Consider the following 288,358-nt stretch of genomic DNA (forward strand, 5'->3'; position numbering starts at 1 on the left):
TCAGCTTGCCTGAAATCCAGACAATTCGACTGTGAAACAACTTGTTCTTAGGTTCACAACACACCTCTAGCAGCAACCATGGGCCCCAGAGGATTCTGGACGCACTAAATCCAATCCCCTTATCCAAAGTTGGTATTAACAGAAATATTTAATCAGAAAGTTAGACCGGATTTGCAAAAATATAGGAGATTATTTTGAAAGTGAATTAGCAATTTGTTACACATCAAAGGCATTAAAAAAACCCAACAACAAAACCTCTAACACACCTCAAATATCACAGCAGTAAACTTTCAATCTACTCTGGGACTAAATGTACTCTAAGCTACTAAAAACTGAAATATTTTGAAAGCAAAGAGATATATAAAATACACTTAGTGCATTGACACTACAGGAACCCCCTACATTGTTTCCACCTGCTGATATAATTGCTTACAATTGGGTGCTGAGAGATCAATAATCTTCAAATGTCTAAAAAACCACAGTACCCTTAATTTTCCAAAATAACTCGAAGTTTAAAATAACTCAGTGATTTTGTACATCCTGTGTTTAGATTTCTAAACACTCCATTCTTATATTAAACCAAGCAAGGCTTCAGTTTCACCTACCAGCTTCCCAAGAAAGCCTATTAAACACAAAAAAAATCCAAATTAAAAAAAGAAAAACAAAAAAAAAAAGAAAAAAAGAAAAAAAACCCAAAAAAACCCCACAAAACAAAACACCCACAGAGACAACTTCAACTGGGTCAAATCTGTTATTCCATGAGTCACTGAATCTATGGAAATGTGTACCAATATAAGACTTGTCTCTGAGAAACTGCATTTCTATAGCATCTATATACAGGTTATTGTCTAGACTCTAAACACTAAAATATGCACATTATTTACACCATTTTTAAAATAAATAATCCAGTTGAGTCTAAAAAATACAGCCTAAGGAATAAATTTTAGTTAGTAAAATCACATATTATTCCTATTAGCTCTGAACTATGAAGCCATGTAAGGAAGAGAAAAAGGTTTAAACATGTACTTGATGTTGTCTAGGTAATTTGCCACAGTAAATAAGAATGATCAGGATTCCTGTATAGGGTAAGGTAAAGCAAGGCTTGAGATGACTTTAGTCCCTTGAAAATAGACTTACAAAAATAAATATGTACGTCCATCAACCCATTGTTAACAACCTACTTAAAAGGGGCAAAATTTGAAAGCTGATTTTTCATGTTTAGCAAGTTCCAGACAGCACTTTTGTTCCCACCAGATTTCAGCACACTGGGGTTCTACCTAGGGCATAATCACCCAAAAAGAGACTTTCATATACTTCTCAAGGGCCTGACATGTGGTTTGGAATGCCAGAATTCACAGAAAAAAAATGCCCTTTTCTCCCTACACCCGCCAAGACTCGGCAGCACCACGTCACAGTGACAATATTACCCAAAAAAGACATTTTTCTAAACAGCAGAGTTACTGATCACTTGTCACTAAAATACCTGACTGCTCTGCTGCAGGTACACCCTGGGAAAGATGGTCCAGTCTAATGCATCAGCCCATACCGCAGCATTCATCCAAGAATTACACAAGGACTTCAAAGAAAAGAAAAAAAACCAAAACCACATTAAGAACTGCTATTTTTAAAATTCAGTCATAACTGTGCACCTTACTAAAGGAACACGAGTGGCATAGATACAAGAAAATCTTAGTTTGCATCCATTATATTCATAGGAAAAATACCTGTTGTTTCTGGTGCTCAATCTAACCACAAGGAAAAAAGTATGTCATTTCACAAGATGGATTTACAGAAGCTCAGGCCATAATGGCAAACCTGATCCAAAGACTTCTGAATGCTGATGAATGTTTCTGGAGGCCTCAATGGCCTTTTTGTCATGCCAGCCCATAATTAATATCACCTCCTGCAAAAAAGATTTAGGCTACTACACATGGTTAAGTACAAAAATCAAAGCTCACTTGCACCAAAGGGATTACCTGCTTCCATCCCCTCTGAGGTCAAAGACATTTCCAGCTTTAACAGCAAGGTACTCTGGTTATCTAGTTCATTAAATGCCTGGGAGATTTGTGTTTGTTTTGTTTTGTTTTGTTTTTTTTTTTTAATAATTAACATACCTGAAGTTTGATATGATTCTAGCATCTAATTTACACGGCAAGATGTTTGTGTTTGGAATTTCTGAATTGCTTCTGCGTGAGAGGTAGGCTTTGATAAGTTTTTAATTAAACTGATAATATCACTTTAAAAGCTAAAACACCTAGACTATAAAGGACACAAGTAATAACAGATTTTATAAGGCTTAGCAGCTTTATAAAGCTTGCTTGCTTTGTGGAAGAAACTGCTTTTGTGAAAATGTGTGTTTGCCATCTGATTGCTTCTGAAGAATACTTAAAGAAGGTTAGACACCTCTGGCTTGAAGAAGTATTGTGTATTACCATTCCAATAATACAGTTTTGTTCTGTATTTCAAAGTGGGAGGGTTGTAAACCTTTCCTACTGAATTAAATAGTTCTGCATTCATGCTCTCTGCTCTTTTCAGAGAGCGAGCTTTGCCTCTGTGTTAAATTCTATGCTGTAAAGTGACATTTCTACTTAATTACATTGTACTTGCACTTTAACTACTACAATTATTTAGAAAATATTGCTAACATCCCAAGAAGGGGCCACCTTTTAAGCAGGTGAGTTCCAGTCTGGCTCACAAACACTCAAATGAGGCACTACATCATCTGTGGGATGTTTTACATGCAGCTAAAGAAGGAAGAAGAGAGAGCCAAGCAGCTTTCAAATACACAAAAAACCTTTAACTGGGGATAAAGTATCTCCAACACTGAACATCTCAGGCAAAATGACCAAATAACCACAAAGGTTAAAAACTGGCAAGACTCGGACAGGCCAACCTACATGGAAATTTACTAAATTGAACAAAATCATTTCCTGTGCAGGAATGGATATCAGCCTAAATCAGTAAAATCCAAGAATCAAGGTTTCAGCTGCCACACTGGTGATTTTTGAGAATTCCATCAATTTCTCTTCACTGAAGACAATACAGGAAACCTGAGCTGACATAGAGAAGCAGATCCATCAAAATGCACCTGCTGAACATTTTGCCCAAAGTCTCCATGTTACGTTTTTGAGAGGAAAGCAGATTCTTACCAGACAGGCTCAAAGTTGGGCTGCTGTTCCAACAGTCTGGATCCTTCCAAAGGCAAATAACAGAGAGCAGTAGCAGGAGACACAGAGCTTAGGTTAGAGCCAGATACCTGCTCTAAATCCAGTCCCAGCTCCGCTTGCCCTAACACAGATGGTCCCACTGGCATCACCATGACTTTACACAAGGACAGTGTAAAATTCCTTGGCAAGCCACAGCACAGGAAAGGTAAATACTGCAATTCAGTCCTTGCTTGGTTGAAATACTCAAGGCAGTATTCCAATGATCTTTTAAAGCATGGTTCAAACGCTGCCAGGCTTGGGGCTGATCTTGCAGTGTGTTCAACACAGGGAGAACCTGACACAGAAGGGCCAGACCTTCCTGTTTGTTGTGTGCTTAGATACAAAATCACTGAGGTTTGTTTTTGATGTTTTTTCCTTTTTTTTTCCTTGGATCCTTTTTATTTTATAGCAAATTTCCACTACCAATGCATTTCAGAGGAAGTAGCCTATGACTGAATAACTGAGTACTTTATTTTACAAGTAAACAAACTAATTTCTTTTAAGTACTGTCGTTACTTAAGGAGCAATAAATTAATAGATTAAAAAACATGAAATAATAATTAAGAACTGGTTTCAGACATACTTCAACACATATAAATATATTTTCCAAAAAAATCTTTCTGCACTATGGATGTATTCATTCTGACCTGAAACACAAAAACCGGTCACAAAAACAAGAGATGAATTCCAAACACTGAACAGTTTTACAGGAATAGATTCAGTGCAAATTGTTTTAGTCTGAGTTATACAAACTCTCATGAGGAAAAATAGTGTAACGTGACTGTTGACTGGAAGATTCAGATAAACATCCTTGCACATATTTTTCTTGCTCCACATCAAAACAGAATTTAAAACTTTTTTTGTTTCTTTTGAAGAAACAAGTGTAACAGATACCAGCTCTGGAGTCAAATCTCTTGCTGTGCACTTGAGCATCGAGACTGCCACCCACCAGGAATGGTACCTATGGAATATTATCTGTAAAGTTCAGGCAAACTCAGCAATCTCTCTCCACTTGTATTTAGCTCTGAAACCCCCTGTTTCTATTTCAGACTCTGAAAAGGAATGATGTGCTTTAAAATTCATCTACCTTTACCAGCTCTAGCAACTGGGCCAATAAAAGTTATTGCAAACCTTGGTGTCCTCTACTTCCTTAGACCCTCATGCCAAGAGCAGCATTCCATCCTATGCAGGCCTTCAAAAATATTTGAAAATGTTTCTTCTCTGAAAGAATCAATTTTGATTTTCACTCATCAGATCATTACCAGTAAGTGTAAGACAAAATACTTTGTACTTTCTGTACACGGAGATAGGGAGGTCCTCAGGAATTCTGATATGGATGAACACCAAACAGGGATAGAGGACACACACACAGGAGGCCACCCAGAACTTCTCATGAAAGAACAAAAGTTAATTTGATTGGGGTTTGTTTGCATAGTCCATAATTTGCTTTGTTTAGATTTTTATTTTCAGAAGGCTCCTAAGGATCCAAACACCCTTTGCACGTTGTTGTACATAAAGCTCTTTCCTTAGTCACTCACTTCTGCCAATAATCCACAGCCACTGATAAGATATCAGCGACAGTGCAGTCAGAACTCTCAGCTATTTTGCTGGGTGTTTCTTTCCCTGCCAGCAGGGATTTTTCAATACACAACCCCACAGAGAGCACAACACACTCGGACAGCCAATATTTGTGTCCAGACACTATATTTGTAACATTCACAGTGTACTGTTCATTAGGTTCTTGGCAGGGCCAAACTACAGTAAAAATGATCTCATTAATGTATGATATTTCAACTTAATCTTTTTAATCAGTTTTATGTATAATGAATTCTTACTGTTCAGTAAATTATTACCTGAATGATTTATATACAGGCAACGAAAAAAATCGTGACTGTCTAATAGCTGTTTGTAAGGGTGTGGAGTTTTTTCATCTTTCAGTGTAGAAAACGTGCAGCTCATGGACAGCATCACAAATTTAAGGAAAGATATTTTAGCCTAGTTTCATACTAAGGCTTAAAAAACCCAAGCCATCTCACTTATCTTTTCCTCCCAATCACTCTTTAGTCTACAGGCCACTTTCTTTCCTTTGTATTTTTCTTTTTTTGGGATGTTTTTCTCAAATAAATGACAGTAATTTACATTTCACAGAAAATAGGGTAGGCTGACAGATTATTAAAATGCCTCTCAAAAGGCAAAAGGATACATGGAAATCTACCTAAGAAAGTCCACAAGAAAAGCTTCTGTACAAAGGTTCTCATGATTAAGTATCTTGCAATTCTGCGAGACAAACCCTCACAATTTTCTTGTATTGATGTTTTCAGGTTTATCTGCAAATATTCCTACCTTCATTACAAGAATGAGGTAACATAAGTACAGAGTATATTAAAAAACATGATAATTTTAATATGTAGCTGGACTTAGGGTTACAAAAATATGCATTTAGTGGCAGGTGGAACCTGGAAAAAGGACTGATGTTTACACTGTTAATACTTTAGAAGTTTTTGAGGCTTAGGATTTAGATTTCAATAAAATCCTTTTTTTTTAAATTTTATTGTCCTCTTCTGGGAAATCAAGTACACTTTCATCCTCTAGAAGCTTCAGTAGCAATCAGCTAATACAAACACCTAAAGCTGGATGAAGTGACTTTGTCACTGGAGCTCCAAAGCCTCTCCACACCCTGTTACCCCTCCACTGACAGCCTTGGGAACACACTCAGTGACATTCAGCTGCTCACCAAGATAATTCTACATATGGCAATAATATTGCTCAGTCACTACTTATTTATGACAATTTAATTCCTCAAGCATAAGCCTTATAGAGTTTGTAGTTACCCAGGACATCAATCACTTCTCTCATGCCAGACCTCAAGGATAGCTTTGCTTGAAAAGAAAATCCTACTCTTTTCCTCTGAATAAAAATAAAAGAGGGGGAAAAAACCCAAGCAAACCTCAGAGTGAAAGAGTTGTTCTATTCCAGCCTCCAAAAATTCCAGTGATTCCTGTGCAGAAAACTCTCTAATCATTGTACTGAAATTTAATCATCTATAAGACCAGACTTGTCAGAAATCTATTGAACAAAGTTGAAAGTAAGAACCTACCTCCATAATCCAAGCTGCATTAGGCCTGTGCTGAGTCCCAGAGGGGATAATTAGGTTTGCAAGTGTAATAATCCACTGTAATAGAACAGCCTTTGTTCTCACCAAGCAGGCCTTGTTCCAGTTCCCCATCTGAGAAACAGGAATTTCTGATGTCAATAATCAATTGACCCAAAAAAACCATTTTGCACTTCAAGAACTTCAGAGATTCAGAAATAAAGAGTTCTCCTCCCCTCCCCCTCCCCCAAAGACACACATTTGGGAAGAATATCCACAATTGGCTCTTTGGACCCCAATGGTTCCAATGCATCACACAACTAATTACAGATACAAAGCACAGATCACACTCCTCATGGAATATGTAAACAGAACCCAACACGGCTGGATCTGCTGTAAAGTTTATTCCAAGCTGAGTTCAAATTCCAATCTGCAGCTCTCAGCTGTCAAAAACTGAACAAGTGGATAAACATTTATAAAAATTTATACCTCACAGTCCCAAGCCCCCTTTCTCAGATACCTCACAACAATGAGCCTAAAAATAGCACCTTGGATGATACAAAAGCCACTGACACAATAGAACAGACAGCAAAGCTTCAAGACCAGTTTGATCAAATATTAAAGCAACTGCACTCTTTTTTCACTATTACATTAATATGAGCATTTCCTCACCTCCTGCATCCCTCCAAACCAGTGCCCACTTGCTGGCTTGGAGCTGCTCATTTGAAGACTCCCTCAGCTGCATCTTATTCCTGACTCTGGATCCACCTGCAGCTACCTAAGGTGGCCCTGGTCAGGCTGGCTGGGTTTCCCTCACTCATGAAGAGCTCCAATGGCACTGTTCTCACCACACCTGCAGCCCCTTGAACCTTCCTTCGCTGAGTGCCTGCTCAGCAGCTCCCTTGGCAGCTGATTCTCCTTTCCTCCAGGAGGTTCCCATCAGCACTCACTCCAAACTAATTGAGCCCAACACAGAGCAAAAGGAAAAATGGAGCAAAATCCAAATGTTTCTGTCAAAATTTTTGACTTTTTAAAAATACATTTTCTTATTAAAAAAAAGAAAGAGCAGAATTGTCCTGTTGCTTACAACATCTTAGGAAAGAATCCCACGTAAAAGTGAAGCCTCTAACCCTCATGAGCTCAGCCAAGCCACTCCCTGTCTGATAGAAGATAGGAAATCATTAAACAGATGAAATTTGTATTTTTTTTTTTCTCAAAGCACCCATTCTGCATCAGCTGTTTGACCCCACACCCATCCCTTCCCCTCAGATAAAAAGCACAGTGTAGCACAGCAAACGCCACTCCTTGGAGCATCCTTCCTTCAGCAGCTCCCAAGATGAGCTCAGTTATGTTTCCCACAGACAGAGCAGTGCCTCAGCAATGTTTTAGGGTCAGTCTTCATGGAAAGTGTGGCAAGGCTGATGGAAATTAAACCTCTGAGCCCAATCTGGAGACTGGTTACCAGGAAAGTCAGCTTGGAGCAGCTTTGTTATCCTGAGGACACTGCTGCAGATGGTAAACCCAGGTTATTCCCAATTCTTACATACCCCTGCAAGCAACTCCTGGTAATAATAGAGGCTACAACGAACATCATCCATTCTATCACCTGCTCCTTCTAAATTTGTTGAAAACCAGTCTTACTCAAAAACCATTTCTATGATTAATTCCATGTTTTGTGTTCTCAAGCCTATCACTTGTTTCGTACTTGTCTATAACAGGGTTTGATTTATTTTTCTAATGTATAATAACTGCTGTCTTCCCCTCCCATGCCCCCCAACAAAAAACAAAAAAACCAAAAAAAACCCACCAAGAACCAACCAAACTAAAGAAAACAAACCCAAAGCATGAAGCATTCCTTTCCTTCCATAAAATGCATTCTAGGGCTGAAGCACTACATTAGTTTCACCCCTTAAATGTGGAAAAGGTATATACAGAGCAGTTAATAGCTGGGACATGTATCTCAGAGGGAAAAAAAAATAAAAAAGAAAAACCAGGACTTTATCAGAAGTTGGAAGCAAACCAAAGTTCACAACTGATTCTCTAAAAAGAGACGGGCCTCACTTCCCCAGAATAAAAAATACATATACTGGGAGTTACACAGCATTGAAATATTGAGTGCTGTTGAATTGAAGCGAGAAAGAGACTGTTTTAAAGTGTTTCATCTTCCATAATATTTTTTCTTTTTACTCTATTTAAAAAAAGAAAAAAACTACTTCAATGTTTAAATAAGCAGGATATATTTTTGATACAAAACAAAGTGTCTTTGTTTCAATCATTTTTTAAAAAGAGGTTAAAGAATTGCAAATTTTCTTTTTAATGATTAATAAAAAACATAGGAGTTGCCATGGATATGCAACAACTATATATTCCTCTCTACCCCCTCCAGCTAAAACAAAGGATTTCAGATTACATTTGTAAGTGTTTCAAAATAAAAACACAAGACTCAGTGTGTATTAACACTGTCATTGCTCTGTAATTGTTCACTAACAAGAGGCAAAAGTCCAAATATCTTGGTTCCACCACTTGGTGATTACTTAAACATCCCCAAAAAGCTGAGAGGCTGCTTTTAGGAATAGTCAAGGACCCTTTTCCTCCACTGGTGGACAAAACCTGAACTCCAAGGGGGTCAGTTTTGGCCAAGCTCTGCATTCCTTAAATTTCCATCTGTAACACTACCTAAAATAAGAAACAATCTGTTATCCTTTGGAAGCAAGGAGGGAGCAGAAAGGAGTAGAAAGCAGAGGCTGTAGGGAGTTATGAAAACCTGCTTGAACATTGAAGCTATCGATTTCTTTTTTTGCTGTGACCCCTCAATCTATGGTTTCATCAGTTCACTCTGCTTTAGATTAAGCTGACAGCACAGCACGAAAAGTGAGTCATTGGAAATGGCAACACTTTGACCCCTCAAATCTCAAACGAGGATGAAAAGCTATGTGCTTGGTAGAATCAAATATGGAGATTTCGGTATGGGTGGCATTTTAATTACAAAATTATTGTCTAGGCAGAACATCTCAATGTGTAAAACCCTGTTTAAACTTTAGGGTATTTATCAGAATTTTTAATTTACAAAAAAACTACACAAATATTAATATTCCAGTGGTATCTCCTAACCAAGAAAGAAAATATCCAGTCCACATAAAAGAAACATAGTATTTCCAAAGGAAAACTTGCCTTTTCTCCCTCAACACAGGCAAAAGCAGGAACTCACTTTGGGAGCTGCTTCATAAAACTTTTGTCCTATCTTGTCTGCCACTCTCTACCCCAAAGGCAGAGAAACATCCAACCTGGAAACGTTTTAACTTCCATAATTGAAACTTGCTGAAATCAAACTCAAATGGAAGTAGTTTCTTGTAGAGAACAATGTCAGAAAACATTAGTGAGAGGTGACTATATCTTTCCCTGAGGTAGATTTCTTCCTGCTGAAAGATCCAGCAGCAACAACAAATGTCCAGTTCTGTCCAAGATTTAAAGCTTTTACTTGAATCCATGAAGAAAAATAGTCCAGAGGAGGATAAAGAGAGAAGCCAGCTGAAAATCAGCAGCTGTTAGGGTTAAATTACAGACCACTTCAGGGGATTATAACCACTCGACCTCTAAGTGAAACTTAGAGGGATTTCCAAGGCCTCAGTCCTGGTTTTATATTTTCCCATTAGACACAGGATCAATAGACTGTGAAGAAAGGGAGGCTGCCCAGCTGCTTTTTCCATTGGAACAGCAAGAGTGGTGATAAAAGATCAGTGCAGGTTTGGGTGGAAACATGGAACTAATGAGACCTGAGCAATTTCAAACCTCAAGTGAAGTGAATGATTTTTGTCAAATGTGCCAGTGCAGATGTTCCTGCTGTTGATCAGGCAGGGAGTGGCTCAGGGGTGAGGAAATGGCCAGGCCGCATCTTGGCTGTTCCTCAGCACTCTGAGGAGCAGAGGCAGAGAGCTGCTCTGAGCTGGGTCAGCCTTCAGACAGCCAGGAAAGCCCATTTCTGTCCCTATTTCTGGCACTGCGCAGACATACAGCTCTGGGGGTCTCCCTGGCAAGGCACCTCGTGCTCGTGTCCCTGCAGCAGAGCAGTTCAGAGCCAGAGAAAAGGGCTCGGTGTAGAACCAGAAAAAGGGACTCAGTTTCACAGGTAGGCTTTTCCTGAAAATTAGCAGGGCTTAGGCAATACTAATAGATAGGTAATTGTGTAGTTACAATGAAATCAACTAATTAAAGGGAAGCCAAATGGGAAATATCCAGTGTTCTCTTTTGGCAGGCAACACAGAAAAAAAAAAAAATCCCAATGCTTATCTGTATCCCTAAGCCATTTATATCTCTAATTCCAGACCTTTTCTCTGTCAGAGTTAAGGATTAAAATCTCTTATGAAAACACTGTTAACAGGAGAAAAGCAAACAGAAAGCTTAGTTTTGAGGTGGTAGTTACTTTCTGAAACTTCAGTCTGGAAAATCTTATCCTTCCATCCTGATAAAACTGATCTTTACAGTTCTTCAGCATTTGGTGGTTTATGGCAAAGCCAAAGTTTCTTCTCAGTTACCAAATTAGAATAAATTAGTTTTGAATTGCTTTTTATGATGTTAGTCTTCTAAAGCAAGTATGAAGAAGTAAATTCTGTCCTATCTTCAGACTCGGTAACAAACTTTTACTGAATCGAGGTTACACAAGCTGTTGAAGATTACTGAAAACAAAAAAAAAATTAAATTTATCTTATCTTTTTGCTATTTAGACAGTATTTGGAACAAGCATGGTGACATTCTGCTTTCATAGAAAAACAGAAATGGTTTAGCTGAACAAAAGTTCCAATCTCTGGGCTATGGATCCTACTTTACCCTCAGTGGTAGGAAGGATGAAGCCAAGGCAGAAGAGGTAAAACAGAAAAGAAGTAAAGACTTTAATAAGTTCACTCACTTTTATGAAATGTTGTCATTTTCATGAAAAAGTGTCATCATTTTTTTGTTTCATAACAAATCTGAAGTGTGATTTTTCCATCACTTGTATGAAGGGAAAAGGGAGTGATCACTGTCTGTTTTAACCTGGAGAGTTTTTAGCAGAACAATTAGCTCTAAGATAATAATAGGATGAAATAACGAAAAGCAAAAAATCTTTTAGTGTAAGCAGAAGGTATAGGGATAATGTTAAAGAAATACTGGAAATCCATTTTCTCAAACTTTTTAAAAGTAGCCAGACAAGCCATTAGTAAAACTAATGTAAGGCATAATTCCACAGTAGCAAAAATGACTACATGACTTAATGCATCCTTTCCATTTTTCTGTCTCCCACAGTCCTTTTGATAATCTTATCATTGTGTAACCATCACAAGCAGCATCACCAGAAGTAATGGTTAGCTATTCTCAGACCACTTTTAAATTATTCACAGCAGCTCTGTTTCCATTTCTCTGACTCATTCTTTTAGAAATAACAGGAAGTAGAAAACATGGAAATGGAAGAGTTATGATATTACATTTTTAGAAAAAACAGAAAGCTAAAAATTATCCAGTCTGTTATTTCTTTTCTCAGCAATGCAAGAAAACATTGGCATCTTTCTGAACAACGACCCACTAAAGCACCGAGAAAACCTCTCCAACACCAGAACTTGCTCAATACCAAACAGATCCAGGTTCTGTTGTGCTACTTTTGCAGGAAAAAAGAAAGATGAGATTTTGCTAGGAGAGAAACAACACATTTATTTTTAATTAATATTAAGGAACCTCTGTGATTAGACCAACCCCGAAAGGACAGTTCTCCCACCCTCCCCCAGTGCTTCAGTACTACTTTCTGGTTTTTTTGGTTTTTTTTTTTACAAAGCCTACCAAAAAAAGAAATTAAAAATCATTTCAACTTATGCTTTTTAGCAGAGTGATAAAGTGATTTACAAAGGTCAATTTCATTGTTCATGTTTTAGGAAACAGAAGATTGAGGTATGAGGAGAAAGGCTTGGCAAAAATTCAGGCAAAGGAATGGAATTGAGGTCTGAACCCTAAAACACTACACACGGCTCTCAGTGCCATCTAGAAACTGGGCAGGTTTAAAAAAAAACAATCAAGTTCTCTACAATGCATTTCAGTGCTCTCATTAATTTTATTCCTTTTGACAGTATCATAAGACAAAACTCTATCAAATAAGTAAAGAAGTATTTCTAGAAGGTGTAAGAAAGAGAGAAGACAACAAACACAACAAGAGATGAGGACTCTACAGCCCCTGTCTGCCACAGGAGAACTTCCTCTTCCTCTTGGAAGAACTGCTCTGAAGGTTTTGCAAATTGGCTTCAGGGCTGGTCCGCCTTACTGAAATATAGAAAAATACAGGGGAAAATGAAAGGATGATCTGGCTCAAGATCTCTGTAGTAATAAACTACTGGATGGAACGTCTTACACAATCTTCCAAAGGTAATTCAAAACTCCTGGAAAGGAGCCAGCTGGCCTGGGAGCTGGCTGCAGCACTGCAAACAAACGGTGCTGTTCCACGGCGATGCATCGAGGGGTGCGCTCAGACGCCAGACAGAGCCGCGTTCTGTCAGCTCTCATCTACAGCACTGCCCTGCTCTGCACCGTGACAGCCTGGAATGGCACCTTCCTTCTCAACGAATCTGATCCATGCATCTACCCAGTCATGTCTAATTAGAGACAAAAGTTTATTCCTTTTGCTCCTGCAGTGCCAAAATGATCCGGAGTTAATCGAGGGCTGTTGCTGCCAGGACATGATGGAAATAATTTGGTAGGCTCCAAACACTTGTAGAGAGTTCCAGACTGCACAAGGGGTACCACCAGCACCTTAATTCAGCAAACAGACTCATTATTACCAGGAATAATGCTTGAAATGGGGAAAAAACCCAAACCACCACCTGTCAGACCTTCTGACTGCAGGCAGGGCTTTCCAGACTGGCAGCCAGATCCTGCTTCTTGAGGGACAAATACACTCAGGAAAGACCCAGCAGGGTGGAACAGCCATGGATCCATACAATACTCTATTTACCAAATAACTTTTCCCAGTGACCTGAAAGAGAAAGCTTGTTTAGATTTACAAGTGGCAAGACGTGGGAGTTCATCCCTGGGCCTAATGAACAAATGTGAAATGATCTCCTAAGAGGAAAGTTTAAAAACCTTGAAAAGTTTAATATGTAGGAGAGAAAATTAGGCTTTAAGCATGTTTTCAGAATTTCAGTAATTCTGTCCTTGAATCCTCTTTAAATGCTTTTAACAGTCTATTCCTTTAAGTGTGCACAAGCTGCTTTACTTGGATTATCTTAAGTGATAAAAAAGAATATACATTGTGATTGGGCACTCATTTTTTTAGCCACAATGCTAGCAAGTGCCCTGGAAACTAAGAAATTCAAATCCATCAGGTGGTATTGATCTATCTTAAAATAAACTAAGCTAAACACAATATACCACAACTTTAAAGGCCGTACCGTACCATATATGTATATAAATATATATATAAAATGTTTTTCTTGTGGTTCATGACTGTCAAGTATTGACTGCTCATAATAAAAAGTGTTATCACAGCTCATCACTCAAAAGGAACTCTGAATGCAAACTTCATTATTTCTTGTAGAAAGGATCTGGTGCCAACTTTCACCATTTCTTGTGCATTTCACCATGTTCATACTTCTCCAAACTTTGGACTTTTTTCCATTTTTCATTGTGACTAGCAAAATGAGACTGAGACCTAAAGGCTACTACTATGCTGGATTTCACAAAGATGCTAGGTAGCACTATCAGCAGTTTAATTAAAGATGTTTTTTCTCAAAAAAAGACCCCCTGATTCTTTCACATTCTTACACCAACTCTCAGTAACTCTCTGCTCCACAGTTTTAAAGTTCTGCTTCTGCTTAGAGCAGCCATATGGCTGAATTTTGCACTTTAATTCACATGACGTGTTTACTTCTATTACTACAAAATTAGTCGAAAAATATCAATATTCTTTCAGGAATCCAAAAGTCACTGTCAGCTTATCCTAAAGAACCCCAATTTTCCTGATTCTAACCAAAGCCCAGTAAACTTCACCTTATTCTCTCCCTCTGTTGCTTGTCAGTGCCCATGACAAGAACTACACGGTATAAAACCAAGTTGTTGTCACTAAAAATCAGTGAATGTGACTGAACAGACACAATTGGTAAGAAACCTGCAATTTTTATAACTCCTTGTCAAGTGAAATCACACTTTGGAACAGCACGGAGCGACGTTTCAAATGTCTCTAAAAATAGGTACTTCGTTGTGTAATTTTTCTCGTTGTTAGGGATTCTTTTTCCCTAATGTTTAAGTGTTTCCTTTCATGTGGTTATTTCACACTACTGCTCCTTATTATGCCCTTTTCAGCCACTGTCAATACCACAACAGGGATTTCGGCAGCTCAGCCGCTTGTAGACATTGATGTCCCTATCACAGTCCCTGTTTGGCTCCTTCCCCCGGGTGCACGTATCAAAGTGTGGCTCAGCCTGCACACTGTAAAGTGCATACGATGGGACACAGCGTTTATCATCCATCATTCCCCTTTGTACCAAAACCATGCGAAATTTGCATGTCAAAAGCCTTTCCCCCACTCCTCCAACTGCTCGAGCAACAGCCTCAGTCTGGGCTCTGAAAGTCAAGCTGTGTTCCTTCTGCTTCATGCATCATCTTTCTAATAAAAGTTCTCAAGTGAGACCCAGCTGCAATTCTGCTGCTGACGCATGTAACAAAACACCCCAGCTCGCCGTGCCATTGGCTGGGCAGGGGAGCAGAAATAAAAACCAGAAGCCACTCGAGTGATTGTGAGGGACTTGAATTAAGCACGTGGGACAGTGATGCCAGTGGCTGACACCCAGGATCTGGCAGAAGTCTTTCATTGAGATGCAGTTTCTGGAGCTGAGCATGGAGTACAGAATACTATCACTGGATAATGTGGAATACCTGACTCTTAAGACATTTTCACATGTTTAAAGTAACGATTGCTATTTGCTCTTTTCTGCTGAGTGGTTTTCCAAAAGCTCTCAACTGTCCTTAAATACAGTTCCTTCTTTAATGTGAACACCCACTGCGGGGTTTAGACAATGTTCTTCTGTCATGTGAGGGGAAAAAACCCAATGTAAATCTAATTGTGAGTTTTGGCTGAGTAACAGTTTAATTGAATCTGTTTGAGAGCTATCCAGAATTGATCACAGAATCATTGAATCACAGAATGGCCCAGTTTAGAAGGGACCTTAAAGCCCATTCCATCCCACCCCCCTGCCATGGGCAGGGACACCTTCCACTGTCCCAGGCTGCTCCAAGCCCCAATGTCCAACCTGGCCTTGGACACTTCTGGGGATCCAGAGACAGCCACAGCTTGGAACACGGTAATTTGTTCCATTTTCTAGTCCATGCCAAATATATCAGAAGGTAGGCACAGACCATGCCCTTCTTGAGGTGAAAATTCCATATTCTCTTAGGCTTCTTGCCAGTCTAAATTAGATACATCTATTCATGGAAACCTGGAAAAAAGTCATAACCTTTGTAGAGCCACTACCTTGACAGAAGCTCTCTCTGCAAATAACTGGGTTTACATTCCTGCTGTGTGAGGAATTAGAATAGTTTTATGTCACGTTGTATGTCCCACAGGGCATTTTTTATATATTTACCATGAATTTAAGCACAAGGTCACCATATAGGCCTGCTGTGGGTGGTGTTATCAGTTACAGAGTCACCAGACTTCTCAAAAATCCTTGTCTTTGACTGTATTTGGGAAGATAGTCTGGCACTGATTCAGGTCATAGAGGAAGTAAATGATCAAGTACTGACTAACTTGACTGGACTGTAGCACAGATCAAGGTAGATTTCACAAAGTGCATTTAATTCTTATGAAAAGTGAGCATTGTTTTCCTCAAACTTACAATATCAAGGTTGTGTCTCCCTACCCCACCTGCCAAAATCTAACACACTAAATATTAAAGTGTAGGAAAGTTTGGAGAAGGCTTTGGTTTTTTTGTTTTAAGTACCTGATTCAGGATTCTGTTTCTTTCTTTTCCAGAACCAGTTGTCTGTAAGGAACTCAGAAGCCTGGGAAGCAGATCTCCAATTCTCTGCCTATCCATGCACAGTGTAAAGAGAGGTCAGGACAAGCACAGTGACTTACAGAAGAAGATTTTCTCTGGACTTGTCCTGATACCAGTGTTTCTCAGTCAAAAATGAAGTCTGGGCACAAGGGAAAATGACAGATTAGGACCAGACCATGTTTTTGGTTTTGTTTTTTTTAAAGGACAGTATTAAAAAAGAATGCACAAAAGTGAGGTAAGCTCAAACACACAACGGCACAATGACTTAAGACTTCTGGAAGTAATGAGCCATTTGATTGCAAACAGAACAATTAACAGACTTTGTATAAGACTGATATTTAAGACTGAAATACCTGAAAGAAAAAGGCAGAAACAGCAAAACATGCGAAGTGAGGGGTCCCTGTCAGAGCAACTGAAGCGCTTGTACAGAAAAATTTGTCAGTGTAAAACACCACCATCAGACACACTAGAAATATGCCCTTGCTGATATTCAAGAATGTTGGATATATGATGTCACAACATATTTCTTTATTATATCACATCACGCTCAGCCTGACAACTTATTTGAAACAATACTATTTTCAAAATGCAGAGATGCAAACCTTTCCTGAAGCTATCTTCTCAGATTATTGCTTTTTAAATATATTAAATAAAAAAATGTTAGTTAATGGAGACTGTAATGCACTACTGAGCTGCTCTCTATTTGTGGTATTTTAAATTTGATTGAAAACAATTAGCAGATGAGAGAGATGCCTGTGAGCATTCATTAAAATGAGACTTGTGGTTTGTGACTGTTGAATTTCACTGTGCATCTGGAGCTGTTTGCACTGGTGGCACAGTTCTCAGTCATCATAAAAAAGGCACTGTTCCCGATAAAGGTTATGCTGGTAAAAAATAAATTATATTAAAATTTTCCAAAACGTCCCATTGAGAAAGCAGCAGCATATTACCCACGGGGAATTTCTCTATCAGATGATGATGGCTCATGGACAATTTAATTTGTTGTTTAGTAACAGCTTGTAAATCCCTCTCCTAGAAATAACATGCAGTTGTAAAAGCTGACTGCTAATGAGATGATTGACCCTAAAGGTCACACTGGCAGAATCCCCCATTGTTTGCTTAAGGATATAATTTTCATTTCATCTAACTGAAAACTGACATCCGAGCATAACACGACAAGACATTAAAGCAAAAAAAATCCTGCATTACTGGAAGAACTCTGCTATTGTTTTATCTTTGAGGAAAACATTGTTAGCTTGGGCTGAGCTGCTACCAAGGTAGTCAGCTGCTGAATATGGGACTCTCCAATGGACTGTGAGAAGATAAATGCACTGAAAAATATCTGGTGAGCAAGCACAATACCAAAAGTGAGTGTGGTCTGAATGTGAACATTCAATTTTTCATTTTGTTAAAATCAAGTTCAATTTCAAAACTCATCTCAAGGTGATGTGAGTAGGGTAAGGAGGTTTTACAGAGGTTTTGCTTGTGTTATATTAGGAATTTTTTGCTGCTGCCTGCATTTTTAATATTGAGATGATAGAAGAATCTCAGGCAGCTTGGAGCACTAGAGGACAAAATTGTTTGGACAACACTCCTGACTTAAAAATGGTCAACACAGTAAAAATATTTAATTTTCAAAATCTATGTGCCCAGTAGCCTGGAAAAAACACTAAATTAAGTGTGAGGCTGCTGTGTCGTTATATTTTCTGCCACCCTAGATTTTCTCAGTATCTACCATAGCACGTGTCCTCATATTTCACTCTTTCTTCTGCACTCATGCAAAAAGCCTCCAGATTAGTCCAACATTGTTCCCTGTGTAGGGATTATTTGGGGCTTTTGTGCTCATGTCCATCCTGAATCATGTAGTACTTGGCTGATGCTGAACAGTATACCCAAAAGAGAAATATTTAACCAATGCAGGAGAGAACAAGCATTGCTGATCTGAGTTAATCCAGTAAGACCAAATAATGTAAATGAAGTGTGCAATACATTATAATTTTCAGCACATTAATTTGGGATAATCATGGTGATTACATAACCAGCTATCTGATAAGACATCCATGGACAGATCTATAAGAATACTTCAGACACATCAAATATATTGACAGATACCTCAGTGCATTTGTAAACTCCTGATATCTACTAGGGAAAGCATCTCCACAAGAAATAGCATTTGTAGTAATATATTATTCTTATCAAAATATTGGTTACATAAAACACTCAAAATAATAGTCCACTTGGCAAAGTCTACTGATTTTACACCAGATAACTTTGGGCATTGCTCCAGCTTCTGGGAACACATCTGAAAATTCAAGGTACTTTCAAAGGGCAGCCTCTGCTGTTTTGTTCATAGAAAAGGCAACATACACTCTCAGAAAGACTAAAATTAGCACTAATACTCACAAATCAATATAAAGGAGATTATAGGCTGCATGTAGGTAGATGATACCTCATTTTTATATTGATCCATATGCAAACCTTAATAAGACCTGTGTGCTCTGCATGTCCATTTCCATCTCTAAGGGTTCAACAGGGGCACTCAGGAATTCCAAGGTCTCCATGGCAATGATGTGGGTTGAGCATCTGTTCCCTCTGAATAAAAAGGGATGACCATATTTTGATTCTACTTGGCATTGATTGGCACAGCCTAGTTGTTTATGAGAACTTCACACTCCACCAGGTTTCCCTCTATTCTTAGAGAAGCAGAGAGGTCACATTAACTGACAGGAAGAAAAACCAAAAGCTCCCTGCTTGAACATAAAAAAAATGAGGATGACAAGAGTTTTCAGACAAGATATGGTTATACACTTGACTAAAATTATAATGAAATATTCAAGTATCTTTAAGTTATTTTTACCTTGGCGTCCTGCACTGACAGGCAAAAAGTATCAGCAAGAGTGAGTCATTTGCTTAATGTCCCATTCTGAAGCTACTCTATCTCCTTTTTTCTGTTTTTCAATAAAAGCCAGCTCTGCCACTCCGCAAACATTAACCTAATAGCATCACCTGGTTGTACCCTCCCACAAGATTCACATTCTTTTAGTCTACAGCACAGACTTGTACTATCTTCACACAGAATTAAACCACACGAATTTCTAGTGTGAGGAAGCTGTCATGGAATAATGAGGTAAATGTAATTAATCCACTGTAGACACTATTATTTTTCAGTTTAATGGAATGGAGAATTTTTCAAAGAAATCAAAGTAAATATCAGTTTTTTAATTTAAAATATCCCCAAAGAAGATAAAAGAAGATTGTAAAGTGTCAAACACCCAGCCCCACAAAAAATTATATTACTTGCCGTATTTTTCTTATTTATTACTCTGTCCAGCGTGAATCTGAAATTTTTCCCATGTCAGTTGTACCAGCCCCTTCCTAGGAAATGTTACAGCTCAGCAGTGCCACATGGATGGACAGGAGCACATAAACAGAAGTGGGACAGAAACTTCACTCATATCACAACTGTGGGGGTGGGATTTCCTCGTGTAAGCCAAGGCCATGTCAAGATGGGGCTCACATGGCAGCTTTGTGAGCATGTTGACAGTGGGTAGAAGAACCCATCTAATAAATTGAGATTATTTAATCTCTCCACTCCTAAATTTGGTTTACAAGAGCTCAGGAGAAGGGGCAATTTTAGATGTTGATGTGCAGCTTAGCTGGGCAAATGTAGCAAACTGTTCACAGGGCTGTTCTGGTCAGGGGCTCTTGCCCTGAGAAGCCTAAAAGAGCACAATAAAGGCATTTAAGATCAAGTATTGTGTATCAATGAGAAAATAAGTGCCTGTGGCCAGAATAATTTTATTTTATTCCTAGGCTGGCAACACAGGGTTATATTCTGTCTGAAAGAATTGCACAAAGGATTTTATTGGACTAATCAGGGCCCCTGGTGAACAGACCTAATTGTTAAACTGCCATGGAAACATCAGCACAGTTCCAGGTGATTGATACCTTTTGTTGTTTTCAAAACACAGAGAATGGGGAGAAGGAAATATTTAGATAACAAAGAATGCATAATCTGTCATACCTTTAAAGAATGTTGATCTTTTATGGAACTACTATTATCTCATCCTTTTATCCATAAGCAACACAAAAAACAAAGCAGAAGTCATTTGCATTCTCTTCAGGCCTACTGTTTTTCCCTAAAACTGAAGGAAAAAATAATATCTAGGAGCTTTTATCATAGAGGACAAATAAAATAGCAAGCAAGATGAAAGCAGAATTGCTAATGGGGATTGTTACACAGAGGTTACTGGGGTCAATGTCCATATGTGGGCCTGATTCCTCCTGTGGAAATTGAGGAGCAGGATATTAGACAAACCCAAGAACAGTTCCTTTCCCTGGCTTCTGCTGGCTCTGGATGACTTCACTGAAATTGCTGCAGATTCTCACTGGTGGAGGAAATGGTTTGGAATCTGGATGGATAGTTTATGGAACGCTGTTACCTAAAGCCTTCTGGATCATGATGGTTGCAAAGAAAGCTCATTTTCCAGAAAGATCCCCTGCTTATTTGGGTCACAGCTGGCACATTGGAGCAGAGCAGTGGAGAGAAGGCTCTGGCTGAGGCACGAGAAATACAGTGCTGCTTCCGTGGGTGATTATGGTCAGATTTATTGCCAGTACAGTGAAGGAACATTGCCAGTGCAGTCTGTTACAGAAGCAGGTCTAGAGGGTGATAACAGAAACAGGTTTGGGTGGGAATGCACAGGTTGGCAGCCTGTGGCCTTTCAGAATGCTCAGGCACAGAGCCCAGAGCCCCTGTGGAGCTGCTTTGGGGTTTTATCTCCCTGTGTAACAATCTGAGCGCTTTTACTCACCCATCCCAAAGTGAGTGTCCCCTGTGGTCAGGCTGGACCTGGACATGCCCTGCAGGGATCCCTGCCAGGGATGGGATCCACCCAGAACCTGCCTGCAACCTTGGGACACCACTTTGCCCAGCTGGCCCAGTCTCCACTAACATTTTTTATCCTTTTGCAGGCTGATGTGCACTAAAGTCAATCATCACAGCTCCCCATCTCTGGAATATGTTCATTATTTGAGCACCCAGAGAGTTCCTCCTGCAATTCCCATAGGGTGTTCTTATCTTAGGATGATTTACACTATCAGAGACAATCCCAAGGGAGGCAGGGGTGTAGTGGAGGAGGAGGGAGGGAGCACCCTTGATGTCTCTCATCACCATCACACATATTGTGCTGTAATGAAAAGGAAGAGTAACAGGCTTGTGATGAACACTGGATATCAAGGCTTTGAGTGAGAAGCCTGCAAGCTTTCTTCCAGTATTACCCAGAGTATGTTATTTCCTTCTACAAGATGCACCCTCCATTTTTCCCAAGATTTCTTTTCCCGTGTGTGTTCTCCTCACAGCCCAGCTGAGGACAGAAATCACAGCCATTCGCCCAAGACCTCCCCATGCCAAAGCAGCTCCTTCAGATGAGCAAGGCCTTGCTGTGGGTGCCAGTGGACTCCAGAGTGGTCTCTCAGCAGGTCCCATCCACCCAGGGATTCACCTCACTCCCAGTGAGCGCAGGGCAGGCTCAGCTCAACATCACTGACACTCAGAATCCTCTCCTGCAGCCCCAACTCCCTGTGGAACACGAACAACCAACCCATGATGGGTACATTTATTCCCTAGCTCGAGGACAGCACATTCCAGATTCAGGGCATGCTCAAATCACTACTCATCTGTTTAGATCTAGGCATACAAACACATCATTGAAATGTAAAGTCTCTGAGCATGGGAACAGCAGCCCGTGCCACATGATCTCCACTGAGATTGCTGGAGAGTGAAAAAAAGCCAAATTCAAACTAATGTCAGAAGGAAATAATTTTAAACAGAGCAACCTTTATCTTCATTTCATCTCACTGATGTGATGGAAAAAAGGCCTTTTATGAGGAAGGGATGATTCTAAAATTTTTGAAGGTTCATTTCAAAGGCTTTTTAACTGATTATCCAGAGCATCCCTTTGGTACAAAAAGCAAACCAGAGTAATTTTTTCATCTCTTGAGACTACCATCCCCATTTGGACTACTCAGAAATACCTTTCCCACACAGTACTTCCTTTGCACTCACAGGAACCTCTCAGGAGTGCAGGGACATGCAAATTAACTTGCAGGCCAAAAAATATCCAGATTTTGAACTACGAAACTCCAGATTGGTTCATTTAAAATATTCCTAAGGAATGAGGCAGCTCACTTATCTGAATATTGAACTGAATATTAAGAAATCATTAATTATTAGTTGGTCACACTGAAAGATTCAGTGGAAGGATCTTGTTCGCTTCATCTGAACAACATCCCAACTCTGTTAACCCAAGAAAGAGTAATCAAACAACAGAAGCACAAAATCTGCTATTTTCTGTTTCTCCAGCTATAGTGTGTTCTGTTAGCTTGCCCCAGCTCTTGTCTGCTTTAATACAGAGGGAAGAAAGCTCTCCTGGTCTTACAGGACATGCACACGTCTTTAGTTAAGGTTCCTGCTTTATTACACTTTGTGTGTGGCCCTGCCCAACTCCTTCAGCATCTCAGTTTCAGGTATTTAATTTGTCTAAGGTGTCAAACAGCATCTTGTTACAGCTCTGAGGTGTTGTGCAGGTAACTGTGAAAAAAACAGGCATCCAGCTACTACAGCAATAAAAACTTATAATAATGTACATTAAAGAGAGAGAAGTGTATTGCTCCCCTTCAATTCACTTTGACTCTTGATGGAACCAATTTCTGAAGAAAAAATTGGTACAGTGCCTTGCAATGCTGGAGCCTCTAAAGTCTGGCTATTAATTAAACTATTAATGTGTTCTTGCTCTGCTCCAGTAGGGAGGTAAATAACCAGGTTAACGCTTGAGGAACCTTCTGTGAATAGCAGTGACTTTTTAACCTCCATCATTTTGTCTCTCACCAGTCCGGTATCATTTGCTCCTTTTTCCCTTCCCTTCTACCATTCACTTATCTCAGGCAGTAGAAGGGCAAATTGTCCTTATTCTTTCTGTGCTGTTGAGATGGACTTCAGAATTTATCCAACTTGAATGTCAAATTTTAATTTTTTTTTTTCAGAGACTTTATCATTTAAACCAAGTTTATCTCCTGCTCTCCTTGCACAGTTATCTGTTCAGACAGTACCAGCTCCTGAAAGGGACACTATTTCTCATTTAAATGATTGGTGTGTGTTTAAAAATCTTTTATCACCCAGGACTCCAACATAACACAAAACACGTGGTGAACATACAGCTCATCTCTGCTGTACCAAGGGTGGTAAGTAAAAAGATAACTGTTTAAATGGTATTTAGGTTAGGAAAGTATATCTGCCTTCTTGTCAGAAACCAGAGTAGAGATGGGAGGGGAGAACTGGCAGGAGGGTGAATTTTTTTTGTTTCTGGCCACATAAAAGTTTGGCATGCAACACATTCTACAGGAACATCATCAGCAAAGCACACAGGCATCAGTCAGGAATATTTTTTGAAAGGATAGCACATAAACTGAGACAGGCTCAGAGTAAAGGGTAATGAGGAATTGACCATTGTTCTGAAGTATCTGCTTGGGGACTACATAAATCCTCTTTATTGATCCATGTATTACAATGACAATTGCCACTCAAAAATTCAAGTTATTTATAGTCCCATAGATCTGCTTTAAGCTTAACACATATTTTTTACAAAACAAGATCTGAAAGTACTTTTTTCTTAACTGTCAAGAGGAATTAATTTTACAAGGGACTAGAAATTTTACTTCTAATCTTCATTTGCTGTGGCTCTGGTTCTAATGTCCTTCTTTATTTATGAGGAATGCGCTCTGTGTTACTGTGAGAGAGCAAAATAGTCCTGCTCTGGTCCCCTGAGGATACAGAACAACCTTTTCTGATATAGCTGAACTCACTTAGGCTAATTCTAGCTAGATAGTTCCAGGAATGCATCCTATGGCCATACACAGACCTTGGCACTGCTTTTCCTGCAAGGACATTCCAGCCTCATGGAGGGAAGGAAGCCACTACAAAGTTTGGACTTCCTTAGAACTTGTGCCAGCAGGGAAGGAGGACTTCCTTTGGAGCTCTTCTCCAAACGCATTTTTTCTCTGATTCTAAGGAAAATATGAGAGTGTTGTCTGCCATCAGGACTTGGGATGCTCAGAGTCTGCAGAGAGCTGTGCAGGGGATGCAATTCCCAGCTCAGTCAGTGCTGTCCAGACTGTGTGTATCAAATTGCAGTCAAACTCAGGCTTAAACTCGTGCTTTCAGGGAAAACTCCAGCTCTCTTTTAGCATCAGTAATGAGATCATCAGAATCATTGTGGTTCTCTCCCTAATACATGTGCAAATCAGTGGTGATGCAGAAATCCATTTGTTCTAGAAAATAGTTTATAGGAAAAAGTAATTACTATGTTCTTTGATTGTTGTGAAATTCCATCCAAACTGGATGAAAACAATTTCTTTACTCCATGCTGTTTCTCTGAAATAGACCTGCCAGAGTGGTTCCTTTTTCAAAAAAGTCCACCTCATCTTTCATTCCTTCAATTTGCAATAGGCAAAGGGTCTGTATAAATATCATCAAATCAGAGAATGAAACACTGCAACATCAGAAAGAGCTCCTGTGAGATGTTTGATTATCTTTCACCCCAGGGTAAAAGGCAATCTGAAACACAAACTTCTACTTGAGGCATAGTCAGATTGTCAGACATATATTATTGTTCACATCATGTGACTGTGATGTTGATTCCTTTATATCAAGAAAAAATAATGTTTGTGTTGCACATAGGAGCAGTGAAGAAAATAATTTGAGTAGATGCATAAGTTTTCTAAAAGGTATCCCACAAGACTAAAAATGCTTGAGAACTATATAAACTGACCTATCAGCCCTTTTTATAAAGGCTGAATGTCAGGCATTTAAATGCCCATGTTTGGAGAATCTTCGTCAAAATTTTGAGAATTTCTTTGCCATTCTCTCTCATCCTATACACACATACCCTGCCTCATATTTATAGTTTATTTTTGAGAAAAAAAACACCTGGGTTTTTATTCTTGTTAATGCTGCTTTCTGCTCTGCTCCTCATCCCACAAATCACTGCATCCCCAATCTGATTTGGGGTTTACTGAACAGACACTAAAAACAATTATACTCAGCCCCAGATTGCTGCACAGAGACTGGATTACAAGTGGCACCTCATGTTTTAGCTGCTCACTCCCTTTCAGCTCCTGTACATTATTTGAATTCTCACCAGCTGTCTGGTACAACTCGGAGCATTCCCAGCTTGCACTGCACAGCAGAGCTGTGAAGTTCCAGTGATGTGTGAGACTGCCAGAGGAATGGCAATAGCTGCAAGTTTGAAACTTATTCTCTGTGCTCGTGTCCTCAGAGAAAATCACTGCAGTGCACAGGGCCATATTTTGTGGGTCTAGGTGTTAATTAAGTTCTGAATAGATCTCACTCTGTGTCCCTGCACAGGGAAAGTTTCTACCCTTTGTGGCAGGTAAACTCCTCACAGCAATAATTTTATTTTTTTCTTTTTTCAGCTGTACCCCTTTTTCTTCATTAGCTCTTCATCACTTCTAGAAACTTGTTTGAATGTCTTATGGGTAATACCCAGTGCCATGAAAATATTTTATCAGCACTTCCAAAATTTGAATTCCGGCTTTTAATAAAAATTGTTGGTACACACTTACCTGAGCAGGAATTAGGATAGATCAGGATGTATTGAGTTACATCTTACTGCCTTGCTGGTTTCCTCTGCTTCACCTACCACCTAAAAGCAATTAGAAACAAAAAACAGAGAAATTGCCCCTCACACCTGGAGCAGCTGGCACAGGGTGGGGTCAGGCCCATCCCTGCCTTACCCAGCTTGTAACAAATGAATGCATCCAAAATCTCCAGGAGGACTACAGTTCCCAAAATTACTTGCCAGAAACTAAATTGCTATCAGGCCATCAAGTTCCATGGTGAAAGGATCACTTGCAGCAATAACGTGTGTTCTCTTCACACAGATTATTTTCCTATGACTGACAGTATATGCACTTGTTGCCAGAAAAAATTCCACAAAACACACTGAAAATATGACTGGAAATGGAAATTAAAACTAGACAAAATCATTCTGAAAATTTAGGAAAAAAAAATATATATTTTAAACAATTTTAAATGTCTTTTTTCTTTCTATTTGTAACTAGTTGTTGGTTTTTGGCAATAAAAGTCTTCACATCAATGTGTGCTCATTTGCCCATCACGAAGCATAAGGGGAAGTAAGTTCTTAAAACTACCAGATTCTGTTTGTGTCCCATTAGGATTGCAGAAAACCCCACTCACCTAATTCTTTCATATCTTTTTAAATGATAAAATATTTTCAGAAGCAGAAGCTGTGGGAAAACTTGAAAAATAGTTATTAAGACAATCACAGGTTTGTAAGATAACACTTTTCCTCCCTCTCTGATATTAGCAAGCTGCCTGAAAGGAAAGGGTTCTTACTAGAGTCTGAATTAAAAAGCTCTCAAACGAATTGCCACATGGATAAGAGCAGACACAATGTTAAATTTAAGTAATTAATTAAGCCGAAGCATTCATGAGAATGGGACAGAAAGAAGAGAGTAATGGAGTCCTCTGTTTTGGTCAAATATTACAATGGGTCTATATAATCATGGGCTGAAAATTTCCTGATCTTTTGGGTTTTTTTGTAAATTATGGAAACAGAAGCAGCAGACACGACAGTCTAAATAAAGCCCCTTTGTCGTCCAATGTTACTTTTATTTATGGAGAATTTTGTGAAGAAGCATTATATACAATAAAATAAATGGCTGCTGTTTCATGTTGTATAAAAGGGTTGGAAAATATCCCTTAAAACCCTATGGCATTTGATGATTCACACTTGGCCCTTTTTGGTGAGGATTAATTGTATTGCCTGCTCATGTTGCAATGACATTTTACCAACAATACCCTGCCTTTATTTGGTGTAACAGGTGACTCGGGGTGGCCACGGCTGGAACCAGCTCACACCTGGCACCGCAGCAGCTGGAAGGAAGCTGTAAAATCTATCTTGGGACAAAGACCAGAAGGTCCATCTGTCCCTCTGGAGGTGACAGGTTCTTGGCCACCTTCCCCACTCTGCTGTGGCAGAGGCTGGGATGAAGTCCTGCAGAATCACCCTGTGCTTGAGAGCTGCACAAGAGCCCTGGGCCGTGTGAAGGAGGAGGTCACACCTATTGCCAAAATAATCTGGGGTTTAACTCTAACCAGCTGCCCTGATCTCACACCTGAGACACTGCACCAGCACTTGGAATTCAGCTCTGAATTCTACTTTTTAATGTGATTTTTAAGTAAAACACCCTATTTCTGCATCCCTGGGTTAAAGTCATGATATTTTTCTTTTATAAAATATAGGAAACGTATTCCTCAGCAATGCCTAAAGAGGAATTCCCTTGCATATAAAACTACCAGCACTGGTATATCAGCATCTGAAAATGAGTCCAAAAGCAATCCCATCTGTGGCAGGAAATGTGGAAGTGTTGGAGTTTATTTTAAAGGTGATTCAACTGGCTTTGTTGCTCCCCATGATATAAAAAATATTTCATTTAAAAAAATGCACATCTTTTGTTTTCATATTCGTCGGTAAAACTGGCAGCTTGTGAAATTTGGCAGAATGAACTGTGTCAGTGTTGCCATCAGGGAACATTCCACTAACAAAGAAAGAAATGACAAAAAGGCCCCCCAACCACAAGACTTGTTTTATAATTCAAAAACAAGCTGTTATGAAAGGCAGAGAATTGACTTTTTTTTGCTGTTAAATATTTTGAAGGTAAAAAAATGAAGGCTAGGCTTGGCTGACACAAAGACCCAAGTAAGATACAAGATGAGGACCCACTCCAGAATCACCCATCCTTTTGCCACCACCAGCTATCAGTGCTGCCTGCCTGCTGCCTTTCTGGCTGCTTCTCCCAGACTTCATAAATCAGAGATTTTCCACAGCAGTAAAGGAAGAAATCTCTGTGTTCCTCAGCCCCGTGGAATGAGTCTGTATTTAGACTGGATGAACATCCCTTGAAGTGTCCAAGGCCAGGCTGGACTTGGAGCAGCCTGGGATAGTGGAAGGTGTCCCTGCTCATGGCAGGGGTTGGAAAATTTAAGGTCCTTTAAGATTTTTAAGGTCCTTTCCAACCTCACCCAATCCATGATTCTACAGGTATCTACCACAAGATGGTTGGCCTGGGACTTCCTGATGAACAGGAATTTGAGCAGTCAGTATTAGATTTAATTAGGATTTTGGGAGTGCACAAAAAAAATATTAGGAGAGGGTACTACTGCCCCCATACCAGAAATGCTTTCCCAGCCATGGAATGAATCAGGAAACCCTTGCTCATCCCTTCACTCTGCCTATCATGTCACAGACCTCCTTCAAACAGGTACCAGAAGGAGTGGAAAGAGAAGGAAAGGAATTTTTCAAGTTATTCCATATCCCCTCTGAAGAGAAGGCTGAAATGTTCATGTTGTTTATTTCACTGGTTTCATGTTTGCGAGGTGGGGGGGGTAGGAGGAACAAAAAAAGAAGAGATAGTTTTGTTGCAATGCTAATGAGCACATTTAGAAGGCTCTGCCAGAAACTCAGAGCTTCAGTTCGCTTTTATTAGCCATTTTGGAAGATGTCTTAGTTGCAGTTGCACAAAAAGCATTGTCAGGACTTTTATATTTTCTCATTTAGAATACTGTGACATTATTTGGAGAGGGTCTGGTTCTGCAGCACATAAGCCAGTATCAGTAGTGTATAATAGAGCAGCTAGACTCATTTTGCAGTGTGATTACAAAACCCATCACTGTGAATTACACAGCAAGTTAAATTGGTTTCCACCTTCTGCAAAGCCAGAATATTATCTTGCACAAATAGTGTAGAAATGTAGAAATAATACAAGTCGAACTTATCTGAATGATAGAGCACAGAAAGCTTTCATTGCTCACTCCATCAGTACTTTCTATTTTCTGCTAACAACACGTGCTGTGGTCTGAAAGCAAAACCTAACAACAGTGAATGGTCTCACTTTTTACTTTTTCCATTTTTATTTTTACTAAGGTCTAATTTACTAGACTATCCTGCCACTGCTAAAAACTCTCTAAATCTGAAAAATAATTTTTTGAGCAATATTTTTACATACAATCACAGAATGGTTTGGGTTGGGAGGGACCTTAAGGTCTATCCGGTGCCACCCCCTGCCATGGGCAGGGACACCTTCCACTGTCCCAGGCTGCTCCAAGCCCCAATGGCCAGCCTGGCCTTGGGCACTGCCAGGGATCCAGGGGCAGCCCCAGCTGCTCTGGGCACCCTGTGCCAGGGCCTGCCCACCCTCCCAGGGAACAATTCCTGCCCAAGATCCCATCCAGCCCTGTCCCCTGTCGTGGCACTGCAGCTCTGATGAACTTTTGAACTTTTCACTTCTCTTGATCAGAACCACTTGTGAACATCTGCTGCAAATGAACCTTTTTTTTTTTTCTATTATTTATATTATTCTTATATTATTAATTAAAAAGCACCATCATTAGGTTCAGATTTTCGAGCATAATTTAAATACAGGAACAGTCCTGTCATATGTGTAATTCAGACTGTTCAATGTTTCCTAGAGCAGCAAGGGAACTTGGTGAACCTCACTATCCTGGGTAAGCTGCACTTTCCAGTCCTGAACACTGGAGAAAAAGAGCTACATGGTCTTAATGAACTTCCTAACATTATATTCCCAGTATTCCAGCTCAGGATAGATGAAGTGGTGGAGAGAGGAGCAGGCAAAGGAAGAGAAAGCCAAACAGCTCCATTCAGACTGAAACTATATCCCAAGAAAATCAGATACAGGAACAGGCTACCTGCCAAGAATTCCCCTGGCTGGACAGACCTTGGAGAAGCTTTCTAAGCCCGTTTACCCATTTCTAGAATTCCACAACCAGGCAGGCTGCTAAAAAAATTGCCACACACATTTGTAGGTAGATGCAACTGCACGGATGTAGTAGAGCTGATTTATTTTTCTCTTTCTGTTAAAATCAGCAGCTCCATCTCTAGCAGAGCTGTACAAATAGAGTTATTCCAAGCAGACTATTTTGCAGACATCCTGTCTGTTCTCCAGACTGAGAATTGTCACTGCTGCGCTGCCAGAGAGCTGATGGGATTTGGAGTTGCCATAGTGTTAAATGTTTCTCCTGTGATCAGCAACTGCTGATTTAAATGAAAGTCTTGAGCCGTTTTCTCTCCTCTGTATTACACAGTCATTTCAAAGTCATCTCAAAGTCATCATAGACAAAAAGGTGTAATGATACTGGGTAAAAAATGTATTTAAATGAGCTTGCTGTGGTCTGATTTCAAGGTCAGACCACACAAACAGCCTCTGCTTTCAGATGCTAGAAAGGACAGGACATGCTGAGGACCTTCAGCCACCCAAGATGCATTTAATAAACACAAACACACATCCCCTTCACTGTGCTTTCGTATCGAAATGTCTGAACTGAGTTTTGTGTCCTTACAATGTGCAGGCCAACACCTCAGAATTCCAGCTCTCATGGGTGGGATGATTTACTTCAGCAGTTGTGACAAACGATGTGAGGAACAGCCTGGTGAAGGCAAGATCAATGGGACTCCAAGGCACTTGGCACTTATAAAAGATTTTGAGAATTTACTTCTCAAATTTATCAGTATTAATAATTCTAATTTAATGCATTTTCCTTGTCACTTGCAATGAGTCAATTGCTAATTAAATGTTGTTGAAAAAGATGAATTACATTTTTACATGCTTAAAAAGAGTGTTGCTAATATGTCTAAATCTAGATGTGAAATGTAGAACACTATGATCTAATCCCCTAAATACTGTTGTTATCCAAAATAATTCTACTCTGAGTTAATTTTATTGTCAAAAAAAGGAATACTGGAAAACTGAGTGATCGACATTTAACCCTCTAACATGTATTGGTATAAATTTTATATTCAAAATACATGGAATTAGTTTGCAGAATTAATAATTTCCCTTCGATGGGAAGGCAACGACACGAGAAGCAGCATGTCTCTGTTGACAGGTCAGAAATTCATTAATTCTTTTTCTCCCCTTTGCATTGTAGCTACTCCTGTTTAAAAGCTGTAGAAATGCCCAGTTTGGGGCTCTGCCCAGCAGTAGAACTCCCATCTCTTTTTGACTGACAATGATGAGATTTCTGCCATGCTTTGCCTCTTCTACAGGGCTAGTGATGGGATTTTTTCCTGGAAATCTTATTACTGAATGCGCTGTCGTGGTCTCAGATGGAACTTTCAATCAGAAAGGCAATCAGGAGGTTTTCCATTTGTGAGCTTTCCTACAAAGGAGCTCTGCTAAACTATCCAGGGTAGCCTCTAACTCCCAGAGCGCCTTGCCCTGAACGCTGATGTGGCCCCAGACAATGCCGTGATCCATGCTCTCAGCACCTTCCCTGGCTCCCAGGACTGGGATGGACACCAGAAACTGGCTCAGTTCTGAATCCCTTTCCCATTTACACTGGTGTTGGGTCTGCCATGGCAGCTCAGAACACCCTGGAACTCGGAGCAAGTGAGGAGTGAGAGTGTGTTTGGCTTTTCTTGCAGTGAGTTACAGAAATATGTTTCATTTCATTGAAATCTCTGGGACTGCTTCTTTCCTGCCCTTAGAGGACTTCAGTGTTTAGTTCAGTGTTTTGCCAAAATTTTTAGATACAGTTATTCAGAAACTTTTTTTTTTTTTTATGCAGTGGAACTTAAATATATTGGGTACTCCATGAATTTCAATAAAATCTTTATAGCACATACCAAAGTGGTGTTAATGTATTAGTTGCCCACAGACTAGAGTCACTAAACCAAGTCATGCTGCAGCTAAAGCAAAGTCAATGTTTCCATTTGAAATACAGGCAAAATTGGGGGTGATGTGTTAAGAATTCTTTGTTTGCAGAACAAGTGTTATTGAGGAATTAAAATCAGTGGGTTGCTTTAACCAGCAATGCTTCAACAAAAATTGTGTGAGGTTATTTTTCAGCATGGTGCAGTGAATCAGACACTCATAATTCCTGTGCTCCAGTCACTGTCAAAATTCTGCAATCACTGTCAAAAATTGTTTCAAATATTCTCCTTTTTCTTTTTTTTTTTTTATTTTGTCTGTATTCAACTAATAAATAAATAATTTTGAAGAAACTACATTCCTCAAAAAACTGAAGCTATTCCAGCAGATTCACTTCTGCAGTGGCCAGGTAAACCTGAAAGAAAAGCAATAACAAGAAAAGTATTTATAAAAATATATTTCACAAAGTAGGAAACAATACAGGAGTTTCTCTGAATACAATACATGGAGTAAATAAACAAACAATAATATAGCTTCAAAACAAAGTAGAAAATTAAAATGATTTGCATGTAATACGTAGTTTTCTTATACAATTGCTACTTCTAAATGGCAAGTTTGCATTACAAATTGAGTATGCTTGCAGCTTCTAGTGTTCTTTCTCTGTGTGCAAGAGCCCTGGTGCATCACTATGAGTATTATAGAAAAAAATGCTAATAACAGAAGCAGTAAAATTATGTACACACTGGTTCCTGCTCTAATACAGTGGAGAACTATAAGCATGTTTTTTTACTGTACTGTGTTATATGTGTGGATTTCTAAAAGTCTATAGTTTAAATATTCACATGAACCAGTTTACTTCCAGCTGTTTGTGCTTGTATTAAAAACACCAGGTACTAGATTTATGAAGATATAAAACTGTCAAAAGTTTTCTCTGGGAAAGTTTAATTCCTGCCAGCATTCTCTTAAAATTCAGCTACTGCAAATGGACAGGGAACTGCTTTAAACTGCGACAATTTGTCATTTTTCTTTTCAAAATGTACATTTATGAAACATTCATTATATATAGAAAAAAAAAATCTAACTGATAGAATTTAGTTCTCTTCATAATCTTACTCTATAGATTATCAGTCTTAATAAATAAAAGCAGTAATGGACATCAATAAAATATTTATTTCAAAGATTAAACAAATAAATTCGATCTTTAGCAATAAAATCAGCAATTCTTTCATTTATGTAAGTCCATCCCATTTCACAGTTTTTTTCCTTCAGAAGACGAAGCACAGGAATGATCCTTCTTCTAGAAAAAAAAGATCCTTTTGTGAAGCAAGGTTTTGCAGCCCTGCCTCTGAATCTCTACACATTAGTAGTATTTATTACCCATCACTGGAATGGATTAAGAACATGTGAATATTTTAAGGCTTGACACAATATTTAAAGATGATATTCAGTCTGTGGTAACGTGGCCAACAATTACTGTATGTACAATGGATGGTCACTGCACAGTAGGAGCCAGTAGGAATTGGCAATGCTATTTCTGTTCAGCATTGTTAAGAAGACCAAGATATTGCTTTGAACATTTCTGTGCCGGGATCTTTGTTGGCAATGCAGAAACAAACCTTTAGCTTTATACGTACTGGCAGGAGCTACTGTTCAACAGCAAATCCCTGCAAGTCCATTTCCTAAGAGAGCACCAATTTCTTTTTTGTTCTTTTCAATTCACTGAAGATAATCAAAGATCCAAATCTCCATCTTCAGAGTGGTCAAGTGAATATCAAATATCCAAAGACTTCTAGACACTCCACATACTTTACTTCACACTCCACAAGACTTAACCTCCTAACATATACTTTTTTTTTTGGTTCAACATTACAATGTAGTTGATTTTATAGATGACTGGCGCTAAACTTGCCTCTAAAACAAAAAGCCACATTAGTTTTAACTAACAGCAGTGGCCCTAGAATATTACATGATCATTAAGTCAACAGGGGAGAAGTTTGTAATCCACTGTCAAGTTTCTTTGTCACTTTCTCCAACTGAGTAAAGTTCTCCGAGTCTTTTAAAGCGAGGACCCCATTCACTGAGGTAGTCAAAATTCTGGTCTGAGTCTGATGTGGAGGACTCCAATGAGCTAAGGGAACCAGCTGCTGACCCCTTTCCTTCATAGCCATAAATCTGGATAGAGTCATATGGTGGAGCTGTGGGGTCATTATCAGCTTCATGAAGCCTTACATTAATAAATTCATCAACATCAACACCGTTAGGAACAGGTGCAAGACCCTGCCTGGGCATAAATTGAAGGTCAGGCTTAATATCCTTACGAGGCAAAAATCCATTAATTCCATCTGGATTCTGCAAAGTTGCAATGTCAAAGGCTTCTGTATCCTCCTCTCCACCTCCTTCATCATCATAGCGAATGATATTTTCCCTCACATCTTCGTCATCTTTGATGATCAGAGGCTCATTCTTATGTCTTCTTAGTGTTACAAACAGCACCACGATGACTGCAAAGAGAGCACCACAAGCTGATTAGGCAAAACATTTCCAACCCAAACACTACATGGTGAGTGCAGCTGGGGAAGGTGAGACGTTGTTTTTTGTGGAATTGGGAGTAATAAGGGGGAACAGACGAAAGACCTATGACTTCAACCTCCTTCACATGATGGAAATTTGATCAGAAGCTCTGATTAGTCCTCTAGTCGTTGATTATCAGCTCATATTTATGTCTGAAGCTCAGTTTTACAGAAGCAATAAGATTTCCCATACTTCTAATTTCAAGCCTCAACTTTCCCTTTGGAAGTGAAGTCAGGCTATCATTATTCACATAGTCAATAATGATCTACATTATGGATGGTGTTTTCAAAAATTAGAGGGTGTTTTTCTGAAAACATAACCCTAATGAGAGAAGGAAATCAGTATCTTTTTCTACCTGTGCAAGAGACTCATATTATGTAACTAAAAAGAGAATGAGATAATAAGGGAGAAAGAAAGAGCTTAGCTCGATTTCAGAATCGTGGACAGATGCATGAAAAACTCTAAATGGGTTTCTCTTGTTTTTGCAGCTTAATGATGAAATCTCAGTTACTGATGTAAATCTCTGTTACAAGTGAAGCTGCAAAGTGCAGAAATAGGACTCTCGCTGTTCTCTCCTCCACTTGCTTGATGTTGTATACAAATGTTGTATGTTTTATTAAAATATACCACATCGCTTATCTTGTGAAGCTTTTGTGTCTCTTGTGACATTACAATCCAGAATAAACTCACAATAGAAATATACAAATATAAATATACATAAAGGAAAGATATAAAGCTATCAGAAAGCACCCAGAGGAGGGCCGGGGCTGGGGCAGGGTGCCCGAGGAGAGGCTGAGGGCAGCGGGGCGGTTCGGCCGCAGCAGAGGAGCTGAGGGCAGAGCTGCCCGGGGCTGCAGCTCCTCCCGAGGGCAGCGCAGGCCCCGCTCCGAGCTCTGCTCCGGGCCAGGGACAGCACCGGGGAGCGGCTGCAGCTGGGCCAGGGCAGGCTCGGGCTGGAGATAGGGAGAGGTTCTGCTTCCCCCAGAGGGTGCTGGGCACTGCCCAGGCTCCCCAGGGAATGGGCACGGCCCGAGGCTGCCAGAGCTCCAGGAGCGTTTGGGCAGCGCTGCCAGGGATGCCCAGGGTGGGGTTGGTGGGGTGTCTGGGCAGGGACAGGGGCTGGATCAATGATCCCTGTGGGACCCTTCCAACTCAGGACTATGCTTATGGGATTCATACAAGTCTGGCTGCTCCACACTCCCGATCTGATTTTCAGTTTCCCATTCCACACCTGAGTATTCTGTAAGCAGCGTGTGTGACTACTTCAGAACAGGACTTTGCTCCCCCTGCTTCTGCCCAGCTCTTAGGACACAAGGGATTCGGTCCTGACAGCACCGTCAGTGCTGCTGCACGCTGTGTTGGACTGGAGCGTCACTCCTCCTCTCGGAATCCCGCACCCCCTTACAGCTCCCAGGAATTAGGGGAGCTGTGACTCCAAGCTGTGCCACGAGTACCCACCAAGCAGCAGGATGATGCAGGCCAGGATGGCGATGAGGGCGCCCATGCTGAGCCCGATGGGCAGCACGTAGGCCTCCACGTTGCAGGACTGGACAATGCCGTCGCTGCTGCAGCCGCACACGCGGATGGTCAGGGTGCTGGTGCTGCTCATGGGCGGCGTGCCGCTGTCGCTGATGACGATGGGCAGCAGGTACACCTCCTGCTTCTGCCGGCTGAACCCGCTGTGCTTGGCCAGGATGCTCAGGGTGTTATCTGCAAAGGCAAAATTGGCAGTGTCTCAGCACACAGAGGGGCTGCTAAACCCGCAGCTCTTCCTTGGTGTGCGCAGGAAACCTCAATGCAAACATTCCGTGACCTCCTTGTGCCAGCAGCGTGTGGCACAGAAATGCCTCCCCTTTCTGTCCAGCTGCCTGAAGAAGTGCAGTATGTGGATTTTTTCGTGTCACATGGTAAGAGGATGACGATGGCAATCCCTTATTTCCCCTCTGCATGCATCCCTACAGGTATCTTCCCAATCACTATTCTTTTTTTTTCAAGTCACACAGTCATAAAAATCCAGCCAGTAAAACAAGAGAGAAACGAAATGTTAAAGTAACCCAAACTTAAAGCATATTCACCAATTAACACAAATCTCCCTTGCCTTACAAACCACAAATTGCACAATCTTTTCCCCTGCTATAAAAGATTCTTCTTTTTTATATAAAGACAAAAGAAAAGCTAAATGCATTAAAGGCCATGGGCCTAATTTTCAGTGATTTAAACATTTATTGGGCTTCAGTGATGAAAATAGAGCAAACCAGGCTATATCTCCCATGGAGGAAGACAGGAAATTGGTCTAGAACATTCTTACCTCTGCACACATATGCAGAAAGTTAATTTTAGAAATATAAAGAGGCATCTGACTGCATGGCATCCTACCCAGCCACGGAATTACACAGTCAAATCTCTCAGAGTCAGTTCTCAGTTCACCACAAAATGAACACAAGTTGATTTTTCTTCTTACAGATTTTAATTTGAATAGTTATAAGAATTACAGATTCTAGCCAGTTATGAACACACTGCTATCAGATATCAATGATCCTGTATGTGTCAGAGTGCTCAGGTATAAACCATGATTAGTGACATGTCAAATATGAAAAAAAACTCTGTTTTCTTTATATACTTAAATATTCTCTAACTTTTAACTGCTTTAGTGTGTGGAATAAAATAATAATTCAGTATCAGGACTTATACTAACAGAGTGCATGTTGACTTGCACTAGTTTGCTGTTTGTGTTTTGTTTAATAGAAAGGTTCTCAGGCACAGAGAACAGGAATGTGTGTGTGTCTGTTTGTGTGTGTCTGTGTTGCCGTGGGATCCAATGACAATTTAAAAATAAAGCTGCACATCTTGTTTGGAAGAAGGAGTTGAAGTTCACCTTCCTGACGCATCATGAACAACAGAAAGCCTCCTGATATTTTATGCTCTGAAGTGGGCACATGCAATGCTAAATGTCATTCCATGGAAGGAAAGAAAATACTGGGAGTGCTCATATGACAATAGGCTTCTTTTGAAGATCAGGTCCCTTCCCACCCAAACATTCTGTGATTCTATAATTTTCTATCCCTTCCACAGCAGAGTCACCTACCAATCACATTTACTTGGCCTGGAGAGGTTCTTACTATAATTTACATTGCAGGTGATGTAACCATTTCAGCATTTTTCATACATTCAGATATGCAACACATGAAGGTCAATCTAAAAATTATCTCTTTCAGAAAGCAGAATAAATATGGTCACTTTGCAGAACAAAAAGTACTCCTAATGATATTTTTCTTTTCCCCAGGATTCCTGAGGTTTTATCTATTCCAGTTGGAAACAGTCACATCAAAACTGATGGCACCCTGGAGCTAAATAAATAGTCTAGTTCTTCCTTGTGCCCTTTTTAAAATGAAAGGAAGCATATGTGTTTACTGAAGACAAATTCCAGGTATAAGCTCTTAAGAATTCTGACAACTCAAATAGGACCCAAGTCCCTGATGACACCCAGTGTCACATGTGGCAGTGTGGTGCAGTGGGAAAGTCACGTGTATTTGAAGTCAATAATTAACCCACATTTGGAAGTGAGCAAAACCTGCACACCTCCTGGCTGGGTGTGTCAGAGGTGTTAACACATGTGTGCAAATTAAACCACTCCCAGTGCCATCCTTGTTCTCTGCAGGGAAAAACGGGAAAAGTTATGTCGGGAAAATAATCCAGTAGCTCATTTTCCCTGAATATGGCTGTGTATAGCATCACCAAAGAGTGATTACTGTGATGTGCAAAAGTTCCCTTTTTCTAATCTGATAGCCTTCTTTTCCCCCTCAGCACCCCTCCCTATTTTCAAATACTGGGAAAAAAATTCATCTGTCCATTGATATTCTCCTGCAAAATAAAAAATATCTCTGCATAAGTTGCATCCTTAATCTTTTGCTTTAACCTTTCAAAAGAGAAAAGAACTATGTGGTGCTCAATATCCAGCTCTTTCTGTCTTTGAGACAAATCCCACTCAGAAGTGTCACATCTGTAGTCATTTATTCCAAACTCTAGAGACTTCTACAGTTCTCTTACACAGTGCTCTAAAATCTGTACTGATACAGCCTGTTCCTTCCTGTAAACCTGCTGCAGGTCCTTTTCTGCCCAAGCTGGAGCAGAAATTAGTGTGCTGAGCCCAACAGCCCTGCACTTTACAGATATGCAAAACAGGGAAGGCACCTGCTTTAGGAAGAAACAAAAAAAGAGAAGCTGCACTCGTTGGGAACAGCTTCAGATCCCTTCCATCCTCCTGAGAAACACTGCCATCCTGTCTGCTGCAGAAAATTCTAATAAGCCAAAATCAGAGTATAACTGAGTAAAAAAGGAAGGATGTACTCTAAAGAGTACCAAATAGAAGGGGGCAGAAAAAGTGAGAGGAAGGAGGAGAGATGGAGAAAATAAAGTGCCCACCAGTGAAGCATGCTGAGTGTAAGAAACCACCTGGTACCAGGATGGTTATCAATTCAAGTTCAGCAGAAATGAGAGAAAGCAAAAGAGATGCAAGATTTGGAATATTTTGCCATGAGTTAATAAGTTGCAATGGCTGGACAGTCAGAACTATTCAGAAGAGATGTCAAACTAGGAGAAGAGAATAACTTTCTTTTCTTAGAGATGACTTGTATGTTTGCGTTTTTTGTTGTTGGTTGTTTGTTTGCTTGTTTTTTGTCAGAAACTGCTGTGTTTGACTAAAGGTGAACAAGTTATGCCTGAAAAGAAAAGAAACTGACAAGCAGAAAAATAGAAAAAGAAAAATGAAATGACCAAATTGTTTTGCCAATGGGTGGCGAGTCCACCATTTGACTTAGGAATTTTGTTTAGCAATAAATTCTTTCCCCTTCATTGCTGCGTTTTAAAATAAATATACCTTGGTATTGCTGGAGATGGGCTCTTGAATGAAGGACAATGACTCCCCAGTTGACATTTTAGTTGGTTTCTAGAACCTGAAGATAAATCCTAGCAGCTGATCAGCAATAAACTCAATTTATCTGATTTGCTTTCTCCTTTCTGTGGATATTCCCCTCTCCCAGAGCTGAAAAAACAGCAGGAGTCTCCTCCAGGAACAACCTCCAGCACTGCTGCATGAATTAACTTGGCAGTAGGTGCTCAGCAGGAGAGGGGACAATCGCCTTCCCCTCATCTTCCCAATTAACCCACTGATCCTTCATGATAGTGCTGCTTGGGTTGTTTATTTATTCATGTTACTTTTAGCAAAACAAGGACAATCAGGTGCAGAAAAACCCCAAACCTCTCTGTTCATAGAGCTCTGAGCTGCCTGCCACAGGCAAAGAGACACTGAGTGCGTGCCTCCAGTCAGTGAGGCATATCCAGGAGGGGCTTTGACATTCTCCATCAGAGTGAGTCTCCTGGAATTCAGTGCCCTTCTCTGTGGAGAGAAGTTCATGGAAGTGCCTGAGTCCTATGAAATTCCCTCTCCCTGGTGCTGTACAAGCTACCCAGGATGGACCAGGAGCTGCATTCCATCCTGCAGGCTTCAGGAATGGTGTAAGATCTTTGTAACTGTATTAGCATTGGCATCAGGTCGGAGGGACACAACTCTGGGAATACACAACTACAGCTCAGAGCTGGAGCTCACTTTTGCCTTTTTTACGCATAAAACAAACCAGTCACTCAGCTCACTGGCTGACTCTCAGTTTCTGAAGTTTACATGCAGATTTTTGAAATAACCATGAAAGAGACTGCTTTGGGAATATCTCCCTCACAGCTGGAACGAAGAATGACAATGCAGAAGGTCTTTAAAAGATGTCCAGTGTGGTTTCTAGACAAAGGTAGTTTGCATAACCACAACAATTACCACAGGGCCAAGTGTTTTCTGCAGATTCCCCAACTGTTCTCAAATCTCCCAGATCTCTTTTGAGGCTCTTGGAAGAAAGATTTGGAGAAAATGTAAATGCAATCATTTTAATACAAAGCTACTTCTGGATTTGCTGGACACGAGTGACTTCAATGCCATCGATAGCAATCAGGATGTGAAATTAGCAGGCAGGAGTCAACTCCTTCATATCCCACCCTGTGCAAGAATACATGTTGCAATTTTAAGCCAGACAAAAAAATAACAGAACAAAAGTAAAAATCAGAAGCAGTCAGTTTGCATTTAATGTCATTTTCTCTGCACACATTATTGCAATTCTTTAATTCCCTTGCAGTCTGTAATATGTTGAGATCAGTGGAGTTCCCTGCTGGGCAACCGTACACCTACAGAACTCTGCCTTTCTTTTTCTATCCCTTTTATAACGCCCTCAGAAAGATCAAATAATTAATGGTATTAAGGACTTTGTGGTAGAAGTCGTTATCTATGCTGGATATATCAGTCATGTGAAGAGAGAATTTTAATTGGAAACTCTACAGCTGGAAACAGCAGAATGGGAGAAATATATATTTCTTCCTGTTTATTAGAGCTATCTTTCTGTGTACATTTTTAAATCTCAAACAGATTCTCTGTGAAATAGGGTCCTTTGACACAAGTAGAAGAGCAGCAGAAATATCCTTACTGTGACACTCCCTGCTTTTTCTGATAAGGAAAAGACAGGGACAGCTCATTCATTTCCAATCTCTGTTCAAAAGTAGCATCTATTCTTAAATAAAAACCCCAAACTTGAAATAACAGAGCAATTGAATTATTATCATCAAGGTTTCAGTGGAAACTAGCAAAATACAAGCAGAAAACCAGAGCACATGACATTTGAAGGAATGTGAGCTCTAGAACATTTAGCAACCAGCTGCAAAGGCACTAAAAGAGAACATTCAAGAGAATGCTGATGCCATTTCAGCTTTTCATAACCATTAATAACCGTAATTAATATGCATGTGTCTCCTGCAATAGTTAATATTCACTAGTGGAAGCCTTACAATGTCAAACAGATTTTTAAAAGATCATTTATAACATTGGTATTTTTGTCTTTCTTCAAAATTCAAACATAATGGCAGTCTAACATTGGTATTTTTGTTTTTCTTCAGAATTCAAACCTAGTAACAGAAAAATGGTGGATTATAGGGAAGATTCCAACCCCCTTTTTAGAGCCTGAGAATAAAGCTGTCAAGAGCCACGGAGGTCTCTCAAAAAGTCACTGTATACACTCCATGAGCTCCAAGCCATACCTTAATCATTATTCTTTTGAATATTTTCTCAATAATTCTTTCTATGAAAAGATTTACAAATAACACCTCTTTAGATTGGTAGGATTGCACTGCAGAAACCCACCCAGTGAATGCAGCCCCGACAAGTCACTGCCCATAGCCCCACTTGTGGTAACTCTCTAACTCTCCTGATTTGAAATCTCTCTTTTTCCTTTTTGCAATTACAAAATCCCTGGGAAAGGACAGTCATAATCTCCTTTCTGATCCACCACAAGAACCAGAAGTGGCAACTCCGAGCACACCCTCATCCACGTCCCCCTTGTAAAAAATGATTGCTCAAAACAAAAAACTCAGGGGTGAGTTTTTCAGCTCAGGCTGTGAGCTGAAAAACTGATTTATTTGTTCCAGACTCCACTTTAGTACAAGTTGGAAGCATCAGTTTCCTGCTTCCAAAAGAATGTCATTAAAATGTGTTATGAGACATCTCCACTTAAGACAGATTTTTTTTTTTTTTTTTATTTCTGCCTTAGGCTGAAACACATTTTAAAGGAATATTTGATTAAAAGGGTACAATTGTGAGGTTGTATGTTATAAATCTGGCAATAGTTAGTAGCTGAAAAAAATAATCTCTTTGTTCATTAGAATTGCTATAACAATTTTGTTTAATGATTAAAATTAGTGTTTTTAACTTGGCTGTATTTATAAAAAATACATTTTTATGATAACATATACATATGTTTATTAATATATCTATATATACAACTGTGCCATGTGTATTTTTACAGCTGTACCAGGCCTTCCCTGATGACTGTCTCAAACAAAATCCTCTTGAACAGCAGTTTAGAAGGAAAAGGACCCTTTGCCTAATCTCTATGGTAAAGACATAAATATCCTATTGAAAGAGAAGGCTTACAAAATCACCTGAAAATAAAGAGAGGCCATTTTTATGTTATGTTTTTCCTGATTTATGATGGCACTGAAGGATTCACAGGTATTCCAAACTGACCTGCTTTTCATAAGTGTCAAAAATTTGTGATGTCTTCAAAAAAGCAGATTGATGACTGCTATCAAATTTGATGGCAGGCACCAGGTTCAAAAGAAAAAAAAAAGTTTTCATTATAAAAATTCACCTACCTGATCAAACTGTCTCTCCTACCCCATAGCAAGTTGCATTCTATACTGGCATATTTAATGGCAATTCCCAAAATATTCCTATCACAAATCAACTAACACTTGAATTATTTTGGGTCTTTTTCTAGACCTGGAGTTTCTGCAATCCCTTAAAACACCAAGAAGAACACAGGGGAAAAATAAGCATTTCATGTGAGAAAATGTATTGGTAGAAGAATAATTGGAAAAAGTCACATATTTTGTATCTTTGATTATTTTTTTCTCTTTACCATTTGGCTTAAATAATAATAGTTTATGCCAGAACTGAACAGCTGAATCAACTAATGAATAAAAAAACCTAAACACATTTCCATGTAGTCCTTTGCAGAAATAAAAAGTACTGCTGGGAATTTTGAATCATGAGCAAAGTAATATTTAATCATGTATACATCATTCTCATATGTTAAAATTTCTTGGAAAGGGGAATAATTATGTTAGTACTACTGTGTAATACAGAACTTGTAGTAAATAAATTCTTGACAGGAGGAAAAAAGAAAGCCAGACAAATTAACAGCAAAGTGATGATGAATAAGCATTTCCTCATACCTTTTTCCTTTGAAACTGTGAACTTTAGATAATAGTCTGTATAATTTCTAGTTCTATTCGTTTGGAAAAGTCTGAACTTTAGATAATTGTCTCTTAAGTATTCTAAAACTTTCCTCTGACCTTTAGGCCAGCAGAGCCATAATCAAACATAACTATTTGGTCCCTTGCAGTCTAGCAGCAACTCTTGTATTTTGTACCTTGGTTTTTTAACTCATTGAAGAAAGGACAGAAAATCCCTGCTGAAGAAATAATGATGTAGAAGCATGCCTTGAGTCTGAAATAGTACCAGTTTTATTGTTAATGGGGTGGAGAAATAATTAGGACATGGTACCTCTCTCTCTCTTTTTAATCTACAGACCCCTAGAGCAAGTCAAAGCAGGACATTTTGGTCTCTGGGTCTGTTTAAGCTCCACCGTGTTTGAACTGCACCCAATACACCTGAGTCTCACTCACTCTGGAATATCCATTTATCTCTTCCAAACCCCTGGTCCCACTTAGGATTGGCACTCCCATAATGGGAAGCAAATCCAGGCCAGTGAAGTTGTGAGAGGTGCTAGAACAGCACTGGCTTTTGCCTCTCATTTTTCTCCTCTGTATTCAAGCAGCCAGTCACAAAGTTGTTTACTAATAATGCCACTGCTTTGACATGCTTTACTTTATTCGGATCACATCACTACATGGCATGTGCATTGAATGGTACATCTGTAAAGTGCAAGAATTAATGCAGGTTGCCAAGCTCTAGTTTAGAAAGAGAGATGAAATGGCTGTCAAATGTGCTCAGCATTAAAAATACATTATTAACACAGCAATTTGCATAGACTGATGGATCATTTTTGAAATCTACATATTCTAGTTAATTCTATTCTCTTGTTATTTTAACCAAAAAGTTTCAGAAAGTGATACTGTGTTTTACAGTGCTTTGATAAAATAATGCCTATATTTTGCATTTGAACCAAGAACTTTCCAGTACTGTATTACCAGATTCCAACAAAAATGCTGCAAGGATAAATAAAAAAGTCAAGATATCCCAAGGCTGTGCCATCTGCTTTTCTCTGGAGGGATAATGGATTTTCAATCTTTCTATGAATACCTACTTACAAATGCAGTGTGGGAGGAGAAGCTGGTGGCAGACAGGGATCTGAGCCCCTCAGGCCACAGTGACAAGTACAGCTTTAAACATCACACTGACTGCGTGTTCTCTTCTGTGTAGAACAAAATCTCAATCAGGTTCAATGAAATTCAGCATGCTTCTGGAAGGTGATGGAAAAGTTCCAAGAATTCCCTCCCATGTTCTTCACCTTCCTCACTTCACACACATCCTCCAATTCTTACATCAGTGACTTCTAGGTCTGGAAAAGTTCACAGACTTCGTGACTACGAAGACAATCACAGATGTTTGAAGCAAATCTTTCTTTCTACAATGTAAACTGTGAATATCACGGTAAGAAACATAAAACTTAGTAGGGTCTTACATGTGATGTGTTCTTGCCATTTAAGTATTTAACATCCACTTCTCCATGCCATGATAATCACCTTTTCCATTCCAATTCTGTGCTGCATGTACACAGACACTTGGGAAGGATTTAAAACGATTTACCAGTAAATCATATACCAGTTCTTAAAAACTAAATCTGTAATCAGACCTATCAACCATATGAAGTTTTGTTGTAACAGTAAGAGCCAAATTCCAGGCCTATCAGTATATTTCTATTATGCCACTTACTTTTTACATAATGTTCACTCTGAAATACAGGAGCAGAAAGCAACCAGCAGACTACAAAACCAGCAACCAGCATTTATTGGAATGCTGCCTACTTGTATTGGTGTAATAAAGGTCTTGTCAGCACTTCCATTACAAAATGCCAATTTTCAGAGGTTTATAACTCTGACATAACAACTTCCTATGAAAAGAAATTCAGAATGTGTACTCTCTGCCAAAGAGCATTGGAAGTTAAATACCTTACGTTGGCTGGGGCATTTTAAGTCAGAAAATAAATTAAAAACAATTCTGACTTAACATTTTCTTGAGCTGGTGCCACTGAAGAAAAAATGTGACTTTGATTGTAAAAAGTGCCAGATCCTGCAGTTCTCCTACATGCAGAACTCCCTTGAAGTTCCCTGAGAATAATTTCTGTGAGAGCTCTGAAAGGAGTGCCATTATACATTTTTGTAAATGTCATCAAGAGTTATATTAGCTTTTTGTAATTTGAAAGACTGAAATGCTATGGTGTAACATTGCCCCTGGGCACACAGGCAGCATGATAATGACTTTGGGAAGATATTCTGATATGCAGATTACATATAACAATAACAATTTGTTATCATCAGGCCATTAATGGCAGTAATTTATACCTCTGTCTCACACCCAGAGGATTCACACCATGCCTTATTACATGCACACCTCTCACTGAGGACGTGACTCCCATGGGGAAAACTGATGGCCTTTTGAAATGCAGGGAAGAGCAAAAGGCATCCAGAAAAGAAATTTCAGTAAGTCTAACAAACAATTACCCAGAGTGGAAGAGATTGTATAAAGTTTTCAACTGGAACATTCCAGATACTCTTTGGAATCTTTCTGCACAGCATGCAAACATTACATGGAAAAAACTTGAAATAGCCACAAGTTCCAGACTGGGATACACAGCTGGATTATGGAGAATCAAAGCAGGAACACACCTGCATCTGAATTTAGATTGCAAGCCCAGGGCACACTGCAAGACCCCAACTTTGCTCTGTACATTGTGTGACACAGCACAGAACTTGGAAAGAAGGAGCCAGGGAAAGACATCAGCACTTGAATTCTGCCTCACCACTACAGAGATACTACAAAGTCAACATCAATATGGGTGAATATATGAAAACTACAGCACCAGTTCAGAAATTTAGAGTTCTCATGGAATCACAGGATGAGTGAGGTTGGAAGGGACCTCCAGAGATCACCTGATCCAACCCCTGCTCACCACAGCTACCCAGAGCCCAGGACCTCGTCCAGGCAGCTTTTGAAGGATGGGAGTTCTAAAAACAGTGAAACATTTGTATTCACAATTGAAATATAACTGCAACAAAACAAAAGATATCTTATTCATTCTTTCTCTTCATCCCAAGAAGAGAAATTACAAGATATAAACATATAAATAATCTGCAAGCCAAGAGAACACCTTAGAAATGGTTCCTTGTTGTCTTCTAATCTGTGATGAAGAGTCTGATAAAGCACAAGTGAAGCATTTAGGCAGAAGCTGCAATAAAAATACAAAGCATGATCACATAAAAGTAGTAGAAGAGATGGGGATTCTAGGGGCAGAGGAAAATACATCTCAGTATGCCAAAAACACCTCTGTGATCATGAAGGAAAAACATACAAAAGCCAAAAAGGTGAGCAGAAAAAAACCAGCAGATACTTTGAGAAAGTTATGTCTCCTTATCGGAAAAAAAAAAAAAAAAAGAAAAAAAAAGAAAAAATATTTAAGAAAAATAATCTTAGTTTAGAAAAAGCTAGGTTCTATTTATAAGTTTTTGAAGCAAGTCGTTCTGCTAGACAGACTGTATTAGAACTCTATAAAGGTTTTAGCAACTGCATCTTTTGATCTTGCCTGTTAGCAGAAGAAAGGAACAAAACAAGAGAAAGATGATTTGTTATAATTTTTTTCCTCATTTAAAAATAGAAAATATGAGTAAAAGGCACCATAACAATGTGGACTAGATAAAGATGATGCAGAAGGAGATGCCAGGTGTAGAACTGAGTCTAAACTACCTCCCTCTGTATTTAGCTTTGCAGCTTGTATCAAAGATACCACAGTGCCTCAGCTGCAGCTGCCTCCAGACTGGGCTTCACCATCTTCTCCCCTGACAAGCAAATTCCTCATGTTTCCCGACCAGGACTTTCAGAAGAATCCAAAATACTCCTTAGAGTACTCCTGAATCTCTCAGCCTTTGCCAGCCCCCAGGGAGCTGCTCACAGCGCTGCAGTGTTTGCACGCCACAACGGGAGCACAGTATTAAATGATTTCTCCAAATTCCTACAGGAAACCCATGGCTAAGCTAAAAAAAAAGTGTTCCAAATTCCAGAACAATTCCTCAATCAAAAATCCATCACTCCTGTAGAGTGCTCTGAGATCACGAGGTCTTAATCTTTGTTGGGGGAGCACTGCATAGTTTACAGGAGGGTCGCATATAATGGATGAAAACGTTATAGAAAGTGACAGGGCAGAGCTAAGCAAGGTTAGGGAGCAACAAGCTGGAAAAGGCTACATGAATTAGTTTTATTTTATTTTTTTATTATTTCCAATAACCTAGATTTTAGTTTCAGTTTTAGGTTAGACTGAATGAGTTTCGTAACACAGCACAAACAAAGCCAAAAAGTTTTATGTGTGTTTACGAAAGCAATGTGAAATTGTTATGCCATTAAAGAGAAGAAAAAATTCACTGTTCACGTTCAAGCCAGCCCAACATTCTTAGAACAGAGGAGAGAACTTTCATCAGCATTCAGAGATTATTGTTGATGCTCCTTTTAAGGTTTAAGACTTCAACACCAAACTCTATTCAAAACTCCACCAAGAGGACTTCTTTCCTGACTTAGCTCTTAGAGTCAAGTCAGATGTACGAAAAATCCCAAAACTACAGATTTACCATTATTGTTTAAGGATGTACACAGCTCTTAGCCTACAGCCAGAGTGAAGTTTGCTAGTTTGAGCCCAGAGTTACTTAGGCCAGGCTGGGGGCTCTGCCTTTGCTCTCTGAACATGGGCAGACAGCTCCCACTGCTTTCCTGATTCCTGTAATCGGCTCCATCAGTTACCTTCGGAGGACCCCACGAGCTCTTCCTCTCCAACGCCATCAAGCAGACATCTGCTCCTTTTCTTCAAGTTCTATTTATCTCTCCCTAACAAGCTGCCTTATTATCTCACTTCAAACAGGGGCCCATCTTCACTCCCTCTCTAATCAGTGCTGATTACCAAGTGTGCACATCCTATCATTTTAGGATATGCAAACTCTCTCCCCAGACTAGACAGGTCAACTGATGCATTTCATTTCTTTGTTGCATTTGGCTCAGTTGTAAGATCTCTCTGTTCAGTCAGATCATGTATTCTACCTCTTCCCTGCCCTCTGAATGGATTGCCTTCTAGGAAGATTTATTATACAAATATTACATGCTAATAATTACATAAATATATCACTAATTACTGGCTGTTTGCCAAATAAAGTACATCCTAATTACACAGAATTAAATGAAGACCAACAAAGTGACATATTTTACAACAAGATCACCCATAAAGATTACAAAATCAGGAGTTGATGGGAAAATAACCTAAGTGGTACAAACCCCCTCCAATCAACTAAAAAACCAGTTTTGTCTCCCTTATTCTCTAAAGTTTGATGGCAGAAGCTGTAGTGAAAAATCATTAATTTTTTTCTGTTTCTTTCAGTGTGTCACTGCTATATTTGCTGTGCCAGAGAAAATACAACCTCTTTTTAAATAGTCACCTCCTCCAAATGAGTAAGGAGGAAATAAAAGGGTATGTAAAATATAAAATATAAACTTATTTGAGCACACCAGACAGGTTCAGGAGAATGCAGAGACACAGAATTCACTTAATAATAGATGTCATGGTCACCCTGGAGGAACAATGACTGTGATTCCAACAGTAATTCCTTCCTTGTGTAAAACACTTGTGGAATTGATTCAAAACAAGATGCAAATTGGAACATGATTTTAGCCTTTTTAACTCACATTATAATATCAGTTGTGTAACAGTTAATCAGATAAGCCTTAAGGCTAAGTGTGAAAAATTAATACCTTCTATTTTCAGTGGAGGATCCACGTGCAAATAGTCTGATAGAATGACAAAAGGAGATTTTTCCTAATCAAGGGAAAAATTAACAATTAATATGTGATGATTCTTGCTTAAATAGTTTTCAGTCAGCCTGTTTAGAGTCTTCCTCTAGTAGAAGAGTGTTGGTGGTCCTTTAATCTTTACTGCAACTGAAAGTTTAAAATGAGATTCCTATCTAGTTTCTCATTAATTGACAAAAGTGCAATTAGAGCAACTAATAAATTAATTCCTCCTCAACAGTCTGTATTTAGGATATGACAAAATAAAGAGATATTCCATAATGAGAGCAACCAAAGAATTTAAAAAGTAAAAAACCAAAAAAACAAACCAAACAAAAAAACCATCACCACCACCAAAACCCCCCCAAAACCAACCAACCAAAAACCTGAACAAACAAACAAACAAACAAACAAACCCAAAAACCAAAGAAAAAAAATCTTGTGCAATATCAACCAGTCAGGTACCTAGGGTGAAAATCCAAATAGTCAAAACAAAAAAAAAGCAAACCATGAGGTGAACACAGAGGAACTTCTTAGATGCAATATGACTCTGCTGGGTAATAGATTGAGGTGGTGATGAGGCAGAGGCCCTACCAGAACCTTTGGCCTCAGGACATCATTCCTACTCAGTGAATTAAAACTATTTCCAGGAAATCAAACACAGTCAGCGTGTTGTCCATGCACATTTCCGCCACAGAAACTGCTTTTTGCAGAGAACCTGGAGGAATTAGATGTACCCATCAAGCCAGAAGTGGTACTTAGAAATCTCTTAACTCCTTTACAAGGTAGCTGATTAAAAATCTGGAAATTTATCTCCAAATATTATATATTCACTTAGCTATAAATACTACTATGAAATACTTCCAAAGTCCTAGAATATCATAATCATGGGTGCTGTGAGCTTTTAAGGAGTTATGTTTTTAGAGCACTTAGGGAACCTTTGACTAAAGGCTGGTGGAGCAATGTTTCACAGAACCCCAGGATGGGTGAGGCAGGAGGGGCCCCCAGGGGCTCCTCTGGTGCCACCTCCCTGCTCCAGCAGGGCCATCCCAGAGCACAGGGAACAGCAGTGTGTCCACGGGGCTCTGCAATATCCCCAGGGAGGAGACTGCACAGCCTCTCTGGCCAATCTGCTCAGGGCTGGGCCCTGCCCAGGGCAGAAGTTCTGCCTCCTGTGCAGGGGGAGCTCCCTGGGCTCAGTTCCTGCCCACTGCTAAATTCCAAGGAGCTACTGCAGATCCTACTGCTGTTAGTGCAAAACAGCACTAAGTTAAGAACACCACCTTTCTGCCTGCTAAGCAGTTCAGTCTTGAGACCCTGATTTAATGTCTACTTTCCCATTATGTGTCTGAAATTGTCACACGGAAGATTCAATTTGTTCTTCTCGGCTATTTCTTTCATCCATATTCCATGTTATTACTAAACCAGACAGATTTTCATGATAATTTACCAACCAAATTCATTTGCTCTCCTGGTTTGTTTTCACAACCTTTTATCCCTTACTCACTCTTCTTTAGTTTTATTATGAAGTTAATGTAATAAAATGGAAAAAGAGAGCTAAGGACGTTACACTAGTGAGCTTGATGAAACTCCTACAGCAGGAAAATTCACAGCTGTCCAATCCATTCCCTCATCATGAGTAAGCACTGTCGTGCATGCGGTGCACAACACTGACCTCAGATCTTTTTCACTCAGATTGCATCTGGTTCTCAATTAGTTTGATTTATAAAATGAAACATAATTGACGCCTTGGCAACATTCTGTTGCTAGCAGCACAAATAATAAATTAAGAATGAGTGAAGTAAAAGTCTCTTTAGTCATGCATGCATAATGGCAGGCTGTGTGTATTTGGTATTAGCCTGGGTCTCATCACTCCCATTGGGTGCTGTTTAGGGCTGGGTCATGTTTACATTAATGCTCTGCAATAACTGTGTAATTGTGGTTGATTCAAATTACCAAAGAAAGACAATCTCTGAAAGGATGGGATGCTGTGGGAATTAGTCTGATTTTCCAATGTGCAGAGACAACTCCTCTGTAGCTGTCTTTGCATTTGGGAGGCTTGGAAAGAAGTTGTCACCACAGAGCTAAACTGAAACAGGATGGAAAGGTTAAACAGCATTGGGAACAGAAGCTCCCAGGAAACACTTTGCCACTGCAAAACTATAAAAAGTACAGACGTGCTGAGGAGCACAGCAGAGCTGAAGAGGAGCTGAAGATGCCTGGAAGAGGACAATCAGCTTACCAGATGGCCCCCTCCTTGCTGGTTCATCCATCAGGTTGGCCTGTCCAGTCCAGTGAAGACTTGATGGATCACCTCTGGCTTAGGGCAGAGGAGAGAGGGAATCTGTCTGGAGTCCTGCATCCTGAATACAGGAGAGGAGTGAATAAGGATTCAGATGGGCAGAACAGACAGAAGGGTCACAGGGGGGAGGAGCTGGCAGCTGAGTTAGCCTCTGAAGAGTTGATCCTAGTCTCTGTTTCAGCTGTGCACACCAAGAAGGAGTCACCTCTTTAGCCTATCAAAGTGGTGAAAAGCACATAACCATTGTAAGAAGCTTAAATCATCCCGACAGGGCTAAAAAGTGTTTGCAGAAGAACTGCACTGAGACTTCACCTGGTTTGTGGCTCTAATCAGAAAGGAGTCTGGAAAGAGCAGTGATCTGCATGCAAGAAGAAAGCTGGGAAAGACAGCAGAAGCAGGTGTCAGTGAAAAAGTGGCACACAAAGGATTGGAGTGGGAAAATGCTGGCTTCTCATCCACATTAATGCAATCACTTCAGAAAACAACACCACAGCCACCCCTGCTAGAGAAGTTGTTTCAAATCTCACTCAACTGATATTCAACATCGAGGAAAAACAGAACTTCAGGGAATAACACAGCTGATAGTGATGATAGTAAAGAAAGAAGGGGGAAAGGAAGCAGAAAGTTATCAGTGGAAAGATACAGACTGAGAATATTGTCACCAGCATTCTCAGCTGGATGGGACTATTCTCAGCTGGACCATGGAAATGTGTAGCCTTGCTAGGAGTAGTAGAAAGGAGTCAGATATATCTCTTCAACTGCTGTGTGAAATCATACAGTGAAAATGGGAATGCATCCAGTGCCTGGCAAGACAGAACTTCTGAGCACTACTGGAGTGTACTGGGGTCCCTTGGGAATGCTATCATTAACTTGAAATTCTAACAAGTCTTCTAGAATTGGAGAATAATCTCCAATAAAGATCTGTAGCACTGATTTACTCCTCATGTAGCTCATCACTTTGTCAATGAGAAAGGGTTCCTCTCTTTGAGGTCTTAGGCACAGTCTGTTTGCTTCACAGGATGACATTACATCTTAGAATTGCCAGATATGTAAATAAGGAAATGATTACTTTTCTCACAGAGGATGATCTAACATAATTTCTGATCCAAAGCAGTTTCAGGCAGGTGAATTTTCTAAGGACCAAGGGTAAAGGAACCTGAGCACAATAAACAGGGAACTGCATTCCCTCTGGTATAAAAATGAATTATTTCAGGGACTTGCCACTTGCCACCCAATGCACAACCACTCGTTCCAGCAAAGCTGTTTGCACTGGCTGAACATCACTTTTTGCATATTAATGCAGTGGCAGTTTGAATCAGTCCTTCCTCTCCATGGTGCCCCTGCCTGCTGCCACAGTGAGAGAGGTGGGGCAGCACAGTGTCCCCTGGTCCCCACCCAGCCCCACTGTGATCCTGACACAATTTCCAGCAGCAGAGCAAGGCACACAAGAGACAGAATTCTTAAAAAGGGGCTCAGCAGTTTAGGATAACTTGCAGACCATCAGTACAATGTGGTACTTCAGGCCTGTAAAAACTACATTTTGTTTTTAGCTGAGAAAGGCAAGTATGCATCCAAGATATAATTATGAATTTTTTTGGAAAAAACAAATAATGCCAGATTATTCTTAGTCTATAGAATGACAATGTTTCATAGAGCTTAGTTACCTTAACTATCACACGATTTGTTTTCATAATATTCAGACCTTCCTACTCAGCAAAATAACATCTGTATGCTTTGTTATAATTTCTATAACTTAAAATTTCTAATATAAGCAAAAAAGAACTTACTGAACAAAATCTTTCAACCACACTACAAAGGAAATATTTCAATAATTTTGTATTAGCAATTTCATTATTAACTCTATTATTCATAAAAAAATCAATAAACTGAGGTTCTTCTGGCATGTACAGGTTATAAAAATGTTGAACTTTGCTATTTAAACAACTCCAGCTTAAATGCCATGCTGAGGAAAAGATTGATAGTATGATATTTATAATACATTTTTCACACTATGAACACTCCTGGAGAAACACGATGAGCGCTCGTGGATGGCAGATCTTGACACCCAAGTGCCAGATAATAGAGAATTTTGTGTTTTTTATTTTTTAATACATTGGAATGCTTTACTTTTAACTCTGCTCCTTTCACACTGCTTGCACCTTGAATAGCAAGTACCCTTGTTATTCCCTGTGATTTCTGGTGACAAAACCATGTCTATTAAAAGAGATGTTGATCAATGCTTTTTCTTAGATTATGCCTCAAATTCCTGTACGTCTTCTGGATGTTATTCCATACCACTAATTGAGACAGATGGTAGAAAAATAATAACTTATAAGATGCAAGACTGAGCACATCACTTAATTTCAAGAAAACCACTAACAAGGATGTGAATTGGTATGTTTTGGAGTTTGAAAGTCTAATTACTGCTGTATAAAAGAAATGAGGACAATAATTAAACACCAGAAATACATAAGCATGTGCTTTCCCTTGAGCAGTGCCATTGTGGAATAGCCTCTGGAACGTAGCAGTTGGGCCACAAAGTTGCCCAAAATTGCCTGAAACTGCAGCAATGTGCGAGGATGTGCTGCTCACATCCAACGGACCACTTGGGTGCTGTTATTCTGGATGTTCACTGCACATGCACCCAGAAATGATGGGTTTAATGATATCCTTGCTCTGGCAATTTGTACCTGGGGTCAGGGTGTTAACTTTGAAATTGGGCAAAGTGGAAGGAGGGCAGAGAAACAGAGGAGTCACCTCGGAGCTCTCTGAGGGATATATTTGGAGAGAAAAGTCAATCAAAAACACAGAAGGAGCTTTAGCTGGCAGCTGAGACAATGGCAGAGAGACTTATCCAGAAATGCCAAAAGAAACTGTTTCAGGGTAAGACTTATTTTAACACATGAGAGCTACTCTGGTGGGAACAAAAGACTCACCCTCCAGGTATGTATTTGACAGATGCTGCTAAAAATAATTTCATGAAAAAGGACAGGGAAAAATCCAGGTTTTATTGTATTAAAACCACAGTGATACAGAAGTACTTTCATAGAAAAAAAAAAAAAAAGTGCTAATAATTTGTTTTTATTAATTGGGATCTCTAAGAGTGCTTGCATGCAATTGTTTTCCTCAGCTATTGGGAAATAGTTTAGAAATATTTGTTTTTTAATGGTAAAGAGGTGATGAAATATAAAATAATCAATAGTATATGAAGGCATGCAAGCCAGTGATTGGAGTGATCATACCAGGCCATTTCCTTTAAAATAAACAACACAGTGCCTGCACTTTCAAGGCAGCACAAGGAGGACATAAGCAAGATTTAACTTGAAGGAAAGAACAAAAGAAATGGACATTTAAACATGATCACTCTTGGAGCTGTTGTATGTGTCCCAGGTGTAACAGATTAAGCATGGCTGAGGATAAATATTAAGTTTGTTAGAGAGAACCAACAGAACAGTTCATCACTTAAGTGGATATATAATGCTTCAATTAAAAAAAGAAAACCTCTTTACTATGCACTCACTAGAATCAGGACCAAATTCAGAGCTCAACTTGCCAGATGGATATTGAATATTTGGGGGAGAGAGGAGGCTGATTACTGGTAAGCAGCCTATTACAAGCCAAATCAGGCCATTTGGATTTCTGCAGGAATATGAGCTCATGCCAGTAAGGTTCTTAACCCAAAGGTAAGCCCTGCCACGGCCCAGGCAACCCCAGGACTGCTCTGCTACATAAGCCCTATAAGAGGGATGGAATATCCCATTTATCCAGGAAAGATGCACCATTTCTCCTGTCAGAAGAATTACTGCATCCAAAGGCAGTCTGGAACGTTTGATTTGGGGTTTATTTCATTAGGAAACAGAATGTGGCATCAGAAAAATGGAATAGCAAAGGAAACTTCACATGGGAAAAACTTTGGGTCTCTTTATGGCAAAGACGTGCTTGGTAGTTTTTGACAGTAAAAATTGCATTGGCAGCGTATCAAAATGTTTGCATGTGTGAAAACACTCCTATCACAGAATTCTGTTCTCACTTGAACAATCTAAGGAAACCTTAAGAATTCAATGCTGAAAACAGGTAGTGCTGTGAGGGTGTTGCTTGGGATGCAGAAGATCCATGTAGTGGCACTGTGAAGACCACTCACCTGCAAAAAAAAGGCTGTTAACAATTTCTAAGTCCATTTCCAGAGGTCTCATTTTGGTTTTCTGATGCCATGACAGTACAAAATCCTCATCAGTTTCTACATTCCTTTCAGTTTTTTTGTCATTTATTGTGAGCCTGAAGTTTTTTTGGAAGGGTTAATTCCAGTCAGTCTACAACACATTGCTAGAGTGTATCAACACTTGTCTAAACATCAGATATTTTCATCTGAAATTTGAGGTTTTTCTGGTTTGAAGTTTCTCAGACACAGCACACAAAATATGGGTTTTCATTTTTTCCCCCGCTTCTGCTCCTATGCAGAAAACCCAGCACAAAGGCACGTGGACAGTGCCCAGAGATTCAGTCAGGAGTTTGTGCAGTCAGGGACTTGTTATGTCACAGAGTCACAGGTTTAGTCACAGGACTAACACAGAAAACATGACAGGATTTTTGTGTAGCATTAACTTCTTGTATTTTTGTTATATAACTCCACTATTTCTCTCGAGAGGGAATAAAGGTTTTTGTACCCTGCAATCCAAGTGATCAGTGTGCCTTGATTACAGCTTGAGAGAGGAGGATTGCCTTGCTTTGATTATCACTCACTGCCCATGAACCCAAGGCACAAAAATTTATAAACCCCACCCAGTAACAGACAGCTGAGCTCAGAAAACGACAGAAAAAAGGATCAGGAGACATTGAAATTAAAGATCGTTAAGAGATGACCTACAGACATTCAGTGAGATGCATGATGGCCTTTAAATTTACATTTTTTACATTATTTACATCAGAAAGGCACCACAGCCTCTACAGTTTTGGGTATCTTGTCTACAGAAGGGATTTTAAGTATGGGAATTCAGCAAACCAAGGAAATAAAGGACACAAGGGGCACTGTTTCAAGGCACAGATTCTGCTGTGAGCACAACATAACTTCTATATACGTAATAAAATCTTCTGAGAAGTGTTTTGGGGTTGTTTTGTGTGGTTCCTGATGAAGACACCTGTTGTGTCACTTAGTTAAACACATTTCTCAATAACAATGTGGCAATCACAATATTTGCAGTGTATGTCAGCAGCACAGTTAATTACTGACTGTCATGGGAACTTGCCTTAGGGGGATCTGGAAGGTTTGAACAACAGAATCAGCCTTTGTGCAACAAATTAAATTGATTAATGGTTAGGCTTATGTTCCACACAGGAAGGGAACATTCCAAATCACAGGCATCTTATGTGTGCTGCAGCATGAGGGACAGAAAGAGGACATGGCAGCTTTTTCTCCTGGCAGATGCCAAACTTCACTGTTTGCACACCAATGTCACCGCATTCCATGTCATCATTACATGGTGGCCAAATGCCACACAGTTACCTGAAGCATGAGAGAACCCAAAAGGGCAATATAATTTCTTGAGGAGAGGTACTCTTGTTTATCTCTGCCCTTCAGAGAACTTTGAAGAAAGGCAAGGTATGAAAAATGATTGAAATTAAGAAATGTGCTAATTCTAGCAAGTAAAAGTTGGGTTTCTACAGCAGGCTTCCTGAGATAAAGCAGTCCCAGTACGCTATCCGGAAGGGGACAGCATTTCTTCAGCAGCCATCACATTTCTGCTGCCTTGAAGAATTAATTTGGCAGGGCCAAGACTCTGAGACGAAAATGAGGCCGAGGACACAGTCAGGAAGATGTCAAGGATTTTGGCCACCAGTGTGAGGCAATGTTTTTCTGTTCCAAGCTTTCCTGTGCTGAGTATTGATCTGATCTCCAGAAAGGAGAGGAGGGTTTGTTACAGGCATTTCCTTACAGTCCCAGACCACACCAACTTGGTTATGGACAGCCCAGACACTCAGTAATACAAAAAAAACCCGGGAGGAATTCAACTTGTGAATTCAGGTTTTTTAGACATACTGGTGTTTTTCAACAGGAATAATCACTCATGCTTATCTGGCAGATATATTCAAGACAAAGTCATGGTCAAGTTCATTGTTTAAGTGTCATAACTAAATAAAGACTTGCTGAAGATCTATGATGTTTAAAGGACATAAAAACTCACCTCAACCAAATTATACTGATTTTGGCTCTGACAGGAGTATTTGCTTCCTGTGGGAGATAATGTTCTAACATCAACCATGCACTGCACCCCTGACTGAGCAATCCTGATAGACAAGGATGGCATGCATAGTTGGAATTTTATTATTGGATACTGAAGGATTAATTCAGAAAAGTCTATTCAAGCAGATTTTTAATTTCAAGAGATTTCAGGTGGTTGTTTTAAGAAGATTTTCACATTTAACTGATTCCAACACATTAAAAACTGCATAAAATGGACCGGCAATGCTCTAACAAAATTGGACTTAGTTTTCTCAACCTTGTTACATAGGAAGTTTCCTCACTCTCACTCAGCTCAGGACTCATTTTGCCATTGTCTGTGAGTAGGAGCAGGAGTGGGTCTTAAATAGGTAACAGATTGGAAGGATGAGGGTAATTAGCGACATGAGCTCAGTACTTAAACATGAAGAGAAATGCTAAGATCTTTTTTACTTTGTCATGCTGTGCCAAGCAAACCACCTCACATTTAGGATGCTTAATTCAATTTGTGTTACACTGCTGATGATTATGAAATGCATTTTGAAGAGGTTTGTTTTATCTTCTCCAATAAACATACAGAGACTCATTTACTACAAGAAAATAGAGATATGAGTACAGACACACTTTGTGAATGCTAGAAGAGAAAAACATATCTAAAGAAAAGGAAAATATATTTAAGCAGGTTTAAGAATTTAGGTGCAGTGTCATTTAGCAAAACAGTGCCATCACGCTTCTAGGTTGGAACAGATAGAATAAAAAATGCAAACAGCATTTTCTCTTGAATTGACATTTCATGTATTGCCTTTACACTCCTGCACATGCAGCTCACACATACATTCCTTCTAGTAATGGACTAAACAAGGCTTTACTTACAATTTCAAATAAGAGACTGAATTTAACTAGACTTCCTGGCAGGGTGTGCTTTATTAAAAAAAGCCAACATAGAACAACTTTGCTGAATATTCAAGTAAGTACAAACACATCAAGCACTATTTATAGAATTCTTGGGATCAGTCCTAGCTCTTTCTCTAACCTGACCTTCAAAGAGATCTGTGTGCCAAAGAAAAGGATCAGTATAAATTTATTGCTCAACAGTATTAAATGGGTCTCTTTTTTCCCATCACATGTGAATGTCCCCTTCTACAGCCCTGCAAAATGACATTTTGCCCTTCCAAAGCACAATGACTCAAAGTGCCCTTCTGGACTTTGCTGACCTAAGGGATTTCTCTTTCTAGCAAAAGTTCCTCACCAAAATATTTTGGAACCTTTATAACACACAACAAACAGGCTGAAAAGGTGCTTTCTTTGGGAGATTTAATGGATACTTAATTTTATGTTCCCATCCCTGAACAGTCAATGTAGGAATCAACATTTATTTATCAACATAGTTTCAGATTTTCATCCTACACCATATCTCTGGAATTTCAAATTAAAAGGAATAATGCAGGCAGTAAATCCATCCTTTCATTTTATTTAAACCAGGGAGCTGTCTTCTGGATCTAAATTCCATATTCATTTTACTTTCTTATCTACTTTGAAGTTATCGGAAATAGCTTAAGAGATATAATGAAGGTACCATTCAGCAGATTATTTAAATTTTAATTGCCCAAAGGACACACTGGTAACGTAATCAGAAATCAACAAAACAATTCAAAAGTAAGTTGTCGAGATACACATTTTATATTTTTTCTATTTACCTTCATTTTTCTTGATGGTGAAATTTGGATTGTTGACCATTTCAGGAAGAAGGCTGTACAGGAAATAATGTCCATTTTTAGGATCATCCTTGTCAACAGCACTGACAATCTGAATTACCTGCAACAGAAATGGGCTCATTAAGTTTTCACACTCCTGATAAACAGACAGTGCTGAAAAAACCCCATTGTATTTATTGGACATATTTCATTTCTCTCCATGATAGATTAAAAAAGCCTAATTTATAACTTTGCAAGGCTTTTATAGACCTTAGACTGAAAATCTTGGGAAAAGGAACTGCATCTGCCCCTTTTAAGATGTTTCCAGAATGAGGAGGTAGCGAATAAGGAGAGACAGGTAAGAGAGGCCAACAGAAACTGCTGCTGATTTAGATAAGTAATAAATTCTTATTCAACAAAAAAGAAAAACTGGGCTTCAGAAACACTCATATTGCCTATGGCAGTCTTTCATTTATCTTTCATTTATGTGACCACGTGCCATTCTCACTGGACCTGGATATATAATAAATCTTTAATCCTTGCTCCTTCCCCCACATTTCATTTCATTGAATAACTATTATTTTTTCAAACTAATTTGGATGTGAAATTTTAGATGAGAACTAATCTAAATTGAAAAAAAAAAGAGATTTTGAGGTCTGTATTTTTCTTCTCTTAATTCTAATAAAACCCCAGTTATTCCTGTGCTAGGAATATATGATTGTTTTTTAATAACATCATTATTAACTAATGATTCCTAGAAAAATGCAGAGTAATTAGGAGAGAAGTGTGTTTTGGATAGTTTGGATAACTTTGAATAATCAAATAACTTTGTATGAAGAACCTCATATGGTTTATATGACCAACTGCAGTGTCTGAAGTGGATTTAGCTCCATTTACAATTTTTACCTTCTACATTACTCAGGTGCTGCAGCTGATCATCTTCAAATCATACAAAGTTGCACAGGAATATGAAAAGAAGAAACACTATTTTAAAATAACCAGGAGGTTTGGGTTTTTGGGGTGTTTTTGTTTCATTGTTTGGGTTTGTGATTTTTTGTTTTGTTTTGCTGGGATTTTTAAAATATTTGGTGCACTTGCTTTTGACTCCAAAGGTTTTCCAGAGAAATAGAAACAAAACCAGCCATGGATCCAGATCCCACCCTCAGACCTGACTTTCAGTGATAGTTAGATCGTGCTAGATGAGGTTTATAAGAAATTTAATTAGAATTATTGACCCTTCTCACATCCATTGAATCCAATAACGTTTGTCTTATGTATTTATTTGCAATGCCTAAAGCAATGCACCAATAATTTCTTGGACAATTAAATTCAAATTAGGAATCACTACAAATTTTAGTTTTAAAGTGTAGAGTGAAAAATGGAAGCAGGTTTAATGCTGTCCAAATTAATAGACTTTTATTTTTAAATCTTCATGTTTCCCTAAGAAAATACCAATAACTAACATTTTATTCTGGTTTAACCACAAGGACTATCAAGCTGTATGTGCTACATATATGACAATAGTCAAAATCATATTTATGTTCTTCAAGAGTAAAAGAAAGAACAAAATCTTACTAGATAACCACAGGGATCAACACCAAAACATAAATATTTGATATTATGTATGTAAAAAATGTTTCAGCAAGTACTGATATTTGTAGGACAACCCAACTTAGGAATGAATTTTAGACAATGAATTCCTTGCCCAATCATACTCTGGACAGGTCAGATTTATCATTATTATCATCAAAAATCTACTGAAAAAAATTTAGATTGCTTAAATACCACATAAATAGATATTTTTTGTCTTTTTGATAACTGCATCTACCAAGGTGGAAACCTTGATAGGATTTCAAACAAATGTATTAGAAAAGTTGGACCAAAAAAAGGCCTAAGTCAGTTTTTGATTCAAGAAGTAGGTCTCCAGTTTAATAGCTAAATAATGGATCCTAAAGAGGGAAAAATATAAACAGTGGAAAAATATCTGAGCAGCTTCTGTCTGTCCCAGTGCAGAGATGGAGCCATTTGCAGATGGGAAATATTTTCCACTTTCTCTTTGCAGAGGTGAAAGGCAGTAAAGCACCCACGTGTGATGTGCCCTGGGCTGGAGCAGGTACTGCTAATTCATCATCATAGGGAAGTGCAATTTGGGCTGGGATCCTGAACAAGACAGATATATTTAGACAGATATACTTTATGGCTGTTCAATTTTTCAAACTCTGATAGAATGGGAAAGCAATAGGGAAAAAGGATAATGGCCCAGTGAAATCTGGAAGGGCAAGTGCACAAAGCAGGTGCAGTTTATCAGGTTGTTTTAATATTTTGTCTGTGCTGGTACATAACTGTTAAACCTTTCCAGTGTTTTGTAAGGGAGCTGACTGCAAAAGTTCACTTCACTGTCTCCAGGTTTTCAATTAATACACCTGAAAGTCAATAGCCAAGGGTAGCAGTAATAGGCATTTTCTTCTCACAGAAATTCTATGAAATAAATTTAGAATATCATCCAGATTGGAAATTTTCAAGAAATAAAAACCAGCTCTGAGTTGCTCCTTTGGACACTCTCCAGCAGCTTTGGATCTTTCTTTTACCCTTAACTCTTCTGTAGAATTCTTTCTCATATTTGAGTTCTTTCCATCCAGTCCTCTCATTGTTTACAAAATCCTTCTTTCTCTGAAAATGCACCAAAAATTATATGCAAAAGACAGGCCCAGTGCAATACTACATTTGTTGTGTTACACACACACATCATGGAATTAAGAGTTAGAGTTCCCATAGCAACCTTATTTCTTTGTGCGTTTGCATTAAAATAAGCTCTTAAAATAAAAAAAAAAAAAAAAGAAGAAAAAAACACAACAAAAAATGTAATATATATGCAGTGGTATTAAACTGTGGTATCTTTTACTCCATAGGGGTGAGAAAAGTCCAGTAATTCTCATTTCCAAGTTTTTATTAGTGTGCTGATAGGCATATTTTACTACTCTGTGTTGTGTGGTCATGCAATGGAACACTACTGAAGTAATTCTCCAACTTGTTGTTGTGGTTCACAGCATGGTTCTGTGAATCACAAAATCACAGAGTTACAGAATCATTCAGTCTGGAAAAGCCCTCCCAGGCCATGGAGTCCAAGCTGTGCCCCATCCCCACCTTGTCCCCAGCCCAGAGCTCTGAGTGCCACCTCCAGCCCTTCCTTGGACACCTCCAGGGATGGCCACTCCAAACCTCCCTGGGCAGCCCCTGCCAAGGCCTGAGCACCCTTTCCATGGGGAAATTCCTGCTGCTGCCCACCCTGAGCCTCCCCTGGCCCAGCCTGAGGCCGTTCCCTCTCCTCCTGTCCCTGTTCCCTGCGAGCAGAGCCCGACCCCCCCGGCTGCCCCCTCCTGTCAGGGACTTGTGCAGAGCCACAAGGTCCCCCCTGAGCCTCCTTTGCTCCAGCCTGAGCCCCTTTCCCAGCTCCCTCAGCCTCTCCTGGGGCTCCAGCCCCTTCCCAGCTCCGTTCCCTGCCCTGGACACGCTCCAGCCCCTCAGGGTCTCTTTTGTGAGGGTCCAGAGCTGCCCCCAGCGCTGGAGGTCCCTCAGCAGTGCCAGCACCGGGGATGAGCACCAGCTTGGTCCTGTGGCAACTCCAGGGCTGGCACAGCCCAGGTGCCATCGGCTTCTTGCCCACTACAGATGTCTTTTCTTTCCTGGTTACAACATGCACCCCAAAGCTGTTCCATTACAGAGAAATTGGTCAACAGTTGTCACAAAGAAAACAAGCACTGTTCTTTTTCACTGCACATCCAGTGACAGTTAATAACCCTTTGGCTGTTCAATCTTGAAATTTCTGAAATTCTTACATGTAAAGTTCCAGCTTTGATGTTGCATTAATACTTCATGCATGCACTTGATTCTGTACATACATTTAGCAGAAACTTAGCAAATCTGCATATTTTGTTTAGCAGACAGCTCCGGATTGTAATGAATAGTTAAATGGTCCCCTAGGACAACTTGGCTTTCTAATTGTAGGTTTGTATTGCAGTTCTACAAAGCCACATGTGCCTGAAATAATATACACAAGGATAAATAGAAAAACAAAGTTATTATCAATGTATCATAATTATCCATGTGCAATTTTAGTACATGGCACTGTTTAAAAGACTTTTCCTGTGATGCAACATGTTAACCTCACTTAGAATGGTTCCTTATCACTAGTAAACACTTTCCTAATTTTAATAAAACTGATCTTCCAACTCTGGAAAAGCTTTTGCACTCCCATTGCTGTTCATGGTTATCGCTCCATTATTTTGCAGACTCACAATACCATAAGAGTAGGCTCACCACAGAGCAATTTTAACTTTGCCTTTTCAGCTAGAGCTATTCCTTTACTGCCAGAACCTGCATTTGACTCTTCAGGCAGACAAAGATCTACCTGAAGATTTCTCCCATTAGAAAGAAAAACAATTCTAGTAGGAGAAGTGAATAAAATAGAGACAAATTCCAGGAGACAAGAGGAACACTCTACTCAGTTTTATATTGCTCCAGTTTAAAGCTGGCTTCAGCTCTCATGTATCGCTGTCTGCACTGCTCAAGTGGAAATTTTGTAGCTTTGTTTCCAGCAAACAGCACTTCCCTGGAAAAGTCTGAGTGTGGACTGGGGAATAGTGAGTGAGGCACTTTTCTTACTCAATATTACAGAAGTTCTGTTCTAGGAGTACAGGAAAATAATTTTACTGTGCTGGAGAACAACCAACAGCACAGCTATAACCAGCAAACCATGAATGTTCTGGCTTTAGTAATTGGAATTATGCAAAAAAAAAAAAAAAAGGGGGATAATAAGAAAAGGCAAGAGCTGATTTGTGGCTAGCTTAAGAGGTACTGTAACAGTACATCCAAATTGTTTGGTCTTGGTTTTTTTTCTCCTAAAACTGACAAAAAAAACATTTCTGGCAACTTTCTGTTGTGTGTAAAAATGTGCAAGGAACACACAAATATAGGCATAGACAAATATATTTCCTCCCCCTTCCCTTTCTTGCTGTGGTACCTCTACTCTTAGAGGTAGGTGAAGGCAAGGAAAATGCACCTGGCAGTGCTGTACATCAACAGTTTTTAATCCATTGTGTCACCTCCCCAGCAGCTGTACTCGCTACTGCAATTGCATCAGAACCCAAAATAGAACACTTAGAAAGTGAGCTGCAATAGATGGTGCAATGTATTTAGTGGCTGCACATAAGGTTTTACAAACAGCTCAAGTGTAATCTCCCTTATGGTAAATCAAATTTGATTTAAACTTAGATTTAAATTGAACTGAAAATGTCAATAGACTGGAATACCTTAAGACAACTGCACCTTTCCTGCACATGTAACATTTGAGTTTAAGCTTTGGACAACCATCCAGATTGGGCTTTTGCTACTATATTAGGAATAAGATCTTTCTCATATCAGCTATTTCATAGCTGAGATATATGTAGTTCCTTGAATTCTACATCCTGACTGATTAATATGATTTCTTCCAAAACTTGAATATAGAAATAAGCATGAGAAAATACAATAAAGCACTGGAGTTACTAAAATCTTTACAGGAGCTGGTAATTTTTGAGCGACAGCTCCAATTCAGAACCTAACCTTGGTGATTATTCTGGACTGGTTACTGTTCCAGTAGTGTTATTTGTTTAAACACAGAATAAATTGCAGGATCAGTGCCACCTCATCCATGCTGGCAGCCAAATATTTAATAACCATCTGTAAAGTTCACAGGAGGATTCATGCTCAAGAGTGACATCTGCCATCAGATCAAGAGTGTAAGAGGTAATGGTAAGATAAAGAATATCATGCTTTAATGAAAGTTTTCTGTAGTGTTTAAACAAAAGCCTCTTTTGCCTGCTGACTCTTAATCATCTCATTTATTGTTTTATTCCAAAAATGAAATGCGAACATTTTTCACCATCTCTTAAACCACCTGAAATTCGATAGGAATACTTAGGTAAATACAGTCAGAAAACACTGTACAACAGAACTTTCTGATTTTAGGGAAGCTCACTGAGTCCTGGATAAAGGCATAGTCATTAGGATTTAATCTATCCTGGAAAATGTAACTACTCAGCATCTGAAATCCACCCTGAGCTAAACAGAAATCCACTCTGAGCTAGAAGAATTGAAATGCCAACAGTAACATGACTGGCTGCCCATAAGGGCACATCTCCTCTTCAATGGATAAAGAGAATTCTCATTCCTTAAATGACACATTTTTGACACCATTTTGCTAAACAAAAAGGGGTGCTAGAAGTCAAATCATCCTCTCTAACAATGCAATCCTGGCAGAGGTGGCTTGTCACACACTGCTGTATAGGTTGTCATTTAATACTACTAAAAAGAAAATAACTTCTAACTCTATTGTCAGGTAACCTTCTTTGGAGAACAGTGAATTTAATGTCTAACACCCACATGAGACACAGGAATAGCTGGATTAACAAGCCGTGTCATGCTGTCAGCTGCTGTTTATTCAAATAAAATGTCACAATCTAGAAATAAATTGCAAAGTTTAAAAACACTGAATTGTTGTAACACCCAGTGTTTCTCTTGCTGGACAAAAGTTACATCTCATTTACACTGCATTACTTTCCAAATGTCTGTGCATATTCTTGAATCTTCACCTTGTCATTTACGTGGCATATAAGATATTCTTCCCTATTTCTGTACATTTGTCCTTCAAAGTGAATACCTTTAAACAAATCTGCATCATTTTCTTTGAAAAAGGCTAAACTGTTTAAAAAAACAGTTTAAATCCTGCTTCTGACATGTTGCTGTTTACCTCACCTTGGGTAGTATTGTGTGAGTTCCTACACCAAGCTTTTTTTCCACTAAATCAAGTCAGAAATAACGTTTTCTTTTTTTTTAATGTAATGAAAACTTTAACTTCCCTTCTCCAACACCCTCTTTAGATACTTTAAACACAATTACAATATCACTTTCCATCAAGTTCTGGTTTGCTGCCTTATTTTTTTCCCAACTGTCACAGAAAATTAAGAACTGAATAGAGATTATAAAAGAGATAAGGTCAAGGGGAAATGGGTTTATTGTTTTAACTGCTTCTTCTAAATGATACCTGGGAGCAGCTGCAATGGAGGTCAGTAACTGAACTGGAATTCAGGTTGGATTATACTCTCACCTATTAACACGCATGAATTTATGAAGTGCTGAGCTCCACCACACAGAGTGTGATGTTGGGTGCTTAAAGACACTCAGGATTTTTTCATGATATTGCCCCAAAGTACTCACCTTTAATTTAAAACTATGCTTTAAGGGAAAAAAGTTTGTTTATATAGAAAGAGACATCCCACAGAAAATGATCATGGTTTTATCTTAGGTTAATGCTAAGAGCTGTTGGCATGAACACATGGGCACAAATTTTTGGAATAAAGATGCTATAAGGTGACAGGGAGAAACTCCAGCCCAGTCTCACACACCACATAAAATCTGGGATACTCACTTGTCCAGGCTTCCCATTCTCACACAGAAAGGCCTCATGCTCTGATGCAAACTCAGGGGCGTTGTCGTTCACATCGAGAACTTTGATAGCAACAGGCACCCGGGACACCTGGCTGTGGTTCCCTAAGGAAAGATATCAAAGTACCAAAGGTAAGCATATTTAATTGGGAATTAAATCCAGCAGTGCTTGCACAGTCACCATGCTCTTCCTGTCTCCTGCCCTTGCTTTATTGGGCTGCCTCATCTGTGATGGATCGTGGAGTTGGAGCAGGAGATAAAGAAGGATGGCCAGGGCTTTGTGGTTGAAAAGAATAAATAGGTCCCTGTTGCAAACAGCATTTGTTGGAGATTAGCTCAATGAAGACCTTTCTTGGTCTAAATTGGTAAGATTTTTCTTTGATGAAGTTTGTATTGTTTTATTGATAAAGTCCATTATACAGGGAAAAGGGAAGGCTGCAAACAGCAGAGATTTATTTCTTTGTTTATCTTTGGCAGAGAACAGCACATTTTACTCCATTAATTGTTCTGACTGCACATCTATTACTTCTTCATTGCAAACGTGGTTAAAGTGCTGACCCACATTGGGAAAAGATGGATGGGAGACTGACAGAGGCAAAACTAGACAGTAATTTGGACTATTAAAGCACTTCGATCATCTACCTCTGACCAAAACCATGACCTGTGAACTTCTTTGTTCGCTGAAGTAATGACTCATTTATAATATAGAGCTATTTTGCATAAAATTGCTTATCACTGTGAAGAGTAGAATGAGCTGTAAGGCAAGAAAAGCTAAACCAACAGTTTGCTTTTACTTTGAATAGATTTCAGAGATAGCTGCTTGTGCCTTTCTCTCAATTCAGCATAGTTGATTTGCTTAGAGACTACTTATAAGTATTTTAGATTATTTCTCCCCAAAGAGCAAACCTGTGAATTCAGTTTAAACTGAGGTCACCAGCTGATTCGAAAAGTTTGATAAGCTGTTCCATAGCCCATGCACACCTCCACAGGTAGCTCAATCCTAGTTTCAAAGTCCATCTCTCAGTGAATATCATTTTCCAGTCACGGAATTCAACATTGTATCATCAGCAATGACAATACTCAATATTCAGTGCACTTCTCAATACAAATGACTACAAAGTACAGGAAAATCAGGCCCCACCAGTGCACAGGGAGCAACTGGTGGCAGCCCTACAGAGATGTGACAGAGATGAATAAAGGTGGAATCACCATATACACTGTGGCTTTTGTGGTTCCCACCAAGGTTAATTGTGTTGTGACCTAATCAAACCCTCTATCTGTGTTTTCTCCTTGTTTGCTAAACACATCCATAATTTGGGAGGCTCCACCTACAAATCTAAATGTGCAAATTTCAGTTGTTCTACTGACATTGAAATGACATAAAAATAACAATTTTAAAAACACAAACTCAAATATGCCAGTGCTATAAAAGACTTTATATTCCTGGGGTTGTCTGAAATATTAAAATTCCTCCTGTTTAGGATATGGAAGACTGCCACAGATCACAATTTAAATGTTTTCCATCTTAAAGACTCAAAAGTTTTAATATGGAAAGAAACATAATACAGAAGAAAAAGAAACACCCACCAAAATATTGTATGAGCAATATTTATGTCTATTTTGTATTTTATGATACTGATTAACAGGTGGGGTGAACATTTATGCCATGAAATAATAATGTATTTGAAACCAAATAAAAGATAATATGCAAATCATGAATCCCAAACATTTTAAACACTTTTTTTTAATCTTCATTTGATAAAAATACAGACAATGAATCTCCAGCTTATCAGAATTCTCAGCACTAGTGTCATATTTAAACAGTAAAGATTTACTTTTATCTAAATTAATGAAATGATGGCAGTTCAAATTTTAAGACATTACAGAGAAATGTTATTAATTAGAAAAGCTTCTAAAGAAATTATTCATGTCCCTTGTGACTGCCCCCAAAATGTTTGTCTTTCATCAGAAATACAAACATTAAATTTAAAGATATTATAATTAGAAACTTGATGAGAATTCATTTAAAAAATTAATTTACTAAACACAAGAGAGACTCAGCTGGTTTGGAAATCTCCAAACAAGGGGATATCCACTGCCTTTTAGGGCTCCTGTGACTGTGGTGAACTTTGTTGCTGAGAAAGAGAGAGATAGAGAGGGAAATGTATCTACAGCTTGTACTGCCCACCACCCTGAACACACTGCATTATTTTGTCATCCCAAACTTCCCAGTGAAATTCCCCTTTGTGCTATGTGTTTTCCTTCACCCTGAGCCCACCTATTCAAACACATTAATGAGTCCTCACTAAGCAAACCCAGGTTGAAAACGCTGCCAGGATGAGATAGTTCCATCTGTTCATTTCCATACGTTTCATGTCTGCAGATTCTCGGTGGTAAAACATGTACAGAGGATGTCCAAGTTTAAACCCAGCTCTGCTGGCAATGCCCCAAATCCTTGAACTGGGAGTAGGAAGGGATTGAAGTGGATCCAGACTGATCCCAAACTGCCAATACAGCATGGTCACTGCCCTTCAGGCTGCTGGGTGTCTCACTGATCAGCATTCAACATTCAGAACTTCTCCTCCTTTGTATGAATGGACAGTCAGTTCTTTCTAAACTAGGCACAAAACTGAGTTTAATCACTGTGGAGGTTTTGTTTGGTTTGTTGTTTTTTTTTTTTTTTTCCCAATAAACCTCTCAGTCAGTAGATTTAAGGGAGACTGAGTGCTCTTGCATGTACCAGGTAGACAGCAAGACTGATTGCTTAACTTCCAATCAGCTATTTTATGCAAAATCATAAAAAAAATGTAAAGTTAGAGACCCTCTAAGGAACTAATCAGAGTTTTAAAAGTTTTATCACCTGTATTTATTGTGATGCACAGTTTAAAAAGACCTACCTTGAATCTTGCATTGCAGAAGTATCATCAGGGCTGTCACTTGAAAAGCATCAGCTTTGTTTGAAAATTTAACACTTTGAGGAGCAAGATTAAGAACTATTGAGAAAATTTCCATGAGTCCAGTTAAATAAAAATCTTTTCAAGCTATGTCTGCACAGAAGGACTTAGTTAATCATCTGGGGACTCTGTGTCTAGATGAGCACAGAACATTTCTGAACTCCAGCAGTGAGACCCAGATGAGCACAGAACACAGACACACAGAAAGGAGCATCTAGGCAGATCCAAGGAAAGGAAGACTCAATGCAAAAAAAAAAAACAAAACCCTAGTGGAACTTAGTTGGGGTTGATAAAAAAAACCCTTCCAAAAATAATGGAAAATCCATCTGAGTTAAGAAATGAATATTGAAAGGTTTACAAGGGTTATAAGCTCCTAAAACGCTCTTCTGCTTTTCTCCCCAGTTCTCAGGATTCTACTGGCACATTAAATGCTTGAAATACCCAGCTTGCTGAGTAACCCACTGAAACCCACTCAGGGTTTAAAAAGGCAGCGGAGTTTGATACCAAAATGACTAGGCAGATCAGATAACCAAAGTCCAATTCAAAACAAGCAAACAAACAAACAAAAATTATCAAGCAACTTAGTGTCTCCAAACCTGAACCTTTGGAGACTACATCCCCATGTTTTACCACTTGTTATTGGAATCAACACTTTTCTTCCTTCATGGAAAAAGCCCTGCATGACTGAGATGTATTGTAGGAAATTTGTATTACAAAGCACTGAGTGTTGTCAACACTGTTACTGCACACAGCCAGTCCTACTAGGAGTAACTAGAGCTTATAAATATAATTTTTGGTCTTGTGCCATAACTAACAAAATATAATGCTGCTTTTCAACTCCCATGAACACTTAAAGTCCTCATAAGCTTGCTTAAAACACTTCCCCCTGTCTTCCCTTGACTGATACAATGGTTTTTGAGATAAAGAGAATTATTGAGGCCAAAAAGGAACTTTATAATTTATTTTACCCAAAGAAATCCAGTTTAGTCAAGTTTCCCTTTAGGTAATTAAATCATCCAAAATCACTTCGATGTTCTTTTTAAAAAGTCATTAGCTGTCACGAATTTTACCTAAAATTAAGTACCTGAATAGAAAGTAACTTCCTAGAAAATAATCCATCTTTTATTGTTACTATTATTCATATTATCATTATTGTTATTGTTATTATTACCACCACATGGTTTGGAAATGGTTATTTCATGCTTCTCTGATTCAGTGAAACTTCTACCATAATAAAACTTTGAATTAGAAGTAGAGAAGTCCTAGTTCTAACAAAGAAATCAAAACAAAATCTGAATCACTGACTTAATAAAAACAACAGCGCTTGGTTTACATCCCTTATATTTCAAACTTATTAAGTTGTATTTTAACAGAGCCAGTTCCCATGACTTTATCAAAGTTTTATCTGATGACTTTATTAAGATAATCCACCCTCAGGACAAGTTTATTTCTCCTGTTAGAGTTTATGTTATTGTTTTCTTTAGGCAATCCTTTACCTCTAGAATGCCACCACTTATAACAATCTTTCTGCCGCATAAAACTGACAAATCTGACTTAAAAAATCCTTAGATACACAGATGCTCTTGTGAAATCGAGGTTTTATTTATGTTGAAGCTTAACTCTAGAAATCAAATAACGCACCAAATTCTGGGCTCGTTTGTCTGCAGCACTGGGTAATGATCTGATTCAAGAGAGGTTGAGTGCCTGAAACCCACTCCAAAATTTCCAGGAAGACAGCAGTAATTGCCAGCCAGCATTTCTCTTAAAAATACCAGAACACAAGCTATTTCTGAGCTAGGAGAAAACTCAAACAATCAAACTAAAAACCCAGGCAGAATTGTTCACAGGGAAGATATAGATTCCCCAATGAAATGATTGTATTTTTAAAGGATGAGAAGTTCTGGATTATCTAAATAGCAATATAAACATATCAGTACCCAGCAGCAAGGTTCCTGTAGGAGCTGCTAAGACAAGAAACAAACACCGCCTCCTAATTATTATTCCATTTGTATTTCTTTCAGCACATGGAGCATGCCGGAGGAGCACAGATTGTGGCGAGTCTCTGTGTGTGCATGTGTGTGGGAGGGGCGCGGAAAGGAAAAGATGTGGAACATATTTCTCAGGTTTGTTCCTTAAGTCATTCTTTGGGAGAAAAATAATAACCGAGTTGAGAATTTTCGTCTCCTTTCAGTCGCTCACTGGGTTTATTTCGTTGTGGGCTCCAGAAGGATGAATGAGGCAAGAGGAAAGCTTTGTCACACTCTGTTTCTATTTCCTCACTGAGAGACTGTCACAAGTTTAACCAAGAAGTGCTTAATGTCATCCACCTCTTCAAAGCTGAATTTGGAGTTAAGAGGTTCCCAAAGTTCAGCAACTCCATTTGGAAAGAGGTGACTCAGGAAGGCCACACTCACCTACCTTTAATCAATATATGAGATGTAGCACTTGGGACTAAGGCACTGACTTTACTTTCAGGTTGCTGACAATATCAAAACAGAACAAAACAAAAAAGAATAACATTTCTTTGATATGTGCACACACCATGCCGGAAAATGTTAATTAAATACTCCATATTCCTCAGGTCCTGTTTTCACTTACTTTCTTTTTCTGTGGGGGTTTCTTTTACTTGCACGTAAATCCACATAAGACATTAAAATTATTTCCTATAATCTAGAACCAATCAGAATCTGAATCAACTACATAAAATTTGCAGAAAATGGAGTCATGCCTGCAAAAAGGCCAAATGAATCTTGTTTTTATCAGTGATATTCCACCTAGCCCTGCACTCAGTTTTTTGCTTGCTACTGTAAGTACCAATACTTCATCATTTCCTACATTTGAAATAATTTAAGATTTCAAATATAAATATACCTTAAATTAAACCAGGGATTTCAACTGGGTACTTTGTTAACTTCAAAGGATTGACACTGATTTATAAAACTTGATAATAAAACCAAATTTAAGACAGGGAGTCTATTCCTTTCATACAGGTACAATGAATACTGATAGAATCAGTTAGCCCTCATTTTGCTCATCCGAGGTCAGGCCGTAATTCGACATTCAAATGCAACCTCTCTGCTATTTTTCATGCCATGAAGCTGTGCGGTTATTCAGCAGCCTCACAAATAGTTACTCTGTAATTACCTCTGATACTCCATGAATTGTAAGATCCATTTGCAAAACTGGGAAAGGTTTGTAATTTTCTGCAGAAGTATCTTATTTTGCTTGGTGTATTTGCATGATATTGTCTTGTCTGAATGCACAGAGGGATCAAAAGGGCTTGGAAAGGAGAGACTAGATCAGAAAAGCAAAACATCCCCTCAAACGTAGTTCACATGTGTGAAAAGGGCCTGTTCTACCACAACCCTGGTTATAAGGGAAAGTCAAACCATCCTGTTCTATTTAGATTTAGCTGTGCAGGATGAGAGAGGAGAAGTTATCCTCTGCTGCATTGAGAATGAGAACATGGACCACAGTGAGCGAGCTCTAAGTTTGTCCTGGAGGGAGTAGAGGATGCTGAAAGTAATTCATATCCACCTTGGGCCTGGAGGGGAATGGGAAGCAAAGGCAACCCCCACCCCTCATGCCACCCTTCCAAAAACACAACAACCCAGAAACTCTGGTTATCCCAAATCACTCTGAGTGCTGGGTTGCTTTAATCACAATGTTTGTGTTTTGAAAACTCCACCTTGATGTCACCACTTCCTATTAACCAGCAAGTGCTCCAAAAAGCAAATTCTAGAAGGGATAGGAGATGCTGCAGGTACTGAGTAACATGAGTACTCATTGCATGGAACACACATACTGCATGCAAGAGTGATTTGGAGGCTGTGGATGTATTTACCTGGATGTCACCACAAAGCCTGTGAAACTGTCTCTCATGACATTCTCCTGGAGAAGCTGCAGCCCACGGCTTGGACAGGTGCATCTTCTCTGGATTACAGAATGGCTGATGGCCCAACCCAGAAATGGGGAATGGTGCCACATCCAGCTGGGGCCAGGCACTAGGGATGTACCCCCAGGCTCAGTGTTGAGCCCAGTGCTGTTCAGTATCTTTATGGATGATCTGGATGAGGGGATTGGGGGGACTCTCAGTCAGTTTGCACCAAGTTGGGTGGGAGCATGGATCTGCTGGAGGGCAGGAAGGCTCTGCAGAGGGATCTGGACAGGCTGGATCCATGGGCTGAGGACAGTGGTGTGAGGGACAACAGGGACAAGTGCCAGGTCCTGCCCTGGGGTCACACCAACCCCGTGAATGCTCCGGGCTGGGGCAGAGGGGCTGGAAAGCTGCTGGTGGGAAAGGCCTGGGGGTGCTGGGACAGGGGCTGGACACGAGCCCAGGGGTGCCCAGGTGGGCAAGAGGCCAATGGCACCTGAGCTGTCCCAGCCCTGGGGTGGCAGCAGGACCAGGGCAGTGCCCGTCCCCTGTGCTGGCACTGCTGAGGGACCTCGAGGGCCGTGTCCAGTTCTGGGCCCTCATGGCCAGAGAGACCCTGAGGGGCTGGAGCGTGTCCAGGGCAGGGAACGGAGCTGGGAAGGGGCTGGAGCCCCAGGAGAGGCTGAGGGAGCTGGGAAAGGGGCTCAGGCTGGAGCAAAGGAGGCTCAGGGGGGACCTTGTGGCTCTGCACAAGTCCCTGACAGGAGGGGGCAGCCGGGGGGGTCGGGCTCTGCTCGCAGGGAACAGGGACAGGAGGAGAGGGAACGGCCTCAGGCTGGGCCAGGGGAGGCTCAGGGTGGGCAGCAGCAGGAATTTCCCCATGGAAAGGGTGCTCAGGCCTTGGCAGGGGCTGCCCAGGGAGGTTTGGAGTGGCCATCCCTGGAGGTGTCCAAGGAAGGGCTGGAGGTGGCACTCAGAGCTCTGGGCTGGGGACAAGGTGGGGATGGGGCACAGCTTCGACTCCGTGGCCTGGGAGCTCTTTTCCAACCCCAGTGATTCTGGAATTCTGTGAATGCATGGGATATGCACTAGGAGAGAAAAACGGGGATATGAAAGCAGGGGGAACAAATGGACGGGATGAGGCTTGGAAAGGGTTGTAATGGACATTCTAAGCAGATATTGTAGCATCTTTGCAATATTTGAGTAAAAACTATGGGTCTCTTGACAGAAGCTCTGGATGCAAACAGCATGTCCTTAGAGGCTGCTCTGCATATCTAATTTTGACCACAGTGAGCTGTATATTCACAGTAACACATAATCAAGATATGTGTGACACATCAATATGAGTAAACAAATACATAATTCAAAATAAAGTATTAGTAGAGCTGCTTGAGCAGGTTGTATTGGAAACTGCTAAAGTCATGTCAGGTTTATAACAATGAAGCAATTCCAGTTTATTCACCAATCCTAAGTAAATCCTTAAGGGAAAATGATAAAAAAACCCAATACTGCCAACATCCTTCCGCCCACACATCTATCCAGAGACCAAACTGAAACAACTGCTGGCAGAAAACAACCTGTATTTGTGATAAAGCACTGTGTAATTGAGCCTTATTTGTCTCTAACGAGGACACCAGTCAGGAGGAAGCTTGCAGTTATGTCACACTCAGTAAATTAACTGTGTTATGTATTGAAATGGGGAATCATTACGACCCCAAAAATTAAAAATACAGCTGAAGTTTTAGCACTTGCTAACTACAAGAAATGGCAACCTAGAAATGTTTGAAGTTTTACAGTTAAATTTTTTTGCAAAAAGTCAAAGCACATCAAACAAACAAACAAACAAATATAAAACAGATGAGCAAATGATACCTCACTTCAAGAGTAAGCAGTAGAAAAACAACATTTGTGATCTCTGGAAGCATCTGCAAGTAGGAAGCATTGCTCTACAGACCCAGCATTTCAGCAAAAGTCAGAGCCCACTAAGAGATTTTGATCAAAGGTTTTCCATTTCCTTGTGGCATGCACCAGCAAGAAGGAAAGAAGGAAAACAAAGAATCTCAGAATCATCTTTCTGATATTCTCATTATACACTCTAGAGTAATAACAGTGTGATGAAATACCACTGGATCCATACTTTTGTGGATCACAGCACCACAAGCCTAACTAGGACTCCAGATTTTCCGAGGCCGTGCAATGCCTTAAATCGTTGTGAGGAAGTAACAGGTTTTAATTTCTAAATACAACAATGAGGAAAAAAAAAAAAATCCAGAAAATAATATGGTGTCCTTGAATGACAGAAAAGAATTTGACTCAAAAATAAGGCAGTGAACAACCAGGAAAAGAAATTGATTAAGAAAAACTTTTAAGACACAACAAATGTACCAGGACATGACTTCCTGCTTTGTTTCTCAATTCCAGCTGAAACAAAGGAATTGTGCTGCCATAAAACAGTCAGGAATCTGGCCCACACTTTAGAGCAATTATATTATTAATATGCTAATACATCATGAATATTAAAATCTTATATTGACTTAGATATGCAAGGTCTTATTGTCAATTATAATTAGCTATGAAATTTTCTAATGACTAGCAGCAATAATAATAACAATAAGCAGACTGATTGAGAACAAGTTGTCTGGAATATTTGGGTTTTTTTATTTGAAATGATTTCATGATTGAAGTAAAATAATTTATAGCTCAAATGAAATCCCTCCCTTACTCATAGACAAAACATCAAAATGCTTTAATAAAAATTGTTATGAAAGCAGAATTTATTATAGAAGTATTTAAATGTCATTACTTTTAGAGCTCATATTCCTTTCTGAGACTGATTTTCTTAATAGTGCAATTTAATTACTCTTATGTTTCCTTCACAGATAAAATATTGCTCGATATCCTGGATATGAATCAGGTTCTAGGCATCAAACCTTCTTATTTGCATACCTTCAGCAATAAGCAAAAAAGACCTCCCTAGTTCATTAGAATGCACCTTTAAAAATATCATCTCCCTTGTTCTTCAGCCAGAAAATAGTTCCATTTTTGCTGCCCTGCACCTTTGCCAGAAACTCAGAGCATGCCGCTCAGAGTCTTTATTCTAGACAGAAATGTGCTTGAAGAAGATGGTCTAAAATTATACTGAGTTACAAACCTCTACTCTGACCTGCTCTCAAGCAGAAAAACCAGTGGAGATTTCAGATAGTCCCATTCTGCTCAGGACTGATGAACTCAGCTTCTCAAATGAGGTGAATTCCACACAGTAATTCTAAGATCAATCTTCTTTTCTTTAGAACTTCTAATTCAAATGTTTGAAGTGCAGATGGCCAGTTGGTAGCTGGTCGGGGTAAAGATGCACTTACTTTGCTAATACATGTATGTATCTACATCTCATCTATATATCTATATATATCTATATGGTCAGCTTAACCAGCCCCCAGATTTCCTCAAAGTAACTACAAAATATTCTGTTCATTAGTTAGTCGTGTACACTTCTGCCTGTACTCCTTACTTGAATCCTTCCCTGTTTTGTGCCCCAGGAAACCTTATTTCTTTCTAAAACACCACCTAATGCCCTAACCTTTTGTGTTTTAAGCTTTGAACAGTGTTCCAACTCCAGTATGTCTTTGTGAAATGAGTATTTGCCACTCTGGAACTTGATGTCTAGCCTGGATTTATAATGCCCAGAAAACAGAAATACAGTTTAGACTGTTCCTGCAAATCTCTCTCCTTTTCCTTGCCATAATGATGTTTACTACCTTCTTTGACCTTTTATTTGTTTCTTTTTACTGAATTACTCAGATGCTTTATTCACAGCTGCCTTCCATGCCTCCCTCTGGAATCAGAGGCCTCCAACTTCTACTTGGCATCCCATACCTGAATTTCAGGGCTTGCTCCTGAGCTACTGAGGCCATTTCATACAGAAATTGTTTCATAAGCACACTCCCTTCCCATTCATATTTCCTCATAATATGGCCACTGCCATGCTATTATCTTTGTGGAACACCTCTCCTGCTATTTTTGAGCTGTGTGAAATGCTAATGGGATATTTTGTGCTATGTTTAAATACACTTTGACAGCTGAGAACTGAAAACTGGCTTGACAAGATGCACCAGCCCTCCACTGCCCAATGGCAGCGACCCATCAGGATCTGAGGAGCTCTGTGTAGCCCTGTAGTTATGTGCAAATGGACAAAAACTACCTTAGTAAATTCTGTGTTTCAGTGTAAAAGTGATGGATTATATAGCTTGAGTTCCACTAAACCAGAGCAAAAAGGGTCAAGCAGAAAAGGTTAATATTCTTGAGCTCCTCTTGTTTAAACCTCCATAAAGTCTTGTTTCCTTCTCTTTCTCAAACTTACTGAAATTTACTCAGCCCTAATTTAAAGATAATTATATGATGTACCAAAGTTACTCCCGAAAATGTTAAAATTATTGCTAATAATGCCTGTAGTTATTTTTACCATAAAAGGCTAAATAAAATTAAATAAATGAAAGCATAATGAAAGCAAAGGTATTTGTGGCATTAAAAAGTACATTGTAGCTGAAGGCTTGTTTTGAAGAAATATGTCTCTCTTCCCTTTTAATTAGTGTCCTTGGATTTTTTAAGGGAATACACAATATAGGTAACTTTAGCAGTGCATGTGCTGGGTGATGATTCAATTACTGTATTTATATTCTCAGTAAACCATATAGAGCTTTTCTGGCTTTATGCCCTTTCCCATTAGGTGACAAAATTGCCTCATACTTCTTCATTTCCAAAGAATGCCGTTGGTGTGGGTAATTACCTGTGTCAGACAGAGCCCACAGCTTTGTCCTTGAGACTCCTCTGCTCTGGGCCTGGAAAATATTTACTGCGGTCAAATTGCCATTTAGATTTCAAGATCTTGTCTAGATTTCCACCTCTTGTTTTGAATAATTATTCATGAGAATTTCTACTGCTTGTGGCAGTTCTGGTGCTTTGCCCAGTCCTTGGGCAGGGGGCTGAGGCTGCCACAGGAGCACTGCTTCCTTGGCATGTGGGGCTGAGTGCCAAGAACCCTTTGATCAAGCAGCAAATCACAATGAAAATAGTATCTCTGTGACTGCAGTGCCTGCGGAATAAGGACAACAGAAATTCCATTAAAACCCTCCACTCAGAGATTTAAAACTTGGCTAGAAGTACAGCTCCAGGCTACGAGAAATATCCTCTCCCAGGCACTGGCTTTGGAATTCCCCAGTGGACTGCTCTGTTGTACATCTGTGACTGTGATGTGCAGGGTGTGAGGATCACAGAATCCCAGAGTGGTTTGGGTTGGAAGGACCTTAAAACTAACCTTGTTCCACCCCCTGCCATGGCAGGGACACCTTCCACTGTCCCAGGGTACTCCAAGCCCCAATGTCCAACCTGGCCTCGGACACTTCCAGAGGCAGCCCCAGCTGCTCTGGGCACCCTGTGCCAGGGCCTGCCCACCCTCCCAGGGAACAATTTCTCCTAATATCCAGCCTAAGATGGAGAAGAATCCAGTGCTGCAAATGATCAAAACACAGCTTGGAGGAAAATATTAAACCTTGAGTAGTCCACTCAGTGCTTCATCGGATGAAGGAAAGCTTTGGGACTTTAAAGGGATCATCATTTAACTGTCTTTAAAGATAATGAGCCAGGCTTTCTGTTATTTATTGATGTGTTTGTCACAAATCTGAGCCTGCCAAGTGGAATATATTTAGAAGTCTTTACTTGTTGAAATCTATGGTATCATTCAAGGAAGCTCTACTCTGAAATACACATATTCTGGGGAAAAAGATTACCTCACTTTTTAAAAAGAGAATTTCAGATAAGCATTGCTAATAATGAAGGCATTGCAGTATATTTTGTTTCCAAAGAATTCACTAGAATCCTGTATCTCAAGCAGATCTCAGCTTCAGTTTAGGAGGCATGCGTATGCAAATATCAGGACATTCATATTTAAATCAGAGGACTGTTGTGCAGTCAAATTATGTTGCTAATAAATTTCTTTCTAGGCTAAGTTAAACCAGCTTTTCTGAGATAAGTCTTTGCTTTGGTTTCAAACTACACCAGTTCTCCATTTATTACTACTGTTGTTATATCAATTGACCAGCAATGATGGAAGTACAGGGCATTTCCTTAGTATTGATGGCTTACATAGTGAGTGTGCTGGGAAAGTACCTGCAAGGTGGCTGTTCCAGCCATTAGAAAATGGAAATGGAAATCCATGGAGCTGGAGGCAAAAAGAGGACAGAGTTTAATTATTACATGCCTTATCCATGTCTGGCAATCTGATCGCTTGAATGATCAGTGATTCTGAGCTCCATTCAGAATCTAGAGCAAAAATGGTCTAATAAATAAGTCATGGCTATTTGATTTTCTTTTCCTCTGACTAGCATTGACAACATGTAACGTGGTAAGTGCTGCAAAACCTGTGCAAGAAACCGGGAGAATACTGAGGAGGTTAAGCCCAGTCTGAACCCTGCTCTGCTTCACTGCCTAGCAAAATTGCCAACCAGTTAATGCCAGCAACACAAGCATGTCAATGGGAGCAGGAGTTACAGCTATAATTGTAATCTACACAAGGAAAAAACGTATTTGTGGGTTCAGGAGAATGGGATCGCATCTGACTATTAGGATCCTGACTTCACTAGATTTTACTGAATGGTAGAAAATTCATTTCAAGCAAGTAGCAAAGAACCAAAGATGTGATGAGCCTTTGTACACACAAAAAAGATGCACCAAAAGAGACGTCTGTAATTTGATCATTCATTCTTACTGCACTGCAATTCAGGCTGTCAAAAAATCCTTGCACATGCCCCCAGATTCCTTTCCTGTTCAGGATATAGCTCCAGAGAGCTCAAACACATGAGCAGCACTATCAACCCTGACTTACAAAGCAAGACTGTATTCATCCCTCTTCTCTCAAGCATTTAAATTTAAAATAAACCTCCCAACCTTGGCTACAACTTCAAGTTCATGTAAGTCTCAGCTACACCACAAACTAATGAGAAATCTCATTAGTTCAGTGTTTAGAGTCCAGAGGCAGTGACAACGTTCACCCTTTATATCCACAGAGCACAAAGGTTCATTCTCAGGGAATCTTTTTGCCAGTGGACCTTCTTCCTCCAGCCTGTCATCACCTGGATATTCCTGCTCCTTTCCATTCAGCAGGGTAAACCTGGATGAATGGCAATGTAGAAAGAAAATTTAAGAACCAATTCACAGGTTCAATAGCTTTGAGTCTCACCCTTGCCATGAGTGTACTTTTTCCGCACACCCTAAGCCTGCATTTCAGAGGGATCTTTCAAACATGTCAAAGCTCTTTCTAATATTATCTTCTCTTAAAAATCCATATGGCAGAATTTATCAGCACAGAGGAGACCAGGGAGGAAAAATGTTGAACAACAAAGAGGCAAAAATTAATTTGATCACATAAGAAAGAGACGTAAGAAACCACACAATAGGAAAAATGTGCAAAATATATGGAATATTTAGGAGTAGACAGATGTAGGGGTAGCAGGTGAAAGGACCAAAGCTGCAGAAGGAGTTTAAAGGGAAACTTATAACTAAATCTGAAATACTGAAACCAGCACCTAAATATCACCTGTATCACCTAAACATCACCTGGTACCATGTTAATCTCATTCAGTTCATTGTTTTCCACAGATGGCTCTTTGCATGGTTTCGTCTTTAGTAACCACAAAAAGATTGAAGAATTTGCTCTTGTGGGCATACAACTCTTAAGGGAACTTCCCAGTGTGACCATTGATGGGACTCTCTGTCAGTCACACTCCCAACCACCCCATGCTGTCACTGATGGGACCCAGCAGTGACTCCAGGTTCCCTCTTGACTCCCCACACCCCACTCACAGCCAGCCCAGGTTTCCTCACTGGTTCCAGCCCAGGTTTCACTCAGCAGTCTCAGATCTCTTGTTCCATAAAGCCATTTATTCCCGGCACAGTAACACAGACACAGCCCGAGCTTGTGCCTTTGAGAGGGACCCCCACAAAGGCTTTTATCCCTGGGCTTTTAGCCCTTCACAGCCCAAGCACAGGGAAGCCTTTGCTCTTCCTCCTGAGCCCTGGGCTCCTGCGCTGGCTCTGGGTGTTCCTCACCCAGCTGTGCCACTCGTCGTCGGATCCCCTGTCGTGCAAAGGGTCACAGGTCACATCCTCCTGTCCCTCTGGGCTCCCACCCAGAGCTCATCCTGCAGCCTGCAAACCAAGCTACCTGCACCAGCTGTGTCCCTCAACACAAGCAGAATGCAATGTGGTTACTGGGATTTAAACAGGAGGCAAAAGCTCTGTGCATTGGCCACGCATTTCAGGAACCAGAAAATAAAGGCAATGCAAAAGTCTGAGCAAATGTCTGAGGGAGAGCCATTCAAAGCAGCTGTTCTTTAGTCTGGCTGGCCAGTTTAACTCCCTGAAAACAAAGGGTGCAGAAAACCAGAAAGTCCTTCAAAAGAGTCTGTCAGCAATGGGAAAGTAAAGGAGGGAAACAGCACCATCCAAGATGTCTTAATTTGCACAGGTCTCTGAATACAATACTATTTGTCACCAATAGCATGAATTTGTTCTGAACAAGCACTGGCCAGACACTTGTCTATGAATAAGAACAGAAAATATCTCTCTTCTAAATAAAACCCCAACCAAATGAAAAACCCCACAAAAATCCCACAGAAAACCTCCAAACTGGTCTTTTGCCTGTCAAGTATACCCACAAAAGAGCCACTTTCAGCATTGGCTCATGTTTTTCTGTTTCTCCTCCTAGTTTTGCTAGAAGTGAGAAGGCTGAGCTCATATTTTCCACCACTCAGATTAAGAATGTTTAAAATTATCCACACACATTTTAAATCTGATCACTTTTCAAAAGATCAACAAGTCTGAGGATCTTCATCCCTATTTCAAGAGAAAATGCAGAAGCAGTAATGCTCCATTCCTGTCTTTGAAGATTCCTACCTAAGACAGTGGCTGGGGGATGATGACAGCAGGAAACTGCCAAAAATTACCTCACTTCAGAGCACAAATTTAGCTGCAGGTGTCTTACCAGCACAAAGCTCTGAAATAGTGAATTATGGTTTGGAGAAAGTTGGTGTTTATCTATGAAAGTGTTGTTAAATCAGGGCATATTTAGGATCTACCATGCTGGGAATCAAGAAATAAAAATCCAGTCTGATGGCTTATGAGGAGTAAGCAAATTTAATGGCAATTAAATGGTCTGGTCATTGCCCTGCAGATGGAGGGGAGAGCCTTGCACAGGCCCTGGGAAGCAGCCAGCCCAGGAAGAGGAAATGTTCCTGCATGAACAATTCCAACATATTTATTTTCCTGGGAGAGATCAGCAGTCCATTAATAAGACTGTCAGTGAAGGCGTTGTAATGACACTCTTTGTATTTGCATTTGCTGCTTGTGTCTGCCTCCAACAGATTTCTGTTATTTTACAGCAGAGATTTTGCCTATTACTGTCTTGGAAAAAAAACCTAAAAATGCCCATTTTCCCCTGTTTGACAGTTCTATAAGCAAATTTAATTTCTGCTTGAGGAGCTTAAAAATAATTTCACTTAAATAAGCAAAGAGAGTAGTCTATGGAATTAAGCCCTTGTTTTATGTAAATGTCAAATAAATATATTAGGAATGCAAAAATAAGCCATCAGGAGGAACATAAATGCTTAGAACAAGATTGGCATTATTATTTTCATAGCCAGTCTGATAAGAGGCAATTTTACAATAGCAGTAGATGCTGAGGCTCCCATGAAGTCTAATGACAAGGCTGACTTCTTACAAAATCCTTGAGTATAATTATGTTTTAAAAAACTGAAAATGCAACGGGCAGACTTCATTTTTGTGTGGCTTAGTAAAGTGCTCTTCTGGCAACTTTGCTCTGACACACACATGTAAGGGAGATATAAAAATAAACTGGAGGAGTGTCTTGCAAATTTATTCCTTTTATTTTGTTCCCTTTTGACTTTTTGGAGGAAACAAAATGTAAAAGGACTTCACTTTACATCTGAATATTTCAGATCATAAACTAAGAATTGTGCTTTCCATGCTGTTGGTAAATCTCATGATCTGAGAAAATTAGTATGGAAATTTTAAGTATTTTTCCTTTAAAAACATTAAAATTATTAACTGGTTAGATATTAACCTGGGGAAATATACCCAGTGAAACCAGATCTTCCTTTCTTTCCTTGTGTGATTCCCTGTGGCTTGGCTTCCCTTCAAGCAGAAAGTATTTCAGCTAATTTATTAAAGTATGGTTTGGCTGCAAGAAGGAACAGTAACATGGCACTGTTGGCACTACTGGCAATGAAATCCCCGAATTACTGAGGTGGGTCAGAGGAACACAGGGTACAAGGAGTGGAAGTTGGGAGCTTGGTTTGCACTCAGACTTAGGTGTGTCACAGATTCCTAACAGGTTTGTTTTTGAAAACAAGTACCACAGGAAAAATATTACACAGCAAAACTGGGCCAAATAAGCATATTTTATCCCCCAATTTATTATGTTCATAGCTGCAATACTATGAAACTGAGCTTCAAAAGCTCTGTGCCATAATGCTGTATCCTTCAAAAAAGAGATTTGTGGGACAAGCATCACCCAGTTCTCTCCACCAGGCTTTGAGGACAGATATTCCTGCAGTGCTGGCTCAAGTGTGTGCACAAAGCAGGTTCTGCCTGTACAGTGAGGGCAGGACAGAGTTCCAGGGTTTGTGTGCTCCAGTTCAGGACACGACACAGGGTGGCAGCCCCGCATTCCCCACCTGCTCCTTTGCTTGTGTCAAATCCATTGTCTAAAATACAGTGCTAAGATGAATAATAAATTATACTGTCGTGCGTGATCCTATCAGCAGCTCCAAATTAATTAAGAATTCTCCTTGATTAAAATCCATGACCCGTATTGCCAGGCAGGGCAGCTCTCCTGACTCAGATGTGCAGAGCAGCCACCAGGGCTCTGTGGACCTGAACAATGCAGGTCCTTGTTGAGAGCTGGGTGTGAGTAAACTCATCCATACGTATCCAACAGCACTACTTTCATGCAACATTACCTCTGTGCTTAATCATTTATGGCTCTGAAACATAATAGCACTCAGAATTAAAAATGTCTGGGTTGAGCCTTCAATTTACTTCTACACAGCAAAGCTTTAATTTTTTCTGTCTTAATATAGCTGATTATAAGGCTTTGGTTTGGGCTTTTTAAACTGTTTTTTAATGTTTATCCTGCATACCCTGTACATATGTATTCACCTATCTGTTCAAAATCTCTATCACCATATTCACTGGAAAAAAATGTGCAGTTGTAAAAACTAAAAGAAATGGAGCTTGCATACAAATTAAGCTTCCTTTCAAAAATTCTCTACTTTAAACACCCAATACATTTTATTTTACTGGATTATATACAGCTTCCACTGCACGGCCTTTTAAAATCAATTATAAACCCAACAGAACAGTCAGAGTACACAAACACTTACTGGTTTCAGTGGCTACAATGGTGATGTTGTGCCATGTGCTGGTTTCTCTGTCCAGGGGTGTTGCCAGAGTTATTTTCCCATCCTCTGCGTTGATGTTGAACTGTCTCTCAAGGTCAGTGTGGCGATCAATGGAAAACCTGCAAAACAGACATCCCTGTAATCTACTTAATGAAGTTGGTGTAATCCATACAGTCACAGAGACAATTTAGGGAGCCCTCTGAGAGCTGCAGTTTTATAGCCAAATGGATTGAGAAGCTCAATAGCATAATAGTTTACAAGACAAAATGACAAACTGAGGTTAAAAAAAACTTAATAATTATTGCCCAAGGAGTAATTAGCTGTATACCCAGTGTGAAGGTCATGAAGTACCCTCAGGTTCACTGGGTAACATCACTGAAAATCAGTGCTGATCAAGAGTTAATTACACAATCCATCACATTTATTGGACAGTTTCTATGGTATTTCACAGTAACTGATGATAATTTCAACAGTAATGTATTAAGCACACAAAAATTAGGGCTTTGTGGTTATTTTAAAAAATGGCTGAATAATATTATTTTACCAATAAATTTCAGATTAACGAAGCATGAACGATTCACCAAGCAAATTATTTGCTTATGGTTCAAGCAGCTCCATGGGCAGAGCAGAGTGAATCACCACCTTTTCCCATAAAACACTGCTGACGCTGGAGGCCTGATTCTTTTATGGGTTGACATCACTGATTTTTAGCAAAACAAGTTCCATCTGACAGGCAGTCAGAGTTTGCAAATGTGAATGTCCAGGTAAATTCTGCAGCCCAACCAGAGGCAACCTGACAAGGAGACAGAGCTGCAGTGGATTGCTCCGAGGGTGCATTAAGCAGGATGGTGATTTAAAGCTCAGGTCCAGATCACCAGGAAAGCTTTTATGTTTGTCCATTTGATCAGAGTTATTTTACTAATGAATTATTCGCGAAAAGAAACGCAATCACAAAATTGAGCCTTCAGTTTCTTGACAGGAAAGGTAGGGAAAGAGGGAGTTGAGTGATAAACTATTGATATGGTTCAACAGAAATTGACTTCAAGGGGTTTTACTGATCCTAATTGTGGATTTATTTAAAAGCCTTTTAAGCCTTTGTGTCTGTGTATTACAGAACCTAGCAGCATGCACTGGCAGTTCTTACATTTGTTCTGCATTATAGCAAGGCACAATGGGGTGAGCTGGGATATGGTATCAGACTCAATTACAATATGGAGTGGCCAGAAAAGTGACTCCAGACTGTCGGTTTCTCATCACTTCTCTACCTTTTGCAAGCACGCTGTTAAAATTCTCCAATAAAAGTAAAAGAACATATTTTTCTACAGTGAGAATGGCACAGTTATCTGAAAATCAGCTGTTCCATTCTGGATTGTGCTTTATCAGAAGCAATTTCCAAAAATATTCTGATTTGGAGGTCTCTTTATACACTACAATAAATATATTCCAATGAAGTCAAGCTCATTCCAGCCTAACACAGTCAATTTTAATAGACACGGCACTAGGATCTGATTTCAAATCTTAGGATTATTGTGTTCCACCCTTTTTTAATAGTATTTCAGCACCAGGTATTTTCATATTTAGAATGGAAGTTGCATTGCAATTAGACTGCTTGTGAAATTCATTCTGTAAGATACAGCTCACTTCCAAAACCAGTTCTAAATGAAAGCTTATCAAAATCTCAAAGTTTAAGTGTTTAAATACTGCATTGTGAGAGATCAAGGCTAACTTGATCACACTGGTAAGGTACTTAACAACTAATGGACTTAAGAGGGAAAATGCCAGTTTAACTAGGAAATGGGATTTTGTTAGATATTTCCTTGCTTTGTTTTTAAACTCTGAGAAGAACTAGTTTTACTCACTTAAAAATTACTAGTTTGCTAAGAAGAGTACCAGAAGAATATGAAGTCAAATTCCAAGTATCTGTGCCTAAAGCTGGGCAAGTGCATCTATATTTGGACATTTAAGTAAACTGATTTTCTCGTGAGCTCCACATACTCAGTTCTCAATGGTTTAATGGGAATTGCACTAAACCCAGCATTTCTGAAAATCAGGTCACTCATGTGAAAGAATAAAGCTGTAGGTGCTTAACTTCAGGCAATCATTTTTGAAAATGGATCGTAACTGTATCTTGATGTCTCCCTAGTTCCAATTAAAGTATTAGAAGTCAAATTCTGGTACTAGTGAAGTTAGTAAAAAAATACCTTACAGCCTTTCAGGTTTAAGATTTCACTCAAGAAGATACAAGAAAAGACAGCAAACAGCTCTTTTTAAAAAGTCATACTTAAAACTGTCTTTTCATTCTTGATTTTTATGTAATGATGCTGAAAGAACTCTACTGATATCACACATTTATAGAGTTTTTACAGTCCACAAACAAAATAAAATGTGAAATGCTCGTATGCTATTCAGTGTTTAGTTGACCTGGGCTTGACATAAATTCCACTGAGGGAAGACACAGTTTGTCTCTAAGGATCAATCCTTCCTTAAACTTCTACTCACGGCCTTCCTGCCATGCAGGCTTTGAAGTTATAAAAGAGGGAGTGATGCATTTGTGAGTTTATTTTATCACAGTCCGTCTCATCCTAGCAATATTGACTCGCAACACAAACCCAGAAATTCAAGAGGAAACATTTTTAACATAAGTTGTGTGTCTTTGCAAGACAACAAAGAGGTAAAACCCTCTCCTGATTTTAATTTGATAAATATTTGTTACAAAACCAAAAAATAAGATCTGCAGTGTCATAAACCTGGGAAAACGAATGGTACATTTGCCATTTCCTTTTCATGATAATGGTGTTGTAACTCTTTTTAATGGGAATGCATTGTCAGATCCATAAAATATACATAAAACATGTATTTCTCTAAAAATGAGAAAAGAATATCTTGGGAAATAATATCTTTTGAAATTGCCATAAAGCCAGCACAGGTTATTGGGAAGTTTGGGTTAGTTTATGAGTCTGCTATGGCAATTATAGGAACAACCCCACAGTGGTTTCACAGAAGCCTGGAAATGATTCTCAGTCCTGCTCTTGCACTGCTGCTGTTATGACTTCATTTGATCTTCTCCTTATTTGCACCAATGCAAATAGGAGCAGAAATCCTTTTTTGCTGCTCCTGCTGAGATTGACTCTCACTGACACCCCAGGAGTGGTAAATCTCCATTTTTATTAATGCCAGGCGGATTGGACAGCGTACTTAGTGACAGATAAACAACTGCACCGTTGGGGAGGCACAAAATATTGGATCTGGGTTTTTAAGGCCTGCTGTGAATTAAGAAAATGATCAACTGCTGCCAGAGATGAAATCTCTGCTGATATGAGTGGGGAAAACCTGCTCCAGTGAATCTTATCTCTCCACAGAGAAAACCACTGAAGGGCAGTGATTTATAGGAGGGCAGTTGCAGTATAGGAAGAAAGATTATTGCTCATGCTTTTTGCTATGTGCCTGGATCATGCTTTATCCAAGGTAATTCACTGCAGATAAACAGACCATAGTTATAAAGTAACACCAGGAGCATGGAGTGAGTGCTGCTGGAACCAACAGCTGGGTGCTAACACAGGATGATCTTTCCAGGATCCACCCTTCCCACACCAGCCACAGCAAAGCCTTACAGCTGAGCCAGACTCCCTGGGCCCTTTCCCAAGGGAGAGGCATGCATCCAGATGTGGCCCTGACACACAATCCTGGAATTACTGGGTAGAATACAACAAACTACAGACCATTTTTACAATTATGACCCAGCTTTGTAAATCCATTTCACCATCAGCCTTAAAAATGAGGAGGCCCTTAAGCATCATGCACTGCAGAATGGCAACTAAGGATCAAAAAGTGCTTGTGCTGCTTATTTTAAAGCTGATGGATTAGAAAAAAAATCACAGAATCACAGACTATGCTGACCCAGAAGAATCATCGAATTTCAGCTCCCGGCTCTGCACAGGACAGGCCCAAAAATCCATCTATACATCTGCTTGTGAACCTATGAGAGGCTTTAGATCAAGTGAGAGAAAGATCAGACAATGTTTCTTCTCTTCTAAGCAAGCACAGAAAACAAATTACTGGTGTGTTGGTTAGAAATGAGGATGAACAATTTTTTTTTTCCTTAATAAAAAAGGAAAAAGAAAATCATAGAATGGTCTGGGTTGGAATGGACCCTAAAGACCATCTCATTCCAACCTCTGCCTTGGGCAGGGACACCTTCCACTAGACCACAGGACAAGCTTCTTTCCAGGCTGTATTTTATAATATTTTTACTAAATTCTCCAACATTTTATCCTTTGACTCAATTATCAGACTCTTCCCATGTTCAGAGATATCCAAGTTTTATTTCATTTACCCTGAATGTGTGGAGCCTTTGTGTACCAGACCAATGCAAAGCAGACGTGGTATTGGGAGCACAGAAGGTGATTCATATTTTGTTTGTGCTGCCTGGGTTTTTATAACAAATGTACACAGTAGTTCTGTCTAAGCAAAATATTGATAGAACAGATAACTATTGAAAAATGTAATTTCCTTGAAATACAATTCGTTGTTGCCTGCTAAATTACAGTTTTGAAGAAAAGGAAAAAAAAAAACCCCACCATTAAAAAAAAGGCCAGGCAACACTGAACATTAAACTGTCCATCAGTTTTTAGCTTGTTGTAATTTTTCAAGTTTTTAACTGAAGTTTAATATTTTTGAAATGACATCATAGAACAAATGCATAAAACTTGCATAATATACATGATACAATAACAGAAGAAACACCTGAAATGTACATTCCAACCAATAAAACCAGTGCTTGAACATACTTCTGTTAGAACTTGCCAGGTTCCTATTTTGTTCCAAACTGGAAAGAAAGTAACTGTATTTCTGCATCCTACCTGTCTCTGACTAGCATTTTTTCTCCTTTAATAGTAGAATTACTAGCTTGAAGTCCTTTTTTTTGGTCCTTAAAATATCTTTTATGCAAAAAAATGGGAGGAAAAAAACAAAAGCATTTGAGCTTTCTAGACCTCTCCCAAATAAAGCCAAATTAATCAGGTAAGCAAATGAGCAAAAAAGTTGCATAGAAAATTGAGGCCTGTATATTCTTTAATTAGCTATTAACCCAATATTGTAGAAAAAATTAAATCTTTTAAAGTACTGTATCTATTATGCAAAAAAAAAAAAAAAAGGATGTAAGTCATACTAATAAATCAGCTTTTTTTTTAAATGTAATGAATTCTGGCCAATTCTGTTTCATGTATGCCAAGTGTTTCCATATGACCTGATGAGCAAAAAAACATTCTAATTCAGTTTACAAACACAAAATATTTTTGTTTCTAAAAGTTTGAAGGTCTCTTGATTCATAAAATGAGGAAAAAGTGGAAATAAGGTAAATCTTTTACTCAGATCCATTTTTTGGGCTTGGACAGAATAAAGAGGGTCCGTTTTAGAATAGAGGTAGGTTTGTAGATGGTCGAAATTTTTAGGGGTTGGGGCAGGATGAGAAAAGAATTCCAGGGCAACAGAACAAGAGTGGAAAAACTGCCAAGGTGAAAGTGAAGCAGGGGTGAGGCCAAGCTGGGATGAGGAACACAGGGGATGGGGAAGAGGCAGAGCAGCCAGGACCAAGCCAAGGGCAAAACTGAGCAGGGCAGAGGGAAGGAACTAAGGTTCTATTGAAAGAGAAATTGATATGGAGCTGGAATAAAAGGAAGAGAGGCAGCTTGCTGTCACCATGGCTGGGCTCACACACCTCTGACAAATGTCAGAGGAACATTTTTGTACCAGCAAGTGCAATGCAGTACCAAGTGCAATGCAGTGCAGTGCCTTTTTCACAGACACCAGTGGGCAACAGCAATAAAATCAGGGACGGAGCCACTGCTCCAACGGCGACAGATCAGACCCTGCCATTCTATGGCACTTTTGTTTAGAAATCTATGGCAGCTGATGCTATGTTCACCTAGTTTTGAAAGCCTGATTTAGAAATGAGAATTTCAGAAGCACAGAATATCCTGAGATGGAAAGGACCAAGAGGATCATCGAGTCCAGCCCCTGTCCCTGCCCAGACACCCCACCAGTCCCACCCTGGGCATCCCTGGCAGCGCTGCCCAAACGCTCCTGGAGCTCTGGCAGCCTCGGGCCGTGCCCATTCCCTGGGGAGCCTGGGCAGTGCCCAGCACCCTCTGGGGGAAGCAGAACCTCTCCCTGATCTCCAGCCTGAGCCTGCACAACTCCAGCCGTTCCCTGGGTGCTGTCCCTGGCCCAGGAACAGAGCTCAGAGCTGTCCCTTGAGAGGAAGTTGTATAAAACTCAAACATACTCTCCAACATCTTCACACACAAGTTCTAATGGATCCAAACATGCTGGCAATTCTGAATTTCTAATTTTAAAGACTTTATACTATGATATGCAGCATGTAGGGCATCTACATAAAGGTTTAAAGTCCAGCTCTGCAACAACCCTGATGGAAGTGACAACAATTAGGAAATGAGAGTGATAGAAAATGATGGATTATAACAACTAACATCGTCCTCCTGATGCTGCAGACTACTTGCCTGGCCTAAACTCCCTGAGGCAGAAATGCACAGTGATGATTACTATTAAATAGACTCTCTCTCCACATACACTTTTGCCATGAATTTCACGTTTAGGTGTTGGTTTTCCTAATGCTTTTAGCAGGCACTACTACACAGACTAGAATGTGCTTTGGAACACTCTCATCACACCATGCAATCACTACCAAGGGGGAGGGGAAGATGTGTGCTCATCAAATGAGATAAAACCCACTGAAATGATCAAACTGGAATAAAATATTTTTTTTTTCAAATTAGATCAAAAAGGGAAAATATTATAAACTGAAGATGCAAAAGTCATATGGGCATAATCATCTCTGACTTTGTATGTTTAAACCAGGACTGGGTTTAGACAAAGGAATACAAAATATGTTTTGACAACCTTACAACTGCATGGCACAAACTCAATATTGTTAGTGCAGGCTACTGGATTATTTAAATTCACTGCAGAGATACACTCTGATGATTCAACCTCATCCAACCTGATTTCTCATAAGAACCACTCACATTTCTTACTTTTGTTGCATTCCTCTGTTTCATAAGACTACTCCTATGGCAAGGAGCATTTTGGGGACTTTGAAAATGATCTGAACTGATAAAACTAACAGCATAAACCAAATCCAGGCATTTTCACAGAAACAGAATGGCAGGAGAACAGTCACACAACGAGTGGGGAAATACCCTTGGGATCTGCCAGGAGTTTTCCCAAAGAGCACTTTAAAGCAGCTCTACCTTATAGGGCTGGAAGACACGTCGGGGTCATGGGCTGTCACCTGCCCCAGCACAGAGTTGAGAGCAGCATTTTCATGCACTTCCAGAAGGTAGGTGGGTGAGGAGAAGACTGGTGGCTCATCAGCATCTTCCACCACGATCTTCACGGTTGCTGTGTCCTTGAAGGGTCCCCCACTGAGGAAGCGAGGGTCGATGTGAATGTTGGCTGCTTCCACCTTCAGAGTGTAGGACTTTTTGGTCTCAAAGTCCAGTGGCTGTTGACAAGGACAAAGATGAATGTCTTTCACTAATGGCCACAGAGGACAAGTGATGATGATGCTGATGGATGGAAGTTATGTGCATTTTTAAGCACACGGAATGAGTTTTAATGCAGTCACTTCCCTCTCCCAGAAACCCAACCTGCAGATTTCCTAGGCACATACTGACAGATGTTTATTTACCAGCCTCAGAGGAAACAACACTGTTTCCTTGTTTTTAACAAGAAATTTACTGAAATATTCTCTCTCATGAATTATACCATTACAATTACATATCAGACAAATACTGCAAATTTGTTGGGGATGACATGAGTTGCATACCAATAATGCACTTCATCAGTGCTTTACTGGTTGGAGATAGGAAAAAAAATTAAACTGGCTCCACAAAGAATAAATACTTTATTACTTCCAGAACAGTGTGAAAAATGCAAAGAGCTAGCAATTATTATTTGTTGGACAGGAGAGGTGAAATGTAGAGCTAATCATATAAGAAAGTACTTCAATATTATTGCAATACAAGTACCTCTGTATTTCAGTTTATAGGAGTAAATGAGGTAGACACCTCTTAGGAATTTCTTCGAACTGTAGCAATTTCTACTTCTGTATCTTCTTTTTTTCTTTTTATTTTCCCCACAGACAGAATCACAAAACAAATTACTTTATTCTATCAATTTACCTGCCATGTTCACCAGTGTTTTTACTATTTTACAGTTCCATATTAACTCATAAAAGATGAAAACTCAGTGGATTTAAGGGACTGAAATATCAAATGAACCCCAAATCTGTGACACTTCTGTGTTAGACTTTTTCATTATAGGAGATTCAAGTTTGTGTCTTGAAGCACATTACTATATTCACTACATAATTCTCTTGTGTCTCACAACGATTCAAATTTCAAAGATGCAAATTGCCAAGCATTGGAAAGATATTAAGATTTGCATTATAATGTCTCAGGGATAAAAAGAAGAGGACATAGACACTCTGAATCTGCAATGCAAATACCAGCAAGAGCACAAACAGGAATCTTCAGGAAGTCTGTCAAAGCCTTCAATATGTATATTTTCAAATTCTGTTGATTTTTTTCAGGTATGAATCAAGCTCTAATGGGATTTGCTCTTTCCCACAAATTCTAGTAAACACAAGAAAACCTTGCTTCTTTAGCAGCTCTTAAATTAGTAAGCTTTTGAAATTATGAATGGGGATTTAGAAATCAGCATATTCACAATTGGCCAATCATGGCTCCTGTAGCACTTTTTCAATTGCTTTTCATATGCTTTACAGAAATGACAGCACCCCAATACATTTAGTCATACCTAATCAGAATATCATATTGAAAATTTACTCAGCATTGTCTAAAGCCCATGATTTTATGCTGAAGAAAATCTGTTGGTGAGCAGCACCCTCCATACATCATCTACTGGAGTAGAACCAAAATTATTATTGCTGTCAAAATGAAAATATGAAACAACATTATGGTTGAGACTCAGTTATGAAATAAAGCCAAGGGAACTGGGGCAAAAGGCTAATTGCCTCAGCTTACAGGAGAGGCCACGGCATACAATAAATAACAGTAAGGAAGAGCTGGGATGTGTATCATAATTTTCTCTTTAGAAAAACAAATGTAAATTTAGATAAATATGCATCAGTTTTTTATAAACCTACAGTGCTGACCTACTCACTGAGAAAGAGAAAATACAAAGTTTTGACAGACAACCTGCCTGACCTCTTTAATGACAGGTACAAGTGGAATATTAATTACCTGTACTCATTGGATTCACCTCTTCTCACTGAAATATCACGTTTTTTGTTTACTTTTGTTTTTTATAGACAAAGATTCATTTAGAGTGATCTGTGCTATGCAGTTAAAACCCTCTGTGCCACTGCTATAAATTATATTCATATCCTTTTTCAGAACACAGCATGAGAAACAGCTTTCTCTCCTTCCCCACAAAATAATGACAACTAAATCGGCAATTAATATTTCCCCAGCTTTACCAGAGGAGTTTTGTTCTATGCTGCCTCTCCTCATACTTCTGTACATAACTGGGTGGTGCTTTTGTTGTGTACATGCAAATACTTCACCTTGCACACATCAAGACTGTACAAGCATAGAAAAGGTAACGTGGCTTTCTTTAGGGCCCAAATTTGGCACTTCTCACGTGAAACTACTGATCTCGTTAATAAAATTCACTGAAATCCCTGTTCATTGAGTGAAGACAGTTCAACATGAGAACAGGTAGAAGATGAAGCTCTCACACATCAATTAATTTTTTTTATTTTATTATTTTATGGGATTTATTTTTCTCTGAACAGCTATACAGGAAATCAAATGATTGAGAGAAGTTATTTGATGAATACTCAGCCAAGATTTTATGGAAGTTTAAACCACCACTAAAGTGGAATCTGATCTATTCTTCTTTGGAACCAAGGGAGCAAAACCTGTGTATTGTGACCACATGGAGCTTGGATAAGATGAACACATTTCCAACATCCATGGATGTCTCCCCAGCTGTCACCTCAATGAAAATTTGGAGCAACATGGCCAATACACCCCTTTTCATCACTCCACTGGCTTGACACCTCATCCATAGAAGGAAGAATCCCTGGAAATCCAGCACCTTACAGAGCAAAGTCTGGCTGGGTAGTTGTATGTACAATAAACATTGATGTTTTTTAACAGAGATATGATTTACCTTTCTCACTCTAATAATGCCGTCCTGAGTTTGGGCATCTGTAGTAATCTCAAATATATCCATTCCATCTCCTTCAATAATATCATAGGATGATTTAGCATTTTCTCCAATATCCAGGTCATTTGCTTTCACCCTTCCTATTGGTTCACCAAGAGCAACATCTTCCATTACTGAGAAGTGATACAGACCTTACAAATAAGAGGAAAAGACTAAACATTACAGCTGGTCCCAGTGTCCCCTGTGTGCTCTTCAATGTTTACACTTCCCCAACACCGACTCTTGAGATGTGCAACTGATCCAACCCCCATTTACACAAGTTATTGACTGAAAGCAGCAAAACCTGGTCCTCACACCAGAATATTCACTTTACTGGAGGTGAGTGTCCTTTCCATTCCAGCAGTCTCCTGCTTCTTCCTTGCAGGGATGTTTTGTGTTGGCAAACACAAATAATGAGCTCCTTTCAACACTGCAGAACTTACCTTTTTTTACAGATATTTGATTGACAAGGAGCTACAATTCAACCAAGAAACTCTGGCTTTTACTCCATAGTCTATTGGTCTAATACTTTAAAAACCTATTGTGTAAACACTTACATAACTTCAAATATTAACCACTTTTTAAAATGTAATTTGATTTTTTTTTCTTTAAGCCCTTCCACCTCTCTTTTGTGTTAAGAAACTAATCAGGAAACAGTCAAGGAAACTCCCAAAATTTATGTTTTATTGGAAACAATAACTTTTCATAGCAATCATTACTGTGTTTACTATTCGTTGTAAAGTTAGACTAAAATCCACTAGAAATTGCTATTCAAATTGTCAGCATTTTATTTTTTGTTACACTTGCTTCAAACCTTTTAAGCTAAAAAGCATCAAAAATCTATTTAGATGTATTATTTTAGGTGGGAATTTACTAAAGCAAAACCCAAAATAGCCATTTTCTTTTGTATCTCCCTGTTCCTAACAATACTCTAAAAACCAGAAAACACATATTTTACACCCAAAATTCTCTCTGGAGTCCTTATATTTCTACTTCCTTATAATTTATGTTTATTGAAGCTGAGGTTAATACATGATCTAATCAAGTGAAATGCTGCTCAGGAGTTAAAATAGGCAAAAGGAATTCAAAGATAACAGAGATTATTTAAACAGTTTTTGACACAGGATTCTGGCCTTGTTCTTCTCTGTCCTCCCCGCTGTTCTAAGACAACCTGTGGTTATTACTGTGAAGTGCAGGTAATAATTTTCCAAGAAACCATGTTCTGGAGTTGTTGCTTTACCTGTTGTAGCTAATTGCAGTAGCAACAGGTGAAAATAGGAAGGAAACAGTGAGGAATTCACAAATACAAGTATTAGCAGTACAATACAGTCCCAGTGATTTGTTTTTAATGTTTCCAGGCTAAATTGTTAGAGATAATTTGGAGATCATCAAGATTCCTCAGAATATCCATAATGGCTCACAAACAATGAGCAGCCAAAGCAATGAAGTGCCTTGGGAGACTAAATTATGTGTTCATCATTTACACTGCTGTCCACACTTTGTGGTTTGAATCTCCAGGCACAGCTGATTGCATTGTTAAGTTGAAATTTTGCTCTCAGATTTAGTAAAATAGTTGCAAAATATTAGGAATAAATTAAAAATTATGATGCAGCTAACTCTTTTACACAAATATCTCTCCAGAATTATGAATTGTGTCATAGTGCTGAGCTGACCAAAATATCCACACTGGGCATCTTTGAGAGCCCTGGGTTTCCACAGTAGTGCACAGTTCTTCTCATTACAATTCTGTGGTAAACTGCCAGGTTAAAAACTTTGGTGACTTATAAAACGCCTCTAAAATTATTTTGGAGAGATCACAGAAGTAGTGAAAGTCCATCTTTTTCATTTCTAAAACCCAGGAGGCTAACACTCTGAAATCAAACCATAAATTTACATTTCTGTCCTGCCTGGAAACAATAACCCGATAAAACACCCTGTTTCCTGAGCTCATTACCATTTATTGTGCAAGCAGCATGTATTACATCTTATGAATTTCGATTTCATTCTGGCTAGGCTTATTGTAAGTTTGATCCTTTCTTATTTTCCTTTCCAGGCAAATGCAAACTGTGCTTCAACAGTGTTAAAAAAAAATGTCAGACTTGCTCAGCTCTTGTCCAAGGGCAGAGTTGTGGCTAATCTGTGGTGCTGGGCAGCAAGCTCAGAATGCTGCCTTTTAAAAGGCAGAATCTGGAATAACACCCAGCTATAATATTGCTATGGCTCATCATTAAAAGCAATAAATACCTAATACAGTTAAGGTACATGCAGGGGTTTTTTTCCCTAATGAATTTGCATAATGGCCAGTGGTTACTCTTAGAGGGAAGCTTGAATCCTGAGTGGGCTGTAACAGCTTCGGAGGCAACATCTTCCTCGTTGCTGCAGCAAACTCATCCAGGAGCAAATGTATTCCAGGGATAATGATGCAGTCTTGCTGATGCCCCCAGTCAGTGTGTCACTGTGCCCAAAAGCACTGGGAAAGGGCAGTTTCCATGCTGTGTTCCTGGGCTTCCCCCAGTTTGGACCAGTTGTGCAGCTGATTTTTGGGTCAGATTTTTGACATATTGGCAGCCAAAAGCTATTTGAGTCAGTGCTGGTACAATATAAAAAGCCAGGTAAGCTGGCAAAGGTCCCTGAGTTGGAGCCACAGGATGGTGCAGGTATAAAAGAGACATCCTTCTGCATCCTGGTGATACAGTTCATCTGCAGACATTTACATTATTAGGGAAATTGTTGGAAAACACTAACAAAGAGGGGAAGGCAATGCAATGGGACATGAAGTAAAACATGTATGCATTTCCTTCTTTATGAGAGAAAACCTTTTATTGTGCAGAGTGCTTATCTGTTAAAAACCACTAAGATGAGGTAATAAAATGTATATGTTGAAAATAAGCTTTTGCCTCTGCTTATTTATATTAGATTTGCCTCTCTTTCTCTCCATCTCTATGTACGTGTTCTACAGGCTACAGAAGCATATTTATCATATGCTGAGCAGTAGGACAAACCCATTTCACTCTGTATCCTCAGAAGAGGGAAAAAGTGGAGTTCAAGTCATCCATATATGGAAAAAAAAAAAAAAAAAATTACTTTGGGTGTTGCAGGATCCCCACTGCAACAAATGGGTCCCTGAGCACCCAGGTAGAAAAACATAGTTCTAAGAAAGCAAAAATGATACAAAATCTAGATGCAGGCTCAAAAACCTTTCATAATTCTCCAGAAGGAGCTGGATAAAATGGTAAGTTTCTAATAGTGCATTAGATTGCACCTGTTCCAAATAAAATCAATCCAGTCATTATGCTCATTCTTCCTCTCTTTTTTCTTTTTGTCTTCATCTTGGAAACAGACTACAAATCTTGCAGAGAATCTCAGCAGGATGCCAAATCATTTTAACTTAGCCCAGCAAGATACCCATTGGAACCACAGTAGAAAATATGGATTTTGAATTAAAGATCAACAATTATCTAGATTCAGACTTATCTTCTTTGTTTTCTTCAGTATTGTCTAATTAGTCAAGGCTTTATTCCTTTTATCTGTTATATGTGTCTTTTACTGGTGGTGTCACTTGTCTGCATGAGATGGAAGCAACAAAGCACACAGAAACAACTGCACTGAGAGGAAATAAATCTGTTTTCAAAAGTCTCCAGGCCCTTCTGGGTGGATGTAAGAGGGGTAACAAGAAAGGCAGAGATCTGTGCACACTCTTGTGGGCATGATTCCCTCTTTCCTAAGCTCTTAATCAGGCAGAGAACTATTAACCTTTCTGTAGTAGCAACTACATTTTTAAAAGTTAAATTAAAAAGCCAGGCAATATGAAGATAAAAAAAAAAAAAAAAGAAAAAAAAGACTTATTAAAAAAAACCCCCAAAAACAAGGCTACAGTACCTTCTTATATAGGATATACACATATATATAGTGACACTTACTCTGTGCAAACTTAGGAGGATTGTCATTCACATCAGTGAGTGTAATTGTCACTGTTGTAGTTCCAGAGAGTCCACCCATATGTCCTCCCATGTCCTTTGCTTGGATGACCACAAAATATTCTTCTTTGGCTTCTCTGTCCATGTTGGGAAGAGCTGTTTTAATTATAGCTACAATAATGGGGAGGAGAAACAGTCAGGCATAGACACAAATTCAGTCTGCAGCTGGTTTTATGGATATATGCAAATATTGGTATACAAAAATGGCAAAGGTCCAGTTAGCTTGGCTCTTAACACAAAGGATGAAGAAGAATTTGAGATTTTGAAAAAATTGTATTAGAGGTCACCTACCTTTATTGAATTAGAAGTGCACAGAAACTGTGGTTCAAAACCCAAGAATTAATCATAGTTGTGATACATATTTGTTTTACATTTTATTCCTGACAAATGTCTTGGTTTCCGCCCTACCTCCCACAGAAATCCATCTTTTCCCCACAGAATTCCCAAACAGAAGACAACCACATAGAAAGCTGACTCTGTGAACACCGTTAACCACATCTGTTCAGATTGTTTAAAGTATTTTAAACCCAGCCCATTGTTTAATCTGCTCTTGTGTATATTGCAGGCTACAGTTGTTCTCTTAGTCTTAAACTGAGTGTGTAAACTTGAACAGGAGAGGGACAGACTCCACTGTCCCTCCTCGAGGGGTTCACCTGTGGGGCAATGACCTCAGGAAGCTGCCATCACCTACTTTATCAGGTTAGAAGCTTTTAAACCTACAGAAGTTAAATGATCTGATGTATATCAAAATATAAAATGTCAGTGGGCTGAAGGAAATATCAACAATGGACCGTCTGGTTAATTTTGGGGTCAGATCCACTGTAAACTCCTACAGATTTCATGGACATCTGGTAGAAGAAATAATCACGAAATACTCAAACCATTTTTTCTTTCCAAAACTTTTCCACCTGTACTGTGCTATCATATCCACAATACGTATGGAAAGTGCAATACTCGAAGTTTAATGGTAAATTTAAATAGTGCTCAATGAAGTTTAGTGAAGTCCACCATAATAGTAAGATCATAATGGACTAAAGAAGCCCCACTAAACCTAGGGAAAACAATTCAAAATGTTAAATTGAAATATGGCTTTTTATTTCTTTTAATCTATTTTATAAAAATGCCATTAAAAAAGAAATCATTTTTTCTTGCAGGCATCAACAATAACTCAACAATTCTTTGTTTTAGTTTTGATTTCTCTGTTGGGACTGGAATAAGTGTGGAGGCTTCATCCAGCTCTTACTCTTTTGTGGGACACAGTTTCTATTAAATAAGCTTTTTAGAAATGGCACTCTGGCTGAAATGCTGAGATTACCTATTCACGTAGAATAAAGAAATATTCCTTTAGCATTAATAGAGATGCCTTTTAGTAAATTCTAAAATTTATCCATTCTAAAGTAAATGCTAATATTTATTAAATATCCATTTATCTTTAACAATACAATACTAAGAACCTGATCAGACCTTCTTTTCATGGCTGAGGACCACGCTGAGAGCAAGGGGGTGTAAGGCATTTAGAATAAAGCAATACACTTCCTCCATAAACCACCAAATATAACATGAGAGCAGACTTGTAACCTACACTCTTGTAAATTTTTTCCATAAAATATTTTTGGTTTCTGCCTCACATATTTTGTAATTCTGGGGGAAAATGAAATCTCTGCCTTACGTCTGCAACAGCGAAGTCAGAGGAATCTCTTGTTCCCGAGGAACTCAGAGCCACAGAAGGGTTGGGGTTGGAAGGGACCTCCGGAGATCAGCAGGTCCCCCCTGCCAAGGAAGGGTCACCTGGAGCAGGTGACACAGAACATGTCCAGAGGGACAGGAAAACTCACAATCAGTGAGGTTTTTATTCCAGCGTGGGGTAAGTGGGGTTTGGAGACTCAAGGCCAATGGCACAGCAGGTGAAAGTGCCTCAGGAGGGAACCCAAATTATTCTGCCACACACTGAAGAAAATGCTTGTGTTAAGTTTTCTGAGTGAAAGCAGGGGAACAATAAACCCCATTTATCAGATTTGATAGGTGCAAAATACAGTCAGTGAAAGAGTAGGGTCATTTCCTCCATGGCAGCCTGGGTAGGAGAGTAAATGATGCTTAATTCTAAAAGCATTTGACAGTTGTGGCTGGTTTGGACTGACTGGGTTACTATTGATAAATTATAATGATGTATTCTGCAAATAAGTCTATTGTTATAAGTGAAATGACTCATAAAAAGCATTCTAATGCAAACCTAGGCAATCAGAATTTGGTTCACATTCATTTTTTTCATAATAAAGCTGATTCAAATATCGATGAACCTTTATTACACAATGGGGCTTGTATTAAGCATACTATACTTTATCTCCATTATTTATTTTTAGACAGTGTTTCAATGTTTATTTGGGTTTTTTAATTTAATTTACATCATTAACTGTAGCCTACAGATGAGTTGTATGAGATGCCATATTTTGTATTCTGCAGTTTCCACTGAGAAAAGTCAATTATTTCACTCAAGAGATGTTTTCTCCTAGATAGGTATTTTAATTTGTCTCTTGATGCATGGAACACTTTAGCCCTTGCCTATGGTTTGAAATATATCAGGCAGATTAGCACCTTTAGAAGTGCCAAAATAAAAATTAAAATTTGGGCTTTTAAGATACAAAAAATTTTGGGTTTCTTTTTCTGTATAAAGGTACTAACACAAGCTGTTGTTTCAATAGTTTTATACATATCTGCTGTCACAGACCATAAACCACTTGCCAGAAGCTGAGTCAAAGTCAAGTTTCAATTTCAAACACAATAAAAGACTAAAAAACACTTTACTGTTTAAATTACTATAAGAGGAACTGAAGGTTTTTAAGCACCAAATCTATGCAAATTACACGGGCTGATTGTTACCGCTGCATTCAGAATCTATGGAATCGAGGTCAGCAACAGGGAAGTGTTGATATCTCTTAGGAGGCAAATTAATAAACACCAAAAAGCTCCATTCTTGTCTATTGTGATCAAGACAAATACAAGCTGAGAGAGTTCTGCATAGAGAATCTCAAGGATATTTATTTGTTCTTTTGCTTTATTCACCACTCCTCAGGCTGGGCTTGCAGGAAGTACTGAAAGCATCTGCTTATTTTTAGAACCCAATCCAGGCTCACCAAATACCAACATGCACCCAGCACACAGAACATTAACTCACTGAGCATTCAACCTGCTCTGCTTCAGTTCAACCCAGAAACAAATGGAGAATAAAATCATAATCACTTTCAGCATGCAGTGATGGATGAGAAGGAGATGTGCCAAACAGGAGTAGTTTAAAAGTGAGAGAATTACCATAAACTAATGTAAGGCAGGTAGATGCTTGTTGGAAGATTGTATTCAGAACAGTTATCAATGGCTTACTGTCAACTGGAGAGATGGATGACATGGTTCATGGGGTTTGTTCTGCTTCTAGAATCATTCAGTATTTCCTGAATGCCGGAAGGCAGGGAGAACTTATCAAGCCTTTCAGATGGCACTGAGTTGGGAGCCTTTGCAAGTACAGGAGGAATATGATTAGAGTTCAAAACAATTTTCACAATTTGGAGAGTCTGAAATAGCAGGATGCAACTCAATTTGGCAAGTAAAAAGCATTTTGTGTGAGGGAAACAATTAACTTCCCAATTACAATAGAGCAGATGACTCACAAGACAGAAGAGAATGTGGAGTCAAAATGAGCTGAATGTGAGAAAACAGCAATTTGCTGATAAAAATGCTCAAGCATTTCCTGGAGTATTAGTTAGTAAGTTATGTGGAAGAACTAAGGCATAATCTTTCCAGTGCACTCACACAGGTAAGGCTGCAGCTGGAACAGTGTGTCAGGTTTGAAAAATACTGATTTTATAGTCAAGGAAGAATAAGGAAAGACTTTACCATCAAATATGTAAGCTACTCTCCTTTTCTACTGGGGATAAGAGAATGGGCTTAAAATATAACCCCAGAATGGGTTTCAGCTGCACCAAGAGAGATTTCAGTTGAACATTAGGGGAGTGCAGAAGGCTGCCTGTAGACTTTTCAGTTTTGTATTCCCACAGGATTTAAGGATCTATCAGTCAATTTTCTGCCAAAAATGGGAAGGGAAAAACCTGATCCTTTTTGGGGCCAAGGGCATTCACTGCATTCTCACCTGAGGTTCCTTCCTTCCATAATGTCTAAGTTAAGGCTTTGTCTCCTTGTAGCCTGAAATAATTCCCAAACCTTAGTGCTCTGAAAACATTCATAGACATGTGGTACAACCACTGAACAGCCACTCCCAGAATTTCCCTACAGATCATCTCCTTCAAGCTGGAAAGATCAGGAAGCAGCTTGGAAGGTAAAGAAGCCAAGAAGCAAACTATTCCTTCCAAGGATGAAACTTGCCAATATTGAAGTGCCTATTTTTTTTTTTTTTTTTTGGCTGAGTTGCTTCTCCTAAACAGCCATTGGTGTCCCACTGCTCAACAGCAAATAAAGCAGCTGCAGAAGGGGATTTACTTGTGCAGTGGTCCTGACTGCACACACTGAGCAATTTGCACAATCTGCCTCACAACTTGAATCAGTTAAAATGCACCCCTGGGGACTACTTTCAAAAACCTATTTGGAAGAATATACACTGTCTCACTCCAGAAAAGACCCGGGGAAAAGAAGCAAAGTGGCAGAGGCTGCAGCTCGTGAAAAGGAAGAAGAGAAGCAAAAGAAGCAACAGAAATAAGGACCTGGCTTTCACCTTTCTCTCCATTTTTTAAAGGATCTCTTTATGATAATGCTATAAAACTGTACATAATAATAATTGAGCACATGGCACAAAACCAAGCAAGCACTATGCAAAATTGGAACCTGGCCCTGAAAAGCCTTTCTCAAGCATCCCATTCATCTCACATGCTTTGTTGAAGACTTCCTGCTATTTCGACCTGCATACTTTGATACTTTGGAACTTTCCCTACTTCATGTTGCAAGAGCTAAGTAATTGCTTTGATCTTCCTTCGGTGCCAAAATCTTGGTGGAGATTCTTATTAAATATAACATTCATTTAGGACCCAAACTCCTCAAAATCAATCTTGCAATTTCTTCAGAGAGCCGTGAGAGGCATTCTTTGTTTCCCCAAGAAGCACAGTGTCCTCAGTGAGGTTTTAGCAGTTCATAAAAAAGGTTCATTTGGAGATCACTGGAAAATCTATGCCATAATTCTTAAAAAATGAGTAGATCACAACTACATTTACTCAAAGTTTAAAAAAATGTAGTACTTTGATGATGTGATAAAGGAATACTGATCCACTATTTTAAATTCTATTCACCTTTATCATAATCTCCTTAACAAGAATTATCATCAAATATTCTAATTTCTTGTTTAGTTCTAATGCCGTAGGATTTTTATTTTAGCAGAAGGAAACATATCTGCAATCTCTAGCAAGGCTGCCTAACTTTCCATAAAAGTCATTAATTACAGGAGTTGTATGAACTACATTCAGATCTAGATATATTTCAAATCAAAGACATTAGACACAGTAAAAATAATGACTAGGTGAAGAATGAAATGCTATATTACATTTTATATTTCTGTACCATTTTTGTATTTTCAGTAGAGGAGCTAATAGTGTACATATTTTATCCTAATGCTTATTTTTAAAAAGTGTATGAGGAAGATGGCACTTTTTGTTAAACCATGAGATTAAGGTTGAATATGGTTTTATTAATTCGTGTTTTTTAACCTAAGATTAATGGATTTTTTTTTTTTTAAGCTCATATTGCTACAATTCTTGTGGTTTCTTCTCTTGTTTTCATTCTGAAGCAGACCATGCAAGTTTGTTATTGCATGGGAAATTACCTGCCTTTTCCTGTGTGCATTCTGCTAGAAGTATATCCTACAGGATACACAACCGGATAACACCCGTTGTAACGCTGCTTTTTTAGTTCAGGTGAACTTGTCTCTGGGTTTTAGAGAATGGGTACAAAGCTTTAAGCTCTACTTACCAGCCATTGCCTTTTCCCTGGGACCATTTCATTGGCATGGTGAAAGGATCACCCTCCCACCAGCTGAGAACAAATGCAGTAAATAAACATTTGGAACTGCATTTATGACCTCGTTTCCTTAGGATTCTATTTGTAGCCATCTAATAGCTGTGATTACACCAGACACTTTACAGAAAGTAGCCTTGGATTCTTTTTCAGGTGCTTTCCAACTCCAGCTGTGTAGCTCAAATTCCTCTCTCTCTAATTCAGGCCCTTGAAGCACAACATTATTTAAGTATGTTGCCCATTTTCCTACTCAGCATGAGGAACAGTCAACTTCAAACTACCTCATGAGCTTTCTAAAATGATAGAGCTATTGCTCTGAAATGCAAGAAATATGTGTGGTATCAGCTGTTCTTGTTATTGCCATTATTTGATAAACTCAAGAAGCAGAAATCGCTTCTTTGCAAACACCAATCTGCCTTGATCTTAAGCCACTCAGCTTTACCAACTGCAGACCAGCAGAACTGTTTTCAAACGTCCCTGCAGTGATTTTATGCTTCTTTTATTAATCAGCAAGGACAGCTCTTGGTGCCACTGAAGGGCCCAATCCTAATACCTGATCCATAATAGCTGTACTTTATTCTTGTAGCTAATGAGCGAGAGCTGCGGGACTGACTCAGCTCTGCTCTGGCTCTGTGTCAGTCCAGCCCTCTCCTAATGGGCTGTCACCAAGACAACTCACAGGGCCACCAAAGAGCCTCAGTACAAACACCTTGACACATCTCCTCGGCTGCACAGACTATTTAGTACACAAAGACAAGGAAAGACTCCCAGCAGTGTGAAAACAGACTCTGTCCCCAGCGTTGTGCCTGAGTGCTGTAAAAGCAGTGATCAGTGACAAACTCCAGGAATCCTTGTGTGTGCTGGAGCCACAGTGCTGCCCTGGGAATGCCACTCTGTGGGCTGCATGGATCTGGATGCTGCTGCACACACCTGCCCTCCTCTAGGGGAAGGTGTCCCTCCCATGGCAGGGGTGGAATGACATGAGCTTTAAGGTGCCTTCCAACGCAAACCACTCTGGGATTCTGTGATACTACAATTCTATGAAAAGGAGTTTCTACCTGCCTCTTGCTAAAGCAGAAGAACACCCACCCATCCCAGTTCATGCCTCTTTTTATTATTTCAGTTAGGAGTTTACTTAACTTGAAATCTGCAGTAACTGGCACGGCTGTGGAAGCAGCAGTAGTCAATAAAATGAGCTGGAAAGCAGCAGCTCAATCCATGCTCTGACTCATGTTGAAAAAGTACTTTCTCTACGCTAATCCCATGAGGGTTTAGATCGAAAGTATTTAGAAGCTGAACTATTTAGGAAGGCTCTGTTGAACACGAGTGAGTTCTGTTCCTAGCAGCTCATTACTTTCCCCTTACAGTAGTAGACTCCTTCCTGTACCAAAACTGTTTCCCCATTTCTCTCCATCTTGAAGTGCTTCCCTGTCATTGTGTCGTGTGTAATTACAGCAACAGTCCCCATGTCTCTCTTTTATTAACACCTCTCAAATATTTGTGTAGTGATTTCAAATCCTTCTTTAATCACCTCTGATCCAGTTTATACAAATGAAGTTCAATCAATCTTTCATTATAAGTAATAGTCTCCTGACCTTAGCTATCCTGCTTTGAACTTTCTCAGTATCTCAGCAGTGGTTTTTTATGATGACAACTCTTATCAGCCTTACACACAATATTCTGAGGGCATCGTGTACCACTGGGAATGAACTGGACAGTAACAACCAGATAGAAGAAACAGGCTGAACATCACAAACATATCTGTAACTGAAACCTTGCTGCTTTATCCCCTCTTGCTCCCTTGCTTGTTTTCATTCTGCTGGACTCTATTATAATGTCTAAATGGAGGCAAGATTGCAAATTAAAATAAAAGATTCAGATCTGGCTTTTGTTGAGTGACATTTTCATTCCTCCTACTGAATGAAACAAATTCATTTATGTGCTGATTTCAAAGGTTCAACACCGTGGACCAGAGACGGCCACACACTAAATCATTAAAAACTCCGCTGTTTAACCTATGTGCCCTTCCAGCTGAAAATTAAACCAGGTATAGGGAAAAAACCCACAATTATTCACTCTCCAAAGAAATATCCACATTCTGTGAGGAGAGTCTTCTGCTTTCTGGGTCTGTTGACTCTTCCACTGATCTCAGCAGTACCTCCTTGAGCCTGGGCTGTGTACCAAATGCCAATATCCAAGATGGCAATGCTTAAAAGCTGCTCTTTTCCCCCCATACTGAGGGTTTGTGCTCCACTGATCCCATGTGCTTTCAAGTGCAGTAGGGCTTTGCTGTAATTTGCCTTGTTCGTGTAACTATATTTCAGGTGTGTGTAGGAGTGACATTATTTAAGTTCATGTGAAATGTAAATAAGTCAGACACAGCTGAAAATGTATTTCCTCTGCCATCCCTATATTGTAGAACACAGTGTCACTTCATATTACTTTCCATTATGATAATCTTATTTTAAAGCTGACAGTCATGATTTAATATCCTTGGAAAAGCTTAAAAGTGAGAAGTGTACTCCAGCTACTTTTAGCAGTCTTAAGGAACCCCCTTTCCCAGCATTTGGATTGTCATCGTGTGGATTATGAGAGAATCCATACAACTCGTGTATGTACCTTTATAAATAAAACACACTAGGCAGGGAGCCTGGCATCAGTTACTGAGATGGAACCATAATGATATAAGGAATATATTTCAGCCCACCATGAGTTTCGTTACTAATCTGATGCCATCACATTGTGAGTTTTGCCTCTCACAGAAAAATCTAAATCTGTGTCTTTGTCATGTATTATTTATATCCACCCTCTATCCAACAAACCAGTGGTCATAATAAAATTCACCTACAAAAAGGGAAAAATATTCAGAACAAGCCATCAAAAAAGCATTTACCCTAAGCCACATTCAGAGCACTGAGTGTAAAATAACTTCCGAATTACCTCCTTTCATGTGTCTATAACTCTTACAGAAGGACTTGCAAACCAGAACTGCAGCAGTATATGCATTTTTCATCTCAGGTAATGGAAAATTATTATTTTATGGACCACTCACCAACACTTGTTTCTTTGTGCCCAGCATTATAGAATTGTTTCAGTGAGGAGGTTGAGAGTAATGCCAGAGTTCCAGCTGAGAGTGATTCAGGTAAGGGCCACATCCAGTTACTGCCAAGCCAGGAGGAACCAAAAAGCAGAAGAGTAAACAACTGCTTTCCTCACACTTACCCTCAGGTGTGAGAACCCTTCCTAGCACAGGCATGAAGCCACACCCTACTTCTTTGCTCTCTCTTGTTGTTCTCAGGATTACAGAGGCAGAGGAATCAGGAGGCCTGGTTGGGTTAATTCCTCATGGTTCACTCTCTGCATGCCATTAAAACCAAGCAGGAAGGTCAGACAACCCTTACTCTGAGCCAGGAAATTAAAAAAAATATATATATAGACAGGCTGCCCTGGTGTTGGAGCTGCACAGATCTACATTTACTCTTGGTTTCTTAGAAAGATAATAAAAGGCCAGTCGTCTAGAAGAACAGTAAATAGATCAGCTCTCAGTAGCCATACTTCTGTAACGCTCGATACTCTCCTATGAATGACAGAAAATATTTACATTCTGAAGTGGATCATTCTCACATAGTCCATTTCAGAAAATGCTGGTTCCATTTTGGGGAAGACACAATACCTGTGTTCAGAAACAATTCTGCTTCTAATTAATTGAAAAGGCTTTCAACTTATCAGGGCACTAATGAAATGTAATCACAGAGAAAATGCAGCTGTACACACACCCATGTTCCCTCCCACCCCCAAAAATATCCCAAACCCTCAAACCCTGAAGTATGTACCACACGTGGAAGATCATCTTCAGGTTTGATTTGTCTGGGGTAAAATACACCTCCTCTGCTTTAGTCTGTACACTGTCACAACAGTATTCAAACATCTTCCTGCTTGAAAACTTCCCCTGAAGGTCCTGAGGATTACAAGAAAATGTGTTTTCCTGGCTTAGTTACCGAGAGTTGTGATGGTTCACGTTACAAAGGTTGGACAAATATAAAGAAACAGTCCAACATCTTCACACTTCGTATTTGCTTTGGATGTTTTGCTTTAGAGCAATCTTTTCCACCCTGTATACGTGGCTGTAGTTTCTACATAACTACCTCCATCTGGCTGGTTTAATGATTAAACTTTTATATATATTTATATTTTACATACCCAAAACAATTTGGTGAGAGCAGGATTCCACCACAGATGAAGGACACTACATAGAGATGGCAAAGAAACAGGGAACAGCCTCAGTACAGAAACCCATCCTGTAGCAGTGAATTAGAGAAGAACATAATTGATGTTCTCCACAGATCTAGAAAAATGGGGAATCTGAAGCCATTTATTCACTCAGCAGCAGCTCCAAAACATGAAGCCACTTAGGGACTCTGGCCACAGTTGAATTCTTTGTGAATAAATTCTCCTCAGACACTAACATGTCATTTTCATGGTAACTGATCTGCTCTGCAAAGGAATATTTGTAGCTGGAAATGAAGGGAGGAGGGGGAAATTAATGCCAGTGAAACAGGAGAAAAATCCTGATTTTCAGGTTCACCAAGAAGCTTTGGAGCTCTCTCTGGCTTTCAGGATAACGGGAATCGCTTTCCTAGGTGAGGAATAGTTATTTCTTTGGATTAAGCATCAGGGTTTAATGCAATACAAATAAGAAAACTGAGTAAAATGAAATCTTTTTTAACATGTGGAATAGTTCTTTCAGGCCATTTTTCTGTGAAAGAAAATCTTCTGTGTAGGTGGAGAATGCACTTCTCAGTTCCTTTAGGAAAGCTGATGTGTTCCCATGCTAAGGCACTAACTTTCCCTTGCAGAAGCTGAGAAAAGCCCTACAGTCAATTCCCCTCTAATTAACACAGCTCACACAAGTCATTACTGCAGGCAGTAATTTGTAATATTAAAGAAACCAAACAGTATATTTTGATACTTGATGGTCAGAGGTCTGTTCAGAGTTATATTTCCACGACTGTGACAAATGAGACAGCAGGAGCTAAGGGCCTTCTCTAATAACACTCTCTTAACACGCTTATTTTTGGAACAAGCTGCTCTTTTTCCATTGTACTGTGCTAGAATTTTTCTCTGTAAAACTCTATTTTTCATGCAGTGTAAAAATAAAAGGCTGAATCACATTCCAGAGATCCCTTTCGTATTTAGGATAGCTGTCCTTCAACCAGAAAAATCCCCTTTAATGAACTAATTCAGTAATATTTATTGATGCACACTATTTACATAAAATCCCATAAAGTTAGGGCATTTCTACGAATAGGAAATAATTTTTCCATGCCATTTCACCAGAAAGATTTAAAGAAATTCCATCTTTTAAAGATTACAGGAGTGCTGTGTTCAGTACTGGTGAGAAAATTCAGTACACCTGATCTACCAAAAGAATTCTTTAATAATTTCTCTGAGCATTTATTTTATAATTTTCTTAAGTCTGCACAAGGACAAGAATTTTTACTCCAATTTTACTGCTTTACAGCTGTATCAATTCAGGTGGGTATTTGTATGCTTTAAAAAGAGTTTTAGTTTTCTCCTTCACTCACAGTGATTAGAAAGGACTTCTAGTAACAGTTGAAAGAATATTAGAAATATTATCAAATCTCCCTAAAACTTGCTTTTTAGACATAACTAAATGAATTTGCTGTAAGTAAAACATATGTACAGAAAACAAGAGGGAATGGATTTATTGGCAGTTCTTTCAGATGACTTTCAAGACTGTAACACCGCAGAGAAATAAAGTTACCCTAAATGTGTGCTAATGAAACTTCATGCCAACACTCACTATTGATGCTCTTTCTCTCCTCAAATTGATCCAACCAATCAAGAAAGAAAGAGAATTTTCAATGAAAACACAAAACCTATTCACTGAAATTCCCAAGCTAAACTGGGAATGCTATAGACTCTATAGAATGAAAATGATATTATGCTCATCAAATCCCACAGGGCAAGCCCTGCATTCCCTGATCAGTTTTGTCACACAGCTCCTCCTCTGCCTTCAGCTGCTCCTAACTTCTGTAACATTGCCACACCACCACTCCCATTAGCATTAATCCCTGGAATTCCTTTATTTTTCCCCGAGATCAGACTCTGAGGAACATGAGTGAGACCTGGGTGATGAGGTGCACAGGAGGCAGGGGATGGTCACCTCTACAATACAACCAGAGGATTACTTCAGCTTGGGAAAAGCCTCCAAGATCATCAAGCCCAACCATTCCACAGCTGTGCCAGGCCCACCTTGTCCACATTCCCAAGTGCCACATCCACACAGCTTTAAATCCCTCCAGGGATGGGCACTCCCCACCACTGCTCTGGGCAGCTGTGCCAGCGCTGGGCAACCCTTTCCATGAAGAAATTTTTCCCAATCTCCAATCTAAGCCTCCCCTGGAGCAAGGTGAGGTGATTTCCTGAGCCAGGGGTTGCTGTTCAGAGTCACCTACCTGTATGGGGCTCAATAGAGAAGTAAGGCTGTCCTTCCAGGATGCTATAAACCAGCTTGGCACTATTCCCATACACTGGATCATCTGCATCTGTAGCTGTTACTTTAGTAACAAAGGTGCCTAAATAGAAAGAATACACACAATTAATGTTTACACTCCCTGGAAATTTGCATATCTTATTCAAAAACTAATTTGAAACAAAAATTCATTTCCTTGTGAGCTGTATAACAATAATGAAAGAAGGAAAAATAACAGTAACAAAGTATTACTTGTGGAACAGAAACAAAACATTTTCCTTCAAGCTGGTATGTGCCAGCAGCGTGAATTTCAGGGTAAAATAAAAGCCATTTTTGTATCTGTATTATTTAAAGTTTCTTTGCAGAATGCATTTAAAGCTACCTGATAGAACTGTGCAGACTTCAAGCATTTGCAAAGGAATCATATCAAAGGGCTACAAAACACAAGGTTAATAATACAATATAATATTGGGCATTTAAGGCTTGCAAATTCACATTTGAAAAAAAACTTTGCTAAGTTACAGAGACCAGATAGAAAAACAATAATAAAAAGGGTTATTTTTTCTTCCCTTGGCTTGCAACCATGATAATGATTTGATGTGGCCACAGTGACGGAGTTGGGACAACAATGATTGTCTCTGAAATGAGCGTCTGCCACTCAGGGGGCCATTGTTCAGCCAGGGTTATAAATTCCATACTCTGACAAAAATAAATAGGAAAAAAAAAATAAGGAAATTACCCTTTTTATCTCTTAGACAACATAGCACTTGCATTTCTGTAAGAAGCAAAATGGAATGGAATTCAGTTGGTTGCATTAAGGTTGCTGCAGAGATGTTTTTTGGCTGACATAAAAGTATGATGGTGTTAACTAGGCTGACAATAAAGACAATATCTACAGAGGGAGAGAAAGCAAGAGCAGGAGAAAGGTCAAGGGCTGAATTATGCTCTGAAAGGAAAATAATGACAGCACCCACCAAAAATCCCCTTTTCTGGATATGCCAGTAAAAATAACCTCCTGTTCCTTCCCACCCTTGGTGTGCTGCTGAATCCTGATCCCATGGCCCTTCAGAACAGGAGTGGCAGAGCAAGGAGAAGGGAATCCCTTCGGCACATCTTCCTCTCTCCCTGTAAGGTTGTTATGGCTTGGGGCAATTTTGGGGGTTACAGTATGTGCTGTATTTAGAGGAATGTTTGCTTATTTAGATATAATTTGCATATGACCCAAGAGCTGCCATTTCCCTCTTTCCCACCTGGCCGCTTAAACACCAGGGCAGGGTGTGGGGCTGCGGTTTGGGAGGGCAGGATTTGGGAGGATGGAGAACACCTCTCTCAGGGAGCACAAGTTCTGCATGGACCTAAGTTGTGGCAGGTTTGCTACATGGAAGTAGTGGAGTAATTTCCAGGGAAAGGAGCGTGGGTTGCTGAAATATATCTCACTAGAGCTAAAAGAAAAAAGCCTTTGGCTTGGTCATTTATTTTTGGTGCAAATTTGCCCATTCTTATAGGGGAGAATATTAGCAAAGGGAGGCAGATCAGTGTGAGCTCCACCATGGCCCACCCAGAGGGAAAGCGTCCCCCCAGCATCTCTCCTGAGCTCAGCAGGGGCCAGAGGAGTCCTGCAGCTGGGGCACATCCCATGGAAAAGGAAGATTATGTCACATCTCTCTTTGACAGCTTGCTGAGCCTGTTTTATAAACATGCAAACTGTTCATGTTTTGAAGCTTAACTGTATTTGATGCTGAAAGGTGATCTTATACCTAACCTTTAACAGAACAGTTTTTATCCTGTCACTGGGCCTGAGAAATGGACTTTATCCTCAACTTGGTGGTGTGTTTGTAGGGAATTAACATCAGAAATTTATTGTCTGACCAGTGACAACCAGACACTAACAGACAACTCCTGAGAGCTCGGAGTGGAAATGATAAAGGGCACAGGTGACACATGTGGTGCCCAGCCCTGTGGCAAATTCAGCAGCCTCAGCCTGCAGGTGATACCCTCAGTGCCCTCCTTCACACACAGGAGAATATAAAGAGGAAGGGGGAAGCAGCCCTGGGGCACACTCAGAGGCCGTGGCACAGCCTGCAGAAAACAGGGAACAACGACAAGGAAGCTGCAGGAAGCTTGAGCTCGGATGTTGCAGGAAGAGGGACAAAAGGCCCCTCTGTGGCTCGCCCACAGGAGTCACAGAGCACGAGAAGCTGTAGCTAATGGGATTGTCTCACATGTTTAAGTTCTGTTGGCTCGCCTTTGTAGCTCACACCCGTTACAAGGGCTCTGTTTTGCTGTTCCCACAGACAATAATCCCTCAGCCAAGCTGTACCTCCCCTCTCTGGAACTCAGGCTACAGCCCCACCATCCCAACACATCCCAGCACATCCCCACACTCCCTGCAGCCCAGTCCCGGGTGTGACACCAGCCATGAATGCAGGCTCAGAGCTTCCTTCAGCTGGAGTCAGGCTGAAGTAGCAGGTCATGTGCTCCTTTCTGTGGCTGCTGTCATAAAACTTGTGGTTTGTAATCTCCTAAGACAGAAGATGTTTGTGCAGAACACCATACAGTGGGACAGGGATGCAATAAGATAAGGCTCATCACAAAGTGAAAGTTTTAGTTAGAGTATTTCATCTAGACTGTTTCATTTTGTTTTCATTATATACTTTATACACAAAGGAAAATAAAGAAATAAAACTGTTGACTTCTTGGAGATTGTGTTTGATTTTCCTAGCTGGCTCTCATTTCAAAGGCCTTCAGAAATAATTACATTGCTTGTTTAGAAAGATTTGATATACAATTTCTATTCTTATCTTTCTTCACTTGAGAATTCCTGGAGACTTTCTATAGATATTTATTTCAAGATTCCCAAACTTGAATGGGTATGCTGATTCTTTGATAAGCACATTCTTTATCCTAAGTGTTCATTAGACATTAAAGTTGAATATACCCTAATAAAAAGCGTTACTCGTGTCTAACACTGCTTCCAATCCTGATGCTCAGCTATCAGGATTTTTCTCGTGTGATATAAAATAATTCAATCACTTATTGAGACCCTAAGTTCAGCTGAAGTTTATACATGTATTAAAAATACACGGGTGATATGTGTGCCAGTATTTCCAGTTAAAGTACACAAAAGGCAGGGGGAAAGGCATAATCTTATTTTTCTTTCCCTTACAGGTCACTTGAAGTGTGATTATAATCTCACCTAATAAAATTAATGAAGGGAATGGACAACTGAAATACTCTTCTGCCTCCTAGAAATCAATTTCTTCCCCAGCCTGTTTCTGTCTTTCAGCACTTCATTTCCGACCATCACACACACTTCTGAGGCCTGTCAAATCCAGTAATTTGCTCCCAACAATCTTGCTGATGAAAATTGTTTATGGAAGATGTAAGCAATCATGAAACAGAAATTAAAGAAATAGCTTCCACTATTGAAATTAGTTAAGCTTTGGCACAGTTTAAATTTTATCACCTTTAATTCGAATTTTTTTTTTTTTTTTTTTTTTAATGCCTTGAGTCAAATCTTCTGCAGGTGTGAAACACGCCACATTATGCTGTTCACACTGGCAATAATCAGTATATTTAGGAGCAAACCCTGTCCCCTCTGCACCTGCAAGTGATGTTGCTAAGTCAGTGCTGCTCTGGTTCCCCTGCAATGTGCAGAGCTCACATGGAACAACCAATCCCACTCCCACAGGTGACAGAACCTGGGCACCAAAAGATTTGGAGAACTGAGTGAAAAATAATGCAGAAAGAAAGGAACTCACAGCCACCATGGCTCTTGTTTAGGCAACCTCCACGCCAGAACTCTCCAAGCTTTGGATTATCAATATTTAAGCAGGATTTTACTCCATTACAGACACTGCAGTTATAAACTACATGTACATAAATACTTTTTACTAGCATAATGTACTTAAAGTTTTAAAGCTAAAAATTTTGTGTTGAAAAAGTTGTAAGAATGCAGGGAAGGGCATTTATTAAGTAAATGCTCTTGGAAAAACAACATTCTGGGTTCTGCCCAGCAAATAAAACGCTAAGGTTTCTGTTTGTGTTTAACTTTGACTGCATTTGGCTTGTGTTTGTTTCTTTGTCAATGCTACAACAAACTCATTTAGCCAGGCACTATAAATTTGAAATGGTGCCATTTTTATAAGAAAGCCACTACTGTAGTCCAAGTCACTGTTGTCCTAATTACAATAATACTGCAGTTTTATATAATCTGGCCCAACAACATAGACACTGGTTTTTTTTCTTTACATACCTAATGTTGCCTTATGTAAACCAAACCTTTTTTCTTTTCGGGAGATGAGGCAAATTTTAAGATGTTCTGTTAAAAAACTTTGTGTGTTTTTTCCTCAGGTACACTTTTGCAGTGATAATGACACTTAAATATGAATTTAACCACCATAAATATAGACTTCACAGAGATTCAACAGATTTTAATTAATGAACACTTCTGATGTGCTTTAAACATTAGCCATTGTTGATTGTTTTACTCTGTCTTTACAGCAGGCCAGCAATCAGACACACAATTAACAACAGGAGTATTTTTATTTGGTTAGGTGAGGAAGCCTGTGTTTGCTGGCGAACTAAGATTAAAAACCATCATAAAAAATAAGATGTGTGTACTCAGCTAGTGCTTTTCTGTTGTTTTGGCTGCGTTTTCACGTGCAAGCCAGGGTACAGATTCTGCACATTAGTCAGAAAGAAAAATGCATATGCTGCCACAGGGAGCAGGAAAGCAAATTCTTTTGGTGTGGCAGTGAAATGTGCGTACTGGGAAAAGAAAAAAATCCAAAAAATCAAATGTGAATGTTCTAGAGGAGGTAATGAATAGTTGGTGCCAGGAATTTACATGAATCCATATTCAATGAACAACCATTTTGCTGAAAGATTGCAATGGCTGGTAAGAATAAATAACATGACCATAATGAAACCTCGTGGAACCATGTTTTCTCATCTTCCCAGGGACTTTTGGGTTTGTCTGGTTTTTTTTTGCTTTTCTGATGCCCTTTTTGGTCTCACTCACCCTTTTTCTCCTAACCTTCCCAAATCTTGACAGGCTGAAATCTCCATTTCATTCCAAAGATCTGATTATCAACCTGACAGGACATTAGGAGAGTATTTGCATGGCAAAGCCACCATTATTTACCAACTCTTTTGTTTCCCTAAGAGGATCCCTGTGCTTCAAAACCTTCAGCTGGCTTTGGAGTTGGGCTGATGGAAGCCCTGCAGCCAGAGGTGGTCACACAAAGCATTGTTTGTACCCAGCAGGTCAGATAAGCATTCTTTCCAAAATGAAGCCTTTTCTTCACTGTCCTTCTTTGCTATAATCTCACAGGTAGCATGACAGTTGTTGTCATGGTAACAATTTTTTATTGAATAAAACTGCAATAATCTCATAAAAACCTGCATAACTTCTTGACATGTAAATTATTACTGCCTCAAAGCTGAAGGAACTTATTTATTTTTCATTGTTGTTCATTTTTTTAAATGCAAAAACATAGTTTTAAGCCTTATCATCCTGCATGATTGCATGAGACCATTTCTAAACACAAAATCTATGAATTAGAGGTTTCACTAAGCAAATAAAGGAAATGTATATGAAATAGGAATCTGTTTAAAGCACTCCAGAACTTGTTAACATATGCAAATTACCCATATAAAGTATCATTGCATATCTTGGTGCTCATGCAGATATATAAATACACACATAAATTGTGGGAATGTTGCTTGAGTGTTTAAGGGTTCTTTTGCAGATCATATGCTATTATTTCAGCTCTACCTTCTGCACCTGCATTGGAATGTATTTTTATTATTATTAACAGCCACTTCATTGCCAAAGCTCTGGGAGCCCAGTGTGTGCATCAGATCTCACAGTGCAGGAAGGTTCTTTCCCCAAAGACTCCAAGAGCCAAGTACCAGGAAAGACAAATACAGACAGAAAGAGACAAGGAGGTTGTTGGACTTGATCCTTGTGGGTCCTTTCCAGCTCAGGAATTCCATGATTTCATGATTCTGCGCTGAGAGGATGTAAATAGCCCTGGGAAGGAATGCTTCCAGCACATGGTGGTGCTGCTGCCTGACCTACAGCGCTCACAGGACATCAGAACCACACAAAAATGTCAGGGGCTGCTTTGGGAACAGATGACAGAGGGCTTGGGTGAGTCTTCCAGATCTTCCCACACTTAGAGGAAAGCATGTGAAAAAGAGAAAAATATCTGCTTTTTAAATATCTGCTTTTTAAATATCCATTGGACCCTTAATGAATGAAAAATTAATGAGGCAAGAGATGACACCTTAAGCAGAGGTAAACAGTAGAGATATGGGCCAGAACACTCCACTGAGGGAAAAATGGACAACTTGTGCTTGCCATGCTGGAGAAACAGGAATGCCAGCATGAATTCTACTGTATCTATGGCAGAATCCAATATGCAATTATTTCTAGAGGTAGAAATGAGAAAGAAAATTTGTGTATGTTACAGATGTAATACTGGTGTGTTGGTGATGAGAACCACATAAATACACAGATACAAGACTTCACTGAATCTTCTGCAAAGGCAAAAACAACAACAAAAGCTTCCTTGCAATGAGAAATTGTACAAGGAGGAATAGCTTCCCAAGGGAAATAACAGAATCCTCCTCACTGAGGAGTTCAGTCTCTTGCACAGGATGCTGGATAATGTATTCTAAGGGAAAACCCTGGAAAGACAGGAAGATTAACTAATAGGGTAATTTGTCTTTCCCAGCTGTAATTTATTTGACTCTAAGTAGTGAAATACTGTGATGCTGTCATGATCTTGTTTATGATGATTAAGGTAAGGAAGAAGGAAAAGAGGGTTATTCATACAACTCAGTTTTAAGCTCAACTGGTTAAATTACACACCTAGCTGAACCAGCTGCCTGCTCTACCTGAGGGAGGAAGACAGAATCATCCTCTCCTGGAATCCTCCTTTCTTGGCTGACTGGAGAGGAACAGAAATTAAATTGGCCAGCTGATGTGAATGCCTAAATTTCAATCCTGTGACTCTTCTCTTTTGAGGACGTATTCAAAACAGGCCACCCCAGTCTCTGACTCCAGCCTTCCAGGAACTGCAAGTGTGTAAAGCTGACACTCCACCAAACAGGACAAGGAGAAACCTTGCAAGAATTTTGGTTTTGTTTACATCAATTTCTCTCTATATCATAAAATCCTGGAATCGCAGAACAATTTAGGCTGGAAAAGCCCTCCAAGGCCACGGAGTCGAAGCTGTGCCCCATCCCCACCTTGTCCCCAGGCCAGAGCTCTGAGTGCCACCTCCAGCCCTTCCTTGGACACCTCCAGGGATGGCCACTCCAAACCTCCCTGGGCAGCCCCTGCCAAGGCCTGAGCACCCTTTCCATGGGGAAATTCCTGCTGCTGTCCACCCTGAGCCTCCCCTGGAGCACCTTAAGGCCCTTTCTTCTCATGTATACCTTTCTCAACACCTGTGTGCACTTACATACTCATACGGACACCTGTATACACTTTCTGAACTAAACTGCAACAGACACAGTTCATATTCTGTTTTTAATATTAAACATGAGTTACAAAGCATGGCTTGCTTGTTTTGCCAGTTTGTTTTATGTAAGTAGTTCAATGTAATCTCACCGAAATGCACAGAAAAAGAGATTTTTCAGTACTTTACAGACCTATAGGAAATGGCAGATGCTGCCCTAAAGAATTGGTAATCTAAACCAAAAGTTTTAGCACCTGAAAATCTGGTTGAATGAAAGAATCTGGAAGAATCTAACAGCTTGGTCTATAATAAATTATGTAGCACCATGCAGGAAAATGCAAGAAGCTGTTTCCTGGTTCCACCAGTAAAATAATCCTTTCATACCTTTGATACACTAAGTGATGTTTAGCTCCATAAGCAGAAGAGGTATCCAGACTGTTTCTCCCAGACTGTTACATATTTCACAATGAAATTTTTGGAGTAGATGCTTTAGGAAGTTAATGAAACCTTTAAAGAATGTTAATGTCATGCAGTACATGTTTGAGTCCAAATCCCTGAGCGAACGCACAACCCACCGCATGTAATGCAACAGTGTTTGTGCAGATTGCTCATGTGCCGTTTTAAGGACGTTTTATCATGTGAGGGAAATGCGAAAAACATATTGTATGCAAATGTGTGACTGCAGAAGTATGAGAGGAGCTGGCTATGCCTGGAGAAAAAGGCTGTTTGTACATCCACAGAACAGAGCGAGCTGGCAGCCCCACACCTCGCAGCTGTATAATGAGGGCTGGAGGAAGCGTGGCTGGGAAATCTAATCAACTGCATATTTTACCATTTTTTGTCTGCATAAACTAATTGTTTTGGAACTCTGATTGTGCCTTTTTAACATAACCTTTTGGAAGCAGAAATATTTTACAACAGAAATGCATATTCAGATTTAGGGATATGGATGCCTCCCCGGCAATTATCCTGGCTGATGTTACCTGGGTTTACCTGAGTGGATCTAACAAGAGGGGACACTGCCTTTTCAGTTTTAAGGCTGGCAGTTCTTTCTTGCTACAGCTTATGAGATGGTGCCATTAGAGAGCCTGCAGGTATTCCTTTACAAATTCCCCTGGGTGGCTGTTTGTTAGGATTAGTACACGGTTTGAAACATCACAGGCAACAGCAGAAGGGTAAAATGTATTTTATGTTTGGCTTAAAGAATTATGTTTTCCTTTCATGAGTTTTTTTTTTTTTTATTCTCCCTTTAGATATCACCCTTGCTATAGAATATTAATTGATATTTGTGAGAGAAGTGGGAAATAGCTCCTCTTCTGTTCAGGACTTTTTGAAAGACTGCTTGTCTCTAATCAATTGACTATTTCATCAGCATTCATTCTGCGAGGTCCCCAGGCAAAGGCAGTAAAATTGGATGATCACTGTACACTATATTATCAAGCAGAAAAAAAGGTACTGTAAGTCTTGTTGATGCCAGTGGAAGTTTCAGGTTATGCTCAGGTGTATTGTAAAAAAATATAAATAAATAATAAAGCAGCCTAGGCTGTTTACTGCAGAAATTCTTTCATTTATGACTTTGTGTGGTGAGAAGAGAAAGTGGCTGCTATCATTCTGCAGCTTTGATGCTCTGCTCACTTTGTTTGGGAGAGCGAAGCCTGGCGTGCCAGCAACTGTAACCCAGGGTGCAAAAGCAGGGTCTGAAATATTGTCCCCTCAGGCCACTGGGGGCCAGCATGTGGCAGCAGAGTCCTTCTGGGCCCAGGGAAGGGGCACGGTTAATCAGCTGCCCAGCAGCTCCCAGGGCTGATTCCTGAGGATGCTGTGTTGACAGCAGCTCCACAGGCAGTTGCTGAGCTGTTTTCATGGAAAAACAAGAAGTATTGCAGATTCAGGACCTAAACAAAGACAGAGGTATCAGCTCAGGGCAGGGTGGGGAATGACCAGTGCCAGAGAAAAAAGTGGATTCTGAATTGCATCTCATTTTGCCAAATATCAAGTGTGTCCCTCAGAGAGATGTCTAACACAGGCCACTTAATGAAGAGTTTGAGTAGTGTTGGTCCCCAGCGTTCTAAAGCCAAGCCTTTGTGCTAGCAGGGGAATAGAAGTTACAGCAATCAAAGTTTCTGTGAAAATATTACCCCACTGAACTTAATTTTCTGACCTAGAACTTTCTACCCTGTGGTGAGACCTTCTCTACATTTCATGTGATTGAAAAAGGTGAGATTATTCTCCAGACCTGTTCTGTGGCATTTCACAGAGCATCAGTCTGGCAGGAACCTGTGCTGCTCTACTTCCTCTCCTCCCTCTGTTTTCCACTTAGGCATTATCCCTTGGCCAGAAAACGGGCTCATGTCTCCAGACAAGCTGCTTACAAAAATGAGATAACACAGTTTCAAAGCCTGCAAAATCAAGCCCTACCACTCTTTGAAACACGTTATTTTTCCTTCAAAATTTTACATTTTGGGAAATTGTGAGAAATCCATGCTGAGAATAGATTTAAACTTGTAACCAGAAGAGAATGCATCAGAAACCTGAGTCAGAGACTTATTTTCACACAGTCACAGAACACAAACACAATGACAAATTTGATATGTACAAATGGAAGCGACCACGAAGGACTTTAGAAGCAGAATATCTGCAAAAATAACAAGGTGTTTTTGGCTATGAGGCAAGAGGAAAAACCACAGTAGGACAGATTCTTGTAGGTACACAGGACATTCACCTGAGACTGCCAAAATTTCCTCTGCTCTGCCATCACATGATCAAAATGTGACAGCTGTGTCTGTCTGTCCTCATCCTGAAAGAGGAACATCATGGAAAGATGAATTTCTCCATCTGGAAGAACTCCATAAGGAACTGTGACTTCACTTCTGATCCCAGCAGATTTTTCCTGCAGAGTTTATCTTCACTATGTGTCAACTTTCCTTCGTGCCAAGGGAATGCACGTGTGCAAAAAATGGATGATTTGTGACAAATTGCTGCCAGTGAATGGAGAGGAAGAAAGGCAGTGTTTGTCTAAGAAACCAGCACACATCAATAGCTCCACACCTTGCACAGGTAAGTCAGGCCTTGCTCCTAAGGACCACTCAGTGACTTCAGAACCTCAATACTTAAGTATTTTCTGCCATTGGCACAAACTACTTGGAGCAATCCCACTGATTTTGGTAATTTTCTATTGTCAATCAAGCTTAGTACACTCAGGACAATAGAGATGGGGACAGCTAAAGCGTCAGCCTACAAACCCCTAAAGAATTTCACCATGGTCCTCAAGCTCATAATGATCACGTAAGAACAGTACAGAAAGATAATAACATTTTTGATCAGACCTCATGAGAAATGAAAGGCACAGAAATAGCAGCACATGCTCAGAACTGTTTTCTCAGGGCTCAACAGCCAGTCAGGTTAAGGAGCAGCCAGCCAGCCCTGGTGTTGGGTGTCCTGAGCCCTTCCTGAACGTTGTGCATGCCCATTTTAAACACATGCTAACTCACCAAAGAAATCTCACATAAAACTCCTCGGTCCCACAGCTACTGAATGTGATTATGCACAAGAGGAACAAGTGGAGGAAGAAGATGACATGAAAATACAGGGTTTTTTTAACAGCTGGTACATTGTTGCCATATTTTACAACATCTGCTGGTTTTTCCCTCAGCTTTTGCACTGCCTTTGCATTTACTCTTTGGGCTAATTTGTACTTGACCCCAGTGCTGCAGTCCCTTTAGTCCACAATTTTGTGACAAACTATCATTGATTTAACAGTCATGCTCAGTGCCTTAAAAATCAATGATAAAGACCCCAGCAAGACAGTGCGGTTGATCTTGATAACATTTCAGGTCAGGTTTTTATCACAACTTTCTAATTTGTCAAGTTATTTTATCACTATTCATGTCAAACGTTGCATGATTTCATATGCAGCAGGTTTTGTCCTTTTGCAAACAACTTGTAAGTGGAAGAGAATGAATGTCTTTGGGAGAACTGGAAAGAAAGCTGCACTATGTACAGTGTGCTCCTAATACACCTGGCTGGACTAAAGAACTCTGCCCTACTTTTGAAAGAAAAAAAAAAAAAAGATAGAAACTCTTATCTGCAGTGGTGTAATCAAGGGCAAGCCTTGATTCAAGGGAACACATTCCTAAGTAGATGTACTTGTGCCAAAACTGAAAATTGATATTCTGACTCAACTGAAAGCCTAAACCCTTTCCAGTAAAGACCTTTCATGGAGGCATTTAAGGACAAAAATATTATTCTAAGCTTTTTCATATTGTTACTGTCTTCAAGTGGCGAAGGCAAAAGCATTTCTAGAGCAATGTCAGACTGAATTCCACTGCGTGTACCTTATTAATTTTTTTGTGACTGTCAGGAGAAGCCTTAATATTTGCAGATTATTAAAGTTTGTCTGTTTACCTTAATTCAGGCAAACTATGAGAGAATTCTCTTCCCTTATGGCTTTTGTTCTTTTTCCATCTGTGTCCTTTTTTATTTCACCAACACGTTTGTCACTCTGCTTCAGTCGTCTCCTGTCTTTCAACATGACACTCGCTGTCTAAACACTCCTGGCTGTACTGAGAGCGAAATCAAGAGATTTCACTCCTCATTCCTGTCCTGAAAAAAGGGATCCTAAAACTCTGCTTCAGGAGACAATATCTACTTTGGCTCCCATTACCACCTCTGCACATGTTTTGGGGAATTCATGAATCTGTGTGTAGCTGAGAAGGTAACACAGAAACAGAATATACTCAAGGGAGGGTGTGGGGTTTTTTCCCCCCTTTTCTTTCTTCCTATTTTTTCTTTTTTCTTTAAATAAGCTACAGAACTGGTTCCAATTACCCTTATGGATCTTCCAAGCTTGCTCATTCATTTACATAATATTCTATCTTCACTGCAGGCATAGATACAGAGTTCAGAGACAAATGGGGAGGGAAAAAAATAGAGTTTAGGGGTTCTTCCTCCCAGAAGCACCGACAAATCGGGTTTTTTTTATTTTTTACGGTTTTAACTGAGTTTCTACCCCAGTGTGCCCTTTTATGTTTTAAAGTGATTAAGCAAGATTTACAGAAAAATTAAATTATTTCCTATTTGTGAAATGTAATACTTGGTATAAAGAAGTAATTCCACAGATTTCACTTTTTGATCTTTGATTATTTAAGAAAATTAATATCATAATTAAAAGATTAAAGTGCACCATTTCAGCAAAGAACATATTCTCCATATACACTATTAGCTTTCACAAGCAAAATCATCATTTTTGGAGTTGGGGAACAGGGCTTACTGTGGTAGATTATGCAGGAATTACAGTTTAAAAAAAATCCAATTTAGTTCTCAAAACTTTTTTTTTTTTTTTTTTTTTCTGGAATGTGCTGGGTCTCCTTGCTCACAGAGAGAAATAAATGATTTCAGAATAACTGAACAGAGTGACGCGGTCGGCACCGAGCGCGTGTGGGAGTGTGCTCTGCAGAGACAGCTGAGAAGTGAGCAGCACTCCTCCCAGAGAGAGCTCCGGGTAATACTGATCCTCTTTGCACCAGGCAGTGGGAGGAGAGCCATGCAAATCCTTTTGTTTTAGTAGGGAAGCAGGATTTTCCAGAGAGCACCAGAACACAGAGTAAGAACCAAGCAGGGGACGCCGTGGCCGTGTGCAGCTCTCGTACGCTGGCACACACACACAGCCCCACATGTGCTGGCACACATTGCAGCTAGGGACAGAATCCCAGAACTGCCACGGAAAGGACAGTAAAGATCATCCAGTGCCACCCCTGCCATGGACAGGGACACCTTCCACTGTCCCAGGCTGCTCCAAGCCCCAGTGTCCAGCCTGGCCTTGGGCACTGCCAGGGATCCAGGGGCAGCCCCAGCTGCTCTGGGCACCCTGTGCCAGGGCCTGCCCACCCTCTCAGGGAACAATTCCTTCCTAATCTCTAATCTAACCCTACTCTTGTCAGTTTGAAGCCAGTTTTCATATCCCCATAGTTTTATCATTCCAGTTCTAGATAGTCAGAACAACCCCTGACATTCCTATAATATATCTCTTCTAGCCAGGAACATAAGACCAGGTCTAAGGTACCTATTAGAGAAACTGCATTGTGTTAGAACCTTAGAACAATGGAAGGTTAAAGCCTTCATCTGTATTTCATGCACTGCCTTCCCCAGAGGCCCAAAAATAAAATGCCTTGTACTGCATCCTCATTATATAAGAACTATATATAGAGAGCATATGAGTTCGTCTTCTGTTTCAGAACAGAAAATTGATATAAGCGTTTTGAGGAAAGAAAAGGTTCAGCAGAACTTTGTTTTATCCTGAGTAAGAACACTGCCTAGTAATGCCTGTGTTGTACAAGTGTCAAGGCTGAAATTGGCAGTGGGTGGAGATCTCTTTAAGGGAATTAAGTAAGTGGATAATGGAAGTGAAATACTCTTAGTGGCGGGAAAATAATAAAAATTCCTTAAACTCTGAAAGGGAGAGTCTTCCTATAAACATCATAGAGGAATTAAAGTAATTTTATGAAAGCTAAAAAAAACTTCAAGAAATCTAAAATAATTTACAGTGAGTCCTTTCCTTCAGCTTTTGATGTTGTTACCTGTGGGTCAAGAGAGGAAAGCAGACGGAAATAGTAACAGAAGCATTAGTGAAGGGTAACACTCTTATCTTCCACTTTCCAGCCTTGACATTTGGTTCCATCAGAGATTAAGACACAGACTCCACTGCCTCTGCTGCAGAGACTTTACACTGATTCATGTCCCATGTAATGCAATCAGGACCATTCTCTGAGTTCTGAAGCAACAGCAGAGAAATAGGTTTTGTTTCTCAACAAAAGAGCAGGAGTGCACATTTGTGCTTCTGTAGAGCAACAGCTTGGAAATATGCACCCATAGGAATGTCATGTGAAACACGTGGAAGGGCCAGGGATCCTAAGGGATGGATGTGCAAAACTCAGAGCTAATGTAATAAACCTCAGGCCTCTCAGGTGATTTATTGCAAATCTCTACCTATATTTGTGTTAGAAAAAACTGCCTTTGGACAAAACTCTTCCATGCAACCTAAGAATACATAACAGTGTGGAACTGTGTCCTTTCAGAGGCAGGTCAGTGAGGAACTGTTTCTCTTTTTCCAACACACTTGGGGAACAGGTGAAACATCTTCCTCCAGGACCCAGCCCCTTTTAGTATTCCCTAAACTATATCCAGCCATTGGACATTTCTACTACAATCCTCTATAATAAAGTTTTCCCAGATGAAGTTTTAACTTATAATTCATCTCTCATGACCTTTCTTCACATTTTTCCTTCTTCTTTCACCCTTTTTCAATTGTTTTGCTTTCCCTCTCTTTTGTTAATATTTCATCTTTTAATTCTCTTTTATTTCCTTCCTCTCATTCATTTACCATCTTTTAAACCTCATGTTAACAATTTACTAGATTTTTATTCATCTGATGTCCTGACTAGTTTCCAGTTAAAGTTTTCAGTTTGGGGTTTGTTTTTTTTTCTCCTCTTTACAGTGAATACTGCTTGGGTAGGGGCCATGTCTTTATTACAGATTATAAATATACACAGATATAAATTATTTTTATAGTAGGCTTTGTGATCAGAAACCATCTTTTCTTTTCTTGCGTATATCTTTATTTTTTTTTTTCCTAGAATACTACATAAACCCCATTCACAAAAGAAATAACAGCATTCAGTTTTCCTTTCTCCTTCTCCCACACAGGGTTTTTTTTGTTTGTTTGTTTTGTTCTGTTTTTTTTTTATTCTCACTTTTTATTTAATTGAGTCATTTGCTCACCTAGAGCTTGGCTGAAATATCTTCTGAAGGCAGGTCCATATTACGTTTGTGCCGATGCATAATTAGAAGTAACTCAACACATAAAAGCTGTGTTTTAGTAAAAGAGCTGAAATGAAGGCTTGAAAATTCACATATCAGTTTTGGCACAAGCAATTCAATGCAATCAAGATATGAAAATCTGCTGGAGAAGAGTTGATTTAAAAAAGCGAAGCCTCAGGTATGGCCATGCAGTCAGTGCATCACACCTGTATCTGACAATGACTCGGTGTAACTCACTGTGCTGTGAGCCAGAGGATGGTTCTGGCTCCTCACATTCCTCCTCTTTTTAGCTAAATAAGAGTGGTGTTTTTGAAACTTTGTGATAGGACGCTGCTTTATTTCACAAAGTGCCTTGGCACTCCTTCAATTACCTTGCTTTGACAGATGTAGACAAATCTCTGAAAAGCACATTATCCTCAACCTAACACTAAAATGCTTTAGAATTTCCTTTGCATTTCATGGCTAGATTTTGATGCTTTTGCTTATGCTGAATTCTTCTATTGCTCTGAAATGGATTCCCTTGGTTTGGTGGGTTTGCTTCCCTTTGGCTTCAGTGACAGTGGAAGGTGAGCTGCACTCAGTGTGTGCCATGGGGAGTGAGGCCCTGGGTGTGTCAATATCTGCCTCTGAGAGGACATTCACTTGCACACACAAACCAAGGGACAAACTATGCAGAAAAGATTCTAATATATTAATCCATGAGGAAACAGATTCACGCTAATCTGACAAAATGAATAAATATAAGTAAAATATATTAAGAAGATTATGTTCTTCTCCTTTCTCTTTTCTGCTTTCACACAGTTAATTTCCCTTTTCACCATCTTTTTCCACAGCTTTCTCTGCTTTTCCCTTCCATCATCCATGCAAATCCTGTGGCTAATTAGTTAAGTCCACTCTAGAGCCTAACCATCAATTCCCAGACACAGCATCTTTCATTTCAATGTTTTTGCCTGATTACAATTGCACTTTGAGGAAAAGAAACAAGTATGTATCAATGCCCTGCAAGTGTAGGAAAACACACAAACAGATAATTAAACATCAACAAAGTATCAATAGGATTAGAGCATCATGCTGGGACAAATCTTGATAAATCCTTCTCAATAACAATACTCTAACTGCAGTGTCAGAAGGGAAATATAAATTTAGCCCATTAAAGTGTTGTTGGACAAAGAAAGACACATTAATACAGCTGTTAGTCATTTTCTTACTGCTGAGGGACTTGACTATTGTGCTGCAGATGAAAGCTTCGGCCAAGAAAAGATTTGAAAATATGCAAATGAATGCTAACAACATAATAAACACCTTATTATTCATCACCAACTCAACAGCCTCCTGGCATGGCCAAAGCTGCGAGCAGTCAGAGTCTGGGATGCTCAGACATACGTACCTACAACAGACATTTCGGGCACCGTGGCGTGGTAGGGGCCCTCTACAAACTCCGGGGCGTTGTCATTGATGTCCTGAACCTTGATGATGAATTCTGAGGGGGGCTCCAGGGGCTGGTTCGTGTCCCTGTCCACTGCCTGGGCTGTGAGGGTGTACTCAGCCTTCTCCTCCCGGTCCAGCCTTTTCATGGCATGGATGTCCCCAGTCTTGTCATTGATCACAAAGATGGTTCCAGCTCCATCTCCCGACAGAATATACTTGATTTTGCTGCTGCCAGGGTCCAGGTCTGTGTGCAACTAAAAGGGGGGGGGAAAAAAAAAAAAGTGCATTTTAAAGACAAAAAACGTACACACAGAATTTTGGGGTTTTTTTGCTTTGGTCTAACTACACATTTTCTCAAGTTGTTCCTTTGTACTTCAATCCCAGCATTGGTGATCCATAGCTCAGCTTGAATACACATGGAGAGCAGGGATTTATGCACACTAATCAAAAATGAATGCAATCACAGGCATAATTAGACTTTCTATTTAAAAAGCAGCTGTTATATATATTTTAAATCTCCATTCTAAAATGTAAATGCCTTCAGAACCATTATCAGCCAAAATGAACAAGTACAAAATGTCCTTAACCTATTAGATCAAAGGGTGAGGGAAGGGTTAACAATAACATATGTTTAAATCTAACTTCCTATTTTTTGTTATTACTTTCAGCTTATTTCCAGGTGATTGGAAACGGTTGAACACTGGCATCTATGGAATCTTGTTACAGACAGCAGTCACAGAAATTCAGAACTCTATCATAACTCAGATCTTCGCAGAACTTAAAAGGTTCTAAGATCTTTATTCTAAAAGTATGTGCCCTGGAAGAAGGATCCTTGCACACATCTTCTCATTCTCTTCTAAGTCCCATCAGAATAAAAAGAAAAAAAAAATGTATTTAATTTGTATTTAGCTCTTCAAAAAACAAGACAGGATTATAATCATATGAAGCAGTATAAGAAGTAGAGGTTTTTTATTTTGATTTTTTTATTAATTAAAACTGTAGACAAAAGACTTTCATTGATTTTTTGCAGGCTCAGAGCCAAATACTGAATATCAGATTATCTCCAATATTTTTTAAGTTGTGAAGGTGAGAGTGTGAATTGGTTGGACCATATGTATCACTGTCAACACATTCAAAATTACAGGATAAGAACTTGAATACACAGTAATAGTAGTTTAAGTTCTGTTTACTATTAGGTCTAACACACTCAATATGATCAATAAGAAGTGAGTAACGTTATTAAAAATGTAACTTGCATGTGTTATTATTTATCTCTGCCTCACGAAAGATAGTCTGAAGGAAATGTGTACAACTTGCTTAGGCTGCAACGTGAGTTACAACCAATACTGGAAGACTTTTTCCTGTTTGCTCATTTTGTGCAGACAGCTCAACAGAAGTTGTTGCTGGTTATGCATTTTACTCTTCAATTGATAGCAGGGGTTGCCAGGGCCAGGCAGCAGCATCATTTAATATAAGAGCTTGCATTAGGATATTAAAATAGGTGTGGAAAAAAGCCTTGTAACACCAGCTACAGCCAAACCACAGGGAGATTCTGATGTCACAAGTGGCTCTGCAGGTTCTTCTGTCCATAATTGGTCACAAACAGTTCTATCTACAACCCATCTGTTGAGGCATTCAGCTGTTCAAGAGCTCAGGAAACCCAAACCTCGGTGTTTTGCAGTGAGAACAGTGGACAGCAGCAGCCAGGGCTGATTTCCCTGTTGATGTGGTTTGTTACAGATACAAAATCCTGGCCACCAGTGCATTCCCTGCTCTGCAATAACGGCAGAACTCCCACGAACCACACGAGGTGTAAACTCATCCTCTGTGTTTTGCTGGGCAGCATTTTATTACACCACCATTGTTTTAACAACTTTTTCAGAGCACTTTAGCTGTGAATATGTATGACTCAATCCAGTTCCCTCTTCCTACCCAGCCCACAGGAACGTACACAGAGATGTCAAGCGACAGCTGAGTCCCTTTTCCAAAAGTTCAATCTGGTTTTCTTTTTGCACCTGCCATCAGCTCCTGCTTGAGAACAATCAGCCTCGTTTACTCAGCTGCTGCCCTCTCCTCTTGGTTGGTATCACAGTTTTGCCTGCTCAGAAAGTTAACACAACTCTTTTTTGCCTTTAAGATTATTGTCCTTACAACCCTTATTTTCAGGGCCCCAGAGCCTGTAAAGATCAATCCAGAATCTGTTTGTGTTTTGAACAGATTATTTATGATTTAAGCATCTGTTTGTTCCCTGAATAAAATCTATATGGCATTAAGATTGCATATGAAGCTTTTGGCAGCATTTTCAGAGCTGAGTGGCAGTGATGTAATATCACAGCATTGTCTGGACACCCACAGCTCAGCAAAGGAACTGGGAACATCTCAGCTCACCCAGCTACACAACAAAAAGCTAGAATCTGATTTTTTAAGAATAAACCAGATATCCCACACAGACATTTGAGAAGGCTCAAAGATTCTCCAAGTTGCTATCTGCTAATAAGTAGGAGAGGCTGTCTGTATAATCTCAGGTTTTACCCATAATATCCAACAGCAGATATGGTTCATAAATCAGTTCTGGTAGATATTAATGCAGAGCTATAAAACCTCTGCAGTTCTAGTGAGACACCAACAGTTAAAATGATAAAAATGTCTATGATTGCCATTAATCGTTCCCTCTAAGAAGTTAAATTCCATTCTATCAATAGCAAGAATTGCTATATGCTATTCAAATATTGTTATTTGACACACTATAAAATGAAGGGCTAAACATTAAACAAAATAGAAGAGCTATGAGTATTTTATAATATTAAAGGTGAAAATAAGTCTGAGGAGTGGAAGATCAGTTTTTTAACCAAAGATTTATAGTGACAAAAATTAGTTTGTTGTTGTTGCTGTTCTTTAATAGAAAAGAAGACATAAATGTGGCATTTACTACAATCAATGAGGAGCACCCAGACTGACTTAAATAATTAAAATAATTTTTCTAGGTTTTGAAGTCCTTACACTCTAATATCAAAATATTATAAGAAATTACCTATGGAAGAGCCACTTCTTCAAAATCATTTTATTGTTTAGATTTAAGATTAAGTCATCATCACCTACAACAAAGTTATATCACAGACTGAAGTTTTAAGTCAGACAGCACAGCATTTTTCCCAAGTAATATTTCCTCTCTTCTACCAGACGTGAATGATAATTTACTGCAAGAGTCAAGCTTCAGCAAGCAGTGTTCGTGTGAAGGGTAAAGATCATTAAACACGTAATTATATAGGATCTAGGTGAATGATAGAAGGGCATAATGACTATGAGAAATGAATAGTGCTTTCTGCTCAAAAAGCCTCACAAATGTAGATATGAAACTGCTTTCCATGTCTGCAACTTTGTTACACCTATGCTTGAAAGCTGACCTCTTCTTTCTCACAGCAACATCCAGATGCAACAGGAATTTCTGTTTAAAACAGAAAATGTCTGTACCTGCCCCAATGTCCCACTGCTAGAGAGCACCCCAAAAGAAACAGACAAGCACATTTACTGGAGGACCTCATCATGTTCAGAGAGAGGCAAAATCACTTCCATTATGTGAGATTCAGTTCATTAGACTTCAAAGAAAGTGAAATCTTCTTCCTCCATCACTGCCCTGCCTATAAATTCAAACACCTCTCTCCCTTAAAGCAGCAGATACAAGTCCATCACCCAGTTCATGCCTGGATTTATGGTGACAGGAGGGATTTTGGACCATCTCCTATTTTTAATGGTGATGCAGACGCCCTGTATTAATACCTTACTAATGGCTCCCACATAGCCTCAGCACAGATCATTTTTTTCCTAAAAATTAACTTCATTCCAAATGAACCCTCAGACTAGAGCAATTTCTAGTCTTTATTAATTCCTTTGCTATTCTATCTGATAATGCAGATGGTAATCGATGAAGCCAGGATTCACAGGAACAGAACACACAGGGTGCTGCCGCAAAATCAACAGTATTTTCACTAATAACCAATGCACATCTAAAAGTACTGCCAACACACTATCCAAGGGTATAACATACATTTATAACCTCCCATGTATATATATTGCAAACATGTATAATTTAAATCCATGCCAGAGAAACTGCAGAGATGAAACTTATTCCAAGAGCCTCTATATTCTGCAGATGCAAAGGTGCTATTCTGCAGTAAAACTCCAGCAGTGTGGGGCTGTTATTAAATTTTCCTATTCCATAACTCTTTGTTCAGCATATTTTAAACAAGGTTTTCTTAGCAACTACTTGGCTCCAAACTACATTTGCAGCCGGGATTTAATGTATGGACAAAGGCTGGGAGCGAGGTTGGTGAAGCTCCTTTGCAATTCTGAGCAGATTTACAAGTGTCCTCTGCAGATGGGAGCTGTCTCACCTGCTCTCACTCAGCTACCTGGCAAACCCATGGCAGGCAAAACAACAGGTTGCTCAGCACAAAGAGCTCCATGTGTTCACTATCAGGAAAGTGCATAATGCACTTGGGGCTGGGCCATGCCCAGATGAGCAGAAAGCTGTTGGTTTTCTTCTGAGGGAGGATTGGGCACTTCCAGCCCTCTCTGGGGTGTGGGGCTGATGCACAGCTTTATACAGACCAGCCCATAATAGATCCATCATCAATGAGAGGATTTGTAATCCCCACTCCCTTGTATCAGTAAAAAAGCATAAATATAGAGATAATTCACACTGGGGGAGGGGGGGGAGAATCTACATATTATGAAAATGCTCCTGGACATTTTTAATTAAGGCAAGAGAAGGCGGCATTATGCAGTCAAGTTTTTATTTGAGTTTGTTAGAAAGTAATTAATTCATCCTCATGTAATTACAAGAGAATTACCCCGTACTTGTTTCAAGGGAAAAGGAATCATCTGCCCTTAAAACTTCATTTTAAAATTTGCATCATCCTTCTCCATCCTAACTCTGAAATCTTTCCTTTTAAGGGTGCCTCGCTGATTTTCACCTGATATTACACAGACACAAGCACAACACACCAGCACTGTCCTAATGCTTCAGGTTCTTCTTCTATTTTTTACCTTTGCCTTGTAATAAAATTCCTCATTTATGAGGCAGACCCCATTTAATGGACTTTGAGATGGAATTTTCAGCTTTTTATGACTCTTTTCTGAAACTGCTGGGTTCTAAGAAGCTCTCAGTCATTCTGTGAAAGTATGGAAGGGTTTTAGTGACTTTTACAATCATTTTATATATATATCAATGCTTTCAAAAACTGTAATGCACCTTATTCTTCAGGTGTTTCTTTCTGTATGTGGCTTTGCAGGGGTGTTTTTTTTCCTAAAAATATGAACCTCTTTAGGAGTTACAGAATGGTTTTTTGTGTATTGTTGATGTGCTCTAACACATCATGGACAATGAGCATGTTTATTGTTGACCCATGGTTTAAAGAGTCATTCCTAATTAAACTATTATAAATAGATTTGATTCACTTGCACACAACACAGAATTAATAAAGTGAATTTAATTTCAATTTAATAGAATCTTTCATTTTCTCCATGGATAGTCTGATCCCATCTTTAGTAATGGGAATTATAATTGCACAGTGGGGAAGAGGAGAATCAAATATTCTGCATTATTATTCAGGGTCATGACAAAATGGGGCACTGAGTTGATGCTCTTGACATGATGTCAGTCCTTGGAACACTTTCAGAAGGGAAACAGACATGTCCATGGATGACAAAGGTTCTGCTTAAGATCCAAGAATCATGTAAGTTGAAGCCTCTGGAGTAAGTGTCAAAAAACATTACTGCTCACACTTCTCAGCTGCAGTTTCATAACCAGATTCAAAGGGAATTAAAGCAATAACATCCCTAACAATTTCATTTAAGAGTGTAATCTCTGCTTTTGTCTGCCTCAGTTTCCTACCATGTCATTTGAGTATCTTTGATTCCAGATGGCTTCTTTTTATGTTTCTGTTTATTCTTTGCTACTTTTTTTTTATTCTATTTGATTTCCTAATTTTGTCTCTGTTTATGTTCATGCTGCAACTGTGCACACACAGCTTTTCATTGCTTACCTTTTGGTATCATCCCACAGTACACTGGAGTGAACTGCTGTTTGAAAACTGCAGACAAGCCTGGCTTCTAACAGTCAGGTTATTTTAATCCACTGATTATGACCAGCTGATGCAAGGAAAGAGCTTAGGAACCTGCCCGAATCTTGATCTAGATCCTTCCTGGTCACAGTGCCATTGGCCCTTTTTTATCATGTATTGCCTTCCTCACCAGGCTGAATGAACAATCTTTAATTTAATCTATTTTTGTTTAATGTCTCAGGAGAAGAAAATATAGCTATACTTGTTTTTACAGATGGGAGGAACAGAGGGAGAGATAAACCCACATTCAGTCTCACAAAGATTCATATTAGGAAAAAACATCCAGACCGTGGGACTACTCAAGCCATTCTTAGACAGCTCTATGAATTTATCTCCAGTTAATCTCGATATGAATTTGTAATTAGAATTTTTACATATTTCTTGTTGTGTTCCCCCTGCCAGGGGAACTTCCTGAGAAGGAGGAAACCACATCCCCAAAGCCTTCCCCAACTCCACGACCCCACCTACATCCCCAGTGGTTGTGATGGGAACAAGGACGAGGTGCTTTGTTTCCACCCAAACCCCGCTCTCAGGTTAATTTTTCCTGCACATATTTCTTACATACCTTGCTGCTTCTGAGTCCTTATGTTAAGCCAGATGATAGCTAAAGCTTTTCGCTTTCCTAGCTCTGGCCTTGGCCCTTTCCATTTGGGAATACCATCTGTCTTCCCTTCTGTCCTGAGAACACCACCACCGCACCTGACCCGCGTCCCACCGCAGCTTGGCCTGACGCCTCCGTCCCTTGCTTTCCTCAGCTCTTTAACGCCCAAGCGTCCTGTGTCAAGTGGCCTCAGATGGCTGGCACCTTTTTGTAGCTGGCTCTCTGCCCAGCTGGGAGTTCATGCAACTATTTCGGAACCCAGACTGCTGTTCCTTTCCCCTGTTCCAGCAGACACCGCTCCTGGAAGCAGCTCTGGATTTTTTTAACCCAACTGTTCCTGACACTTGGAAGCATGAGATGAAGTTGTGTCACACTGCCAAAGAGGAATCCTTTCCCATCTCATTCGCTTCCCTATTATTTCATCTACAGCGCACAGTGGCTCTCCACAGGAGATCTGAGAGCTGGGCATAGAGAGCCTCAAAAATTGCATGCAGCTTTAGTCTTGTAAAACAAGCTTTAGTCTTGTTTAATCTCTTTTGTGTCTTTATGGGGGGAAAAAAGTATCTGTCATCTCCCACTGTTTGGGGTCAAGCTCTTACATTAACAATTCCAGTGCTTCAGGCATTATAATTAACAGTGCCTCTTCCTGCACTTGTCACTCTCTTCCCAACTCAGTGAAAGAGAAGCAAAGCCATTTACTCCCTCCTCCAGCTTGTCAGTCTTGGACACAAACTATGCTCTTGTTTTTGCTACCTGTAAGGCTTGTGAAGCCTCCAGGAATGACTTCAGAGGGCTCTTCCCTTTGGGCTGTCAACTTCACTGCCAGCAGAGGCTGACTTGATGCTCCATCCTCAATATAGACAAAATATGAGGATGGCTGTTAAAAACCATGAGCTATATGAATCCCCATTGCACAGGCTAACCAGAAGTTCAGCAGTTCTGTATCCCAAATCCTACTCTGTTGTTCATTTAATCATCATCACCTTATTCACCGTGTCCTGAGCTTTTCTGCTGTGTTGTTTGAGCTGTATTTTAACTTTTCTCCTTCAAAGCTTATTAGAACTTGCCAGGCTTCATTCTCAGGCCAAGAGTTCATTGCAGTTGAGCACTAAGACCTCTTCGTGCTGTTGAAATGATTTCCTCAAGTGAATGTCAAAGCCATATCCCAGAATACATAGTCTTTGGATTGCAGAAGAGGAATAAAAAAAGTTAATCACTGCATAGGCACAGCAGTAATTTGAAGGCTGCTTACAAAATCTGCCAAACTAGACAAGCTAGAGCCTAGATCAGCCAGGCACAGAAAAGTACAATAGGCCAGAGTAGTCAAAGGGGAGAAGATATTTCTATTTACTTAAGCATATTTAAGTTGTCATGATTTTAAAATCCTTCAAGGCCCTGCTTTCACCAGCCTGGCTTCTTTTCATGTTTTGCTCAAAATGATTGGGAGGGTCCCAGAGATAATATATTTAACCTGTCTTGCTTTTTAATAAAAGAATTTCAAATCCATGCAGGATGCCTTCTGCTAATAATATTTAATAAAACCAGCCTGAAAGCAATAAAATACCTTTTTTTTTTTAAGGTAATTTTTCAAACTTAAGATTACTGCTTAGCATCCTTCAATGTCTGAACATAAGGAAGTAAGTACTGTCTAAAACCACATAATGTGTAAAGCTGGCAGTGCAAATAGAAAGCTTTTCTCTAGCAATTGGCTGTCAAACACAGCTACAGTGCAGAAATATAAACATCAGCTCTGCAGCCAGCTCGAGCTAAAATTGAGAGCTGTTGAGAAGGTAACTGAAATAAAGAGAGCTGAAAAATTAAATTGTGGGTACTTACATATTGCTTCTCTTATAAACTATCTGCTTACAGGTGACAACATGACTGATTTCTAGTGCACTTACACTAACCTGTGAACTGTGCACAGGGGTGCAGTAGCAGTTTTTTCTTACTTGAAATATCTTTCAAATTACTTAGAATGTGAAAATAAACACAACTCGGAAAGGCTACAAAACAAACTCCTTATGAGATGTCAAACAAACCAGAACCCGTTCTTCAGAGCTGCTCTGTTTGCAATTACACAGCAACATCAGAGTGTCATACATCAGAATAAATAGATGTAACATGAGGATAATTTGATTATTTTTCCCTCTTTTCTTGCAGTTAGATGTTTATTAGGGATAACTCATGCAGAATTATAAGTTATTCAGAGGAACCTGGTTGAAACTAGTTATTATCATTTCATGCAGTTTCACAAGGAGTTATTTGCCTCATCACTTCTGTGGTTTTCAAAGCTTCCTAATGTAATTTCCCATGCATTTCCACTAAGTCATGCATTCCTGTGAATTTCTTACAAACTCACTCACAAAGGTTATGTCTCTCATAATGCGATCAATTTGCAATACCATTAAATTTGAAATATTCTTTAAACCACTAGAGATAGATCATAGCTTCTGCCTTTGTTAATGCTTTTCTGGAAGAATTGAATGGGGAGAGGATGCATAAACCATTACACATCCACAGTATTAAATATGCAGAAATAAACCCCTGTGCCTGCTCCAGCAGGGTTTAATACCTACTGATGTATTACCTCTGATTCTCCAGCAACTTATATTGAGTCCTGCAGTCCTCTGCCCAGGACATTTGGAGACTCAAGTCTCAGGGACAATTACCACTTTTTTTCTGGCACATCAGATAACCTGATCTGCTTCAAAGGAAGCAAAAATAGCAGTGCTATGATTGTAAGTGTAGGCATCATCTGGATTATTTATGTTACCTGCTATAAGCACCTGACCTACCTGTGATTCCAAACATCCAAAATTTGGGGTCAACATCCCATCAAAAAAGCAGCTCTGGCTCAGCATGGATACAGCCAACTTGTATACAAATCAGTCTCCCAGTAGTTGACAGTGTGTAACATATGTCAATCTCAAACCAGCCAGAATCCATGTAGACTTAGCAATGATTTAGTCTAGACCTTTATCCAAATTGTCTGAGCTCATGGAAAGACTCCTGTGGGAGGCTGCGGGAGACATCTGTACTAATTTAATGATGGCTGAATCACTGTCAGTTTGCTCTACCCACACAAGCTGGGGAGAGCTCGTAGCACTCCGTGAGCACAGAACAGCCAAAACCCCAGATGGCCCTGTCCCCATTCAGCTGTTCCCTGCCTTGCCCTGAAGTTCCTCTCAGGAAGGACAGGTGAGCAGCTGTCCTGCACTCCTTTCTGCTGGGGGTGGAAGGAGAGGATACTCATTATGGCAAAGACAGGAGGCAAAGAATCCCAGAATGGTCTGGGTTGGAAGGGACCTTAAAGCCCATCCAGTGCCACCCCTGCCATGGGCAGGGACACCTTCCACTGTCCCAGGCTGCTCCAAGCCCCAATGGCCAGCCTGGCCTTGGACACTGCCAGGGATCCAGGGGCAGCCACAGCTGCTCTGGGCACCCTGTGCCAGGGCCTGCCCACCCTGCCAGGGAACAATTCCTGCCCAATCTCCCATCCAGCCCTGCCCTCTGGCACTGGGAAGCCATTCCCTGTGTCCTGTCCCTGCAGCCCTTGGCAATTGTCTCTCTCCAGCTTTCCCGCAGCTCCTTCAGGCCCTGCAAGGCCACACTGAGGTCACGCCAAAGCTTCTCCTCTGCAGGCTGAACAATGCCAGCTCTGGCAGCCTTTCCTCCCAGCAGAGCTGCTCCATCCCTCTGCTCATGCTGCTCCCTCCTCTGGGCTCTGTGCAGCAGCTCCAGGTCCTTCCTGTGCTGGCCCCAGGGCTGGAGGCAGCACTCAAGATACATAAAGATAAATAACGATTTCTCAGGACCTTTAAAATACACAGGACGTGTATTCCCCCTCCTTCAAAGAACTGATCATCAGGCTGCCCACTGGAGAACATAAATTCCATAAAAGGAACAACAAAAGAGGGAAACAGCTGCATGAGGGAGAAAGAACTTCGAAGGTCTCCAAGGACTCTGCTGAAGTTTCTCTAATAAAATGTGTGCTCAGGATAAAAATACCACCAAAAAAGCCACCTTTAAAAAGACGAGGAAGAGGTACAGTATTGGAAAGTGGAGTTCTTAAATGATCCAAATCACACCCTGGATACAGGAATGAAACAAAATCCAAATATCTTATGAAGGTTTCTGCTACTCCTGCTGGAGTTCCTGAGGGAACTCTACTGAGAGCACCAAATGGCAGCCGGGCAGGGGGCAACTGCAGCCAGTACTGAGCTGTAAAAAATGGTTATTAATTACTTGTACTGCAGGAACACATAGAGGTCCTTGCTGTCCCAAGGACTCTTATACTCTGTGCTACAGCCCTCCCCAGCTTACCTCACTCTCATCTGTTGATGGGAAATAGAAAATGCTTTTTTTTTTTTTTTCCCCCTTCCCTTTTTCTGAACAAGAGTCAAGAAGAATGAACCCAGAATATATAATTTTAGAAAAACTTTCTAAGACATTGGCTAATTTCTACAGCTGCCACCTATGGATTCAGTATTACTCAAACTCATGGGAAAAACAGAGTTGAATTCCTTCACAAATTCCTAGTCCTGAGATGATTTTTCTTTTTAATGCGAATGGTTTTAGGGCCTGATAAAAACCCCAGGAACTCAGCAGGAGCCTCTGTCTGAAATTTGAAGGGGCAAAACTCTGTTAGAAGCACAAAGACTTATAAAGGAGGATACAGAAGCAATAACAACCCTTCAAAAAACCCCTCACAACTAACATCTAGTTATTAATTCATATTATGACTCCACAATTTACAGTCAAATTAAATTCAGATTTTATGACTAGCCTACAAGTTTATTTTTTATACTTTTTCTGATAACTAATAGAGGTATAACTGACTTCCATACAAATGAGATAAATAATGAGATTAACAATTATCTGACTGGGAGATAATAAAGTGTTGAAAATAGCAACACCTTGAAGTAAAGTAAAATATTTGAGATTATTTATCAAGTCAGTAAAGCTGCCTTTTCACATTTACTCAGGATATAGGAGATGGAATGTTTTGTTTGCCTATGGAGATGGGATTATTGGGTATGTAAATGGACATTGATGGCAAAGTTAACTGAAATAATAATCTGCTGCATGAAGTCCTTCAACAAAACATCAGCACTGTAAATGCACTCTTGGCCAGTCCTGTTAGGAATATTCTGACACAAAACTGATGGAGTTAACAAACGTGTTTTGGCTCATCAAAGGTTAACTCTGCTTTGAGACAAACTGGAACCATGGCCAGTCAGAAATCACAATCACACCAGCATTAAACCAGATGCCAGGCTATTTAAAAACCTCAGCAGTGGTCTGGGAGTTGGTGTGTGTTTATCAGCTGGCCCAGAGTTTCCTGTCTCAGCTGTTCCAACTCCACTGACTGGTAGCTGCTCTCAGGAAAAGGCAGAAGGACAGGAACGCTTGGAGCCATCATTTTCTCCAGTCTGGTGCATAACTGCTGCTGATTATAGAGCAGCAGTGCTGGCAAGGGGGCTGAGCAGGGAAACCCCCTGGGTTCCCCAGTCTCCTTTTCTTTCCTGAGTATGTGATGAGCAAGTGTGAATGCAGTGGTACAACAAGCTCAAACATTATTTTCAAGACAAAATAATTAGGCTGAATGAAACCCTGCACTTGCAACCAGCACAAACTCCAAGAGAAAACACACAGCAATTCTGTGGGACTGCACCACTGACATTCCCAACAATAGGAGAGAAATCCGTAAGAAAAGCAGAGTTCCTGAGCAAGTTATATATTCTGCTTTGGTTTCATATATTATTGATAGGCAGGTTTAACAAACAGGTCCAAGACTGTGAAAGAATCAAAAAAGACGGGAAAATTCTTGGAGGTTTCTACTGTTACACAAGCACCCCCTTACAGATGGGTCCCACTTGTGGAGACTGCAGAATCCATAAGGATGGATGGAAACCCCCATTTAAAGATCCAGTGCCACCAGATCCATGAATATCCTGGATTTCTTACAGCTGGCCTGGAATTTAAACCTTGCTTGCTGTTTGCCACCCTGGTCTCTACTCAGTCCAGTTCTAACAGTTTAGATGAACATGAGGTTAAGTCTGACCATTCTCTAGACTTGAAAAGAATCTGTATTTTTAAGGCAAAATGAAAAACATTAGTGAAGCTGTATTCCATGCAGTGTACTTCCTCTTCACTGTCAAAAAATAACTTTAATATAATAGTTGAATAGTTACAAGTCTGACATCTGTCCCTTACTAATAAAAATGAATGAGGTTATGCAGATTAGGTGATGGATAATAGAGAAAAATGTAAAAAGCTTCCAGCAAAATTATGCTATATTGTCACAAGAGAAAGTAATCCTCATATCTCAGTTTTCTTCTGCCTGCTGAAATGTAGTTCCAAAGGGACACTGGTAGTGAAACTCAAAAGCCAAATATCAGCCAGTTTGGAGGCTAAAAACAACTAAGAAATAGAAATATCTAGAGTAAATACATGGGGAAGCAGGAGGAAACAAAAGAAAATAAATACCAAGCATATGGCTCCTAAAACACATGGAAAAAAAAAGTTCAGGAATGTTAGGATATTTAAATCTTGCCACAGAAAATAAAGCTGAGAATATTCAACTTCCAGATGCCAGTTTATTGATTACAAGATGGTTGGAACTTTTTTTTTCCTTTTTTTAAAATAAAAACCAAACAAACCACAGCCTTAAGCAAAGAGGAAAAATGTCCCCAAAATCCAGGAATGCTTGTGATAATATCCACTTTGAGGGTACCTGGAGAGTTTTTACATTTGGTAGTACATTTCTTTCCATTTCCTGCTCTTGTCTACAAGACATTTGACAATTACTGAATTTTTAGGCCTGTGGGGAAACACTGGGGAAGCAATCCCTGGCCATCAAAGGGATGGGGGAGTTGCTTGATGGGAAGGAATTTCTTCCAGGAAGTCTATATGACAGGAAATCAGGATAGCAGCTGGTTAAAATCAAGGAGAACACAAAGCATTACATTCTGTAAGGTGGGCCACAAGTTTGCAGAGATGGATTTCAATGGCTTCTCTGACTGCAGAAGAGATGGACATGGAGCCTCTGACTTGTTGGGTTTTTTTTCCCCAGAAATAATACCTGACTTGGATCACATTCTATTCAATAGTGACTGCATTTTTTTTGCTAAGAATACTCCCAGACTTTATTTATTCTGCCTTGAATCTTACTGCCAAACTAATTTCTTCTCCCTCCCTGTGGCTAAAGCTCTCTTCTGGCCTGATTCTCTTCCAGAAGTGACACTTTATATTGATAGCCCAAGCAAAGAGAGTCATCATCAAAGTGGCCGTGTCATCCAGCCCCGGGGTGCAGCGCTGAGTGATCACACATCCTGAACACCAGCAATTCACTCCCAGCTTCCCACAAACCAGAAAAACCCTTTTATTTGTCTTCCTGCAATCAAGGGGACGTTATCATCATGCAGATCTGAATACAGGGACTTCATGTTCATCACTGCACACGCCGAATGTGTCACCACAGTAACCAAGAGAGCATCTATCTCCACACCAGTGCTAAGCAAAAATCACATTGTCTGCCCATTCTGATGCTGGGGAAACACTCACAGAAATGGAGGCCCAACATTCGAAACAAACTGAGTAGTCAAAGGTCCTAAGGATGGCTGCTCAGACCACCAAGAAGCCACCCCCAAAATACCAGCCTTACCAAGGGTACTTGGAGCCGCACAGATTTTTTTCACCTGTAGTTCTTTTTTCTGGACAAGAATAAAGATTCAGTGACACTCCCTCCAACCATTCATATAGCTAAAAAGTTGGTTTAAGAAGAAAATGATCTGGGGAAGGACCAAGGCAGCATTTTTTTCTGACCATGTTGTTTTCTTCAACGTCATTTTTCATTCAAAAGCTTGTTATACCTGTATATGCATTAATTTCCTTTTCCTAAAGTATTTATCTTTTTTAATATGTTTTAAATTTAAACAGAATATTCCCTTTTAAATGAACTTTATTTGTTATCATGTAAGGGGTTTCATTTGGTCTAATTAAAACACTGTGCCTACCTCAAAACATTTTTTGATATTCCAAGAGTTTGTATTTTGAGTGACACAAAAGTATCTTTTTTCCCCAACTTTTCAACTGCACATGAAATGAAAATCTGTCATTCATCTCAGAAGCAGCACTCAAGTTCTAGGAGAATTAAATTCTTAGTTCCTTTAAAAGCAAAGCCATCCCTACTGCCTACACAAATCCTCCAATTAAACCTTTCCTTCCAACAAAAATAAAGCAATTTCATTCCGTTTGTTTATCATAATTTAATTGTTTTCCGTATTAGAACCAGCTTTATTTTAATGTTTTAGTCTTTTTTAGGTGATGACTCATTCTGTAGATATTAGAGCAGCTTTCTGCTGCGCCTTTACTTCTGCACATAATTAAAACACATTTGCTGTGATTATATTTCAGCACATACAGATCAACATGTATTTTGCTCTTAGGTAGAGAATCCCCATTGTTCATGTAATTACTAGGAGGAAATAATGCAAATGAGTCTGCTGGAGACAATTATCGGACTTTCTTTTTAACTTTATAATGTTATAAACAAGAATTGGCATTCAACTCAGGGGTGGACAGCAAACATTCGTGCTTTAAAGACTTCATGGAATCACAGAATGGCAGGATGGAAGGGACCTCAAAGATCATCTGCTTCAACCTGTATTTGCCAGAGCACAGTAAAAGCATGGTCTAAACAGGATGGCCCAGCACCCTGAGCAGCTGAATCTGAGAAATGCCCAATGTTTGGGATCCACCACTTCCCTGGGGAGATTATTCCAATGGCTGCTTGTTCACATTGTGAAAATTATCCCTCTCGTGTTCAGTTGGAATCTCCCCACACGGAACTTTTACCAATTACCCCTTATATTTTCCATGTGACTCCTGGGAATGGCTTCACACTGACAGGTTTGGATTAGATATTAGGAAGGAATTGTTCCCTGGGAGAGTGGGGGTGCCCAGAGAAGCTGTGGCTGCCCCTGGATCCCTGGCAGTGCCCAAGGCCAGGCTGGCCATTGGGGGCTTGGAGCAGCCTGGGACAGTGGAAGGTGTCCCCTGCCCATGGCAGGGTTGGGATGGGATGGGATGGGATAATCTTTGAGGTCCCTTCCAACTCAGGCCATCCATGGTTCTAAGATCTTCCCTGCGGCTTGCCTTTTAAATGCTGGGACATGGTGATAAGTTGTCCCCTAACCCTTCCTCTCTGGAAGTTGAACAAACCCAGTCCTCCCAGCCTTTCCCTGCATGGCAGCTTCCCAGCCTTTGGATTACCTTTATTGCCCTTCTCTGGGCCCTCTCCAGCCTGTCCACCTCTTTTGCATAGCAGGGAAAAAACTGAGCCCAGCATTCCAGGTGTGGCCTGGCAAGCACTGAGCAGAGTGGGATAAGGACTCTGTCCCTGCTGCTGATGCCCTTGCTGGTGTGACCCTGCAGCCTGTTGGCTTTCTTTGCTGCAGCCCCGACTGGTCACTCATATCGAGCCTGTTGCCACCAGACTTCAATTTAACAGAAGCTAAGTAACATATCCTAAATCATTCATCTAGTACATACTATTTTATCTCTAACATCATATCTTTGATGTGTTCCTGAGTTATACAGATCGAGAGATCTCTTATTAGTGTATCTTAACAAACAAAATTGTATATTGTGTGTCTGTAATAAGGGACTTCACAACTATGACTTGGCATCTTTCTTCACAATTTGAATAAATAATCCAAGCAGGAAGAGTTAAGACTGGAGTAAATTCCACATTTAGAGTAGCTACTGAGAGCCCTTCTTGTGTAGGATTTAGAAAGACCTTTAAATTATTACTTTTTTTGTCATTTATAATGAAAATCTTTGAGCTATATCACAGGATGACAAACATCCCCATATTACCTCCTCCTAAATTACATTACATCATTCCCAGTGACACGAGTCCCTTCCAGTTCCTCAGCAATCCACAGTGAGCACAGAGAAATCTCACCTGTGAAGGCAATAATTTTCCCCCAGAAAACATCTCTGGAAATCAATAAACACGTTGTCAGGTCCCAAGGAACATGGAGCACAGAGCAGGAGGCTGTCTCTGGGAAAGACGGGCACCACTGACTGCTGTGCTCGGGGACTGCCAAGTGACAGGGTCACCCACAGTGTCAAGGCCTCACATGTTCAAACTGATCTCTCAAGTTTTGTTTTCTCCCCCTTTCTTTCTTTTTTTCTTTTTTCCTATCTTGCATTTTTTTCCTCATCGTTTGGGGCACTGTGCATAAGGGAACATCCTGCTGCTTTCTCTGAGACCCATGTGAGAGTCGTGAGCAGGACTGTGCTGCAGCACAGGAAGACGGACACTCTGGATGAAGGATCCCTTCCTCAGGGTCACACTGGTGCCAAGGATTGATCTCTAAGGCACCACAAGCATTTTCCTGGACTTACTACTTTTGCTCTCATCACCCCAGGCTGAGTCCACAAACACTACAGGGGATCTGATTGCTTATTTTTTTCCGGGGAGCAGAATATTATATTTTCAAAACATATTCTCAAAACACATTCAAAACGTATCTCTTATACAGGATATCATTAAGGGGCGAGTCAAAATAAATAAATGGCAAATACCACATAGGAGTGTGAAAGCTGATGGACTGAGTTTTGGGAAGGGAAAAGAAATTATTAGACCTGAGATCTCCTTAGTTCTTTAACAGCCTCTTCCTAATAATTTCTTCCTGCTTATCTTTCATGGATCCTACCTTGGCCAAAGGATTTTGGATTACAAGTTTTGATGCACAAACCCAGCCATTCCTGTGCACAGCCCTTTCTGGGATTGCTTTGAATATATTTCACTAGTAAATGAATCAGGCTGAATTTGCTCTTGCTGTAGAGACCTCCAGCCATAAATTTGAGGCTCTTTTTGAAGCGATGTATTTGTGATCCGTATCGGGCACATTTTTTTGCCCTTTGAAAGAATGCAATCAAAAGAAAGGATTCAGCTCTCCTCTGAACGTGTCACGATGTCCAGCTGAAGTACAGACTATCAAATTGGAGATGCAAACAAACCAAAACCCAAGGCAAAAAAAAAAAAAAAAAATCCCAAACAACATTTATCCGTGCTGCACTTGTAGGCTCTGCCATCATTTCAAACGCAGAAATGAACTAGATATCTCATTATGCTCTGGAGCAGCAAATTTTTGTCTATCCCTGTGCTGAACAGAAATCCAATGTTATAATTATTCCAACATCCTAAGAATCTCCCCAAATGCCTGTATTGACAAAGTTGCCCTTTGATGCTAAATCTTGATTTATATTTTAGTGATTTTTTTTTTTTTTTTAAGCAAGGGAATGGGGAAAGAACTCAATTATATTTGTTCACATGGAAAAAAGCAGCGTTTCTGGAGACAGCTAAAATTAAACTTCAAGAGCTTTGATATGTTTCTTTTCTTTTTTTTTTTTTTTTTTTTGGTGCCTCCTTATTTTATAAAAACAGAAAGGAATTTTTACTTGATGCATATCTAAACTCCTCCAAGTTCTGTAGTACATATGTTTGAATTAAATTAGAATTATTTTTGAAGGCTAAGAAGTGTTACCATTAGTTTAGCTCTGCTCAACCAGGCAGCATCTGGGCTTTGAACTGACAGAAGCCTTCCAGTGCAAAAGCTTAGATAAGCTGATAAAGATGAAACCAGCCACATCTGCAGTTACTTAGATCCAATTCAATTCAATTCAGCCCTATCATACCACAAATCTCAGATATTCCTGCACATTTTACAACAGCACTACTCTGGGGTAGTAAATAATAAGCTTGCACAGATAATGAGACCTCAGGCAGAAAAGAGAAGATTCATTAGATTATTTCTTCATTCCTGCTTCCCAGAATATAAGTTGCTACCACTACAGTAAATTAATTACTGCAAATTAAAATAAAAAAAAAATTACTGAGTGATTAATTAGAAATTTTCCCTCTAACATGGAAAGAACTCTCCATTTCCAACATAAAATTAACCAGAAGAGCAACATATTTCATACATTGCCATGCTGATATGTTTGTATAAGATCAAGCACTGTATATACAAGAAAAAAACAACAGTGGCAGGGACACCTTCCACTGTCCCAGGCTGCTCCAATGTCCAGCCTGGCCTTGGACACTGCCAGGGATCCAGGGGCAGCCCCAGCTGCTCTGGGCACCCTGTGCCAGGGCCTGCCCACCCTCCCAGGGAATAAGTTTTTTCTTAATCTCTGATCTAATCCATGTGCTCCATCCATTCATTTACATCCTTACTGAGGATATTAATAACACTGGTCCCACTTTGGCCCTGAGGGACTTGTCACTGATTACAGTTTGCTTTATAGTTCATCTTTAGCAAACAAAACAGATTTTGGGTCCTGTTCCCCCAGCCCTGATCTGAAGGTCATTGTTATTGAATACACTGGCCAGGCACATTTTCAGAGAGCTAAACAGCTCTCTGTGCACAATACCAGAGAAATAATAATAGCAAATGTAATAATAGGAAATTCTATATCCCTGCCACCTGAGCATTCCCAAATACCAGGGTAATCAGGACAGAAATGAGTCCACATCGCCACACAGGCCCGTGGTGGCCAAATCAGTTGAGTAAAAGTCTTTTAGCAACGTCTGGCCTAACACACTCGAGCTGCATTTTACCCTTTTTGGACACAAGAGAACAATCTCAACTCCAGATGTAATCAGCCCCACTGTGCCCTTACCAAAGTCACTGCAACTCCACAGTGCCAATAACTTTTGTGATGGCTTTTAATTAAAGCAAATAAACAATGAGATTAAAATGTAAATTATAAAAAAAAACACCATTCAGATAATTCCATGTTGGTTAAACTTTTTTTCTATGTGGTCACCAAAAGCACACAGGTAATTTAGTACTTCAAACTGATTTTGCAAATAGATTAGCTGTTAATGTAAAATTGTTAAGCAAATCATTTCAGGAGAAAACCATTCTGGAATACAGTCATGGGAAGAGGTCGCATATGCAAAACTAGGCTTTGCCCAATTGATTTCCAATTATAAAATCAGAGGCTCTAGAGTTTGTGGTTAATAGTCCTTCCCTTTAGCCTGAAAAAACAAACTTGCAGCTTGTGCTCCCAACAAATCCACATCCAACGCTCCTCATTGCATTAAGAACCGAGTGTGTGTCCTGGCACAGAGCAGCAAAAGGGAATCACAATGCCTCACTGAAGGCCAGCCGTGGAATTAAGCCTACAATGCCTCACTGATGACCAGCTGTGATATGGGAAATTGCTCCTTAGAACAAAGCTACAATAGTATCTGTTTGGGGGGGGGGGAAAGAATCCACAGGCAGATTCTACAAGGGCTGACAAAATTTAAATGCCTATATTGTGTAATTGCATAATGTTATGTTTTCCTTTGTAGAAAGATACTGGCTAAGAATTTCATGTATTTAATCCATTCATTCTTCAGCACCAAGTGTAGACTGCCAGGACATCTGAGTCTCTTGTCTCATTTAATCTTTGTATGAAACTGGACAATTTTCAGGATGAAAGAAAGCCAAATAGTGCAATTCTACTTATTAAGTGTGCTCAAAATAAGGATGCTTTTCTGAGTACATTCTGTACCTTCATCATGGACTAAAGTGCCACAAACATGAGTATTCTTTGTCTACAGCAGAAACAAATCAGGAAAATCTTTCATATATGATGTGCAAGAGCATTTGATTCACAGGTCTGCCTGTCTGGTTTACATTACAGCTTTATACAGTGTACAAGCATCACATTTAGAAACCAATGATTTTTCTTCCTGAGTTCATAATTTTCTAATGATGAAATACTAATACATTCACAAACATTGCAAATCTTTTTCTCGGGGAATCTAAATCCTGTGTTGTGCTGCATGATTACTCAAATAATAAATCATTACTCCTCACGACGAGAAGAATTGTGATCTATGCAACTTGTCATCTCCATCACTGATGTTTACAAATGAATGCATTTAATGATTTGGTTGCTAGAAATTTCACCTTGTAATACTTGCTAAAACTTACTCATCTTCATTATTTTTCTCTTTAAAACTATAAAAAAAAAAAACCAATTTTTTATAAAGAAAAATACTTTCTTGATAAATTATTATTTTCAGGTCTGGGCTTGATTTTCTGCTGCATTATTCCACTTGGACATATACGAGAGTCAGCAGAGATGACATTTTTTGAAGAAACAGGTTTTTCCTTGCTCTGCTCCAGTCCCTTTATCACCCATTCAAAGTTAGACAAAGTAATCTGGAAAACAGTGCCACAAATCCAGTTCATGTATCTGAGTAACAGGTTTTTAATCACATATTGATAGTAGACCAGCTTGCGAGCCAGCAGTCAAGTTTTGTGGTGGCATCACCCACAGATGTTTCACAGAAAGTGAGACACAGAGAGTTGTCAACCCACTGTGAATCAATTTATTCATTCTCACCAACTCGCCAGTCAATTTCCTCCTTCAAGGTGCAAATTAACAATACAGATGTATTCTCTGAAAAGATCCCCAGCTTCAGGTTCTTAAGAGCAAGTTTAGAGCCTGTTGGCTCTCATCCAGCATAGTACAAGTTTAACACTGGAGGAATTCTTCTGCAGGGAGCCAAATCCCCAACCTTGAAGCAACCTTTATAAACACGTATTTATATCAGTGATTATGTCTCTGCAGACCTAAGTCTGCATAAGCCAGAAGACTTCATAGCCACCATCAAGACCTGGTAAAAGACTGTTGGCCTTTCCACCACAAGAAAAAGTAAAAGCTCCAAGAATTTGCCACTGTCTCAAACCATGTTTGACATTGTTAATACTGGGGACCAGAATTTGGAGGACAGCAATCACCCAGAACTACTGTACAAATGAGAAGGAGCTTTAATAGTTTTTAGCTATGTAGAACAGTGAGATATCTTGTGCCAATTCAAGATGTATTCTTTCTGCAATGACCTCGAGTGGAAGGAAAAAGGAAACTGAAAGCTGAGTTGATAAACTACCCAATAAAGTCATTAAAGGTCTGTGACGAGATGAGGTGAGCAGCAACAAAGGATAAACAATGCTGTGTTGCATCTGTTGCACACAGTCTAAGCCCTGTAGAGTGGAACTGTGTCCTTGTAATTTGTATTTACTGTGAGAATTTCACGGATCAACAGAGAAATAAAACACAAAATAGTTTAGGCGGGAGGGGCCCCCAGGGGCTCCTCTGGTGCCACCTCCCCGCTCCAGCAGGGCCATCCCAGAGCACAGGGCACAGCAGTGTGTCCATGGGGCTCTGCAATATCCCCAGGGAGGAGACTGCACAGCCTCTCTGGCCAATCTGCTCAGGGCTGGGCCCTGCCCAGGGCAGAAGTTCTGCCTCCTGTGCAGGGGGAGCTCCCTGGGCTCAGGCCCTGCCCGTGGCTCTGGGGCCATTGCTGGGCCCCGGAGCAGAGCCCGGGCCCTGCTCGGAGCCCTCCCCGCACACAGGGACACCCAGGGCTGAGGGCCCCTCTCAGCTGGGGCTCCTCTCGAGGCTGAGCAGCCCCGGCTCCCTCAGCCTGTGCCGGGCACGGAGCTGCTCCAGTCAAATACACAATAAAAGTCTCTCTGATTCTCTACTACCCCTAATATTTAAAGTTTGTTTTTTTTTTTTTTTTTTTTTTTTTTTTTTTTTTAATGCCTAACATTGCAGGGTGATATTAATAATGGTATATATCAGTTTGACTGATAGAAAGTAGATTGAATTTACCTGCCTAATTAGGCCTCACTTTGGCTTAAGTGTGAGCACTGTGGAGAACAGACAACTAACCCCAGTAGGCTGCTCTGCTGTTCTGCCTTAGCACTCGCAACACTGGTTTCTCTCGATAAAATATTTCAGAGGATCAAAGCAGAAGACTATGTAGGTAAGAATCAGCAATGAAAATGTTTCATTCACAATATACTTGTTACCCTTTTTTATTTAGCTAAGACTGCTTGGAGCAAAATATTTCATTCCTGTTCAGAGATGCTGTAACATTTTTATTAATATGCATTGTTCTTGTGTTTTTTAAACCCCACAAAATTGAATCTAAAATAATACTACCCTGGACCCTGAAAAAGTATTTTGTACCTGTCACAATGGCAATGCTATCTCTCATTTTTTCATATTCACCCCTTCTAATATGTAGATAATAACCATCCATGGCTATATAAATGTAAACTCCAGAGAATCCATTTTAACCAGGACACATAAAACAAATACATAGAGGTGTTGAGACAAAGCAGTGCCTCACGGATGTAGGGAGCCATACAAATACACAGTTTACATGTTTATTATTGCCAGTGTATTCTTGACTCACTCTTGCAAACAGCCTCAGGGTAGTGACTCCAGCAGGGTGAGCATCGGCCAAATCCAACAAAAGGAGGAAAAGCAATACATACATTTTTCAGTTTTCTTATGGCACAAGACTGAGCACTCTACTCTGGGCAAGAGTCCCTCAAGAGTGTGAAGAATATGTGCTACAAAAGGCTTCAGGGTGCTCATGAGTGACTGTTTCTTTTCCAGCTACAGAAGAGATTGTAATGGGTTCTTCTGTCTCTAGGGAAACTTAAAACCGAACCAGAATTTCAATACTATTTTGTAGATAGAATGAATTTGTTGCTGTAAACCTAACTGCAGATGCACAAATTTTATTTAAGCCATGTTTTTAGAACAAAGAAGTCCAAAAATCAGATTTGAAGGGGTAAGCTTTTATTGAAATTAATAGGGCAGGACATGCAGCTGGCTGACGTATGGCTAATGTGGTACTTCTCAGAGCTTTTAACACACTTTGCTGATTGTTTGCTCAAGGCATATGGTTTGAATGAGCTGGGCAGTGCACAGTACAGCTGGCAGACTAGATATCCAAACCTGGCAATGAGCCTTAGAGTTATGTGGCACTAGGTATCAAATTTGCCTGAATTTTATGCTATAAATTCCGCCATATCCATGGAAATTTGAAACTACTTCAGACTATACTACAATGATGATGCCAATGCTTCAAATCTTGCAGCATTAACTACAGCTGACCCATGTTGTGGAGGAATGGTCTGAAAAGAGCAAAAGCTTTTTTTATAGAGCAAAAAAATTACAAAAAGCTTTTATTAAACAAACCCAGAATTTTCAAAATGGGAAAGCATCATTTTCTCTAGTGCACAGATTGGGAAACTGTGACAGGTGCTGTTCCAAATACACATTCATTTCAATCAAGCAAAGAATAGGAAGTTTTTTGGCAGCTCGTCCTGTTTTCACCATTACCTCCCATAACCCAAGTCAATGGTTTTAGCCTCGGCTCTGATATTCAGGAAGATCTACAAAACTCTCCAAGACTATCTGAATACAATTTTTGTATTAATTTAATAAATGAAGCATCATTTTTGGACTCTCAGCATAATAAACTCTCATTTGCACTGAGTAGATTCATAAATTCATGCTGTTAAAAACTGTTTTCATCAGAAATGGGCAAACTTCCTGTGGTGCCCATTCATATTCCAGTTCTGAACTGCAGGAGTGTGTTTGCCAGTCACAAGTGCTCAGTTATTATTGCAGAGTTTCCTTTACTGCTGCTTGAAAAGCCAATATAGATACTAAAAGTGACTCTCTCATCTCAGGGTACACACAACTGCATATTTCTGAGGATATATTCATATTTTTTCAGTGAAGTGCGTCCCATTTTTATGCCACGTGAACCCAGTGTGATGAATTAAGATGAATACCAAGAGGAACAGAGAAGCAGCAAGGTCCCTGCTCCAGACCTGCCTGGCTATGTAAAATCTCAGTAATAAAAGTTGTGCTTGTTGTAATGCCAATGTTTCACTGATCTCCAAGAGAATTCCAAGAATAATGGAATTAAAGATTAATAAACAAATAAATACAACAGCACAGAGTCTCTATTCATCTCAAATATCACTCTCCAAAGTTTAGAAAGAAACTAATTTTCTGAAATTCTAATTTCCAACAGAGAAAGTCTCATCCATTTGTGAGGTTGACTAGTATCTTAAATGACAATGTACAGCTGGGCAATTAAAAAAAAAAAAAAAAAGATTAATTCCTTTGAAATCTTCCTTTTTCTATTCCCACAATCCTTTCTTCCCACTGCCTAAGCTGTCCTGACAATGATGCTGAACATGGAGTCAGCACAGATATGCTGCACTTGGACAAATTGAAAGTAAATGGCAAAGGATTTTTAAAATTATTTTATCTCTCTCAAACTTCAGTTTCCTTATCAGCATAAAGGAATGCAGAGAAGGAGAAAAGTAAGTACGAGGAGCAAAGGTTGCTTCCTCTTACAGCAGAAGTGCTCCACTAAGTTCTTGAACCTTTTAAAGCTGACCCTGTGAACAACGAATTGAATGTGCAAAGGACACTGTTTTACAGGACAAAAGGATACAAAACACAATAAAAATGTCAAATACACTGAAGTGAAGTTTGTGGAAGCTCATTTCAGTAGCAGGGAGGCACAATGCAACTGGAAAGGGTGCATGATACTGTTTCTAGTTCAACAAATACTGCAGAACTTGTACAAGCTCTCCCAGCAGCTCTTTAGAGAGGCGTCACTGTGTATGTTCTGACTCATGCCAGGCAATGTGCCACTCCTCTGACTTCCCTGCTGTTGCCTTTGCAGTGTCTGCACTCTAAGGGGGGCTTTTCATTATTTTAAAGCTGTATTTTAAAAACTGAACACATCATCCAGCCCTAAGACTTGACAAAGTGTGCAAATACACATTCTTTTCTCTGCAAGGCCTGATTTACAGACAGGCTCAAAGTCTGTGGGAGCTTCACAAGAAACACTGACTAATGTTAAACCCAGCTTTATATAAAACAGACTGAGGTGTAGTTCAAAGAATATTGAGAGGAAATAAGGAGTGTTAGAGGTCACCTCACCTACAAAGAAGAAGTGCCATCAGAGGACGACAAAATTTGATTTCCTAAGCAACTCCCAGGTCATTTAACTCGCAGGTCCAGGTGAGGTCAGTTCTCTAGCACTAATCTGGACATTGGCAGACGGCTTCTGAGAGTCAAAAAGACACTTAGAAATCCACCAGCAGCTTCAGCAACTCTACCTGAACTCTCTCTAGCTCTGAAACATGAAATGCCTTTTTCCAGGCTGGAAAAGAGCTGCCAGCCAGCATTTGCACAAATGTGAGCCTTCCATGTCACCTGGGTGTAAAACCAGGCACACCCTCTCACAGAGGGCCTGATGGACAGAGTCCCACAGCCAACCTTCAGAGAAACAGGAAACGTGCTGACAATGTCCCCACCCAATATTTTACCGTATAATTAGGCAGGTATTTGAAATTCCTCTCCCCAAGACAGAAAGCTGAACAGCAGCTTCCACCCTTCTCAGTTCCCTTCCCCAAAGTTACACCTTTTCTGTTTATCTCTGGTTTTGATTTAGCTCATGATGTTTAATTTTTTTGTGCAAAGGGAAGAACTTGAAGAACAGAGCCACCATCTCAGACTGTCAGGACCCCTCGGAAGAAGGTCTTTTCTCCTCTGGAGAAGGAATACTGGACTGAGCTATGAGCCTGACTCAGGAGATGGTCAAAACCAAAGCTTTGGTTTCTGCCTGGGCTGAGATTCCAGACAGAGACAGGTGAGCTGAGCTTGTTCCATCAGCAAATAAACCCAACAGACTATCACAACTCTCAGCCAAGTTTCCTCATCTCCACTGCTATTTTAACTCAGGTTAAAAATATAACTTTTGTACTGAGGCCTTTTATTCTTTCTTGGGTTTTTTTTAGTTTTTTTAATCATACTTGCACGAGATTTAAAAAGCCAAGTACTGAATATCCCATTTTTACCGATGTTTTCACAGTAAATTAAGACAATCATTAACAAAAAGCTCACTAAGCATGTTATCTTAGAATTCAAGTGTTATAATTGGAAGAACTCAGTGGATATTTTCATGGTAATGCAAAATAGAAAAATCTTGACCCAAGCACATAAAAAAACAAATTCTGACCTCAATTATCAGACTTTCCACAGGATAGCCATGGAATAAACTAGCTAACTGAAAATGGAATTTAAAATAATCCAAGAACTGGTCTTAAAAAATGATCATATTCACACCATAAAATTCTTAATTACCAACATAAGACTACTGCTGCATTTAAATATGCAACTAAAGCCAAGCCAAACTTTTAAACTAGAAAAAAAAACCTTCCCTGAGCCATCTAGAGTCTCCTTTAGCTTAAGCACAGTGAACATGGCAGCTATCTTGCTGGGTTACACACTACCAGAATCCTGGTGAATTATTTACATCTGGGGACTCCAATGCTCTCTCAGTATCATCTTTCCCTGGGTTCTGTACTCACCAGAGCCCTTGGCACTGAAATGAGTGAGAATAGAAATGAGAATTCCACAACAAAAATGGAGGTAGGTCCAGCACAGATTAAAGTGTTTGCTCAGCCTGAAACCAGTCCTGAGCTTTGTATCTGTGGTCCCTTAGGGCTTCCTTGTCTCCCCCTCCAGTGTCAGAAGGTTTGGAATAAATGAACTGTTCTGGTGGGTATTACAACTGAATGGAATTGAAAGACATGGTGATTTCTTTCTTTATCCACCCCCCACCCCCATTTATTTTGCTCAACACAGTAAGATAAAACCTGCTTCAAGATGTGGTTTGGAGTACTAAGTGGGCAAAAATAGAACTATTTAGAAAGCCTGCAAACTCCTGCTGTAAGGCAGTGTTTAAATAATGCATTAGACATACCTATATATACACAAAGACACAACACATGCACTTAAACTAATATATATATGTGTGTGTGTATATATATATGCTCCCTTGCAGTTCTATATTAATCAAATGGAATATTCTGTAGTAGAAATATAGTACTAATAACTCAAAATAGCACTTCTGTTCAAGTTGCCTTGCACGAGCTTATTTGAGTTCTAATTATGTGCTGAAATTCTCCCCTTTAATGCCTGGGTCTATTTGAAGGTTAGCTTTTGGTCCCAGGGAGATAAAGGAAAACGTGCCAACATTTGAGAGATTTGATTACCTGTATAAAATTATGCTTGCTCATTTTTCCTTGGCAAGATACTCTTGGGGAAAGTTATATTAAAGAGGGAATAGAAATAGTGTACATCCAAAGAAAATATTTTCCAATTATGCTTCACAAGATGCAGAAAATATTACTTGTTATGGAGGATTATGAATGAGATAATTACTGAGAGCCTAATGTACCTAAAGCTACAATAAAGGACAGAGAAAATCATTAATAAGTGGTTATTGACTGTTCTTCCTGCTCTTTGTAATAAAAGGCCAGAACAGTAGCAAGGACAAACCTTCCCCAGTTTGGCTGTGACAGGTTATACCCAAGAATACTTTTCCTACTTACATGGCCCATCATTAACACCTATAAGCTTTGATTTAGCACCCAAACCACTTAATGCCTCTCCAAATATCCTTAAAAAGAAATGTTTCATATGAAGAGTCAATTGAGAAGAGTAGAGATTTAGAAATACACAGGATGAACGTTCTCTCTTTTAAATTATTTCATTGCACACATTCCTAATGAGCAATCTGCACTTCCAAAAGAATGCAGACCACTGTTCCATTGGAAAGGCACAGAATGACAAAACACTTTTAAAGATTAAAAGATGTCTCATTACCCCTTTTTGATTCCCTGATGAAATAAATGATAACCTAATTATTTCTGAGCAGCCTGAGCAAAGAATGTTTGAGCTCCCATGATCAGGATTTCAATACAGGTGTGATCAATAGGGGAGATTATAAAATAAAGGATTTCTGAGTGGCTGCAAATCTTTTCTTATTGCAAAGCAGAAGGTGGTACCACATACAAAATTACCTTCAGTGCATTTTCTTTTATTTTCTCCTCTCTCCTTTTCAGCTCCCAGTCCTGCTGCATCGAGGGTGAAGGCAAAGTTACTAGGGAAAAGTTCAACAGCATTTCTGAAAGAATGGGAAAGGTCACGAACATTACAAGGGTCAGCCTACGTGGCCTTGCAGTGCCTGAAGGAAGCCCACAAGAAAGATGGAGAGAGACTATTGACAAGGGCCTGGAGAGACAGGACAAGGGGGAATGGCTTCAAACTGAAGTACTTAGGTTTAGATTGATTATTAGGAAAAAAATTATTCCCTGGGAGGGTGGGCAGGCCCTGGCACACGGTGCCCAGAGCAGCTGGGGCTGCCCCTGGATCCCTGGCAGTGTCCAAGGCCAGGTTGGACATTGGGGCTTGGAGCAGCCTGGGACAGCGGAAGGTGTCCCTGGGCATGGCAGGGGTGGCACTGGATGATTTTTATGGTTCCTTCCAACCCAACCATTCTATGAAACTTTGCCCTGGGCTGAGCCCCAGCGTGGGCAGCAGGGGAGGGGGGATTCTGCCCCTCTGCCCCTCAGCTGAGACCCCACCTGCAGAGCTGCCCCAGCCCTGGGGCCAGCACAGGAAGGACCTGGAGCTGCTGCACAGAGCCCAGAGGAGGCAGCAGCATGAGCAGAGGGATGGAGCAGCTCTGCTGGGAGGAAAGGCTGCCAGAGCTGCCATTGTTCAGCCTGCAGAGGAGAAGCTTTGGGGTGACCTCAGTGCGGCCATTCTACGTAACGAGGAAGCCACCCAAGTGCTGTGGTTTTCTTGTGTTCTTACGCTTATTTCATGCCAGAAGGAGCAACAATTAATTAATTTCCCTAATGAAACACCTGCCCTACTGGTTATTGTGGTCCCTCTTAACAGAAATCCTTTTAATATTCCCTTACACGTCTACCAGCCTGTGTATACACGACACACACACCAGTTTTCATCTCAGTGTAGTCAATGCTCTTTGTTTCACCTCCCTGACTCCACCAGATCCTGCATAAACTGTATTTCAGGCTTTACATTAAATACATTAGGATGGACTGGATGCCTAGTGAAACTGGAAAATGGAGCCACATCTGCCTGGTTTAGAGTTGGAAAAGTACCTCGTTTTATCCAGTTATTCTGCACTTTGAAGAATTTACAGATGTATTCTGGATTCTGAATAGATGTTGTCTGTGGAATAAATACTGCCTCAGCCATGCTATGGTTTCTCTCACTCTATGAGTATGAAACTCTTGCATTTCATCCCCCATGCAAAACACTGCAGTGAACCTACTCTCTCAGAGGGGACGTCCAGCCTGATAGAGAAAAGTTTTGGTTTACTGTCCATCAGTCTGTGCTCCATAGAGAATTGCCTGCTACAGGACTTGTGCAGAATGCATTTCATTTAGATAGAAACATTTACTGAAAAAGTTCCGTTAAAAATCCAAATATTTGGTTTTGCATACAGACTGCTCAGTTCCATGCATTCCTTGGCTTATCAGTGATAGGCAGTAAAGAGGAGGTGGCCTTCTGCAAGGACAGAATTTAGATCAATCACAAAATAATTATTTAATGGAATGATCAGTGTCATTGCCTTCTACACAGAAAGAGCAGCTTTATGTTGCCTGACAATTTAGTGTAGTCCATTTCCTTTCTTTACTTTTGAGCTATGATAACTCCACTGGGCCAGTAAGCCCTCTATTCAACATTCTGAAGTATACACATATTTCCTTTCATATCTCATTTCCATTTTTAATAAATCACATATCCCAATTAGACAGCAACAGCTTTGAGGCAGAAATTGTCCCCTACTCAACAAAACAGATCAAAATTTTAGCCGAGGCTTCTGTATATAAATGGCAGCATTAACAGCTTTCACATTTACTGCTACTTGGTGCACCAGTCCTTCTTTTGCTGTAGCTGAGTGTGTTTTGAGGATATGTACAACATTTAAAAAATTTGCACAAGAAAAAATTTTACATTGGGATTTCTTAAAAAACCCCCATGGTTTAAATAACAATTTGGTCTTATAGACCAAGTAAAATCCTGGCATATGCTTTAAACGATTAAAATAACTTCTATTTGTTCATATGAAAACTCAATAAAAAGTCCTTGCATATTTAGATCAGCACCTGCTCTCAATTCATGTGGGGCGGCCAACATCATAACCAAGACCCATTAATTAGCAGAAATAAATGAATAAATTGGAAATATCGTGTTGGCATTAAGTCTTGTTTCAGATAATTTTATGTGAAGAAAGAAACACAAGCATTTTGCCTCTGGACGTTGTATTTTTTTGTCAGTAGGGCAGGACAACACCAGGAATTGCAGAGTGTGCCAATGGTCTATGTGAAATGCTTTAGACTGCATAATAATTAAAGAACAGGTGACCTGAAAAACAGGCAATATAAAATTAAAAAAAAAAAATAAATAGAAGGAACTAGTGAAAAGGACTAGCAAGATAGCAAGTGTGTCAGTAATTCCATTTAGAAAACTTACTCTGTAGAAATATGGCAGATTTTCATTAAGCTCTTTGAGGTGAGCACTATGAGATTCTGAGCCTTCTGCATCACCCTTTAATACATAGGTCCATGCTGCACCCATTCTGCTGCAGATTATCCCAAACTAATTGAAAAAATAAAGTGTGTTTGCCCATTTACTTTCAAATCCTGACTTCTTAGGTTGGGTGTACCACACATCATAGATCCTGATGATGCTCGTGGCATGATGACCTTAGAAAATAACAGGATGGAAGAGGTGTGGTTTGGCTCAGCTCCTCTGTCCTCTGAGGACAGCTGGATGTCCCCCACCAGTTCTGCCCATACTAAAATCCCCTTTTTCTCCCTGGTAGCAGGACCCCTATTGCACATGCAGTTCCCTTGGCCAGGGGAAGGAGAATGAGCTAACATTGCTTGTGCTTTAAAACCAGCAAAAGACTGGGGCCCTCTGAACTGCTCTGAAATCCCTTTTGCTGGCTGTGCCTGCAGCGCTGCTGCTTGCCTCCAGTGATCGTCTGCTCACCAGCCTTTTATTCCAGCATGTTCCCAGGCTGGAACAAACCTCAGCTTTGCCTCTGCTCACCAGGGGCTGGGTGGGAAACAGTAACTGAGCTCAGAGCCCGGAGCAAGGAAAGGGATGTCTTCTGTGGCTCCTAATGATTCCTGCGGTTAATTCAGGAATGCCATTGACAGTCTCCAGGGAGAGCTACACTTACTTTTGCTTAGCTGCTGGCATGAATGCTGTAAAATAAAGGCTTTGAAAGAAATCCTTGCAGGGGAATTTTTACACTAAGAGGGAGTCCTCAGGAAAAAGGAAAGTTATAAATTGCTCTATATGACTACAGGTGTTCCTCAGGGATCACCGAGAGGCTATTCAAACATATTAATATTTGCCTAAATATCTTTAGGAGAATAATCTGCATTTATTTTCAATTCTACATGCCTCACACATTGTTTGCAAATAATAGTTACCTTTAAACACTGCCTAAAATATTTCTTGCAGCAAATTATTTCTGTAATGAAACTGACACCGTAAATTGCCCAACGTTAACATCCCTGGCTTTGTCAAAAAAAAAAACAACCCAAAACCACAACCAAAACCAAAAGCCAAACACCAAACAAAAGACCCTCAGCTGTGAATTTCTTGGTTGCACCACACATACTATAGCTCTCTTTTCTTTCCTTGACTTTGCCAGAATAGGAAGAAACCCCAGCTTTTAAAACAGAACTTTCAAGAAACAAAATTTATGCAAACTCATTCTCATTATTTTCACTTGAAAACTTATTTTTCTTGTGATTCCTGTGATTGTATATTTATTACATCCTAAAAATACAGTGCTGCTCATGAGCTACAAAGCCTTTCTCAGATGTGGCTCAGTTCATGAGGTATCACCACTTCAGCTCCGTAGCTCTTACTGGAAGCCTACAGCCACCAAAGGAATTGGTCTCATTTTAATATAAAATTAAGATTTTCGTTACACAAATCCATGGCAAATGAGGAATTTCCTATCAGGACCCGAGAACAATAAAACCTCCCTTTCACTTTACTGGTTGAAAGACACATCCTGGCACTTTTGGGAAATCACAGCTACCTGAGAGCTCATCGATGGATGGAAATATGCTTGTCAAGTTCAGCAAGGACAAACTTTTAGCAAAATCTCCCCTCACAATTGGCACTAATTGGTAGTTAAATTGACAACTGGAACTGAAGCATCCTGACAGCACGAGGGGTGGGCCCTACAGGTAGAAATTGAAAACCATTTACCGAAGCAATGTTGAAAAGACTAAATGATCATAGGGCATCTCAGAATATCATGGGGAAGGCTCCACTCAATTTTTCATGCTGTCACTTCAGCATTTTCCATGCATACTTGGACAACATTTCCCTGAGAGACAGAGAAAGTGTTCAGATCAATATATTGAAAAGCACACAGTCTTCTAATTCTTTACAAACAAACAAAATGCTCAACATTAGCTACTCTTTTTTCAGAGTATCAGAAATCTTTATGGTCCTAGAAAAACAGGACAAAGGAATTTAAGTGAATAATGCTAAAGTAATAGATACCATTCCTTTTTATCAAAAAAAGGCAAATTAAAAAACAAAAAACAAAAAAACACCACCAATCCCAAACAAAACAACAACAAAACAGACAAAAAAAACTGAACAGCAAAACCCCTGCCCAACTTTAAGTTATTCTTCCCATCATGGACCTTTTCCCACTCCATGAAAGAAAATACAGATAGCTGAGGAGGTGCCTGGTGTTTTGCAGGTTGACCCTTTAAGATGCTGGATTCATAAGTAGCTAATAAAACATCTCTTCGAAGTTACTACCAGTCCTGTTCTATACCTGATGTACAAGGGGTTTAAGTTGTGTCTCTGCTTAAATTGTGGCTCTATCATGCCCCAGGTTGGAGATGAAGCATGAAAGTGTTCAACTTTATTCAGTAATACTCCCAGAAATACACAGAAATGAGATTTTCAGTGTCTGGAGATATGCCTTCTTTCTTAACTCAGAGAGAAATCAATAAAATAGTTTTTACACTGTAGTAGAAAACGTAGACACTGTTGGGTTAGTCGAACTGTCCTTGCTTAAATTTATGCTTTATATTTAAATTTCTTCTTGGAACTTGTTCTCAGCTAAAAAGAAACAAATAAAGTTGTGTAAGCTGAGGAATATTTGTTAAAAACCCACTAGTTTTATCAGACTTCTCTGAAATGTTGTCTGCTATATTTATTGTCTTTGCAATAGCTTTTAACTAAAGAGAGTTTTTCTTAGAGCTAGTTATACTCCTGTTTACTAAGCTGATTGAGACCATGCAAACTGGAGCAATCTGTGCAGTACACAGTCACCTCTTCCCTTGCAAGCACACACGAGGCAGGGGGAATTAGTGTTGTTCATAAAGAATACAGTAGCAAAATAATTGATACATTTCAGCTTCTGGGAGTTTATTAAACTTAAGCAGGAAAATTAGTGTGTAATTATGGTTGCAAAACAACAACAAAAATCTAGAGCTCAGAAGGCAATGTTGACTTTGCAACATTTCAGATATTGAATATTTTATGGCATGCATTTAAACCACAGAAAAACATACAAGTGTGTATTAGAAAGAAAAGGGTAGAATCTATCTAATATGGTGTGGTGATTGCTGTTCTGTGAAAACTTTAACAAGGCATTAATGTAGGACTGTGTTATACCCTATGAAACCTATGCTAGGATTTTGCTACACCTACATGTCACAAGGATTTTTTCCACTCAGTGAAACAGCCTGTAATTCATCTCTCAAAATACTGCTAACCTTAGTTATCTACATTTCAGGTTTGCATCACTTGAGTACAACAGTGCTTTTAGGCAGCCATCATAATCACAAGCTCAGTGCAGGGATGAAAAGCAAAATGTGAGGAAGGAACTTGTTTTATTAAAACCTTCTTTACTTCGCCTGTTTGCACCGCTTGTGCTCTAACAGAACTAGTAATGATTTTAAACAAGTAACATTTTACCATTTCCTGGTGAAGACAGAAAATGCATGTTGGTGAAGAAATCAAGGATTGCATAAAGCATGGATAATGCAGAACATACAGCTCCAAGCTATTTGTAAGTGCTCTCTGCATTTCCAGGTTTGGGTTTTATAGTAGCTCAGCCTGAAGCACTTGACTGTGAAAACAGGATGCCTCTCCACTGCTCCTCCTACAAGAAAATTATTTCTCCTCTAAAGGCCTGAACCCAAGTCCCAAACATCAAGGGAAAAGTCTCTGTTGCTCCAAACAGCAAAAGTTGCCCAGCTCCCTCATCCCACAAGCTGTACAAGAGAACCTGCGTTTAACAGAGTGAAAAGACACCAAGCACGTAATTCAGAAGCAGTCACAGATGGAAAACGCCTCCCTGAGCTCACCGCAATAAGGAGCTGACTTGACTGTGCTGGTTCTGAGTCTCACCACCACAGTCTCACTGGTTTCCTCCCATCCAGGATGTTCAGAGCACCTTCTCCAGAGGCCTGGACCAAGAACATAGATGTGCCACAGGGGCTGCTATTCCCTGCACTGCTGACTTCCCAAATCTCTCCTCACAGGGACAAAACAGGCAATATGTTATTTTGGGACTGAAAACAGAGAAATTCAAAAAAGTCTGTGGAAGGTCTGGGACAACCTGGAAACTATTCCCAGTGGAGTGCTGTGACACAGACAGCACCAGCCTGAGTGACCACTAGTGGATTTTTCTGTCTGGACCTAAATTTGGATTCATTTATTGGTAAGCCAGAGAACATAAACACAAACAAACAACTTTTGTTGCCTTCATTCTTTTGTTCTCTCCATGCTTTGTGAGGTTTAACAAAGACAAGTGCTGGATTCTGCACCATGGATGGAGCACCCTGGATATACAGACAGGCTGGAACAAGAGGATGGAGATCTGACACAGGAAGGGTGCTGGGCACTGCCCAGGCTCCCCAGGGAATGGGCACGGCCCGAGGCTGCCAGAGCTCCAGGAGCGTTTGGACAGCGCTGCCAGGGATGCCCAGGGTGGGGTTGGTGGGGTGTCTGGGCAGGGCCAGGAGCTGGACTGGATGATCCCTGGGGATCCCTTCCGACTCAGGATATTCCATGATTCTATGAAAATATCATGTGGCAAAATAAATGCAGTATGAATATATCCAAGAAAGGTAAAAGAAAAACTAGAATATTTGTGGCATTTTATAGAGAAATCCCATAAATTCAGAAAGAACTTCTTTACAGTTGTGTGAACTCAAGTAGAGTTGCTTATTTTGAGCTTGATCCTACCACACATAATGACAAAATTTGGCATTAGAAGTGCATATTGCTCAAATTCATTCTAAGAGGTTCAAGAATGAAAGCAAAAGATTTGCTCTGGTCCTTTACTCAAGTCATTGAAGAAAAACACCACACTTTAAAAGGTGTTCACATTAATTCCTCCTATTAGTCTCACCCCAGATTATTTCATTTATTAGAGCAAATACACTGGGAATACATTTATTACTCTATATCCATGCAAAACAGCAATGAATAAGCACCTTTGAAGTGTGTGCAGTTGCATTGCAACACCTAAAACTCTGGAGAAGAGTCTTTATGTCTGGAAGCTGTTTCTCCTGGAAAAACTGAGCAGTTTAATAAAAGGTATTACAGACCTCTGTAATCCCATCTTGCTAAATTTCTCTGCACTTCACAAACTTTGGTATGAGACCTTTTCAACCAACAGGAGGAACACACAGACTCCACATTCAGGCTTTTATTTGCAAAGTGATTTGTGTTCTGTTTGTATTCTATAAAATTAATCTCAGCTTTCAGTTTTATTTTGCTGATATATTCCATCAATTCCATTAGGACCAAATGCTTCTACTCAGTGCCTTTCCACCCACTAACACGAAAACCATTATTTAAATATCAGTTCTATTCTGAGCAGTTCTTAAGAGCTGAATTTTCAGTGGGTTTTAAACGTACCTTTGAGAGCATACAACAAATTCTGCTTGTGTGGGTATTGTTGGTTTGTGCAAAACTTATTTTTATATTTAGTTTCCAAAGCACCTAATTAAATGTTTGTACAAATCATACATGACTATGAAAAGCACACTCTACAACAGTGTAGAGACAAAAATTGTAACCAAGATCTACATAATTAGATTTGCTTGAAGAATGTTTCCTTTGAAGCAATTAACCACCAAATAAAAGATTTGTTTGAAGATTTTACTAGAATTTTTAACATGTAAAAAGCACATGCAAGCAATACTGCCTCTGTAACGGCACAAAAGCACATTTACATCCAGAAAATGCAGCAAAAATGGGGCAGCTGTTTGGTATCACTCTCTCCACAATGTTAAGCCTCTCTGCACTAATTGACTATATCCTGTTTTACTGAGTGTCCTTCATTCAAAGTCTGGAGAAAAAAGAAAAATGAAAATCGAGGTAAGATATAGAGCAGAAAAAATAGTCAAAAGTCCCAGAATGAAGGAGATACCCCAGGTGTACAAATCCTTTGGCAGGGGAAAAACTCAAAGGCTGGAGGAAGAGTGTAAGTGGAAAAGCCAGGAGGAGGAACCAGGTGAGTGCAAATCTACTGCAAATTCTGAAAAGGAGGTTATTTTTAAATTGCAATGAATTAGAAACCAATGAGGGTGACAGAGGACAAACCACAGCCCAACTTCACCGAGAAGGAAAGCATTTTGCTTGTGACATTCTGTACACCCTTTAAATTTTGGGAAGGATTGCCAAGAACTATAACTGAGGGAGTCTCTGCTTTCCAGTCAGGAAGGATTAAGAGCAGCTCTGAAAGCTGTGGAGTACCTCTGCTCCCACTGAGCACACACCAGCCTGAAAGCACTCTCAGTACTCACAAGCCTTAGGAAAGAAAAATAAGTCAGAAATATAGATGATTTTACTGGAGAGGGAGAAAAAATAGAGAGAAGGATTCCAAAAATATTCTAAGTCATTTTAATGGATAAACCAAAAATTTCCCCCTATGGGAACAAACTTCACTTTTTGCTCATTTCCGTCTGTAACATGCAGTGTTTTAATTATGCAGCAGTCTCAACAAATAGATTGTCACAGCATTTTAGCTAATTCTATTTAAAATGCCAGCAGAAGATAGGATAATGTCTTCCTTGGTTTGGCTTAGTTTAACCTACCTACTTCTATTCACCAATGACTCAAACAATTCAGGATAATATAATCACAAAAAAAACCCCCTTAAAATAGTAGTAATATTTAGACCTGGATATACCCTGAAAATCAAAATACTACTAAGTACAAACCCAAGACTTTTCCCAGCTACTCAGAATAATTTTAAAAGCTCGACTAAAATATTCCAGGAAGAACGGGTTGAATAAAACATTTTAAGATGTGAAATATGCTCTTTGCTGTCTCTGTGAAATTGAGATACGTTACTAACCCCAGAGAAACAAATGAGAACAGATATGAAATACCTGATATAAATGTAAATTGACACAGCACCAAAAGTCACTGAATAGAAAGATCATTACACCTTCTGACCCTGAGTTTCACCTGGAAAGTGGCTACACTAGGGAAGATTTAGGAATGCACTTGATCTGTGTTCTCTTCAGTAACAGACAGAGCTATTGCCAGTCCCTATATTATACTATATGCTATTCATTTATCCATAGAAATTCCAAGATTATCATGAAATTAGCTGTTATCCATAATTTTGTCTAGATTCTTTACTCAACCTCAATAACCAGCTAATAAGACAATAATGCACTGGGTTGTTCAGCGGGAATTGAACTTTAGTGATAAACAATTAGGTATTTATACCTGCTCACTGCCAAACATGCATTTATGAACAGATCATTCTTTTCTAAGAGTAATTGTAAGGATAATTCATCCCTGGTGGATACAGATGGCTCATACAAGTGCAAGGCTGATTCACTGACTGGAGGTAACACACTGAGATACAGCATAAACTAATGCATGGCAACAAGCAAAGCTTTAGGGCAGCATAAAAGCTGGGACACAGAAAAATATGATAATTTGCCCTGTGTTATCTTCCTAACTTTGAAAGTAAATCACAAAATCCCTGGCAATAATGTTATTCCATATGTGTGCATAGACCTCAGTGTAAATTAGGATGTCATAATTTGCTGTATAGTCCACACTTTCCTTTTTGGTTCTTGTTTTTAAAAATTCTCAACGCGTAAACTATTTGATTCATCAGACTGGAGATAGAACATGACCCATACGTGTAATAACCTTTTAGAATGCACAGGAACATATTATAAAGAGCTGCTTTGGTAAAATTCTTCAGCTGACATAGGTGAGGAGTGGTGACTAATGATATAAAAGAAAGGATGCGAACATGCTTGTGGGATTTTTTGACAAATGGAACGTGCATATTTTTGTTGGAAATAGCAGGTTTGCTAACTTGGAGACCACGTTCTTACAGTCACATACATTTAAAGCACACATCTATGGATGTTAGAGAACAGCTTTGAAATCACAAAGCACCTCAGCCTTAAATTCTGTAGAAGAGTCCGAATTACTGTAGACCTCATGTTACACATTTATACATTCAGAGAAAAAAAGAAACCAAATCTTGCCTTACCCGGCCAACTAGGATTGGTTCAGGTCCAGAAAATTCTTCCAATACAAACATTTGATTCCAAACCCAGCCTCTCTTGGAACGATGCAAAACTCTTTGTTCTTCATTTAGCCTTTTTAGTCCTGTACTGGATCCACTTGGTAGTACTTGAGATTGATTCATTGGAGCCATATAAATGGAAGGAAGGACAGTAATCCATAATATTATTAATGGAGTCCATGTATCCATAAGCATTTCCGTTAGTCTTTCTGGCATTGTACCACAAGCTATGCAAATCACCACAGAAATGAAATTATTATTTTGCTTTCCTCCAGACTGTAGCAATCCAATTCATCATGCAGTACAGAACATTTACTTACAGCTCCTCCATGTGTTTACAGCACAGTCAATGTAAAAATAGCTTAGATGATAAAAACATGATCCATTGAGTTTTCCAGTCATTAAAGATTCCTGGTGGGGGGAAAAAAAATAAAGCTCAAATCAGTGACTAAAGAGCTTAGGAAAGCATTCTGAAATATCTTATTTACTTTTACATCATAAACAAGCCAAGTTGGGTTTTAAATTTGTAGTTCATGATATTATTGCATAGTTAAATCAATTCAGTGTATTCTTTCATTGCCTGAAACACTGAGAGAAGACCCAGATGAATGATTGCACACACTTAGGAAAATATCTAGGCCTAAGAATTGGATGGGGCTTGCAGAAACCTGGTCTAGTGGAGGGTGTCCCTGTCCATGGCAGGGAGCTGGAAGAGTATGAATTTGAAGGTCCCTCCCAAAGCAGACTATTCTGAAACCTTGAAGTTCATCTGGGCATCTGAAGAAGCTCCCAACCTTCTCACTACTCTGCACTTTTAATGTGGTCAAATACAAACACACAGTCTGTCAAATACGCAAATCAAAATTATGTTCTTTCACTCTTACTCTCCTTTCTTCCACAACAAAAAACTCCAAACCTTTCCTAAATGTACAAGGCTCCAGCAGCCCATTGCCTGTTTAGTTGTCACTTCTCTGCAGCAGCACCACTGCCCAGCAAACCCTTCACAGCCCAGCAGAGAAACAGCACTGCTAAATCCTGTGTGAAATCCATGATTCCCAAACCAGCCCACTACCAGGACCTAAGGAAGCTCATTTATGCACATCTGCACTGCAGGTCTCACTGCCTCTCCTTCACTTTCAGAGAAAACACAGTCATGTTTTATTTCAAAGACATTCTCCTAGATGGACACTTGGGAGCATTTTGTCTTTTTTCTCTGCCCACCCTTTGATGCACTAGAAGGTCACACCAGGTTTCATCTCAGTGTAAAAATCCCTTGAAAAGAAAAGGCAAGTTAACATAGCAGGGCTGATGCCAGAGGGATGGACAAACCCTGAAAGGCAGCCATGGATCACATGGAAAGCTAGATGGGATATGGCTCAAGGAGAAGGGCTGCATTACAGGGTTAGGGAGTTATGTGAAAGGAGTCTTGATACATTTTCTTTGGTTCATATCCAAACAATCTCAGGAGAAACCACTACACATGCAAGAGAGGAATGCCTATTTTTAAGCTTACATGGTGTTTTAGGCTGGTTTTCATCTACTTCAAAATGAGCTCTTAGTGTTTCCTGTCTACGAAAATCCTGAGAGCTTAGTTGTGGGGTTATTTGGGGGGGAGTGGTGGCGTTTTGTTGTTCTTTTTTAAGGTTCATACACACTCATGGTATAAAACATGCAGAACACCAGTAAAAGTCAGCTGTTCTTTTAAAAGCAAACTATGTAGAAAGTATTTTTTTTTTAAACTTCAGTAATTGCCAAAGCAACTGTGAAATCTGTTGCATGAAAACCTGAAACTGTGAGAAACTTGTCTTGTTAGAAGGGGAGAGGAGCTGCTACCAAAGTTAAAGTCAATCTCTCAAGCAGCATGGAAGAATGGTGAGCTAATAGTGCAGTGCTTTGACAATGCATCCAGAATGAGGGGAATATCCATTACAGGAGAACCTGGAGCTTTATGGGCCTCACTGCCAAATGGGGTGGAAATAAAGGAATCAGAGAATACAGCAAGCTCTTGCGGGGAAGTTTTGGGGAAAATGTGAGAGAAGCAAAAGAGGCCTTAAATGTCTTGACGTTCTCTCAACCCCAGAAAAGGAAGAGGAGAAAACGGTCTAATGATGGGATGCATCAGTCACCCTCTGAAAAGCCTCTTCAGTCTGGGGAATTAAATGGAGTTTGCTGCTGCTGCTTTCTGGCACATGTTAAACAGAGATTTCCAGGGGCATGTTTGGTGGTAGCAGGCATCAAAAGAGAGGAACAGCCACAGTGGAAGTGGTTAGGTTTGCTCAAATGGGATGCATTTTTATATCTGATTGGATGAGTGGGTGCCTGTGCCTGCCAGGGCACAGATTTTTCTGATTTCTGCAATGGAGCAAGAATCAAAACACAGGAGAAATAGAACCACTGTAAAATAGAGCAAGAGACAGCACCTTCAACCAACACCCAGGATTAAATTCAAAATGGGGGGCAGAAACTGAAAACACAAGGGTCTGTAGCTGATTTTCAGTTTTTATATACAAAGTGATTTTTGACCCAGAAATAGTCACACCAGAAAGAGAATTGCACATTACATCTCACTCTGTCAAAGCCTTAAAAAGTCCCCAAATGGGCCATGACTTCCTTACTCTTCCAGCACAAGCTGGTACAGTTATTTTTATCAACAGGACCAAATAATAATAATAAAGCACTTTTTTTCATATTCAAGAAGCTTTTTGAAAACAACTCCTAATTAATCTACACAGCCTGCCTTCTAAAAGAGATGAAATAAATGAGATAAAACAATATGATGCTCCCAGAGACATTTCTCTTCGAAGAAAGAACAGGATATTTGGTTTTCACACTGCCACTCTCAAGCCTTGGAAAGCATTAAGTTCATTTCAGTGCATCCCTCCTCGGTTCCTGCCCCAGACTGCCTGCTTCTAACTCTTCCTTTACTCCAATCAAATTTAGGTCCTCTCCACTCACACTAATACACAAGATTCACTGTGACTGGACTGTCCTCACGGTAGCTGTGTGTTGAGCAATACCTTAAGGCAAACCAGTCCAAACCACATCAGAAATATTAGTGATCGTGCCATTAAAACCCCCTCAGTGAAACAGCCCTGTGTGGAGCACAGTTACACAAGCTCAGAGGACACAAAGCTGTGAGATTTTGAGCACTGACAGCAAAGTTGGGCAGTGCAGGGCAAAGGAAAAAAAAATCCGATGGGACTTTGGCACTCCCCAGTTTTGCAGAGGAATGTGGTCAGTGTGGAATTATCGAGCTGAATAAAGTTCTCTACAGCTCAACCTGGCCAGCAGGAGCCTTGTAAGAGTTATTTGAGAAACAGAGTCTCACTCAGGCTCTATCAGTGAATTAGGGCATACACTTTGGGCAATGCATGGAGGTGGGAATGACCCCAAATTTCTTTACCAAATTTGGAATTACTTTTCTGCTCCATTCCTGGGAGCAGAACACCATGGATGTGGCTGGGAGCTGATGGAAGGCATTTTAGACGTGTGGCCCAGCAATTTATACATTGGCTAACAGAAAATTGGAAAGTGCCTGGCAGTTAAATTGTGATCCTCTGGATTGGCTGTGTAGGAGGGGCTGAGAGGGCTACCGAGTCAGGTTATGGTAACATATTAAAAGCCATATGTAAAGGCAGACATGGAAATCAGGGAAGTCCAGAAGGTGAGGCACAGTAGCACTTTGTCTTCATATATTATGCCACAGTCTAAAGCAGTGGGGAGTATGAAATGACAGCAGATTATTCCAGTAAAGCCAGAACAACCTTTTCTAAGCAACAAAGAGAAGCACATGGCCCTTCAAGAGCGTATTTCACAGAATCTCTGAATGGTTGGGTTGGAAGGAACCTTAAAGCCCATCCAGTGCCACCCCTGCCATGGGCAGGGACACCTTCCACTGTCCCAGGCTGCTCCCAGCCCCAATGGCCAGCCTGGCCTTGGGCACTGCCAGGGATCCAGGGGCAGCCCCAGCTGCTCTGGGCACCCTGTGCCAGGGCCTGCCCACCCTCCCAGGGAACAATTCCTGCCCAATCTCCCATCCAGCCCTGCCCTCTGGCACTGGGAAGCCATTCCCTGTGTCCTGTCCCTCCAGCCCTTGGCAATTGTCTCTCTCCAGCTTTCCTGCAGCTCCTTCAGGCCCTGCAAGGCCACACTGAGCTCACCCCAAAGCTTCTCCTCTGCAGGCTGAACAATGCCAGCTCTGGCAGCCTTTCCTCCCAGCAGAGCTGCTCCATCCCTCTGCTCATGCTGCTGCCTCCTCTGGGCTCTGTGCAGCAGCTCCAGGTCCTTCCTGTGCTGGCCCCAGGGGTGGAGGCAGTGCTCCACCTTCATCAAGATTTTGCTGGTGTTGATGAAAGTAAAATTTTTGCTTTTAATCTTCACATGTTCAGATGGTCTTGGGCTGTTGTCTTAAACAAAACTTCAGTGATCTTCTGAGTGGTTTCCCTGTACGCTGTCTGATATATACAACTCTAGTTCAACTCTAATCCAGCAAAGATGTTTACAAAACAGCTTTAGTTCTCCATTCATGCCTGAGAGGGGAAAGTAATATTTAGAATATAAAGAATGTCTTTAATGTAGCAAATGGATGAAAGAAAATGCTCCACTATGTCATGGAGCAGAGATTCAAACAATTGCCTTACGTTTTCAGAAACTTAAGACCGTATTCTTAAATTTTGCTCCCCATGCACAGCCTATAGAGAAGTACCGATAAGGCTGAGTGGTTTGTTTTCCACTCTGTGTGGTGATAGAGTTTTAGAAAAATATTATTCTGTTCACAGAAACTTGCATCTTGGAACACTGCTCATAAAACTCAGCCACAGCATGCACAAGTCTTGTACAAGGACAACACAAAGTGATTATGAAGAGGTTTATAACCTAACAGGAGGACACGACCAGCACACAGCTTCAGAAAACAGCGTCACACACACTGGGACATCTTCTGGAACTCAGATCTGTGCAGGTTACAGCGGTGAGTTCATCCCTTCATAGAGTCAGAGCCAGGTATGGCAACGGACACTTACAGAGATATAAAGCTCATTTTGTGTATGAGTGAAGGAAAGCACTTCTGACAGAGCTCATTTCACTACAACCATTTTAAAATCATCTTGTAGCTTTAAAAGGTGACCACTGGAATGCAATAGATTTATTAAAAAGATTAATAAAGTTAATTAAAGTAGTTGAAGGTATAAACTTCCCATTGAAAAAGAAGCAAAGTAAGATGATAAAAAACTTTCTAAAAAAAAATCTTTTTTTTTTTTTTCATTTTCAAAGCACAGAATATTCCTCTGGTCAAATAAACCACTTTATTACAATGCCAGTGCATTGATTTACACCATGATCTCAGTTTAAAAGATTTTAGAGCCACTCTAGTGTTTCTCCACACAAGAGACATGGATGCTTGTCTTAAGAACCGCAGCAAAGTTTTTTCATTATTTCATTTGCAGGGATGATATGCAGGATCTCAGCCCTTTGACCTCACTATTTCATTGTGGTGGATTTTATCAGTTCCTAAACAAATGTTATTAAGGTAAAAAAACCCCTTGGATACTGCTTTCTTTAAATGAGTTATACCAGAGATACCAAAAAAGCACTGATGATTTTTGCCCAAAAGGGTTTTTTTGGTAGAATTTCCAGGATCCACTATATTTTGTACATTAAATATGTAGTGTCTATCTTAGATGTTAATTTAATATTAGCAGATCCTCATTACAATGCAAGCAACCTCAAATACTTGATGAGAGGCCTTCATTTAATGACTACCTAGAGAGTGCCAGCCAGTGCCATTTCTTACCATTTTTTTTTGTCCCCACAGGTGTGGAATATCTGTTGAATTTATATATATATATATATATATATATATATTTTTTTTTTTTTTTTTTAACGTCACACTGTTCTTGCTTCTTAAACTTTTCAGGTTTGTTTTTACCTCTCTGTAGCATTGGCTACACTACAACTTTTGCTTCCTCATTCCCTTTCTCAAGGATTCAGACAAGGTCCTTTCCCACCTAAAGCAGCAAAATGATGCGAAGCCTTCCCACAGTGGGAAGAGTGATTGTCTTTGCTTCACTCATCCCTGTTTAGCAGCACAACAGAGCCCTACGTTTTCAATAACAATAATAAAAGGCCTTGAAGCACCAGTCCCACTTGTAGGAATTCTTTTTACTCTTCTTCATAGAATCCCAGAGCGGGTTGGGTTGGAAGGAACCTTAAAGCCCATCCAGTGCCACCCCTGCCATGGGCAGGGACACCTTCCACTGTCCCAGGCTGCTCCAAGCCCCAATGGCCAACCTGGCCTTGGACACTGCCAGGGATCCAGGGGCAGCCCCAGCTGCTCTGGGCACCCTGTGCCAGGGCCTGCCCACCCTGCCAGGGAACAATTCCTGCCCAATCTCCCATCCAGCCCTGCCCTCGGGCACTGGGCAGCCATTCCCTGTGTCCTGTCCCTGCAGCCCTTGGCAATTGTCTCTCTCCAGCTTTCCTGCAGCTCCTTCAAGCCCTGCAAGGCCACACTGAGCTCACCCCAAAGCTTCTCCTCTGCAGGCTGAACAAAGCCAGCTCTCACAGTTTCTCCTCCCAGAAGAGCTGCTCCATCCCTCTCACTTAGAAGAGATCTGTGGTAAAGGTTTCTAATTTGTCACTAAAGCAGAACAAACCCAAATTCTGCCAGAACAGAACTATCAAGACACCATATCCAACAAATAAACATGTCATCCTCACCTGCATAACTGAGCTCCATACTCATCCTGTTCTCAGTACATACCCATTAAATTGTACCTGAACTTGATTTAAATCACCTTGGATAGGCAGCATGTTCATGTTTCCTCTGCAAAGGAATGAACAGTTCTTGCCATAAATAATAACTCTTATTCCTCAGTGGATTATTCGTTTGTGTAAAGATTACTCACTCACAAAACAGTCAAATTAAGAAGCAATTCCTCACCTAAGAGCAAGATGAAGAGTGAGGCTGTAATCAGCCCCGCTGCCATGGCAGTGGCTCAGATCCTGCTCACAGTGCCCACTGCAAAGTGCCATTGCATGCCCTGGCTAGACTCTCCTGCCTCTTATCTGCCAGCAGAACTGCGCGTGCAGTCACTCCCTAACCCAGTTCTGTCAAAATGATCTTGTTAACTTAAACGCCTTTAATAGTAAGGTGTTTTTAAAACCAAATCATTTTGACAGAGCTGAGTTAGGCCATTGCTTATGCTATAATTCCACCAAGAGCAATTTTCATTTAAGAGGCTCTTACCCCCCCTCAACCCCCACAACATGCAAGCTACACATTCCCATTCCTTCTCCACTGCCGTTTACTCTCCCTGCAGCTGTGCTATTTGCAATCAACACTGTAAGACAGGCCACTGAAATGTGGGTTAGCAAAAATAATTTGCAGCAAAATTGTGTTCCAAAAAGTCTTTTCCTTCAAGATTCTAACCCAGATCATTTCAGAACTAAGGAGCCCATCAACCATAGGACAGCAGCAGGAAGTTTTAAGAACAACTGTGCTGACAAAAAGTATATGAAGTTTCACTATATGCTTCAGAGAGCAGAGAAATAGTTGAATCAACAAAACTGAGTGGACGAAAACTTCTGGAGAAGAGGACAAACAAGCAATTAGGTACAGCAAACTACTTAAATAAATGTCTGATGGACCCCTGGTATCCAACCATGGCAATCTGCCGTGGTTTTGTTCACTGATGCTGGCAGGTTTTAGGGGCAGAAACCTCTCCCACAGATGTGCTGGTCTGAGACCAGGCTCAATCAAGAGGGAACTCCTGTGACCCAGCACACCTCAGTGCCCTGGAGAGGGGCTGGATGCAGCACAGAGCCAGCAGCCACACTCTGGGCCAGGCACGGCCCAGGCACTGCTGCAAACCGTAATTACCCCGTGTAGCTGCACTAGATTTCACTAACAGTGATTTTAAGGGACTGCCACGTCACCTGAAGTTAGCTGGAACACAGAAAAGCATTAAAGCATTATCCACACATCCTTTCCCTCGGCCATGCACCTGAAATTGCACGGGGAGGGAAATGAGATAGGAAATGTTACACGAACTCTGCTATCGCAGCAGCACGAGGAATCCTTTGTGCTGTCAGAGGCTCCTGCCAATCCAAGTGCAAATCAATTGCCCAAGTTTATGTTGATGTACTGCTTGTGGCAATTTGCTTATGTCTGCCTGGGAAATCAAAAGCAGATTCCCAAAGCATTATTTATTTCAGCAGCAATGGCAACAGGCACCACCTTTCTCCTGCTTTTGTCTTAGGTGTTCTGCCCTGCCCACACACAGAGTAATTCAGTGAGCAAAGATAGGTCACTCTATTTTTTTAAGCTTAGTCATGCTCTGCTACTCTTTTTAAAGACTTCTGCACAGTTCTTTAGGTTGTTAAATGAATTCCTGAGCTTGTGTAAAATGCTAAAGGACTGTTTTAGGCACAATGTTAGCCCCTGCATCAGATATAGCTCAGAGAATCCATGCACTGGGAAAATATGGACATGCAGGGATACACACATCTACAGAAATGCTGAAAGTTTCTTCAACATTTAGAGCTCAAATAATCACTGAAGGATTCATTCATCTATCTAGAAGATTACTGTTACCAAGAGCAGGTTACTTCAGTTTTAGGGGTCTGTTTCAGAGGCAGAGGGAAGGAAGGTTTAGAAAAGTCTTTCTAAGATAAATTCCTCTTCTTCTTTCCTTTACTTTGGTGCTTTAACTGGGAAACACCATAACTGGTGTTCTGGACTGGAGATGAAGCTGCTACAGGATATAGGTCATTACACTGCTTCACTGAGGCTTTGGGATAAAGAGAAAATGACAACATCCATCACACTGAAATACATCTCAATATTATAATAAATTGTTTGTTATTATGTGACTGTTTAACATGATACTTTATCATATCTACAAAGTCTGTTTTATGTGTCTACGTAAATTTTTATATTTTTTGACAAATAACTACTATCAGGAAACCCTTTCTTAAAAAATCAAACCACAAAAGAGTATCTTGACCCAGTGTTATCATGCTTATTGTTCTACTTCTCTTGGTATCAATAAAATTTCTTATTTTTATTACTCTTCGATAGTAAAATCAATATGGGCCAATTTTAAAGCTGCCAAGGCTCAGACTTTTTTTATATAAAGCTGTCAGTCTTTCCAGAAGCAGCCACTACTTTATGGAACCAGAATGCTTTTAAAGAAACCCACCAAGGGTGTCGTCAGAACCTTCAAACTATTTTTACTCTTTATTATTCCTTTCACTGTGCAGTGCCCAGGACTTCCAGTGTGCTACACATGCTCAGGTACAGGACAAAGAGACAGCATGTGCTCCACAGTTTGAAGCTGAAGGTGACATTTCCTCCCTAATGAAATAAGTATTTACAATATTTTAAGATCATTTTGGTTTTGGTTGGTTGTGTGAGCTTTTTGTTTGATTGGGTTGGGGTTTTTTTGGAGTGGATTTTTTCCTTTTTCATGACAGCTGATACCAAAGCAATAGGCATTAAATGGCAATACAGCTATTTTAGCTCTACAGAAAAACAAAAGGTATTTGCAACTTTCCCTATCAACTTCTTACACTTAGGCAAAAAGAAAGGTTTGGGTTTCTGGGAGTCAGACACTCCTCTGATGTGTGTCAGAACAACATCTCAAAACAGGTTCAAAACAGAGAAGAAAGACAAGACTTCCAGAGTGGTCCAGAAACAAACAAAAATAGTCACATCAGCACTTTTTCCATCCTATAGAAAGAGGAAGAAGTGATCTGAAGTAATTTTTATTCTCTCCAGTCCACTGATTAAAGCGATTTTCCTCTGACTGAAATAGAACTGCATTGCACAGGCTGAACAACCTCAGCCCGTGCCAGCCCCAGCTGTCACACCCTTGCTCCCTCCTCGGAAGGTGCCTTACATAATTTGAGACCTCTATCACTCTGAAAGGAGAGAAGGGAAAAAAGGCAACTTGTGCTCAACATGAATTGAGCTCATAAAATGGCAAACAGATTGGCCTGTGACAGAGAATTAGGTGTTAACTGTGCTCTGCCTGGGGCATTGTTTATCAGGGGACTTTCAGCAGCTGGGATGTGCTTATCCTGTGCTTCCTGAAAAAAAAACTTTAAATATTAATGGAGGACATAAATATCTTGCTTTCTGGGCTTTTCAGTCTTTTTTTTTTTTTTTTTAATATATAAATAGGTACAACAGAACTTTCGTTTCCATTGGTTTTGTTTCATGAATATTAGGTATTCTCTACAGAAATGAACAAAACATAGTAATGAAGGAAAAACCCATACGTTTTCCTGACATGTGTTCTGATTAAACTAAGATTTTAAAATTATGACTGGGCATCATGATTATGTGAAAGCCACATAAACTCTCCAGCCATATGCATCAACGTGTATGTGCACTAAAAATTTTTAAAAAGAAAAAATCTGAATATACCTGGACCTTTCTAACTCTACAGTATGACTGCAGTAAACCTCAAATCTCCTCTGCTGAGATATGCCAAATTAGAAGTGAAGGTTTCTAATTTTGCGTCACTGAATTTGATGGCAGTTTTACCATCAATTTAGATGAGTTGTTTGGAAAGAATTAGGGCTCTCCAATGTTAAACTTATTTCTTCTGGAGTGGCCCAGCTGAGATTTTGTGGGATTTTTTCTCCCCATTCCTTTGTTTTAATCTAACTTTCGGAAACACGCAAAAAACTAAAGGTCAGACACGAGCACAGAACTCAATCTAAACTTCAGTGACATTAAGTTTTGATGCTCTGTTACTTAAAGGGCAATCATGGCTGTTACATTTAATCCATAAGAGAGATTCACATCTGAAGGGTTGCAAAACTCAGAGAATTGCACTCCCTCTTGAGTGCATGCGCTCCATCTGCAGTAGTATTGAGAGCTTGGGAATTACATGTATGTATAAAAATATATAAGTTTTATATTTATCTTTTTATAAAACATAAATGAATAAAATACGTGCATATGATGCTGATCATCAGTGACTGCAAAGGAAATGAGTGTAAATGGTTATGGGAGTTCTTCAAATGAGGCTGAGCTTTGGTTCCCTGGAAAAAGCCACTTTGCGTGAACAGACACCAAATCAGAGAGCTGAAACTGTGAACTAGATACTGCCAAGACTGTTTTCATGTTCTGAACTCCCACATCTGTTGCAAAGGCCTGAACAAGACACTGAGAAACACCTTTGTGAGCTTGTCTAGGGCTTGGGCACTGCGGGGTACAGGAGACACTTCCCATGGGAGCTTTCCCTTCTCAGATCTGGGACTGGGAGACATTGCTAATCTCAAATCTGAGCCAGGGTGCTCACCATTCTCAATTTCAAATGATTTCCACAAGACACATCATGATCAACACCTTGGAAAATCAATTCTATGAGTGCTATCACTGCAACCAACCCATGGATAAAGGTTGCTCTCATGGCTAAGGCAGGTGGAAATCAGATTTTATAGCATCTGACTCCAGCTAAAAGACTATCTGTTGGTGACTGAACTGGTTCACAGATAATTTTTTTTCTTTTCAGCTTGAATTTACTACTCCAGGTACCATCAGTACCCAATGTATTTTGGGAACAAAATTTTATTAATGTAGTTGAAATGCCACTGAGTTGATGTTATTTATGTGGTTGACAAAATGAGAAACATGCTGAACAGATTCTAGAACAAAGAAGGCAATTTTATTCTAGAACAAAATAAATGTGTGTCTATATATACAGAAACACATTTGAAATCTCAAATTGGACTTTATTTTGTTCTCTGTCTGTCTACTGCTCAAATAGTTATGTTCAGAAAGCTCTGAAGCGAGCCACCTTTTCTATGGCAACAACACTAAGAAAAATGTTGAGTTTCCATGATCTAATTTAATTCTATTGATGTGATCTTATGGTAGCAATGATGCTTAAAATGTTCCAAGCTCAAATTGCCATAGCATTTGCCTCCCACTGAAAGGATTTAGGTTTTATTATTTTATACTCATAGATGAAAGACTCTTATGATACCACTTTAATGTATACTATAAGCATACAATTGTATTGATAGTAGGTCAGGCTCTAATAATATTAAAATAGAAAAGGAATACTGCTGAGATATGGGGTATCTGATGGGTATGGGGGATTTATAAAAATTCCTGCATGAGCTTTCTGTTACAGAACATGCACAATCATCACTTAGAAATACACAGCTCCGAGAAATTATAGGACATGTTCACATTCCTTCTTGTCCATAATCTCAGAGGCCAGTATTCCTCTCCCTTTGAAGTCCCTCAAGTTTTGGAAATTAAATGATCTGTGCATACCAAGAGTCAAGTGGGTGGGTTCCAGGCCCCTATTTTCAATAAATGTCCAAAAAAGTCCCAGCTAAAGTCTGTGGGAATGGTCTTCCTAAAGGAAGATTTAAAAAGATGAAATCTGCAACTGTGTGAGATGAAACAGAAAGAAAATTCAAGACGTGCTTCAGGGACCAATAGACCTAAATCTATGTCCACGGCCGATTGTGGGTTCTCACTTGAAATGGTTCTACATCCTGAAGAAGGGAGAAGGATATTTTTTTCAGAGAAGACAATGCATCATATGTTAACAGTGGTGCAAATAAAGTGCCCAGGGATCGATTAAATTGATTTGATAAAGGTGCAGTGTTATTGGAAAAATCCAGAAGATCACAAATGGCAAAAATTCAAATTATTACAAATACACAGAAAAGTGAATTTAAATATGATTGTGAGACTGCTTCCCCCTTTACAACTCTGTTTTGGACCTCAGTAGCAGGAGCTGATGGGAATGACTAAAGAACATTGAAAAAGCACTGAGTGACTTCATCTAGGGAGGATTCTACCTCACCTCACAGCGATGAAAACTTCTTTCATTTTTAACAAAAGACATAAAAGGGGTAGCTGTCATATACAGCCATACTTCTTATTAAAACCAGTTGCATTTGTTAAGCAGGCACACAGAGTGTTATTGATTTTTTAATATTGAAGAAAATGTCCAAAGTTAGTTTCTTGGCTAGCAGCCTGCCCAGTTAACAAACTGCTCACCTGGATAATTTAAGAACCAACTTACATGAAATGCTTCGATCTCCAAGGACACTGAAGGCCCTCAGCTTACAAGTAAGCATGGAAAACAAAGTCCTCCATAGCCAGGATGCAAGTTTGGAAAAAAGAGGGAGTTAATAAATAGCTTAGGAGGAAGATACCAGCAAGCTGTGCTCGTTCTGTAAGCAGTGAAGTGGAACAATAAGGTTTAAAGGAAGAAAATATCACATAATAACCACTTCCGAAGGTTCTTCTGTCTCTAACATGCATACAATTAGGCTGGGAGGTAACACCACAGAGAGCTTTTGGCTTCTGATGTTAGCAGATTTTATGGGTGTGAAATATGCCAAATACTAACTTCTTCTAGAGGATTCATCATTTTATTTAAGGTGGGTAAAATGTACATGAGGGTAATTTTCCAGTCTTCTGAATTTATTCATTATTTGCTTATATTTACTGAGAAGCCAATTGTCAAGTCTGTACTTGTTCACAGCAGTCTGGTATTGAACATAGAGGAGGAATACCATTCATACAAGAGCACTGCATATTTCTCCTTATCCTTGTTGCGGAGAAACTCTTGAAGAATTTCCAAAAGAGAGTGAATGAAGTTAAGAGGATTTTTATCTATAGCTTTGGGAGTTATCAGCTCTATTCTTTAATTGAAACTGAAGTGAGCAGCTGTTAACTTCCCTTCCATTAAGCGCTAACCTGTTACATTGGAAACAATAAACAGTGAACGTTTATTTGAGTAGTTGCAATCAGCGCCTCCCAAAAACACCTGTCTGCGATACCCAGCGCCACGACGGGCGAGCCGTTTATGGGATCAAGTTGGCTGCTTAGAGGTGTCAGCCTTTATAAAAGTTGTATGAGTGTTTCTTCTCCTTTCAGAGAAGAGAGCCAGACTCGTTTGCATGAAACAGAGTGTGTGTGTTTGTGCCTGTCTGAAAGGGAGGAGAGCGAGGGTACAGTTTGATACCTGTTGGCAACGCCAGCAGGTTTGTGCAGCGCCGTTCAACGCCAGCTTGGATTGATTCCACTCTATTTAGTCTGCTACTAAACGCAAACTGTTTGAATTGAGACAAATGCAAGACATGACCGAACGGCGACGAACCGCAAAGGAATTCCTGCCTGTGTTAAGTAGTGTCACCTTCATGGCGGTAGGCAGAGTCTAAACAAGGATTTGAATTAATCTCTTTTATATTACCCACCTAGAAACTGCCACAGGCTTCTGTGCTGGAGCCTTGCAGTGCCTCCCAGCCAAGCCCCGCGCTGGTGCTGCCGAGCAGGGATGCTGTCTGGCGGCTCGGGGCTCCCGACTGGGATGCTGCTACCCAGCACATACTGGAGCCAAGCAGAATAGAAGGATGTGTTCCTCCTCTGCCTTCCTCAAAGAGAAGATGAAGCGTTTAGTGGAACAGCAGCTTCAGGGGGCCACAGGCTCCTGCGTTTCTGCTCTGGGAGCCTTGGCAGCGAGGCAGCAAATGAGTGGCTGGGGCTAAGGGGCTTTCTCCCTCTCCCAAGTTTCAGCTGGGTGCATCCTCTGTTTAGTCAGCCAAAGGACGGGAAGAAAAACAACTTGTGGGACAGGGATGACTCCTGGCTAGTTATGGCCACAGATTCATCCCCACCGCAGCTTTATAAGAAGAAGAGCAGCAATTATGGGATGCTTTCCTCTCTCAAAGTAGGAAAGGAAGCTATGAAGCCATTCCTATTTATTTACTTACTTAGGGGGTGCAAATCTTTGGGGGGGGGAGGGAAGGTGATGATAAATCAGGGGGATTTCCCCCCCTCAAGGTTCTTCCAGCCTCCTCCTCCCTCATTTACATATCTGGCTGGTGGGTGATTTTTATTCTCAGCACGAAAACTGCAATCTATTTCAATGCATGAATGCAGCCCTGCATCTATTCAACAGTGAAATAGCCCAGAGACTTATTGTACTAAATAAGAAAACAAGGAGAAAAAACGGGTTCGTCAGCCTTAGAAGCAACTCTCTGTGATCCAAAGTCCTCCTGATCCTTTAAAGCAGGGTTGTAGAACGGAAGGAAAAATAACCTCCCCAAAAAAAAACCACCGACAAGCGGGAAGACAAATACAATTACCACCACTTCTTCTCCCGAGAGAATAATGATAATAATAATAATAAAATACTAATAAGCATCCTACGACATTTTCATTATCGGCAATTTGCAAACATCCGACTTAATGAAGCACCCCGGTTCAGCCTAATACCGCACCTATGGACGAGGAAGGCGCTCGCCCAGCGCACCTCGCACGCACACAGAGCCCAAGTCAGCCAGAAACCCACAGAGAGAGAGCCCTCTGCCAGCCAGCCGCAAATTGTCTGAATAAAATGAATACTCACTCTTTCAAGGAGCAAGGGAGCCGCTCGCCCACAGCCACTTCACGCACGGATTGAAAGGATGAGGTAAAAAAACATCAGCCAGTCCCTGGGAACAGGCAGGGTTCTCCAGATTTTCTTCTCATGCTTTCCTAGGCTGCCGATGCTGGCGGAGCCGCTGGTTGCTGGGCTTCCCGGGTCTCTGTGCCTGCATGCCGGAGTGCAGTTATTAATTTCTCCCGTCGCACAAGCCAGCGGCAGCCGCACGTCTCCAGGAAAGCAGGGATATTCCAAATAAATCCGCTAATTCCGGGGCTGAGCGCACTATCGTGCCTGCCTGCCTGCCAAACGTAACTGTGAAGCGATGTGGAAAAGTGAGCCGGGAGCCTCCCCTGACAGCTCTTATTGGGCTGATCTCGGAGGCAGGTCTAGCGCTGGGAAATTCGTGTAAGCACTTTGGGGTGGTGGTTTTCCCCCTCCCTCCGCTGCCCGCCTTCCCCCCGGCAGACACACAACTTTTCCAGGGGCGGCGGCGCCGCTCGCTCCCCGCGGCCGTGCCGGGCACCCGGGCCGCCAACTCCGCGCCGGGGCATCTCCTCCGGCCGCCCGGGAGCGACGGAGGGAGGGATGCGGGATGGAGGGAGGGCGGGCGGGGGTGGGCACCGGGCGGACCCGGGGGCGGGGGGGCCGGGCCCGGAGCGGGGCCACCGGGGACGCGCCCGCCGGGGCTGGGACGTGCCCGGAGCGCCGGCGAGGAGGAGACCCCTCGTCCTTCGGGGGGATGCCCGCCGGGAGGGGGGGCCGGGAGAGGGATGAGGAGGGGATGCGGCAGCACCCCGAGGGGCCGCGGGCAGCCGCTCATCTCCGTGTGCCAGCGCTGCGGGCGGGAGCCCCGGGGACAGGGAGGGCATCCTTTAAAACGCTTTTCCCAAGACGCTCCGGAGAGCTGCCGGCGGTTCAAGGCTCTCCGCAGCCTCGGTAGCCTCGGGCGCTGCGCGGAGCAGCCCCAGGGCAGCGCCAGCCGAGCTCCGCGCAGCGGGAGCTGGATGAAGGCAGCACCGCGCAGTAAGTCCTTGACCCTCGCCCCGTTCCCAAATCCTCTTTGTGACGGACGGCGCCGGGATCCTGCACAGCCCCGGCTGCTGGAGCGCCGGATGCAGGCTCATGGAGGGCAGCACTGGGCATCCTCACCTGCCTTTGGCTTTACAGAGCTGGAGGGGGCTCGTCCCATCCGAGGCAGATAAAAACCACGGCCAGCACCCTGCGAGGGACAGGCCACTGGCATCCCCTGCCCACCTTCCTCATCCATTGAGCTTTTCTCCTTTTCATATTGCATGGACTGTCTGTTGGCAGATTAAATGTATTATTTTTAATAATACATCATAGCTCTGAATCTTCCCCAGGTTTGATGTTTGCCGAAAGGGGAGGGGTAAGAGCACAAGGTGTCGATGTGGTCAGGTACAGGTAGGGACTCTTAAAATGGAGGACTGGTTCCACACTGAGCTAGTGCTGTTGGGGAAGCTTAATTGCACTCAATTCCATCCTCCTTCTCCAGCTCTCCTTGACCAGTACGACGTTGTGGTTGAAATGAACATGCTGTGTGGTTCTATAGTACATTGCTGGTTCATTGCTCAACTTTATTTTTAAAGGGCTGGTCATCTGAACCTCATTCAGAGCGCCTGAAAGCCTCTCCACCTTAAGCAAAAGGTAAGATGACTACTTTGTTGAAGATCTACCTAGGATTGCAGAAAGTGGACCCTAATATTCCTCTACCTAGTAAGAATTCCATATAATTTAGTTCCGTGACTGTTAATCTCATTTTCCATGCTGATACTATGCGTGCATGCACACGTGTAAGACAGTGCATGAGACCCTCCATGTGTAGCTGCTACTTGCTCTACTTTATCTTAGCTAAATGCAAGCTATTGCAGGTAACAGGTGCATTTCTTGCACAAATCCTCCTCCTGAAAAGTCTCAAACTGATGGGAATGTAGCAAAATGCACCCAGAATGTGCCATTTTTCAAGGTCAATGAAGAATCATCCAACTACCTCTTTGCTTCCCTCAGTCCAAGCGTTTACTTGCCAAGCTGTGAGCCTGGGAGGATTCCTTGGAGGATGGATATAAAAATACACAATACTTGAAGCAGGCAGAGAGCCCTGAGGGAAATACAAAACACTTGGCTGTGCAATAGATGAGATCAGAAATGTGGCTTCCTTTTACCTGGGGTTCTGCTGAGGCAAAGGGTATTTTTCTCCCCCATCCTTCCACCAAGCAAACAACACAGTGAAAATACAGATTTTTGTCACAAGGAAAGCATGAGTATGCTAAGCCTGGCTTTACTCGTGACAATTAATGCCAGTTTTCAAACTTTTTGAAGGTTTCAGTAAGAGTGGTTGCACACCTGGTTTTAATTTCTATTAAAAAAAACACCTGATGGAAGAAACCAAGAATAAAAGTTCTTCCTAATAAGATCCCTCGTGTCCCAGCTTTAAACAGGCAGCACAGCTGTATGTGGGAAGAAAGCTAATGGTAGAGGTTGTACCTCCAAGTGCAGCTTTAAAGTTTAGTTTTTTGTTTTGATTCCAACCTTTGCCTTGTGCCATTTGTTCTACGTGACCTTTCTTGCAATTGGAAATTACCAGGGCAAAAGCTGTGCTCTTTTATCCTCAGGTTGTAGGAGAGGATGGTAAGTGTCTTGTTAAAATGGATTATGCCATCCATGGATTCCCCTGCTGGAAAGCCTTTCAGATGATGGAGTAAATCTTGACAGGAAGAAGTGTATGGATTAAAACTAATGTAAAAATAAGCTTGGAAAAGCAAAGGAACATTTGCAACTTTCTGCATCCTATCCAGATGAAATGATTTAATGATATTTATCATAGTGAGATATATATACACACACTATTGCATAACACTGATGAATATGCTGGCTAGAAACTGTTTCCTCTTAAATAAATATTACAAGGAAGATTATTCCTCTATCTTCTAAATGGCCATTTCATTTTTTAAGCAAAAAGCAGCTCTTACTCCAATTGCAATGGGATGAAGATTTTTAGTTTAATCACTGTACTGAAGAAAGAAGTCATCTAAAAAATGCATGTGATTGAATGCATCCTGGATCAAACTGGAATGCAATTTTTGGTATTAAATTTTGGGATCAGGAAAAAAAAAACCAACAAAACAGAATATTTCCAAAATGTATTGGCTTGTGGTATGGGTTGGTTGCTGGTTTTCTTATTTTGGGGTTATTTTTCATCTTGTTTTTGTGGTATTTTTTGGTTACTTTTTTTATTTTCTTTAGTTGGGGTTTTTTTGTTTGTTTTTGTGGTTTTTTTTTTTTTCTCTTAGGTGGGTTTTAGTTTTTTGGGGTTGTTTTTGTTTGATTTTTTGACTAGTTGTGATGGAGAATTGGGGAAAAAAATTAACCTCTGCTTGCAAGAGAACCAGGAGATTTTCTTCCATATTGCTTTCCTTTTAAGAGTAAGAAGGATTAAAACCCCAATGTGACTTCCCATGCATATACAGACAGGAAATATCTATCACACCATGTGACATAATGGAATTCCACCATCTTTTCTCACTTTCATGTTTTTGTGAAAACAGTTGTTGATTATCATCTAATTCTTTGTTCCTCAGCAGTGTGAGCAACTGTTTCCTGAAGACAGAGAGTTTAGACCTTACTTCTTAAAAAATACTCAATAGAAGTGGCTTGAAATGAGCTCTTCAGGGGCAGCTCAGTCACAGCACAGCCTTGCCAGGGCCACTGTTGGAGTCAGTGTTAGGGGTCATCTCATTTAAATAACAATGCCAAAGTCAGGGCTTGAGAGAGGAAAAGAAACCACTGTACTAATTCGTTATATTCACATTTTATTCCATCAGATCACCTACCAGTGAGATATTTCCCTCAAAGCATTAGTAGCTGATTTCAGTTTTTAATATGTAAAATAGAGCCTGATCCAAAATTACATGCAATTAATGAGTCCAGAGTGAATTGCTTGATCAAGATAAATGACTTTACTGCACGCTACTTTTGCTTACAGGGATTGCCACAAAAATGCCACTTCAAAGCAATAAGAAATTAATAGCTGATTTGAAAGTTACTAAAGCAAGTTTGTGGACTAGTGGTGTCACCTGCCATTGTTCCATTAAAGCTTTAAACACATTAAATGCTGTTTTCTTAGGCAATACCCACTCTACATCATTGGCACCTTTTGCTCAAATTATGTGAGGGATTATTCCCTAATTTAGTTTGCTTTGCATGCTAGAATTAACATTCCATAAGAAGAAACAAGAAGGTTTATTTTAAGTCCAGAACATTTCTGAATAAAATATGCATTTTATCAGCTCCCCGTGCCAGCACAGAGACATAATTGCCTTTACAACATGTTCTTATCACTGTCTTGCAACCTTTAAAACCTGCTTGTATACAGTTATCACAAGCTGGTTATCAGGAAAAATAATGATCTCCTGTGTTTGGGAAGTCACTGAAGACATCTGTAACTTGAAAAAAAAAAAATCCATTATATAGTGCTTACAAGTGATCCTATAGATTAAAACAAGGGAAATGATACTAGCAGCCTGTGAGATAAAGGTACAGGGTTGGGATAGGTTTGGTTTCAATTTTTTCCCTCTGAAAGAAATTTCTGTTTACATTTTAACAGACAAGGCTAGAAAGCCTGAGAGACGTGAGGGATTTGCAAAGGAATGCCAGATTCCTTCAGAGATCACACATGGTTAAAATTCAATATCCAACACTGGAACAGAAAGCTTGGAAAGCCCCACTGGAGAAAGAGCAGCAGCTGCCATAAGTTGACAGAAGTGATTCTCAACCACTCAAAAATCCTTCCTTACGAGTCTGGCCTTCTGAGAAAGGCATCTAATCCAACTCCATTCCCGTGTTACTTGTGACGTGAGAAGAAATGGATGCACTGATTTTGATGTTACTTTTGCTTTAACTGGACAAACACATTCCTATAACCATTCAAATTCCTCCTCCAGCCCAAGGAAAGGTCTGTCCTGTCAGACAAAAACAAAGGTTTAAGCCAACAGCAGCCCTGGGCTTGTGGGCCCTTAGCATAGCCTTTCCCATTCCCAAACACTCCATTTAGAACTATAAAACACAACTAACTCTGAGCTGCTTCCACTCTCCAGAGATTATAAAATATAAACCCCCCAATTACTAATATATGTACCTTTTGAACCAGTGATATTGTGGAGTGCATAAAAATAGCAATACATTATCAGGTTTTATTATTCCTTGGGCACTGTTTGCAATTTTGACTAGTTGCTGTCAGGTTGGCTATTAGAAAAACAATTATTCCTTTTGTACATCAAACACTGGGAGGAAGACAAAAGAAAATTATATCCAGCAAGGCGTTCAACCGTTTTCTGGGGGGTTTTTTGTACATTAATGTACAGAAGGATACAAGTTTTACAGGACGCAATTTGGGAAGTTAATTTTTTGCTGTGTTTTCACTCTGCCTCCTGAGCGTCAGGAACGGGATCGGTCGCAGGAGCTGTGCAAATATTGTTTGCTCTACCTCAAGTGCCCTCTAGTGTGCAGTAATTAAGCAGGTTAAAATAATTTTTTTCCCTTTTTCTTTCCCTAACAGCTACTACTCTAAATCCCAAAGTAATATGTAACACTGCTTTTCTTTCAGAGGAAAGAGAAATTCAATGTTCGCTGCATTAATCTTGTGGCTATAAATGAATTATCTCCCCTATGCAAAATCAAATCACTCCCGTTGCTGTCAGATTTTTATTCTCAGAGGTATAAGTTAAATGAAACTCAGTAATTCTTTTTGGGCATTGTGCAAATGTCAAAGTACAAACAGTTTTTGGTGTTATCAGAACCCAAACAACAGTCTTCTCTCTGCAAAAGGAAATTACCATATTCATCAACAAAACATGACCCTAGAACAAGATTAACAACAAACCTCCTAATTATGCTTCTAGAGGCTTTTAAAAGTACTTTTTGCCCACAGTTTAGAAAGCAGGCAATTCTAAATGGATATAAATAAAATAATATTGGGGCACACGTGTAACAAGTTCTGTGTGTTCTCATCTGTCCTGTAATGCTCATGTGCTCCCTCAAAATTCTGGCATCACTTGGCTGGGCAAATCCAGTCCTGTCTGTCAGTGAGAGCAAGTTCTGTGCAGCGGCTGCCTGACACCAAAGAACAGTGAGAGGAGGAGAAGTGAGAGGATGTTGAGAGACAAAAGTGTGGAGAGAGAATTACCAGCTGCAGCTCCAAGAACAAAGAATTAAAAACTATCAGTGTACCTGCAAGAGGGAGTTTAACTTATTTATAAGTTTAAATAATAACTTTAATTAGGTTTAACTTATTTAATCTTATTTCTAAGGGCTCCCCTTCATTTAAAAAGCAGACTTGAGTTCCCCACATAACTTTCTCCACTGCACAAATGAGTTAGTTTTGGGGAGAACCATTGAAGAGTTTTTCCCCACTCCTCATTTCACTGTGGCCTGACCTTGAAGGCAAGTATTCACTTTCAGGCAGGATTTACCATAAAATTCCAAGATAATAGCAAGCTTAAGCATACTCTAAACAAAACAGATTTCTAATGGACTTCTGAAAGCTGAGGTAAGAGGGATGGGTGGATCCCAGGAGAGATGAAATGGTTGCCTATAACAGGGATATGCTACACAAGGTGAGAGAATAGAATTTTTTATGAGTTGTAAAATCAGTAGGACTTCCTATAAGTGGAAAGAGTCATTATCCCTATCTCTGAGCTGGGCTGTGGTGGCAGACTTGTGGTTTCCAAGTGAGGTGCTGAGAGAAGCACACAGGATTGTTTCCCGTTTGCCAGCTCGGACTCTTTCTTCCCTGCTTAGCAGCTTGGCTTTGCTGAAAGGTAATTTTTGTACCTTGACTGTTCCTTATGCATTCTGCAGAGAACACACAGTTCTGGTGCAGTTTAACATCCATAGGAGGCGAACAGGACAGAGCTAAGCACCACACTTTGCCAATACATGGTTTTCTAACACATAATGCCCTATTTTAACCTATTATTACAGCAATGCTGCATCCAGGTACTGTGGTAACAGTAACACAACAACGAGAGTTATTCCAGAAACAATGCTGGAATAGATGCTCTCATGATTTAGAGCAAGTACAGAGCTAAAGTACATCAAGGTTAGACAGGTCTTGGCAGGGATCTGGGTGAATAAACTGCCTTCATTTCCAGCAGATTTGAGTAAACTTCCTCAGGTGTGTTCAGCCCTCATCATTGCAGGGATAAGAGTGACCTGCTCTCACAGCAGCAGCAAATACACCTGCTCTGGCTGTCAGGAGAACAGCAGGAAAGGGAAAAGCCAGTCAGTGGCAAGGGCAGCTTCTTGCTGTAAAATGGATGCCTGAAAAATGGACAGCATTCTGCCACCTCTGTCCTGAAGATAATAAATCCCTTAAGTTTAGCCCAGCTCTTCATGAAGTGCCTTCCTTATCTGGAGGAGAAACAGATCTTAGGTCCGTGTGAGGTGACAGTTACAGCAGGTGAGCAATCCAGAGGGAGCCATGGTTACTAATGGAAGGGAAAGTAGCACAAGCCCCAGGTTTCAGCATATGCCACCTGAAGAAACTCCCCAAAAGGTACTTTTGCACACCTCATAACCCAAATCTAATAGCAGCACAAGCTGAAATTAGGCTGCTAGCTCAAGTGGTATTTGTTTTTCCATTCTGAATGCAGTGTCAGATTAGGAGTATATGCTTATTTCAAAGTACTTTTCTCCAGAGAGTTCTGGTTTGTTTCTTTATTTAATTAAGAAGGTAAGTCAACATATTGCCCATAAAGTGATTTTTTTCAGCAGCTAGTGACATTGTAGTTTGGCAGACTGATCTTAAAAAAAAAAAATCGTAATACTGTGGTAAAGCAAAGCAACCATTTCCCCTAAAATATTTCTGGTGCATATGTAAGAAATACTGCTAATGAAGGAGAACATCAATCACTTAAATCCACAGGACTCAATGCTGGAGGACTTCCCTTCTTCAGTAAGGAGCTGAAAAGCCAGAGCATATAGAGATAGCATAATTTTACTCAAAACAACTGGGTTTAATGCCAGTAATTTAATGAATCAAGTAAGTACCTCCTGAAATATATTCTAAATTCATTTACCAATGCTCAGAGGTGTTTTTTATTGTCAAATGCAGTAAAATCAAGTGAATAAGTATCTGAGACTGAGATGATGCAATTAATGTCCCCCAGAGGAGGCAACATGAAAATGATGTGACCGATCCTCAGCTTGTTGATCCTCAGATTCTTTGCAAGCCTTTAAAGAGAGAGTAGTAGAAGGTGTGTTTTCCATGGATAACTCCAGTCAAAGAAGCTAGCCCTGGGATAACTGGAGGAATAGCAGGGCCTGACTCACTGCTGTGCTAATTTCACTAATTCCAGCTTAACACCAGAGTTACTGTGGTAAAAGATGACCTATATTTTTATTTAAATTAAAATCTCTAATATTCATCAAATATTTATAAGAATATATAACAAATAATTGTGGCAAACATTGCATAATAAAGATGAAAGGAAAATTAACCTTGTGAATTTTTAAATTGAAGAATAAAGACTATTACATTAATAAGACTTAATTATATCATTAAATATTTAAAATTATGTCCTCTAATAAATGTTTTTATTTAACATATTTCTTTTTTATCTATTACATTAGTAAAATCCCTTTAAGATATGGGAAAAAAACATGGAAGGGCTTTTTGGGGTTTTTTTATAGCCATGCAAATACAGAAAAAGTGAGAAAGGAGCCATGTTACCTCTTCAACTCAAGGTCAGCTCTCAGGAGAGAACAATCTGTACTTCCACGAGCCTCAGCTCCTGCATGGGCTTGTGAGGGGCTGTTTCTTTGCCATGCATTTTTCTAATTATGTTCTTCTTTTTTAGGCCTAGCTTGGCTCTTTCTGTGCTGATGAACTGAGTTAAGCCAGCACAGATAAGCCTTGCCTCTGTCCATGTTTGTAGCATTCCATCGAGCATCGCGCCCGCCACTGACAGGACACAGGGGTGAAAGCAGCACTTGGGAACTCCCAGGGAATCATCATTGTGTTAGTTTAAAACAGTCTAGTTTTTTTAGTGGGCAGAGGAAGCCACAGGAGCAGGTTCTGAAAGATGAAACTAGTGGAAGCTTCTACCGTGTCCGGCACAGAGCCAATTGCTGAAGGCTCTGATGATAGGCAGGTTGCTAGCCCGATTAGAGAAGTTGGTGATGCCTCTGGGATGACATATTTAAGTAGGGAAAAGAAAGCAGGCATTCTTTTTTTTTCTTCTGAGGGGTGGAAAGGCAGCCACTGGGGCCATCCAGGCAGGGCCGGGGGGCCGCTACCGGCCTCACACCATCCACAGGCTGCGGGCTCGATCACGAGGCTTGAACTCTCTCTTCAAACTTCTCTTCAACTTTCCCTTACGGTACTTGTTGGCTATCAGTCTTGTGCCGGTATTTAGCCTTAGGTGGAGTTTGCCACCTGCTTTGGGCTGCATTCCCAAGCAACCTGACTCCAAAAAGCACCAGGCCCAGTGTGCTGGGGCTGCCCCTGTGGTGCTGGTGGGGACCACCTGGCCAGTGACGAAAACATGACAATTCCCTGACACGGAGCAAACGAGATCAACCTTTTCAATGCCATGAAGCTCTATAAGAACCTTTCAATTGATAGAACTTGACAACAATTTTCTTCCAAGTCAGAGAAGAAGAAAAAAATGAATACACATGAGGACAACCAACAGGGAAGCACCAAGGTTAGTGAAAAGAACGAGAGAGAGGAGGTGCCCTGGGTGTCGAAGCTGAATTTTTTTCTACAAGCCGTGGTGAGGACCATAATACAACAAACTGTTTTTCCCTGTAATTCATGAAGTGCATGGGGGGTGCAGAGGACCACTCGCAGCCCATGAGGAAAAGTGCTCACGCTGGAGCGAGTGGATGCTGAAAAGCTGTAATCTAGTGAGGAACTCAAACAGAGAGAGAAGAGCCTTGCTTCCAGAAATAGAGAAAGAGAGCCCTTGCTTCGAAACTAGAACAGCTTATCCTTAAAAGACTAAACCCCATGAACTAAAACAACCCACGATGTGCAGTTTTGGGAAGACGGCTTGGCCTGTGGGAGCGACTCATGTTACAGCAGGTCGAGCAGGACTGCAATTTGTGATAATTAAGGCCATGCTAAGAAATTTGCAGGAAACTATCTCTTGTGGGAAGGATCCCACGGCACAGCAAAAGAAAGAAATTCCTTTCCCTAAGCGTACTGAAGAAAGATTTTTAGGAAGTGAAAGACCAACCAAAACCCCATGTTTTGCCTCCTTGCATGGTCAGTGAGAAAGAGAGAGGGGCTGGGAAGAAAATAAGTGTTCTAAAGGTTTATTTTAGTTCTCATTGCCCTTTTTACTTTTAATTCTGTTAAGAATAAATTTTCTTTATACTGTTTTAAGTTTTGAACCTGTTTTGCCTTAGAGTGTTTTTTTCCCCTAATTCTTATCTCAAATCATGAACCCTTTGTTATGATTCTTGTGGGTACCTGGTGCTTTTAGCCAGCGTCAAACCCACAACACTCAGGAAATACACACCTTGCAAATGACAGAAAGGGTCAATTTGATAGCAAAGGATTGGGGGGTGCACACTTTGCAAGGGGTACAACCTCCCATCATCCCTCTAGGGATGTCACAGATTCTTTTCTCAACATTAATTCTTCTCACCCTAGATTTTTGTAATTATTCTACAAACAGAAGAAGAGTTGGAGCAAAAAGCTTCTGCATCAACCCAAATTCAGCCCATAGCATTGCACTCCTACCAGAAAGAAGTTTCTTTTTCTAGCACACCTCCAAAACTTTTAATGTTTCCCTCCAGTTATGGCACTTCAAAGCAGCATTTTTATCTCTTCAGTGTACTCCAGTCACCTTTTCTGCCTTGGCTGTGCACACAAACCCCACAGCCAGGTAGTCTGCCCGTCTCAGCTTTCCCCTGAAAACCCAGGTTTTACATACACTCGCAGTAACACTGATTAAAATCAAATGGCAAACAGTGACAAATCTAACTCATCAGCATTGCAGATTTATCAGAGGCTACAGTTTAATGGTGCTTTAGTGGAAATTCTCTTCATTTGCAAGCACACAAAATTCTGAGGCCCTCTCTGCTTAGTTATTGTGCTTTTCAGTTAAGCCATTCTTTCTGTTTACCACAGTAATACTTATTCTGATCTAATTCCCACAAGGTCTTGTTTATTTTTGTAATATTCTTCTGACTTCAGTGGATTGTGTGTTTTGTTGCTATGATTGTCTTCCTGCTGTCCCTCAGCATTTCCCACTCCTCTATCCATCCTGTAATTACAGAAATGTTATTTTTTGGTAGACAGATGCATAGGGTTGCTGGCAGGAGTACTGCCATTATGCAGTCCAAATACTGTGCAGAATATTAAAGAATTGTACGAATCAAACTTAGTGAAAGAATCTTGTGAATTATCAAAAAGCTTGAACTAAGTCTGGTTTTCTTGTTTACACATGGGATAACTCACCTCAAACTAGGTAACATTTATTTACATATGGCAGCTAGGACTGCACAGGAGATAGAGTCTTCTAATTAGCGCTCCTGATGCTGCAAACATAAACAGGGATAAACACATATTCCATCATGTGTAGCTGCCACTCACATTGCCACAGTATTCCTTTCTTTTCAGTGCACAAGTAAAACAATGCTACGAAGCAAACAAGCACTGAGCTTTCACTTCAGTACCCGCCTAATAATGTCACACCTTATTTTCAGGAGATTGTTTATTTGGAAAAGTTACCAAAAAAACAAACAAACAAAAAAAAAGCCATGTCATATCCTATCACTTCACTTAACTAAGGCTCAGGAGGCTGTAGAAATAACATGAGAGCTTCCCACTAGTGTTATGTTTTACTGTGCTTTAAAGTTTCCACAAATAAGGCATCTGTTTCTGCCTGGCAAGGTACAGAATAGTGAAAAGTGACACTATGCTCTCAAATAAAAAGCTTAATCTGCAGAACAAATGAGGAATAAAATACATACCATGGGTCCAAATGGCTCACCACTGAAATGTAGAGTAAAGCTGTCTGCCTCGGCACAGGTACAGCCCAGAAGGTGACGGGAAGTTGGAAAATGCCCTGGCAAACACTTCCAGCTGGGTGCCCACCAAGATTTCACCTGGGTGTGTTTCAGGGATCTACCACAGCACATTCTGGAAAGGCCCCTGCCTTATCCTCTGTGTTTTTGAAAAGATAGGGAATATGTGAGGATGCTGCCAGGAGAGAAAGAAGGGCTGGAACTCCCCAGCTAAGGAAGCTTTCTCTTTGCAATTCTGTCCTTCCTGTTCACTTCAGGGTGAGTGGGTGGCTCCCAGCATCATTCCCAGGCTCTGTTCTCCCAAGCACTCACCTCCAAATCACACCCATGTGCCCAGAGGGTTCAATGGGAGGTTTGCCAACCTTCCTTCTGAAAAGTCAGTGCCCACTGTCACTGGGACTAAGACAGGGTTTATAATTTCCTTTATAGCCCAGACATGCTTGGACAGCTGTAGGGCCTTCACACAGACTTCTAGTCTCCCCACCACAGTTCACTGCACACCCTTACCCTGAGTCGTCTCATATATAATTTAAATGTTTAATGCAAAGTAAAGCTAATGTTAACAATACATATTTTCGAAGACTGACAGTATAATGCTTTGTTTCCTAAAGGAATAACTGGAGTGATCCATAAGCAAATACAAAGCCAAGTAACACTGCCTGAACAGACATAATTTGTGCTCATCCTTGAGAAACCTTAGAGTGCATGCATCCCTTCCTCCTTCCCAGCTAGGCAAGGTGGGATTGACTGTGGTTTTCTTTCAGATGAGGCATGAAAAGCTGCAGTGCACTTTGTTCTGCATTGGTATTAATGATACCTTTAGAAGTGGGATGTCTTTGATATCTATTGTGTGCTGCTGACTGATGGCTCTTTCTAGCCTGGAAAGGTACCTTGTCTTAGCAGCTTTGTGTGGGCTGAGAGTGAAGGCCACAAGAATATTTTGAAGTTGAAGAATTTTAAATTAATATAAAGTATTGTATCATTAAAGCTGAGATAGTAATACCTTTCTAAATTTGCCCTAAAACTTTCTTTGTCCGTTCAGGAAATTATTAGATATTATCCTACCTTGGTTCTGGATTTTCTTTATTGCTGTTCATTCTCAGAGGCCGTGGATGAGAATCCCCACCAGCAAGAGCAGGGACAGCAGAATCACTCTCTGTGCAAAATCTCTCGCTGCAAGGGCCTCCCCCCTCCCCACTTCTATAATAAAACACTCAGAAGCAGCAATTCTGGTAATTGTCTGACTAATATCTTCATTATCAGGGAGTGTTATCTTTCACATGCAACAAATGGAGATGGTGCTAACATCAGCACAGAAAATAAGGATTAGAGAAGGGGAACTACTCATCAAAGATAAAAAAATCAAATAATTTATGGCACATCTTTTTCATAGCCTGTGTTAGAACCTGCTGTCTGTAGTAAAGAAACATTAAATAAAAAACAACTTGTAAAAATACATTTTCTTATTTTTTTTACTATACTAGTAATAGTTAAAATGATTTTGCATGAGAGAAGACCCACATTCTACTCCTGGATTTTAAGGATGCCATATGAAGTGTGAGCAGTGGATAAGAGCACAAAAGCTTGGAGACAGGAGGGAAAAGGGTTTCCTGCCGGCTGGGGCAGGAAATCAGATGGTTGCTTGGAAGTGCAAGCTCGGAGCAGCTCGGCTGGGGAGTGATCAATGCAATGTCTGGGAGGAGCTGTTTGCTCTGCAGAGCCACCTCTGCTCTGCCACTGAGCATCAGCCACCTGGGCAGGCTTGGGAGGAGAAGGGCTCGGGACTGCTGGCTCACTCCTGGGCTCAGGAGCAGCTCCCGAGGTCAGGGCTCACACCAGCAGGGCAGCGTGGGGAACAATCAGGGCTGCTGCCCACGCCAAACCTGCTCTATGAATAGACAGCCTCATCCTCTAGGCTTGTCAATCTGTCACCCAGAAAAAAATAGAAAGGAAAATTAAAAGGTTATGATGTTATCGTCTCCAAAAATAGGATTTCAATCATCCTGGAGAAGTGCTGTGCTGGGATATTTTCACTCAGGTTCTGCTGACATCTCTTGACTGTCACCAGCACCGAGCCTCCTTTCGGGACTCCTAAAGGTCACAGAGCACTGGGGAGGTGGAGGGAGACATCCACTTGGGTGACCACAGGTAAATGTTTGCAGGATTAATTTGATGTAGAAAGAAATGAATCAGTTTGTCTGTGTTTCTCTTTGCTGGTGCTGACAGCACCAGAACAGTAGAGCCTTCTGTTCTTCAGCACTGCCTCAAGTCCACCAAAGACCAAAGGTTAGTTCCTAAAAAAGGAGCTGCTGCCTGAACCAGTAGCCTGGTTTTCTATATTTCAGAGTTGGCATAGAAAACAAAGGATCACAGCATGCAAGAGTAGAACAGACTAGTGGAAAACAGTCTAAGAATAAAAGGAAAACAACCAGTAAGTCTCAAACATTACCTTTGAGAATGAAGAAAAACTCACGAATGCCGTTATCCACTTTACTTGGAAAGACAGAATTCAACTGAGTCCACAGAAACTGGAAGAAAATGCCCTGCTCTGAAAGCAAAGTGAGAGACGAATTCAGTTCCCAGGCCACAGCAGAGGGTGGCAGGGGTAGGTGTGACCCCTGAGGTGCCAAGTGCCACACGACAGCCCACGAGTTCCGAGTGCTCAGCACTTCTGAGGGTCAAGCCTCTGGCTCTGTGGCATTTGAGACTCAGTCTCTCTATAGATTAGGATTGATCTCCCCTGTCTCTGGATAAAAAAATAAACAAACTGTAACCTTGAAATTGTCATCCAAACCTGGAGTCCAGCCAAAAGAGCAGAGACAAAATCCCCTTGAGAAGCAGAACAGCAACCCCGGAGGTCACTATCGATGCATCAAACAGAAACAGTGGATTTTGATACAGCAAAGACCTAAGTAATTTCATTTTTATTTAAAAACTAAAAGTGTAATCATATTTTTTTTTCACCTGAAATGCAGAATTGTGCCCATTTCCATTTAAACACAGATACTCAGAGGATACCTTAAATATCCTCTTGGAACTGAAAATGCACGTTTGAAAGCAGTGCCATTACAGAAGACAATTTTTTTTTCCACAGCAAGAGGATGGTGTTTTACTGCCCTCTTTGTTGTTTTGGAGAACAGAGGGAGTTACCAGCAGCTTCAAATTGTATGGAGGAAGCAAAGCATATCCAAGCTAGGAATGGCTCCAGTTAACTCTCCAGAAGGAGGGATTCCAAGTGGCCAAGCTTATATGGTCCATTGCAAAACAAAGGAATCTGTTGTGTTGTTTGGGGATTTTTTTTGCTTTAGGTCATATTAAAATGAATAAAGAACTCAGGCATGCTGTAGGCTCTGCTTCCACAATAGCCTAAAACTCTGCTTCAGATTCACTGAAAGCGAGGAGAGCAAAGACCACAGAATGACATTTCAAATGTTTGTGCTTAAACGTAGCCCATGGCAATGTGTGCAACAAATTTCCTTATTTTTAGTCGGGCAACACCCAGCAGGCCCCAAGCAAATGTGCAGCTGCACAGAAAAACGCACCCTCAGTTCCCAGTGGTTACCAAATCTAAAACTCCAGACATTTGAACTTTGCTCCTGCAGAATATCAGTCTAAAAACAACAACAAACATACAACAACAACAAAACCAAATGCAAAACTCCCCCGAAAAAACCCCAGAACACCCCAGGAAAGCAAATGGGAAACCATGCAATAGTAGACATTATATAAAATAGCTGCAAAAAGCAAAGCAAGAGACCCTCAAAGCTTCAGCACTATATAAATATGAATAAACAGAGGCAAGCATTTTGAGGGGAGGTGGAGGGAATTTGATTGCTCTATCCCTGACTGTGTTGGTCACACTGTGCACCTACCAGGAATGCATTTTATTATCTAATATTTATCACTTTTGATGGTCACAGGTGTTCCTACTTCAAAAAGATTTTAGCAAATGCCCCTAACTGTGTGACATCTGGATACTGCCATCACTGTAACGAGAGGTAACTTTTGCCACTAGGCTTTGCTCTGGCAGATGTGGTTTTAGTGCCACTGTTCATTTCCTTCCCTGTTAAAATGCAAAACATTAGCTTTTACTTACAAACAGGCATAGCCTGTTCTATTCTACAACGTGAAGTCAGATCCTTTTATACTCTTAGTCCACCAAAAAAACCCCATTAAACAGAAAAATGTTTCACTTGTTAAAATACTGTGTTAGATTCTTGGGTAATATAAATTAAAGGCCATGAAGCTGTTATGAGCATGGAATCCCTCACCACATTCACAGGGAACAATTCCTTCCCAATATCCCATCTAACCCTGCCCTTTGGCCGTTTGAAGCCATTCCCCCTTGTCCTGTCATCCAGGCCCTTGGAAATAGTCTCTCTCCATCTTTCTTGTAGCTCCTTCAGGGACTGGAAAGCCACAATTAAGAAACCACCTCTTCTCCAGGCTGAATTGACACTTTTCCTTAAATATTTTTAGCATGTTTTTCATGTTTTTGAGAATATTTAATATTTAAAAAAACAAAACAAAAACACACAGGAAGGAAATCTAATGTTTTCTGTAAACCTGCAGAAGGAAAAAGCTGCTTTGAAGTAAGGTGCTGAGCTTAAAACATTTTGCATGAAATATTTTTCACAAAAACATAAAAAAAAATCCTTGGAAACCTTTTGTTTTTGGAACCCCATATGCAGCTGAGCAAAATTAACCTATTGTTAAATGCCAAAGATTATCAGTTCCATTCAGCTGCTCAGGCACTCAGCAGGGCCAGGGGAGCCATGCCCTGGGGACCAAGTAGCTTTTAATCTCTTGCAAAAGAAAACAAAACTACTCAAATAGAACCTAAAAACCTATAGCAAAAAACATTATCCATGTTGGATGACCGTCACGTTGGGAACAGTGCTGTGGGTTACTCCTAACTGCAGAAAAAGACAAGAGAATCAACAAGTTTATGAGTTATGCAACCCACCAGAGATCTCAGCAATCCAGCTCGAGTAAAGAACAAGAGAATTTGGATTCAGAGTAAATTATAGGGCATTTAATCAAGCAAAATACTACAGCATGTATAGTACTGAAAATGGACATGAAATTGCACAGAGATATTTTTGGAAAGTGTGACCATCAAGGATGCAAAGATATACCAGAGGTCTAGGAAATTTCCAGTTTTATGTAGTGTATTAATATCAATCCATGTCAGATTAGACAACCTGTAGTGACACGGATATAAATTCCATTCTCTGATCTGAGGAGTTTTTTGCATATTAAATGATATAAAGCATTCTACACCTATGCCCAGTTCTGCAGGAAATTAAAGCCTATGATTATCACTTGTCTAACAGCATCAATGTAATAAATGAAAGGCTGTGAATAATGGTCAGCAGGCTTCTCAGCCATATTTCAAACTTTTAGAAAATAATCCATTTTTGGCAGATCATCTGACAAGTTCACAACTTTAGATCAAGGCTTATATTATGTGTCATCAGTATTCTTTTGTTCATCTCATACCTATCAATTTTTGTTCATCAAAATCGAGGGCTGTGTAAAACGTAGAAGAAATTTGGCATGTTATGTGGGTCATTTATGGAAATCAAGAACATGATTTAACATTAATATACATAAAAATGACTAGAAATTATGCACCACAAATCCAGATCAGTTTGTGGCTTTTTAAACTCCATTGTATAATACAAAGCATTTCCTCAGTGAGGGACTGTTGGGGCCCTCCCCCTGCCATGTGTTCCTGGGAGAGGGGCCCTGGGGCGGAGGCACAGGGTTTCCCTGCCCCTGGTCAGCCTCGTTCCCCATTGGTTGGTTTGTGTTCCCCTGTGTGGGCAAAGACCCTCAGGTCCCGTGATTGCGACAGTTCCTCAGCAGAGCCCCGGCCATGCAGCTGGAGAAATAAACATCTCTGAAACATCTATCAAGAATCGGTCCATATCTATTTCTTTTCCACGGGCCTCATTGACTGATACACGTGTTGCAGTTTCCACGCTGTAACAAATGGTAGGAACGCGGGCAGAACGATCCCCGATTCCTCTTTTTGTTTTTGTTTTGTTGTTCCATCTCTAAACTATGGAGGAACTGTGGAAAGACTCTTGGCTCTCCGAGCCACATATGGACATTTATCTTAAACTTGAAAAGATTCTTGAACAACGATTTGTAAATTTTAGCTTAATTCAAGCTCAAAAGGAACTGAAACATTTCCTTTCATGGTTGTTTAAGAACTTTTTCTACATTTCTTGGGATTTAATTCCTACCAAAGACTTTTGGAAGACTGTTTGGACACAGTTAATTTCTGAGTCAAAATATATGCTGATGGAAGAATATTTTTGTGAATATTATTTAATTACCGAGACTGTTGAGCAATGTCAGCTCTGTCATGGCGAAGGGAAGCCTGGCTCAGGGAACGTATGGCCTCGCCCACATGGACCGAGCCCTCTGCGAGCAGCAGCGAGGCAGTTCCCGCGCGCGGGCGGAGCCACGCGAGCCGCAGTGTCAGTGGTGGAGCGAGGCGCGGCGGGACCCGGCGGTGCCCACCTGGCCCCGCGCAGCGTGTGGTGGAGCGAGCCCCATGAGCGCCCAACCGAGAGGGGCGGCGCGCGGGCGGCAGCTGGCGGCGATGGCTGCGGAGCAGAGCCGCACCTTGCCGAAATGCGCGCTGGAGCAGGGTGCAGGGGGGCCACCGCTCGAGGGCCCGGCCAAGACGTGGGCGCGGCGCCAGGCAGAGGCAGCGCAGCTGAGAGCAGAAGAGGCACTGTGCGGGGAGCTGAGCGGCACGGTCCGGCCTGGCCTGCCCGGCCCCGGATGTGATCCCGGGAGAGTGCGCAGGCACGAGCAGCCCCAGCAGCCCCGGCAGCACTGACAACCCTAGCAATTCCAGCACGGGAGCGAGCAAAAGAGAAGGCAAAAACACAGTGAGAAAGAAAACAGCAACCACTCGAAAAAAGGAAAAAATCACCGTAGCTAAGGTTTTAGGAGTAGTAAAATGTTATAATGTTAAACAAAATTATGGTTTTATAACAAGTTGTGACAACCAAGAAGACATATTCATTCATAGAACTGCTATTATATAGAATAACCCTGAAAAATGCATACCAAGCTTGGGAGATAGAGGTGCAAGGTAGAAGAGGGTTACAAGCAGCAGAGGTCACTAGGCCTGACAGTGTTTCTGTAAAAGGCAGTATATATGCTAAAAATCGTAGTCATGTTAGGCAATATCTCTATTATAACCCCCCCTACAGTCTCCCTTTCCTAATCCCACCTTTCCCTTTTATCCTATATCCTATTACCCCCAGTGTATTCCTGATCCGTTTTTTCACCCATGGTTTCCATCACAAAACCATGCCTTTGCCAATTGTTTCCCTAAAAATCCCTTTCCAATGCCAAGTGGGGGATGAAGAGGGAGAGGGAAGAAATTAACTATTGTTGTTTAGAGTTCCAACAGGTACAAATGGAAGAAACCCTCTCCTGCCTCAGTTTCTCCACAAAGCATGCTCAGAGAGTCCTGTCTCCCTTCTGTCAGCCTTAAGATGTTCCACAGAATCTGTTTGGACATTTAAAGACTCAGGAGGGCAGCTTGTTTTGTTTTAAAACTGTTCTTGTTATGTTTATCCACTTATTTTCAGTGTTAAGTTTTAAATCTCTTTTTGTTAAAAATAAACAGGTGAAATGTTGGGGTCTCCTCCCCCTGCCATGTAGCCCTGGGAGAGGGGCCCTGAGGGGACAGACACGGGGTTTCCCGAGCCCATTCCCCATTGTTTTGTGTTCCCCTGCGCAGGCAAGGACCCTCAGGTCCCGTGATTGGCACAGTTCCTTGGCAGCGCCCCGGCCATGTGGCTGGAGAAATAAACATCTCTGGAACATCAGTCAAGAATCGATCCATATATTTTTCTTTTCCACGGGCCTCATTGACTGATACGAGTGTTGCAGTTTCCACGCTGTAACAAGGGACAGAAAAATTCAGGTGGAAAAAAAATAATTACCAGATAGAATCTTAGCTTAGTTGAAGATATGTCATATATTAATGCTATTCTCAACACAGAAGGACATTGGTAAATAAGACCTATATTTCTGAATGTTAATTTTTAAAAGGAAAAATTAGCACCACTACTTCAAATGCAAACTAACTCCCATGGGTTTGTGAATTCAGGTAAAATTTACTGCAGAGCTATAGCACCACCACATACGGGATGATCCTTGCTTTTAAAAAGGAGGAAGCAAAGAATAGGCTTTTCATTGTCTGAAAAGAAATGCAAACACCAGGCAGAGTTGTTTTCGTTATCTGTGAATAGCTGAAAAGGAGACATTTGGAAAATAAATATCTTCCACTGGAATTACAATCACAGAGTCTCAGAATGGTTTGGTTTGGAAGAGACCTTAAAACCCAGCTCATTCCACCCCTGCCATGGACAGGGACACCTTCCACTGTCCCAGGCTGCTCCAAGCCCCAATGGCCAGCCTGGCCTTGGACACTGCCAGGGATCCAGGGGCAGCCCCAGCTGCTCTGGGCACCCTGTGCCAGGGCCTGCCCACCCTCCCAGGGAACAATTCCTGCCCAATATCCCATATAACCCCAGGGCTGCTCTCAATCACTTCTCCACCCCACCTGTAGATGTGCCTTTGATATTTGCTACAGAAAATATAAGAGTTTCCCAATTTTGTGATCCGGTTGGCTCTCGACTGGATGAGAACAGAAGCCAACCTGTGAAAAGAATGTAAGACCAGAGCCCAGGCCTGACTGCCTGACATGGTGTGGAGTACCCAAGGTACTCCTAATCCTTAGGGTTTAGTGCCATCCTGTCCTCTGCTGCTGATTTATCACAACTAGTTTTTGTAGAGATTTTATTCCATGGCTAAAGTGCAAAGACTTAAATGCAACAATGAACCAACACAAAATGAACAGAAATTACAGCCTCCTCCCAGCCCACAGTCAGGTGAGATTTCTGCATTTATGAAGTTTTTTGAAGCTAAGAGAGTTGAACTTGGATACAAGACTTGGACAGAAGTCATACCAGGAACAGTGGCCCAGCATTCATTCTGTTGCCTCATTTCATCCTTTCAAAACCACAGATAATGTGTCCCCTTGATTTTCCTCTATTTTCTGCCTTTGTATTCCACGCTCTGGAACATTAAAAAGCTTTGAGTAGGGATGGGGGTTGACACAAACCACAAAAAATACCAATCAATTAGCTCAATATATTCGGGAGGGTGTTTTAGTCTCATGTGATTGTTCCTTCCAGGCTTCCACAGCACATCAATCTCCTACAGCCACATATTCCAGGCGCGTAACCTGCCCTGGCTTTAAGGCGTTATTCTTTTGCATCATCATCACAAAGGCAACCTCCATAACAAAAATAATGCTGTATGAAGGCACCATCAAATAGATTAAAACACTTCACTGGGCGAAACACACCCAGGGAGCTGCAGACAATGTTCCAGGGCCTGGGAGCCGTGGCAAAGAAAGCCAAACCAGTCACCTGCCGCAGTGCTCTGGCTACACATTCCCTGACAGCTCTCTGAATAGCCAAGAACAACCGAAGATAAACTCCCCAGCTTCCTCAGATTTCACATATGGCTCTTCTCTCCAGAGGCCTGCTGCTCAAAGCCTTCCCATGAAGATGCCCCTGGGGTTTTACAGCCCCTCGTGCCATCTGCACTGCCTGGCCCTGGTCCCCTCCCTCAGCACACAGTGCCATGTTCCGGGTGTGGGAACATCTGACTGCACCTCCCTCTTTGGAATTGGGAGCCAACAGCCAGGCCCATGGGGGGAAATGGATGGCTGAGGTGCTGCACTCGGATTGACACCGACGGGGCTGCAGCCTGGCCTGCTGGCACCTGTGCGCCGCTGCTCAAATCAAACACCACTCGCGCTGCAGCTCTGCATCACAAGTCCAACTCAAACATTATCCTTATCCGAAAAGGATCTCTGCTGCGGCAAGGCTCCAGGCTGCAGTGTGATTGCCAGGGAATTGTGGAGTCTTTGCAATGGTGCTCTTCCCTCAGTGCTGCCAGAGCAGCCCTGGACTGGCTGGAGGCTCCAAGCCCCCTGGCCTGGCGTGACAGCAGCAGTGCTGTGACAGGCCAGCCTGCCACTGCCAGGCTGTTGCTGGGACTAATTTAACATCCATTCGTGCTGAGCATGGTGACAAACAGGTTTGGGATCCAAGCACTTCCCCAGGTGCTGTGGCCAGGCAGGACATTGGTATCACCCCTGTCGTGGGTGGCACTCAGGGTGTGCCCAGGGACCTGCACTGCCCAGCCAAGGGGCTCCCTCTGCCCACAGCACTGTGCAGGGCTCAGCCAGTGCTGCTCCTGTCCTTTGCTGCTCCTCCCTCATGTGCTTTGGGAACACTGAGCCCCTTTTTTGCTCTGTTGGACAGCATATCTCCCCATTTTCCTTGGCATTAGAGCGTGCCCACGGACACAAGGCTGTAGAGAAGTCTGTAATCCTGCTGATGTCCAGATCAATGGCTTTGCCATTAACATCCCTGTGCATGAAGTCAGTGCACTGAAATCACTTGTACTGAAGAAGTATTTTCTCAATAAACAAACAAAAAAAATTAAGAAAAAACACCTGTCATAGTGAATCCATCCATGTGGTGTGTGCCCTACCTGCTCTTCTCTCACAACACTTCAAGTTCACAGACTTATTGCCCCACATAAATGAAGAAAATTAATAACATGCCTAAACTCTTTCCAAGGGACAGTGTAATGAGATTCCAGCAACTTATTTGCTGGTCCTTACTTCCCTTGATTTAATTGTTCCTATTTCTTGGCACACCTCAACTTGGACTCTGACTCTCTATGCCTCAGAAGTCTAAATTCAGAAATAATGTGTAGAAGATAAGTTACATATCTTGAAATATATTTAAATATCTATTGAAGTTAATTTTATCTTTATAGACAAGTATATGTTACTGACTGCCAGGTTAAGTACACTCTGTTCTTATGAATTAGGTCTTGGTGAAGCTCATTTTGATAAGACAAAGAGCTTTTTGCATTGCTCGAATTAGTGTTACACTTTCAACCTCTCTCAAGAAAGCAAAACCCACCTAAATTCCATTGTAAATACTGAATAAAAAGTAAAAATTATTAAATAAAAGTTATAAAAGAGGTACAGCAAACAGCTGTAGATTATTTTCTTGGATATATTTATATTTGGAAAAAATCTATAGTTTAATATTATATTAAATTACAAAAAAAACCCCAAAACATTCCCCAAAGGACAAATATTGCTGGCATTCACATTAAATGTTGAGTGTGTGGGGATACAGAGAAAAAAAGAATAAAAACATAAAAAAATGCCAACTATTTCCTTCAAGTCTGATATACCCAAGTTTATGATTCACAATCATGAGGCATTATTCTGAATTCACTACCGCTCATTAAACTTCTGATTTTCTGCTGCAATACATAAAGCCCACTTCTTTCAACATGTGCCGTACAAAAGAGGGAGGAAAACCGTAAATAATAAAACTACAGCTCTGCTTTTTATCTTGCTCTGTAACAGCAAAATGTGTTAGCAAGAACTAGTCCTGCAGTTTGCTGCTCTGGCTCTCTTTTATCTAGTTTTTTGTTTAGGTTTTGTTGAAATCAACACCTTCTATCAGGGTAAGAATTCCTGTTTCATTTGTTTGCTAGGAACAAGAAAGTGCATATTCCAGAAAGGCTTGATGTACAGATGAAGCTGTCAAGAGCAATGTGAATTCTAACAGTCGTTTCTCAAATGTGATAATTACTGTTTATTTTATAGGCTTACACATGACATCCCATTATTAAAGTAACTCCCACTTCAGCTTTTATTATTACCCACACTTTTCAATCTCTTATCGACCCCAAGCAAAACTGTATTTTTCTGCACAGCAACAACAAAAAGCTAACACTCAATGTTTACTTTACCAGGAATTAGTCTTCAAGTTATTTTCACATTTTAAAAGGTGCCTCATTTAAAAATACCAATGGCTTCCATTAGGGATTGAAATTGCCCTTTAGAATAGACTGGATAAATCAAACTGTGGGGAGAACAAGTAGGACTTTCACAAGCATTTTGGAGCTAGTCCAGCTGAGCTCCCACACGGATCAATGAAGAGTTTAGCATCACTTTCCAGGACAGTGGCAACAGGAAGGGAAAAGCTGTGCAGTTTTATGTAGAATTCTACTTTATGTAGAATTCCATGCCATGACCTTGGATAATTATGGGGAAACCACAAACCTCCTGAAAATCTGCACCTGGAACATCTGAGCCACCCATGTTCTCACTCAGAAATGCAGTGTGGGACTCCCGTGCTTCACAGGAGCTAATGGCCAGTGGTCACAGAACCCCCTCGGAAGGGTTTGACAGCAGATCCTCTCCCCAGACATTGTTACTGTCTCCTTTATTCTTTATTCTTCCATGAGTGTGAAGTGGTGGCCTGTCACAATTTGGTTTAAACCAGGGTTCTCCTGAATGAAGTAAGTTACTGTATGTGGAGACAACACAAGTGTCCCACCACCTACGGACTGGAAATACCAAAGCTCTTCAAACCCCCAGGGGTGCAGCTCACTCTTCCCTATGCTTGTGTCCCTATGGCAGAAAAGCAGGGAGGGGGAATAAAAAGCATCCAAAAGTTGAAATTGGCAAATCCAGAGTAAATAAAAAACCCAATAACCACAATGCTAGGATGAATCTAGCAGGAAGGGGAAAAAAGGGGAAAAAAATGGAAACCCTGTAGTTTGGGTGAGAAAGAAAGAATAATGAGATGTCCTGTGCAGGGCCAGGAGTTGTACTCAATGATCCTTGTGGGTCCCTTCCAACTCAGGACATTCTGGGATTTTATGACAATCTGAAAGGACCAGCAGTGGTTAAAACAAGAGCAGAGGACATGCTGGATTGTGTCCCGGGGGAAGCAAGTGAGGAAAGAGTTAAAAAGAGCAGAAAAGTCAAAGGGCCAATGCAGAGACCGCACCACACCTGAGCTTTGTCAAGAGGGAGACAGGATCAGTCTTACAGACCTTGGGGTCTCACCTGCCCTGTGAAATAGGTGTTCTTTTCTCTTCCATGCATGGTAGCCTTTTGATTAGATATGCTTTCAGAAATGCAGTGTCATGGCAAAGTACACAAGAAGTCATCACAATACAATAATTTTGGCAGCAAATATAGGATTTTAGGGGATTTTCACTGAAAAACCTCAAAAAGCAGAGCTGACTGAAAACTCTTTTGAGATCTTCTGAAGATTCTAACAGTAAAGGCAGTACATATATACCAATCAACTGACCCAGGATTCACCTGAAGGAGCTACAGGAAAGATGGACAGAGGCTATTTGCAAGGGCCTGGAGTGCCAGGACACGGCAAGCTGTTTTCCATATCAGTTCATAATTGCCGTAGCATGGATAGCAACTTGAAATGGTGATCAGAGGGATGGAGCAGCTCTGCTGGGAGGAAAGGCTGCCAGAGCTGGCATTGTTCAGCCTGCAGAGGAGAAGCTTTGGCGTGACCTCAGTGTGGCCTTGCAGGGCCTGAAGGAGCTGCAGGAAAGCTGGAGAGAGACAATTGCCAAGGGCTGCAGGGACAGGACACAGGGAATGGCTGCCCAGTGCCAGAGGGCAGGGCTGGATGGGATCTTGGGCAGGAATTGTTCCCTGGGAGGGTGGGCAGGCCCTGGCACAGGGTGCCCAGAGCAGCTGGGCAGCTGGGGCTGCCCCTAGATCCCTGGCAGTGCCCAAGGCCAGGCTGGCCATTGGGGCTTGGAGCAGCCTGGGACAGTGGAAGGTGTCCCTGACATGGCAGGGGTGGGACTGGATGATTTATAGAGTCCCTGCCAACCAAACCACTCTGAGATTCCATGATTCCATGGTTTAGCCAGGCTTTCTCCTTACAAACACTTGACTTCCTCATTGGTAGGACACCACCACTCCCGAGGATCCCAGTGCTTTCCCCATCAAGGCACACACACAAACACACATTCCCACACTGCTGCTGTACTCCTTCACACCTACAGCTTTGATAAATGTTCCATTGTTTGGGGATGTTCAGATTTTCTCATTGTAAAATTCCTGAAGAGAGGAACACTAAGGAATATAAAAGATCTATGTGTGAAGTTAAAAAATAAATCCTGCAAGATTTTGCTGCGTGGACACGCTCAGTTACTGCCAGGAGCAGGGAGATGCCCAGCATTCAGCACTGATGTTTATGTGACTTCTCTGCTCCACTTGTTTTGTTATTCTTTCAGTCAGTTCTGCTGCTTTTCTTTTTCAGGAACAGAAAGTCATACTAGAATTTTTAACAATTTTTTTTTTTTTTGCTGCTGTTGTTTGCTTCTTTGGGTCTGAATTACTATAATTATATTCAATGCCTTTATTACCATCTACCTTCCAGATGGCTCTGATGAAGAAATGAAAAAGCTAATATAATATACAAAGACAAAAATTACCAATAGATCTCTTACTCTTTAAGTGATTGAAGGCTTCCTCTCCCAAAATAATATGCAGCCTCCTCCAAACTAGTCACCACATTCTGTGATATAGAAGAAAGCAGAGATTTGTAAACCCTTAAGAAGCACTTTTGATGTTTAGGTTTTTATATTCCTTTGATCAGAGATTAGTTGCTAAAAATGCAGCAAAAAGGATCGCTTGATGATACACAATGAACTTTAAGAACTAAAGTGGAAAAAAGCCTCTAAAATAGCAAATTTATAGGCCACCACAGCTGAAATTGAACCCAGTTTTTAGCATGCACACATAGAAAACTAATCTATAATTTCACCTAAAACATTTCCTAAGTGATCTTTTTTATTCAACTGATGGGAATATGATAAAGAGACCTCAAATGAGCATTGGCATGTTCTACTCTGAATTTCATTATATCATTGACTTCTAATGTTTCAGAAGTGTCACATAGAACTGAATTGATATTCACCAAAAAATGGCAACTGTAACAAAATTCAGTATAGGATATAACACCCATCCCCTACTACATTTTATAGATTGCATCGTCAGACACCCTGAAATCTTCATAGTAACACAGAAATGGCAAGAATAGACCACTTTCAGTCTCAATTTCTTACCTGATTTAGGAAATATGTAGGGTTTTTGTAAGCAAGATATTCTTATCAAGAGATTGTAAAGTCCAGTGATTGAAAGCTGGTTTTATTGATTTTTCCAAATTATTTTCACCCTATTCCATATGGTTTTCCTATGTATTAAGTAGGGACACATAAGCATCTCACAGAAAGGTATTCTATAGAATCATTTAGAGCTCCATCACATATATTTTTTCAAGGAAAAAGATTGGCCTGGTTAAATAGGGAACTCAGGCTGGAACCCAGGGAAAAATAGAGGTATATCATCTTTGTAGGGGCAAGTACCTTGGAGGGATTAAAAGAATGTTGAGAGGCTATGGAGGGAGAAAACTGGAAGGGCCAAAGCCAAACTGGAACTTAATTTGGCCACTGCAGTTAAAGACAACAACAACAAAAAGTTTGTATAAATGCATTGAGAACAGAAGGAAGGCTCAGCAGAGTCTCCATCCTTTCCTGGATGCAGAGGGGATGGACAGTGTCAGGGGAGGAAGGAAAGGCTGAGTTATTTCATGCCTTCTTTGACTCACTCTTTAATATCAAAGCTCAGGATACCCAGACCCCAGAGCTGGAAGTTGGTGACTGAGTGAAGCCCCCATAGAATCACAGAACACCCTGGGTTGGAAGGGGCCTTAAAAATCATCTTGTTCCGGCCCCCCATGATCCAGGAGGAAATGGTTAATGACCTACTCTGCCAGTTAGACACCCACAAGTCCAGATGGGATTCAGCTGCAGGGAGGGCTCCGAGCAGGGCCCGGGCTCTGCTCCAGGGCCCAGCAATGGCCCCAGAGCCACGGGCAGGGCCTGAGCCCAGGGAGCTCCCCCTGCACAGGAGGCAGAACTTCTGCCCTGGGCAGGGCCCAGCCCTGAGCAGATTGGCCAGAGAGGCTGTGCAGTCTCCTCCCTGGGGATATTGCAGAGCCCCATGGACACACTGCTGTGCCCTGTGCTCTGGGATGGCCCTGCTGGAGCAGGGAGGTGGCACCAGAGGAGCCCCTGGGGGTCCCTTCCGCCTCATCCAACCTGGGATCTCACAGAATCTCACAGAACGGTTTGGTTTGGAAGGGGCCTTAAAGCTCATCCCATTCCACCCCCTGCCATGGGCAGGGACACCTTCCACTATCCCAGCTTAGAGCCCATCCAGCCTGGCCTTGGACACTCCCAGGGATGGGGCAGCCACAGGGAAACCTGTGCAAGAGTCCAAACTGACAATCAGAGAAAAATTAAGAAAAAAACCTCAACCTTTTGATCTTTGATGTGGTCTGTAAAGCAGGTTAGGGACCATGTTTACACTCAGTAATGGTGATGTTTTCTCAAGTGGATTATCCAGTCTGAACTGAGGGATGCTGCCCCATACATCCTCTTGCTAGCTTGAGATGCAACGTCACAAAGCATGACAAGGCAACATTTTTATGAACAAGCCTAGTGTCTGTGATTTGCCTTCCTATGAAATTAGTTTCTTCCCAAATGCCTGTTATTCCAGTTGTTAAATTACTCTAAGTCATGCTCCAAGGCATGTATAGTATACTACAATCAAACAGGAACAACACTTCGCATATCATTAAGTGCCAAATTCTTTCTGCCACTGTGGAAGCAGAACTGCAGCCAGAAATGTGTGCTTTCCCTGCTTCTTTGCAATTCCAATTGCCAAGTGAACACAGGCTGGGGAGGTAGTTCTGCCAAGTGTCAGTGCTGCATTAATATTGTTATTATTCTCTGAGACTGAAGTATATAATGCTATTTTCTCCAAAGGCATTATTGATACCATGGATTAGCATTACAATTTGTATAATTATTGCAGTGCCCACAGGACTTCATGCCATCAAATATTTATACAACTCGTAATAGTTGGCTGCAAATGATTTCAAATGCCTTGCTGGTACCTTTGGAAGGAAAAAGTGATTGGATCAGGTAGCTAATTCAAAGGAAAAGCATAATACAGGATTAGCACAGGGTGTTCAAAAGATATTTGGTCTTGGGATAATCTTGAAATCTCTTCACACTGCTTGTTTTTAACAAGGGCCTTCATCTTCTGGGTTTATTTGTCCTAAGAACCTATCTAATTTTAAGCATGCAGTGTCCCCTTCTCACTTCCCATGACCTGTTCTTTGAGTATCCAGAATTTGTTTTTTCTGCTTTGGTCCTCTATCCCACATATACCTGCAGCAGAACACAGCACATAGTTCTGCATTGTCCAGCTGATCCCATCTGATGGATGTGAATTATCAAAGTGGCCCCCTGCGACAAAAGAACAACTTTGCTATTTTATTTTAATAAAAGCCACTGCAGGATTGCTTATCAAAACCCAGAGTAATTCAAAAATATGTGTTGTAAAATATTCCTAAATGAGGAAGATATCAATGCAGTTTGTACAAAACTCTGTAACACTGGAAGTCAAAAGCAAATGTCCCGTGTTTGCTTCTTAAGGAGACACGAATCAGTGTCTTAATCCTGGCCAAGGTTGCAAGAACCAGAGAGATTTTCAAATGAAGATATATGCAGGCTAAAAAAATGTAAATAAAAATTCCATACTTTGTTCAGACAGCTGTTGGATGAAAGGGCCGTTTTGTGAAACCCTTGCTCCAGGACAGATTACATCAAAGTCACAGGAAGTGCCCTTGTGGCTGCTCCATCCCTGGCAGTGTTCAAGGCCAGGTTGGACAAGGCTTGGAGCACCCCGGGATAGTGGAAGGTGTCCCTGCCCATGGCAAGGGGTGGGACTGGGTGATTTTAAGGACTCTTCCAACCCAAATCCTTCTATGATTCCATGATTCTATGACTATTCAACTGATGACTATTCAGCTAAGTCTGATGTAAAAACCTCTCCTACATGACTGATTTTTATAAACCTAAAACCTCTGGAAATCCTAACATCAAGACAACTACCACAGAATAGAGTCATATATCAGAAACAGTGAGAATATCTTAAATTGCAGGAGCCCTTTTACACAAATAACACTGGTTCATCTGTTACCTCAGGTTAGACCATGGCTTAAACAAAAAAAAAAAAAAAAAAGCAGCCTCACAATGCTGAGTACCAGCAAGGTGGAGGTGGTGACAGAGAGAACAAGACATTCAGAGAGAGTGAGGAGTCATTCCCACTAGATAATGCATGATGTTTAATCAGCCGTGTCACCAACTGGAGGTAGTGTGCAATAGTTAAGCATTAACAGGATAAATCTGTCCTCTTCTATTTCAGTCTTGAAATGAACTGCATTTGAGATGGTTTAAACAGGTAATTTTGAAAAGATCAAGAGCAAGACCTAGTAAGTAACACTCCATTAGAGAGAAAGCAATTAGAAGTTAGTGAGAAACCACACAACTCCAAGTTTAATATCAGCATTGTAGAAGAAACTGTATAATCATGAGTAGGGACATTAGCAAGACCTTGCAGTTAGATTGAAAAAAACCCAAACCTTCTATTTTTTACCTTCAGTTGTTTCTCTTTGGTTTTCTATTGAAGTAAGTGTAGACAACATCACCTCTACAAATATCCACAGTGTGCTGGAACCCTGTCTTCTCATTTTGTAGACAGAAAAAGGTTTGAACATTAAAAAAATGCAAACATAACATAGGCTGCCTTGTATTTTCACCATTTCCACCCCTCAAAGTATAGACTATTCATAACAAAAATTTTGGAACACTGCAATAGAAGCAGTTTTATGATCTTCAAAAACAAAATTAAGAAAACATGAAGGAGAGGATGGCACATGATATCTCTCTTGCCAAGTGGGTTTCTATTCCAAATAGATCAGGACTTGGATGAATATTTCCATGGAAGATAATGGTACTTGAACCACTTTGAAGCAGCAGAACGAATAGTCTCCAGTGAGATCAAATCAAGTTAAGTGAAGCAGAGAGCATGGCCCACAGTTTTACCACCCTAAAATATTGTCTGTGTCAGCATGTGATTGATTTAATTTTAGGTAAACATCCAAACTTACTACTCCATTCATAAACACCCTGCAACTAAATTAGTTAATAAAAGCAACTACTGAATAAGGAGAGGATCACCAGTTTCTAGCTCAAGCTTTTAGCTTGTCTTAACCAAAGTTGTATCACAGTAATTGCAAATGACTTTACTATCATTAACATCACTAAATTTCATGGAGAAAGCAGTCTGCAGGGATACTAAAATAAAAACAACCATGCAAAATTAAAAGACTCAGCAACTCTTCTTTAAGGCAGTGTGATACGAATTAACAACAATTGCTTTCTGTTTGAGGATTTCTCCTGGCTGTGTAAATCAGGGGAAATGCTGTGTTGTAACTTACAGCAGACAAATCTGGAAAAGAAAGGGAAAAAACCCAACCACGCCTACATTCCAACAAAAAACTGGTAAACAATGCAGTTCAGGGAAAAGGTATTGGAATGCAAACTCTTCTCAGCCAGAGGACTAAATTTACACAAAACCCTTGGGGTCACAAGATACTGATTAAGGAAAGAACCAAAATTTCCATATAGTCTTCTGGTGAGCACCAGGAGTTGCCAGTGTAGCTTTGGATGAAGGCTTTCCTCACTCATCTCAGTTTTGGCTGCTCCTTACACATACGTCAAGGTGTTCGTCCTTTCTGTAACTGGTGCTCTGCTGTGTGTGGAATGAATGCAGAGAGCCTGGAAATAATCAACACTAAGGAAAATAATATGGGCTACAGTTTCCCTATCTTAACTCCTTCACTTGTCCTCTTGGGGTAAAAGTAAAAACAGTTCTATATTTTTTATGAGAAAATGTACTGCCATTATCTGATAGGATTAAATATGGGCTCACATTTAAACATATTTTTCGTAGCTGCACACCAAACTTTTAGCCTATTTTAGAGACAGTTGAAACTTTTAGGCTCTCCTGAATTCTTTATTGTATCTTTTGCCTATTAAGAAAGAATAGTGACTGTGCAAAAAAGAAAGGGACAGCTCTGGAAATCCACAGTACCAAACCTCAGACCCAGCAGGGAGAATGATCTGTCAGAATCCAAACCACAATTCAGACAGTACAGAAGGGTCTTACTCCAGATGAACAAGAGCTACGGAAGGAGTCTTAGAGTTAATATTAGCTAAACCAATCTTAGGAGGAATTATGATCATTATAATGATCAAGTCGTTATTTAAATTACTTCCTTAAATACAGAAACAAATATGGGACTTCTTTAAAAGTGAAGAGTTGTGTTTATTTGTGGGGGGTACATTTTTAGTAACTGAGTGGATAGAGTTCTTCAGCTCACAGCAAAGCACTGATTATTTGGACTATGTTATCACTGCAAGATTGATCTCTTTCAGGCTAATCTGTCATGACTTTAACAGGTGGGTTTTCTTTGTTTTTAGCTCTTAATGTAAATAAAAAGCCATTAAGATGTGGAAGATATGAAGGGAACAATTTCTAACAAGTACTTCTAGCTACACAGCTGGGTTATGGAGATTTTTTAAATTTAGAGCACAAAACACAGACCCCACTTGCATTAAAGAGAAAAAGAAGGAAAAATCTGGAGACAGCCTTCAAGAGGAGTCAGCTGCCATAACTCTGATATCCCCCAGTGTGGCAGTTGGACAGAGCCAACCCTATAGCACAGAACACAGTGCCCTCACAAACACCGAGCAACTTTTGCTTCTGCCAGGAAAGGTTGGACCAAATGACCCTTGAGGTGCCTTCTAGCCTGGAGTTCTAGGATTTCCATTGTACCAGTGTGGAAATGGGTTCATCAGAAGAAGGGAAATTTGTCTTTTGAGAGGGTGCCTAGTAGGTGGTCTCCCAAAATAACCCTCAGGAAGGTACTTAGAGCTGACCCAAACAGGTGTCAGTGACTGTGTCCTCTGCCCACCCCAATGGTGGAAGGGAGGATTCTTCTGCCCCCAAAGACTCTGGGTCCTGTTTGCACCACCTCACACTGAGCTGAGGCAGAGATATCTCAAGGCTATCCTTTCTCAGTCCTCTTCGCTCCTGAAATTCCCCTCCCTCTGACACCCTCAAGATGTCTCCTGTCCTGCAACTATGCACCTTCAAGCTCTCTTCAACCAACTCTCTCTGCAAAAGAAACAGCTTTGCTTTCCTTTCTCCACGCTGTGTATCCTTCCCAGCTACTGAAAAAAAAATATGAGTAAAGAGCTGTGGTCTTCTCTTACTTCAGGAAACACAAGAGCTCAGAAGAGAGATGTACAATTAGAACAGCAGTTCCAAAAGACTGGAGTTTTTCAATTCATACCTGTGGTAAAGGCAACAACTGAAGCTTGAAAGAGTTGCAAGAGTAGGACAGGAGCTGAGTTGAAAACAGCCAACTCCAGGCTCCTCAGACATCAATTTGATTTGTCCTCCCATCCTAGATTACAGCTTTGCTTCAGCCTGCTCTGTGTAACTCTGAGCTTCATTGGTTCTGCACCATGCAATACCATTTCTCGAGATTCTACTGGTTCTTAATGATGTGGAATATAACATGTCACTGCTGAATGCCGTTAAGAAATATGCAAAAGAGAAAACGCCAAACTTTGAAAGAAAATCCTGCCTTAGCACACTGTTAGACTAATCATGTGAAAATGTTTATTTGCTATGAAGTCACAGCTATTAAACAAATTGGTCCATTCTGCAGTGCCAGAGTATTCTCACATGGGTTGCAAGATTTCTTTAAAATTATGTTGAAAAAGATGCATTCAGCTAATGAAATTAATGAGCTTTAATACTCCCTTGAAGTACAGGTTTTCAGCACAAACTTGCTTAATTATCACAGCTCTGTAAACCTTGTAATGCATAATGGTCACTGATCCTGCCCAGAACACAGTGAAACATGGCAAAAGTTTAATTGTACATGCACCTACATTTTAAAGCAAATAAGGCAGTCTCCAAGGCTATTAATATAATAGATGCCTTTTATAATTAAAAGGATAATGTCCAAAGATTAGCTGGAAAGTATTTTAATTAAAGTTAGTAAATTACTGTTGAAGTCATCATTACATGGAAACTCAATTAAAATTAGATCCTTTATGCTGCAACAGCACAGCAACAGCAGTAAGTTTCCCCACATTTGTGTCAGATACAGAACCCCACCTCACATGCTGAAGCACCTGATTTGGTGCAATTTTTCCACATTTCTGTAATGCTTTATTGTACAGGAAAGAGCCAAATCTGGTGCACTGTTAAATGGACTTTTTTTTTCCCCTGCTGTTCTCAGGAGGAAGACTTTTTAAAATCTCATCCCCAAAGAGAAGCATTCACATAAAAAGTAATTTTAATGAGTTTAGAAAAATACATTCATAGAAAATACAATATTAGCCCTGGAAAACCCTTTCTATGGGCACCATTTGAATGAATGGGTAAAGAGGCACTGAAGGACTCAATAACTTCTCTTGAATGCATCAGCAGTACAAATACAAATCCATTACAGGAAGTCTATCTGAAAGTGTATTTCAATAGCTCAATTTAGGAAAGGTTTACAAGGTCTTTGGATGGTACAAAGTGACTCTGGCAAGTAGTTAACATAACTAATTATAAGAACACATTTTTCTTCTAGACAGAGGAAGGATTAAGGTCATCTATTCTTTTTTCTTTTTTAATAATAAACTGAGGAAGAGCATTCACTTTTTGCCTACTTTGTCAGTTTTACGAGACATCAGACTACATTCCTACAGTTTGCTTTCTGTTTCACTAAGTTATCTCTTTAATACTCTCCAGACCATCCACAGGCTGAAAAAGGTCAGCCAAACCCAGAGTTTAAGCAAACAATTGCATGGATGTAGCCTGTCGGGCACGAAAGTGAAATCCTTGAAGGAAGAGGAGCAGTCCCTTGTTCACCAGAAGCCTGAAATTAGATTTGCAGGTGGTACCCCTCAGGAAGCAGCAAATGCCCAGGTTTTTGGGCTGTTAGTCAGAATAAGTGACAGGAAGGGGCTTAGGGCAGTGATCACATGAACATGGAATAGCAGCTGAGAAGGTGGGGAACTAGAAATGAAGGTATTTTACTTTGCTGAATAGAAACCCCCAAAGTAAAAGGTAGATTTAAAAGCAGGCAAAGAGACCAAAAATGCACAGAAGGCAACTGTGCTGAGCTGAAGAGAGAGAAATCAGCCAAACAGTTGAGTTCATCCTACCAAGCAAATGCTGCTGCTGAGATCAAGAGGCCAAGACCTTCCTTCCAGCCTGAATTTTTTAAGTTCTACTCTACCCAAGCTCCACCAGAACCTCCTCATATGCTGGTTGTCCTCTCTCCCTCCAAAGAAGAGCAGCTTGGTATTACAAGCACTGATACAAGTAAGATACGTCCTGTTGCAAATAACAACTGAAATTCCCCATTGCTGCAAGAAGCAATACCCTTTGTATGCAACTTTCAAATGCAGCATGAGCTATTTGTGGGAGATATTTTATGTTTTATTACTGTGAAAACATTGAGCTCACTGAGCCATACTGCACATTTATCCTTTTTGGGCTGGTGCTCCTAAACCTGTTATAAGCACTCAGATTCTACAGATGGGACAAGCCAGAGACTCCTTTTGTCAATATTTCACTTTCACTAACAGAGTCACCATTTCTCTTGCACTACGTGTTCAGTACCGAATTGCACGAGAGCTCAAACCAGAGCGAACCCAGATCTGCTGGAAAGGTCATCTATGGCTTTCATGGCATGTTGGTGTTGCACAATTCCCAGGTCTCTTCCTAATTTCATTTAGAGGATACCCCTTACCTGACTAAATTCACTTGAACATGTAGTTTGCATGGGACAGACCTTTCGAACTCAGTAATAGCAAGGAGTATCTTCATTATTTTCTCTGTTAATTCACCATGAGTCAACAGACAAAGTTTAATTCTGATAACTCAGGGTTCTGGTGTGTGCTATCGGTCAGGGAAACTGTGTTTCTGTATCAGCTCGTAATTGCTATAGCGTGGACAGCAACTTGAAATGGTGATCAGAGAGATGGAGCAGCTCTGCTGGGAGGAAAGGCTGCCAGAGCTGGCATTGTTCAGCCTGCAGAGGAGAAGCTTTGGGGTGAGCTCAGTGTGGCCTTGCAGGGCCTGAAGGAGCTGCAGGAAAGCTGGAGAGAGACAATTGCCAAGGGCTGCAGGGACAGGACACAGGGAATGGCTGCCCAGTGCCAGAGGGCAGGGCTGGATGGGAGATTGGGCAGGAATTGTTCCCTGAGAGGGTGGGCAGGCCCTGGCACAGGGTGCCCAGAGCAGCTGGGGCTGCCCCTGGATCTCTGGCAGTGTCCAAGGCCAGGCTGGCCACTGGGGCTTGGAGCAGCCTGGGACAGTGGAAGGTGTCCCTGCTCATGGCAGGGGTGGAACGAGGTTATTTTAAGATTTCTTTTGACCCAATCCATTCTATGATTCTATGAAATGTGTCCTTTAAGAATAAATTGATGCACTTCTGGTCACTTCATCTGCTAAATTAGAATTACCTCTTCTGCAAGACAGGGAAAGCACTGATTAGGCTGTCAAAGCTGCCTGACAAATACAATTCACTTCAGGACACCAGAGTTCACTGCATGACCTGCACATCCATGGCAGAAATAGCTCCCATTGAGCCAAAAGCTGAGATACACCACAGAGATGAGCATATATCTAAATGCACTGTCTGACGTGTTATTGATTTTCGTAGCCAGTCAGAATATGTTCAACAAAATGACTCTCTTTTCACTGGTTCTGACCAGCTCTGTTGACTCTACTTACAAGAGTGTCTTTGCATTTCAAAGCAAGCATTTAGTAGGGATACAGGGAGGGACCCATCAGGAAACACCATACATTAAACTGCTGCAATCAAAAAGCAGTGTTAATAGCACTGGCAATACTGAAACTGCCTTTCTAGTTTGTTTGCTGCAGTCTTAAAATATATATCAAAAATGTAAAACTGTCCTTTCTCCACCTTTCTCTCGGCACTGGATATATTTTATTTTTGGAACTAAACTTGCTTGGAAAATTCTTACCAGCATTTTTAACCTTTTTGCTACTGAGACTTCTGCCAATACCTTCATTATACCATTCCCAATTACCCAGAACTTAACAATTTCTACCAGTTTGAACTCATCTCTTGTGATATATTTCTTGCTTTTTCAATAGCAGGATACTAATTAGCACTTAACATTTACTTAATACATTCTATTAGAGCAAAATGAATTAGGATCTTTATTAACCTGAACTGAGAAATTATTATATTGTCTATTCAGTCCCTGGGTATATTCGCTGCATTTGTATTGTGTCGGTTTTCTTAGGATTCTACTATATTTTCCTCACACTGGGATAATGAGTCTACTAAATTGCTATATGCAATAAATTTCTTGTGAAATGGTTCATTTTCCTTTTTTCCACTCTTTCATTTTCTGCTTTGAATAGAGAACCCTAGAGTGAGATAGAGATTGCAAAGAAAAAACAATTCAGAGAAGGGAAATCACTAGAGTTTGGAAGAGGATAAACCCAAAAGGTTCAGAGATTATGAATGCACCAACCGGTCATTTCAGCTGTATCACATCAAGTTTGATTCCGAAATACATTTGGTAACTTTATCAACAGTGTCATTAGCTTTCGTAGAAGTGTTTTGCCTCTCTCCAGGTCTGAGTCTGACCACTGCCTGAAAGCACATCACCCATTTGCAATGACCTGACTCTCCTCTCTCAAGACCCTTCCACTCTCTTGCTTACTCCCCAGACCTTCTTTTTTTTTTAGGAGAAAACCTCTACAGCTCCTAGCTGCTTTTATTCTTGTCCTTCAAAGAGGGACTATTTTCTCAAATCTTTGGCAGTTAACTCCTTCTCAGAGTCACAAAACAAATTAATATGTTACTTCAGAAACTTTGGGGGTTTTTACCCTTTAAGTGTAATCCCGATGACTACAGTACAGTGCAGATCTCCTTTATAGGAAAACACAAGAAGCCTTCTAAAGCATTGTCTTCCACCCTTGGGTGCTGAGATCAGCAGGAGAGTCTGTGGGGACAGCGGCTGAGTACAACACCTGAGCAGCTGACTAAGTGCAAAACTGATGGCTGTTTAACAGCCTATTTAATGGCAATTTACAGATATTACTTAAGTGAAATAATATTCTGACAAAGACCAAACAAAACAAGGAACTCCAAGAGTTTTGCTTTTGTCCTACTCACCCACCAGAACCAGTCCTTTTACCAAAGGTCCTGGGTTTACAGTAAACTGTTTTGTTTAGTCCTTATTTCTTTCAATCTAAGTTCCATTCAAGTCAGCTTTGTAGCAGCAACATTGGCTTTAGCTGCAGTGGGATACACACAAGATATTTTTTTATGAAAGGGCCCACCTCAAACACACACTGCTTTGTCCTTTTCTTTATTTGAACAACAAACTAGGGAGTCCAGCTGACCTGCTGATCACATCCATAGTTACCTTCATGAGGAAAATGTTCCCAAATGAGCATTTGAGCCAGTGTTTGGGCTCTCAGACATGCCAGAACTTAAGAGGAATAGCAGGGTAAAAAAAAGGCACAAAGAACTGATTTTAGAGCTTAATTTAATATATTTTGCTGTTTCTTATTGCTTCAAGAAACAAACTGATATAATTCCCCCTCGTGAGGATCCTTATGCATTTTTCTTTGAAATCATCACTTCACCTTTTCTTCTATGTGGAACAGGTCTATCCCAAACTTCAGCAGTGGAGGATGGCTGCCATGAACCTCCTTTTCCTTCCCAGCCACAGACATATTCATGCACACCTACCTCTCACTTTAAAGTATAATATTTAACTTGTAGAACCCAAAAGATCCAAGCACTGTCCATCATACCTTTATTAGACAAGTAATGCCTCAAATGCCAGCAATAGAGTTGAGTAAATCGGTGCCAGAATTTGGCTCCTTTTATCTTTGAGGATGCTTAATGTATATAAATATGTAGAAGGTTCATGCTCTAGATTGAGCTGGCTCACAAAAGCAATGACTGCAACTTGAATTGGTCAGTCCTGGGGCAGCTCTGGGCACCACGAGGTAAAAAAGATCCCAAGCTGCTGGAGAGTGTGCAAAGGAGGGCCGGGGATGGGGCAGGGTGCCCGAGGAGAGGCTGAGGGCAGCGGGGCGGTTCGGCCGCAGCAGAGGAGCTGAGGGCAGAGCTGCCCGGGGCTGCAGCTCCTCCCGAGGGCAGCGCAGGCCCCGCTCCGAGCTCTGCTCCGGGCCAGGGACAGCACCGGGGAGCGGCTGCAGCTGGGCCAGGGCAGGCTCGGGCTGGAGATAGGGAGAGGTTCTGCTTCCCCCAGAGGGTGCTGGGCACTGCCCAGGCTCCCCAGGGAATGGGCACGGCCCGAGGCTGCCAGAGCTCCAGGAGCGTTTGGGCAGCGCTGCCAGGGATGCCCAGGGTGGGATTGGTGGGGTGTCTGTGCAGGGACAGAGATCACTGGATGATCCTTGGGGATCCCTTCCAACCCAGAATATTCTATGATCCCATGAACAAAAACTCAAGACTCCAACAGAGTTGCATTTTTGTATCTCCTTAGAATGATTTACATTATGTGGAAAGGTTAAAAATAACATATGCACAATATGTTCTTTCATCGTTTCTCACATGCTTTTCTTCTTGTCATAAGAAAAGCCCAAAAAATTTAGCAAATATATACCAGTTATAAAATTAGTCATAAATCTTTGAGCCACTCAACTCTCAGTAGGACTTTGAAATCTTTTTTTCCTTTGCTCAAGAGATAAGCATATCACCATCTATACTGCTATCCCTAAAAACACTGCTCCGTTACCTTCCTCATGAAGGAAGAAGGAACCACATGCCTCCCTCTCCTTCAGCAGCAGGTGAGTTTCTAAGTTGTTTCAGAATGTTGTTTTTTCACTTGTTGGTCAAATTAACTATGGCTCCGTTGTAGGTAATGACAGCTCTTTAGATATAATTAAATATATGCCACAAAGAATTGCTGCTAGGTAGAAAAAATTATCTGAACAGTAAGGTTCAATTGTTAGGTTTGGTTTCTTTTCCAGAAAGTTCAGCTAATAAAAGTCATTAAACTTTGTTCACATAATCAAATAGAATTAAATACAAAATAATTTGTGATAAAAGGCAAAAAATATTGATCCCTGATCATCTTTCTCACCTGATTATCTTTTTGTAAAGATAGTAACCAGTAACAACTTGCTTGGTTATGTTTATTTCAATAATAATGCCTACTCTTCAGTAATGCTGCTTACCAAAAGTTCTGGTTTGTTGTGGTTTTTTTGTTTCTTTGTTTGTTTGTTTTTGTTTTGTTTTGGGAATATTTTTGGGGTTTTGTCTCATGTAAGCTTTCTAAAATCATGGTTTCCAACAGTTTGGGTCATAAAAAGCTGTACACAACATGTAGTGAAATAGCCAGTATCAGTATATGCTGCTTTTCCAGTAACATTTTTATACAGACGATTCAGACAATGAACTCCATCTTTTCCTCACAAGGAGATGGAACTGAACACGAGAAAATCTCTGAAGATATGGAGATTCAGATGCATTGTTTGTAAGTGTGCAAAAGAGAATCCATTTAATGAAGCATCTGTGAATTTTCCCAATAGTAATCACTTTTACCATCCTTACTTTTGGAAGATAAAAAACAATAGTAAAAAGTTAAGAAATTGGATAAAATCCAAATAGAACCAATTTTGAGAACTCCAGGGTCTCAGCCATGGAAGGGCTGATCATGGAAGCACTGCAGCCTGATTTTGGAACAAGATACCCAAGCTTGACCTACATTATCTTTTAAGCTTCTAGACCTTTTCCTCACCCCTGTATGATTTATAATGCATAAGTAATTTTAAGCTTTACTGCTCAGATTGTGCCTGCTCTTCCCTCTCGAGTCCCAGCATGGAGAGGCAGACGGAATTTCATGAGGATCCAACTGCCTCCATCACATAAACCCTTCTATAACCTTACCTAGTTCATTTATTGTCATGGAGTTGGGCAGTGTCTGGGTTTGGAGGGAGCAGGATGAGGATCCAACAGATTTAGGGAAATGTTAAAATATATTTGATGCAGATGCATTCAAGAAACTCCTCCTTCCCTAGAGGACATTGTTAAAGGAGAACAGTTCTGAGAAGACACCAAGAACCACCCTTATATACAACTATTAATTCAGTGAGTGATTTTTGCTTATTCTGCCTCACAAAGCCATTCACAGAGTTGCTCTGACTTAAAATACTGCACTAGTAAGTAGAGGTAAGACACTAAGTTTCAATAGAATTTAATTATAAGTAAAATGACTAAAATTTATCTTCTCTTACTTTCTTAAAGGTAGAGCAGAATTACATTTGATTACATTTTTTAGAAGTAAACTGATCTTCCTCCTCCTCTAAAAAAATAATTAAGATTCTGTACAATCTGAGCCAGCATTCTAAGTCATTAAAATAATTCAGCACATCAGGCCCTGTTTCTAATTTGTAGTGGTTTAGTCCAAAATACTCATTACTGTTTACCTTCTGTGAGATAAGAATTAGGAGAAATGCAAAGCAGGCACCAAACTTGAAAGAATATAAAGAAGTTTATTAACAGACCTAAAAGAAGGAAAAAAATAATCATACCACACCTTCAGAACTCTTCTCCTCCCCCCACCTCCCTCTCTTCTCCCGCTGACAATGTAAAAAGACAACCCTTGAGATGTTCAGTCTGGTTACCACTTCCATAATAACCTTGTTCAGTCAATTTAGGAAGAGGAGTCTCTGCTCGCATGTGAGTCCCTTCCCCCGACTTGCAGCTTTTCCCACAACTGCTTTCGAGGGTCCACTCTTGAAGGTTTTTGGGGCACAATTTTAAGGTTGAGCCGTTCAGAAACAAAAGTTCTCTTCACTCATCTCTGGGAGCATTTCATCTCTAAGAACAGAGGCCCTCCTCCTTCTCTGGGAGCAAAGGGTCTTCCTCATCTTCATCTTTAGGACTATCTCTGGGAGCATCTCTAGGAACTGAGGTTTTCTCCTTTCCCATTTGGAGCAAAAGTCCTCATCACTTCCATCTCTTCCTGTCCAAACTTCTCATGAAATTACAGCTGCTTCAGCATCTGCCTATCTCAGCGCAGGTGCTTTTGCTTACGAGTTGAACACTCCACCCCCCATATCTTCATGAAATTACAATGGGTACTCTGATATATCATAGCTTCACAACAGAATTTCAGCTTTAAGCATCTCCTCTTTCTCTTCCCTCAGGTTTTCAGCTCTTCACAGCACTAAAAGGGTTAATCTCACCCAGGCCTTGCAGCTGGAATGTGGCTTATCGAAGTGGAGAGGGGGCGGAGCCGAGCCACTCCGGCTGCCCACAGCAGGGCTGTGGGGGGGTTCCGCGGGTGGAACAGGGCCCATCAGCTCCAGGATGGCCGTGGCCCAGCCCGGCCTGGCCCGAGCAGGGTCTGGGCTGGGCCTGCTGTCCCCTGCACGGGGCCCGCAGCCACCTGTCCCAGCACCGGAAACGAGAGAGAGCCTCTGCCTCAGGGTTTCTATTCTTAAGTGTGGATCACAGAGGTGGTCACAACTTTAAGTGGCTCAAAGAATTGTCCATATTCAAACTGGCCACTGATAGGTTCTGTCAGGTCACAGAGGAGCTGTAAGCACCCCTTTGCAGAACATCACTTCTGGGACTCTGCTTGGCCAACCCATGACGTTCCATATTACTTTTTACTTGCTTGATATAAAGTGCTCTGCTAGAACATCCCAACTCCCCAAAACACGTCATCATTTCACTCTTTGCCTTGTTTTTGCTTGTGCTTTTGCTGAGCTAAAGAATCAATATCTGTATAAATCAAATTTTAATTAAGCAAGGTGGTTCTATACAGATATTTTCCTGGCTTTAATATTTATATACATGCACAAAAAATAAATGTGTAGTTATCCTCTATAAGACGTATTCAAAGCTTTCTGAAGCAAATGGGAAGACTTGATTTTCCTGAACTTTTGAATTATGTCCTAGAAACAAACACCACCAGAGATCTTACTCAGCCAAGTGGAAGAAGAGATCAATGCTCTTCTATTCTCCCTTGGTTGGTCCATCTGTGACTGCAACAGAAAGAAAACCAAATGCTAAAGAAACAGATACTTTGATTTATTCATTGAAGACTGTGGAAAATTATCTGTCCAAAATTTTTGATAAAGAGTTAGTTAAGATTTAAGATGAAGAAAAATACACAGTTTTACAGCAGATTTTTTTGAAGAGTTTCAAGCAGATTTAAAGTATTACAATTTAAGAGATGGTCTCTGAGAGGAGGCAGAAGACAGAGTAGAGAAAAAGTGAGACAAGATCACATATGTCTTACCCCTCAAATAACCTTTGCCCTCATCTTTTAGTACCACACTGAACTAATTGGTTCAGGACTTGGGGTACAACTTTACGAGAATGTAAACTTGATAAATTGTGGAATTTATTTTAAGGGGTGTCTCTGCAAGAGCTCTGCTTGAAGAATAATTAGATTTTCAAATTAGACACCACCAGGTCCTTCCCTAGTATGAAACAGAGGCACAGAGATACAAATATTCACACAGAATGTTAACAAGCAGCTGGGAATCCAACTGAGGCAGAACCAGCAGAACAAAAGTGCAGTGTTAGACTTTATCCAAGGTGCAGTCATTCCACTTTCCAACAGTGTGGAAAGGGCAACTACAGCCAAATGAACTGGAGTTCCACTGGGAGACCCTGCTGTGGGTAACTCCTCACCACTGATAGTGTAGAATCCCACAAAAGGGATGTTCATCAGAATATTCTCCTCACATGGTCCTACAGGCTCAAAGGCAGGAAAAGATGCCGGGATCAAGGGCAACCTCAGCAGGTTTGCAGGTGACACAGAGCTGAGGGGACAGGGACACTCCTGAGGATGGGGCCATCCAGAGGGACCTGGACAAGCTCCAGAAGTGGCCCCTGGGAATCTCCTGAGGTTTAACAAGGCCCAGTGCTGGGGCTGTCCCTGGGTGAGGGCAGCCCCCGGGATCAGTCCAGGCTGGGGCTGAGCAGAGGGAGCAGCCCTGGGAGAGGCCCTGGGGGAGCTGCGGGGCAGAGCTGGCCCTGCCCCGGCCGTGTGCGCTGGGAGCCCAAACCCCCCTGCCCTGGGCTGAGCCCCAGCGTGGGCAGCAGGGGAGGGGGGATTCTGCCCCTCTGCCCCTCAGCTGAGACCCCACCTGCAGAGCTGCCCCAGCCCTGGGGCCAGCACAGGAAGGACCTGGAGCTGCTGCACAGAGCCCAGAGGAGGCAGCAGCATGAGCAGAGGGATGGAGCAGCTCTGCTGGGAGGAAAGGCTGCCAGAGCTGGCATTGTTCAGCCTGCAGAGGAGAAGCTTTGGCGTGACCTCAGTGTGGCCTTGCAGGGCCTGAAGGAGCTGCAGGAAAGCTGGAGAGAGACAATTGCCAAGGGCTGCAGGGACAGGACACAGGGAATGGCTGCCCAGTGCCAGAGGGCAGGGCTGGATGGGAGATTGGGCAGGAATTGTTCCCTGGGAGGGTGGGCAGGCCCTGGCACAGGGTGCCCAGAGCAGCTGTGGCTGCCCCTGGATCCCTGGCAGTGTCCAAGGCCAGGCTGGCCATTGGGGCTTGGAGCAGCCTGGGACAGTGGGAGGTGTCCCTGCTCACGGCAAGGGATTAGAAGTTGATTTATATGGTCCCTTCCAACCCAGGCCATTCTATGATTTTATGATATTTGTCAGGAAAATGAGTGGTGGTGTAGAAAATCATCTACAATCTCCTTTGCCTCTTGCAGTTTCTGCTGTCACACTGGACTTGGAGCTCCATCCTTATCTCAGCTTTGTTCTCTGCCACCAGAGCTTTAAATGCACCAGCTCTGGCCTTTCTCTCAGCTCATTGCTCAGGCTGTGGAGAGTGACACACTGATAACAAACATTCAAAATTCCACCTCTGTGCAAAAGGTTGAAGGTCAGAATCTGAGCTGTGTGGGCAGCTCTGGTGCTTACAAGGTTAAGCAACAAGTGATTCGTCAGCATTACAAGTTTTGACTTGAGCAAAAACACTCAACCAGCTTCTGATTTCAGATGTTGTATCATCTTCCTTCAGAGAAACCCAGTGGCAAGGCACAGCTCCCTGGGACATTCTGCCAAGGTGCTTAAAGTAAAACTATGCAGAACTTAATACTGGCATTTTATCAAATTTTCTCCTTAAGACATACTGTGCAATGGGAGGGAAATAGTTTTTTGTCAATTTACACAGGATTCAATAAAAGCAAATTAAAAAGTTGTTTCCTATTAAAATCGACACAAGTTTTCTATTATCATGAGTGTTATTAACTGGAGATATATGTGCCAGATCTTCTTTTAATTACAGACATATAACTTACACAAAGAGAAGTCATATCTTCCAAGTAATTACAGGCAGCTCTAAAGCATATTATTGTATTATTAAATTAAAAAATCCGCTAGTAGAAAGATCAGAAATTAAATATAGAATCATCCAGCATTCAAAGAAAAAGTAGGCATAGACAGACATGAAATAAGCTAAATTATTCAGATTTAAAACATAGTTTTCACACAGAAAGAGTTATATGCAGCAGCAGTAATTTGCTGCGGTTTTCTAAATCAGATGTAGCTACCAGCAAACTATTCAGTTCTCAACAAAATAAATGAAAAAATAAACCAAGCCCATCCTGAAGAGCAGCTGAAGAACATTTATCACCCAGTGAAATCATTTCCAGAAAGATCCCCTTGCCTAGCAAGAGGAGGAAAATGAACTACAGCATCATAAAATCAGCGCACAGTGGATTAAGCAATATTGTCTCAGCTCAGTTCTTCAGACCTTGCACACGTGGGATTTAACCCTCCTTTTCAAGCTAAGGACTCAGAATTCCTTATCTTGCCCAGTGGCAGTGAGACAAAGCTGAAGAGGGAAGCACAGGCCCTACTCCAGATGGATTCCACAGACCACTGAAGTCCTCATTAGTAACATACAAAAAACCCAAAGCTGAATATTTTATCCATGCCTTTGTTCAACCCTGGGAAGAGGCAAAGCTGGCTGTGCAGTGACCACAGAGAACGTGGACTCCCTGAAGTTGTGCTTCGTCATTCACCTCAGCCCAAACTGCCCCACAAATGTTGCTACCCCACCAAAAACCAGTTCAGCTTCCATTTTACTCCCTAAGTCTGCGGGGCTCACTCTGAATTAATACTGAGCTTTAATAAGATGGAAAATAGTACAGATAAAAAAGGATCATAATGCATAAAACTGCATTTTGAGGTTGAGCTGGATGTAGACTTTTAGATGGCTGTTACATATTTTACTGTAGCTTTAGAGCAGGATTTCCAGGAAGCATTTTCAAAAGTAGATCCAAGATCCTTTTCTATATGACCATGGAGAGGCAAACCAGTTAGGTAAAACACGTGCATGTACTATACACATATCCAAAATGTACATCTATTTTTACACCAATGTCTAAGGTTTAAAATATTGAAATATTTCATCCTTTTTTCCCCCCACTAATAGATTCCAGAAATGGGCAGATCCACAACTGCCATAACATTGCAAGAATGATTCCTTTAATCAGATTTCCCTTCTAGTTTTGTAAGGTTAACAATTTAGAAATTTGTGATAAATTCTGAACTTCTGGATGTTCATCTAAGCTGAACACAAAGCAACCCCTCCTGAAATCTGCCCTGCTATAAATGTAGTGCTGGATCTGCCTTAGGGTTCTGCAGCTTGCATGCAAACCTCAATTTGTATTGTTATAAATGACTGCCACTGATGTGTTTCCTTGTGATATTTTAGTTCTTGCCTTTTCTTAATGTTCTTCTTAATGTAAATAGAAGTCCACTAAAATAAAGCAAAATATTTTTCTCTCCTTACATGTCAACAGCACACCTTTTTTTGTTAATTTTTCCTGCCCCCCCATCATCTTTACATAGTGAAGCAAAAAGTCCAAACTAAAATGCTCAGGAGGTTATTGAGTCTTACACTATATGAGAATCTTTGCAATTTTAAACAAGTACCAACTACATTCATAGCAAGATTAAAAATAAATTTTACTAGTAACCTTTGCAGGTGCCCTGCAAATATAAAGGCTGTTAAATTTTATAAGGCATTAACACCCTAGAAAGCTCTTGGAAAGTCCATCCTCCCCTCACAATGGTCTTTGGCCACACGTCAGAAGTGAAAGACACCGTAAGTTTTGGTTGGATGACATAAGACAAAGGACTGGTGCTGGTTTTGACACTTACTGCACAAACCTGTTTTTCTTCTGGCTAATTCAAAGTGTCATCAGAATGGATTAAAGAGCAAAGGAAAGAGAAAGAGTGAGGGAGAGGAGGTAAATTAATTCCTCCATACAAGAAAGCCAACTTTCAGTCAGCTTTTCCCTGGATGTTTGTATCTGCAAGCCTACTGAGGATTCCAGCAGAAGGAAGTCTATTAATTTTCCATGTACTTGTTGACGAAAAAGCTATCAGGATTATGGGTTGAATATTTCTAGAGTAGGGAAAGTAAGGGATGCAATTAATCTCTGTGAACTAAAATATACCTCTTTTCATTAATCTTTTATTGTAAATGAGCAAAGTAATTGAACCAGTACCACACTGTCAGAATAAATGCAATGCCAGTGGGATATGCATGAGAGAGCACATACTGATTGAGTATTAAATATCTAACGGCAATAATTTATGGTTCATTACCTCTTTTTGGAGTTCCTTAGTTGCAGAGTGCTTGAATTTTAAGTAGACAGACTTTCAGCAGAAACTGCTTTCAAAAGCTGAACATACCAAATGTGCAAAACCTTTGGCAATCTACTTAAAATTAAGAGTTTTGTACTTAGTTGAGCCAACCTCTGCCCACCAGCAATGTGCAGCTATTTGCAACTTGGATTAGTGCAATTAAAGATGCAGTGATGAATACTGGAAGGATCATGTGCCAAATGAAAATCAGAGAAATGAACAGAACATTGTACACAAGCAGATCACAGGTAAAAATGGCCTAATGTTCCTATAGGGGGAGTTTATATAGGAGACACAGCTTCGTGCTGCTCCCTTGGATCCTGTCACTGGAAACAGGACTGAGGGAACAGCTGGAGCTGGGCCAGGGCAGGCTCGGGCTGGAGACAGGGAGAGGTTCTGCTTCCCCCAGAGGGTGCTGGGCACTGCCCAGGCTCCCCAGGGAATGGGCACGGCCCGAGGCTGCCAGAGCTCCAGGAGCGTTTGGGCAGCGCTGCCAGGGATGCCCAGGGTGGGACTGGTGGGGTGTCTGGGCAGGGACAGGGGCTGGACTTGATCCTGGTGGGTCCCTCCAAACTCCAGATATTCTAGAATTCTATGACTTCTGAAAGGCTAAATTTTAGAAAGGGGAGCAGAGCATGGCCACCACACAAACACTGTCACATGGCATAATTTAATTATCAGGTGACTACTGTACCTGTTCAAGGGAAAAATAGTCAGACATCCACTTGTATAATCTGAAGTATAAATGATGTTATCTCTTTACTATGACTTGAGCATTCCTAACAGCACCAGGCTTACAGGGAGTTACAGTGAGAGCTGCAATGAGTTTGGCCTCTTCCCTCAGCACCCCTTTTCCAGACTGTGAGCAGAACCATCTTTTGCAAGGGAGAGATGTCACCTTTGCTAAATTGACACACCACGACCTCCTTCACCAACAGGCCTCCTGGTAGATTCCAGCTGTCCTGCTTTGATGGAATCTTTCAAGGATCAAAGAAAAGATCAAATTGGAAGCGGGAAATAAATGCTTCAGTGTTTTTATGCCCTCTTCATCTTGACTTCACAGGGGTGTAAGTGATGAAATCTGAGGGAAACCAGACAGGAGTCAGCCCAAACCCATAGATTTTAATCCTCTTTCTGAATTTTACTCTTTCTGTTGCTTACTGGAATGCATGCAGGGCTCCTGAGCCTATCTGCTCCTGGTGAATTCTTCTCCTCTGTTGAAAATTAAACTGTCCTATTCAGACACTGCTCACTTGGCAACAGACTGCTCTATGTTTACTGTTTATTGATTTTTGTTAACTGGGACTATAGAGAAGAAGCATTTCAGTTTCAAAGTCGTCCCAGAGGACACTGGCAGGTTACAATCACTTATACTGTAAAAAGCTTCATGTTAATTGGCTCTATATTTACATATTATGAATGCATATTTTAATCTGTTTTACATGAATAAGTCCTCCACAATGAAGATTTCATTTCCTTTTTTAAAACAACATAACTACTTGCCTTATTTGAAGAGACAAATCTCTTCTAAATTGTTTTGACCTTTCCTTGTGTTCTTTCTTAAAGTGGAAGTTGTATCTGCCTTCTCAGTTCAGGAATTTCTTATCTTAAAGCAAAGGGATGAACTCAACTTCAAACTGAAACCATTTCATTGTGCTCCCTCCAGTTTGGCAAGTCACCCTCTCTGTCTGTATTTGAAACAGCCAAATTCCTGACTAGCTCAACTCAACTATTTTTAGCCACAATAGACAAAAGGTTGAGAATAGACCAACTTCAGCACTGCACTGGAAAGGGTCTCTGGACAAATCCAGAAAGATGTGGAGATATCCCAGACTAATAAAATACAAAGGTCAGGGCATTAAACTGGAATAGAGCAGAACCATCTGAACATGGCACTCCTGTTGCTGTTTAATATTTTGTCCTCAACCTTGGCAAAGTTTGTTCTCCTCCCCTACAACCCTTTTGTTTGGAGTTTCCAAAGCCAACCTGCATTAAGATGAAACACTTTCTTACCCATCTCTAATTTCATCACCATCCAAGCAGGTCTCAGGCAAGAGGCTTCAGTAAAATATTACCCACTTATCCAACACGCTCTCTGGCCTCAATGTTTCATTTGTAGGCACAGAAAGTTTATAGTCATCATCATCCCTACCCAAACCCCAAATATTTATCAATGTTCTGCTGTTTTCCAGGACCACAGGAACTATTACAAGCCAGCTCTGCTGAGTTCTGAGAGCAGAGCCAGACAAAGCTTTCCTCACAAAGTACTTGCCTCCCTTAGCACAGTTTCCAAGCCTTTTCATAAATTATTGGCTCACACAGGACACTCCTGCTAGCAAGAGAAACACCTCCATCCTAAGGCCTCAGGATAAGGAGGCATCTTACAGATTCCTATTTGTCAAGCACCACATTTAAAGTGCTGCAATAAAACAATTAAGCATATTCACAGATGTGAACACTGCAGCCCTGAGTGTTACTATTCCATTCCTTCATTCTCAAATCACTCTAATATTCCTCTAGTAAATGTGTACTCTGGGGGCTTATCTGTTACTGCTCTGTGTCTTCGCAGCACCTTTGTAGCAATGTTCTTTTGTGTTTGGAATTACACCCTGCAGAAATTGCTTCCTGCCACCGAGACAGACCAATTCATTTTATGACTACAAATCTATATTAATGTCTTTTCTACAGTATTTAATGATGCAAGTCCTTCCACTTGTTACTCTTAAGCATATCAAGGCCTGTATTCCTGGAGACAGCAGTGCATGCAGAAGATTACAGTGGTTTTTATTGCAGTTAGAAACTACCTGATGTTCCCATGATCGATACAGTGAGAACATGTGTGTGGTACATTAAAATGTTAAATATAGACAAACAAATAAAAATCAGGGCCAAGCGACTACAATGGAATAAAGAAACAGCTCCCATTTATATTTTTCTAAAAGCTGTTTTAGCATCATAGAACAGAAGACAGTAGCAGAGTGCATATGGAATTTAATTTTGAATGATATTGAAAGGTCAGTACAGAATTGCTCAGCTCATATTTTTGTGAAGATAACATGTGTGAACTAGTTATTTCCTCCTTTTAACATATAATGACCTTGTCCTTTGATTTAATGAGAAAATTATACATGCTGCACTCAGATTTAACAAACTCTCCAGAATTAAAGATATACCAAAGGAGGGGAAAAAAGTAAAAGAGGAATGAGATTGAGACCTCACACTTGCAACCCAACCATCTGGCAGAAGAAAGCCCAGAGATACCAGCACAATGGCCTGTGGAGCCTTTGCTCTTACACAGGCAGGGGCAGAGAGGGGGAGAGCTGTGCCAGAGCTCCTTCCATCATCTCAGGTGCACTGACCTTGTTAAAGTGACGTAATGTGAACAATGCACATGGTTAAATGCCAAGCCACATATGTGCTGCTGCTACCAGGGAATGCAAAAAGACAGCAGTGCCTACAACACTGCACTGTAATTATAACTTGGGAAGACTTCTATAATCTTAATTATAAGCAGGTTGCCTCACCTATGTTAAGGCCATATATCTCAGTTCTAAGGGTTGCAGTAGTATCCCATGGCACAAAGGAACATCCATTTACTCATTAAAAATATTACTTAGAATTTAAATGAATTTAAATTGTTCACGTCAACTCCTACAAAAATATTGAGGCCTGACACCCTTAAAGAATCTCTTCTCATGTGTAGAAGTGGAAGAGTGAACTCCTAATTCTCTTTCTAGCTCTGCTTTAGCCACTGAATAATCCTATGTTTCTTTTACTTTCTACCTTTTAGAACTCTGCAAACTGCCACAATTCAAAAGATTTGAAATTTGTGTGCCTGACATCCAAGAACCTGTTGGACAAACAACAAAATAATGCAAGTGGATGCACTTGCTTTCCACTGCTCTCTACCTGCAGCTGAAGAAATCAAGCTGGAGATACAGAAATTTAAATAGATTGATAGTTGCTTTAGTGTGACTTTTCTTGCTTTTTCCAGGGTGAGCCCTGGGCTCTTTCAGGCACACAGGCTGATTCTTCCCTGGCTTGGGCCACAGACAAGGAAAGAAGCAGCTTTATGGGAGTGGTTTATCCTTCCCTCCCTGCTTATTTCTTTGATTTTGTGCAGGGTTTTAATTTCACAAGCACATTGAGGGGAGAGACAGATGAGATTAGAAAGGGATTTCTGAGGATGAACAATTCCATAGGAATCACCTAGGAGAATCCATTAGATTGGATGACAGATACATTTTTGAACAATCAACCTGAAGAATTGTTTAATGAATATTAGATTATATTAAATATGCAGGTTACATCTGAAGCCTGACTAAAGCAACTGGATACTGAAATTTATTTTTCTATTAAAAAAAAAAAAAAAAAGAAAACAAGAACAAACTGAAGACTACTGAATTTATGTTGTTTCTCCTGATACTCCCCTCTGCTGACTGCAGAGCAAGTGACTCACAAGGAAATAAAAACCTCCCAAAGACGAGTCCTGGTTTCAGTGGAATGCAGAAGAAAGGCAGAGGAGGCAGGCAGCCACACTGGCAAAATTCCCAGGTGTCAGCCTTCTCCAGAGCTGTCACACCTGCGATTAGCAAGGTCCAGAGCCCTGTCCCGTGGCTTTGGGGGTCCTCAAATGAGTTTCCTGCCTATGATCGGTCTCGCAAGCCACCACAGCGTGGCACTGTGACATTCCAACTGCAAACCTGGCTTATTTCCCTGGAGTCAGGCTGCTGACAAAGCCCCCAGAATTGCACCTGTGCTGGGTGACAGAGCCTCTGAAACAGCTCTGCTGTTCTACAGCTCTGCTCCCTCAGTCCCCATCACCTGCAATCATGGATCCCATTCCAGAGGCTCCTGGGCTCCCATTTTGCAGGAATGCTTGTGGGAGCAAGGGGGCAATCCCAGTGCTGGGTGAGTGACAGCAGCTGTGCTTTGGGATTGTGGAAAGGGAATAAAGAAGGCTGCTTCTCCTTAGTTCTTAAAATAACCCCATCCTAGAGCTAGCAATTTATATTCAGCGAAACTCTTCTGACTAACCAACATTTTCTATTAGGAAAAAAAAACCCTAAGCAAATTATTAAAGAGCTACACCGTCAACAGCGCCATGGACACACACAAAGTCCTAGCCTGTTCCAGTGAGTATTTCTGTATCATTGCAAAATATTTTCTAAGGGAGCCTTAGAATTCTGGAGAGTTTGAACTTGTAGATCATGGAATGAAACAAAACAACCACTCAGCATTTTCAAAATAGTTTGAAATAAATATTGCAGCCAGCAAGACTGCAAAAAAACTGTTTATTATAGAAAGTGTTACACAGGTTTTGTTGACTGGTGTCCAACCAAAGCCTTCCAAAGTGGGTTGGTTTTGGTTATTTTTTCTCCACCTTAAAATAATATACTCTGATGAAAGGTTGCATGAATTCTGTCCCTGTCTCTAAAGGTGGCAGGAATTGCCATGAAGCTGTTCAGGGCCCTGTCACAGCACTACTTCAACTATCTTGTGGCTCTCAATTGAAATACTGATCAAGTCTGGCCCTACTGAATTTTTACAATTAAAGCTTCAAGGTGACATACTATGGCATAACATTAAGCATAGATTTCACTTGTCCTTCATTAATAATCAACCTTACAGTCAAATATCCATTAACATGAACTGCATAATAAAATCAACAACAATTTCAAATGAATTCCCATATGAACAAAACATTTCAAATGCTTAATATTTCAAACTCCTCTTTCACCAGATACAGTTCAGTAGCAGTCTAGGTCTTTGAAATCTTCATAATGCTTTTTATCTTTTGAAATGAAACATTTCCCTTAGACTTTCATATCACCCCTATTACTTTACATCAGTGCCAAGTCAATTCCCTTTCTGGATTACATTGTTCCTTTCATATCTCCTTTGCCATTTAGCAAACAACATCCTTTCTCTGGATCTTCTCAGGGTATTTACTCATAAAAAAAGGACACTGTTCTAACCAAAATTAGCAGAATCAGAACCAAGGCAGCCCTCCTCATGGGCTGACATGTGCAATAAGTGAAAACTCAGAGATAGAAGTGCATCAAACAAACAAAAATTAACAGTTGGTCTGCTATATAGAAAACTTGGCAATGGAGGCCCTTTAGTATCACCCACTGGTGTACTGAATTATTATAAAAATAATCCCTCAACAATGTAAATTTATGTCTTTTCCCTGTCCTGTAATTTTTTTTTATTTTCCCAAACAAGAAAGATTCAACCCTCTTTGCTCCTATAACCTGGTGCTACTCTGCTCAGGAGCACAACAGCTCCAAAGAACAAAACTCCCAGCCATTATCATTATTAATGAAGAAAAATTTCCCAATTATGACTGGAACCTTTTCAGATTTCAGATTTAGCTGCTTTTCCTGGTGGGGAGCAGTGTGATTGCTTGTATTCTGTGGAGTAGAGGTGACTTTGTCATGCTCAAAATCTGCGCTTTTTGATGTTAACTAACTTCCTATAAAACCCTGTGAATGTCAGATAAGGAGGCTTTTACCTGAGAGCAGCTAAGTCTGATAAGTGAGGTGTTTGATTAAGCTCAACTAAGATTAGGAGAAAGTTATTGATGCCTTATCTCCAAAGGACTATTCGGTTTGACAGCTATCTTAGTGAGAAGCTGTCCTTTTTCTCTCCCTCACAAAGCCACAATCTAACCATTTTAAATCCAATCCACTTACAGCCCTCAGACAATGCTCTTCATTTACTATAGCTCAAGTTGCCACATCCCTATGGCAGATTAGCACAATATTTATTACAAGATCTGGAATGGATCTTTTATGGAATTCTCAGGCACTAAACACTTTAGACAATAAAGATTTCCCAACTCTTTTCCATCTTGAGAGGAAAGCACAATTTTTAAAGTGCTGCTTCCATTACATAATACTCCTCTGAACATAATGCAGAACAATTCTCGGAACTTTATAAAATCTATTCCTTTAGGCTACCATTTACATCCTAGGAATTGCAGCCATATGGAGCATTTGCGTGGAAATCATTAATATTTAAAGTAGGACACAGGACTTAAGCAACTGGAAAAATCTGCGCTCATAGAAGGCCACAGCCCCCTCCTTCCGTGCCCTTTTGCAGTGGCAGGAATAATGCATCCCCTCTCCCCCTGATGGCTCTTTGGAGTGGTGGTTGCTTTTTTTTATTAAAAGTTTGGAAGTTCCCTGTTACTTAGACAGCACAAGCCATTCCGGGAGAGGAGTCCTGGATCCTAGGTGTGTTTTGTGAAAATATGGGCACTGCTGAGCACGGACAGAACAAAGAACCAGACCTATAACCCCTATGCTGTGTGACCAAAACCTTTCCTCCCTTCCTTGCATCCCACTGTGCCCTAAACTGGGATTGAGCCATGCCCTGCGGACCTCCATGCCCAGCACTCCTGGTCACACTCCGGCCCCTCCAGCGCCCTGCTCAGGCCATCTGCTGCTTGCAAATCTCATACCAAGGTGTCCAGTTCCCAAAATACTGCTCATCTAATGAGCAGTTCTCGTTTACAAACTTCAGTGTGTGTTTAGGTGGCCCCAAACTTCTTGGGAACTTGATTTATTTCTGCTGGAATGGTGTGAGACCATGACTGGACTTTTAGAGAACTTGACCTTCTCTCTCTCCTGCTGTAAATTGCCTGACACACTGCTGGAAGTACACAGACTTTGTCAAGAAACTGTAATTATCAAAATGCATGAAACTGAAGATACAATTTGCACTTGTTCATCACACCATTCCATTTTCATCCTGTTGTATTTTTTCTCATTTTGAGTTCCTATGCTGCAAATTAGTCTCATAGAGCTCCTGCCTTGTTCTTGCTTAAAGCAGACATCCATGAGGTATCCCACTGAAAAATATCCTGTAAGGGCTATTTAATTTTGCTTGCTAATTCCAGCTGCAATGGCTAATTTAACAGAGGTTTACTATTAGTTCTCAATTCTTTTCCAGGCCATGCCTTCTTCCAACATACAAAAGTGAATGTTAAAAAAACCTCACCCTTAATAGTTGTTGTGAATAGACTTGTGAGATGATAATGTGAGATGATAATGACAAAAATGCAGATATGATCTCTGGAATTTGTGCAGGTAAGCAAACTAAACAGAGCTAGGCAGAGCTGTATTTATCTAGCACAAATATGTGTGTTCCTCAAATATAAAAAGAAAGTATTGATTTGCTACTGATACAAGCTCTGTTTCCTCCAAGCACTACTGGCTTAAAGCCCTTTATGGAATATACTCTTGTTGATCATCAAATACAGCACATTCCTACATCAGCAGCGTAGGAGGGAAGATTATTCCTCTGAGAATTACTGTATTCAAGAGGCAAGTGATAATATCATCACAAAATAGACAAGTTACATTTAAAATTAAATAAAATAATGCACCAGAGGCTTCTGCATCTCCTAATGCTTTTTTATTTCCCAAACTTGTCTCTTACTGGATCAGGCAGAACAGTGCTTTACTTCCATGAATTTTTAATTTGATTTCATCAAAACTGTGGCGAATTCTTCCTATCCTTTCCCTATGCAGACTTAAAAACAGCTTACAGAATTTGTACAGCAAGAGCAACCGAAATAGGCTCAACATTCCAGATGAAAGCATTGGTTTTACTTGAGAGTAAATACACAATGCTTTGTTTAGAGCTCATCTTTTGGCAAAGCAGGGAATTCACTTGTTTGCAAATTGCATTCACAGGCTTCGTTTACCTCATGAGAGGTTGTAGGGCTCAAAGGCCTTTCTGCACCTTTCTTCCTTGAAGCAAGAACACTGTCACCCACAAACCATTTCACCATTACTAAAAATCTGCACTGCATCCAGGGATGACATAGAATCATGGAATGGTGTGGGTTGGAAGGGACCTTAAAGATCATCCAGTTCCACCCCTGCCATGGGCAGGGACACCTTCCACTGTCCCAGGCTGCTCCAAGCCCCAGTGTCCAGCCTGGCCTTGGACACTGCCAGGGATCCAGGGGCAGCCACAGCTGCTCTGGGTACCCTGTGCCAGGACTTCATCATCCTCCCAGGGAGCAATTCCTGCCCAATATTCAATCTAAATTTTCCATCTTTCAGTTTGAATCCATTCTCCCTTGTCCTGCCACTGCAGTTCCTGAGGAATTGTCCCTCTCTGGTTTCCCTGCAGCCCCTGCAGACCCTGGGAGGTGCTGTGAGGTCTCCACACAACCTTCTCCTCTGCAGGCTGAGCAGCCCCAGCTCTCCCAGCCTGGCTCCACAGGGGAGGTCTCAAATTCCCATGTAGTACTGGAGCTGCACAACCAGTTATTCTTCAGGAAATGGTCATTCAGACATTTGTACCTTATTCATTCTTCTGCACTGATCTCACTCTGTTTCCTGATATAAAATTTTTATATGAAGCAACCACTCCTTCAGCAGAGCCCTTGGGATGACACTTTCCACTGTAACAACTACCAGGGACTTTGGGGTTCAGTGAAGTGCAGGGAGGTACAGAAGCACTGCAAGGAATGCAGAAAATTCCTATAGCACTCATTTGATAAATACAGCCTGGGTTTAATTTGTCCATTCAATCCTTTCTCATCCTGGGGAGGCAGAAGTTAATTCATTTTGCATGCAAGCAGCAACCATTTGGGTCAGCCTGAAGAAACTATTTCGGACTGTCAACATGCATCTAGGGGAGCCTTGAGACAGAGTAGGAGACAAATTGACCAAACGTTGATTTATAACAACAGTCAGCCAGAGAAGGCAGAAATGTGAAAATAGTGCAAGCAGAGTGTGAAACCCAAACCTGAACTGTCAGGGAACTGAAAGAACAACCAGATGCTTTCTGCAGTGACATAAATCGAAGCAGAAGTCACCAGGCAGAGATATAAGCATTACTACCACAACACGTAAATAATGTGACTCACTCTAAAAGAGCTGTTCTCTGGTGCTGAAACCAACTGCCGGTTGCATAAATCACATCCCCCCTCAGACACAAACAGGGTAGAACACGCATTCTTCAGAGAAAGAAAACTGTGTCACGGAGTTGGAGTATTCTTTCCTGCTGGAAACACAATCTAGGACAAAGAAATTGTCACATTCTGGGTCTGAAGGAGTGCCAGTGGATTAGAGAGTAGCTCCTGCTGGCACTACTCTTTCAATTTATCCCCAAGTATCACATGAACATTACTGTTACTGCTTCCATTCTGCATTAAGAGATGAAGAAATTGGTTACAGACCAGCGAGAGACTATTCAAACAAATGAGCAGCTAAAAACTACAGCGGCAATAAGTCCTTAGTGTATGAGTTACAGCATTACAGGATGCAGGAATTTCTATTGAATTCTACAGCTGACTGTAATTCTATTGTTCCTGTAAGTCAACAGCTGTCATTAAGCAATAATCACTTAAAAGATCTGCAGTCTTCTGTGTTTCAGAGTATAGAACTGAGATATTCTATGCTTATATCACATCGCCAGTTAATCTTTCAAACTGAAGTTTATATAGAAGCACCTTGGGAAGTTTTTTTTCTGGAAGAATGGTATCACTACTAAATGCTCAAGATCAAAGGTTTCAAGCATGTGATGGCTGATTTTGAAAAGAATATCTCCGAAAACCGAGATCTACGTGGAACACCTCTGGCCTCACCATGCACTTACGAGGTCTGCTTAACCTCACCTACACTGTTTTTATTATTAAAAAAAAAAAATTTACATCAAAAATGCATCTAAAAATTTCATTTCCAAGCCCTTCTCAAAGGATAGCACACATTGATTAACTGAATTAGTAATTACCTTTGTGTAAGAAGCAAAAGCAAAAAATCCCATTCGTTTTCCTCAAACGATTCAAACTTGGAGAAAGGCATTGGACTCTGCTGGGAAACATCTCTCAGAACAAACACCAATTCAGTAAACAAGAGAAAGGAGTAACATAATACTTGGCTATATCTCAGTTCCTTTTCCACTCATTTGCTTTGTTCATCCTTTAATGCAAGAAATAAAGGATACTTTCTCCATATGCCTTTCTCATATAAAAATACAAATAAATACAAAGAGAAATCATTGCTGGGAAAAGGGAACACACTGCAATCTTAGTGTGTTTTTGCACTACAGAGCCTTATTCACCTTGCCAAAAAATATTCACTCCACAGAGACATGAAGTAAGATTAGGGGAAAAAAAGGATCTGGCATTGAGGTATGAGATAAAGGTCAGCAAATCACATGAGCATTCTAATGTCAAGACTGAGCCACGGGGTAAATTACTTTGAGCCCCACGGAGCAGCTACAGAAAGTTGTTTGGAGATTCAAAACCTGTACAAACTAGTCTGCTGGCAGAGGGTGGAAATCAAACCATGAACGCAATCACTCCCAAGTGATCATAAAACCCAAAAATCCCAACAAAGCTTGAAAATATCCACAAACAGAAAAGAAAAGCACATGCTCATGTGGTCCACATTCTGTAAGCAGCCATTTAATATGCACAAAACTCAGTGGAACATTTTCCACTGATTGGGAACTTTTCAGAGCAATCATATCAGAAACCAAAGGCTCTCTCTACCCCACCATCCCAAACTAAAAATATCTCCACCTTTTGAGGGAGATTTATGTTGTTTCCAGTGTTCCCTGTATTTTTAAATGCTTCAATTTTGTCATCAATTTTGTTTTGGCAGGTAGGTTCATTTACAACTTGGAGAGTAGTTTGTACTGTTTTATCCTATTCCCCAATCTCAAATATGTTGAAAGATTTGCCTTTAAAAAAGGCTTTATGACAGCACATAATGGTGCTCTTCCTCTAACACTCAGAGGGATGAAAGGCTGGTATAACATGCCTTAGCCTGAAATTCGGCACGGAAAAAAGCACAAATATAGAAATGAACAGAAATTCAGGCTTTTTGTCACTTCTCCTCATCACCATTTTGCCTTTCATGTTTTATCTAAATCCACTGGGAAAGAGGAACACAGGATTAAACCAGCAAGACTTAACATATGTTTCAAGTCAGGACCAGCGTAAACAAAAAGGTGTTGAATGATAGATTGTATTTTCAATGTCCACACATGCACACAATCGGAAATGTGAATAAATGTCTGGGTCTGACAGCTGGGGAACACTGCAGTATTATTACAGTTTCCTAGGAAAAGCTGAGCATGTGAAGTTTCAAGAGACAACAGAAAATAAAAAGGCTACAAAGACATTTCAATATTGTGACAAACACTTCCTTTCCTTGAAGGAGCAAGGGAAATTTGAAACAACACGAAGAGTCAGTTTCCAGGTTCTGTTGCTTTTAAGCACAAGACAGACTTTGTTTTGTAGTGCTAACCTGAGAGAAGTTGAACTCCCAGTAGATATTGTGACTTGGTCACTGTACAAGAAAACATCAGGATTTAGGAATCATGGCACTGAAAAAACACACATAGTGTAAAGTGGTATCTTGGAAAGTGGGTAAATATAAGAGACAGGAAATAAATTCATGCTTCTAAGCCAGTAAGAAAGTGTATGAGAACTTCATGTATTACTCTAAATTTACAGTTGGAGAGGAGAGTCTGGAGAAGAAAAGGCTCCTGGGAGACCTTGGAACTGCTTCCAGTGCCTAAAGGGGCTCCAGGAGAGCTGGAGAGGGACTTGGGACGAAGGCCTTAAGTGCCAGGACACAGGGAATGGCTTCCCAGTGCCAGAGGGCAGGGCTGGATGGGATATTGGGCAGGAATTGTTCCCTGGGAGGGTGGGCAGGCCCTGGCACAGGGTGCCCAGAGCAGCTGGGGCTGCCCCTGGATCCCTGGCAGTGTCCAAGGCCAGGCTGGACATTGGGGCTTGGAGCAGCCTGGGACAGTGGAAGGTGTCCCTGGGCATGGCAGGGCGGGCACTGGATGGGCTTTAAGGTTCCTTCCATCCCAAACCATTCTGTGAGTCTGTGTATTCTACACAAAATGAATGGGTCAGCAATGCTTTCTTTTTGGTTCCCTGTTTCTCAGCACCTCTTTCACCACTGCAGTACACAAGCTGCTATCAGAAATTTACCACAAGAAAACAACACCCATCTTTCACTATTTCCTTTTGTTTGGCCATCAGAGCAATTACTTGAAAATGCCAAGATCTGTGGAATGCACAATTCAAAAAATGCCAGAAAACACTGCCCTGAAAAGTGCTGCAGGAACGTGGATGAGCTGCTTCTCACCACCCCAGCCACAACAGCTGTGTCTCTGCTCTTGACCTATGCTGAACAAACAGTAAATCAGCTCAGTCTAGTCTAAAGTGAACGACTTCATCTCCAGCAAGTTTTTTCTTGGGCTTGATACTGACAGGCAAGTTTCAAGAGCAGCAGGGACAATTCTCTCAGGTCAGTATGCAGATCTGTGCATTACCTGCAGCTCTCATTGCACATGGCACCAGATTCTAGAAGCCAAAAGTCTTCAGGGACAAACAAGTAACACAAAAAACACTTTGCTAAATTCTTTTCTTCACATCTTAAAGAGCTTTCAGGGTATGTACAACTCTGCTAATAGAATACTCAAAGCTCTCTACTAATTTACTGAGGAAACACCATATCACCTGTACAGGTTCAATTCCTCCTTCTCCTCAGTATCACAATCGTCTCAATGTCATTGAAAAAGTATATAAAGATGTTTTAGGCTTTTAGATCAATACTGATCATAATTACCCAATCATATTTCAGCACAACCTCTAGGAAATTCCTGGCTCTGTTCCATATTCTCTACAACACATAAGAACCTGTTGCATTTCAGGCTTATTGAACACATACTTGTTTTAAATTGAGAGTAGTATGCCCAATTATTTCAGTAAATAATCCTTTCATCTTGAAAATACAATTCATATATTTTTGCTTCATAGCAGGCAAATGAATTACAATATAACAGGTGGTGTGTTTTGGGTTTTTGGGGTTTTTTTTGAAATAAGTTGTTCAGAATTACAAATAAATTATTAGAAGAGAGGTGATTCTGGAGTCACAAGTTTTATTCCCCAGACTACTAAAATTGAGAGCTGGAATATTGTTGGTGAATGTGCATGAAGTATGGACTTTGTGCAAGGATAAAGAACATGGATAGCAATAAATAGGTCTTAAATGAAAGAAAAAAAAAAGTGGATTTAGACACATTTTACTCAGGAAAAGGATGACTTCACAAAATCCCCTATTGTTATTGATTACAGAATTCATTACAGAAGAAATTACTTTTACTAACTATGATTTTAATGATTTAGTCTTAAACCAATCATCCAGATTAAGAGGCTGATGCTAATTTCTCTCTTCCATTTAACAGTTATCATGGTCTATTCATCAGTTATTAAGATATCAGTTCTATCAAAACATAACAGTCACAAAAATGAGGGAAAAGGAAACACAGACACTTCATTTTTCAGAGCAGATACAACACTGCTCTGCTTTCCTAAACAGGAGCCTCCCTCAGCAGTTCTTCCTTTCTTGCACAGTGATCACAGCAAAATTCCACAGGCCCCTCTATTGGCAAATTAATTGTTGCATTCTAATAAAAGCATTTCAAGTTAATACTTCTCCCTGGCTGTGCAGCTGTCAGCACAGATTTGCATCCCCATTGTGCAGAGCTGATCCCGTTCCCTTGAACCAAACCAGGTTCTCCCTGCAGAGCCCCAGGGACAAGATCACAGAGCCTGCACTTCCAGCACTTGGTGTCTCCATCCAGCCACCCCTTCAGGAAGAGATCTATCTACCTGGAGTAGGTACTCCACAGTTTTCCTAAGGATACTACAATTCCTTTTATTTGCAATTTTCTTTTTTTTTCTTTGCTCCCCAATATAATTTAAAATTGATACCACGTTTCACCAAGTAACTGTAAGTACTAAGTTTTCTATTGTCGCTGCAATGATTTCCTTACTTTGCATTAAAAAACAAAAAAGTTATAAAGATCTACGTTTTGATTCATAGACAGAATTTATACCAAGCAGATCCAGATCATTTCAATTACATCTCTTCACTCTGAAGTAGCCTGAAAGTTTTACACAACATTTTGTTAAATTTCTACTGCTGAAATCACTGAAGTTGGGTCTGAAACACTTGCACTAGTTCTGCTTTCCCATTTCCCCTTGCATTTATCACTGTACTGGCTGTTTTTCTTCAACATTTATAAATTGAAAAAAAAAAAGCATACCAAAACAATTTTTTTTTTTTTCCTTAGAAATTGCAAATTTGCAAAGTTTAATGCCTAGGAAGATACTCAAAACCACTGAGGAGAATCTTAGCTGCAAATTTCAACAGGGGTTTCAAAGTCTTTAAATGTGATGATTGCTTCTGGTTTTTTTTTCTACAGTAGGAAATCAGAAATGCAGCACATGTTCACACACAAAGGGTTTGAGTTCTTTTTTTGAACCACTCCATTATCTTAAATGAAAGAAAGCACCTGGATGAGTGCTAACAATGGAAGAATAATTTTGATCTCAGTTACTCAAACACTAAAAATAAACATTTTGCCTGAAGTCAATCACAGAAGATTACAAATAGACACACATTCAGAACCTCCTAACTGCAGCTAATCAAGGAAATTGGAAAGGTGTGACGCCTCTCAACTAGTGAAATCAAAAGCCATAAAAACCAGATGGAAGCAGATCTCATAATACAACAGTTTGCAGCATGTTTTGAGTTCTCACAGACCAACAGTTCCAGGCAGCATGAACAGCTCAGGCTGTGAGGCTTTAGAAAGTTTGTTTGAGAAAAAAAGAGGCAGTTGGTAACAGGCTTCAGATTTTTTTTTTTCTTTTTTTGGAATTTCAGGAAAAATTTCTCCATGGGAAGGGTGGTCAGGCATTGGAAAGTGTTGGAGTCACCATCCCTGAGGTGTCCCAGGAAGGCCTGGATGTGACACCCACTGCTCTGGGCTGGGGACAAGGTGGGCATCGGACACAGCTTGGACTCGATGGCCTTGGAGGCCTCTTCAACCCAAATGATTCTATGATTAAATATAATTTTTCAGTGATGTCAGGAAGAAATGTTTCCTCCTAGAAGTTTTCATTTTTTAGTTTGATCTATGCTGCTTTCAGCCTCTCTCTGCCTTAGCGCATCCCCTCCTGTTGGTCTTTAAACAGAAAAACGGCCTGCCTTAGAGCCAGGCATCCTGGTTTGAATTAGATCATCATTAGCAGAGCCCCCTTGGGAAAGCTGAATTAAATCAGGTTCAAGAAAGAAAACCACTCTTTCCCTTCCCATGCAAACTGTTGATTTGCAAACCCATAAAGCTGAAAATCCAGGCAGATACAGCCACTGCTAAAGATTTTAGATCAGGTGATTTAGATCACTTGCCTAAAAGCACAATTAATCTCTTCCATGGACAAAAACTAATTGTAATAAAGCTAGGACAGCCAAAATGGTTAATCATTCACCCAACAGGAAAATTAAAAATAAATTCACATCTGCAGGAGTAGATATCACCCTAACTTCTCTGCCGTTGCATAATCAGACAAATCAACTTAGCCTCGCTTATTCTGCAGTTAAAGCTATATTTTATTTTGGGGCCAGGAGATTGGACAAACACCTTACACTTAGCAACCTAAACTCTGGAAAAGTTAGTTTAAGCTAAATTTCATTTAACAACATAGTGTTTTTGTTTTGGTTTTTTTTTTTTAGTGTCCCGTGTCCATACCAAGTGCAATCATCACAACTGCTCATCCTGCCTGATGCCCTGGACAGGGCACCCTCTGCATCCTCAACTCCTTCAGCAGTGCAGTCATGGCCAACACACTCCAGTTCCCACTGCTTCCCTATTCCATAAATTTATCATTGCCACACAGTCCCAGGTTTTCAGAAGCAGCTGGTCAGGGCACCCCAGGTGATTGCAGGTGGGGCCCACAGCTTAGAAAACAGACATTTGGATACTTCAGGGTCAGGAGTTGAAGTTTAGCAGCAAGAAATTGGCTTCAGCAGCAGCCAGCCCAACCACTGCAATGTTACATGGATGAGAGAAGAGGAAAAAAAATGGTTTTCGTGATTTTTTTTCAGGTGTTTCTCCAGCATTTACTTTGAGGAGGAAGCTGGAGATCTGGTACAAGTTTAGTCTAAACTCCAGATGTGATAGGACTGAGATTTACTGCTACCTTTAGTAGTGCTCAGGTTGGGAATGGAGTTAGGGATTGCCTCCCACCCTCTCCACTTGGTCTTCCCATGGAGCCCAAAGGTGTATTCTGATGGATCAGAGGGACTCAGGGAATTGTACTATATCCAAAACCTATTTCAGACACAGGTGTGTAGGAACAAAAGCTCCTGTAGTGAACTCTCTCCTTACTGGCTTTTTTTCCTTGGGGAAATCCCCACATTTTTAAGTCAATAGGCATCAGCAAAAGGTTTTAAATTCAGTACTATAATCCTAATGAAGATGAATTTATTTTTCATTTTTATGGTTTTTTTGCATGCAATTCTGCTTCCACTGGAAGCCAACTGCCAAGAGTGTCAAAAATTAGACAACTGAGAAGTAAGCAGCAACTTTGTTAATCACTAGGTTTAATTTAATGAACTTAGTCTCATTAAGCTTCATGAGCCATGCTGTCTACAGGATTGTGTGAAGGGCCACACCAGGAATGTCAGGAGGCAATTAAGGACACTGCTGAAAAATTTTGTGAGGGGGGGAGGAGAATAACAAGGTTCCATGGAAAACAGTATTATTACTGAAACAGCCAATGGAAAGAATAAAAAACCCCAAGAGATCGTTTTGGTCCCAACAAAGTGTATTCTCTGCTGAAGGCAGACAAGCAAATGCTTCAGCTACGATGGTATCTGGCGGCCCAGGGCCCTCCTCAGGTAAGAAATTGCCTAACAAAACTTTCCCACACCTGAATCTATTCACTGCAGAGTCCTGGCTACCAGTCCTGCCTTTAGATATCAGGTGAAATCAGCATTCATGTAAAAACATTGCTAAGGGACTATAACTTAATAAAACACCACACTACAATGTTGCTTACAAGTGCTTTTGAAATTGAAAATATGTGAACTGATAAAACCATGAATTACCACTTATAAAACAACCCCTACGTCTTCCTGTTAATCAAATCTACAGCAGGAAGGACCAGCACCAACACAGACTGAAATCACTACAATTACACAAGAATAAAAGATAGTTATTTTCCTTTTCAAACCACAAGTTATAGCCTTCAAAAACCTCTAAACTCCAGATGTTTGGATTTGATGTACCAAAGGAATTTTAAGCTTCCTCAAAATATTTAAACAACCCCCCCCCCCCCCCCCATATTTTCAGGAGAAATATCACCATCCATGACATCCATCTGATGACAACATCAAGGTGTCACAGCTGGGACAGTAAACACAGACAGTGATATCTCTGGGAAAACACATCTAAGAAAAGTGAAAAAGCACTCAAAAAGTGAGGAAATAAACAGTCTTGAGGGCACTGAGGTGGGAATAAGGTGTAGGATGGAATGCTCCCAGTGCTGGAGTGGACATTCCTGCAGCCTGTGCAGAGGATTATCATGGCATGCTTACATCCTGCCTGTGGAAAGAGTTGCTGGAGAGACACCCACACTGCATCCCAGGCAAGGGGATGTGTCCCGAGGATCTGCAGCCCCCAGAGAGGCCATTTCAGAGCAGCTTTATCCTGAAGGACTGCAGCACACACAAGGATCTGTGCTGGAGCAGGGGAGGCACGCATGAGGAGGGAGCAGCAGCTACCCTGGAGTGACCACAGCCCCTCTGAGCCAACGCCCTGGAGGCACTGGAGGAGTTGGGAATAGGGGACTGGAGTGGAGCCTGGGAAAAGGAGGTGGAGGGGAGGTGGTTTTGGGTTTACCTCTTCTCTCACTATCTAAATCTTCTTTAATTAGTAATAAATGCATTGTCCATGAGGCTGTTCTGCCAGTGGAGGTAATTGCTAAGGATCTCGCTGGCTTCAGTCTTCTCTGCAAGCTTTTCTGGCGGATGTTTCCCTCTGCCTCGTTGAGGGAATTCAGAGCAGCTGTGTGGGCACAGGACAGCTGCCCAGGTCACCCACCACAGCACCAACGCAGGGGTGAACTGGGACACAAGTGCAATATTCCCTGGGTGCTCTGTGCCACGCCAAATGCACTTATGGAGCCAGGGGAGCACTCACCACAACTTTAGGAGGAAAAGAAGCAACTGTCCTACTAATGTGATTAATTAGCTGTAGCAATTACTGTGTGGAAACAATGCACAATTCCTATCTATTCCATTTCCTTTGTTATTATTCATAAAGCTTTCAGAATCCTTATTTTTTTCTTCAGGGGGGAATATTAGGATGGAAGGAAAGAGGTACTTTTTCTAACCCGTCCCTTTAAATAATTAAGGCTTGAAATTAACATTTGAATAGTTAAGGTTTTCTATTATCCTAACTAAGATATAGCAGATATTCTGCCCATCCTATAGAGTTTTTGAGATCTTATGGTATGGGTGCATTGACACTGGTTGGGTTGAACACAGCAGGAAGAAATGTTTTTTAGCATGAACATAATAAAAGAAGGAGGTGGTGGAGAATAAATCTTGAAAATGGCTCCCCTTGGGAAAGAGATAGAAATACAGCAGTATTTTACTATTTGTCTAACATATGGTATGGATAAATGTCTGTTAGTGAAACTGCATTAATTCCCTGCAGGAAAGTCTTATCTGGAGCTCTGATCAGTGCACAGATATGCAGATATTAAATACTGACTAGAAAAAGTGGACAACTTCTACTTTTGATGTTATTTAAGAACATAACTTCATAAAGTTAAATAATTTCAAATAAAAAAAAAAGTTTCCCAATTTTACAGATAACTAATAATTAGCTACTGAAATGCATAAAAGCCTGGTAACTACTCCCTTCTCCATAAATTATTTTCTAACTGTGTTAGATTCCAGTAGGGCTTTTAAAGTATTTTTTTTTAAATGTGAATCTAATTTGTTTGGAGCTTCTGCTGGGTGTGTGGGTGGGATTGAGGTGGACATATCCCAAAGAGCATTATTTCAGGTTTGGGTTTTTTTAATATTAAAGTAACTATATTTGAAAAAAAAAAAAAGCCCTGGATGATAAAGGTCTGTCCCAGAATATTTACATGGTAAGATTTGACTGCTTTGGCTGGAAGAAAATGCCCTTTTAGATGGCTATAAAAGTTGTAAAAATACATACGTTTTAAAGGTTTTATGCCATAATTACTATGATAATCACATTTTCCCTGGTAGAAATACAAAAATAGGTGGGTACAGCACTAACAGCATATATTTCAAACAAGAAGTAACATTAATGGAGTCTGCTTCAAACTAAAATTCTTCTAAATTCTACTAAAATGCTGTGTATTTTACCAGGGCCAGCCCAGCTTTCGAAGTGTGGGAAAGCTCCAAGGCATTTTGTGTGCTCTTCCAGAACTGAGACCTGGGAGGGGATGGGATTTGAGCTGCTGTTTGTGACACATCTGAACAAAATCTCTGCTCGCTGATGTCAGAGCAAAAGGTGATTTTTGGTGTTTCATCTTTGCTGTTGCAGTGTTACAGCTTTCAGTAATGAAGCAAAGCACGAGAGTAAAAATCAAATGCAGGTTGTAAGAAGTATATCTCTATCCTATAGAGAAATCCTATAGCTCCAAAAAACTCAGGGGATTTCTGCCTCAGGGTCAGTGAGGCCATGAGCCCTGTGATTTTTTATTCCATATATATCTGTTAATGCTTTAGTGTGTGTGTACATACACACATATATATGTATATATATACACACACATGTTTGGGTGTGTATAAAATGGACTCCTGGAAGGATTCAAGGGCAGGTTGGATGGAGCTCTGAGCAACCTGAGCCGTTGAAAATTGTTGGGGGAAAATTGTCCCCCAACAAGGGGTTGGAAGGATATGATCCAAGAGGTTCATTCCAACCCAGACCATTCCATGATTCTGTGACTTTGTTCTTCCCTCTGACTGTGCTCCTTTTCCTTATATACATAAAAAAAAAAAATTGAAAAATCATTGCATACCCTAGAACTTTTGTGCTAGTCTAGTCATAGAAACACCCTGAGTCCATCCGTTCCACTGCAATGTTATTCTTATTTTGCGTGAAATCCCTGCCTCTAATAAAAATTAATTATCTCACACTATTCAATGAGTCATGCCCAGCCTGCTAATTGCCTCAGCAAAAGGTTGTTGTGGTGATTTATTTCTACTCTTCCACTGCTGCTCTGAAACTCAGGTGTATGGCAAGTGCAGGATCAGAGAAATGCTTCTTTCTGAGAAAAATTGGTGTTTGTGTACTTATAGATTTCTGTGTTTTATAACAGAGCACTTAATTTCAACAGGCTTTGGGGTTTATGCACAGCTGCTGCTGCATTTCCCATCTTCCTCACAGGTGTCACACCTTGTAGGAATTTCTACACCACGATTAATGCAATGATTTTTTGTGTGAGGAGAAAAAAAAGCCTGTCATTGGTTATTGCTCCAAAAATAATTACATAATAAAATGAAAGGGTAGGAGATATTGCTTGTTTGTTTGCATATGTTCGGTACTAATCTTCACAAAAAGCACTTCAAATCCAGTATAAAGGTGTCTTAGCAAACAGAAGTATTTCCAGAATTTCTAGTAAAATTATGATTTTAAAATTTCTAAGGCTCACATCCTCACCTAAAATGAAAAGTCCTTAAAAAAATGGAATTACGATTTATAAGCAAAGTACCTACAACCCTTTCTTGGTAATTATAGATATTTTTCTTTTTCTGTTTGATGTTGAGCACAACTTCCACTGAAAGTGTGAGCAAAACCTTCACAGTGCTACATCCTCAGTGCTTAAGATCTATCCCAAAAATGCTGAAAAAAGTGATGGCTATGGAAAGAAAATGCATTTAGGATGACAGAAAACAACCCTGCAGAAATATTAATAATAAGATTTAGATAAGGAGCTTCAGTAAAATGACTGGGGACAAAGCTGACAAGTCCCAGATTTTAAAACATTTTAAATGGAAGTGGATGAAAAGGCTCTTAAATTACTTGGGCACTGAAATCTAGCTTGAACATCCTATTAATTAATTTATATATTAATTTATTTAAAGAGTTTTTAGTAACATGAACATTTAAAGCTGTAAAATGGCTATGGGCAAAAATTGCCTGCTCTACTGCTGTGTGAACTCTCTGTTTGCTAATGAAGAGAGAAAAATATCTGGGATTTTAGGATGGGATTTCGAAGGAACTGAATCAATGTTTAAGTTGGTTGTTTTCCATTCCTGATGTTCCTTCAGGATGGTGTCTTAGAACATAAGTTGCTTTTACAATATGAAATGGTGCCTGAGATTTTAGAACATCCTGAAGTCATTAAGATAAGTAAATGAAATGGACAAAGAGAAAATATTCTTTTAAGAAAAAAATATAATCTCATTCTGTTAGGAGAAAACAACCTTTTATCTAATGTTTTACATAATTTCCATGGACACAAGCATTAAAAAATGTAAGAATGTAGTAGAATTAGTGGGAAAACGGTGACAGCTATGGAAAATAAATATCAAAATGTAGAGAAGTAACAAAACACAGTTTGGAGTGTTCTGCTCAAATGTTAAACAGAAAAGACCTGGAAACTCAGAAGATTATTACTCCAAGAAGATTAATCAGAAGGTTTGGGATTTTTTTTTTTTTTAATTATCTCTCTGTTTATATATGAAAGTTTTTCAATAAATGGTCCAACAATTGGAAAAAAAAACCTATTCAGGGCTGTATTTGTGTTCCTCAACACAGGATGCAGAAGTGTCTCAGATTAAATTTCTTCTTTGCTCTCTTACACTATAGGGAAAAAAATTCCAGTTTCAAAAAAGCAAACTCCATCAGGAATGGGACTGTCCAAGGAAAGACAGAGGAAGTTAATCTGAGAACAATGAATAGCAAATCAGCAGTAGCCTTCCCTCGTGCGTTTTATGTTCCGATTTACCAAGAAAGGGGCACTGAATATTCTGTAAATTATTGGCTCCAAATAGAAATTTGAACCACTTCTCTCCCATTTGTTATGTGTGTGTAATGATCAGTGACTTCAACTTATAGAAAATATCCAAGAATAAAGAAGATTGGTGCTACAACATTTTGCCTTCAGTTTGAGAAGAATTTTTCATTTTTTACTTTAGTTTATCTTCTATTGATTTATTACTTTTAACTCCCTTTCCACAATAACATAAATAGTATTTCTCAGAAGTGTAATGATGTTTATTTCTGTAAAAAAATATTAATAAACTAAATAAAGATTAATGATAGGCAAAAATCTATACTCAGATGAGATCTATTTTTCTTTTCTGAATTAGTTTTGTTACTTATACTGTAATGCAAGAGCCATAACTCAGAGAATGGGTTTTCAAGTTTAAAGAATAAAAATCACTGGTTTTGATTCACACCCGACAAACATTTCCCTATTTTAGATGGATACTAGAGTTCAAAAAGGAGAGTTATTTTCTGGTTATGAGCTAAAAAAAAAGGTTATGGCAGAAAATAAAAATGCCCATTAAATTCACAGGAAGGTTTGTCTTTTTACATTTCCAGGGAAGTTTTGCAGACATTCATATTACGTTTCCCGTTTGCACCGCCACCTGAACTTTTCCAGGCTTCTCTCAACTAAAACATCAAATTTTTCAACATTATTCATTAATAATGTGGGACATGACCTCCTCTCTGGTAGGTTGTTGTTACTGTCCTGCCCTTTGTATTGACCACCTTGCCTGGGATTTGTTTCCTCACCGTATTTCTTTGCCTTACAACACATTTCTTCTTTCAAATAGTTTATAATAGAAATCAGGGAACCTGATCTTTCGTGCACCTGCATTTAGACCTCTAATTCCCAAAGTATTCCTGTTCATATTTACCCTCGTTCACTGGGATCCAGAGCTGGTCACAATTTATAACTTACTGATCTCACTGATTAGTCCTTTGTATTTTTGGGTTGAATTAAACAGAATAACCTTTGGAATATTTTCATTGTATATATAAAGTGATTTTGTAAATGCCCTGGTAAATTACAGTGAGGAATTTCCCACCCAATGCTTTTCAAACGAAGATTTTATAAAATATTTTGCAGTGATTTCTCTTTGATAAATGCATCCAGATGATCCATAATCAAATAATAAGTTCCTCAGATTTTCTTACTGTGATAGCTGATAAACTTGGCTATGACTTTTTGTATCCAAACTTTCTTAGCTAGTCCTCTTATATATGAAAAGTGAATATTCTCCTTACTTTTCCTCCTAATTTCTACAGTGAAATTTTATATCTCCTCTTATTCACATCTGGACCTAGGAACAGATTTTGAATCATGTATGGTCGAGCCATACATGTACTCCACCTGTTCTGCTTTTTCTCCAATATTTATATCAATATTTTTCCCAAGAAAAGATTATAATAATTTAAAAAAAAATCTTATTGTTATCAGTACTACTGCCTGCTTACACCTTCCAATCAATACTACTTCTCTCATGGTGCTAAACTTTAATTTGACCATCACTGCTGCTGTTGTAGCACAACTGAAGTCATCAACTTGGGCATCAGGTAACTAACACAATTAATTAGAAAAGTATCTGCAGTCTGTAATCTATTCTGTGTAACTCCCTGGATGAATATCTGTACTTGATTGTGAATATAAAATTCTTTATTTTTTTTTCCAAAATGGTCTCACATTTCCAATATGTTCAATTGTGTCCTTTAAAAAGTAACCTTAGAGCTTCTCGTTAAATGTCTGTATGACAGTTTTAGGAAAAATGGTTTTTTCCTCTCTTTAGATGACCATTTTTGCAGCTGAACAGTATCATTGCAAAAATCATTGCAGTTTGCTAGACTAGGAACATCAGGGAAAGTTTAATCCTTTAGCAGACAGATAACTCACCCCTCTCAATGACTCCTCTGTCCTTTTGTCCTCTATAAAATAGCTGAGGATGTATATATACCCAGGCTTTTCTCATGCCCAGTTTTTCCAGTACATTTATTTTCACTGAGCTAGCACCAATGTCCATTCCTAGTGCAATTTCAGCCACTATTACCTGTCTCTGTTCAAGTCCCAAATATTCAAATCTACACACACTGAGTTTCAACAAAACTGCGCTATGCAGTCCTTGTCCTCCTGGGCTCCTTTATGTGCATTTTCCTTTTCATGGACAGCATGACAAAGCCTAATTCCTGTCCACTAATGCAGCTCCAAAACAATAAACTTGAGTTAAATTTCTTTCCTTAATAGTGAACTTCTTAAGCCAAATTCTCCTGGGAAACAGCTCATTCTGCTTTGGAGTCTATTTCTGTTCCATCTTAGGAGAAGGATAAGTCTATTCTTGAACCAGTGCTCAGATAAGTTCTGACATATTTTACCCATCACTGATCAAGCACTTCATCTAATTAGCTCTGTAATGAACTACTCAATTGCAAAGCTACAGGTGAGCTGCATCTTTTTTCTGAACTCCTCAATAGGAAACCTTTGAAAAATTTACCTCACAAGTAAGAAAATTCCCCTTTCCCCCTCTTTTCCTTTCTCTAGGGATGGGGGTGTCCTGGTGTGTCCAGCTCCAGGTTTAGCTGGCCCCTCGGCCCTTCCACAAGTCTCTTTATGTGCAGGAAGATGGAGCTGTGTGTCTCAACAGCCTCTCTCCACAAACAGGGGGCACACATGGAACAGGAGTTATAAATTGGATTCAAGTGGGGAGGATAAACTGCAGTATTCTTTGCTTGCTGTTGAATGGGGCAGTGAAATGTTATGTGCCATCACTCAAAGCTGCCATTTTATGTGCCTCATGTAGGGCTCTGCAAAGGACTGGATTCCTCAGTTCCCTCCACAATCACCTCTTTTTGTTGTGGTTTTATCCCAGCCCACTGGACCAGCAACAACAACGAGCAGAGATAAAAAGTCTGAGCTCCACACTTCAGTGGAAGCCCATTAAACTGGAGCACACAAGTCAGGCTTTGCCATTCATGCAAATCGTGTCTTGCAAAGTAGACCTGGCTTTCCCAGGGAGTGTTAGGTGGGACGGGTGTTGGAGGACCTGCAAGGAGCCAGCGAAGCCATTCCCTGCCCGGCTGCCTGGAGGGGTCTGCCTGGCTGGGTCACCCCTCTGGCTGTGCTGACCCACCCTGATGGACACACAGAGGCAAGGGGTCCTCTGCTGAACTCCTACCATCAATTTATTTCTAATAAGGAAATAAATAATTGTGAGCATCGCCAGCTTCTAGGAAAGTTGAAGAGGACTCAGAAATCCTGAGGAGCAGGCTATTTAAAATTCTAAACATGAGTTTCAGAGTCTGGCTTCTGACTCTTTTTTAAATAAGGTATTTTTTAGCTTACTAAAAACCCTGCCCAAGCCAGCAGGCTGGAGGAATATTATTTAGGTGATTAATACCACAGCACAGTGCAGGAAGCCAGTCAAAGGCAGCTATAAAGCACACGACATGCTTAACAAGGAGCCACAGGCAAGCTTTGAGCACAAATCCCCTAATCCTATTGATCCTGCTTCTGGAAAAAGGGAAGCTCTTGTGTGCCACAGAAGGGTGACAATATCCAGTAAGTGCCCACGGCAGGCAGGGTGTGCTTCAGGGAACTTAATCACAGAACCTTCTTCATTACTCGAAAAATCACTTCTGTCAATACTGCAGCCACATCCTCCCTGGCTGCTGCTGTTTGAGATGCTGTCAATCTCTCCATATGATTTTGTGAACCAAATAAATTCCAACTCATTTAAAGGTGTTATTATCTCTGCTGATAACGTTATCCCATTCAGGAGCAGCAGAAATAGGAAAATAAAACTTATTTCAATCCTTTTGTTTGCCAGTCTCTCAGGCTCCCAACACAAAAATACAAAGTTTCAGCCTAGAACTGCAGTATGTGTTTAAACATATTCTCACAGACATAAGTGTGTTCTTAGCATTAAACAAGGAGTACAATTCTATTATAAATTTAAAAAAAAGGTTATTTTTTTTTTTCTTTATAGATGCAATTATCTTTGAAAGCGAGCACTTCATTCATACAGATTATCTGACATGCTAGAACAACCTGTTTGGTTAATTTTTCTGTAGATTTTTCCACCTGGATTTACACATTCCCCAGAAGAATGTAAATTATCCTCCCTAAAGTGATTGTTATTACTCCTGTCAGAGATTGCTATTGTTTTACATACTTTGATATATCACTCAAACCACAAAGTCATTAAAAAAATTATTGTTGATTCTGATTTGATTCAAAGTCTGTTCAAAAACATCTCCCTTTGTGAGAAGAGTTTTATCAAAAGCTTTTTTCCACCTGTACTGCTGTTTTTATTTGTCAGAACTGGAGCACTAAAAAATGCTTATCAAAATAGAGGCTGAAATTACTGCGCTAATGGCAATTTCGATTTTTATTCTGGTTCAATTGGTAAGGTATCAGCAATAATCAAAATTCTTAAGTGGCTGTTTCAGAAAAGAGGAGTTTTAGTTTATGGAGGAAATCCAGGGAAGAGATTGTAAGTACATTCTGGCGCTTGAATAACAAGTAACAATTATCTTGTGTTGTCATAACACCATGGAAGCCAGAAAATTTGATTTTGAAAATCATAAAATGTCCTTAGCTTCCTAACTCTCAGAGGAAATAATCTGCCCCTGTGTTTCACAGTCTTAATTTTTCGTGTGAAAGTCGAGATGGGGGTAAAAAATAAAACAAAAAAATAAAAATAAAATAAAATAAAATAAAATAAGCCCTTTGACTTTTCATGTCTATCAACAATGAGTGCCCCCCCCCCCCAAAAAAAAAGTTAAAAATGTGCAACAATGAGGTGTTTGTTCTGCCACATATACAGTGAGTAATTATTTGAATATCCGGCAAAAAAATTGGGCAATAAATTATTCCTAGTTACTGTCCTGGAAAGAAGAGAGAATCATAAAAAAATAAGGAGAGGAAAAATGTGAGGTGAGGATTCATCTGTTTCTTGACTCAAGGCACAATCAATGAGTGCCAGGCAACAATATAAAATATGAGTAAAACTGCACAATGAGAATTATTGTTCATCTTGTTGCTGCATGTTCTTTTATGCCTTGCATTAATTTTCCCTGTAATTTAATTAAATAGAAAATGTAGAAAAATCATCTGCTTGATCCAGTGGAAGGATGGAAGTTCAGCTGCAGGACTGGCAGAGAAATTGCTGCAAAAGGAAGGTGTTGTAGGTATGGGTTTTACACACTCAGAAAAGGATGGGCCCACAATGAAATGCTTCAGATGAGACAGAGATTGTGGGAAACCAAGCTGTGGGAACATCATCCTGTTCCAGAAGATGGAAGATTATAAAATAAGTGGAAATATTCTATGAGACCTTGCTATTCTTGGTATGTATGTATATGTATATGAATACATACATACATACATACGATCTATATATATGTATATATTCACAGAATCCTTTAAATTGGAAAAGCCCTTTGAGGTCTACAAGTCCAGCTGTTCCCCCATCACTGCCCCATGTCCCCAGGTGCCACACTTACATGTCTTTGATTCCCTCCAGGGACTCCAGAACTTCCCTGGGCAGCCTGTGCCAGTCCTTAACAGCCCTTTTGGTCAAGAACTTTTCCAGATATCCAAACTAAACCCCTCCTGGCCAGCCTGAGACAGTGTCCTCTTGTCCTATCACTCATTATTTGGGAGAAGAGCCTGACCCCCACCTGGCTACCACCTCCTGTCAGGGGGTTGTATCATCCTCCACTGGAAGCTCTGATTTGCAGGAGTCAGAGGTACGGACAAAAAATCCAATCAGCCATTTCAGCCTCAGTGAAAAGGCACCAGCAGCTTGGTTCAGTGAGTCCCACATGATCCCAGCATCCACCAACACTGCTGGCAATAAATAAACGTTAGTGCTTGGAAGACAGAAATCCAAAATGCAAAAGCAATGGATCAGGAATGTTCAACAGCACAAGAGAGCTGAACAGCTTGGATGGGATCCTTTCCCATCACTTTAATTTTGCACATGAACAAAATATGCAGCCTTTTTTTCTACATTTCTTTATTTCTCTATTTCTCCTATAATTATCCTGCTGATTACTTAAAAGTGTCATATTGCATTGCAACGCCCTTGAATCACAGAACCATAGAATCATTAAGGTTGGAAAAGACCTCTAAGATCACGGAGTTATCATCAATATTGGATCATTTTCACTGCCCATGGCAGAGGGTTGGAACCAGGTGATCTTTAAGGTCCTTTCCAACCCAAACAATTCTGGGATTCTGCAAATTACACCAGAAGATACACTGCAAATAGGAATGAAAATCTTGCAAAACATTAAGGTTTGACATTTAAGGGGCATTCTAATAAATTTTGAATACAAGAATGATTCTAGAGATTTATTCAAAAAGGTCATGAAAAACAGCCATAAATTTGCTTGGAAATTTGGATGAAAACTCACAGTTTTATTTTTGCACTGTTCACTTGTTCTAAGTCCTAATGATCACTTGAGACATTTGGCTGTGGCACTGAGGCTACTGTGAGGGCCTTGGAAGAGTTCAACAAAAACTCCAGTGTCTGAAGGAAGCTTTTAGTTTAACATCCTGTCGGAAAGGCAGCACCTTCAGTGCCCTCTAATGCCAGGGTGAGACTCTCTTCAGACTTAAAAATCACTGAATCTCAGACTGTTTTGGGTTTGAAGGAACCTGAAAGATCATCTTTTTCCAACCCCTTGCCATGGACAGGGACACCTTCCACTGTCCCAGGCTGCTCCAAGCCCCAATGTCCAGCCTGGCCTTGGACACTGCCAGGGATCCAGGGGCAGCCCCAGCTGCTCTGGGCACCCTGTGCCAGGGCCTGCCCACCCTCACAGGGAAGAATCATCTCCATCATTTCATTTTGCACAGCTTTGGTTGTATTTTGTTGAGTTTTTTCTCTTGTTACCAGACCGTCCTAGAGGAGTTAGCTCCTTCTGTATCCATTTAGTGGATCTTTGGAAGTTGTTCATTGGAGTTGAGGCTGGATTCTGACTCTACAGTGATAACTTCTGTATCAGCACTGAACTGCTTTTGAAAACTCGATTTGTAAGTCCTTTATACTAAACCCAAAGCAACTGTACTAAGGTAAAGGAAACAAAATGGGAAATGCATGGATTCAGGTTTCTTTTTTATTTTCCCTTCTATTTCATTTTCAAAGGATCACTCCCTTACTTAGTCTTTTTAAAGTAAGTTTCACCCTGAGTGGAGTTTCCAGAGGAGTTATAAACTCCTGAAAAATGGGGTTTATAACAGAAATGTTGACAGTTGGCTCTTAAGAGTAGAAGAGTTCCCAAACACTGCTGTAATATAGTAGTCTCTAACTACTCTAATTCTGGTGAAAAGTTACTGTAATGTGACTCCCTATCTATACCAGGCCACATCATTTCTCTTCTTTATGGTCCTCATTGTGGTGAGGAAAATGCATGTTCCCCTAGAGAGAGCTGCCAAAAGAGGTTCTAAGCACTTCTAAGCTGTGCTTCTTTTCCATCAGTGGCTGAATATAAGGCTAGGAGACCTAATGTGATTACTGTAATGTGAAACACTATCAGTCCTCCTCAGAAAATGAACACTTGGATGTGGCACAGAATTCTAACAGAAGTTAATCTGTGGTGCCTTTTCCCTTGAGTGACTCTTAGGTGTTTTAATGAATAATGTCCCTGGGCAACACTCACTCATCCCAAAAAACACAGCTACCTGTAGGATGGACAAAGCATCCTTTCTCCATCTTCGGTGCTGTTACTTTCTCCATGCTCACAGGGGAGAAGGCAGACAGAAAGCAGGTTCTCAGCTGAACACAGAGAACATATTCCTAAAATTAACTACCAAGTGGGAGGCACAACAGTTTTGCATCAAATGGTCTCCAGATACTCCCTATAGGTACATCAAATAATTCTTTATAGTGAGCCAACTGCATATTTGCTTTTATTAGAAAACAGAATTCCTGGTGTTTATGCTATTATTCTTTTCTGGAACAGCACCACAACCACACAATGCCTCTGTTCTAACTGTGCAGTTGCTTTTGATGTTTTCTATGCTGGGGGGAGTGAAAGGATGCAGATATTATTTTGAAAAAAATTAAAATATTTGATGAAAAAATATATTTTACATTAACATTTCCAATACTGTTAAGTATTCTTTCTTTGCACTTGCATTTTTCTAGTATTAAATTAGAGATTTTTGATGTAATGTTTGTGTTCATGAATGCTGTGTGTTTATGTGTGTTAGAGGGAGAGAGAATTTATGCACATAAACTGTCATTTCAAGGTCAGATTTTGAAATGCAATTGCTATTAATGACAGTAAACAAGAGAGGTGGATAAATATGGGTAGCTTTTAGCAGATGAGCAGCTAAGACCATTGCTTAATATTTTTTAGAACAGACAAAAGTTTTTTTGATACGCAGTGGAAAACACAGTAGCAAAGGCAGACCAAAGTCAAAGCTATAATCAGAATGTACTGTGATTAAAAAAAGAATAAATCAGATGGATATAGGAGATTATGACCATCTGTATATTTTTGCCTCACACATCACTCCAACACTGGCTTGAGGCCCCCAAAAAATCTCATTCCCAACGTATTTTCCTGTGAACACATCCCATTTCAGCCTGGTGGGGTGACCCATTCCACATGCAGCTCCAAGGAGGCTGATCAAAATTAATAGCCAGGCAAAAAAGGAATGACTAGAGGGGCATGGAAGGTGCCTTTCCCCCACAGCACATCACCTTGGAAAATCCCCTTTTGCACCAGGTGAAACTTTCCTACAGTTCCCTGATTGTCCACCTGTAATACACTGCTCTGGCCAGGCCCAACACAGCTGAAAGGACCTGGCCAATCCTCAGACCTTTCCTTCCAACACAGGACATGGTAAATTCCTGTACAGTTCAGCACGAGATGTGAGTATAATGTTAATTGTATTGGTACAGAAGATTCATTAGTTTTCAGTTCTGGCTGTGAACAAATTTTTGTCCGTATTAAAGCAAGGACAACTGTTTATTTTGTTTTGTCTGGCTCTGAAAATGGAGCTAAAAGTGACCTAACTCTGTCTTTCCATCCACTTGATGGTGCTGTTCCCAAAACGCACGCGACACTGTGAACACGAGTAAAAGAAATCCATAATTTTACTCCTAGAAAATATGGTGAATAACACATCAATTTTCTCAGAGTCTGCTTTAGATAGAAAAGCTACACCATTCTGTCATTCTGGTGTTCCCTGCATTTTCAATTAAGTGCAGCAATTTTTATCCCCCTTCCTAATGACCAAATCTTTTAATCTTTCCTTAAACTGCAAAGCAATGTGTCACAGCCAGTGAGGTCACTTGCATAATTAGGATGACTCATCTAACAAAGTTTGTCAGATCAGCATTTCCAAGGCAGGATTTGAATTTTTGCCAGAAAAGGACTCTGCAAATTTCACACCCTGATCTTCAACAACCCAAACCTTTGTGAACTCTCCTGTTGCCCCTCTCCTTACACACAAGATTAAACCATGCATCTTTGGGTTATGTCTGCATTTGGGGGAGTATCAGTGGTCAGCTAAAAGTGCTAAAGGTATGGGGCTAAATAATGTCAGGAGGGCACAACAGTGGTGCAGGCAAATGGATTATCTAAGGAGGATGTATTATGCAGCTGAGTCAGGGGGCTCATGGTGGAAACCGTGCTGTAATAAACTGGTTTAATGACCCAGAATTAATACAGGGTAATGTAACATGCAGAGCATAATGGAATCTTGCAGAGAAAAAAAAAACCAAAACCAAAAAAAACTAAACAAAACAAAACCAAACTGTCAAAAAAACCCCAAAACTATTTGTTGTGATTCCTAGAAATAGAATTAACTACCCATAGACTTTTCTATAGCAAGAGTAAAACAATCAAGTACTTAAATTACTGAGAACTTGTATGAAGGCCCACATAAAGAACGGTTGCTTTGAAATAAAATCATGCAAAAATATTTTTAAATCCTGGGTACTTTACATTTATCAATAAATATTTTATGAAGTTTCATCAGAGAAGTTATTTGAACTGAATAATTAGTCTGCAGCACATACCACAAATAAAACAGATTACTTGGGGAAAAAAAACCAAACAAAAACAAGAGTAAAAATGCCAGGCTTGCCTAAGACATGAAATGAGGACCTGAGATGAGGCACTGAAATGACATTAACCTTGATTAAGGTTACTGCCTAAAACTGATTGTCAACACAGGATCTTTCAATGCATTACCCTTATTCCTGTTCTTATAGTTCATCTTAGTCTGAATGGAATTTTAATGGACTTTAAAAAAACTCGTTAATAATTACATGGAAAAAGAAAGTGTCAGAATCAGATATAAATTCTTCACATGGTAATTTTCTCTTCATTTCATTCTCCCCTCTGCAGTGGCTTTATTCCATTAAAGCAGGCCTTGTCCATAACTGTCAGGCTCTGTACAACAATTTCAGGCAGAGCTTTTTGGGTCATTCAGCTTTGACCATCTTGGATCTTGTTGTTTTGTGTGAAGGCTGGGCTCTGACAGGCTGACGTGATTGCTGCTGTGTTTTCTTCTGCCTCTTTCGAGCTTATCTGCACAAGACTGAGCTTGGAGCCCCTGCCCTGGCACCACCAGCCTGACACAGCCTGTCCTGCTGGAGACTGGTCACCCTCCCTGCCAGGCTGAGGGGACCAGTGAAGGCATGGCCATGTCCTTTAGGGATCTCTGTGGCAGTGGCTGCTCAGGGTAATGGAAGATAAAAACATCTAGGGTCCTGTTCCTTCTTTTCCAACACTCCTGGCTGGTCCTTTGCTACCCCAGAGCCTGTGGCTCTTCAGCCTGGCTGGAGAACTGGTGCATCTCAGTGCTTTAGAGTGCAAAGGGGTAACTTTGTAGAGGCACACAAAGTTCAGACTTAACTGCACTCCAAATCTGCCCAGAACCCTCAAGTACAACCCCATGCGCTCAGTACTTTGTGTAAGTGCCCTGGTGCTTTGGTTTCAATCGCAGTGACACTGCCCAAACCCATCTCTGGGTCTGCCTTTACTGCCCACCACAGGAGCAGACATGGAGAGGACACACTGGATTCCTTCCTATTCTTTTCCTGGACTGCGTTAGATGCAACCACTAATGAAAATTTAGTCCATGGGACCAAATGAAAACTGGTCTGAAATAAGCCTTGAATGTCCCCTATTGTGGGTAAGCTCTTAGCACCAGCCATGGTCTTGTGTCCCACCACTTGATATTGTAGCTATAGAAAATGTGTGGCTACTACTGCACATTAAAAAGGGAAAGAATAACTGAAAGCCAGAGTAAAAGTATAGAAAAAAATAAAAGGGCTGTAATAAAAGATATACTATTATGTTACATCAAAATAATTTTCAAGCAGTGAACACTGAGGGAAAAAAACCCAAGAAATAAATTACTAAATATTTTTTAACCTAACAGTCAAGGACTTTAACACTTTTGTTGATGAACAATATCTTACATGAGTAGGATCATCTATGACTTTGAAACTACATTAACTTTTAGAAATATGCAAAACATTGATTGTTTATTGTCTGAGCAATCACACAGCTGCTACACACAAACCACACAAGAGCTTCCTGACAGCTAAAAAATGGCAGAGCTTTATTGCAGAGCTAGAACTGTAACTACTTTGTTCTTGTTGTTTGGTTGTAGTTCAGTAGTACCTGGAGACTGTAAAAAGGAGAGACAAGACTGTTTTGGAAACACCACCCAACCCCCATACCACTGGGTATTCAACTGCATGGAGTTCCAGGCCAACTCATTGTGAATCCCAAATCTGAACTCACATGGGGCTCTGGGACTGATGGGACATAGACATGTCCTAAATGGAAAAGTAGGATTCATAAGTCAGTCCACACCTCAACCAGAACATTGCCCTTCTCAGAGAGAAGGTGAAGTTGTGGTCGAACTGTGACCAAATTTTAATGATAAAGCTTGTTGAGAATGATGCCACTGGATCCAGAATAGAAAATCATTGGTAACCAGATGGTGAAAGTGTTACTTTTTATAATACAAGCAAGGAAAAGTGATAGCTTTGTTATTTGATATATTTGTTATTCAACAATTATTGCATTCCACTTTTGTATTTACAGTGCAAACCTCACAGGCCACTTCAAAAGAGGCCCAAGCAGAGCTGTTGCACTGCACATCAGTTTTGCACCAGCAGATGGGAAAGCAGGAGTTCCAAACAAGATTCCTCAGTGGAAAGACCTGGGTTGAAGTCTAGTAAGAACAAAAGGACAGTGCTGCAGTAAAGAAGAATTCTGCATCCAGAATTTTCACCTGGATATGACTAAAATCCTTTACTGTAAATGTTTCCAGCACTGGAGAGCCACAAACGCTGTAGGCTTGCCAGTTGTTGATAAAAAGGAAGAACAGGACTGAGGACATGCTAATTGTAGTACTAGTGAAGAAATCAAACAGTGAAAAAATTGGGTTTGACTTTGTGATGAATACTGAAGCCTTAAACACTGGCAGGATTACAAAAATAGTACAGCAAATTGGGCATATTAGTAGAAAACATAAGGCTTTCTCTGTACAGCTAACTGATGGTATGTGACTTTCTTTTATGAACAGAGTGTAAAAGCTATTAGAAAAAAAAGAAGCATTTCAAAACCAGCCAGAAAGGAAAAAAAAAAAAAAAAAAAAGGATATAACCTTGTGTTTCTAAGTGGTTCTTCTAGAAACATCTTAAACATCTATAATACAAGGATATCAAAATAACTTATTTTTTTATTGTGCTATTCTGCTGAAAAAACTCATACCTTTGCTAACAAATTTCACAAAAACTTAAACATCATTTGATTCCTTCTTTAGACCTGAAAATAGGACATAAGCAGAATAGTCACTTTGCTGGTCCTCCTCACAGAAAATCACTTAATCCGATTGTTTTTTTCTTAATCTTAAATGAAAGGAAGAGAATTAGTTCTTAACTTACACAAAGTCTGAACAAATACTGTAATCAAGAAATGTGGTCTTGTTTTTCTCTCAGAAATCCTTGAATAGAGCATAGATTTAAACTTTAAAGCATCTTGATGACATACTTAACATAAGCATTTAGTTTGTGGCTCATTAGTCTTGTTTTGGCTTTAGAATTTTGAGATGTATTGCTTAGATTTGATTATCTATTACCGCTGGCATATAGGACAGCACAGTGGCTGAAACAGTGAAAATTAAGCAGCAATAGAAAGAAATAGATCCCAAATTAAAAAAAAAAACAAAAAAACCAAAAAAAACCCAACAAAACCTGATTTGTATTGTTTACTGCTGGTTTTGTTTAGGTTTTTAAAAATATTTTTAATGTCTAGTCTTTCAGTTTAGGACATTCCTGTAACTATTTGATCCTTGTCAGCGTGGCAAAGGCACAGGTCTCTCTGGCTACCAGGGCAGGATGTTCAGCCCTGCAGGATGGTCAGTCCAAGGTGCTCTGGGCTCCCTGCCCCCCAGAGAATCTCTGGCACACCTTGAGAAAACCCCAGCTGAAACACCAAGGGTAAAGCTCAGGATCTGGTAGAAAAGTCTGAAGAAGGCTTCAGTGGGCAGCACTCCCCTGCACTGTATTTTGTGTCACGTGAGGGAAGAGAGATCTCATCAGAAAGAGAAGAGGCTTTGTCAGACATTTCAGGTGGGTACAGAATCCTCCCTGCCCATGAGCCTGAGTGACACCTCACAGTAAGGTCTAAAACCTTACCTGAGACCTGAAAAGGAAGCTGAAATGTCCTTCCTTGGTTTGTGCTCCTGGGATAGCTCTGGGCTCCTCATCATCCTCACCTCATGATCAGGAACAAAACAATCACCTCTTTATAGATCCCCCCACTGTGACACCTGAGGGTACCTGTGCCACGGAGCCACTTGGGAGCACTCGTTCCCAGGCATCTGGGATTCCCTGCTATCTTTGAGGATGGAGGGTGATCCAGGCAACATGTGGACGTGGATAAGAGAACATCAGTGAGCCTCAGCTCCCTAAACCACATTGCTGAGCACAGTCCAGGCAAAAGAGAAGCTCCCAAAACACACTGAGGGCCAATATAGGCAGTGCTCTGCCAGCATGGAGAGCTCATCCCTAGAAACTGGAGGTGCCTGGAGCACAAAGGAACAAAATGGAAACCAACAAGCTGCTTTGAAAGTTTCACAGAGCTCGACTTGGACACAATCGCTTTGTACCCTTGAGAATTTGGTTTGTACCCGTGAGAAGGTTTAACATCAACAGAAGCAAGAACCCAGAACAACAGAAGCAGAAATCACAGCTTGCTCTAGGGAGACTGATATTTGCTTTAGATTGTTTTAGATGGGTGTTAGTTGCAAATAACTGGTAGTTTTTGTAGGGTGTTAACGTAGAAGCCAATGGGGACACAGCATGAGTGCCAGGAAAGTGTATAAAAGAGGCTTTGTAGAATTAAAGATGCTGTTTGCCTTCTGAATGGAGTTGGCGTGCGTGATTAGTGTCACATCCATCTCAACTGCGATGAACGGTGTGCTGCAGGATTATGAGATTCCTTCTGAGGAGCACTGGGAAAACTGTGTGTGCTGACAATGGCTCTGGCACAACTGGGGTGTCTCATGTTCAGAACACAATGATTATGCCATTGCTGATGGCCCATAAACTCATGAGCCACCTCAACAGCAGTGGCTGTGATGGGCATGTCAGTGCCAGACTGCTTTTGCTGCAGATTTATGGGAGTCTGGGAAGCCCATTGACTGCTGGATTAGGATGGAGCCTGGAAACAAGAATCCAATATCTCCTGGTCCCATGAGTGGAGACTGAGCTGAAACAACTCCATGGTGCAGATCAATGTCTGGGTGTTTTGCCTTATGTGGTTTGAAATGAAATAGAGGCTCCATAGTTAAATGCACTCATTCTGTCAAGACCACTCCAGCTTCAATTTTTCCTTCATGACTGTAAAAAGATCCAATTTTTTGCTATGAAGTCTGAAAAATTATATCAACCATCAGGGTAGAATTAGACCTGATAGAAGCTTGGTGATCTTGACAAGTACAAGATATATCCATTTTTCTTGGTAAGAAGATTTTAGCTTTCCACTGGTCTTATTAATTTTTGCACTTTTTGTATTGTATTCTACCAATTTTTTTAATAAATAATGCTAACTAAAAGACCTTTATTCCAAATGTTCATTTCTGTTGTATTTATTTTTAGCTTCCTGATGAATTTATATATATGTATTTTTTTTTTAATAAAATGAGCAGGAATATAAAGGATGGAAAAATCCACAGTACCCCATTCAGAGGCAAAGAAAAGAGTAAATACATTCATTGCTTTCCTCAGAAGAAATGTATTGTGCAGCTGCTGTGGAACACAATATTGAGATGAAAATGAAGCTGCAATGGAAACGGAATGAGAAATAGGTATTTTCTTCTGGGTGAGCGCAACAAACCTATCAGCTACATAGTTAAAATCAGCAGCCCCATCTCCCCAATTCCTGATGACTAAATAAACCACAGGTAAAGGACAGGGGAATAAGACAGAAGGAAAGGAGGGAAATGAAGCTGCCAAATGAAAGAGAAGTGTTTCTGCAAAGGTCAGTAAGGGATAAGATTCATTTGGAGTAAGCCAATACTACAGCATAATTTGCAATATTTTCAAGCACTTCAGAATAAACATTCCTTGCTATTTTTAATACAGGCTTTGAGCCATGACTATCTAAATGGAGAGAGGAGGCATTAAAAGTTCACAGGGCTTGATATTGCCTGTAAAGAGGGAGCCCCTACAGAATTTTATTTTATTAGTAACCTTTATTAGCCTTGTAGCCAGTGCTGATTAAAGTATTGTGGCATATCTGTCAGCAGCAGGAATGCATGGGGATTATTAGCAACTGCATTTAAAAGTCTAAGAGCCAAGAGGTAGAGCCACAAGCCTGGAATACTAATTCCCATTTTTTCAGTGTAAAGAGTCAGAGGATGGATAATAGCTTACTTGTCTCCTTTTATTGGCATGTTTATCTGTCCTTTTGCTCTCCTCTCTCACTGTGTAACTAAGACAACAGAAAATAATATAAAATATGAGGCACCTACAAGCCTGGGTCAAATTGATTTCGGTGCAGAATATCCAGATTTCGCTGGTCAAACATAACTTCTACCCCTGTAGACTAATGGCTTCATTGGAATCTATAAACTCAAGCTGCTCACAGACAGATATGGACTAAATACTGATGGGAAAAGTGTATTCAGCAGAGGAGGCCTTTTAGAGTTCTGTTTGTAGACATATTCCAGGTCTTTAATGAAGGATTTTGTTTATCATGTGAGGAATCTTTTGTAGACATAACTTCCATCCCAGCTGACTCAAATTTCTTCACTGAGAATATTCACAATTCACATTGAGCTGTATAAGCAGCTGAGTCACACTGCATTCTTTTATCTTGGAACTTAATAAATTACTTAATAGTTTAAGAAATTTAACCCCAGATTAGTTTTTATGATGCCCAAAGCAATTTTTTTTTTCCCCCATGACTCTGCTGTAATTACAGAAAAAGCCTCTTTTAGTCAATATTCAAATTAATGGATTTTCTTTAGTATAAATCCAAGAAAAACATTAATGACATTAACAATCTGGTTTGAATTAAACCCCACTTGGAAATGGATAAATGTTTATGACCAATACCTTTCAATATTTTTAATGCTCTACTCATTGCTACATTTCCAAAAACCCTGAGACAAGGTAGGCAAAATTAGCCAGAGCTCCACTGCCGAGTTAGGAAAACAATCTGAGTACAGTTCAGGTGATAGAATCTCACTGTTGATGTAGATCACAGTGAAAAATCTTGGAAAGATTTATCTTTCCTCCCTGTGACAGAAAATTCTTCTGTCTGACACTGAACTAAAACTGGAGGATCATAAACCACTCCTGAGATTTAATTTTAAGGAACAAAGAGATCTTTTCTACCCAAGACAAGCCTCAACTCTGAATGGTGACTAGAGATCACCAATGATGCTTTTGCATTTTTTTGCTAGAAACCCTTTTACGAGGCTGAGCATGACAGTGTGGTAGAAGAATCTCGAATTTAAAGTAAGTAATCTTTAAAACAACATGGATAAAACATAATTGTAAGTATAATTGTAACATTTTTTGTGGACTCTAAATAAATATCATGTACTCATAATTAATTAAATCAATGAATATGATGAGTTAGCAAGGTATAGATTAAAATTTTAATAAGCATAATAGAAAATGTCTCTGAAGGTAATTAAAAAGCTCAACGTTGGCTTCCAAAGTGCTTGTGTAAACAGCCGACTGCTCTATTTCTGAAATCGTTGTGTAATTTAAAGCTCACAGTCTTGCCCAGTTTAAAATTTGTATGAATGTATGTATCTGCCTCTAAACATTTGTTAATAAGCCATGGTAATTTAGCATGCTTTGTTTCTTGATCACGTAATGATTTGAGCATGTCTGTCTGTAATGCTTGCAATTCCCATGCAAAGTTGGGTTTCACTGTGTTCCTGCAGTTAAATGTTGTGTTTCTCTGCCAGCCCCTGAAGTGTCTGGCTTGGAGGAAATGCTCCTGCACCCCACTGGAAGCTTGTGAGGTTGGATCAGTGCCTGGCACCACCCGGGTGGGTCTGGGATCCACCAATTCAGACCTGAACAAGCAACCCCAACAACCCTCCTGGCAGTACGTGGAGATACTGAATCTCACTTCCTAAACCTAATATGTCATTGGAATGTATATATTGAATCACTATTATTTGTTTACTGAAGCAAAAAGGAGTTGAATTAAATTTCCCCAGTGCTTTCCAGCCCTGTGTAACACACATATTATGCTCTCTAATACGGATTGCTGTGATTTTTCTGCTCTTGCTAAGAAGAGCCATCTGTATTCCAGTTTTTCATCTGCTCCTATTCTTTCTGCTGTCCTGTTCAGAGACCCCCCTGTCAGTTCTTCAGGAAACTTCCTGTAAAGCACAGAATTGGTTGCTCTGATTCACCTTTTCAATGCAGGAGGTCCTGAATGTCTAAGTAAATTCCATACCACTCTCTGACTGATAATGCAATATTTGTAATGATATTGTCTTATCACAAAGACTTTGTTTCATGCTTTTGCTAATTTTTCTGCTGTGGTTTGTGGTTCTTTCACCACCTATTTCTTTTATTCTTCTATTTTATTAATGACTATTGGAGCCATTTCATTATGGCCTTGCCACTTGGTCTGGCCTCATTAAATGACATAACAAACTGTAAATTTTGGTCTCAGCATAATTTTTCCTAAGATAGATATAGCTTTTCTGTTCAACTGGTCAGCATTGCTTTCATAAATATTCTGTATTTAAGCTGTTGCAGGACTATGTTAAAAATCAGACAAGTGAATCTATAGGAAGATGAATTCCAAACCAGAATTTTGACTAGGATTTAATGCATGTAAATTCATCAGCCTGGAAACCGTTTGGGGATAGTAACAAGGAATTTAGAGGAAGCATGGATGTAGCACAGCCTGAAGAACTCAAAGCTGCAAAATGCTTTCTATACTGCAAAAGCTCAAGGTAGTGCAGATTTTTCAGAAAACATCTGCAGTTCTGAACACATCTCAGTGATTCGAATAATGGCCAATATCTTGTCTATTTTGCTCTCCAGACCAGTTAACAGAAGCTTAAACTACCTGCTTTAGGTCCACCTAGAGATTACTCAGATTTTATGGTAAAGTTTGCTCAGCCTGCAAAAAACATCTGTGGTCTACTGAGAAATAGAATTTTTATTTACTTAAAAAGAGATAAACTAACATTTTGATAAACACAAACCTCCACCAGGGCACATTCTCACAGACGACAGAGAACCTTTTCCAACACAGGCTTGCTCTCCGAATTCTATACCAAACCAGTCAGTTGCATTTAAGTAAAAATAACCCATCGAGTTACCTTCCATAAGTTTGCAAAGCAGATTTGTTTCCTCAAGTCTGTCTCTGGCTGAGTGCTAAACCAGGAGTTTCTTCTCCCGCAGCTCCTAAGCCAGAGCTGAATCTATTCCCAGCGCCCAAATGAGCAGCACCAGAGTTCCCATCCATAGCTCTACTAAGAACTGTCCCAAATCTGATGTGACTCTGTCTCATCAGAGATCAGCAGTGTGAAAGGCAGCAGAAAGCAGAGGTTTTCCAAATAGGATCTAATTCCATGACCTGCAGTAGGCCCTCAGTAGAAGAAGAAAGAACAAAGGGTGCAGCACTCTGAGCTTCCATCTCACTGCCAACATTTGCTCAGTTTATTCACTTTTTGTATTCCTCATTAACTGGTTTTGATATTGCATTATGTTTTCATGTTCGAACTGAAGTTTTGCCTGAAAATTACATAGAATTACACAAAATATAAAGACTGTATCCCTGCCCCTTTTCTTCAGAATATAAGGGAAATGTGTTTGCTCTTTGCTGAGGGTTCTAACCACATGCAGATGGCACAATCTGTGAGAATTCCACCTAAGAATTTTAGAGACTCTTAGCTTTTAAGTATCTCATCAAAATAGAATGTTTTCTTCCATTTGCTTGGATTCCTTGTTGTTTAGGGAATATTTCAGCTATAACATTCAGGTTCTTATATAGGGTCACGATTCCTTGAGCACTTACACAGATCAATTCCTACAGCACTATAGTTAGCCTTAGTGATATTTGCGTATGGAAAGTAAATTTGCATATCTATAGACAAATGTAAATTAGATCATGTATTAAAAGTGTATTAAAAATAGAAATACAATTATACTAGCACATCCTTGAAGATGATTGCTACTATTCACTTTAAAAACACATGACATGACAACATAATGTGCACTTTATTTGGCTGTTGTGGGAACAGCTGTCTTTTAAGAGAATGAAGAACATATACAAAATTGGGTTTTTTTCTCACTGTATATAAGATTTTTTTTTTTGGTTCTTATAATTGACTTGACTCAAATAAGAAAAGGTCCTTCTCAACCTTAAGCAGATATTAAAGGTTTTATTGCTACTTCAGCATCAAACCTGAGATGATGAACTACTGAGGCAGTTCTTGGGTTGGAGTTTTATCAGTACCTTCGGTATTTTCACCTTCTGAATTTGTTAAGTACTTTGGTATCTATTGCTGAATGCTGGGAAGACACTTTTACTGAGTTTGTAAGGATGAATTTGTTGACATCAGAGGTAACCTGCCACATTGCTCTCCTCGGCATGGTGAAGACCTCTTGGTATGTTTTCCTGGACAAGAGTAACCTAAATAGATTTGTTTCCTGTTCAGCTGCCTCTCCACATAATTCATTAAATGTTGGTTTAAACTGGAACATTCCCTTAGCATTAAGCTGGTTTTTTTTCTATGAAATCCTGCTCAATTATTTGCTTTAAGGCATGAACCAAATGCATTTGGGTACCTGATGTCACATCTGCTTTTACTGGGTGAAGCAGAATGAGAGGTTCTGAAACACTTTGTTTCAGTTCTGAAACAGTCATAGCTGAAGAACTGTTTTTTAGGGGTTTTTTTTCAGTTAAAAAAATTAAAGATTATGTTAAACAGACAGGTTTAGACTTTTTGTTGGAAAACTGGATTCAGAAGACAAATAACTGTTACTGGTTTATCCAGAGAAACCAAAGAGCCAGCAATGAAAAATTGTCATGGAGGGGTCCCACCAGGGAAGTTAGCTTTGATTCAGTGTCTTAATGTACCTTTGGGAGACAGAAGCTACTCAGGAAATTTTGGGAAAGGTGACTGTTTGGAAAATATACCAGAAATGTGCAGCCCCCTGTGAAGAAAACACTATATTATAAATTTATTTGTGTATTTTATATAAAAATACATGTAAGCATATACTCATAGTGTATCATAACCCTGGGTGAAACTCCTCCAACCAGCTCTGAGTAATTTATGTTCATCTTGGAGAGGTCTTTTCCAGCTGAATGATTCTGTGATTCTGTTAAAAATTTTAGCCCTAACCCTCAGCTTTTTATTACTGGAATTACGTGAAAAGACATTTTCAGGTATGTTTAAACCCAGCACTTTTGAACTCTCTGCCTGTCTTTGTAACCTTCCCTTTCTTCCAACCCAGTGGACAGGGCTGTGTTTCCTACAGTGCATTCCTACACTCCATCTTTCTTCTTGGATTGATGCCTGCACAGCTCACACCACTAATTGGCAGAGAAGAAGGATCATTTATTTGTTAATTTAGGAAGATCAGAACAACTGTGAACTGCACAAGCTTTGGGATATGAGTATCCTGGAGTGAGGTGTGAGCGAGCAGGAATAAATAACATTTACCTGGGAATTTAGCCTTTGGAAGACAAGACTGAAGAAAAGTAAAGCCAGTCTAGCCTTTATACCTTCTTTTCATCATCACAGATTTTTTAGATCACACTGTATTAAATCTAAACCTTAACCTTAATCTAAACGTTAACTTCTGCATCTCTCGTGCCAATAATTAATGATATTCTAGGAAAATCCTACTTTGAGCACAAATGGATTAATATCTGTAATGGCACACTCTTGTTCTAAAAACTTTAATATGGAAAGTGCTGTGCTAAGCCACAGCCTGCTTAGAAACAGACATTATAATGAAAGAGCTGCGACTGTAGATGCACATTTCCAAAAATCTCTTTAATGCACTTGTTGCAGGGTTTCACAGCAAACAGCAGGTGGGTTTATATCCCCTAAACACACGTGCCCTATTTTAAAAAATGGTGTACAGATGAACTGCTGTCTGCATGATGGAAATAAGCACCAGAGCACACTCTTCCGCTGAGGGGTAACACCGGGGTCGTGCTTTTAAACAATCCTCATATCCTCCCCTACAACCTTCCACTGATAACTTACATGGAAGAGCAGTAAATGCTTATCTTCACAGATTAAGAGACTGATTAAGAGAATGAAAAGGTATTTTCTACCATCTAATTATTTCCCACCTTCTAATGTGGATGATTTGCACTATTACATTTTATCTTTAAAAAATGCTGCTGAAAACACCCAGTGAGAAACTGCCCTACAATTTGTGTAAATGAATGGATGAAAATGGAGAGGTTGCAGCACCTTTGTAGCTGCAGTGCATCAATTTATTGTGGGTCATGCAGGGTTTTAGAGAATATTAGTGTCTGTAGAACTTCTTGATGAGTTTGAGATATAAATATGTCTATGCTTTGAAACAATAAATAAGAAAACATAATCATAAATTAGAAAATAATACATGGATACAATAAGAACTCTGGGAATGGATTCCAACACTGATCAGTTATTTCTGAATAATTTGTTGTTTCATCAATAGTTATAAAAGAGGGTGAGAATTGATCAAATGCTGTACGATATGAGAATGTCTTGGGAAATGTAGATATACAGATCCATTTTTAATTTCAGAGATACTGCAATCTATTATTATGTCAGTATACAATTCGTTGATGTGAGATTGCAAGAAAAAAATGCCATTATGATTACTTGTTCATAGCATTTGCCTCAGTTAAGAGAATTGATTTTCCTACTTATTTGACTTGTGACGTTAGAGTTCTCTGTGATTTGTTCAAGAAAGTAATCTCCAAATTTCACAGAAAATTTGGCATTTAGAATGACAGTGAAAATAATGGAAAGCAACAAAACTTTTCCCAGCATAATTTTGATGGATAATTATTTTTCTCAGTACTACTTCTACTTATCTGAACACATTCTTAAGTCTTGTTTCAGTGCTCTCTTAAGTGAATTCTCAGACACAGGAGGACTAGGATTCCAACTCAATCTCAAGGTTTACCAATATATTGGGTGATTACAACCATCACTGTCCAGCCCTGGCACAGGAATGTGGTGGAGTTACCATTCCTGGAGGGATTTAAAGACATGCAGATGGGGCACTGGGGACACTGGTGAGTGGTGGGGTTGACAGTGCTGAGTTAATGGTTGTACTCAATGATCTGGAAGGTCTTTTCCAACCTAAACAACTCTGTGGTTCTGCAAAGACCACTAGGATTTGGAAAGAGAGAATTCCCAAAATGTTCTGGCCAAAGGTTCAAGTAATAACTGTGGGGGAGCCTGAAAGTCTCCTTGAATTAACTGAAATTCCTGTTTTATTTATTAGGTGGTGTGAAACTGGGAGAATATAAAGGGATGAAAAGGAAAGATTGTTGCATGGAAAATGTTGGTTTAGGACCCAAAAGTTACAGGACTAACCATCATTCAAAGTTAATATGGAATCACAGAATCACTGAGTGGCTTGGGTTAGAAGGGACATTAAAGCCCATCCAGTGCCACCCCTGCCATGTCAGGGACACCTTCCACTGTCCCAGGCTGCTCCAAGCCCCAATGTCCAGCCTGGCCTTGGGCACTGCCAGGGATCCAGGGGCAGCCCCAGCTGCTCTGGGCACCCTGTGCCAGGGCCTGCCCACCCTCCCAGGGAACAATTCCTGCCCAATATCCCATCCAGCCCTGCCCTCTGGCACTGGGAAGCCATTCCCCCTTGTCCTCTACCAGTTTACAGCTGGAACAGAATGGGAACAGCACGGCTAAAACACGCAAAGGTTCAGAAATGGAACTATGTCAGAAATGGAAGCAAATTTTAAAGATTATGATGCTCAGAAAACAAAGAATTTCAGTTGTCACATGAGAGAACTGATTCATGATGGCAAAGCCTAGTCACACTATTAAATAATTTACACAAATAATACATTTACTTGGTATGATAAAAGTTGAGCACAGTAGCATAACAAGTAAGATGTAGTTAAATACTTTTCTACTAGTCTGATCTGAGTGGAAAACCTGCTATAAAGAGGAGAAAAATGTATATAAATAAGGAGAGAACAGGATAAAAAATGTACTTTCTCCCCCTTAAGTCATGTTGGAGAATCTCCTTCAGTTTGATGGGTATAGCAACCCATCAGAATTTTTTTTTTTTTTTTGTGAAAGCCTTTTATATCAGTAAACTTGTAGCAAACTTCATTTCTCCAGAAAAATTTGCATTTTATATAGCAAATGAAAAATCTTAAGAAAACTAATTATATTTATTACTGAGCAATAGACACTAATTTTGACACTAATAGACACTCACAAGATTCTTAGCATTCCTTACTTCAAAAGCAGTAGTTTGAAATTGAAAGGTAAAATAACGACTTTTAAGGAAAGGATTTTTTTATCTCTGAAAAATAAGAAACTAAAAGTACCTTCTGCCAGACAAGGTGATAGCTTTTCTTGTAAAAGCTTGAAAATGACTACACCTGAAGCCAATAGTCTCAATTACTTATAAATGTTCCGATCAGATTATACTAAGTACCACTGAATCCTCATTAGTGTCCACAGCCATTGCTGTCAGGGCTTTGAAGGAGATGTGGGGATTCTGCAGCACCTTGTCCCCCAGGAGAATTTTCATCACCTGTCTCCAGAACCAGCTCTGGCGCAGTGCTGCTCCTAATCTTTGATTGGACCTCTGGGAAAAGGGAGGCTGTGATGGGAAAGCTGTAAAAGCCTTGCTGGGGGAGCACAGCTGGTCCCAGGTGTTTTGCTCGCTTGTCTGAGCTGAGGGGCAGCCACAGCTGCTCTGGGAAACCTGTGCCAGGGCCTCACCACCCTACAGCCAGGAATTTCTTCCTAAATAAAGATTTTCTTCCTAAAAAATAAAACCACACTGGTGAATGGTTTGAGGCAAATGCAGGAATGTCAGGATGAAAGCTTGGGTTTGTGCTACCTTTTGTGTGAGGAAATGTGAGTCATTGCCACATGCCCATGTCGTCTTGTTATCCAGGGACTGACAGCTCCCAAAAATGTCTGAGAGACATTTCTTATAAACTCTACCAGCACATTTCATTTGTACTTGAGGCGTACAACATTGTAACTCAAGTTTAGGATGCTCTTACAAAGTCTAGATGACACCAACTCCAGGCATTTTCTCTCCAGGCACAGAGTGACATCGAACTCAACTGCTCAGCTGAAGCTGACCCTACTCCAACGCCCTGCAGATGGATGTGGAACAGAAAAGGCAGATTTCTGTGTGTTGTAAAGCTTATATATCTGGCAGAAATTCAATCTGGACCCTTCTCTAGGTATGTTTTACCTTCACCTCATGGCCCTAAACGCAGTAATAAACACACATTAACACAATGGGGAAGAATGAGGCGCTGTGACTCCCAGCAGCCTCTGCTGGGCCATGCTTGTAGTTCACTACTCTCGGGCTTGTGTAATTTATTAAGCAATGTCCAGAGAGATCTAGTGAGCTTTCACATACCTAACACAATTAAATATTAAAGGAAAATGTTATCTCATTCAGCTGAAGTAAAACCCTGGATGTAAGTTAACTTATTGATATCTAAAATATATCTTAACATTCAACTTGCTATTTTTCAAGTGAATAAAAATTGACTTACTCTATACCACAGACAAATTTTTAAACCACACATGTTCTAATAATGACAGAAACTAATTTAGAAAGCAGTTTGATAATTAGTAAAGTGTTATCACTAGCTGGATAGACAGTACTTTGCAGACAGATTAATGGCAGAAGGAGAAAACTTGCTGCAGACCTTTGGAATGGAAAATTTTCATGAGGTAATGCAGAAAGCTGTTCTGAGGTACCTTTGCATCATCAAGAGGGAATTTAATTTAGATGTTCAATAGTAGTGTCAAGCTCTGAGAAGCTCCTTGGACCACAACAGCAGCAATCAACAAATATATTGCTGGCAGGTGAATCCATCCCACAGGGCAGGAGTTCAGAGAAAGCACCAATCTCCCGGCTGGTTTACATTTCATTCCTAGTAACCTAATTTCTAAACAATGCTTTAATTTATAGCATTTTCTTCTTTTTCACCCAGAGAAGCCACTGTAACAGGTTTGGAAGCTGTAGGTCTGCAAAATCTGTAAATTGCAGCCTTTTCCTTTGTCTGGCACTGCAGTTGGGGCAGGTCTCAATAGGCACCTTCTCTTAGGCTACATTAAGACCAACAATTGCATATTGAGTTTAACTGGTCTGCAAGGGCTGCTGGCTGCATTAACACTGGGACTTTTATTGTCTAAAAGCTACAAGGAAGCTATAAAGTGACATATCCAGCATAGTGAAAACACAGCAACATTAAAAAGAACCATTATAGCTCCACTTTAGGTGCCTGGAATACATTAAGTGTCACAAGTAGCCACTTTTATCTCACAATTAGGGATTATATATTGTTTGATACATCAATCTTAACTAATTAATTCTAATTATTCTGTCATTTCAACCAAGTCGCTATAGACAAATAGAGGTAAAAATTTTTCTTTTTCTGAAGTTTATTACAGAAAGGTGTTTTTGTTTTTTTGTTTTTTGTAAGCCAGTAAGAACAAAAAAAAAAAAACAAAAACACAAACACACAACATTAAGAAGATCCAAATTACAATGTAATTTAACAGGATTTTTCAAGGAGAAGTTCTGATAATTATTTTTGTTTGCTCTTTAAATTTTAAACAACAAAATCTTAATCTTCAACGGTTTCTTTCAGCTCCTTCTTCCCTCTTACACTGAGATAAAAGAAAGAAAAAACCATAAATTGTTATAGTAATTTTCCAGTCATGCAGCTTGGAAAATAAAAAAAAAAATCGGCATTCCTAAAAATTTTAAATTGCTTTTCCTCATATTTTTATATATTAAGGAGACCCTGCACAATCGGAATTAACAGCAAGAAAAAAGCAGTGAATTTTTTGTTTTACAAGTTCATCTTTCCTTGGATTTTCCTTTGGTTCCTTAAAGCTCTCATAGGAATGTTCTAGTTTCTAAGGAAGACTTTGTCATGTCTCAGGCACTGACTATAACAGTATTAATATCACAGAATCCCAGGATCACTGAGGTTGGAAAAGCCCTCCAAGGCCATGGAGTCCAAGCTGTGCCCCATCCCCACCTTGTCCCCAGCCCAGAGCTCTGAGTGCCACCTCCAGCCCTTCCTTGGACACCTCCAGGGATGGCCACTCCAAACCTCCCTGGGCAGCCCCTGCCAAGGCCTGAGCACCCTTTCCATGGGGAAATTCCTGCTGCTGCCCACCCTGAGCCTGCCCTGGCCCAGCCTGAGGCCGTTCCCTCTCCTCCTGTCCCTGTTCCCTGGGAGCAGAGCCCGACCCCCCCGGCTGCCCCCTCCTGTCAGGGACTTGTGCAGAGCCACAAGGTCCCCCCTGAGCCTCCTTTGCTCCAGCCTGAGCCCCTTTCCCAGCTCCCTCAGCCTCTCCTGGGGCTCCAGCCCCTTCCCAGCTCCGTTCCCTGCCCTGGACATGCTCCAGCCCCTCAAGGTCATCCCAGAAATGAAAAAGTCACATAAGTCCTGTCCTGACCCCTCCACAGACACTGCCCTGGAAGCCCCCTGAGCAGAGAGTGCCCCTGTGCTGATCTGTGCCACGCTGAGCTGGGGACCAGCCAAAATTAACTAAAACCCCCCAGACACAGGACAAAGCTGCAGCCTGTCCTGATCAAGGAGATGAGAGCAAATCCTTGTTAAGGAAACACGTAACAGAGATAATTGACTTTCTCAATGTCATTGTGCTTAATGTGTAAAGAAATTAAGGAATCTGATTTACCCTTTAGTAAGGTGAATCAAGTCAACAGAATGCAGAATGAACATCCCAGAGGAAGCTCTGTGCAAAAGGTAGGAATGTCCCACTGGAATGGATGAAAAAGCCTGGATCCAGTTCCTCAGTTTTCCACAGATGAGCAATTACTCACACCCAGCCCAAGTTTTAGAAAGGACATACTATGTCCTACTGTCACCATTTTCAAACATGAAGAATCTTCTCAAACCAAAAAATCAGGCCTTAAGCAGAACACTGACACTTTGGCAATTTTGTTTTTGCAAAAACAATCCAAAGGCTTTGTATTACCTGGAAAAAGAAACAATGACAAAATTTCAAAAGCTTCTGCTAAATTGGAATATTCTCTGAACTCTGCTGGTAAAGGAGAGGAGGTTTTTTTTTACTCTAAGAAGATGGTGATGAGGTATTTTAAAAAAGAAAAACATTAATGGCACAAGCATAAATTTTTCCACTTCTGAGGTTTTGAAACTTTATGTTTGAAGAAAAACCTTGTTCTGCAACCCAATACTACATTTTCTTTGGCACATTTTTCCACCCTATGTGACACAGCAGGTCAGTAAAAGAAAAGAAAAAAGCTATCTGAATTAAATTAGTACAGCCAGTTATGTCTCTTCATAGAGAATTAAAAATGAAACTGCTGGAAAAAATATCACATTCTACTAATGCTTTTTTAGCAGGATCAGGTTCTCTGCTAATTACCAGAATCAGTCACCCAAAGTATGTGTGTTTATTTCTCCCACAAGTCTGAGACCAAAAGGAAGGAAATAATAATATCCCTTGGAGCTGTCAACGGGACTTCTGCCCAGCAGTGGAAGAATAGCTAACTCGCTGTAAACCTCCACCTTTTCCATAAACACAGGACTCCTGCTCTTTTTGTCACAACCAGTGTTTACTCTGTCAGACTTCTTTTAACATTTCAGGGACAAATTAAAGGCCTTAATTACTGCTTTCCATTCTGTTCCCAAGATCAGCACTCTGTGCACACCAGTTCCAGAGACAATAGTGAACTCTGTTGGGCGTTCAGATGTGTTTGCTGCACCCTTCTATCGTGGCAGTAATTGCACCTGCTGGTTCTTTGTGGCTATGACCTTTCAGTTATCCAGAATTAGTCTGGAGAAGGCTGTGCCTCTGGCACAAAAAGCACTTTGGCCAAGCCCTTGGAAAAGGGCAGTGCCAAGGTAAGGCACAGCCACGACAGATTGGAAAAGGCACAAACAGAATGGGGTTTTACGTTAAGTGAGAGCTGACTAATATTTATCTTTATTTAGGGGGATTGTTGGAGAAAGAGTTCTGCTGAGTAGTGATTTAGGAGCTGAAAAGTTATGAAAAATTCTTTACAAATAGAAAAAAAATATATATGCAAAGTGACCATTTCACATATTATTGCCTTTAATCCACATTGTTTTATATAACCAGTCATTTAATTAGCTCAATAAATAATAATGAAATTAAACTCCCTCAATATGCTTTTTCCTTTTAATATCAGGGCTCTTAATGTTGCAGTTCTGTGCATTAGAAGGGGACTGTGCTTCCAGCTATGAACTGCTGGATTTAATTTCTTTTTCCTGTCAGGAATTTTGGGAGAGCCTGCACATGTAGTGCTTTTCCCCAGCAGTTCAGGTTTTGTTAACTCTATTTTTATTGTCTATTCCAGTTTCACAATTTTTTTTTATAGCAGAAAAAAAAAAGCATCAGAACAGATATTTTATTTCCCCAAAGCAATGTTCTCCAAGTGCTATATTTTTTGCCTTTCTTTAAAACACCATAGGACAAATGAGTGTAGGGAGACTTCCAGAGGAAATGCTGTGAAGGTGCTCTTGACACCTGGCTGAGCTGCCAGATGCCCTGGGAAAGGACTCTGCAACCTCAGGTACATACCCAGGGCTTTACTTTTCCTTAAACTAGGATTTCTGCTGGCTAACACCTCTAAATTTAGTCCACTGCTTCTAATTTAGGCTTCTGTCTTGGAATTTTCCCACATGGACGCAAATTACAATTGTGGAAGTCATATATTAAGGAGATACTATTTTTATCTTGAGAAGGTAAATTGCAAAAACAACAGAGAACTTACCTTGAATACTCCAGGCTCATGAAAAGCAACTGACAGGGATGGAAAGAATGTGCAGCAGACAAAGTATTAAGAAAACCTAAAGGGTTTTGGGCTTCAGTACTAAACTTATACTGTACAGAGAATATCAGTATACAGCTTACACCGTAAAGAAACCCCAGTATTTATGCAACAAATAACTCCCAAACCACTTCATGTAACAATAATAAAAGTAATTGAAGAAATGTGTCCTCTGTGTGTCTGTTGACCTGGAATACTGCAATGAGATTCCCTTCCTCTCAGCATTCCCTCCTCTCCTCATCCCTCACGTGCCTCAGCACCCTCAGCACTTTGGGATTGCTTGTACTCACACAGGCCCAAAACTAGAACTCAAGAAGGTTCCCCAAAACTGATGGGAATGAGGGAACTCCCTTTTCTCCAGGACTTCTGTCCATGAAGTGCCTGGGAGAGGGAAGCCTTCCCTGCTGACTGTTCACCCCACGTTGTTCTCTGTGGATGGTGAACCCCTTGCCAGGCAGGAGCTGCTCAGTTCCATGGGCTCCTTCTGTCCCAGGGCTTTGCATTCCTCTCTAGGTTATCTTTCCACTCTGCCCAGCCTGTATTTCCCCACATCCCCATCCTTGCCTGGCATGTTTGCAATTTTCCAGTCATTAGACACCTTCCCCAAATGCCAAAACCTTTCAGACATGATAGACTCTTGCAAGCTAAGGGAAAAAAAAAAAAAAAATCCTTTCCTCAGAATTCTTCCCTTAGAAATCAGAGTTTTTCTAACACTGAGCTGTAGGAGTCTCCTTCCACTGTCTGTTTTGCTCGACACAGGATATAAATACGAACAGTCCACATCTGTAGCTTCCTGCAGCTTTTTGACAAATCCCATCCACCTCATGCAGAACACATTAATTTACAGAGCCTCAAGTAGACAAACAAAGCTTGGAATTTAGGTTTAGCTCTTCATCATCTACTGGTGAACATGCAATTAGGTGCAACTGGTGTGCAGAGTAATTAGTAGGTGTCAAGATGATGGTGGCTTGTTGTGTATGGAAATTTTAGGAACTGGGATCACGATCTGAAATCTTTTGTTCTGGATAGGAACACAAAAGTAGAACTGCCAGCTGAGTATTGTTCAGTGAATAATTCATTTAGTGATGACAGTACTGTTCTAAATCATTTTCCCTACAAGGTGCTGGGATTGAATACTCCTGCACTTTTATCTGGATTATTTTTTTCCTTCTGTTTACAAGACCCACTAAACTTGTAGAGATGAGAATTTCCAAGGCTGTGATTACAGAAATAGATTGAAACCAAAAGTGGGAGGAGGGGTAAAAGAGAGAAGGTGAAGGTCACATTAAAAAAAAGCCTTTAGCTTTTGTTCTGAATAATTTCAAATCTTTCAGTTCTCCTATCTCTCAGTCTCTTAACCCCAGACTCTTTCCCATTACATATATTTATATTTTGAAATTTTGCTAAGTAAGAGGAAAGAAGATAACAGTCTTTGCAGTAAAAATGCTTATTTTCTTTGGGAAGATAATCTTTAGCACTCATTCTGAAATACTGGTTACGCAAAGCTTTAAGCAAACTGGAGTAAGAACAGTGTGAAATGGTAAGGCTTGAAAAAGATGGAGTATAAAACAAGTCATTATTTTCCTTTTACAAACTCTTTTGTATGAATAGCTGCAAAAAGATGATGATTAACTCATATCTCAACCCAGCTGAAGTACAAGACAATGCTCCCACCCTGGCAAAAGAGAGTTGCAGTGTGTGTGTGTTTGTGTATAAACTCATGGGATACACAAATGCACATAATTATTGATTACAAAATATCTCAAGTGACTACTTCAGCCCAGCCAAATGCTAAGTTTGGTTTTTTTTTAGTCTGAAGTCACTGAAATATGCATGAATGTAACTGATATGGATGCAGCATTGATATGTGTCCAACATGGTGCTCGTAAATTATATCAAGAAACAGAGAGATAAGATGGGGGCTGTATTTCTAGAATAATGAACAGAATAAAAGGTTAGGCCTTTTGTTATATTTCTTCTGAAATATGCAATTTGTTACAAGTTAGATTGTCTGTGGAAAGAATCCCTACTGCAACTCTAATGTGGTTTTTTAGTATCAAAAACATAAAAGCACATCAGAAGACATCATGTGCAAACCATGGCATTAAACAGATTAGAAAACTAAATGTCATACTGTAACATGACCAGGGTTTCTGCAGTTAATTTACAAGAAAGGCAGAGAAACTCTGCAGGAAGCACTTTCTCCAAATATGCACCCTGCAGCTAAAATACCTCATATACCTTATTGTTCTTACAGGGTAAAAAAAAAGGAAGGCAAAAAACCCTTGACTAAAGTGATAAATTTAAAGCTTATGTGAATTTTAAGATGACTAAATGAATTCTGTGTGTGATTTGTGTATTGCGAGCAAATAAAAAAAAATTCACAGCAGTCTTAGCCATAAAATACTTTTGTAATCTACCATTCGATTGTTTGCACTGCAGTTGTACTGAAATATTTGCAATTTTATGAATGCTTCAATTACCAGTAAACTTTTTATTGAATTCCTATTTAATTGTATTTTCTCCTGTGCCCCTCATGACACCGCACTCCTGTGAGCACCACAGAGAAAGGAGGCTGCTGCACAGTCCCCAGCAGCCACAAAGATGCAGTTTTGTTTTACTCACTAAGAAAAATGTTGGAATTTCAAATCTGATTTGCTGCTGGATCCAGAGGAGTTAAACAAGACTCTCTGCACTCTTGAAGAGACTTAAGTAAAAGGCCATCAGTCTTCTTAATTAAGGCTTTTCATATAAGCACTGCCTGAAAGCACCTTAGCTCCCTTTTCAAGCCCTCACCTGATTCTAATTAAGCTCCTTGGAACATTAATCTGTCTTTTTTCTCATGATTCATCTCATTAGAAGAAAAAGGTAAATGACTCACTTTTTTAATGCTACTTTACATAGTGGCCTTCTGCTGGAGTTGGTGTGAAACTTGGGGCTGCTCAGCCTGGAGAGGAAAAGGTTGTGTGGAGACCTCACAGCACCTTCCAGGGTCTGAAGGGGAAACCAGAAAGAGACAATTCCTCAGGAACTGGAGTCACAGGACAAGGAGTGATGGCCTCAAACTAAATTTAGTTGCAATATTTGGAAGAAATTCCTCCCTGGGAGGGTGGGCAGGCCCTGGCACAGGGTGCCCAGAGCAGCTGGGGCTGCCCCTGGATCCCTGGCAGTGCCCAAGGCCAGGCTGGACACTGGGGCTTGGAGCAGCCTGGGACAGTGGAAGGTGTCCCTGCCCATGGCAAGGGTGGAATGGGATGAGCTTTGTGTTCCCTTTCTTTGTATGTTCCGAAATCCTTGAACACTGACTTTAATTGAAGCAATTAAGGATCAGCCTTCTCCAAGCTCCAAGGAAAGGGAGCATCAAACTGTATTGTATCATGGAAATGAGATAGCCTCAATTTTTCCTATTTCCTTCCTTGACTATGCAAACACTGGGAACAAGTTAAACCTAATATATACTCATATATTGTTGGGTTTTTTAGTTTGTTCCATTAAAACTTTACTTCCTTTAGAGACTGCTTGAACAATAACCATTTATCCAGCTAAATGATAAAACATAATTACTTCCAGCTGCTGCAAAAGAAGAAACCGTAGTCAATCTGAAGAATAAAAGAAAACTTTTGGACTTTGTCAAAACACAGTAGCTTCCAGAGCTGAATGAACACCGCCCTTTAGTTTGACAGCTGAACAAAGGGAACAAAAAGTAAATCAGTTGGATCAAGGTAGGCCAGTAAATCTTGCTTTTTTCCATCAGCACATTTGTTTCAAGTTTAATGAGAATGGACTCTAAAGGGTGTGCTTTGTTTTGGAACAAGAAAAACTTTTAGATAAAATGCTGCTGTAGTATTTTTATTCTATTTGTACAGAATATTTAGTCTAACAGAGGTCAGGTGTATATAAACCATCCATCTGAAAATTCTCTTTTGTATCAGGATAAAAGCAGATTGGAAGCCAAACCCTTTCACCTTGGTCCCAGTTCTAAGGAAGTTGTCTCAACTATCAGGTGATGGAGCCAAAGTCTCAGTTTGACATGTGGAATGAGCAGAACAGATTAGGAACAATTCACCCAAAGGCCTGTGACAGCATAATTAGCAGATGGTGAGGACATGCTGCCAAGAGGAAAGGGGAGTCCGAAAGACACAAGTGGAATTTCTTGCATCTGTTTGTAAGTTGGCAGGTGAACAGAAAACTCCCAAGCCCCTTGGTGTGACACTTTTACAAAAATGTGAGGAGCCTCAGATGCCCCAAAACTCTGTTTATTGGGGATTAAATGATTCACCCTCCCCAGGCTTCATCTACTTTACTAGCAATTGAAAAAAACTCTCTAGTTCTTTTCATTGAAAATGATGTAACAGATAAATCTCCACTCCCAAGCTAGTTTATTAATACCAGAGGGAGCTGCAATACAGCTGACACAATTTCTATAAACGTATCAATGAACATCTTGGTCATAAACACTTTGGTTTACACCAGCTATTTAACAACCTACAACAGCTCCTGATTGCAAGGAAACCAGCAATCGTTGTACTTCTCACATTCAAGTAATCTTTGCCTAATGCCTTCAGAAAGTGTTCTAAAGCAGAGATATTCCCCAGAGAAGAAATGGAGAAGGAAACCTGCTCCTAAAGTTACAAATGGGATCCAAGAGGAGTGCAGAGCTGAGAGTGGTGGAGATAATTGTTTGTTCAACGTGGAGTGTGAGTAACAAACTGTTCAACTGTTGGACACTAAACCTCGGTTTGTTTTGTGTCTCTTCTGTGGCAGGGTTTGCTCCAACCACCATTTCTCTTTCTTTGTTTTCCCAGGTCTCCTCTTTATTTGCTTCTTTTTCAATAAACATTTCCTTTCAGTGTAAAGTGCTGAATAAGTACAGAACAGATTAGAGTATAAGTGAAAATTAATCCAACTTTTTCTTGTCATCAAGTTTGGGTTTTTTTTGGTTTTTTTTTTTTGCCTAAGGAAGGGGTATGCTAAACATTCTTGTATTAAAAAGTTAGTTAA

The 288,358-nt window shown here is 40.3% G+C and overlaps 1 protein-coding gene and 1 long non-coding RNA gene across 2 annotated transcripts; one reads left to right on the forward strand and one right to left on the reverse strand.

Moving 5' to 3' along the window:
• Positions 1 to 32,513: 32,513 nt before the first annotated feature.
• Positions 32,514 to 183,800, reverse strand: CDH8 (cadherin 8). Its single transcript, XM_032121976.1, has 13 exons — positions 183,222 to 183,800; positions 168,150 to 168,240; positions 167,794 to 168,056; positions 128,698 to 128,992; positions 112,007 to 112,126; positions 99,465 to 99,632; positions 95,509 to 95,696; positions 92,559 to 92,812; positions 85,273 to 85,409; positions 66,972 to 67,093; positions 59,510 to 59,627; positions 36,102 to 36,353; positions 32,514 to 34,573 (listed from the first exon to the last, which is right to left on the reverse strand). Exons 2-13 carry the CDS (start codon positions 168,229 to 168,231, stop codon positions 34,080 to 34,082), a joined length of 2,493 nt encoding a protein of 830 aa, XP_031977867.1. The 5' UTR covers positions 168,232 to 168,240; positions 183,222 to 183,800; the 3' UTR covers positions 32,514 to 34,079.
• A 112-nt stretch (positions 183,801 to 183,912) lies between these two features.
• LOC116449981 lies at positions 183,913 to 193,488 on the forward strand. Its single transcript, XR_004242621.1, has 3 exons — positions 183,913 to 184,262; positions 184,847 to 184,904; positions 187,861 to 193,488. It is a non-coding gene; the product is annotated as an uncharacterized LOC116449981 (long non-coding RNA).
• Positions 193,489 to 288,358: the final 94,870 nt, after the last annotated feature.

This window comes from Corvus moneduloides, chromosome 12, assembly GCF_009650955.1.
Source record: "Corvus moneduloides isolate bCorMon1 chromosome 12, bCorMon1.pri, whole genome shotgun sequence".
NCBI lineage: Eukaryota > Metazoa > Chordata > Aves > Passeriformes > Corvidae > Corvus > Corvus moneduloides.

Bases quoted from the DNA above. Each gene is read 5' to 3' on its own strand.
- CDH8 (XM_032121976.1), bottom strand. From the start codon at position 168,231: ATGACTGGAAAACTCAATGGATCATGTTTTTATCATCTAAGCTATTTT. The intron at 112,127-128,697 runs GTACGTATGTCT...CTTTCTATTTAG, and splicing joins GCCCGAAATGTCTGTTGTAG to GCACCTTTGTTACTAAAGTA. The intron at 85,410-92,558 runs GTAGAGCTGCTT...TCTGTTTTGCAG, and splicing joins GTGTCTTCCAGCCCTATAAG to GTTTTCCATTGATCGCCACA.